This window comes from Anolis carolinensis, chromosome 2, assembly GCF_035594765.1.
Source record: "Anolis carolinensis isolate JA03-04 chromosome 2, rAnoCar3.1.pri, whole genome shotgun sequence".
NCBI classification, from domain to species: Eukaryota; Metazoa; Chordata; class Lepidosauria; order Squamata; family Dactyloidae; genus Anolis; species Anolis carolinensis.
The window spans coordinates 81,939,370-82,227,727 of record NC_085842.1 but is presented as its reverse complement, the minus strand read 5'-3'; the positions used below and the strand labels follow the sequence as shown (position 1 = coordinate 82,227,727).

Sequence of the window (288,358 nt, the reverse complement as noted above, 5' to 3'; positions counted from 1 at the left end):
GTCCTTACCACCCTCCAACAGGAGGCTGACTCGCTCGCCCACCATCAAATCCAGATGGCGAAACATACCGGGGACACGGCGGGCAAGATGATTGCCCACGCGATCGCCATCCGTCGCCACGCCTGGCTGAGGTCGTCAGGTCTCTCCTCATCTTCCAGACAGGTCATTGAGGACCTCCCCTTTGATGCACTCGGACTATTTAATTCCGGTACCGATGACAAACTCAAGTCCAATCATGACTTTAAAATTCTTGCGTCTAAATGTGGCGACCAACCGCAGCCACAGCGCACCCGCTGGTTCCCTCATCGCTTCCGTCACTTCCCGCCGCAATCCTTCCGGCACCAATCTTTCAAGCGCCCCTCGGGCCCGAGCAATCAAAGCCATCACCAACCCCGTTGGGGACCTCATCCGCAAAAGCAACGGGGTCGAACCACCCCCGCTCCTCCGCAGGCTAACCGGCGTACCTGACGCCATCCCTTTTTGCCAAAGCTCCTCGTCCGCTACCGATGTAGAGCCCACGCTGCCTCGACCCTCCTGTGCCTTCGCCGACCGCCGGGCCCCCTTTTACAATCAATGGGAGTCCATCACTTCAGATGCTTGGGTTCTTCGCATTGTTCAAGAGGGCTACGCCTTAGAGTTCACAGAGCTCCCACCTACAGGTCACATTCTCTCTTCAACTCCTTCTCCAGAAATACTGGCTGAAATCGATGCCCTCCTGGCCAAAGGGGCCATCCGTCCCTCTCCTCCCGAACTGGACCCACAAAGTTTCTTCTCCAGGTACTTTACAGTCCCGAAGAGGGGGGGCGGGCTACGCCCCATTCTGGACCTAAGGGCCCTCAATATCTTCATTCGCCCTTCCAAATTCAGAATGGTCTCTATTGCCTCTATTCTCCCGATGCTGCAGCTGGGAGACTACTTTGCCTCCATAGACTTACGAGACGCCTACTTCCACGTAGCGATACGGGAGGCTCACAGACGTTTCCTCTGTTTCAAGGTCCTCGACCAAACCTACCAATTTACCGTTTTACCCTTCGGTCTTGTCACGGCTCCAAGGGTCTTTACCAAAGTTGTCGCCGCCGTAGCGGCCCACCTCAGGCTGCATGGCATCACGGTCTTTCCTTATCTGGACGACTGGCTTCTGGTCGGGCCCGACCCTGTACTTCTCGAAAGCCACGTCTCCTTCACGCTGCGTCTCCTAAACTCTCTCGGCCTTCAACTCAATGCCGAGAAGTCAAATCTCTCCCCGTCGACCAAAATTCGATTCATCGGAGCTCTCTTCGACTCCGTCACAGAGACTGTCTCGCTACCGCTCGACAGATTCCTAGCTCTCCGCCACCAGATCGCCCTATGTCGATCCGCCCGGAGGGTCCGAGCCCGTGCCATTCAAGTCCTTCTAGGCCACATGGCCTCCACGGTTCTCACGACCCCCTTCGCCAGGCTGCGTCTTCGGGTTCTACAAAGGTGGTTTATAGACACTTTCAAGCCGCTCTACCACCACAACTCCAAGTACTTGTCGATACCGTCAAACGTTCGCCAATCCCTCTCATGGTGGACGTCTCACCGGAACGTGTGCAGGGGTCTTCCATTTCATCCAACCCTACCTTCAATAACCATAACCACGGACTCCTCCACCTACGCTTGGGGAGCCCACATGAGCGGCCTCACGGTCCAAGATCTTTGGTCCCCATCCGAGAGGACCAACCACATAAACTTTCTCGAGCTTCTCGCCATCCTCAAAGCCCTGAAAGCTTTCTCCCGCCTCATCTGCCACAAATCCATCCTCATTCAATCGGACAATCTGGTAGCAGTATTCTACATCAACAAACAGGGCGGTACGGGTTCGAGAAAGTTGATGCACCTCTCCTCCCGCCTCTGGTTTTGGTGCATAGCCCACGACGTCCAGGTCTCCGCGATTCACCTTCCGGGTGCCCAAAACGACTTGGCAGATGCCCTCAGCAGGATGACATCCTCCTCCCACGAGTGGAAGCTCGATCCCGAGATCCTCCACAATCTGTTCCTCGACTGGGGGCGACCTACTCTGGACCTTTTTGCCTCCCCCCAGAACGCTCAGCTACCCCGCTACGGAGCGAGGCTTCCCCCGAACTCCTTTCCCGGCTGCCTAGGGGACGCCTTTCTGCTAGACTGGTCAGCGGAGATGCTTTATCTTTTTCCCCCTATTCCCCTCATACCGAAAGTCCTCGAAAGACTCCTCTCGATCTCGGTCACAGCGATTCTCATAGCTCCGGCCTGGCCCCGCCAACCGTGGTATCCAGCCCTTCTTCGTCTCTCCAGAGGAACGTTTCGCCCTCTGCCTCCCTCGCCGCACCTTCTCTCGAGAGAGGACGGTCAAATTCTTCACCCGGACCTTCCTTCTCTCATCTCACTGCGTGGAGGATTCTTACCTAACCTCCCTTCCGCAAAATCTCCAAGATGTTCTTCGAGCAGCCCATAAGCCGTCTACAACCAAAGCTTATACCTACAAACTTTCTCGCTTTCACGCCTTCCTTCGATCCCGTAATATCGACTCCTTTCCAACCTCGGTATCGGTGGTCCTCGACTTCCTTATGACTCTCGTCGAGAGGAAACTCTCTCTCGCTTCTATTAAGGCTTACCTCGCAGCTCTTTCCTGGTCTTTTCAACGCCATGGTCAGCCGTCTCTCTTCTCTCACCACCTGATCAAAACATTTCTCCGGGGCTACAACAACATCTGCCCACCGTCGCTACCACCGACGCCGGGCTGGAACCTCGAACTCGTACTCTCTCAACTCACATCTGCTCCCTTCGAACCACTAGCCTCAACTGATCTCCGCTTGCTTTCGTGGAAACTGGCCTTTCTAGTGGCAATCACTTCGGCACGACGGCCATCCGAGCTTGCTGCTCTCAGGGTCGATGAGCCTTACCTACGTTTCCACCACGACCGTGCTGTCCTTCGCCCGGACATTACCTTTCTCCCTAAGGTAGTGTCAGCTTTCCACCTCAATCAAGACATTGTTCTACCAGCTTTCTTCTCTAACCCCTCCTCTCCTCTCGAGCGAAAACTGCACCTTCTCGACGTTCGCAGGGCGCTCCTCTTCTACAAGGACCGTACCAAGGGCATCCGTAAGACTCAGAGACTCTTTGTCGCCTATGCCCCGGACAAGTTGGGTAATCCCATCTCCTCCCAAAGGTTGTCCCATTGGATTGCTCAGGCCATTGAGTTGGCTTACGAACTGGCCAAACGCCCTCCCCCTCCATCCATCCGTCCGAGATCAACGAGGGGCCTCTCGGCTTCGACCGCCTTCCTCAGAGGTATCCCGCTTGACTCCATCTGTAAAGCGGCAATCTGGTCGAACCCACTTACGTTTGTCTCTCACTACAGGCTGGAAAATAAAGCCCTAAAAGACTCAGCCTTCGCAAGATCGGTACTCTCATCTTGCCTATCCTGACTCTCAAACGTCCTTCTTCTCCCTATACTCACCCGCAGGTGACTCTCTATACCTCTCCTTCAAGTTATGGGCCAGTTTTTCTCCCCATACCTACCTCTGGGGATATGTTTTTTCCCTGATTGTGTTGGGCAGTTGCTCTGTACCACTTTATTGACCCTGATGGGTGTGTCAAGTTATGTGATGTTTTCCCCTCTTCCCTTGGGAGAGCGTTCATATGCACTGTACTCAATTTCTGTGTTTCTATTACGTTTATTCAATATTTCCTATATGTTCTGTTTTCTTATACTATGCTCATGCTGGCATTGCACTGGTCCTTTCGGACAACTTATTGCACTGGTCTCTTGGGACTGTTATCTCAATGTGTCCTAATAAACTTATGTTTGGACATTTACTGGTTGTCGAGTTTGCCTTGTCCCACCATCCGGGACCTTAGCGTGTCAGTCTCCATTAGTGTGCATTCACAGAGTACACGAAGAAAAAGGACAGGTTGCTTACCTGTAACCATGTTTCTTCGAGTGTACTCTGTGAATTCACACAAACCCGCCCTTCCTTCCTCTCTGGCAAACCTCTCCCTTTCTCGTTGCCTTGGCGGCGTAGGAACTGGAGAGCGGGCGCCCGGGGCTGCCTTATATGCCCCTTGGGAAGGGGGGCGTGGTTACCGCCAAAATTTGAACTTCAGCTTGGAAGAGTTTCCGTCGGAACCTGCGCAGGCGCAGCTTCTCCATTAGTGTGAATTCACAGAGTACACTCGAAGAAACATGGTTACAGGTAAGCAACCTGTCCTTCCGTTTTTTCTGCCAAAGTGAAGTATCTTGCATTTGTTCCTGTTGAACTTCATTTTGTTAATTTCGGCCCATCTCTCTAGTCTGTTAAGATCATTTTGAATTCTGCTCCTGTCTTCTGGAGTGTTGGCTATCGCTCCCAGTTTGGTGTCATCTGCAAACTTGATAATCATGTCTTCTAACCCTTCATCTAAGTCGTTAATAAAGATGTTGAACAGAACTGGGCCCAGGACGGAGCCCTGTGGCACTCCACTCATGACTTCTTTCTAAGATGAAGAAGAAACATTGGTGAGCACCCTTTGGGTTCGTTCGCTTAGCCAATTACAGATCCATCTAACCGCAGTTTTGTCTAGCCCACATTTTACTAGTTTGTTTGCCAGAAGGTCGTGGGGGACTTTGTCGAAGGCCTTACTGAAATCCAGGTACGCTACATCCACAGTGTTCCCTGTATCGACCCAACTCGTAACTTTGTCAAAAAAAGAGACCAGATTAGTCTGGCATGACTTGTTTTTGGTAAATCCGTGTTGGCTATTAGCAACGACCACATTTGTTTCTAAATGTTCTCAGGCCACTTCCTTAATGATCTTTTCCAGAATCTTGCCTGGTATCGACGTGAGGCTGACCGGATGGTAATTGTTTGGGTTGTTCCTTTTTCCCTTCTTGAAGATAGGGACCACATTCACCCTCCTCCAATCTGCTGGAACTTCTCCCGTTCTCCAAGAACTCTTGAAGAGAATTGCCAGTGGTTCTGAAATAACCTCAGCTAGTTCCTTCAATACTCTTGGATGTAGCTGATCTGGCCCTGGGGGCTTGAATTAGTTTAGAGAGGCCAGGTGTTCCTGGACAACTTGTTTCCCTATTTGGGGTTAGATTTCCCCTAATCCTTCGTCCATTCCATGTTGCTGAAGTTGAAGATGGCTTTCTTTTTGTGAGAAGACCGAGGCAAAGAAGGCATTCAATAGTTCTGCCTTTTCTCTGTCCCCTGCCACCATCACCCCATCTTCTCCTCGCAGAGGCCCTATCGCCTCCTTGTTCTTCCTTTTTCTACCAACGTAAGCAAAAAAACCTTTTTTGTTGTTTTTAATATCCCTGGCAAGCCTGAGCTCATTTTGAGCTTTAGCCTTGCAAACCTTTTCCCTACAGGAGTTGGCTATACATTTGAATTCTTCTTTGGTGATTTCTCCCCTTTTCCACTTCTTGTGCATGTCTCTTTTGAGTCTTAGCCCAGTTAGAAGTTCTTTGGACATCCATTCTAGCTTCTTCGCACTTGTCTTATTTTTTTTCTTAGTTGGCACTGTTTGCATTTGCGCCTTGAGTATTTCACTTTTAAAAAACTCCCATCCATCCTTAACTCCCTAACTTTGAATATTGGCGTCCATGGAATGCCGCTCAGTAATTCCTTCATTTTTTGGAAGTCAGCTCTCTTAAAGTCCAGAATGTGTGTTTGACTTGTCTTAGTTTCAGCCTTCCTTTGTATGGCAAATTGCAGGAGCACATGGTCACTTGCCCCTAAGGATCCGGCCGCTTCGACTGTATTGATCAGGTCTTCCACATTTGTTTAAGATTAGATCAAAAGTAGCGAATCCCCTTGTTGCCTCTTCTTCCTTCTGGACCATAAAATTGTCTGCAAGGCATGTGAGGAATTTGTTGGACTTTGTACTCTTAGCCGAGTTTGTTTTCCAGCAGATATCAGGATAGTTGAAATCGCCCATTACTACTATATCTCTTCTTTGTGCCTGTTTGGTCAGCTGTTGACAGAAGACTTCATCAAGTCCTTCATCCTGACTCGGAGGTCTGTAGTAGACACCCACAACGAGATCTTTTTGAGTCCCAGTTCCCTTGATTCTTATCCAGATGCTTTCAAGCTGGTTTCCCGGATTACAGTCTTGCATTTCTTCTGCAACGTAACTGTTTTTGACATATAAAGCTACTCCCCCTCCTCTCCCCTTTCTATTTCTGTGAAAGAGATTATAGCCCTCAATGGCTACATTCCAGTGATGGGAGTCATCCCACCAGGTTTCAGTGATGCCTATGACATCATACTTGTGGTGCTGTGCTAAATGTTGGAGTTCGTCTTACTTATTTCCCATGCTCTGTGCATTAGTGTAAAGACATGTAAGCCCCTGTGACCTTCCCCCGAGCTGTTTATTTGGGATTATTGTGCTCTCGGTACTTGGTCCTTGCTGTGTTTGTGCAGCCCTCCGTTTAGCCTTTTGGTGGTTCCCTGTGGTCGTGGGTAATATAGTGTTTGCCAGGCTGTTGTTCCCCTCCCCCAGTGGATCTAGTTTAAAGTGCGCCTGATGAGGTTTGTGAGTCTGTGCGCAAAAAGATGTTTACCTACTTGTGTGAGATGCACCCCATCACTTGCCAGTAGGCCATCCTCCTGTTATATTATACTGATAGTTTTAGTAGTACTTACTTATCACAATACCGGTTGCATATCCCTTATCTGAAATGCTTGGGAGCCAATTTTTAATTTTGGAATAGCTACATTTGCATATATATGTACATATATGCAAATGTAGGTATTCCAAACTTGCTGTCTCTGAAGTCCTCCCAACATTTGAAATGTACTTGATAAATATTTACACATTTAGTACTAATAATTTCTTATAAAGCAATTATATAAAATGATCCCTGCAGGATCACTGCATATGATAACAGTGGTCCCATGTAGTTACAATCTCTCTTGGACTAGTTGGACGATATTTTTTAATTCGGAGCTAAAGAAGAGCTGGGAACTCTTGTGGCTATGCAGATGGTCTTGGTCTCAGTTCCCATCAACCCCTCCAATGTTTTGAGTGGCAAGGGATGACAGGAACAGTAATTTACCAGGATCTGGAAGGGCACACATTCCCACTCAGGTTTAGATGCCATCAGCCAGATTTTTATTTCTTCAGTATATCTTTTACAAGCACAGACTGACATCACAAATTCTTAGAAAACATTTCCCAACTGTCTAGAAGTGTGATTTTATTGACGTTTTTTAAAATCCTTTGTACCACCACAAAAGTATTTTGAAAAACAACTGCATAAATGAGCAACCAAATCCTTTTCATCCAAATGCCTAAACAGCCCAGAAGCAAAATGATTCATAACCTTCTTTGGTTCCCAGCAACCCTAAGATGAAATCAACATGTTTGAACAGTATTTATCTCTTGAGAGATTTGAGAATACAACATACATATTCAAATCATTCAATCTTACAATGTTGAGAGCATCACATTTACAAGCTTTTTAAAGAATGTTTTATGAAAAAGGGTACAGTTTTAGAGTACAGAAACCAAGTATTTCAAGTATTCTAATTCTAATTCAATTGAGCATCTTGTGATAGAGTTAGACAACAAGCAGAACCAGCATTTCACTACTGTGTTGTGATGGGAACTACTTAAATAACAGACATAAATGCACACTTCAAAGACAGTCAACTGGATTTAATTTTAATTTTTCTTACTATCTTTGCAAAGGATATGAATGTAGTATAAAAAGTTTTGTTATGCCCTAACGAGCTTTGAATGTGATCTCTCAGCCACCATTTGGTATTTCAGGAATGAATTCTTCTTTAAGGTAAAGATAAAGGTTTTCCCCTGACATTAAGTCTAGTCATGTCCAACTCTGTGAGTTGGTGCTCATCTCCATTTCTCAGCTGAAGAGCTGGCATTGTCTGTAGACACCTCCAAGGTCATGTGGCCGTCATGACTACATGGAGTGCCATTACCTTCCCACTGGTGCAGTACCTATTGATCTACTCACACTTGCATGTTTTTGAACTGCTTGGTTGGCAGAAGCTGGGGCTAACAGTGGGAGCTCACCCTGCTCCCCAGATTCAAACCACCAACCTTTCTGTCAGCAAGTTCAGCAGTTCAGCGGTTTAACTCACTATGATGCTGGGGGCTTCTTCTTTACTGTTGTGCAAATTTGCTTGATTCTCATGTTGCAATGTATTTTAGAATAGCATGAAAGATAAAAAGGTCTGGTTTCTGTGGCTAGTTTTGAATCCAGTCATCTACTCACTGCTGCGCCTCAGAAGGATAGTCTTAGTGTCTTCAAAAATCTAAATTTCTGCTTCTTGTACAAGTGTAGCACACTTTGTTATTTCTGGACATGTTTCCAATATAGCAAATGTCAAATATTATCTACTGAACAGACTGTCCCTCCTCTCCATTTGCATTGACCTGGAAAGATGATTCTGTACTTTTTGGTGTGAAGAATCTGTGCCATTCATGCTTCAAACTGGCCTGTGTGGAGACTGGAGATGTTGTGGAAGATTATGTTCCCCTGACACATCTATAGATATCATGTAAACAAACAAATCAGCCCAGGAAAATTTCACCTTGTCTACACCCAAGTGTCAAAGTGTTATGGTGGAAATGATACAATGCACCAGCACCTTTTTCTAAAGACTGGTTATGTTTCTATCTTCATTTTCCTTAATGCTCACTAGTTTTCTGTTTTATACTAGAATCTGGTATATGCCATCCGAATACCTGACTACACAGGCATTGAGACAACATTATGCAAAGGAGACATTCAGTGCCTCTTGCAAACATTCATAACCCTACTTGTGCCATAGCTACCAAGACCTCCTGGATGAAGTTTATTACCCACATATACTGATCAGCTGTAGATGTGCACCTATGCATGTTCTCCCTCTCCTTGTATTACCTGCAGAAAACAGAAGTCTTTTCCTAAGATAGAAGGTGCTCACACTTCCAGCTGTACAAAAGCAACTAAAATGTGCCCAGGCACATTTGGTAAGTGATGGGGAGCTGTATTCAGGAGCACCCAGCCACCCTTGCATAATCAGGAAGAAAATGGGGACCGTCATGGGGGTGTTTACTCTGCCCATATGTGTACTTGGATCTTGTCCCTCAGCTGGCTATGCTGGGTGACACTGATGGAAGTAGGTCAAAATACTGAAAGGCCAAAACATTTGCTATCCTTGCGTTACAGCCGGGGGAGGAACAGGGAGCTGAGGAGACTCTAAGCAACACCAATTCCAGTTTCAGCAGTATTACATCAAATGAGGGTGAAAGATTGCCAGAGATTTTTTTTAAATGTGGAGTCTGGGGGCTTTGGGGGATGTTAGGAAGCATACTTGAGAAGACCAAGGGCCACATGAAGCTAATAGGCCTCACCTTGTCTATCCCTGCCTTAGACTGAGATTATCCTTTTCTATTTTCAACCTTTTTAACTGAGTTGCCAAGTATTATCCAATAGGCTTCAATGAACTTGAATCCAAGTCAACCAGCCACCCCACACTGGCTTTCTGAACATTGAAAAGATGAATTCTAATAGTTATCTCCAAAACACTGTGCTAGAGGTGGCCTGCTTAGAATATTTTTCTAACATGATTTGCATTGGTACCACACCTAACTATTGTATAGATTATTTTTGCCCAATAGTTCTCAAGGGATGCTTAAACATTAGGGAGAGATCCTTTTTGACCATGGTATCCTCTTGGGCCATCTCGCTGAGATGAGACTGGGAGGCACTGTTTTACAGTGGCTTTGCTCCTTCCTGGAGGGTTGTACCCAGAAGGTGGTGCTGGGGGCTCCTGTTCGAACTCTTGGCCATTGACCTGTAGGGTTTCTCCGGATTCTATTATGTCCCCCATGCTGTTTAACATATACATGAAACCTCTGGGAGAGGTCATCTGGAGTTTTTGAGTTCAGTGCCACCTATATGCAGATGACACCCAAATCTACTACTCCTTTCCACCTGCCAAGGAAGCGGTCCTGACCCTAATCCAGTGCCTGTCATCAGTAACAGATTGGACGAGGGCAAACAAATTGAAACTTAATCCACACAAGACAGTGGTGCTCCTGGTCAGTTGGAAAGCAGACCAGGGAATAGGGATCCAGCCTCTGCTGGATGGGGTCACACTCCCCCTGAAGACACAGGTCCGCAGTTGAGGTTCTCCTGGTCTTGGCACTGAATCTGGAGGCCCAGGTGTTGGTGGTGGCTAGGAGGGCCTTTGCACAATTAAAACTTGTGTGCTAATGGTGCCTGTTCCTTGAGAAGCCAGATCAGGCCACGGTGGTCCATGCCTTAGTTACATCCCATCTGAATTGCTGTGACACACTCTATGTGGGGCTGCCTCTGCAAAGTGCTCAGAAACTACAGCTGGTCCAAAGAGATGCAACCAGGTTGCTAACTGGGCTAGCTACAGGGAAAGGACAACTTCCCTGTTGCAGCAGTTCCACCGGCTACCAGTCTGTTACCGCACACAATTCAAAGTGCTGGTTATGACCTTTGAAGCCCTAGATCAATGGTTCTAAACCTGTGGGTCCCCAGATGTTTTGGCCTTCAACTCCCAGAAATCCTAACAGGAGATGCTCAAGTTGGTTGGTGGGAACGAGAGAGCAGGCCTTCCTTCTCAGTGACTTGCCCACACAGGCCTGTAGCCAAGATTTTGATGGAGGGGATGGGCTGGGATTTTGGTTCGGGGGGGGGGGGGGGGCTGACTCTGAGTGAGAGAGGATCTACCCTAGCAAACCTTTTGAATCGTTATCCAAATACCCCCATGCATATGGGATATATTGAGCATGATGATCAGATCATGATATGAATAAACATAACAGTTTAAATAATAAATGTAAGGCCTTCTCGTGGACCAACCTGAGAATTTCAGGGGGGGGGGGGATGAAGCCCCTCAAGCCCCCCCCCCCCCCCCCCCGGGCTACATGCCTGGCCTCACGACTCCTGAATATCCCTGCCTAGGGAAGCCAGAATGGCCTCTCCCTGCTGTCCTTCTAGTGGCAGGGCAAACCTTTTTTATTCAGGTAGGCTTTTAAAGATGAAGGGGTTTAAGATCTAGTCAGGGGGTGCTGTGGTTTTTAACTTTGAATATGTTTTTGATGGATTTTAACTGTGAATTTTTTAGTCCTGTTTGTGTTTAATTCTATTTTAATGTTTATATATTTGTGTATTTTAAATTGTATACTAATGCTTTTATGTCAAGCCACTTTGAGTCTGCTTTGGGGAGATAAAGCAGGGTATAAATAAATATAACAATAATACATATGTGTCCACTGTTTCCTTAGCGTCCAACTATTCCTGCACAACTTGCACATTAAACATAAACAGCTATTTTCCTATCCTTTTGGCCATTCTCGTGGTTATGGTCAATTCTGCCACTATCTAGTATATTTTCTATGCTTTCACTGTTGGCTAGACTATATGAGTATAGAAATTCACAAAAGCAGCTTGAAGAACTACAAGGTAAACGGAAGAAAACATGAAAGAAGGATATAATGCAAATTTTGATGTTGTGGACATCTAATTGAACCTAAGACCTTTTTTATGGTCCTTTTGTCATGGCTATTCATCCTTAGGAGACTAATCTAATAGAACTAGTCTTATGGTCAAACATGGTCAAACATTCTGGGAACGTCCTTTCTAGTCTGATCTCCCGCTTTATTTATTTATTTATTTATTTATTACATGCATTTATACCCCGCCCTTCTCCCCGAGGGGACTCAGAGCGGCTTACATTCTGCCACGAGTTTATCAAGTTTCCCTAAAGTCTTTTGGAGACCAGATTTGACCACATAGAAGATATGTTGTAGCATAATATTATGTGTCTGTTATTTACTCAAATTCTGTACACCATTGTGGGCTTTCTATAATATTAAGACAGATTAGTCCAAAATGTAGTTCATAATATAATATAGTCTATAATACAAAGCCATTTTAGTTTTCAGTAACTGAACAACTGAAATGTCTTGGTATGCCCCTGTGGGAGCAAATAGAATGCTCTCCACATTCTGGCCCGTCATGGGTCAGTCATGTGGGAGTATATTTCTCTAAGATGGATATAGTATGATAGATGAAGCGTTGTGTAAGAAAAAGGCAGAAGCTTTCACTGTAGAAAGCAAAAGGTCAGCAGCTTGGCATCAATGAAGTACTGAGAAAGCCCCAGCAGTGTGTGTCACAGGAAAAAGTAGGAGGCTAGCAAGATCTATTTCAAGTAAACCATGCTCTCCTTTATTTGGAAAAAAGGTCCTGTGTAATCTGAGATGATGAGTCAGTCTGCATTCTTCAGCTATCCCAACACCCTGACACCAAGTCTAGCCCTATTGTTAGGCAGAGCAAGGCAGCCACCTCTAACAGCTGACGCTGGTGATAAAGTGTAAGAAGAAAGAGCAGTGTATGCACCTTGTGGAACACCTAGTGGTTCATGAGCTAGCCTCCTACCTTCATGAATGGATGGACCTGAGGGTTAATCTTTTTACTCATTACACGAGCATAGGCATTTGCAATCTCAAACTTGATGACTCATGTAAAGGAACATTTTTGATGGTTGCATTATCTCTATAATGCATCTGAGAAAGTAGACTTGGTCTACGAAAGCTTATACAATGGGCCCTTGGTATCTGCTGGGGTTTGGTTACATGACTAACCCCCCCCCCCCCCCGGATACCAAAATCCAGGAATGTTCAATCGTATTATATGCAACAGTGCAGTGAAATAGTGTCCCTTATATAAAATGGCAAACCCACAGTTTGCTTTTCAGATTCTTAAAAATATTTTCAATTTGATATATGATTGAATTTATGGATACAGAGGGCTGACTGTACAACCAGCTTAGTTCTCTCATGTGTTATAAAATCCCTTTGCATACTGATATGCCAGACTAACACAGCATCTTTGAATTTGTTCCTATCATGTTGTTATCGAGACCGCAATTAGCCAGATCTGCCCTATGAGGGAGATCTATGAGGGAATGAGTCTTGGCAAGCCGTTAGGGAGGCAGGAAATAACCCGGAATATAAATTTACCTGAGACCGAAAGGAAAAGACTCTGCCAAGTTGAAGGAAAAAACTGCCAAAGTGTTTATTAAAACAATTCAATTGAAAAGGACATCCGCCGCGATAGATCGACATGCGAGAAGTAATTTTACATTGAGAAATAAAGCCATTTTATACATTTTCAAGTTTGAAGTCTGTTTGAACTTCCCGCCCAGTCCCTCCGCTCATCTGGCTACTGATTGGGCAAGGATGCCGCACTAGGCGGGAGTTGGGCTTCCCGCTCTGTGGTCGAGCCAATGAGGAGCAACCCTCGCCTCTGCCAGGGCCAATCAGATTGGGGGAGGCGGGAGTCAGCTAGACAATGGGTTCTGGGGAATGAATCATTGGAGTTATCTTATGCAAAGCGATCACCCGAGGCTAGCGCCTTCCAGGATAATCTTAAGATTATTGCTGTTTTTGAGTAGGGTCATTTGGGATGTCCGGGGTCCTTTACGCACGTACACAGTTCATGAATACCGTGAGGTATGGCGGAGATTGTCAGTTTATATGGACATTATGAGATTACAGAAACCGGACCAGTGGGGAGTCTTCCTTTGGCTCCCCAGGGGTCCAGGATGGGATTGTGGTCAACATTACCATATGAGATACAATCACCCGTGGGGCTGCTCCGATCTAAGGTGACAATCTCTAGCTATGGGTCATGCAGATGCAAATAGATAAAGTTTTATGGTGACAGTTTTACCCTTCTTTGTGTGTGGAGCTCAAGGTTCAAGAAGAGGGAGGGAGGAATTTCCGGGTTCAGCTAGAGTTCAGACTGTGCCTTCATTGTTTAAATCATACTAGGGGATATAGAGGATCATATTATATCCATTTTACCCCAAAACTACCAGAAGAAGTATTAAATATTAACACTTATAGCTCATTTTCCCTCCCTGCGTTAATAGCGCTGATCGGGGAGGCTATTTACGCAAAGAGAGCGATTTGACAGTCAGCTGTTGAGCCGAGGAAAAGTGGTCCAAGGTGGTTTCTGCCGGTTGTGTTTTTAAGACTAGACAATTATAGGCATAAATATGAAAAAGGATGTTTTTTTGGTGTGAAATTGAACGAGTTCTGAGTGGAAATATAGGCGGGGGGGGGTGTGGGTAAACAATCTGGCCATATCGCGGGTTTCCTAGGGACCGGGAGGAAATTCAGATTCCCTCCGGCTTTAAAGCAGAGAGTAAACCCGGTTTCCCTTTTGTAATATAATATATAAAAAAGGGAAATATATGAATTTGGGAATCTTCCAGGGGACCTATAGACCAAGTGACATTTGGCTAGACAGTAAATAAAGAATTGATTCCAATATTTCATAAACATATAAGCATACAATTCATGGAAAGTTCATAAGCAGTTCAGGCAATAGGAGGTTCATGAAAATAACAAAGTGAAGGGATTCCTGTTGATTTCAGTCCTTGGTAGCCTGGCAACATATGAATGAGAAGTCCGGTCATTCATAAAAATGAAGATGAATGAATAGAAGAAATTCATCCAGGAGTCCTTTCCGCAGTAGAGATCACAGCTGGTCCTTGAGGAAACTACATTTCCCTTCCAGGGGAGATGACAGTCCACTATCAGCAGCCCTGGGAGAAGCTTGTGTCCCTGCAGAGGCAATCCACTCGCCGCGGGAGCCGGGAAGCGGCTGTGGCTGTAAAGGAGCGATCAGAGCCGGCTTTTTGACAGCCAGCTGATCCGAAGTTTCAAAATGGACCGATTCTGGCGCTGTTGGTGGTCCCGGAACCAGGGGCTTCCAAAAGTGTTAGATATAAAAGATGGGCATGCTTGGAGTATTTTTGGTAAAGTTATGGGTCAATTTGTTCCGTTCGCCATGTTGCGCAATGGCAGGGAGAGCTCAGGAGGCTTCCCGCCAGTGTTTGGACGGTGGCTGGGTTAGTGGAAGATAGAAAAAGGTTTTGCATGCGGAGAGGCCAGAAAAAGGGATACAAAATAACCATTGGAGGGCGCTTCGAGTTAAAAGAAAGGATACTTTTATTGGGGGATTAGTTACAATGTTAGGACTGGGGGGAAAGTGATAAAAGGATTTAATAATAATTCGTTGTGGTCCGTGCACTCTCCCGCTCCGCTGGTGATCCGGATCTGTGGAACTCCCCGCAGCAGGTCAGATGAATTTAAAAGCGGGGGTCTCGGTCATCAATGTCACCATTCCTCTGGCACTGAAGGAGCAGGTCTTTGGTAAGGAGACCACTGTATCTGTGATATAGAGAGACACCTCACTGTGTTGGGGACTGTCCTTGTTCGTCCAGCGCATTCAGAGAGGAAGTAAAGGAGAGAATTCCAAGAGACCAATAAAACAAGCCTTTTATTGTTATCACAGCTATGATAAGGCCAACAGCTGTAGGCACCCACTTTAATGGGTCCATACTATGCAAATGGCCATCGCAAAAGCATGTTGCAGCAAACAAAGAATATATACCTTTGCCTTATCTAAAATTGATCAATGGCTGAGGGTCTTCCTCACCTTCCACACCTACTTTGGCACAGGTGATGCCAATGACCTAACTTGTTTACTCTGAGTTTTCTTCTCTCCTTGGAACTTTCTGGAGAAAGGCACCAGCTCACAGGAAGGGAGGGGCATATGCAGAGGCAAAGCCACATAGGCAAAAGTTTACTATTTTCTGGCTTATGGTCCCTTCAACTGTGCTGCTCTGTTCACCACAACCTTGGAGAAAGAATACACTAGTTGCTGCAGGAACAGCAGAGATATCCCCACTCTCTCTTACCACATGAAGACACAGACAACAAAGCTAACATTGTGAATTCTGCAAATTGTGCAGCTGATGTGCCTGTAAAATTCACTACCAGTGCATAGGGCTCCATACTCCACTAGGTCCTATATAAACACAATAGAACAAGGCTGGCTAGATGTCAGATTTATGGGATCCCGTTAAGCTCTTGAGAAACCCATGTTCTGTGAACCAGAGACTGATGGAAAAAATACTAACAGGATAACATAGTTATTGTATATAAGAACTGAATGATGCTCACAGTCCTTCTACACTGAAATCCATTCTAGGTTACCTCAAATGTTCTTCATTTTGTTAAGATCACCCCAAGTCTTTTTGCTGTTGTTCCTTTTAAGACTTTTGAAAGTCTTTAGACTACTTAGCTGCACATTTAGACTTTAGACTACTTAGCTGCACATTTTTGCATTGGCAAGGGCTTGGATTAGATGGCCCTTGAGATCTCACCCATCTCTAATCTAATCCATTTTCTAATCTAAGATGCTTCAAGTCACCCAATATCTGTTGCCAAATCTGGATCTATTATTTACCTTAAAAGTTAAATGTTTTAACGTTTATTATGCAAGTTTTTATCTGCCGTACGCCGTCTTGGGCCCTTGAGTGGGGAAAGGCAGGGTTTATAAGTAAATAAACATATAAAAGAAATGTATTATATCTTTCTTCTGTATCTGCAGAGGACTTTGAAGGAACATGATTCTTGCAAGCAAAGTAGGGTCTGTGCCTAAGCTTCACCAGCTTCCTCTTTATCTTTGCTGCTTCTAGTCATATTTGAAGGGCTAGTGGTGTCTGGTCTGGAACTATTAAGTTGCATGTCTAGGACTGATCTAAACTTCCTCCCATGCTTCTGGCTGTATTCAAGAGTGAAGGATGCTTTTACATAGCTACTCTACAAGACCACTTGAGAAGCTGTGTTCTGGCCTCAACAAGCCCTTGTAAATAGAACAAACGGCATTTCGGAGTATAGATTCAAATTGTTTTGGAAGAAAAATTCCATGCATCACACATGAAGATTAAAAAGTAGGAGGCTCTCTACTTTCTTTTTGGAAAGAACAAGTGCTTCAGAAAATGAAAGGAAAGTATTTCTAGCTGCCAGAATAATTTGCTTTTTTATGTCACACCTGTTAATACATGGTTCAGAAGAGAGGGGTGAAATTGATTTTGGTACTATCAGGTTCATATGCAATTGTTAGCCCCACAATAATAATGAGTCCCTGCATCTGCTGTGTGCACATTGGTGTTAGGGTTGGCATCATTCACATGGTGGCACACTGGTTAAGGACCTTATCACAAAGGTTATACGAAGTTTCCCACTTCACCAAAAAAAACAGATTCCGCCTTGTCATAGAGAGGGATGGTGAACCAGTGACCTACCAAAGTGACCTCAGACTCCAATCTACAATTATGAACTTTGATTAGTCAATCTCAGTCAGCATAGCCATTATGGGGGGGGGGGGGGGGAGAGAGAGAATCTACCAGATACATGGGATTATCACTCTCATCAACCCTAGACAGCATAGCCAATATTGATAGCTACTGGTCAATAAGATCTAAAACATGGCAATCTTGATTAAAATTGCAGACATATTTTAGTGTGATATTAGGTGCACTGAACCCTTAGTTTAATATGCCAGGCTTGTACCTTTTGGCTTATAAATGGTGCTACTGGAAAATCTGTCAATCTAACCATCTGAAAAAAAAATCCTGTCTAAAATAGTTAATTTTAAAAATAAAAGAGGTAATACCACACATGTGTGTATGTAAGGGGGGGGGGGGAGAGAGAGAGAGAGAGAGACAGACAGACAGACAGACAGACAGACAGACAGAGAGAGAGAGAGAATGTGAACAGAGGGACACAGTTATGGAAAATGAAAGAAAAGGCTCATCCATCTCAGTTAGACAGATTCTTTGAACTACCATAAGTAGCAATGAAAGAAATAGTTCATATGCTGATAAAAGAAGCTATTATTACCCATCTAGTAGCAGTGGTAAGATTTGTTCATGAATATTATCCCAAGGAAACATTTCCTTCCAACAAAAAAAGACTATTCTTTCTGAAAAGGCAGGTTAGCCATTAAATTACCCAGAAAAACTCTCATCATTGCTGTGATTTTGTTAGCAACTGTTACAAGCTGGGTACCTTTTCGTTGGACATTTTATCTAATCTCCTGTTAGCAGTCAACATTCTAGCTGCTATTAGCATATCTATCGTCAGGCGAATATCATCTTCCTTAACTGTACCTCTTCATGTTAATCAAATAGCTATTCTAAGAGCCAACGCTATTTTCCACCCACTTCACAAAGTCACTCAATACTTTTACCATTTTGTGCCTAAATTATCTGATTGTACTGCATTGCTACCAGCCATGAACAAACAAAAAAGGGAGGGAAAGAGAGCAAGAGAAGGAGGATTGTTGCAGCACCTTTGAGACTTTTTTTTTGAACTTCCAGCATAAGCTTCCATGAACAGAAACCCACTTCTTCAAATGCAGTGCAGAAGTGATATTAAAACCTTAAAAGCATATTTTCAAAGTCTTTTATACAGATAGGGTCCGATGAAGATGTCTTCAAGAGTGGTCTTAATATTGCTGTTTTTAGAGGATTAAAAACCCATTAGATCTAATCAACTGTAATCAGTCGGAATGCAACTAGGGTTAATATGTTATTGCCTTCCATTTCATTGGATTGAACAAAGTGAAACTCACCTATCAATATTGAACAATTGTGTGTGCTTCAATTTTGCTCTCAGATTCTCAATATGAAGTCCACATTAGGGACCTCATCACATGGAGGTCATTGATGCGGGGGAATCTGTAGAATCATAGAATCATAGAATAGTAGAGTTGGAAGAGACCACATGGGCCATCTAGTCCAACCCCCTGCCAAGAAGCAGGAAATCACATTCAAAGCACCCCCGACAGATGGCCATCCAGCCTCTGCTTAAAAGCCTCCAAAGAGGGAGCCTCCACCACGGCCCCAGGGAGAGAGTTCCACTGTCGAACAGCTCTCACAGTGAGGAAGTTCTTCCTGATGTTCAGGTGGAATCTCCTTTCCTGTAGTTTGAAGCCATTGTTCCGTGTCCTAGTCTGCAGGGCAGCAGAAAACAAGCTTGCTCCCTCCTCCCTATGACTTCCCTTCACATATTTGTACATGGCTATCATGTCTCCTCTCAGCCTTCTCTTCTGCAGGCTAAACATGCCCAGCTCTTTAAGCCGCTCCTCATAGGGCTTGTTCTCCAGACCCTTAATCATTTTAGTCGCCCTCCTCCGGACGCTTTCCAGCTTGTCAACATCTCCCTTCAACTGTGGTGCCCAAAATTGGACACAGTATTCCAGGTGTGGTCTGACCAAGGCAGAATAGAGGGGGAGCATAACTTCCCTGGATCTAGACGCTATTCCCCTATTGATGCAGGCCAGAATCCCATTGGCTTTTTTAGCAGCCGCATCACATTGTTGGCTCATGTTTAACTTGTTGTCCACAAGGACTCCAAGGTCTTTTTCGCACACACTGCTGTCAAGCCAGGCGTCCCCCATTCTGTATCTTTGCATTCCATTTTTTCTGCCGAAGTGAAGTATCTTGCATTTGTCCCTGTTGAACTTCATTTTGTTAGTTTTGGCCCATCTCTCTAGTCTGTCAAGATCGTTTTGAATTCTGCTCCTGTCTTCTGGAGTGTTAGCTATCCCTCCCAGTTTTGTGTCGTCTGCAAACTTGATGATCATGCCTTCTAACCCTTCGTCTAAGTCGTTAATAAAGATGTTGAACAGAACCGGGCCCAGGACGGAGCCCTGCGGCACTCCACTTGTCACTTCTTTCCATGATGAAGACGACGCATTGGTGAGCACCCTTTGGGTTCGTTCGCTTAGCCAATTACAGATCCACCTAACCGTAGTTTTGTCTAGCTCACATTTTACTAGTTTGTTTGCCAGAAGGTCGTGGGGGACTTTGTCGAAGGCCTTACTGAAATCCAGGTACGCTACATCCACAGCATTCCCTGTATCAACCCAACTCGTAACTCTATCGAAAAAAGAGATCAGATTAGTCTGGCATGACTTGTTTTTGGTAAATCCGTGTTGACTATTAGCAATGACTGCATTTGTTTCTAAGTGTTCGCAGACCACTTCCTTAATGATCTTTTCCAGGATTTTGCCTGGTATTGATGTGAGGCTGACCGGACGGTAATTGTTTGGGTCGTTCTTTTTTGCCTTCTTGAAGATAGGGACCACATTCGCCCTCCTCCAATCTGCTGGGACTTCTCCCGTTCTCCAAGAACTCTCGAAGATAATTGCCAGTGATTCTGAAATAACATCCGCTAGTTCCTTTAGTACTCTTGGATGTAGCTGATCTGGCCCTGGGGACTTGAATTCGTTTAGAGTGGCCAGGTGTTCCTGGACAACTTGTTTCCCTATTTGGGGTTGGATTTCCCCCAATCCTTCGTCCATTCCATGTTGCTGAGGTTGAAGATGGCTTTCTTTTTGTGAGAAGACCGAGGCAAAGAAGGCATTAAGTAGTTCTGCCTTTTCCCTGTCCCCTGTCGCCATCACCCCATCTTCTCCTTGCAATGGCCCTATCACCTCCTTTTTCTTCCTTTTTCTACCAACGTAAGCAAAAAAGCCTTTTTTGTTGTTTTTTATGTCCCTGGCAAGCCTGAGCTCATTTTGCGCTTTAGCCTTGCGAACCTTTTCCCTACAGGTGTTGGCTATACGTTTGAATTCTTCTTTGGTGATTTCTCCCCTTTTCCACTTCTTGTGCATGTCACTTTTGAGCTTTAGCTCAGTCAGAAGTTCTTTGGACATCCATTCTGGCTTCTTTGCACTTGTCTTATTTTTCTTCTTAGTTGGCACTGTTTGCATTTGCGCCTTGAGTATTTCACTTTTGAAAAACTCCCATCCATCCTTAACTCCCTTGTTTTTTAATATCGGCGTCCATGGAATGCCGCTCAGTAATTCCTTCATTTTTTGGAAGTCAGCTCTCTTAAAGTCCAGAATGCGTGTTTGACTTGTCTTAGTTTCAGCATTCCTTTGTATTGCAAACTGCAGGAGCACATGGTCACTTGCCCCTAAGGATCCAACCACTTCAACTGTATTGATCAGGTCTTCCACATTTGTTAAGATTAGATCAAGAGTTGCTGATCCCCTTGTTGCCTCTTCTACCTTCTGGACCATAAAATTATCTGCAAGGCAAGTGAGGAATTTGTTGGACTTTGTACTCTTGGCTGAGTTTGTTTTCCAGCAGATATCGGGATAATTGAAATCGCCCATGACTACTATATCTCTTCTTTGTGCCTGTTTGGTCAGCTGTTGACAGAAGGCTTCATCAAGTCCTTCATCCTGACTCGGAGGTCTGTAGTAGACACCCACGACAAGATCTTTTTGAGTCCCGGTTCCCTTGATTCTTATCCAGATGCTTTCAAGCTGGTTTCCCGGATTACAGTCTTGCATTTCTTCTGCAACGTAACTGTTTTTGACATATAAAGCTACTCCCCCTCCTCTCCCCTTTGTTCTATTTCTGTGAAAGAGGTTATAGCCCTCAATGGTTAAATTCCAGTGATGGGAGTCATCCCACCAGGTTTCAGTGATGCCTATGACATCGTATGTGTGGTGCTGTGCTAGGAGTTGGAGTTCGTCTTGCTTATTTCCCATGCTCTCTGCATTAGTGTAAAGACATGTAAGCCCCTGTGACCTCCCCTCGAACTGTTTATTTGGGATTATTGTGCTCTCTGTACTTGGTCCTTGCTGTGTTTGTGCAGCCCTCCGTTTAGCCTTTTGGCGGTTCCCTCTGGTCGTGGGTAATATAGTGTTCGCCAGGCTGTTGTTCCCCTCCCCCAGTGGATCTAGTTTAAAGTGCGCCTGATGAGGTTTGTGAGTCTGTGTGCAAAAAGATGTTTTCCTACTTGTGTGAGATGCACCCCATCGCTTGCCAGTAGTCCATCCTCTTGGAAGAGTAGACCATGGTCAAGAAGCCAAAATGCTCCTCTTGACACCATTTTCTGAGCCAGTTATTGACCTGTACTATTTCTCCGGCCCTTGTAGAGCCGTGTCCTACAACGGGGAGGAGGGATGAAAAGATCACATGTACATTATACAGTTTTAGCTTTGTTCCCAGAGCTCGAAAATCATTTGTGATCTTTTGAAAAGTATGCCTAGCGGTGTCATTGGTACCTACATGAATCAACATAAGGTGGGGAGGGTGATGGGGCTTTAGGAGCCTGCTGAGCCTCTGAGTGATATGGTGTATTTTTGCCCCCGGGAGGCAGCATGTTTCTCGAGCCATCCCATCCGGTCTGGAAATGATGGCTTCCGTTCCTCTAAGGAGGGAGTCACCTACTACCAAGACCTGCTTCCTTTGAGGATTGACAGGGTCCCTTTTGTGCAAGACAGTGTGTATAGAATCATAGATAGAATCATAGAATAGTAGAGTTGGAAGAGACCTCATGGGCCATCTAGTCCAACCCCCCGCTAAGAAGCAGGAAATCGCATTCAAAGCACCCCCGACAGATGGCCATCCAGCCTCTGCTTAAAAGCTTCCAAAGAAGGAGCCTCCACCACAGTCCGGGGGGGAGAGTTCCACTGCCGAACAGCCCTCACAGTGAGGAAGTTCTTCCTGATGTTCAGGTGGAATCTCCTTTCCTGTAGTTTGAAGCCATTGTTCCGTGTCCTAGTCTGCAGGGCAGCAGAAAATAAGCTTGCTCCCTCCTCCCTATGACTTCCCCTCACATATTTGTACATGGCTATCATGTCTCCTCTCAGCCTTCTCTTCTGCAGGCTAAACATGCCCAGCTCTTTAAGCCTCTCCTCATAGGGCTTGTTCTCCAGACCCTTAATCATTTTAGTCGCCCTCCTCTGGACGCTTTCCAGCTTGTCAGCATCTCCCTTCATCTGCGGTGCCCAAAATTGGACACAGTATTCCAGGTGTGGTCTGACCAAGGCAGAATAGAGGGGGAGCATGACTTCCCTGGATCTAGACGTTATTCCCCTATTGATGCAGGCCAAAATCCCATTGGCTTTTTTAGCTGCCACATCACATTGTAGGCTCATGTTTAACTTGTTGTCCACGAGGACTCCAAGATCTTTTTCGCACACACTGCTGTCAAGCCAGGCATCCCCCATTCTGTATCTTTGATTCCAATTTTTTCTGCCGAAGTGAAGTATCTTGCATTTGTCCCTGTTGAACTTCATTTTGTTAGTTTCGGCCCATCTCTCTAGTCTGTCAAGATCGTTTTGAATTCTGCTCCTGTCTTCTGGAGTGTTATCTATCCCTCCGAGTTTGGTGTCATCTGCAAACTTGATGATCGTGCTTTCTAACCCTTCGTCTAAGTCGTTAATAAAGATGTTGAACAGAACCGGGCCCAGGACTGAGCCCTGCGGCACTCCACTTGTCACTTCTTTCCATGATGAAGACGACGCATTGGTGAGCACCCTTTGGGTTCGTTTGCTTAGCCAATTACAGATCCACCTAACCGTAGTTTTGTCTAGCCCACATTTTGCTAGTTTGTTTGCCAGAAGGTCGTGGGGGACTTTGTCGAAGGCCTTACTGAAATCTAGATACGCTACATCCACGGCATTCCCTGTATCGACCCAACTCGTAACTCTATCGAAAAATGAAATCAGATTAGTCTGGCATGACTTGTTTTTGGTAAATCCGTGTTGACTATTAGCAATGACCGCATTTGTTTCTAAGTGTTTGCAGACCACTTCCTTAATGATCTTTTCCAGAATCTTGCCTGGTATTGATGTGAGGCTGACCGGACGGTAATTGTTTGGGTCGTTCTTTTTTCCTTCTTGAAGATAGGGACCACATTCGCCCTCCTCCAATCTACTGGGACTTCTCCTGTTCTCCAAGAACTCTCGAAGATGATTGCCAGTGGTTCTGAAATAACTTCCGCTAGTTCCTTCAATACTCTTGGATGTAGCTGATCTGGCCCTGGCGACTTGAATTCGTTTAGAGTGGCCAGGTGTTCCTGGACAACTTGTTTCCCTATTTGGGGTTGGATTTCCCCCAATCCTTCGTCCATTCCATGTTGCTGAGGTTGAAGATGGCTTTCTTTTTGTGAGAAGACCGAGGCAAAGAAGGCATTAAGCAGTTCTGCCTTTTCCCTATCCCCTGTCACCATCACCCCATCTTCTCCTTGCAGTGGCCCTATCGCCTCCTTTTTCTTCCTTTTTCTACCAACGTAAGCAAAAAAACCTTTTTTGTTGTTTTTTATGTCCCTGGCAAGCCTGAGCTCATTTTGCGCTTTAGCCTTGCGAACCTTTTCCCTACAGGTGTTGGCTATACGTTTGAATTCTTCTTTGGTGATTTCTCCCCTTTTCCACTTCTTGTGCATGTCACTTTTGAGCTTTAGCTCAGTTAGAAGTTCTTTGGACATCCATTCTAGCTTCTTTGCCCTTGTCTTATTTTTCTTCTTAGTTGGCACTGTTTGCATTTGCGCCTTGAGTATTTCACTTTTGAAAAACTCCCATCCATCCTTAACTCCCTTGTTTTTTAATATCGGCGTCCATGGAATGCCGCTCAGTAATTCCTTCATTTTTTGGAAGTCAGCTCTCTTAAAGTCCAGAATGCGTGTTTGACTTGTCTTAGTTTCAGCATTCCTTTGTATTGCAAACTGCAGGAGCACATGGTCACTTGCCCCTAAGGATCCAACCACTTCAACTGTATTGATCAGGTCTTCCACATTTGTTAAGATTAAATCAAGAGTTGCTGATCCCCTTGTATGTCCCCTGAAGAGTGTTCCTGTTGAAGTGAATCATGTAGGTGTAAAGTGTTGTCCTCCTCCTCAACATCCCCAGTGCATTCATCAATGACAATCCATTGAGATACCTCCGAGAGCCCATTACTCTCCCAAGGATGTTCCTGTTGCTCCTGGTCTATGATTGGGGATGGAGCATTTGCATGATTACATAAGTGTGACTGTGGTGATGCACTGTCCCCGTCAGGGCTATCCCCTGCGCATTGATCCAGGGTGGTCCACTGAGTGGTATCTAAGAAACTGGTCCTCCACAAGATGTGTTTCCTGATTGTATGTTAATGATGTAAGAATTTCAAATCTGTTGTGTAAATGCAGCTGAGCAGAGGAGTTCTGCGGAGGCTGCCTGGTCCTGCGTCTCCTTCTATGGGTGACCTCCTTCCAATCCTGAGGGTTGTCTACCTTTGAGTTGATCTCCCCATAAGGTTCCTGATCATGGTCTTGGTGGTGTTGGTGTGATGCAGGCTGCAGATCTACAGCAGCGTGTTGTGCAGTGTCCAAGAAGAGCTTGAGTGCCTGAATGTCCTTAAGGGTCTTAATACGGTGTTCGAGCTGTTGGATCCTCTGCTCCATCAGAGTCATCTGTTTGCATTTGGAGCAGATGTAGTTGTCTAGTTTTTGTGTGAAAAAGCGGAACATGCCACAGCTGGTGCACGTGATGGGAATGTTTTGCTTTTGTTGCATCTCTTGGTGAGCGTGGTGGCCAAGTGGGATCTTTGTACAGTTAAGTAATATGCACGCACTTTATGTGCAGACTGCAACAAACCACCTCTTTGTGTATTTGTTTATGTTGCTTTGTTTCCTGTATGTACTGCAAAGGATAGTTAGTAAAGGTGCCTGGCAAATAAAGCTTTCCCAGAAACTCAATTAACAGGGGACAATGCCTGCTGTCAATCAACTTGAGTACCTGCTCTCTTTCAACACAACAGTCACCCAACAGTTAGACTTTGACCACAGGAGCCAAGCCCACACTCAGTTTAAAATCTTAGCCAAATCTTAGCCAAATCCTACCTGAAGCCAGGGAGCAAAAATGTCCTCCTGCTGCCTCTGCTTCTGCGAGAACCAGGGCAGCAGGGCAAATCCTTTTCCCAGTGTCCCGTATTGCCCACATCGCCTGTTTGCTCATCACACACGGGAAAGTGTCCTAGAACAGTTCACCCATGCAGCCAGCATGAAGCCCCACTGGAAGTACCTGTGAAGCATATGATGGGATCCAACGGGTTCTGTGCTGGCTGTGTCAGTGAACCGTTGTAGGATGGGGAAGTAGGCAATGTGATGAGGTCATAGGATGGATTAAAGTGATTTTCTCTCCAAATCTGAGGGCTCCTCCTCAATATTCCAGGATGTAACTGTCCATTGATTCCCCAACACAATTCTACTGGATGGGTTTATTCTAATGTAATAGAAAAAGCAGATAACAGCTTCTTTGCAACCTTCATCATTAAGTAGGTTTAAAAATGGTTCCGATTAAACATTGGATCAGATTTGTCCTGAGTCTTTACCCACTGTCAGGCTAGGAGTCAATCTGAGTGTTTTTTCTCATCTGATCTCCTTAAAGAGACAAGGAGCCAATGTATTCAACTAAATCAGTGGTTCTCAACCTGTGGGTCCCCAGATGTTTTGGCCTACAACTCCCAGAAAACCCAGCCAGTTTACCAGCTGTTGGGATTTCTGGGAGTTGAAGGCCAAGACATCTGGGGACCCACAAGTTGAAAACCACTGAACTAAATGATGCCTAGAAGGTATTGTGTCAGTCATTATTTCTATTAATTAGAAAGAAGATTCAAGTTCTCCTCTCTGCATTTTCAGTGCATTGTGCCATCCTTAAGAGCTGTTAAGAACCAGTTTCATCCTCAGTGCTATATCTTGTGGTATTTGATTAGTGATCATGATGAGGGATGATATTTTCATGTGAAACAAGGGTGTGTGAAAACAGTAGGTTGACATAGAACTGCAGCCACAAATAGGCAACAACCCACACACAAGTCATTAATGGGGTGGACATCTCAATGCACCTGAAAGTTTGTGAGCCTGTCACTATCTACTTCCTGCTTGTTCTTCTCAAGATAAACTGTAAGATCCTCTTTCCTGCCCCCTACACTGTCTAGCCACCTACATATAGGCAGGAGTTTAGCTACAAGTGGTTTTTGTCAGGGGTTTTATGAAGTCATAAAAATCCTGTTCTTGCAGAAGTTATTCTATTAGTCCTGGTTAAGGAACCAGGTATCCAAAAACACAGTTGTAGTGGCCTTCTTCTCAAACAACAAAACGCACATAGACTTTTGTTCTTTCCCAAATAAGCAGGAAGGCTTTTCTTTCTCCTTTGTTGCAGTAGTATACAAAATACAGTAGAGTCCCACTTATCCAACATAAACAGGCTGGCAGAACGATGGATAAGCGAAAATGTTGGATAATAAGGAGGGATTAAGGAAAAGCCTATTAAACATCAAATTACGTTATGATTTTACAAATTAAGCACCAAAAAATCATGTTTTACAACAAATCGACAGAAAAAGCAGTTCAATACACAGTAACGTTATGTAGTAATTACTGTATTTATGAATTTAGCACCAAAATATTGCAATGTATTGAAAACATTGACTACAAAAATACTGGTTACTAAAAGGCAAACTATGTTGGATAATCCAGAACATTTGATAAGTAAAGGTTGGATAAGCGAGACTCTACTGTATATACAAACTTTATCGCTTCTTCCTCACTACTCATAGCAGCAATTCTGCAACATGCTCGCTGTTTCTCAACAACTGTCATTAGCCCTCATCAACCTTACTCAGTATAACTATAGCCTATATACCACTCACATTGCATTAACCACCACACCCTAATTACAGTGGCTATCCTGACAGTTTTCGCATGGTTTCCCCACTGGCACTCCATTAATATGTGGAAAAAATATATAGTTCTGCAAAGATAGCCTTGCCTGCTATTGGACAATGAAGTGTCCTAACTCATCCCCTTGCTGATAAATTCACATCCTCCAACATTTCACAGAAAGATGGGACACCAGGGAGTCATAGGGATTCTAGTAATAATCGTAGCAACAACAGTGCAATGTCAAATTCTCCTTCCCTTTGAAATATATCCTCCACCATTTCACAAATGATGACTGGGGAATGTGTGGCCAAGTGACATGAGAGTGCAACCAAGATGGCAAAAGTTATAAATGAGGAAGAACACAAGCCAAGAATGGCTTCAGCAATTAGATTTTTCCTGAGCCTACCAGGAGGGGTAAGACCCCACTCCCTTCCTTTCCTCCACCAAACTGATATAAACTGTTTTTACCCTTTGAACTGAAATAAACTGAGAATAAAAGTGGGAAAGTGAGAGGAAAGAGAAACATATTAAATACAGTTAAAAAGTGGATTATAGATTTAAGTGAGATTGGAGTGAATGCAAATGTGCATCAGAAGTTTGGTTTGTTAAATCTCTTCTGTCTTCCAAAAACTGGGCTTAAAGCAAATTATAACAATACTGGCAGCAGCAAGCAGAAAAGAACTTGAAAATGTGGTTGCCAAGTTCTTTTATTCCCCAAATAGTTGTAGTCCAAAACAGTTTATTTGTGATCTCTTCACATGGGGTAAAATAGTTTTGTTTTGCCGCTTTTATTCATGGCTTGGACAGGGCCTGCCGAGCACCATCAGACGATGTATGGCAGGCCCTATCCACATTCCTCCCAAAGTGGAAGGGGAGCACCAGAAGGCACTTCTGATGGAGTTACCCACACTTTTCTCCCCTCTCCCCCCCCCCCCCCCGCCCAGTATGATGGGGAAAAGAGTGGTGGGGCAATGCGCATTGCCGCCCTTTCTCCCATCTGATTGGGGAAGGAGGAAGGGGGCACAGGACACCATGACCCTCCTAGTGTGCCTTCCCTTTCACCAGTGACTGCCAGCCAAATGGCACAACCCAAGAGGGCAATGTGAAGCAGTCCTTAAAGAGACTCAGAGTGCTTCCAGACAGCAACAAAATGTGTGCTTTAAGTTTAGGGCAAAATTTTTTGAAACCGCACAGCAGGCCCACACACAGACCTGTCAGTCCTGGGAAATCATCCCTTGCCATTATCACAAGTTTCCTTTGCAGTGGATCAAGATTGAGGGCAGACAGCGGACATCCGGCAGAAGTTTGTTTTTTTTAAAAAAAATCACTCTGCTATGTGCAGGACTTCATGTGTGCACATCCGAATATCTTAATGTAAACACAAGCAGATTCGCATGTGCACATATGAGGTCTGGCACATAACGGAGTGAATTTTTTTTTTTTAAAAAAAAAATCTTCTACTGGATCTCTCTCCTCACCCAATTGTGAATTCCAGCTCTCTTTAATATTATAAAGTTTAAAAGAAAGAGTTTCAGAGAGTTCTAATTGATTTCCACTTGTGCTCCCTTGAGCCACCTGTGTCTCCCTGACACCATGTTTTGACTGCCCGATAAGCTGATAAGCTGTTTCGGGCTTTTAACAAGTGCACATGTGCTGGAGTAGTCCACACAGGTTGAAGGAAAAGAAAGGATGTGTTTTGCATGTGTTTTGCATAACTGCAGGGATATACAGTCATGCAAAGCGGTGCATTTTATGGGCAGAATCAGGTTTTAAGCACACATTTTTAACATGTGCTTTTCAGCTGTTAACCCAATTCCATCCATGGAGAGGCAAGAGCCACCGTATGTGTACTGGAGTCTTGTCCTTTCTGACTAATTAAACAGGCCAGAGAGGGACTGGCTGAATTGAAAGAGAAGTGATTAATGCCTCTTTAGAACAAGGCAGAGACTCACTCTGGTAAGACCTCTTCTAAAATAAAACTTCCCTTGATCGTACTATATTAGATAACTATAAACCAATCTCTGATCTTTTATTCTTGGGCAAGGTACTGGAGCATGTGGTAGCTTCTCAGCTCCAGGATTTCCTAGATGAGGTAGATTATCTAGATCAGTGGTTCCCAACCTTTGGTCCTCCAGGTATTTTGGATCTCAGTTCCCACAATTACTAAAAAAATCAGCTGGTAAGCTGACTGGGATTTCTGGGAATAGTAGTCCAAAACAACCACTAGTTCCATTTCAGTTTGGTTCCAGACTTGGTTACAGCACAGAGATAGCTTTGGTCGCCTTGGTGGTCATCATCTACACAGACAGAAGGAATGTGTCACTACTGGTTTGGCCGGACCTCTCAACAACTTTCAATACTATTAACCATGGTATTTTTCTGAATTGTGTCTCTATGATGGGCCTTCAAGGTAACATTCCATAGAGATTACATTGTTTCCGGGAAGGACACTCTGAGTGTGGTGCTGGGGGATTCTTGCTTGACGCCTTGCCATTGTCCTATGGTGTCCCTCATGGTTCAGTCACATCTCCCATGCTATTTAACATCTACATGAAAATGCTGGGAAAAGTTGTCTGGAGTTTCGAGGTTAGGTATCACCAGTACGCTGGTGATATCCAGCTGTGTTACTCTTTTCCATCTAATTCCAATGAAGCTGCTCATGTACTAAACTAGTACCCGGCAGCTATAATGGAATAGATGAATCGAATCTTTATCCACATAAGACAGAAATAAGGGAAGGGGAGTGCCAATATCATACTCTCCTTATATAAATCTATAGTATAATCACTTCAGGAACAGCATGTATTGTTCATGTCAATTCAACTAAAAACAATATTCTATGCAGAAAGGGGCAACTAGAATGATATAGAGGCCAGGGCAATTGCCCCATGAAGAAAGGCAGCAATAGTAAGAAATGGCAAGAGGAGAAATGATAGAGGTGTAATGTGGAGAATGTAGTTAGTCTTTGGTCATAATACTAGAACATGGGCTATTAATGCTGAATGGTGGAAAATGCAGTACAGACAAAAGGAAGTCAAAGGAAGACGTTTTCCATACAATTCATAGTTCAGTTGTAGAATTTCTGATTGTAAAATGTAATTATGGCTGCTATGCTAGATAATTTTTAAAAGACTTTAAATAAAGTCATGGAGTATTGAGACCACAAATGGTTGCTAATAAGAATGACTATATTTTAGTTCCACTATAAGCAGAAGTATTCCTCCATATATTAGGGGCTTGGGAAGATGGAATGGAGTTTTGCCTTGCTGGATTGGCCATTATTTGAACATAATGTTGGACTAGTATTCAAAGACATAGCCCTGTTTGTCTGGTCAGTATTTATAGAGATCTTATAATGTCGATAATCCTAACTGAAAGAAAGAAGTATGTAGCATAAGATTTTACAGTTGAAAGGTATGCAGCAAATATCTTTCACTTAGTTTCAAAGGTGCAGCAAGATCCCTTTGAATGCTGGACTAGGTGAGGCCACCATGGCTGCTTTTATTATGCTTCCTAGAGAGAAGAAACAAGTAGAAACACAGAATAGGAAGCATTCCACACAAGAAATTGCCCTCCACACCTTTTCTTAGAAATGTGTTATGTAGTTGACACACCTTCAGAGTTAGCAGTTGCTAATGGTTTCTTTGTCCCAACATGTCTCTGAGTAGTAGAAATAAAATACATAGTAATTTTGAAACCATGCTTATATTGAAATAAAGATGTTCATTTTTAAGATGCTGCATAACAGTTGCTTTTGCTGCCACGGACTAACATTGTGACCTTTTTGGAAGTATTCATTAATCACTTTATTATTCCAGGAATAACAAAGACAATAGAATGTTTCCTCTCAATAGCCTGTCAATACTTTCTAGATTGAATTCTGCACCACTGTCACAGTATACTGGGGAAGGTAATGGCAACCCACCCCAGTATTCTTGCCATGAAAACTACATGGATCAGTACAACCAGAGAAATGTCGGTATACCATCGGAAGATAGGACCCCCAGGTCGGAAGATGGTCAAAATGCTACTGGGGAGGAGCAGAGGACTAGTCCAAGTAGCCCCAGATGTGATGATGCAGTTAGCTCAAAGCCTAAAGAAAGGCTAATGGCCTACGGTGCTGGAGGTGAAGGACGAATCCGATGTTCTAGAGACCAACACACTATAGGAACCTGGAATGTAAGATCTATGAGCCAGGGCAAACTGGATGTGGTTATTGGTGAGATGTCAAGATTAAAGATAGACATTCTGGGAGTCAGTGAACTGAAATGGACTGGAATGGGCCACTTCACAAAAGATGACCACCAGATCTACTACTGCGGACAAGAGGAACACCGAGGAAATGGAGTAGCCTTCATAGTTAATAATAAAGTTGTGAAAGCAGTGATTGGATACAACCCAAAAAATGATAGAATGATCTCAATTCAAGTTCAAGGCAAGCCATTTAACATCACAGTGATCCAAATATATGCCCCAACCATAGCTGCTGAAGAAGCAGAATTAGATAAGTTCGAGGATCTGCAGCACTTAGTGAATAACACACCAAAAAGAGACATTGTTCTCATTACAGGAGATTGGAATGCTAAAGTGGGCAGTCAAATGATAACCGGGATCACAGGCAAGCATGGTTTGGGACAACAAAATGAAGCAGGATGTAGGCTGATAGAATTTTGCCAGGAAAACTCAATGTACATAACAAACACTCTCTTCCAACAACCTAAAAGACTGCTTTACACATGGACTTCACCAGATGGTCAACACCGAAATCAGATTGACTACATCCTTTGCAGCCAAAGGTGGCGGACATCCATCCAGTCGGTGAAAACAAGACCTGGAGCTGACTGTAGTTCAGATCACGAACTTCTTATTACAAAATTTAGAATCAGACTAAAGAGAATGGGGAAAATACACAGACCAATTAGATATGATTTCACAAATATTCCCAGTGAATAAGCAGTGGAGGTGAAGAATAGATTTCAGGGACTAGATTTAATAAATAGAGTCCCAGAAGAACTATGGACAGAAGTCCACAACATTGTTCAGGAGGCCGCAACAAAGTACGTCCCAAAGAAAAAGAAAACTGAGAAGGCAAGATGGTTGTCTGTTGAGATACTGGAAGTTGCCCAAGAAAGAAGGAAGGCAAAAGGAAACAGCGATAGGGGGAGATATGCCCATTTAAATGCACAATTCCAGAGGTTAGCCAGGAGAGACAAGGAACTATTTTTGAACAAGCAATGCATGGAAGTGGAAGAAGACAATAGGATAGGAAGGACAAGAGATCTCTTCCAGAAAATCAGAAACATCGGAGGCAAATTTCAGGCAAAAATGGGCATGATCAAAAACAAAGATGGCAGGGACCTAACAGAAGCTGAAGAGATCAAGAAAAGGTGGTGAGAATATACAGAAGATCTGTATAGGAAGGATAATAATATAGAGCAGGGGTCCCCAAACTAAGGCCCGGGGGCCAGATGCGGCCCTCCAAGGTCATTTACCTGGCCCCCACCCTTAGTTTTATAATATATTTTTATATCAGTTTTAATAATATAATATATTGCATATACATATAATATTGATAAAAATATTATCATTTTATACAATATAATACTAACAATAATACCATATAATAATATTAATTATATGTTATATATTACATATAATATTACAGTATAGTGGTATAGTTCAATATAGTATAATGCTAATATTGTGCTATGCTAATTATATATTGTACTAGCTGTGCCCGGCCACGCGTTGCTGTGGCTTTTTTTTAGTGATGTTGGTCAATCTACATTGGGTTTTATTTTTGTTGTGACCGTCAACAAAAATTATACAGTATTATTTATTCATTTATTACATTAAAGACATATGATAGGATATTACGCTATAACATATACGACTATTTCACAATATTAGTAGTAATATATATATATATATATATATATATATATATATATATATATTGTTTTGTTTTGTTATTAGTATTATATTGTATTGTATTATAATATTATTAGCAGTATTATATGTATATACAATGTATTGTATTATATATGTATTGTATTATTATATATATTAATATATTGCAAATTGGCCCCAGAGTACGGAATGGCCTTGTAGTTTCAAAGCTTGGGTGGTTCCGTGTGTTAGAGGGGGGGAATGCTTTGTTGGGAGGTGCTAGGTGGTCCTGATTGTTTCCTGGATGGAATTTGTGTGTTTTCAGACTGTTGTTGTTTATTTACTGTGCTGAGATGAGAGAGTGATGAGTACGGAATGGCCTTGTAGGTTCAAAGTGTGGGTGGTTTCCTGTGTGAAGGGGGGAATCCTTTGGTGGGAGGTGTTAGATGGCCCTGATTGTTTCCTGGATGGAATAGCTGTGTTTTTAGAGTGTTGATCTTTATTTACTGTCCTGAGATGATATTGTTGTGTATTATTGTACCACAGTAATTATTTCATATTACAGTAGAATCTCACCCAACATTCGTTTATGCAATGTTCTGGATTATGCAATGGAGTCTGCCTTTTAATAGTCAATGTTTTTGGAGTGAGTGTTTTTAATGTATTGTGATATTTTGGTGGTAAATTTGCAAATACAGTAATTACTACATAGCATTACTGCGCATGGAACTACTTTTTGTGTCAAATTTGTTTTGGGCGCCAACTTCCACCCTTCCTGGCCTGAGGCTCTTTCCTTTTCCCCATCAGCCGTTTAACCGGGTGAGGGGGAAAAGGAAGGGCCCTGAGGCCAGGAAGGGCGGGGGTTGGCGCCCCAAACAACTCGAGGGGAGGTCCAGGCCTGCTCGAGGGCCGTGCCCTCCTCTTCCCCCCTCACCTTGAAGAGCTTGAAGACCTCCGAGAAGAACCGAGAAGGGAGGAGGAGGAGAGAGGGTGAGGCGGGGGGGGGGGCTCTGCGGGGCCTTCCTCGCATTGGGGGGAGGGGAGAGGGGCGGGAGGAGGGGGCCTGAACGGCAACTGGGGCCCTTCATGGGCCCTGAGGGGGGGGAGATTGAGGGGGAGAGGGCAGAGAGCGACGTGAGGCCCGCACGCCTCCCAGCGCGGCCTCCTCCATCCCGCGCCCAGCAAGGAATCGGCCTTCCTGCCTTCCTTCCTTCAGCTCTGAGGCGAGGTGTGTGTGTGCGCGCGCGGGAAGGGATGGGGGGGTGCGCGCAGGCGCACATCGCCTGTTGCAGTTTTTGGCCGTTTGTGGCCCTGTGATTGTGTTTGTCATATAAATCTTACTGGAGCCGCGCGAGCGCCATAAAGGGTTGAAGCATGGTGTTTTTGCGCATGCGTACTTAGTTTTGGCATTTTTTGGTGTTGTGATAGTATTTTATGTGTAAATTTGTTGTATCTTACTGGAGGCGGGGATGATGGATTGCGTTGCCAATTTTCGAGTTTGGGGGGGCTGTAGATTTGTTGTTTTGTCCATCGCCGTGATGCCATCACTCTTTTATATATATAGATGTACATACAGCTGCTCTGAGTTCCCTTTGGGGTGAGAAGGGTGGTATATAAATGTAGTACATAAATGTAGTAAATGAATAAATAAATAATTTTGGACTTAGGCTCGCCCAAAGTCTGAAATGACTTGAAGACACACAACAACAACAACAATCCTAATTAACTTGACTATCTCATTGGCCAGTAGCAGACCCACACCTTCCATTGAAATTTTTAAATATTGTATTCTTTCATTGTTGTTGTTGTTGTTGTTGTTGTTGTTGTTTTGCACTACAAATAAGACATCTGCAGTGTGCATAGGAATTTGTTCATATTTTTTTTCAAATGATAATTCGGCCCCTCAACAATCTGAAGGATTGTGGACCGGCCCTTTGCTTTAAAAGTTTGAGGACCCCTGATATAGAGGATAGCTTTGACAGTGTGATGAGTGAATTAGAACTAGACATCCTGAGGAGTGAGGTTGAATGGGCCTTAAGAAGCATTGCTAAAAACAAGGCAGCAGGAGATGACGGGATCCCAGCTGAGCTGTTTAAAATCTTGGAAGGTGATGCTGTCAAGGTGATGCATGCCATATGCCAGCAAATATGGAAAACACAAGATTGGTCATCAGATTGGAAAAAATCAATTTATATCCCCATACCAAAAAAGGGAAACGCTAAAGAATGCTCAAACTTCCGTACAGTGGCACTTATTTCCCATGCCAGTAAGGTAATGCTCAAGATCCTACAAGGCAGACTCCAGCAATACATAGAGCGAGAGTTGCCAGATGTCCAAGCTGGGTTTAGAAAAGGCAGAGGAACCAGAGACCAAATTGCCAATATCCGCTGGATAATGGAGGAAGCCAGGGAGTTTCAGAAAAACATCTGTTTCTGCTTTATTGACTATTCTAAAGCCTTCGACTGCGTGGATCATAATAAACTATTCTTGGTGGTATGGGGATATCAAGTCACCTTGTCTGTCTCCTGAGAAATCTGTATAAAGAATAAGTAGCCACAGTAAGAACAGACCACGGAACAACAGACTGGTTCAAGATTGGGAAAGGAGTACAGCAGGGCTACATACTTTCACCCTCCCTATTCAACTTGTACGCAGAACACATCATGCGACATGCGGGGCTTGAGGAATCCAAGGCTGGAGTTAAAATTGCTGGAAGAAACATTAACAACCTTAGGTATGCAGATGATACCACTCTGATGGCTGAAAGTGAGGAAGAGCTGAGGATCCTTATCACCAAGGTGAAAGAAGAAAGTGCAAAAGCTGGGTTGCAGTTAAACGTCAAGAAAACCAAGATCATGGCAACTACACCTATTGATAACTGGCAAATAGAAGGAGAAAATGTGGAGGCAGTGACAGACTTTATATTTCTAGGTGTGAAGATCACTGCAGATGCAGACTGCAGCCAGGAAATCAGAAGACGTTTACTTCTTGGGAGGAGAGCAATGGCCAACCTTGACAAAATAGTGAAGAGCAGAGACATCACACTGGCCACGAAAGTCCGCATAGTCAAAGCAATGGTATTCCCCATAGTAACCTATGGATGCGAGAACTGGACCATAAGGAAGTCTGAGCGAAGGAAGATAGACGCTTTTGAACTCTGGTGCTGGAGGAAAATCCTGAGGGTGCTTTGGACCGCAAGAAGATCCAACCAGTCCATCCTCCAGGAAATAATGTCTGGCTGCTCACTGGAGTGAAGGATATTAGAGGCAAAGCTGAAGTATTTTGGCCACATCATGAGGAGACAGGAAAGCTTGGAAAAGATCACGATGCTGGGGAAAATGGAAGGAAAAGGGAATAGAGGCCGACCAAGGGCAAGATGGATGGACGGTATCCTTGAAGTGACTGGGTTGACCTTGGAGGAACTGGGGACGATGACGGCCGACAGGGAGCTCTGGCGTGGACTGGTCCATGAGGTCACGAAGAGTCGGAGACGACTAAACGAATGAGCAGCAGTCACAGTTTACAAATCCATCATGAACTAATGTTTACTATATCTAAACCTGAAAATAATAATAATAATAATAATAATAATAATAATAATAATAATTATTATTATTATTATTATTATTATTATTCTTATACCCCGCCCCTTCTCCCCAAAGGGACTCGGGGCGGCTTACATTGGATAACCCTAGCATTTGGTGATTATGAACTATTACTGAAAGCTAACAAATGTGTTAAGTTTAAGGCTGGCTCTACACTGCCAAATAATACAGTTTGAACTGCATTGAACTGCATTATATGGGACTACACTGACCATATAATGCAGTTCAGACTTCAGTGTTTGGCAGTGTATACCCTGCCTCTGTTGATGTTGCTATCCAAAGATTAATACAGTATTAGCTTTGGAATGTATAATGCTCCTATGGGCCGAAGGCTTTCTTTTGCAGCAAAGCCTGCTCTGTTGCATTTCTTCTGACAGGGTGATCCGGGGCTGTTTCCATCCAATTAGACGGAAAGGTTGCTCACTCAGGCCCCTCCCACACAGCTATATAAAATCCACATTGAAGTGGACTATATCGCAGTGTGGACTCAAATATTCCAGTTCAAAGCAGATATGGATTATCTGCTTTGATATTCTTGGTTATATGGCTGCATCTACACTATATGGATCAGGCCCCTTCTACACTGTCCAGGATCTGATTCCAGATTATCTGCTTTAAACTGGATTATATGAGTCTCCACTGCCAGATAATCTGGGATATAGGGGCAGTTCTTCAGAACAAGAATTTATACAGGAACACAGGAGGAGGCTTTGCTCTCAGACCAAGGTCCCTTCTACACTGTCATACAATCAGATTATCAAAACAGATAATCCTGATGATTTCATTTGAACTGGATTATATGAGTCTACACTGCCATATAATACAGTTAAAAGCAGATAATCTCAATTTTATATGGCAGTGTAGAAGGGGCCTTGATCTACACTGTAGAATCTCCACCTACACTGGTGAAGGCTTCTTCTTTGGAGGCTTTTAAGCAGAGGCTGGATGGCCATCTGTTGGGGGTTCTTCGAATGTGATTTTCCTGCTTCTTGGCAGGGGGTTGGACTGGATGGTCCATGAAATCTCTTCCAACTCTATGATTCTATGAATCAATGCTGTTTGACACCACTTTGACTACCTTGTCACAATGCTATGGAATTCTGGGATTTCTAGTTTGGAAGAGTATCATCCCAGAGAATACTCAAGACCTTATATTCCCATAATTCTATAGCATCAAGATCATCAAGACAGTGTATATGCATCTCTCTGTCTCTTTCTCTGTCTCTGTCTCTGTCTCTGTCTCTCTCTCTCTCTCTCTCTCTCTCTCTCTCTCTCTCTCTCATAGGTAATCAAACAACTTCTAGGTGTTGCTGGATTGCAGCTCCCAGCATTTCTTACATTTGCTATGCTGACAATGCTTCAAGGACTTGCAATCCATCTACAGCATGTTTTAGGCCCTGATCTAAAAGTAACATTTGTTTCAGGGAGAAACAATACAAGAAAAACCGTGTAATGACACCTGGTGAGATATGTGAACTGAAAATACATGTACACAGCCAGGAAGGAAGAGCAAGCAAGAAATGTAACAAATTAGAGCCAAAGCTGCTCCCACGTTAGAAAGTTAGAGAGAAACAAAGGGCTAGATATACGAGTAAGCAATCAAACTGAATTGGGAAAGAGTTCAAGAGTTCCCATACCACCCTTAGGTGTTTTGTAGAAATGTGAGTCGAAAGAGAATAAACTAAGCTAATAGGCAAACAAGGCCAACCTCGAGATAATTGCCTTTTCCAAGAAGTGTTGCAAGCAGATATGTTTCACTTTAATGATCTATGGTCTACTAGGAAAATTCAGGGCATCTGATAAGCCACTTTTCCTTATATCAGAAATCTCTATCTTCTTTCAAAACTGTCTCCAGGGAACTCTGTTGAGATAGTAGTAGCCTTAGCTATCAAAAATAATGTTAAGGAAGAGGGGCAATACATCTTTTGGCACCTCAGTGGGGTTTATTACAATGATAGATAGAACTAAAGGCAAAAAGATGGCACCAAGAATGTTGCAAACTGTACTTCAATGTCTCAATTGTCTGCTGTAAAGTTATATACATCATCTGTAGACTTTGCAGTTGTCCAATAAACCTATGGGGGGAGCTAAAGACCCAAGTTTTTGAGAATGTGGCTTAGTGTCCTTACTGCAGTTCATCTCCCTGGATGTGTATGCAGTCATTAATTAATCTAGCATTAATTATAATCTCTGCAGCATTATTGTTTGATAGCTCTCCAGGCTCTGCCTGTTCCTTCAGGCCATGGTCCAAATATATGCAGCTTGACAAAAGTAAATACAGGAGAGCAAAACCTTGAAGCTTATTGACACCAAATAGCTTCCTACTCTTTTTTAAAAAAAAGTTTTTCCCAGGAATCCTCTCCCCTGCTTTTCCAAGAAAGCAATCAGGATTATTCATGACATGCAGCAGTAAACAGCTATTTGTTCTGATCACTTCACCCAAAGTACTGTACTTTAAATATAGGGATGAGTATAAATGCAAGTCTAAGCTCTGAATGCCAGGAATCTCTAGCCACCAGATTTGAGCTCTAGCCAGCTTGCTCTAATTAAAGAGAGTGCCCCAGCTTGCAATGCTGTTTAAAACTATTATCACTTTGTGGAGTCAGTGAACTCATGACAATTTATGCTGGCCTGTCCAATGAAAAGTTGTCAGCAGTATGTTGTCACATTTTTGTCCAGCTATTTCAGGACATTGCAGTGATCTTTCACTCTAGACAGGACTTGTTTGAAGATTAGCTGCAAGTTCTGCTGTCACCGGCCCCTACAGAGAGGTGAGAAGCTTTCAGTATTTTTGTCACAATAAGAATCCATTTGTTTTTCAGCTATCCAACAGATAAAGCTGACCTGAATGAACTTGGTAGCCCCCATACTTTAGGACTTACGTTTTAGCTAATTCCACCCAAACCCCCAAAATGTTTAACAAACAAAATGAGGAATATTTCCCTGTTCTTACACTAAACATCACTGCTTGAGAATTCTCCCCATATATAGGGGAAATCCAAACAGAGTGAAAGTTATACTAATTATGTCTCATTATATATGCGTTCGCACATTGAATGTTGGGTTCACATGAAGCACACAAATATTTGAAGTCACCAGTATCCATTCCCATGTATGCCACCAGCTTTTCTTTGGTGTGATAAAAGCAGTCATTTAAATTAATTTGACTGCAGTTGTGTTGTCAGAGGCTTTCATGGCTGGAATCACTGGGTTGCTGTGAGTTTTCGTGGCCTTACAGCCTGGAAAACTCGCAGCAACCCTATGACTGCAGTTACATATTTGGGGGGGAGGGTATTTTGCCATCCTGCAACCCCTCAACCCTTTGTCCCCTTCCCATATTGATGGTGCTCTGGCTTCATTACCCAAGTCCTTCCTACAGCCCCATTTTCAGGGCAACTTGAGAAATGAAGAATGTGCACATACACAGTCCAATAGGCCATGCAAGCCATTATGAGGAAGCCAAGCTGGAGAACATCCTGTCTCTTCTCACCACAACTCCCTTGCTTGTTTTCTCCCTCTTTCTTTCTCCAACACAACACTCAATTTTTTTCAGCAGACAACATTGAAGTAAGGAAGCAGTGGGCATGCTCCTTCCTTGCTCTATGCTCTTGGCCATTTTCACTTTTTCTGAGAACTGAAACAATTTCCAAGCATGGTGTGAACCAGCAAGGAAGTTTCTTAATAATGTAAATAACTATATCAATTTAATAGAAAACATGGTGAATCCACTTTTTTAAAAAAAAGGAAATGCTGTAGTATTGTGAAGTCTAACATTTTAGCACTGGATTACTACTGTGGAGACCAGGATTCAAATCACTGCTCAACAAAAAAAATCCATTGTGTGACCTTGGGAAAGTCACACGCTCTCGGAAAAAAGCAATGACAAACTTCTTCTGAACCAATCTTGTCAATAAAGCCCTGTGGTAGCTTCACCATAAGGTCTCCATAAGTCAGAAATGACAACAAGAACATCCTGCAACTAAATAAGTATATACCTATTTGAGGGTTCACCCACAGACATGCAGTAAGCTCTCGAAAACGACTGAACGAGTAAAGAAGAAGAAGATATTATTATTATTATTATTATTATTATTATTATTATTATTATTATTATTATTATTAATTTTTAAAATATACAATGCCAGAAAACCGCATAATAACTTTATTCTTGTATCCCACCCCATCTCCCCGAGGGGGGACGGGGCGGCTCACATGGGGACTAGGCCCAACAATATACAATAAAATACAACAGTAAAAAGCAATTCCAAACACAACAAATTAATACATCAAAGTATAAAATACAGCATCAACAATCTAAAAAACATAGTCAATAATCAAGAGCGACATAGTTGGCACCTCAGTGTTCAGTCTAGAGGGCAAGGGATAAAGTTAACATAGTGCAATATATTAGGATTAATAATAGCATGGGATAGGGATAAATGGCAGAATACTCGGATATAGATAATGGTAGGGGCTCACTCAAAGTGATCATCTTAATCAAAGGTGGCTTGAAAAATCCAGGTTTTCAGATCTTTCTGGAGGAATTTTCATTCCAGCATACTAGGCCTGGCCTAGCATTGTGCTTGTAATGTCCTGCATTTCCAAAGTTCTCTTTATTTCATAATCCCCATACGTTCACTGCTGCTTTCAGTGTTTGTGTATTTATTTGATAATTTTGAACGTGCTCTGGCTTGCATTGCAGAACTGCTGAGCCTCTAGGATTATGGTGGGGGAGAGGAATTTGTGTATCCCTGGCAGAGTGGTATTTTTCCAGGTTTTCCTAGAAACAGTTGTGTTCCATCCCCAAGCAGCCCACTCTGAGGTTGCTGGAAAAAAACAGTTGTTATACTCCCTGTTCCTGGAAATCAGAGAGCTTTATATCAAGAAACTGAGATTCTTTGTAGCCGGGATTTGTTGAATGGAAAAGATGAACAGCACAGCAGTCTCTCCTCTCATGACCTTTCCCTGGCTTTTCTCTAGTTTTATCTCTCTGCACCTATAAAGTTTGGAGATTATTGATGATGACAAGTTGCTATGTTGATGGTAGAGAAAGAAAGAGTCCAACAAATATATGCTGCTCTTGCTCAGAGATTCAGCTTCAAAGAAACTGTCTTCTTTCTCTCAATTGAATAAAACACTGCTTACTGTGTTTCCTCCCACTTTAATTATTGCACAGTCTACCTTCGGGTTCCCTGGCAGAATCCAACCAGAAAAAATCTATCCTTGATCTTAAAGTTTAGGAATACAAGTGGAGGCAGGGCCAGAGTCACTTCAGTCTAGTATCTATTAGAGTAGGTCCTGAATCCTGTGTCATCTGTTTCTTTCATGGTTTTGTACCATTCCATCCATTTTGATGGCATGGAATGGTACAACCCCCTGAGAATGAAAGAAGTAGTGATGTAGCGGAAACCAGACTTCCCCTCTTCTCGGCTTGTGTGTCTGTGCGGACGCAGTGGAAGTAGGAGACAGACAACTGGAGGTTTTTTTTTCCAAAGAAAGCAGTTTACTAAAAGTTTCCTGCAGCTGCAGAGGTTCATCCCACGCACAACTAGATGCTGAAAAGGGAGAACCCCGCAGACAGGGTCGAGTGTCTATTTATACAATTCAGTGGGTTCAGTTTACGACCGCCCACATATCAAACCATTGGTGCATATTTGTGGTGCAGTATTACATTTCATTACTTTCGTTTCTCTCAAAACACATGATTTCAGGGAAACCATGTGATAACCCATCGGCTGTGTTCCTGGCCTGCTCGTACCTCCTTATATGGCCATTTCCTCCTACCCCTTCATTCCTGCCTTATTCCCCCATTTTTTTTTTTTTTTTTTTTGCGAAGCGTGTATACAAAAGCTGAAGCAAACTAAATGAGCAGACTTATGGGTCCCTCCAATCCCTTCTAGCTTGCAGCCAAGCTATCTTTTCAGTGGAAAATGAGCGCAGAATAGCATTTGTACATAGTTTCATCACCAGAGGTAAACAACACATGAGGATTAAAAATATTAATCAGGTTTTAGAAAGGACATAGTCCACAGTAGAATTCTGATCTAGCCCAGTCATTTGGCTTCTTCCGATGATGGATTTGTTGCTATGGCCAGAGGTGGCCATTCACATACATGTCCAACTTTCAGGTCTTTTCAGTCTTTGGCATAAAGTCAAACTGGGGGTGTGTTTCCTCTTCCTTGATCAAAGGAATAATGTTCAGTTAATTTGAAGAAAGTCTCTTTGTCCAATCAAGTCTCTAGTCTCTAAGAATTGTCTCTGTGTAAAGAAAAGTCTGTAAAGAAAATCTCCATCTCTCACAGGGCTTTAGCTGTTATACCCAGTATGTGTGGCGTGGGGTAGACTTAAACTCCTACGGGTTTTTGATTCCAAAACAGGCCTTCCAGTAATAATGCCTTATGGATCTCCATTTTGGAAAACAGGCCTCTCAGTAACAATGCCTTATGGATCTCCAATTTAGGAACAGGAGTCCAAAAAGCTGAAAAAGAAAGCAGGAAGACAGTGAGAGAGAATGGGGGAGGGGGAACGGATTACCCATCTGTCGATCATCCTGTTCGGCATCACTTTTGTCTCAGCCAATCTTGTTGAAATCCCTTGTCTCTCCACGGGTGAGGCAGGTAGGCCACTATTCAGCTCCCAAACGACCCCTCCATGGCCTCTTGAGAAATGATTCCTCCATGGGCCTTCTTTCGCGATCTGCAGTAATCCTTTTTACTCTGGTCCTGCTGCAATGGTTAACTTATTTTATTCTTTGTCACATTGCCTCCGTGCTATATCCTCCTTTTGGCTTAAAAAGCAAGGTTGTTAGATGGCATATGAAAAAGTCCCTCATTGTCTCTCAAATCCGTCAAAAATCCGAATTATTTGCAATGTCCCATTACAAAAGGTCCTATCCAGGAGAGTTGGGTCAAAATAGAAAATTGTATGTTGTTGAGTTGGTCAGCCCTTACAGCCTCCAGCCTTATGCCACACTCCATCACAGCCTTAGCACTCAGCAACACCTATAGGCCCTCCCAGGCCTCTCAATAAACTTGTCTCATAGACTTCTGGGTTTATCCCATACAGGAGTTCAGGACCTGTAGCAAAAAAACAATGAGAGGGAAAAGAAGGGGAGGGAAATACTCATCCTTCCAGGCTGTATGGCTCTTGAAGCACTCTCTCTAGTCGTTTCGCTCACATCCAAGGCAGGCCTCCTCAGAGGTTGTGCCTTTGACAACACACTCATCTGTCTTGAAATCCAACAAAATCTTTCTTCTCCACATCTTTTTCTTTTCCTTTCCGCAAACGATTTAACAATCGTGTATCCACTTGCTGCAATGCAATCTTCCACTCCAGTCCTGCTGCAGTGTTAAACTTACTCAATTCCCCTTTTACACCGACTCGTTGAACAGCTCAAAATTTGTTAGTAACACACGTTGAAAAGCCTCCTGCCGCTTCTCAAATCTGGCAAAATCCAGGCTGGGGGCGATGGAAAAAAATGCCCCTATTTGCATGATCTAATGTCCCGTTTACAAAAGTCCTAGTCCTTCCTTTCCGTAACCTTTAGAAAGAGTTGGGCCAAAATCACAAAGTCCAGAATCCAAATCTCACAAAATTATTATGAAGCAACATGAGACGTAGCCAATTATATCATGTCTTTGGTTCTCAAAAGGATAACTTTTTATCACTTGGGCACTAGCTCCCTTTTTGAATAAAATGTCAATCAAAAATTTAAAAATCAATGTCAGTTCTTAATCCTTCTGTGTCAGGAATATGGGGTCAATTTTTTTTTTCAAAAACAAATATATATATATATATTTTTCTTGCACTGCCAACTTGTGACAGTTTTCCATACAAAGTCTCTACAACCAATAACTCCTCTCCTTGTATTCCAAAGTGCTGCAAAAAAAAAAGAACCTCCAACATTTCCCTATAACCTGTAAGGGGTTTAAAGTCTGTAGCACCATGTTCTCTAAAAACACTGAAGCATTGTTCTTTCAAAACAAGGATTTTTTTTTTTCTTTTCAAGCCTAAGACCATTTTTTTTTCCAAAAAAAATATCTACAGCTTCCAAATTGCTTCTGAACAAATCTACTAACATTGTTTATAACTCTTTATGCATTTTGAATTCAACACATACATCTCATTCACACAAGGTCCACAGGAATTCTGATTAGTGGTTAGTTGTTTAGATAAAGTCACACACTCTATCTCAGCTCATGAAACATTCTCACCCAGTTGTCCCAAAATAAGTCCAAAAGCAAGGATTTAAGATCCAGGTGAAAGACAGAACCCCAATATATATATATATATACACACATTTACATCATCATTTTCTTTCTTTCTTTTTTTCATATTAAATTCACATTACATTTTTACAGCGGCTTTCATTGACCTTGGCTGTCCACTGGAATTCCATTATCTTTCTCTGGGCATTTCGCCTGAGTTTTAACAAGAATAACAGGGAGTTTTTACCTTGAACTGTTGCCAAGATTTTCCCACTATCTTTTTGGCATGAGGCCCAGGTGCAAAGGAAAACTTTTTAAGAAAACAGCCTTTGTTCCTCAGAAATAACAAGGAAAAAAAAACTTTCTGAGCCTCAACACCACTTTAACTCCCTCCCTTTTTCTCGCCTCTCTGCAGCTTGTCAGCAAAAGCAAACTAACACAGACAGACCCTCTTCGGATCAGATTTTTTCAACCGTAATAAAACATTTCTAGATATTTGTGCTCAACATTTTTTGTGTAAATCTATAGACTCATTTTTCATTTTCACTTCAATATTACCACGAAACATGCAGAACTTGAAACTCATTATTCCCCACACATAACAAAGAAATCAAACAGTTTTTTTTTCCTTTCCCCGGGAGTTGCGACTCCTCATGAGCCCTGCACGACTTGGTCTTGGGGCACCCTCACAAGTCTTGTTCTCTGGGGAATTCCTTCTACGGCTCTACTTGCAACTGAGCCGAAATTGTCTAACATACACTGTAATGGGGTGGTGGATTTGAACCCACTGCCTCCCATCCTGCCTAATAGAGGGGACTGCCTTGGACTGGGCACCTGGACACTCAACGGTGTGTGTCAGGAATAACAAGACAGAACCCCTTTATACCTCCCTGGGAACCTTTGTGTCCCTCCCGGCGCTGTTCCCTTAGTGTCTCATTTTAACCACTATACTTGCCAGATTGCTGTAGACGTCGGACCAACCTTCGCCCCTGGACTTTTCCCTGGATCCTTTTCCCTGCCTGGTTTCTTTGGAACCTCGCTGTCGTTGCGGCTCCCACCGTCGGCCGGCGTTGGCATCAGAGGCAAGTACCGCAGCCGGTCTTACAATATTCAGGGGCCCCTTCTCGTCTCACGGTAGTTGCCTCTGGCCCCCACCGCCGAGTTGGGACCGTCCCGCCAACGGGATCCGTCTCCGATCTCCTGGCCCGTCTTATTGTGGAATCACGTCGGGGTCACCAGAAAATGTAGCGGAAACCAGACTTCCCCTCTTCTCGGCTTGTGTGTCTGTGCGGACGCAGTGGAAGTAGGAGACAGACAACTGGAGGTTTTTTTTTCCAAAGAAAGCAGTTTACTAAAAGTTTCCTGCAGCTGCAGAGGTTCATCCCACGCACAACTAGATGCTGAAAAGGGAGAACCCCGCAGACAGGGTCGAGTGTCTATTTATACAATTCAGTGGGTTCAGTTTACGACCGCCCACATATCAAACCATTGGTGCATATTTGTGGTGCAGTATTACATTTCATTACTTTCGTTTCTCTCAAAACACATGATTTCAGGGAAACCATGTGATAACCCATCGGCTGTGTTCCTGGCCTGCTCGTACCTCCTTATATGGCCATTTCCTCCTACCCCTTCATTCCTGCCTTAGTGAAATGAAAGGAAAAGGGGAACAGTAGCCATTTGGTGAGCTGATTTTCAGCACTTGACTGTAGGCCCTGGCTGGCAGGGCCTACAGCTAAGCGCTGGGTGCTCGATAGTTCATAGTCCCAGCTCACAGGGCCTACATTCAAGCATCAAGCACTTGGCACTCAACTGTAAGCTCTACGAACCGGGCCTACAAGCCATCGAGCACTCAGTGCTCATATGCCCTGCCTGCCAGGTCTACAGGCAAGCACTCAAGCACTGGGCCCACTCAGCTGTAGGCCCTGGTGCTTTGCCACCCAAGGTCCAAAAAAGCTTTGGGTTATTTTGGACCTTGGACAGAAAAGCCCATTTGTAAGCAGCGGATGGAAATGGGAGTTGGGCCATACGAATGGTACAAATAGAAACAAGCAGTGCTTCCATACAAATGCACAAGACTAGTATTTATATTAGGCCTCTCCTATTTAAGTTTTTTAAAAAAAAAAAAATCCTCAGTTATGTGCTGGACCTCATATGCAGACATGCGAATCTGCTTGTGTTTATATTAAGATATTCACATGTGTGCATATACGGTCAAGTGCGTAACAAAGGGATTTAAAAAATACTTCTGCTAGATGTCCCCCATCCACCCTCTATCTTAATCTACTTCAAAAGAAGGCTGTGAGGACAGCGGGGGATCATATCCCGGGACTGAGAAGTCTGTGTGTGACCCTGCTGTTTTTTTACTCAATTATAAAACATGGATTTAGGCACTGTCTGGAAGTGCTCTTAATGTAATTATTTCCAAATGGACCTCAGTACATAGACATTGGTGGAGCCACTCCCTTCTCTCTTTAATTCCTCCTGTTCTGGGGTTGAGCATTTCCCCTCTCTTCTTTAGGACATGTAAGTGTGGGCAACCCTGCATAGAAGTCTCCTTCATGGAAAGCTTTAGGTCTTATAAGCTGTACAGGGGATGAAAGAGTAGACTAACATGAGGCCTTTGCCAGATCATTGCTGAGCTCTTCGTGAATTTGATACTTCTGTGGTTTGCAACTCATCTGTCAGTGTGGGCAGCCAGCCAGTGCCAAAGCTTTCAACAGGGTGAGCTCACTCAGCTTTGTATATTTGATTCAAAGAAATCGGTTAGCATACAGTACTTGGTAGAAGGAGGAGGAGGAGTGTCCCCTCCCATGAGAGGATTGGCTGATTTCAGATATACAGTGAGTTGTCTCTGTGGATTACACAATTTTTCTCATTGCCTCCTACAGAGAACAAGGCCAGCACCACAAACACTGAATCACACTTCCCTCTTGAAACAGAGCAAGTATTCTGACTCATTTCCTCCCCTAGCAGTGTTGTTTCATTACAGTCAGCCGAAGAAAAGGATTTTGCCACAAAGAATGCAGGACAGAGAGGGGAGTAAATGCAACTTGAGCTCTGAATTAGAGCAGGGAAACGTTACTTGAAGGGGACTATAACCCACAGGATCCTCTCAGTGGCAATACCGTCTGGATGATCCTGAGAGTTAGAATTGAGAAAAACTTTATTCTTTATTTGTTTGTTTGTTTATTTATTTATTTTTCTCCCGCTTTTCTCCCACGGATGGGACTCAAAGCAGCGAACAAATGGTAAAAAGCAAACAACATGATACAAAAACACAGCAACATTCCACCAACCCAATCATATAAACAAAAGCCAACACATTGCATAACCACATTACATAAATATATAAATAGGTTTAAAACTAACAACATATTTACCATTTCCCAGGCTTTGCTCTAAAACTACAAGGAAAAGGTACTCAACTTCAAAAGAATCCCACAGACATTGCTGTGGATTATTTATAATAAAGACTCAGTTTACTCCCTGAAAGATGTCTTGTTCTGAAAGATGATGACACATAGCAGGGAAATTCTAAGATGCCCAATGAAAGGGAAAGCTTGTGGCATCCCTTCTATTTGTACAATGCCTGCCCTAAAGCTGCCTTTAGGTCTTTCTCAAACTGAAACAGGATATGATTCTGGCAAGTCCTTCTCAGTGGAAACATATATAGGAATTCAGACAGAATTTAAAAGGCTGAAGATGATCAGATAAATCAACCCGGGTGGATTTCATAGAATCATAGAATCATAGAATAGTAGAGTTGGACGAGACCTCAAGGGCCATCCAGTCCAACCCCCTGCCAAGAAGCAGGAAATCGCATTCAAAGCACCCCCGACAGATGGCCATCCAGCCTCTGCTTAAAAGCCTCCAAAGAAGGAGCCTCTACCACAGCCCGGGGGAGAGAGTTCCACTGTCGAACAGAATCATAGAATCATAGAATAGTAGAGTTGGAAGAGACCACATGGGCCATCTAGTCCAACCCCCTGCTAAGAAGCAGGGAACAGCCCTCACAGTGAGGAAGTTCTTCCTGATGTTCAGGTGGAATCTCCTTTCCTGTAGTTTGAAGCCATTGTTCCGTGTCCTAGTCTGCAGGGCAGCAGAAAACAAGCTTGCTCCCTCCTCCCTATGACTTCCCTTCACGTATTTGTACATGGCTATCATGTCTCCTCTCAGCCTTCTCTTCTGCAGGCTAAACATGCCAAGCTCTTTAAGCCGCTCCTCATAGGGCTTGTTCTCCAGACCCTTAATCATTTTAGTCGCCCTCCTCTGGACGCTTTCCAGCTTGTCAACATCTCCCTTCAAATGCGGTGCCCAAAATTGGACACAGTATTCCAGGTGTGGTCTGACCAAGGCAGAATAGAGGGGGAGCAGGACTTCCCTGGCTCTAGACGCTATACCCCTATTTATGCATTTCAAAGAAGATAAGGCTATAAATGGTTACTAGGTGGTAATATGGTCAAATCAACATCACTTTTACAAACATTTTCTCCCAATTCTGTTTTATACCAATTCAATAGGAGAATACACAAAAAAGTATAGACTTACTACAACAAGATGAAGGGTACCATAGGGAAATGCCAACATCACCAGACTGGAGTTTGCCTGCACCATCATTTGAACCAGCTCTTTCAGAACTCACAATAAAGCAGTGACATCCAGTATTTAAAAGTCAAAACTTTATAATTAAATATCTAGATGACGAACCTCCATCTCCTGAACTTGTATCAATTTAAGTCAGAAAGTTTTGTGTAATTTAGTTAGCATGGGCTCCTGCAGTTAGCCCCAGCTTCTGCCAACCTAGCAGTTCGAAAACATGCAAATGTGAATACATCAATAGGTACTGCTCCAGCAGGAAGGTAAGTGCTCCATGCATGCCACATGACCTTAGAGGTGTCTACGGACAACACTGGCTCTTCAGCTTAGAAATGGAGATGAACACCAACCCTCAGAGTCGGACACAACTAGATTTAGCATCAGGGGAAAACCTTTACCTTTACCTTTTATGGGCTATCAAGTGGTCTGTTCTCCCTTCTCATGACCCAGAACTTAGAAGGGCTTTGTCTCCCTCAGAAAGCTTTCTTGGATGACTCTACAAAGATGCAGTGGTGGCAGAGAAGACTTAATAAATGGAAGTTAAAGAAAGTAATGTCCCAAACTCTTGGCTCAACAAGTTAGCACAGGAAAGTGTCCTGTGTAGATGTTCTCACAGTTCAGTGTGACAAAAGGAGGCATGAATTAAAAATGCCTTTTTGTTGTGAAGGATTCTGACAATAAGAGGTAGAACAGGGAAAGGAAATTGAGACTAATCCAATCTATATGGTAATGTGCTTTAGCAATGGAGTGTGAGGGGTTTTGCTCCAGTCTTTCCAATAATAATAATATTTATTTCTGTTTGATTCTCTCTGACTCAGATTACCAAGATCAGGTTTCAACTTGCCTCCCTCAGTCACTAGAAATTTGGCAAGACCTACGCCACAATCCTGTTCTTATTTTGTGAAGCACATTAAAGAATATCTCTGCAAGGTTGTTGACATGCATTGCCACTTACAGTGCAATCCCAACTTTACATGTCTACTTAGAAAAAAATCCCTTTAAGTTCAACAAATGTGTTGTTGTTGTTGTTGTTGTTGTTGTTGTTGTTGTTGTGTGCCTTTTAGTCATTTCTGACTAATGATAACCCTAAAGTGAATCTATCACAAGGTTTTCTGGGACTGAAAATGTGCTTCCTTGGCCAAGCAGGGAATCAAACCCTGATCTTCAGAGTCATGGTCCCATGCTCAAACCACTACACCATTCTGGCACTCAGTGGAATTTCCTGCCTGGTATGCATATAATTATAGCCTCTCACACCTTTTCATGATATTTTTGTAAATTATGAAATAAATACGCCTATATTATTCCAACACTTGTATTTATTTGAATAGCAAAAATAATTATTTGAAACTACAGTAGAGTCTCACTTATCCAAGCCTCGCTTATCCAAGCCTCTGGATTATCCAAGCCATTTTTGTAGTCAATGTTTTCAATACATCGTGATATTTTGGTGCTAAATTCGTAAATACAGTAATTACAACATAACGTTACTGCGTATTGAACTACTTTTTCTGTCAAATTTGTTGTATAACATGATGTTTTGGTGTTTGATTTGTAAAATCATAACCTAATTTGATGTTTAATAGGCTTTTCCTTAATCCCTCCTTATTATCCAAGATATTCGCTTATCCAAGCTTCTGCCGGCCCGTTTAGCTTGGATAAGTGAGACTCTACTATATTTGAATAAGTATATATCCCCCACTCTTCCTCAGCTAACAATCCATGTCAAACATTAGGGAACGTATCTGATGGGCAGGTGTAACGTGGGGGACAGCAGAGGGAAGCATCAGGCTCTGCCCCCCCCCCCCCGGCCATTGGGGTCTGTGTTCTTTCCCATGCCGTTTCCTCATCTGTCCCCACTTCCTCTTTGCATCCTCTTTCCTTCTCCTTTGGCCTCATGGAGTCCTACCGGAAGTAGCCCTGCATCGTGTGATGGGCTCTGTGGGACTCTGGCAGCAGAGGAAAGCGGAAAAATGCTCCTCTCCCTGCACCCTTTAAACTCCTAAAAGCCATGACAGTTCTTGGCTTTGATGTGATTTAAGCATGAACCCATGCCACGATTTAATCTGAATCTAAAGTGCTGAAATCTATTCCCAAAAGAGATTCAGTGTTTTAGATCACTTCTTTAAAGTTCAGATCAAAATCCAAAAAGAATATGCCAATCCACCAACATTGAAATCACCAATGTCTTCTAATCAAAGGTAACCATAAAGGCAAAAAAAAATTGCAGAGTGGCATTCAACAAGAATAAAACACAATAAACATTGTAAAGGATCAGGATATTTACAAGTCAATGCTATGGAATGAGAAAGGCAAGCAGTCACTGGACCACTGCATGAGGTAGGCAAAGATTTGCCACCTCATCACACTGGGGTTCGTTTGCCCCTTACCACACTGGGGCTCCTCTTCGGCGACAGATCTAGATGCACCCCATCAGATGACACAGGCCAGGGCCCTGTCCCATCTGTGTGTGAAGCAGCAAGGAAGTGTTGCATTCTAGCTTCCTTGCCATCATGGTGAGAATTTGTTTTTTGGGTAGTTCCAAAAACGCTACCCATGTTTTTCAGGCTTTTGCTCAATCTGATGGGGGAAAACGGCAACATGCCAATGCACCTTGCCACGCTTTCTCATCTGATGTGGGAGGCAATAGGGTGCCAATGCGCCTTGCCCCAATGTCCCCATGTGAAAGGGAAGGAGGGAGGGCCCACAGCTTGCGCCTTTCGTTTTGCCTGTGATTGCCGATTAAATGCCACAATAGAGAGGGGAGGGGCTCATCAATATGATGAGGTCCAAGGACTCTACCAAATTATATGGTCATAGTGATGAGGTCCAAGGACTCTACCAAATTATATGGTCATTATATGGTCACTTTAATTACCATGGTAATAATATCCTGTAGAATTCTGGAGTTTGCAGTTTAGTGAATTCTCTTGTTGAGAATTTTAGATGCCCCTCTCTAAACCGCAAATTCTAGGATTCCATAGGCTGTTGCCTAGGCAATTAAAATGGAATAACAGCACTATAATAGTGACATATTCTTAGTGCAAAGAAGTTTTGGTTTATCAGTCAAAGATCTGGGGCTGGTGCCCCACCCAAAAGGACATTCCACACTGTTGCCCTCATATATAAGTAATTGTGATTGTGTACCATGAGTGAGCAGGTTCAGTGGGTCCAGGAGTCCATTTTTTTCCTGAGGATTGCCCTGAGAATTGCAGAAACAGTCTTGGGGATTATACTCGATAACCCTTATGGTCTCTTCCAACTTTATAATTCTATGCTTCTACATGTGACCACAGTTTGCACACCACTATTATATAGGAAAACCACATTCACGTCACCCTGCACATGTTGTTCCATCCACATACGTTATCTTGTAGCACAGAATCACACTATGCAGAAGGCACACCCACACTGGCTGAGTGAGGCCTTAAGCCTTCTGCAAGAAGATTAACAAAGAAGCCTGCACTTTCTTAAAAACAAACACATTTCCAACGTAATCCTGTACACAGATTTAAAAAGCAGGTCGCACTGTATTCCATGGGGTTGTTGTGAGTGTATTTGGTTTGTTGGCTTATTGTAGCATTTATGTAGGTGGGCTAGCCAAGTTTTCTTTATATTCTTGGAAAGGCAATGGTACACTTGAAACCCAATAGCTGTGGGAGATGCAAACATCTTCCCTCTGGGTCCTGCTTTGATTACATAGAATTAAGCACTTGCACCACCCCTGAAGGTTGCCAGTGACTTGATGTGTTTTCCTGGATCAACACCATAGTTGCTATTTGTTGTGTGTAACATAGTAAGCTTGGAAAACTTGCTAGGGGATTCCAAGAATTGCCATCTAAAACATAACCTGTGATAATACTTGACGGCAACATACCACGTAATTTAAAGATTTTTCAAAAGAGGCTTTTTAAAATGTTGCTAATTTCTGTTAAATTAAATAGGCTTTTAGTGGCATACCTAGATATTTAGCATCCAGTATTAATTTTTTTTAAATCCCTTCTCAATAAAATTATTTTCAGTAATAATCATGAAATGAAATATATCGTAATAATAACATCCAGAAAAGAAATTGAGACAGTGAAAATTCTTTTATGGAACTTTGTTTATACTTATGTCATAAAATCAATCAATTAATTAGCAACATATACCTAAAATAAATATTAAAGTACAAATAAGAAAAAAAGAATACTAAGAGCAATTGTGGCACCAATAAGCTCTTCTCTTTGTTATTTAAAATTGTAGTGATGGTTGATTATTTTATCCATGCTTATTTCTCAGTCAATGCTACATAATAAAACAACCACTTTTACTGCAAATGTGTGGATATAAAGTGTGTTATTATCAGTATTTCTGTTGCTATTTAAATCAGCAGATTTTAGGTGAAAAATGACTGCATCACGTTTGACTAAAAGGAGGGTGGGGACCTGAATGGAGTTGGTAGTAGAATGGGAGAATACATATTGTTGTAGCAACATAAATATATTAGTTGTCATTTGTCTTGAGTGTACTTGGATGTTGACATTGTTGAAATAACACCAGATATCAAATTAGTTCGCTAGTTGTTTGGTTACCAGAGTGTTCCTGAATGTACTGTTCTTGTATTTGTTTTTTTGTGACTGTGACGGAGAAAGTCTTCTTGGATATATATATACATACCTCAGCTCTCTTGAAATTAATATCTGATCTAGTGAAATGGTGCTGAATTGGGTAGATTCCAGGAAACAGCAAACATACGCTGGGCAAAGGTGGTTTGTCGCTCCTGTGTCTGAGGGATACTGCATCCTCTCCAGTCTAAATAAGCTATCCAAGGTTCTGAATCTGTTTTGGGACTAGGGCTCAGCACCTTGGACAGCCCATTTAAAACTCAGACTATATGCCAGAAGTAGTTCAGCAGCCACGACTGGCCCTGAGCAGACTTGTTGAATCATCACCATCCCATCAAATCCCTGAAATCTCCCACTTGCCTAATCAAGCAACAAGATGATAGCAGTAATTGTAAAAGACAATATTTAGAAGGCACCCTTTTCTCCAGGGGTATGTTTTTTATGTGTGGTCTGTTTCTTTTGACATCAGGTAACTAATTTATGTCTGTTACCTGAACCTGTTAGCTGAACAGTTTGCTTAGGGCAGTGATTCCCAAAGTGGGCACTACTGCCCCCTGGTGGGCGCTGCAGCAATCCAGGGGGGCAGTGATGGCCACAGGTGCATTTGGGGGCGATGAATAACTGTATATCTTTCTGTTTAATTGCTATTAAAATAAAAAAATTAATTTCCAGGGGGCACTGAGTAATATTTTTTCTAGAAAGGGGGTGGTAGGCCAAATACATTTGGGAACTACTGGTTTAGGGCATACCTACACATTTCACAGCTACTGCTTCAACACAGTAGGAAGCATGAAGATGGTCTATGAAATACTTTCTATGGCAGAGACACTATAATCCCACTCTACCCCCAGTGCAACGGACAGAGTTGTAATTTAAAACAACAGAAAAAAATATACTTACTTTTTCCTTGTTATCCCTGCATTAACTATTCCTTCCATTAATCTGCTGTTTCTTCTCTAGCCATTTAGTTGGGTTTTCAATTGAGGCAATGGCTTGACTGAAATTTAAGAGCATTCATTTGAACTATAAAGTATGCACTGTGATTGTCATATAAAAGCATACCTACAGTATATACTCATGCATAAATTGACCTCATATATGTCGAAGGTAGATTTGGAGGCCCAAATCATTAATTTTGATATGACCTGGGAATATGTTGAGGGTCATTTTGAGGAGAAGAGAAAAGCACTAAGGTCGACCAAGAGGGCCAACCACCCCTAAGTGCCATCATATCTCCACCCAGGCATTCAAAAAGGCCAGAATCGGCACTATAACAGAGAGAATAAAGGGCCTTGGTGCTTTTTTTAGGTTCTCCCAGGATGGATTAAGTGCTCTCTTTTTGCTACTATATTCAGAGAAGGGGGTGGTTCTTAAAAAAATAAGTTAAGGTACTGTACTCATATTGACCCATGCATATGCCAACCCCAGTTTGACATAGAACATTTATAGATTTATACATGAGTATGTAAAGTACATTCATATAACCCAGAAGAATTTAATGTGAAGATAAAAGGAACAGAAAAAAAGCCAGGCGCCGATCAAGGTGGGGAGAGATGGGAGAAAGAATAAGGCCATAACCAAAAGAGAACATTGGCCCTAAGTACCAAGTCCAATTCAGTTTCTGAAAGGCCCACAGTTCAGGTTTATCTTTTCCCCCCTACAGAATGAAAATATGTTCAGTAGTCCCAAAGATATATTAGAATGCTACATGCATATGAATGGGGTTGTAAAAAAAGGAGGTAAAACAGAAAAATGCACAGCTTTGAAACAACACAAATGCATACATTGCGTATACATTTAGAAAATGTCCCCAGAACTTAATTACTTTGAAATGTGTGCATTATTTGCTCAAATGTGAACAAAAATATTTGCAGCATGGCATTTTCCCCACAAATTCACACAAACCTCCATAGCAATTGTTGTATGGATAATAAAAGAAATTAAAATCCAAAGCAAAAAAAACATTTAAAAAAGAAAGTGATGTATCATGAGAATTTACAGCATCTGGTCTGTTGTATTGTTATTTTTTAAACAACTGCATTTTTCTTGGGAAATGGGCAGTGAATTTTTTAGTACAGATCCTTCAGGTCATGTGTTCATCCCTTGGGCCATTTGAATATCGCATGACCTATAGCTTCCTCCAAGTCTTAATCACTGCCTTGTCTGTTGCTGTAAACCCAAAAGGTGATAAATTTTCTGTCAGAGCAACAAAACACACAGGAGTGTGTGTGTGTGCTTACAAACAACACTTCCTCCAGGGTTCATAGGAAGGCTGGCAAGCCCATGAATAGTAAGAGTCTGAAAGCCCTGAGAAGGAATAAAACCATCGGTCAGAGAGGAACCAGAGACAAGCAGAAAAACACCAAACTGTTTGTGCTTCAAAGGCAGCCGCTAAGAAGCTAATGGAGCAAAGGCAACCCAAAGGTCAGGTCTTAGCAGCAGAGTCTGGGGAAGGATAGCTCACTACTTGTCACTGAAAGAGACCCCCAGCATGGGACAATGATATAGCCACCACTTACATTAACCCAAGCAGGAAAGGGGCTAATCTATGCCTCCACCACATTGAGTCCGGCACACTCCTTGCATGAACATTATCTAAAGCAGTTAATATACCCATGGTACTACTTTAAAGCAACGAGCCTGGGCAGCATGCATACAAAGTACATGCCTGCCCTACTCTAGAGTACTGTAACTTCACTTCAGCTGCCAGTTACATGAGGACTAAAAGTAGAAAAGGAAAAGAAAGAATGGTGATAACCCCCCTTTGTTTTGTTTTTATTTCAGGCATCCCAAATGTCAAGGCTGATTCTGAGACCCTTGACATGTTTATGTGATGTTATGATGTTACTCCAGATCTGTTGTGCAACTATATAACATCCTTTGTTATGAAAGAAACTTTTATATTCCAGCAAGCTGTTCTCAGCAGTAGTTTTTGGGATTTAAATACATGTTGCATGCAGATGTGTGCTATGGAACATGAAAACAAAGACAAGCAACTTCAGTAAGCAGTAAGAATAATGCCGAATTTCCAGTAGGTCTATGAGAATTTCTGACTCCTAATTATGTAACCTTTGGATTCACTTTTCCACCCTGTCTCCAACTCTCCCCCATTACATATTATACAGTTGAAGAAATATTGGAGCAGATTAGACTTTTGTGTGGACTGTGAATTCAATTCCGATCATTCAAAACAAGTTCTTTGGAAGAGAATTCTCTTTTGCAAAGTGTAAGGCATTTGCTTCCTGCTCAGTTGGTGGGTTGCAGCCCCAAGTTAAAAACAAAAACCAGTGTTGATCTTGTAAAGCTGGTACAGATTTGCCCTCTGCTATAAAGGAATTATGAGCAAAGCCCAGAAAAAACATCACTGTTGCACTGCTATTGCACTTTAGGTGTTCCTCATAAAGGTAATGCCGACCATGGATTTTGTTTTTACTCATGGAGCAACTGCTCCTAGGTGTTTTTTCTTCTTTTTGTTGCTTCTCCACTTAAATAAGTCCTATCCTGAAACTGCTTTCCTTTGCAAAAACCTGTCAGAATGTGCTTGTTTATATATTTATTAATAGATTATATTTAGATTCCATTTTTTTTCTGCTGCACTCTTCTGCCACCCTCCAAAAAGCTTTCTTTGTGCAACAACCCTGTAAGGCAGGTCTAATTAAGAAAGAAAATGTTCAACTCAAGGTCATCCAATCAGTTTTGTGGCTGAGTGAGAAACTGGAACAAAAGTATCAGTCTGACACCCTAAACGCTCTCATGGCAGTCTTTGTCTGAAGTTTTGTCTTGCTTTAGATTCCAGTAAAAGTATCAAAGTCTGGCATGGATGGACCAGGAGTAAGGAGGAAAATGGCACAGATTTAGCAACATAGTGCAAACTTAGATACTCTAGGCAAAAAGCCCTAGTCAGATCTATTCTTGGTCTAGAAATATCTCAGGCTGAGCCTTCCTTCCTTGTATGCCTGGAGGCTTGTGTGTTTTCCTCCCAGAAACATCTTATCAACTGCCATTTCCTGCAAGTTTGCTATCACGTGCTATGCAAAAGCCAGATCCCGAAAACTGCCAGAGCGGCTGCTTCCTGGCAAGGAATGAGGCTCCTCTTAGAATCTCGCTCCCTGCTGCCGGATTGGACAGCTGGCGCAGGAGTGGTTTGGCTCCCTTGCCTTATTGAATTTCCTGGAAGTTTTGAGCCACAACCAAAAGCAAGGAGAGGGACGCACTGTTCTGAGGAAAGCTGATGGCAGAAGGGCTTTGGCTGAGAAGAGAAATGTCTTGGCATTTACATTCTTGTGAAGCCTCTGTGAACAGCTGTGGTCCACACACACACCATCCGCACAGGATAAAGAGAGTTCCCCATGGCATTTCTTAAGAGGCACTCACCCAGCACTTCCATATACTGTATTGTAGCGGAACCTTTGTGCTACGGTCCTTGTTGAGCGCAGTGGAGGGATTGGAGACGAACAACTGGAATAATTCCAAGAAAGCAGTTTTATTTGGCTAATGGCCACTAGGGTTCCCCCTCGCACAAAATAAGTGCTTTTCCCAGGGAGAACCCCCAGTGGCGGGCTGAGTAAATATTTATACACACTACAGGGTTCGGGTTATGCCCGCCCACAAGCAAATTCATTGGCTTAGAGTTGTGACGCTGCCTGACTTGGACCCAATCAGTGCTGACCAGCGGGCCGGCCACACTCTTTCTGTGCCGTGCTCACAATCATTCAGAGCGCCTGCGTACGCATGCGCTGTTTGTTTATCTTTAGCTTTCATTTCTTCAGAAACACATGATTTCCCAGAAGTCACATGTTTCTGTGAGTTTATGCACCCGGGTCGCTAGCTGTCGCCATCTCTGCCCATATATGGTATTTCCTGGGGTTCTTTAACCTCCCGCCTCAGTATAAGGAGTTACACGGCAGTAGTCTCATTATTGTGGGGTCACATTTGATAATGAACACCAAGTCACATACTGGAACCCCCAGCCAGCATGACCACTAGAAGTTGTAGTACAAAAGCCTACTGTTAACCAATATCTCATTGCAACTCACATTAGATCTATGAAAAGCAACAGATCTTTTGAGATTACTATTCAGTCAAGATATTAAATGCCCACATCTTGTCTTCTTGCCTCCTTCATTTTCTGACTCACACAAAACAATTGTGTTATTCCCCATCAATGGAAATCCACATTTAAATGCAGGTTTCCTTTGTTTGCAATATTGAAGTGTTATATGTGGGTGATAACTGTTCAATTTGTTTTTGCCATGAACTGGATACTGAGGCGGGAGGTTAAAGAACCCCAGGAAATGCCATATATGGGCAGAGATGGCGACGGCTAGCGACCCGGGTGCATAAGCTCACAGAAACATGTGATTTCTTGGAAATCACGTGTTTCTGAAGAAATGAAAGCTAAAGATAAACAAACTGCGCGTGCGCACGCAGGCGCTCTGAGTGATTGTGAACACAACACAGAAAGAGTGCGCCCGGGCCGCTGGTCAGCGCTGATTGGATACAAGTCGAGCCGCGTCACAACTCTAAGCCAATGAATTTGCTTGTGGGCGGGCATAACCCGAACCCTGTAATGTGTATAAATATTTACTCAGCCCACCGCTGGGGGTTCTCCCTGGGAAAGCACCGTGTTGTGCTAGGGGGAACCCCAGCGGCCGCTTGCCAATAAACTGTTTTCTTGGAAAGACTCCAGTTGTCCGTCTCCAATTCCTCCCACTGCGCTCGCAAGGACCGTAGCACAAAGGTTCCGCTACAATACCAGGACCCACAGATCATCCAGAGGGAAGTTTATACATGTGTAAGCATTCATACAGAGGCATCTTATCCTGAGTGGAGCTGCGATAGCACAATGGGTTAAACCCTTGTGCCGGCTGAACTGCTGACTTGAAGGTTGGCGGTTCGAATCCGCAAGACAGAGTGAGCTCCTGTCTGTCAGTCCCAGCTCATGCAGGGACATGAGAGAAGCCCCCTGCAGGATGGTAACATATTCAGGCATCCCCTAGGCAACGTCTTCAAATATAGCTATTCTCTCACACCAGAAGCAACTTGCCTCAATTCGCTTCTGACACAATAAAAAAAAATCTTGTCCTGAAACAGCCATTCAGGTGTATGCCCATCTAGAAGACAGGCCAACATTTTGTCTGATTATTATTATGTTTATTCATACATCACTTTTTCTCTCTACAAATGAGAATGAAAGTAGCTTACCATCAAATCATGATGCACATTCATATAATAGAGTTTTTGCTTGCACATCATCAGCATAAAAGCACTGCAGTTTCATCCTCAGTAATGGTCTGCAACTGAACTTGTGAAAGTTCTACAAACATCAGATAAACATCAGATCTCTAGGATCTCTATGTACTCTCCACAAAGCACGTAAGGGCTGATGCTCTTTTTCAGAATATCAGGAAAAGATTTGGAAAGGCCACATGGTCTGTCCATGTCTAATTCTTCCCAATAATAATATAATAATAAATTTATTCTTATATCCCGCCCCATCTCCCCGAGGGGACTCGGGGCGGCTCACAACAATAATAAAAACAGTGACAAATTACACATTGTAAAATCAAACATGAAAAGCAGTCATACAATTCTTCCCAAAAGCAGGAATAAGAGTTTGGCAATGTGCATTACTATATTTTAGAATACAATTCCCAGAATCCCTAGTCAGCATGTGTGAGTAATCTAAAAGTGACTTTTTCATGTTCCGGCAGGAATCAGTCCTTGGAAAAGGAGGGCTTTTCGGCTTCATTTAATCAACCCTGAGTTTACAGGACTTGACAAAGCTCTTTTTGGACTATAATTCCCACGTTCATAGAATCATAGAGTTGGAAGAAACCACATGGTCCATCTAGTCCAACCCACTGCCATGCAGGAAAAGCACAATCTAAGTACCCCTGACAGATGGCCATCCAGCCTCTGTTTAAAAGCCTCCAAGAAAGGAGCCTCCACTACACTCCGAGGTAGAGAGTTCCACTGTTAAACAGCTCTTACGGTCAGGATGTTTTTCCTAATGTTCAATTGGAATCTCCTTTCCTGTAATTTGAACCCATTTTTCAGAGCAGCAGAAAACAAATCTGCTCCCTCTTCCTTGTGACACCTTTTCACATATTTATACATGGCTATCATGTCCCCTCTCAACCTTCTCTTCTGCAGGCTAAACATACCCAGCTCTTTAAGATGCTACTCATAGGACATGGTCTCCAAAAGCTTGATCATTTTCGTCATCCTCCTCTGGAAACCTTCCAGCTTGTCAATATCTCTTATGAACCTTGAGGTCCAGAATTGGACACTGTATTCCAGGTGAGGTCTGACCAAAGCAGAATAGAGAGTCTCCATGACGTCTCTCAATCTAGACACTATACTCCTTTTAATACAGCTCAAAATCTCATTGGTTTTTTTAGCTGCTGCATCACATTGTTGGCTCATGTTTAACTTGTTGTTCACTAAGACTCCAAAATCTTTTTCACATGTACTGTTGTTGAGCCAGACGTTACCCACCCTGTATTTGTGCATATCACTTTTTCTACCTAAGTGCAGCATCCTACATTTGTTGTTCTTGAAATTCATTTTGTTAGTTTTGACACAGTTTTCTAATCTATAAATGTCATTTTGAATTCTGATTTTGTCTTCTGGAGTGTTAGCTATTCCCCCTCCCCCAATTTTGTGTCATAGAATTATGGGGAACTCTGTAAACAGAAAGACGAGTGTCTTTGCGTAGCACCAGTTTTAGCATCTGGATACCTCTTTAACTGACATCACTCTTCAATAAGCAATTCTAGGATTTGTAACTGGTGAGGGCCAGAACCATTGTGAATTACAAACATTGGCACCTCCATCATACTTAAGTGTGTATAATAAAATAATAGCATTTTATATTTCAACTCATATCATGGTTTCCAGCTGGCTGTCAATACATAGTATCGGAATTCCTTGGCTCTTATACTCTAGGTTTGCAGTACAGTCATAAAAGCTTAAAGCTAAAAATGTAGAGGTGTTTGAAAATATGCAGCAACTTTTTTAAAGAAAGCAACATAAAAGCAACTCATTTTTCAAAATTGGAGACCCTTTGAGAGGGTAAATTTTAAACAAGAAAGAGCATTTAAGGTTAGAAATGTTGATTGATTTCAGTTGTGCCTCTGAATTTTATAGCATTTTCCCAGTGAAGTCTGTGTTTTTTATGTTTTATGTGTCATACATGCTCTGGCTGTGCCCAAATATTTTCTTGAAAGATGTCAATTGTGGAACATTTTCTGGGTCACCTTAACCTGAAAATATGCCCAAAAATTCCTAACAGCCTCAACTGAATTGGCAGCCCTGTGGAAAGCTGTTCCAAGACTTAGGTCTTCTAAATGGAACATTTTGCTAATACTGTCGCAGGAATTTTGAAAGCCCATTAGAACCAGTTTTTATTCCAGATACCCCATTACTGCTCACAGCAGGGTCTTGAGGATTATTAGCAGTGCTAAAATGGAAGATGATATAAAATTAATTTGTTTCTTCACTGAAGACTAAAAGTGAGTTCGGCAACTACAAAAGGACAGAATTTGCTTCTTGGGTCCTTTTTGGCACAGTATGTGTTATTCTGAAGCCAAGAGGAAAGAAAACCTTTAAAGATTGTTGGTGAAACTATTAAAAACAGCTGGAAAGCAAAAACAAAGGGTGACAGAACAGAAGGCAGAATGCAACTGTTTAGTAGTCTGTATGTATAATAACCTGGGCCAAGAAATAGACTACTTCAACAAGATAAGAGAAATCAAAAGAAAATGTGGAATGTTATCTGACCAACAGGGAAAGACACGATATGAGAAGGACAAATAAAAAGACAACAGAAGCAATACACTGAAGAACTATAAAAAGGATATTAACATGACTCATATTTTCAAAGAATTTTTGGTCATTTTTTACAATGAACACAATTTCAGAAAGTGAAGCAGAAGAGGCTCTCACAGACTTTGGAAGAAATAAACCACAAGAAACTAATAGCACACTCGGGAAGTCTGACTTGGCCACAGTTGTCCACACTCTTGTTACATCCCACTTGGATTACTGTAACGCGTTCTATGTGGGGTTGCCTTTGAAGACAGCCCGAAAGCTCCAACTAGTACAACAGGTTGCAGCCAGACTTATAACTGGAGCGGCATACAGGGAGCATACTACTTCTCTGTTGCGTCACTTCCACTGACTGCCAATATGCTACCGAGTCCAATTCAAAGTGCTGGTCTTGTCCTATAAAGCCCTAAACGGTTCTGGTCCAACTTACCTGTCTGAACGTATCTCCTCTTATGAGCCCACTACAACTTTAAAATCGCCTGGGGAGGCCCTGCTCTTGGTCCCACCTGCCTCACAAGCACGACTGGTGGGGACAAGAGACAGGGCCTTCTCACTGGTGGTCCTCGGCCGTGGAACTCCCTTCCCAGTGACATCTGACAGGCTCCGTCCCTTCTGGGCTTTAGAAAGAAGCCTGGTTATGTGCACAAGCATTCAACAAATACATTTTTCATGGCTTCGACACGGCCTGGTTCATGGATCTGTGCAAGGTTTTTGGACAAATGGATTTATGCACTTTATATGTTTTAAGTGTTGTATATTGTTTCATGTGTTTTAATGCCTAATTGTTTTTAATTGCTTTATGTTTTACTCTATTGCATTGTTGTTTTATTGACATTAAATCTTGCCAGAACTGTAAGCCGCCTTGAGTCCCCTCAGGTGAGAAAGGCAGGACAGAAATGGCATAACTAACTAACTAAATAAATAATAAATAAACAGTAGAGTTATGAACTATAGAGACAGAATTCATTGAAATCTACCTGCCAACAAATATGGAAAACAATGCAATGCCTCACAAACTGGAAATGCTGGATATATATTACAGTCTGGAATGAGAGCAACTCTGGTAAATATCAGACCATTATATTAATCTTCCTTGTATACAAGCAATGCTCGTTATTTCACATCATAGGGTTGACTATACATGGAGTGAGAAATGATAAACATCCAAGCTGAATTCAGAAAAGAAAGAGACATTGCAAACTTGTGTTGGCTAATGGAACACACCAAAGAATCTGAGAGAAAAATCACCCTGTGCTTTCTCGATTACAACAAAGCCTTTGATAGTAGGTCACAAAAACATAAGAAAGTAGGTCACAAAAACATAAGACCATTCTGAAAGAAATGGGACATTTTGCTATCTTCGTACAAAATTTATAATGTGGACAAGAGACTATTGTCAGGAAACACTATAGAGAAATAGAAGATTGGATCAAGTTGCATCTTATTACTCCATGGCTCAGGATTGCATAATAGTTCTATATGCAGTTCTATCTATATATATAAAAGAGTGATGGCATCACGGCGATTCACAAAACAACAAAAGTACAGGCCCCCCAACCTTAAAATTTGACAACACAACCCATCATCCACGCCTCAAGGTTGATACAACAAAAAGAAAAGAAAAATAAAGTCCTAATTAGAGGGAGAGCAATATTTTTTTTATCCAATTGCTGCCAGTTTAGAGGGCTAATCTCTGCCCACTTGGTTGCCTAGCAACCAAGGGACAGCCAGGTTTCAGTTAGGGGACAGGCAGATTTAGGCCTCACTTAGACTTCTTCCACAGATTATCTAATTTGCACTGGATTATATGGCAGTGTAGACTCAAGGCCCTTCAACACAGCTATATAACCCATTTATAATCTTATATTATCTGCTTTGCACTGGATTATCTTGACTCCACACTACCATATAATCCACTTCAGTGTGCATTTTATACAGCTGTGAAGAAGGAGCCTCATATAATCCAGTTAATATAGCAGATAATATAAGATTAGAAATATACAGTAGAGTCTCACTTATCCAACGTAAACAGGCCAGCAGGATAAGTGAATATGTTGGATAATAAGAAGGGATTCAGGAAAAGCCAATTAAACATCAAATTAGGTAATCGTTATACAAATTAAGCACCAAAACATCATATTATACAACAAATTTGACAGAAAAAGTAGTTCCATGCGCAGTAATGCTATGTAGTATTTACAGTAGAGTCTCACTTATCCAACACTCGCTTATCCAACGTTCTGGATTATCCAACGCATTTTTGTAGTCAATGCTTTCAATATATCGTGATATTTTGGTGCTAAATTCATAAATACAGTAATTACTATATAGCATTACTGTGTACTGAACTACTTTTTCTGACAAATTTGTTGTCTAACATGATGTTTTGGTGCTTAATTTGTAAAATCATAACTTAATTTGATGTTTAATAGGGTTATCCTTAATTCCTCATTATCCAACATATTCGCTTATCCAACGTTCTGCCGGCCCGTTTATGTTGGATAAGTGAGACTCTACTGTACTGTATTTACAAATTTACCACTAAAATATCACAATGAATTTAAAACACTGACTACAAAAACATTGATTATGAAAAGGCAGACTGCGTTGGATAATCCAGAACATTGTATAAGCGAATGTTGGATAAGTGAGATTCTTCTTTAATATGAAATAATTACTGGGATAGAATAATGCAGAACAATATAATCTCTAAAACCAGGACAGTAAATAAACAGGGGAATTCCACACAGGAAACAATCAGGGCCAGCTAACACCTCCCAACAAAGTATTCCCATCATCAAAGTCTGGAAAATCCTCTGTTTTCTCAGGGCCACAGACAGTAGAAGCACATAAAATATCGCAAACAACACCACTCTGAAAACAAGGGAATTCCAGACAGGAAACAATCAGGGCCAGCTAACACCTCCCAACAAAAAATTCACTCAGGGAGGAAACAGCCAGGCTTTAAAGCTGCAAGGCCATTACATCCTAATCATTTTTCCTAATTGCAGCATTCATACTTGCCTCCAACAAACAAAAAAAAACCAATCAGAAATATTGTATATTCACAACATTTAGGAAATAATATCCCCTGATGGCGCAGCGTGTTAAAGCGCTGAGCTGCTGAACTTCTGGACCGAAAGGCCACAGGTTTGAATTGGGGGAGCAGAGAGAGCCCCCACTGTTAGCCCCAGCTTCTGCCAACCCAGAAGTTCAAAAACATGCAAATGTGAGTGCATCAATAGGTACTGCTCCGGCGGGAAGGTAACGCCGCTCCATGTAGTCATCCCACATGACCTTGGAGGAGTCTGCGGACAACGCCGGCTCTTCGGCTTAGAAATGGAGATGAGCACCAACCTCCAGAGTAAGACACGACTGGACTTAATGTCTGGGGAAAACCTTTACCCTTGACCTTAACTACCACCAATTCCTCAATACTTTATTTCCCATACCACCAGACTTCGCCACAGCAACGCGTGGCTGGGCACAGCTAGTACATTATATATTACCACTGACTTACAGTACAGCCTCTGAAGACCACTGCTCACATGCAGCCATTCAGTGTCTTGTGGAAAGGGGGCAAGATCAGGGAAGTGTCTGCCCGATGCAGAATGAGTACACCGGCACTGAGATCTGGTAGGATCTTCAGCACTAATTGTTTTGAATCTATCCACAAGCACATAACTAACCATTTTTATCCTGCCTGTTACCCATGAAATGTGGGGATAGGTATGGGCACTGTGGAAGAGGAATGCCAACCCCTCCAATACACAAAAGGTACATCGACAAATGCCACTGACATAATGCCACCCACAGAAGCCATCTTATCTGCTTACTTTTTATGCAGAACATAGCGTGTGGAGAGTAGAACTAAACTCAGAAGAGAAAGGTGAGAAAATTTGAGAAAGGAAGAACTATGTATAATATGCAGACACCAAATCGCTAGCAAAAAATAATAAAAATCACAAAATGAAGCAGCCCTGGGATGCACTCCTTTAAAAATAGCAGGTATTGCCATGAGTATTTGGGGCACTACATTTTATTTTATATTATACATTGTGGGTGGGGAATATAACACGTTTCATTAATAAGAATGCAAGTCTGGGCTGATTAATGGAGTAGAGGAAGTTGTTTAAAAAACATGCAGTTTCTCCCAAAATAAAAAAACCACATCTCTTTTAGGTAAAGCTCCACTTCCAGACAGAATGTTTTATCAGCTATAGGCAGTGGTGGTTTCAGAATAATTAATTGAACAAAATAATACAAGGATGATAAACCTTGGCCTTCCAGATGTTTTGAATTAGAGCTCTAAAAATACCTTTCCATTGGCTATGCCATCTTAGGCTCCTGGGAGACGAAGTCCAAAAATATCTGGAGGGCCATAGGTTCCCCTAAAATAACCAGTGCTTGTTGCTTGGGTTGACTTTTCTAATTCAAAATCAGACATGGGGGGTATCCCTTTTCCTGGTATTCAAAAGTAATCATCTTGTTCCCTTGTTTGCCACACCTAAGATGAACTGCCTAGTCTTCTGGCAGTTGGAAACATTTTTTCCCAGTTAGTTCACCAAGTTTGTGGTGATGCCAGTTTCCCAAAATGACTGTTAGTGTGTAGAAGCAACCATAACTTCCTTTAGATCTAAAGCTAGGAATGCGATCCCACATTCCTCCCATGATGATTACTAATGGTAGGTAACATTATTAACCCAGTACTTGCTTTCACGTGTGCTTTGTTCTATCAATACGAGTAGAGAAAAACAAGATGTGTGCATGCCTCCCTGTCTAAAGATGAGGCAGCAGGTTCAAGCATCTTTCTACCTCACATAAACTCAAGGATATTAACAAGGCAGATGAACCCTGGGGTTTGCAGACATACAAGAAAAAAACAGTAAACATTCATAAAATCATAGAGTTGGAAGAGACCTCATGGGCCCTCTAGTCCAATCCCCTGTCATGCAGGAAAGCACAATCAAAGTAACCCTGACAGATAGCCATGCAGCCTCTGTATAAAAGCCTCCAAGGAAGGAGCTTTCACCACACTATGAGGCAGAGAGTTCCACTGTTGAATAGCTTGTGCGGTCAGGAAGTTGTTCCAAAAGTTCAGGTGGAATCTCCTTTCCTGTAATTTGAACTCATTGCTCCGAGTCCTAGTTTCAAGGACAGCAGAAAACAAGCTTGCTCCCTACTGTAATTCTAAATATTTGTACCTCATACTCCTGTTTTGTTGTGTGTCTCACTTGTCATTAGTTTAAATTTGGTGAACAGCCATCGCACATGTTCAAGATTAGACCACAGCTAGAGTGAATATGTTCACCGAAATACAGTCCTCAGTAAATACTGACAATCTTTGAATAGTTGGACAGTTGCTGTGTATTTAGTGATCACTTGATGTTTTTACTTGATATTTGGTCACTGGATTTCAAAATTTTCTGATGGTAAAAGCCACACCTTCTAAGCTACATTCTGTTTGTGGCAGGTCCTGATGATCTTCTTAGAAACTTATAGATTCTAGCCTTTGCTCTTCCAATATTTTGAAAGAACCACAATTGAACTCACAAGATATTGGAACGATGTCCTTTTCTAGAATCAATTGGGGTGGGATGGGGTTGTTGCTTCATGTGGACAGCTAAAACCACAGTCTTTCACAAACAGTTTGTAATCCATCCAGTGCTAACCAGTGATGATTAAGGCATACAGACTAAAGGAGAGGATGCTCTCAGGTTGCTAATCTTTGCAGCTGCTCCAAATGGGCACACAGTGAAATGTGTATTAACTGTCAGAGGTGGGAGAAAGATTTCGACAGGATCTGGCATCTATACTTACTGTTGGCTGACTAAAGCACTTGCTTGCTGCTAATACCAGTTTTTGCAAGAATCTACACAGCAGGCAGCCCATGGAGTTCCAACATGCTGAGACTTTGGGGGTTTGGGAATTACTTCAGAAAAGATGGACAAATAAAAATAAAACTTATGAGCATATAGCTCGGTTCTGAAAGTCTCCCTCTGCTCCACTGACAACCATGTGGTCCCCCAACCTCCACATATACAATGTTGGTATTTAGGCCAAAGTGTGGGGCTAAAACATGTGTCCTATTGGCTTTAATCTAGTTTATTTAGACACACACACACACACACACACACTAACATGAAAAAGTAGAACAAAGCATCTCTCGGATGAAGAGATCACAAAGAGGTTGCCACTGCACTGCTTCTTGACATTTGTGCCTCACATAGCCTAATAGTAGAGACAGCTCTGGATCAGTCTTGTGGCACTGTAGCATTTTCCCCCAAGGACAAAAGCTAAGGAAGAGTCTCCTCAACTACTTGCTATCTCCAAGTTTTTAATACCAGTCTGTTACAAGACTGGCATACAGCAATTCCACATGTTCTCATAAGCTTCCATATCAATGAATTCCAATGAGCTAGTTCAAAACTTGCAGGAGTTATCCAAGGTACTGAACCTACCTGAAAGATATGGTTAAACCTATTGGCTAAAAGTGTTGACTAAAACATGGAACATTATCCCATGGTTTGCACAAGTGCTTTATTGAGCTGTTTCAAACAGGATTAGATGGTAACCATCCCATGATATTCCTTCCTTTCCATAAGCATCCTGTCTGATCCAGTTTGAAATGCGTCCGCTGCCCACCTAGTAGAAACAGGGTAGAAATCGCCTTTAGCACTATGGAGCACAGCCAAATTGTCCTCTTTGTAGTGTAATGGGTATGATGTATTTTTAAAAAAATTCTGGCCCATATCAAATTTATGATAAAATCACAGGTGCAAAATAAGCAAAACATAACATCTGTGTAATGCATGAAAACACTTCAGGATACAATTTTAAAACCAGTCGTATGGAAATAAAATTCATACAGATCAATGATTAGGATGGGGTTTCCAACTTTTTAAATATATTGGACATACAGTATTATGGTATATAGGATCAAGAGGTCTGCTGTATTCCCTAGAGGACTTTTAAATGGCACAGGAGCACTCTGGAACTGGAATGATTGGCAAGTAAAGGATTTAGCGCATTCCTTATTACTCTGTGGAATCCAGGGACAGGATTAGGAACTTCTACATATTTTAGGTTGAGCATTCCTTACCCCAAATTCCAAAATCCAAAACATTCCAAAATTGTCCATATGGATAGCTGAGAACTTGAAACTTTTCCTTTCAGGTGGTTCAATGTGCACAAACTTTGTTTCATGCAGAAATCTATTTAAAGGATATTGTAACAAACTACCTTCAGGCTATGTATATAAGGTTTATATGAAACATAAATGAACTTAATGTTTAGATATGACTCCCCTCTCCAAGATACCTCATTTTGTACATATATGGAAATACAGGTATTCCAAAATCCCAAAAAAATTCAAAAGCCAACACATGTCTGATCTCAAGCATTACAGATAGGGGATATTAAACTTACACCACCCCTGTTTCAGCATCTCTCTGAAATCTCTACAACAATAAATCAAATGCTAAAAAGGCTTTGCCTTTTGGATATTTGCTTATTTTGCTGCTGTTTAAAGACTCATGAGACTTGTGAAAAGGCGATGCTGTGGGAAGATTGAGACTGGTTAACTCTTGTTAGCTAATGTCAGATATGCCCCGGTGCACCAAAAAAGTAAGAATAAACACTAGAAGGTAAAGATAAAAGAATGCTGAGTGTGTTAAAGTGCAAAATAACTCCTGCAGTTTGGCAGCCAGTGAATTCCCACTTCCCCATGATGCCTCTCCTCCCCCCCCCCCCCCCGCTTTGGCCTCAGGCCATTCAAAGCCCTGTTTTTTCTAGGAAGAGCTTTGTGGAGTCAGCAGCTGTGAATTCCAGTTCTAGGAATCATGGCTGCTGGTCTTGAAGGGAAATTTCCTGGAATCCTCCCTGCGATTCCGAGGAATGCAGTACGCCAAAGAGCTATCCCAGTGACCTTAAGGAAATTTAATTTAAGAGCATGGAAAAGGAAGGAAGGGAAATAAAGAGTAAAAAAGAGAAGGGGGAGGGGGAGGTGGAAAGCAAACACGGTTGTGTTTCAGTGGCCAAGCTTTTTTCAGAACTGCTGTACTACAGTTTTTTTTTTAATCGTGTCAGAAGTGAATTGAGAATAGAAGGACATATTAGCTGCCACACAGGTCTTTGGGGAATTGGAGTATCAAGTTAAGGGATGAAAGATGCCAGCTGTCAATTGCAGTTTCCTAGAAGAGAGCCAGGGAGGGCAAACCTTTCTATCATGCCAAGGGTGCTGCCTGAAGCCCCAGAAGGTGCGCACATATAAACAAGCACACTTTCTCCCCAGAAATGTATTGCTCACATTTATGTGGTGCTTCATGCATATGATCAGTCTCACTGATGATCACAATTGTTCTTGGAGATAGTACAGTTGGCTCTCCACCTCCACAAATTCTCAGATTCAACCACCCACAGATTGAAAATATTTTTAAGCATTCCCTTGGTTGTGTTATTTTATATAAGGGAACCCATTTTACTATACCACTGTATATAATAGGACTTGAGTGTCCACAGATTTTCATATCTACAGGGGGTTCTAGTACCAAACCCCAGCGAATACCAAGGGCCATTGCAGTCATTGTTTGTGAATGGAAGGTGTGGGAGTGCTGAAGCTCAGAAAGGGCTGATTTGCCTGCAGAGGAACTGGCAAAACCACCTTTGAGTGTTCCCTGCCTAATTTTTATTTATTTACTCCATTTTTAATACACCTCTCTCCTAATATAGGGACTCAACACAGCTAAGACATCTTGTGAAATTCATAAGCCAATTGGTGACTTAAAGGTGTGTGCACACACTGCTACTGGGTTAAAGTCTAGTGAAAAGAAATTGGAAAAAGTATGAGGGGGACAAGGAAACCATTTGTCTGGGTGCACAGGTTAGTGGATGAGGTGATTGCATCCAAGTTTGCACATTGGGAACAAAATGAGAGCACAGGGTCTCCCGAATAAGAGCTCTGCCCCTCCCATGATTTTCCCCTTCAGCCTCAGATGTTAGCATTTCAGTAGCTTAAAACTTCAACAGAGCATTTAGAAATACAGGTATTCAAAAAAAATGGGGCACACAATGTTATCAAGGAAATGTGAACACAGATAATAGAAAAGTTCTCATGTGGGTGGTTTTTAAGGTTCCAGTGTAATGCTACAAATGTGGGTACTGAAAAGGGATTTCTTTGCGGGGTAGAATTCTTATTGGGGGACAATGTCCTTATTTTGCTCCCCTGCAGGTTTGCATACTTTCGCAAACTTGAACAATATTTAACATCTCCCTGAAATGCTGACCACTATAATAACTGCTGCTTAACCCACCCATTTTCTTTTTGTTTCTCTCCTTTTTGATTGTCAGTATGGCCACTAGCATCATCTCAATTTACTGATAGCATTCCATTCTGTGCCATTTGTAAATATAACTCTCAGCTGAGTGACACAAAGGTTCTCCTTTTTTCCATCTACATTAAGAAGTTTAGCCCAGTATCCAGAACATTCATGCTGAGTCTAGGCTCTTGTCTAGACCACTGCTTCTTAAACTGTGGATTCTGACCCCAAATGCAGTTCCCTTAGCTCAATGCCATGAAAAATCCGCAACAGTAAAAGATTTCTGAATGGTATCAGGAAATTTACACAAATCTGTTAGCAACAAAGTACAGTGTTTACAGTGGACTGTGCAGAAATTGCTTCAGCTGTATTTCATAAAAAGGAAAATCAGCCTCTTTAGCAAGCCTTGAAAATGCTGATTTATTATCGGTAAATGTTTGGTATTTATAACTATTTTATTTACCTATATACTTGAGTTTGTGTAAAGCTTTCTCGGGTAGAAACTACTCAACAAACAGGAATGTTTTTCCTATAAATCATCAATTTACAATATCATTACAGGCAGAGGCGGTTCAACCACCAGGCCAACTAGGCAGTTGCCTGTGGCGCCATATTGTTGGGGGCGCCATCGAGGCAACTCATGTCTCCTGCGGCCTGCCTCCGCAAGGTATTGAACTGCTTTTTCTGTTGATTTGTTGTAAAACATGATATTTTAGTGCTTAATTTGTAAAATCTTAATGTAATTTGATGTTTATTAGGCTTTTCCTGAATCCCTCCTTATTATCAAACATTTTCACTTATCCAACGCTTTTATTTTTCAGTGATTGGTTTGGGGGGGGGGGGGCGCCAAAATTCTGTTCGCCTACACTTGAAAAATACCTAAGGGCCAGCTCTGAGGACAAAACACAATGATAGGGGATCTGCTGGTGCCTTTCAGATCTAATTGGTATTGTCATTATTACCCAGTAACAGACGTCTTTGATCTTTTTCAATGCTGTCATGCAATTTGGATGAAACTTTTCAAAGCTTTCATTGTCTTAAGTTTAAAGCTGCAAACATCTTTTTAAAGTACTGCAAACCTACCTTACTGTTCCATAGAAAAATCCCATAACGCATGGGCATGTGCCTCTTATAGTAAGAAGTGGAAGCACTATATTGTTGCCAGTCTCTTATTTTGAGTGCTATCTATTATACAGTGGTCCAAATGAATCCAGTGAAAGATCATATGGACTGCCCCTCTCTTTCCAAATGAGACTCTAAGAAGCACTTTAAGACTCTCAGTTGTACTGGTCTGTGCCACATCTGAATGCTCTTGCTGTGAGAGAGATAAAAAATGAATGTGCATTTCAGCAGTTAATGTTTAACATTCGTATTAGGACAGTTTTCTCTAGAGCTGTAGCTATAGTGATATTTCTAGGTTTCTAGTAATCTCAGCTGAGTATTTAGAAATACAATTTGGGCATTCAAAGAAAAGGGGAAAGCACAATTATCAAGGGAATAGGAACACAGAAAATATGACTTGTAGGTGTACATTTCTCACTTTCTACAATGCTAGACATTTGTAAGCTGAAAGCTACTTTTATTAGGGGAAACAGGATACTGGTACTTTTTGGCCAGCAATGCCATCATTTTTACCCCTTCCCCATACCATAGGTGCACCCCTGATTTCAACACTTCTAACACATTGTTCTTGTGTTCACACATTGCCTCCTTTTCAGCAGTACACAGAACATGTTAGGTTTACATCTAAAAGAATGCAATGTTGCATAGTTCCTTCCTGATGAAAACGCTTTCTGAAAGTGTTGTTTTGTGATGCAGTTTGACTCTGTTACTTGTTCAACCATTCTCTTTCCAATCAGGCAACAGTCGCATGCACTCTCATCAGAAGAGAAAATGGCAGAAAAACCAAAAAGCAATTAAGGGGAGGGGGGTTGTGTCAGGACCAACTTGAGAAACTGCAAGTTGCTTCTGGTGTGAGATAATTGGCTGTCTGCAAGGATGTTGCCCAAGGGATGCTGGATGTTTGATGTTTTACCATCCTTGTGGGAGGCTTCTCTCATGTCCCCACATGGGGAGCTGGAGCTGACAGATAGAGCTCCTCTGCACTCTCCCGAGATTGGATTTGAACCAGCAACCTTCAGGTCAGCAACCCAACCTTCAAGTTAGCAGTCTGCCAGCACATTGCACCACCGGATGCTCCAGCAATTAAAGTAATATCCTCTCAGAGATATTTCTAGATGCCATTTTTTTCTGTAGCCACACAGAATTCCCCTCCCTTGAAAAAGGGGCAGCAGATTTCTCAGAAAGCAAGGACATTTCCTATGAGCTGAGCTCAATAACATGTGATCTCCCTTGGGACAATTTGAATCCAGCTAGAGCATAAAGAGAAAAAAAAATCAATGCAAGAAATAATTAATCCAAAAGTAAGCATGTTAATATGCAGTAGAGCCATGCATCTAAAAACAAAGACTTAAAACAAATCCTTTCCCATTGTACTTTAGCAATTGATATCTTTTTTAACCTAAATACCATAGTTTCAGAAATTAATTATTTGAATGTCTTTATTTTATTTAAAATATTTTAACCACCTTGAAGGGCAAATGCCCTCAAAAATCAGTGCTCATTTAAAAAGTTAAAGTGCAATTATATATAATAAGGAAGAATATGTACAATAAAACACCCACCACAGTTAAACTAAACCCTACTATCAGATCAGCATGCACACATTTGAAACCTGCTAAATCATTAAAATTATTTGAATGCTATGTAAATAAACCACGTGTAAAATGATATTGGTAGAAATCAATAGGATAACAGCATCTAAAAAGAAAAACCCGCCTGAAATAAACACATCAAAAGAACCATTTCACTTGTTACTTGCAACCCAAGACATTTCATAATCCACAATTACAGAATAAGATCTTCTACAAGCCATTTTCAAGGATATTAAGATTACTTGAAGTGCTCTGTTGCACCATGGATATAATCTGGATAAAACTACTTCTCACAAATGTAATTTTCATATTGTATTGTAGGTCCACTATATCAATGGTGGTTCAGTTCTGGGACCTGCGAGAGATATAACAACCCACAGATGGTCTTGACCCATATTATTAAATGGCACTTCATTGTGTCTGACACAATAATCCATGATGGCTGGAAATCATGGATCCAGATCCAGCCAATCTGTTGGATTCATTATATTTATTTTCAGCCAATGTTTAGAAGCATAATGGCAGTTTTGGTGAACTTCGCATGACTGCTGTGAGTATAATCCATCCAAAATTATGAATTTAGGAACTAAAATTATTTTCATTCCAAAGGCAGGTTTAGAATCATGAGTTGTAAAGGGAATTTGAGGTCATCTAACCCAATGTTTATTCAATGCAGGATCTACAATTATACTTTTATGTGGCAAGATTGCATGTCTGGGCATAGCCAGATTGTTAGAAAGGTTTGAACAAAGTCAACTCACTCTGATTCCACAGAAGCTTCTGGTGTGAACTTTCTGGCTCTCCCACTATCCAAGATTAAATCAGATTATGAGTAATGTAAATAGGAGACTTTCTAGAAAAGCCTAATTATTATTGATGAGGCAGTGTCCTCATTTAGAGGTCATAATCATCATGTGACTGCACATAAGACATAAGTCAGAATACCATTAGGTTTCAAGGGCAAGGGCGGAACTATGCTTGAAGAGACAATTTCATTTAATCCTTTGGGAAAGATAGCTATCATGCTCCTCTAAGGACTCCATTGTTCCTTTATATTGCAAACTGCTTTGAGTTCCAATCTTGGGAACAAGCAAGATGATGATGATGATGATTTTCTTTTCCGTCTCTGTACAAAATGGTGAATTGTTGAATTCTGTCATGGAAGGAGATACCTGAACCATGATAGGTTGCCTAGAATTTTTGTGGGTCTAAATAAATTCGGCATGGGCAGGTTGATGTGCATGCATTCACATGCACTATAGAACATTTATGTAGATGGTGAAGTCAAAAGGATTAGGGCAGAGCTTGATATTCAATGCCTTCCTGGTGAATATTCTTCACTGCATCATTCACTTTGCTGTACAGATGGTCTAAACAAATTTGGAGGATACAGAATTTATGTTGACCCATGATTAAGTTGGCCTAAGTATCTGGGGTCATTTTTATTAGACTTTTACAGTACTATTTAATTATAAATCTGTAAGACACTGAAAATGTTAATCAAATTGTCATTATAACAGTAGAAAGATGAGGATTAAAATGAGATATGTAGATGAATTCTTCCTAGGTCTAGCACAGAACATGTACAGAAGTTGCTCACCCCTACCATAGGACCATGTTTCAACTTATTTCAATGAATACCAAAACAGGTTCTAGGGTCAGCTCTGGTGGTAGATCACCACACAGAGAGTGTTTCCTTAAGAGGTGGAATGAAGGAACAATTCCTGAAAGTGCCGGCTCTGTCTGCCTCTAGGTTTTCCCCTGACGTTAAGTCCAGTCATGTCTGACTCTGGGGGTTGGTGCTCATATCCATTTCTAAGCCGAAGAACCGGCGTTGTCCATAGACACCTCCAAGGTCATGTGGCTGGCATGACTGCATGGAGCGCCGTTACCTTCCCGCCGGAGCGGTACCTATTGATCTACTCACATTTTGCATGTTTTCGAACTGCTAGGTTGGCAGGAGCTGGAGCTAATAGCGGGCGCTCAAGCCGCTCCCAGAATTTGAACCTGGGACCTTTCAGTCAGGATGTGCAGATTATCATATGGGCCTGAAAAACATTGTATGTAACTCCTTTTAGTAGTAGGGTTCCCCCCCCCCCCATTTTGGGACTTATGAACATAAAGCAAGAAAAAGATCATGGAAGAATGTTGCAGTACAGGTATATGACCAGTGCAGCAAGACTGACATAGGTTCAGAAATGGAAAGTTTCAACAATATGAACCACAGATGACTGGAGAATAAAACTGATGGACTTAGGACCTCATCAGACGGGGCTTTTTCCTTTTTCCAGAGACCTCCAGAGTCCATCACATAACGCAAGGCTACTTTTGATGGGGCTCTGTCCAGGCTCCGTCCTGGCTGCATCTCAGCAGCATGTTGAGAGGCTGTCCTGAGAACATGGGTGACTACCTGTATTCTCATAGACTAAACTGGGGACAGCACAGGACATAGCCGGGGGCAGATGGGAAATGGTGTATGACAGCAAGGGAGCGATGCAGGGCACTGTCCACTAGTTTCTCCCATTGCTCCATTGATTCACGTCATTGCCCCATGGATTCCATCGCTGCCCCCCACCCCCTGAGCTTATGGACCTCCATCTGATGAGGTCCTTAATCCGAGATGGAGAAATTGACTATTTTAATTCAAGATGGAACTTTAGGAAGATTTCTCAAAGAGCAGAAACCCTTTTTCAAGAATGATAAAGATTGTTTTGGGATCTGAATAGAGCATAAGGAGGGAAACTACAAATTAAGATAAGTTTATTGCATATTGATATACAAATTGGAAGTACCTTTTTCCTTATTTCATCTGTTCTTTAGGTTTATTGGGAAACACTTTCTAATTTTGGTTTGTAGAAAATGTTTTCTTTCTTTTTGTCTGTATTGTCATTGTACCATATTTTTAAATACTTAATAAAATAGAAAATATAGTATACAATTCTACCCCCATCCCCTAGTTGACAATCTGATAGCAAATACACCATTGTTACTGTCACCATTAGAGGTAATTCATAGCTGCTTGCAGGCTGTGGTTACTGGCATTTTTATTTTTGCTACAAACAAACAAAAGCTAAAATTTGACTACCTCATAAAGATACCAGCCCTGTGGCCAGGGCTACTGGCCAGACCCCATAGTGAGCCACACTGTGGTTCTGAGAAGGGCAGGAAATTCACTCATTCAAATAAGCACTCTTAAAGTTGCAGTAAGGAGCATTGTTACAATAAAATAGATTTAATTGTTTTCCCTCCTTCATCTGATTGGATGGGTCACAAGGTGTGCCTCTGTTCTCATCATGTTAGGATTCCTGGAAAAGGCCTCAATGTTTAAAGTATAATTGACTCTGGGAATAAGAGGACTGTTCTTGCAAAAGGTATAAGGTTGTTCAGGAAGTAGAGAACTTGCTGTATTTTTCCTTTTGGCATCTGCTAAACTACGTCACTTTGATTAACCTTTCTAATCTCCTAAACGTCCATAATTCACTGAAGAAGTCGTATTAACCGATTCTCTAAAAAGTTTTTCCTAGTTTTAATTAATGTAAATTAAAACACACTTAGGTTAAACACAACAGAGAAAGTCAGAAAATATCAGACATACTACATAGGAGGACAATTTTTGAGAGAGCCTTGGACCGCAAGAAAATCAAACCAGTCCATACTCCAGGAAATAAAGCCCAGTTGCTCACTGAAGGGAAGGATATTAAAGGCAAAGATGAAATACTTTGGCCACATAATGAGAAGACAGGGTAGCTTGGAGAAGATTGGAGAAGTATTTCAGCTGGGGAAAATGGAAAGAAAAAGGAAGAGGGGCCGACCAAAGGCAAGATGGATGGATGGTATCCTTGAAGTGACTGGCTTGACCTTGAAGGAGCTGGGGGTGGCAATGGCCAACAGGGAGCTCTGGCGTGGACTGGTCCACAAAGTCATGAAGGGACTGAACAAATAAACAACAACATGAAATAGAACAAATTACAATATGCCTTTTACATTTACAGATTGTGCTTTTGCAGATTTGATTAAAATGTTATCTCTAGGAAATTCTTTGTCCTCCACTGTGATTCTATAGTCAATGTCTGGTAGAAAGATGGCATTCTCTCAGGTTTGAAAAAATAGTATTTTTTTAATTCATGGTTTTTCTACTGTCATGGGAGCCCTACATCCCTCACCCCAGTAAATGTGGAGGGCTGGCTGTTGTTATCAGAGGCAGAAATCACTAACAAGAAAAGGGGGAAAACCCCTGAAATTAGGAGTCATTTAATTCACAATGTTCCAGGAAAATGGTTGACTATCATAGTGAGGCACACCTTACTGGAATGAATAACCTCAGTTAATTTGCTGATTTCTGGTTACAGGGATGGTATATATCTTGTATAGCTGTTTGATTTACAAGTACAGTAAAGTCTCGCTTATCCAACGTAAACAAGCCGGCAGAACGTTGGATAAGCGAATATGTTGGATAATAAGGAGAGATTAAGGAAAAGCCTATTAAACATTACATTAGGTTATGATTTTACAAATTTAGCACCAAAACATCATGTTATACAACAAATTTGACAGAAAAGTAGTTCAATACGCAGTAAGTGTTGGATAAGTGAGACTCTACTGTAACACTTGTAGAAAGTCTTCCACCCATATGTGTTAGAGTTTATTCCTGAACAGTGCAGATACTATAAGGAGAACATAGTATTCCAACATTGTAAATTTCTCTCATGAGAGCTGCTACAGGAGGTCAGTGATCAACTTCCCCATGATTGAGTCCCAAATAGAATTGGGGCTTCAGTGCTGAGAAAGAGTGGTGACCAGTCTTCTCTTGAGCTCATTTTCCCTCATCAAGATCATTTCAGTGTTAAAAGTTCTAATTTTCTGCTAAAAGAGCAAACTCAACTGAGCATCATCATCATCATCATCATCATCATCATCATTTATTTATTCATTTAATTTATATACCGCACTTCTCCCCCAGGGGGACCCAGAGTGGTCTTATCATTATCATTATCTTTATTGATACCCTGCCTTTTCCCTATGGGGACTCAAAGCGACTAACAATCCCATACTAGACAAGTTTAAAAAGTTCAATACAAAAGTTAAAAAACAACTAAATAGTAAAAATGTGGTAAAAGCAGTTAAAATATAATAAATATACTTAAAATGGCCTTTTAAACTCTACATAGCAATATGTGCAAGGACTTCAGCTCAACACATCGATAACCCTTCTTTAATGGAGAAGCAGTATATTCTCCATCACTAGAGAGCTTCAGAAGTCAGCACGGTGTATTGTTTGAACATTGAACATCAGATGCAAGTCCTCCCCCATTTCCACACACTTCTAAGACATTTCAGGGATAAAATGCAATGGAGCCCTTCACTCAACATGAAACTACTTCCAGTTATGATCCATTGCACTTCATCCCTGAAATGGAGTAAAAGTGTGGAGAAAGTGGAGTTGTGGTTTATAATAACACTAGTCTAATGGAGGGAAGGAAAGCCTGGGAGGATGGGATCTTGGCAAAGCAGTTTGTAATGCAGAGCAGGAAGTCATGGGGAAGACAGATGATGGAAAAGGCATTTAAAATCCCCCCACTCCTCCCCCCCCAAATGGGACGAGGTCCATAATAATCTTGACTTTCTATATTGAAATTTTCCCTGATTAAAATAAAATAAACCAGAGTGGGTGAGGACTGCACTCACTGATGTGATGGTTCAAAACATGGGACAGAATGCAAGAAGGCTGAAGAACACAAAGCATCTGATGGGATTTGTAAAACGAATTTATGTTTTTTAAGACAGAGGACAATGATACGCATTGCTAAGAACACGATCCCCACACTTTCTGCAATTTGTCTGATGAAGACTCTGGAGACGAGGGTTCAATTTCCAACTCAGCCACAGAAACCCAGTGGATGACCTTGGGCTCCCTTAGCCTCAGAGGAAGGCAAAAGCAAACTCCCTCTGGACATGTCGTGCTAAGGAAACCCCATGATAGGTTTGCTTTAGGATTGCCATGAGTTGGAAACTAGATGAACGCACAGAATAACAAGAGATCTTCAAGTACAGATGAAACTACCAACTGCCTAAAGCACTCCTTTAGTTCTATTTTTTCTGCATTCTTAAACAGAGATTGTATTACTGTCTCTTTTAGAGCAGGGGTTCTCAAACTTTTTCAGCCACGGAACCATTTTTGAAGCAAAGGTTTCTCAAAAAATGTTTATATATTGTAATGCTCCATGAAGACCCTCACTGTTTACCCCTAGTTAAGCTCTTAGAGTGATGAATATTTTATGTACAGTTTCTGCGGGGTCAGTCTAGACAGCCTCATTGCATTTGAAGCCTCCATCTCCTTGCCCCTTTAAGAAACCCTTCAGGGACGGAGCTTCAGACAAGGCACTTCTGGTTCTTGAAAGAGTCGGCCTTTTCATGACTGGAAGGTGAAGGGAGAGGAAGCCCAAAAAGTCCAAAAAAAACCCCAGCACATCCAGTCGGAGCTGTATTCAAGTCCAGTCAGAGTAAAATATTGAGACCATCTTATAGACAGTTGAAGACCAAACAAGAAAGAGACAGTAAGAAGAAATAAAGATTAAAGAACCTCAGTTTGCCAGAATTGTGTCTACTCTTAAAGACTTTACCTCTCTTACTTTATAGTGAGACTCAGGAGGAGAGAAAGTCTAAAATTCTTGTCAGATAATAAATTCTTGTTTGATTCAACTGTTGAGTCTCTGATCTGTTCCCTGCGCAGCCAGTTTAATATCTATATATCTATATCATCTATATCATCTATATCTATATATATCTCAGGCATGGGTAAACATTTTGATGCATTGCATTTTAAAATTTGACAGACAGGCCAGGCCAGTGGCAAATTGAACAAATGAAGAACAATTTTAACCAAGATGAACTTAACAGTACTTCAGTGGAAGACAACCAGTCCAACCCCTTCTGCCATGCAGTAAAAGCACAATCAAAGCCCCTTGAGTGGTGAGAAGGAAATCAGGTTCTGGAAGCAAGGAAGGCACAGAGGAAAGGATCTGCATGGTGAGGGGGTGCAAGGGAAAGGGCTTGCATGGTGAGGGGGCATGGGGGAAGGGGTCTGGGTGGCGAGGGGCTGTGGGATACACAGTCTGTGGCCCAGGAGGACAATGCTACTGCTGTGGTTGCTGCTGGCAGGAGCAGAAAGGAGGCCCGACCATGAAGACCGAGAGAGGCCCTGACTTCCTTTATGGGACCACATTAATTCCCTCCCTCATTCCCTCCCTCCCTCCCTCCCTCATGGTGAGAAAGCTGCCACCATGCATGCTTTGAGAGGGAGGAGGAGGAGAGAGGAAAAGCTGCTGCCGTCACATGCGCTTGGAGGGGGAGGGGGAGCAAAGAGGAGGGAAAGCCCCCAACGCACGTGCTTAGAAGGGGGAGAAGAGAGGAAGCGGAGGGAAGCCCGGAGTCCATCAGTATGCTTCTCAGGACCCCAAGAGCTCCATGGAGCACACTTTGAGAACTGATGTTTTAGAAGAATAAGGACACAATTCTCTTTCACAGGCACATTCACCTATTTATGCAGACCAGAATCTCGTTGGCTTTTTTAGCAGCCGCATCACATTGTTGGCTCATGTTTAACTTGTTGTCCACGAGGACTCCAAGATCTTTTTCACACATACTGCTGTCAAGCCAGGCATCCCCCATTCTTTATCTATGCATTGGAGCCCCCAGATGGCGTAGTGGACTAAGTGACTTGAAGGTTGGGTTGCTGACCTGAAAGCTGCCAGGTTCGAATCCCACCTGGGGAGAGTGTGGATGAGCTTCCTCTATCAGCTCCAGCTCAATGCGGGGACATGAGAGAAGCCTCCCACAAGGATGGTAAAAACATCAAAACATCCGGGCGTCCCCTGGGCAACGTCCTTGCAGACGGCCAATTCTCTCACTCCAGAAGCAACTCCGGTTGCTCCTGACACGAAAAAAAAAATCTATGCATTCCATTTTTTCTGCCGAAATGAAGTATCTTGCATTTGTCCCTGTTGAAGTAATTGTTTGGTTCACCCTTTTTCCCTTTCTTGAAGACAGGTACCACATTTGCCCTCCTCCAATCTGCAGAGACTTTTCCCATTCTCTAAGAACTCTCAAAGATGATTGCCAGTGGTTCTGAAATAACTTCCGCTAGTTCCTTCAATACTCTTGGGTGTAGTTGATCTGGCCGTGAGGACTTGAATTCATTTAGAGTGGCCAGGTATTCCTGGAAGACTTGTTGGGGTTGGATTTTCCCTAATCCTTTGTCCATTCCATGTTGCTGAATTTGAGAATGGCTTTCTTTTTGTGAGAAGACTGAGGCAAAGAAGGCATGAAGTAGTTCTGCCTTTCCCCTATCCCTGTCAGCATTATCCCATCTTTTAATTCAATCAAGATCTGAGTTTGGTTAAGATCCATTGTGGGTGGGATTCACATAGGTCTCTGAATGTAGCTAGACTATAACTCCCATCATCCTCTATCAAGTCCACATCCCACCTTACCAGGATTTTAGGTCAGATCATGATGAGTACATATACCAATTTTGGTCCAGATCCATCAAGCCATATAGAAGCCTTTGTGGAACAAACCAATCAACCAACAACATATTTAGTTTGACTTTTATATACTGTATATAGATAGTATTCTCCTGGACTGTTGGTTCATATGGGAGTTGGTGGAACTTTGTGACACTATCTTGCCATGGTTCCAGTCTTATTTGGCTTAACACTGCAGAAAGTAGTGCTGGGAAATTGTTATTTGGCAGCATAGCTGTTAATTGACAAGAGCCCTGAAAGCCAGCACTCAATATTTATTCAGAGTATGGGGTTCTGTTTTGCTGCTATACCAATGCCAACCAGCGCTATCTCTCTTTTGCAATGGATGTCAAAGAGGCTGTGAAAGTTCTGAATTGATGTCTGGATGCAGTGAAGGATTAGTGTAGTTGAAGAAATTGGTGCTCAGTCCAGACAAAACAGAATTTTGTTAATCATTGTGAATTTATTTTGATAATGAGATTACAGTTTGTTCCTCTCAAGGGTCAGATTTTCAGCTTGCAGGTGCTCTTGGACTCAAATTGCTCTTGGAAAGCTATGTGGCTTCTGTGGCCAAGAGTGGATTTGGCCTCAGTGGTTCATGTCTTAATTATCTCCTGGTTAGACTACTGTTCTGCACTCTGCATGGGTAATCTGGAAAAGTGTTCGGAAGCTAAAACAGTCATACTATTGTCTGCTGTGCATTTTAGAGACCACATTTCACTGCTTTTGTACAATTGCATGGGCTTCCAATGTGCTTCTCAGCTCATTTCAAGGTGCTGGTTTTGACTTACGAAGCCCTAAATGGCTTTAATGTGCTAGGGTAAGGATTTCTGCAAGATTTCCGATGGGTGGGGAGCCCCTATTTAGGTGGTGTCTGGGAGGGGGAGATATGGAAAAGGGAGACCAAATCATTTAATTCGGCCTAGGGACTCTGGAAGGACATTAATAGTTCCAAAACGGTCTCCTGACATAGTTAATCTGGGTAGCCAGGATGTCAGTCCCTCCAGGTTAAAGGTGGTGCTGTTCAACGCCAGGTCTGTGAATGGGAAGACTTCTTTCATCCAAGATCTCATCTTGGATGAACATGCAGACCTGGCATGTATAATGGAAACCTAGCTGGACAAGATGGGAGGAGTTAATTTCACCCAGCTCTGACCGCCAGGTTACTCTGTACAGCACCAGCCGAGATCTGGAGGATGGGGAGGCGGGATCGCAGTGATCTATAAGGATTCCATCCCCCTGACCTGCAGTCAACCATGTTTGAATGTGTTCACCTGAGGGTGGGAGACCGGGACAGATTAGGGATTCTGCTAGTGTACCGACCACCCTGCTGCATTACAGTCTCCCTGCCTGAGCTAACTGAGGTGGTCTCGGGCCTGGCATTGGAGTCCCAATGGCTCATAGTGCTGGGGGACTTTAATGTCCATGCCGAGACCAACCTTTCAGGGGTGGCTCAGGACTTCATGGCCTCCATGGCAACCATGGGGCTGTCCTAATTAGTAACAGGCCCTACCCACAGTGCAGGGCACACACTGGACTTGGTCTTCTGTCAGGGATGGGAGGAAGGTGGCGGTGTGGAGGAGCTTACCATCGCTCCGTTGCCATGGACCAACCATCACCTGATCAGGTTTAGACTTCACCCCCCAACCTCCGCAGGGGTGGAGGACCTATTAAAATGATCCGCCCCAGGAGACTTATGGATCCAGAAGGATTCCTGACAGCTCTTGGGGAGTTTCTCGCCTCCTCGGCAGGTGATCCTCTAGATGCTCTGGTCTCTCTCTGGAATGGTGAGACGACTAGGGCAATAGACATGATCGCTCCGGAGCGTCCCCTCTCAAGTAACCGAGCTAAACCAGCTCCTTGGTTTACTGAGGAGCTGGCAGCGATGAAGCGAAAGAAGAGGGAACTACAGTGTGTGTGGCGTTCAGAGTATAACAAGTCAGACCAAACACAGCTATGTTCCTATCTCAGGACATATGCCGTGGCAATCAAAGCTGCAAGGAGAGTTTATCTTGCGGCCAACATTGCGTCCGCAAAGAACAGTCCAGCGGCATTGTTCCAAGTTATCAGAGGGTTGTTAACTCCCACCGCTCAAGGTGGGATCCCTGATAGCTCGGCAGCCCGCTGTGAAGCATTTGCTCGGTTTTTTGCGGACAAAGTCGCTCTGATCCACTCCGACATTGATGCCATATTAAGGGCAGTCTCTGAGGATGTAACGACAGCACCTGCTTGTCCAGTTTTGATGGATTCATTTCAATTGGTTGAGCTCAAGGATGTGGACAAGATTCTTGGAGAAGCGAGACTGGCCACATGCATTCTGGACCTCTGCCCATCCTGGCTGGTGAGAGAAGCCAGAGGGGGTTTGGTCGAGTGGGTGAAGGTGGTGGTGAATGCCTCCCTTCAGGAGGGCAAGTTTCCAGAAAGCTTAAAAATGGCTGTGATCAAGCCGCTGTTGAAGAAGCCATCACTGGACCCCACTCAATTCGGAAACTTTCGGCCTATTTCCAATCTTCCCTATTTGAGCAAGGTCTTGGAACATGTGATTGCCTCGCAACTCCAGGGATTCTTGGTTGACACTGATTTTTTGGATCTGGCACAGTCTGGCTTTAGGCCGGGGCATGGTACCAAGACAGCCTTGGTTGCCTTAATCAATGATCTTCACCGGGAACTGGACAGGGGGAGTGTGTCCCTGCTGGTTCTGCTGGACCTCACAGCAGCCTTCGATACCGTTGACCACGGTATCCTTCTGGGATGCCTCGCGGGGATGGGTCTTGGAGGTACTGTTTTACAGTGGCTCCACTCATTCCTGAAGGGTCGTTCCCAGATGATGTCACTGGGGGACGCCTGCTCGGCCCCACAACCGTTGACTTGTGGGGTCCCGCAGGGTTCTGTACTGTCCCCCATGTTGTTTAATATTTACATGAAGCCGCTGAGAGAGATCATCAGGAGTTTCGGGGTGTGGTGTCATCTCTATGCAGCTCTGTCACTCCTTCCCACCTGTCACTAAGGAGGCTGTCCAGGTCCTGAACCGTGCTTGGCCGCTGTGTCAGTCTGGATGAGGGCCAACAAATTGAAATTGAATCCAGACAAGACAGAGGTCCTCCTGGTCAGTCGGAAGGCCGAACAGGGTACTGGGTTACAGCCTGTGCTGGATGAGGTCACACTCCCCCTGAAGACGCAGGTTTGCAATCTGGGGGTGATCCTAGACTCATCGTTGAGCCTGGAGCCCCAGGTCTCGGTGGTGGCTAGGGGAGCCTTCGCACAGTTAAAACTTGTGCGGCAGCTGCACCCATACCTTGAGAAGCCGGACATGGCCACGGTGGTCCACACTCTTGTTACATCCCAATTAGATTACTGCAATGCGCTCTACGTGGGGCTGCCTTTGAAGACTGCTCAGAAGCTCCAATTAGTCCAACGGGAGGCAGCCAGGTTGATAACTGGAGCGGCATACAGGGAGCATACAACTCCTCTGTTACACTGCCGATTAGCTACCAAGCACAATTCAAGGTGCTGGCGTTAGTCTATAAAGCTCTAAATGGTTCCGGCCCAGCTTACTTGTCCGAACGTGTCTCCCACTATGACCCACCTCGAAATTTAAGGTCTTTGGGTGAGGCCCTGCTGGCGGTCCCGCCAGCCTCACAGGTGTGGCTAGTGAGGACGAGAAACAGGGCCTTTTCAGTAGTGGCTCCCCGCCTATGGAACACCCTCCCAAATGCTGTAAGGCAGGCTCCCTCCCTTCTATCTTTCTGCAGGAAAGTTAAGACCTGGTTGTGGGACCAGGCCTTCGATCAATAACAGCAGCATCAATTATTACCATTCTAGAATTCAATGACAGACCAGTTATCAGACTCGAAATGCGCCAATTGTGTATTTATATGTATATTTTTATCAATGTTTAATGTATTTAATTTTAATTGATTGAATTGTCTGTAATATTTTTATATTGTGTTTTATTGTAAGCCGCCCTGAGTCCCTATGGTGAGAAGAACGGGATATAAGTATTGTAATAAATAAATAAATAAAATACTCTTTGAGTCTATGATTCTATGAAAAGCAGGGGGAGTGAAATAATCTAGCAGAACATTTGACAATAACTGATTTCAGCATGAGTTTCTTCCGATGTTCTGAGGGGGTTGGAAGTATAGCTACAGATAAATGGCGGTACAAGGATTAGAAAGATGCAAAATGTGAACTAGGTCAGAAACCTTCAGGGACCTGTTTATCATAAAAACATCTGATGAGCAACTGATTGTTGAGGGAAATGGTTGATAGAAAATTCTGGAAGTTGTGAACCTGTTTCCAAAAACTCTGCTTCTTTTGTTCGCACTTGCAAATTCAATTTCGCTATCCCTAATTGTTTGCAGTTCAGCTTATGAAAAGGATAAAGGATACCCACAAAGCAGTGGTTCTCAACCTGTGGGTCCCCAGATGTTTTGGCCTTCAACTCCCAAAAATCCTAAAAGCTGGTAAACTGGCTGAGATTTCTGAAAGTTGTAGGCCAAAAGACCTGGGGACCCACAGGTTGAGAACCACAGCCCTAAAGTGTATCATGGAGACATGGTGAAGTATCCTTGTTGGAATCCTTCCTTCTCTGGTAGTGTTTTGCACTTCTCAAAGAGCTTAATCAGATCAAATAACCTCAAAATTGAATACATTTCTCAGGGAAAGCTAGCTCTCTTATTAATTGGCCACACCCTTTCATAATGGGACAAAGACAAATTCTGTATTCCACTCTGCCTTTCTTTAACTGACGTCTGACTAAGAGAGTTTTCTTGGAAAAACCAGTTACACAACATCAGCATGTCTTCTTTCTGCAGCTTTTACATAACACCACTGATTTGTTTCATCTTTCTCTTGCAGTGTTCTTCAACACCATCATTATTGTTTTTAATTGTTGTAGGAGATTCCAGGGTTCATTGCAGCAGCCTGATAAAAGATTTAAAAGCTGCATTCGCAGTCCATTTATTTGTTTGCTGGCTGATCTTTCTGATTTGCAAACCATCAGACTTCATCTTTTTCTTAAGAAATCATGTAATGTTTTATTAGGCCAACTTTCTAGCTCAGTTTCCTTCTAAAATAACTCTCACGAGGACCATTGTTGATACCACCAGGGTGACAGTTTTATGATTTGTATGAGTTATGCATTCTGGAATAAGGGTAGCCATTTACTCATTATTAAAGTGGGGGGGGGGCAACCAATTGGTGTAAAAGGTATACATGCTGGAGAAGTTTCCAAAAGAAAGTCTGGCAATTGAAAATGTGCTAAACATTTTGCTCTTACCAAACAATGTATTCTCAGACTATGGTCTCTGTCACACAAGGCGGGCAAACCGGCATTGTTCAGTGCCATGTACATCCCGCCACCAGGCTGCTTCCTCCCTGTGATTCTGCTGTGCTTTACTATTAATGGGTAAAACCTATCAATATTCCCATCACTAACCTTGGAGTGATGGGTCCCTTCCATTTCCCTGCTGACATGCCAGTAATAAAGTGACATCAAGGAAAGCAATTCTCCTCCTCTCTCCCTCCTCATTGTTCCAAAGCTGCCCATTTGTTTTCTTTCATATTTTATTTGTCTTTTGTTTTATTTTTGTTTTTTGGAATTATAAAATAAAAATTAAAAAATGGAACAGACGGGGTTATAAGTGTATGCAGAAATATGATAATGGGAACATGAATTGTCAAATTGGCACAACAGCATGATTGAAGAGAGATATGAAAGGTACTCAACCCGGTATGTGTTCACTATCAGTAATATCGTAACAGTGGTGGAATAGTGGGCCCATACAATACATTGCTCACAATGGTGTCTTACTCCTTTAAAATTGGCAAGTTGTGTTGCTTTAGACTACTGTTCCTACAAACTTCCAGTCAACATATTAAGTGTTAGTTGGAAAATTTAGGAGTAGTAATCCAAAGAAAAAAAATTTGAGCTCTGAAGGTAGACACCAGGCTCATTTATTTTAATAGTGCAATGAGCAAGCACATACTTTGAATGCAGAAGATCTTTGGTTCAATTCTTGGCAACTTTAGTTAAGCAGAACAACACAATAAAACATCTCTTCCTTAGACCCTAAAGGACTGCTGTCAGTCAAAGTGTATGTAGACACCAGCCTCACTTATTTTAATAGCAGGCATTTGAAAATGATTTCTGAGGTAGCTTTTCATATATGGACAGGATTCTATAAGTAAAGGCAGTTTCATATATGTAACGGCCTTCCAAATTTCTTTCTAAAGTTTAACTTTACCAGTGCCTTCCAGCATTGAAAGTATTTGAGTCCAATGCTTTCAGGCTTATCCAAAAGACCACGTGATAGAATGTGCCAGCATTGTGCTCATTCCAAACTTTGTTAGAGCTGCCCTTCTACATCTTAGAAAGCTTCTCTGGTATCAAATACCATGTGCACATCATTTTGTAATTTCTTTCAAAGGCTGGGTCTAACTAGGATAGCTAGACTTTCAGTTAGCATACAAGTCAGAACTTGGCAATTTAGGTCACTCTCACAATTTGTTCCTCCCAAGATAGTGATACATCTATGATAAATACCAAATTATGCACCTGATGCTTCAAGGGGAGTACAATCCTAGTTAGGATCAAGATTAGCAGATTCACAGCCTACAGAATGTTATAGAATTGTTTCAACTTGTTCTTCCTCATCCATCTCAGAACCAAATCCGGACACCTGCTGATAAGTGTTACATTCTTGGGAGTTTTGACAAGCTGGAAGAAAAGAACAGCAAAGGTGAGCATCATCAGGTGACACCAAGGTCTGGACCTCCTGATGGCTTCATTTGATGGCTTCATGTAGATGTTGAAGAGTAATTGGAAAAGGCTGTAGAATAGGAGAATAATCTCTTGTTTTCTTGATCTAAACATCTAGGAAAGACCAGAATCATTGTAGTTCTGTGCTTCCAACTAATCTTTCACAGAGGCAGCATTTATTTATTTATTTATTTCATACATTTGTATCCTGTCCTTCTCACCCCGGGGGGGGGGGGGGGGGCGGCTCAGGGCAGCCTCACAATTGGCAATCATTAGATGTCAATTGAGGCTACCTTTGTGGGACTTACTTCTGACTAAACAGGTATAAGATTATAGGATCCTCGCCCTACTAATATGAGCAGAAACACTTGTATGTTGAGAACAGAATTTCTTCTGAGCATTTCATTCCAGATGTTGAAGAGCTAAGCACTCAAAGCTCTGGGCCTGGATGAACAAGCCTATTAGATCTGGCTTCTCTAACCCTTCCATTGTGTTTTTGAACTCAAGTATTTTCCATTCCAGAACCATTCTGGTGTAAGGATCTGTTGAACTGAGACTCTGGGACAATAGGTTCAAATCTCTGCTCAGTCATGAAAACTCTCTAAGTGTCCGTGGGGAAGTCACATTTTCTCAGCCTCAGAAGATAGCAAGGCTTAATCCTTGCTAAGAAAACCCCATGATAGAGTTGCCTCAGTGTCACAATAATTTGAAAATGAAAGTACACAAGGAAAAACACTTTTCATTCCAGATATGAAGAAATTTGCTTCTTTGGTGGGAGGAAAGGAAAGAACTGAAACAAAATTAATCCCATTCCTAACTGAAATAAGAATTGCACATTTCATCTTTTATATCAATGTAAAGTTGGCTATGGTTCTACTCTGATACTCTGGTAAAATGGAGACAAATTAGTAGGACTCAGGTTTGCATAAACAATTACCAATGAAAGCCTTCTCAGAAATTTTGGAAGAAGAAAGGTTGAAGAATATGAGCCAAGATCAGTTTGTGGTTGAGAGTCAGGTCAGAAACAAAGTGAAAGAGCCAAAGGATTCATTAGTAAATAGAGTTATAAACAATTCAGGAGTAGAAAAGAGCACTGCTTCCAATGCTGGTTAGAGGTATTGACCACTTTATGATGCAGAATGCTCCCCACCCCTTTTCTAGCATCCCAGTGGTATTTTGTTACTGAGTTCTTATATGTATGTATCCCTCTAAAGAACTTCATTTAAGGGAAAAAGTTTGGGCTAGCCACTTTTTGTCAATAAATTTCTCCATGATTTGTTGGTTACTTTTCATCTTATTCCAATCTTAAGCTGCTTTGCTAAACAGAAAAGGGGTCTGGGATGTTTTGGGCTGTTTGGTTGGGCATCTTTTCATGCTGGCAAGGTAAGCCTTGTGCTTCATCTGATGAAGATTTGTCAAGGGGACATGATACCTCCAAATATGAGCCCACATTCTATCCCTCTCTACACTAACAAACTGCCATCTACTCTTCATACACATCCTGGATTGTGGAATTATTCTCTATGCTTCTTGGAGCAGTGCTTCTGATTTCCTTTGGGCAAATGTATGTTCTTTTTTGGTCCTTCTCTAGCAGCTGCTGGCTTTTATGTTAGTGGGCCACTCCAACTTTCCCATGAATTTTAAAGGAGCTTTCCTTCAAAGAGACCCGTTTAGGGTAATACTTTGGATAATTCATTTAAAGTTTGAAGTCAAACCCAATGAACATTCAGTGGCTTGCTCTCATTCAAGTCATTTGGGCCATTTTTGAATACACCCAGGTCTTGAAAAAAGTGTCTCTGTACACAAGGGCTGCATTGGCACTCTTTCTTAACCATATTAGATGATATCCTAAGCTTTGTGTTTCCTTTCCTAATCTCTGCTATTCATTCTAGCTGACCCCCTACTATTGTAGTGTTGAGTAATCTAGAAGCAATCTAGAGATATTTAAGCCCCTTGACTCTCCTTTCAATTTCATTTTTGCCAGTTTCCTCTTCAGAAGTCAAGTGTTGCAATGTTGGAGCTCTCTGCCACTTGAGAAGTCAAATGTGACTATACTGAATTTTTCTGCCACTTTCTCTCTTGCATATACTTTTATGCCCTACCATATAAAAATGAGACCATATTTTCTTAGCAGGACTGGGGGGGATCATAAGACAATTCGAAGTGGAAAATGCTGTGTTGACAGTCATTATCCCCACACAAACACATAGCTGCATGTGTTTTGTAGCTATCAGCAGGCTGATCCACTCTCAAATCAACCTAAGCAGTCAGTTTAAATTGGGCCAGAGTTTATCCTTCACTCATGCTGAAATGCAAACTAATTTTCTACAAAGACTGGCAAAATTTAGATTTAAATTTCATGTTGAATTTTGCGGGGGGGGGGGTGTCTCTTTTTCATCATGAAGAACTGATTTTTCCCCCCAACAAAACCAAAACCAGAAGTATTTGCAAAGATTTTCCCCATACATCCTACTGGTGTAGTGTTTTAATTCAAACTTTGGGGAGAATAATATATCAATTCAACAGAGAAACAAGAAAACAATGCATAAACAGAATAATAAAAAATAAGAAAAGCAGCAGCCTGAAGACTGAAGTAAGGGGAGAAAAATAAAGTTGGCAGCTCAATCACAGGAATAATCCCATAATTCAATATTTATCAGCCCCTGCTCCCCAAACCCATCTATGTCTAGTTTTTAATGTCTTTATTCCCTCTCCTCTTTTTAATTTTCAAAACCTGTTTATTCAGTTCTTAATTTTCTTTTATAAACAATTTTGTCTAATTTTTTGGACTCAGGGCCACTTTTCCATATTTCCTTTGGTTTATTTTAGTGGTCAATTTTTGTTTTCAAGACAGATCTTCTGCTCTTTAAATAATTGTTTAGGATGGTGCTACTAAACATGGTGTTTCATGGACACTGATTGCCTAAAAGATACTGGCTTTCAATCTCTGGTAAATTTCCAGGAAAGAAGGAATCAGCTGTCACCAGTGGGCACCACTAGGATGACTGTCCCTGACACATTGGGAGTGGGTAGCAAGTTGCCAGTTCATGACATCTGATAGCCTTAAGAAGAACTAGTGTAGCATTCAAGAAGATTATCTTGGAGATTCCTAGAGAGGTCATATTAATCAAATCATCAACTCCCCAAAAGTTAAAGTGAAAGATGTGGAGGTCTGACTGTAGTCACAACTGTAATGTATGATCTCAGTCCTTTATTCTCCTCGTGATGGGAAAAAATAGTTAGATTCAGACTCAAAATGCAAATGGCTTTTTAAATCCCTGATCAAATTTAAAAAGCAATGCACCTCACCAAAGGATTCACCCTTTTTTGCAAGGCTTTAAGCAGGGGGTCTTGTTATCAAACACGGCTACCCCCACCCCTAATGAAAGAGAGATATAGTTTGACAGTGAAAGGAAGTTATAGTTTCCCAAGGACGTGGGGCCATGATTAACTGCAACATGCCCTGTTCACAACAGGAGGCCTTCTCCCAACCTTACTGGACCAGCAGCAAATCCCAACCCCTTTTCCCTTTCCACGTACACATTTTGGCTCAGCTCCTAAACCTAAGCCAGTGCGGATCAGCACATATGCAGAGAGGACCACCATTCCGCCGGAAATGGCCGGGCCAAGTGTGGGTTGCATGGAGCTGAACCCATCCAAAGGTCCCGACCAGTGACCCCCAGCTTCCCAGATGATTTTCCAGATCCCGATGCTGCAGTGGCCAAAGGAAGCCTCCTGCTTCCCAGTTGCTAACAGAGCGAATGTCCAAAGGAAGCCTGGCCCCAGTGTAGATTCCTCTAGGAACATACAATGTCCATTATAGCAAAACTGACACATAATTCCTATGATGCTATGCTTTATTTCAATTTTTGGGACTTCACCAACACTTTTCCCTCCAGCCCTATACTGTGTATCTTTTCCTTTTCTTTTCTCCTTCGCACCTCTACATCAGCACAGAGCTTATAATAAGAACAAATATTATTTATTTATTTATTTATTTATTTATTTACAACATTTTTATCCCGCCTTTCCCAACCCTAGAGGGGACTCAAGGTGACTTTACACATAGACAACTATTCAATGCCTTAAAACAATGTGTAATTAAAATGAACATTTAAAATAAAATTATAAAATACATTAAAACAATTAAAAACATTTATAACAATACTTTCATAATTAATCATGTAATCCATTTGAGAGGGAATAACCTCTCCTATCTTTATGCAGCAAAGACAAACCCCCACTTCTCCCTCTCTTTCTATGAACTTATGATGGAACTTCTTTGGTTTCTACTCATATTTCTCTATTTAATTTCATTATTTTTATTATTTTATTACTTTATTTTATTACTTTATTTTGATATTATATAATACATTAAATAGAAAGCAAGCCAAGATGAACTCTTAACCTCTTGAGCAATCTCAAATTATTCCAGGAATTCTCCTCCACCCTGGGCAGAAGGTATGGCCAGGACAATAATATATTGAACAAAAGCCTTTCCTGACACCCAGCAGGAGGCCATCCTCATCCACCCAAAATTCCTCTTCGCTGGACAAAAACCTGGGAAGAAACATTGACAACACAATCATATTCAATAGACATTTTTGGACCTTTTGTCTTCCTAGCATGGAAAAATGTCTGGGGACACAACATCCATTGTCCCTGCATCACAGACCCAGTATCTGCATAATCCTATCATTCACCTACCCAGACCCTCATTGTTTCCTACATTCCGTAGGTTGGCTCAGCACCCTGGAGACCTCTCCACCCCAAGAACCACCTCAATTGACTTTTTGGAGGCCCTAGGGCTTCCCTGCCCAGCTGGGAGGGGATGCCTGGCCATGTCACCGCCTTCTCTTTCAATCTGTGCATGCACCAGCTAAGGCCCACCTCTCGACCAATCAGGAGCCTGGGAAATGTCAGCCAGGTTTCTGGTGCTGTCCAATCAGGAGAATGGGAGGGAATTTTGAACCATTGTAATGTTAATGCATGGAAACTTATGTATAAAAATGCCTACTTTTTACTTGTGTTTTATGCTTGTAAACTTTGAGCACCTGTTGCCATACAAGCGCCCAATCTGCAGATTGAATAAAGCTTCTGTCGCTTAGCTTCACACTGGGTGAGATCCTGATTTCTGTCTTGAAACATTTATGGCTAGCGGGACTCGCCAGGTTTTCCCTTGATATCCAGGGTTCCTTCGAAAACTTCTGGTTTCAGTCTCAAACTCTTTATCACCGAGTGCCACATCAGCCTTATGGTTGTCTTCAAAGGGCCATTTGTAATTGTAAGACTATATAAATGTAACTATGTTGCCCTAGTATTGCAAACCATGCGGGTCACATAAAATGGCGTGGCTGGCTGGATTTGGCCCACAGGCCTTGCATTTGACCCATGTGCTTTAACGTGTTTCAGAGAAACAAAGTGTGCACAGAACCATTTCAGATAATACGCACACACACATGCTTGACTCATCACACTAGGGCATGAATCCACTTTAAATCCAGTTTTGGCCTCCTGCAGAATTCTGGGGTTTGTAGTTTGGTGAGGCCCAGGATCTGTCTGGTTAGCGTGATGAGGTCCTAAATGAGTAAATGGCATACATTACTTAAAACATGTAAACAAGTGCATTTATTAAAAAGCAGTGTGCAATAAGGGAAAACAAAGTCTCTCAAACAGACAAAAAATAAGGACGGGAAGGAAATAAAGGAGAAATTTGAAAAAAATGAAGTTCAAGCAAGGCCAAACCCTCTTTGCCAGTAAACCCTAGAAGAATCTCAGAGAAAGTCTGCTTTTAAACAGAACATTGCTGTGAGGAAATTTTTCTTATGTCACTTTCTCACAGGTAGTCAACTGGTAGGAACAGGTTTCTTTCCAAGCTTCTGCCTTCAGAGGAGAGGAGAGGAATGGAGCATAGCCAAGGCTAGAAGGCAGGGAGTGGAGGGCTGTTCTGCATGCAACTCACCTCTCCCTCTGGCCCTGCCTGACAACTGCATGTGCTGAAGGCAAAAGCTACTTGCCTTCCTCACAAGATGAGATGTCAGCTCAGTGCTGACATTTAGGCACACCACTCAGAGTTGCAAGGCTTGGTATGTGTTCTTATAATAGCCAAATGCAGGTGCTTATACCGTGTTTCCCTGAAAATAAGACAGTGTCTTATATTAATTTTTGCTCCCAAAGATGCACTAGGTCTTATTTTCAGGGGATGTCTTATTTTTCCATCAATAATTCATATTTATTGTTGAACAACAAAATGAACATTTATTATATACTGTACAGTAGTCATCACAAACCAGCATAACCAGACAAACTGTGAATCTTATCAAGAATTTCTTGTTACTACCATTATTTCCATGTACAACACTCTATGGTATGTACACTTACCGATCCTGTATGTTCTGGTGTTCTGTTTGACGGGCATGCTTCCAAACAAAAACTTTGCTAGGTCTTACTTTCAGGGGAGGCCTTATATTTAGCAATTCAGCAAAACCTCTACTAGGTCTTATTTTCAGGAGATGTCTTCTTTTCAGGAAAACAGGGTATAAGCAATATGCTCTAACTTACATTTCCTTGCCATGAAATTGATGCATTTAGTCTTTATCTTCCTAAGATTTCTCCTTGTGCAATGTAGCAATTATTTTGCTTCTTGCTACGATCTGGAGCACATTGAGCCTATGCCTCTGGGTTACTTTGAGCAGTACTTGAAAATGTGAATTTTAAGACTACAACACCCAGAATCCCAGAATTAGTGTGCCTACTTCTCATTTTAAAGTGCTCCATGTATGAAATACAGTATGTCTCTTATATCCACAGGACTGATATCTATGGTTTTATATATCTATGTCCATGTCCAACAAAATATGTCCTGTCTGGGCATTTTGTAGGTCCTCAAGCATGACCTTATGATAGACTTGTGTCAGAAGTCCTTCAGTCGGGTTCACTATTATCACAGTTTCATGTACCCACGTGAAGTCTGGCAAGAGATACAGGGATGGCATAGCATAGCGGCTGTTTTTCTTCTTGGCCTCATTCACATTTGGAATAGCACCTTTTGCTTAACATGTTTTTGATTCAGTTAAAATGAGGCCAACGCAATATAAGGGCATGACTACAATCTGTGGTGACATTTCCTATTGGAGAAAACTGTACTCGGCTTTTGAACCTAGTTTAAGGTTAATTCAAGACTGTAGATCAGCAAGGAATAATCTGTGCCCCTCCAAATGGCATTAGAACACTCCATATTCCTGATAATGGTCATGTTGTCTGACAGAAATGAAAGCTTGCACCCTGTAGTATATACAGAACAGCAGGTTCACTGACATTTGCTTTCAGTATTATACACAATCCCCAAACCATGTATGATCTTTGTGAGGCATATTGAAGTCAGATAAAGAAGCAGGCCCAGACCATTTCAGGGTTAAAGTTGGGATGGGAACAATATTATCATTAGCAGGTTGCCTCACAACCTCTGAGGATGGCTGCCATAGATGTGGGCAAAACGTCGGGAGAGAATACTTCTGGAACATGGCCATACATACAACAACCCAATATTATCAATCATTCAATTTCCCAGTCAAAAAAATTGAAAAATACCAAAGTAATGAGGTTTTTGTGCAGTTTAGTACTGGCATTTGAAAGACCTGGATTATTCTAGAATACTGTGTTCAGTTCTAGGCATCACAATTCAAAAAGGATATTGGCAAGCTGGAATATGTAGAGAAAAGGCCAACCAAAATGGCGAAAGATGTGGAGGCCATGCCCTATAAGAAGCAACGTAGACTGCTGGGCATGTTTAGCTTGGAGAAGAGAGAGTTAAAAGGGGGCATTATAGCCATTTTAAAATCTTTAAGGGCGCAAGCTTGTTTTCTGCTGCTCCAGAGACTTGGACACAAAGCAATAGATTCAAACTGCAGAAAAGGAAGAACTTCCTCATGGTAAGAGTTGTTTGGTGGTGGAATATGCTGTCTTGAAGCATTGCGGAGTCTCCTTCTCTGGAAGTTCCTGAACAGAGGCTGAATGGCCATTTGTCAGGAGTGCTTTGACTGTGTGTTCCTGCATGGGAGGGGGTTAGATTGGATGGACCTTGTAAACACTTCCAGCTCTGATTCTGTGATTCTATGACTCCATCTGCACTGCCATATAATCCAGTTTCTGAATCCAGATTATCTGTTTTGAACTGGATTATACGGCAGTGTAAATCCAGCATAAGTTCCAGGAAAATCATTATTCACAGAAATATATGTGGATTTCCCCCACAAAAGAAATGTTTCTAGCACAGGGAACAGTGTTTTATGTGCAGAGGACAGAGTGGGTGTTGTGCTTAAATGATATTGCAGAATAATGTCCCCCCAAGCACTGAGAGGTGTTTAAACACAGAAAGATAGCTGCTAAGAAATATTTGCTGTCTAAAAAGGTAAGATTTGCAAGTGTTGTGTATTACACTCTCTAGTTTCAAACATATGGATTCTAAACCTTTTTCTGTGGTCCTGGCATTAAACATGTTGTTGAATACTTTTTCTTGTGGCTTTTACTACTTTCCAGTCCATTGAAATACGATGGTAATGTTGAGGTAAGGAGGTCAATGAAGTGGTTAGGTCCAGGAAGTTCAGCAGACAAACTTGCTAGAATTCCAATACCTAAAAGTTCAGCATTGTGAAAGGCTTCTTCTGCATTTGGGAAAGAAAACTTTACCACATGTTTATATTTAAAAATAAGATTTATTGTATTTTGTTTTGTTTCGATATATTTTCTTTTCTCATTCATTTGCTCTTGCTCTAGCACCTGCCATAGTACATAAGTGGCGAGAACTCATTGTTCAACAAACCAGATACCACACACGCACACATCCTCCAGCAATTATGAAAGTAACCAAAAGAAAAACAGAAATAACAAATGCTGGGATTGGGGTGGGGGGGACATGAAAAGAAAAGGACAATGACTAAATACAGCAGGTCATGTTAGATTGCTGATAGGAGCACCTTGCTCCTAACATTTCCTTCAGGTTGCCCTGGGATTTCTACTTCCCCAACCTGATGTCTTCCACATGTGTTAGATTATTGCTGCCAGCATGGCCACTGAGGAAGTCTGGTCTTAATCCTTGCTTTTCACCCTCTATCATAGTAGAGGCATCTTTCTCAAACTCAGCCATAGGCCTATAAAAGCAGGTATATCCATTGACTGTCCTAGGAAATTAAGACATTTAATGGAAGACAACCGAATTCTTAGACTGTATGAACCTTCCATCTTAAGAGAATGCATGGTAGCCAATGTCCATTGGGGATGGTGGACAAATGAATGGAGTCACCAAAAGCACAATCATGGGGTCACTAGAGATGGGAGCCAACGGCATCTAGTTTGCTACCTCACCTCTTCTCTTGAAAAGCTTCCCAATACATTGAACTGCCCTTCTGGTTCAGAAGGTGAGCTTAAATGAGAGGTGCTACACCTCCCCCATACCAATCACCCTGAATGAGTCTGAGGAAGGAGTGGAAAGCAAATTAACACCAAGGGGTTATCTTACTCTTAAACAGTCAACCCTGGTGCATTCACCTCAACCCTAATAAATACAAGTTAAACAAGGACTGGTTGGATATTGTGTACAAACAAGATGGACAATTCTTTCTTGCTTTCTTGGCCCTTTATAAAAGATGCAGCATCAAAGTTAGTAAGTGTCCATAGGTCAATTTTATGAAAGCAAGAAAGGATTTTAAGGAAGTAATTCCCCTAAAAAATCCAGTATAAAAATCAAACACCAATACTGGATTTAGGCCACGATTCAAAGCTCCACAAGCAAAATAGGACTGGATACAATAGGATCCTGTTCTGATCCTGTTCTCCATGGTGAATCACCATGGAACTAACAGACTGATGTAACAATGGCATAACATTCAACTGATTGGCTGACACTAGTGAAATAATGGTGAGTGGGGAGGTGCCTGGGTTTTGCTACTTCCCTCAGCAAAGGAAAATAAACAAAGATGTGTTGCAGCTGCAATATAGTAGGAATCACCTTTATAACCAATAGTCCGTGTGTGATCATCCCACCAAAACATACCCTTAAGTTTTGTGCGACAGGAACTCAGGAACCATTTCCTGTTGTTGGTTTGAGAGCCAATCAGTGGGATGTCATGCAACAGGTTAATACTGGGAGCCTTCTCTTCAAAAGGGAAATGGAGAGAAAAGATCCATTTTGATTTAAGTCCACATTCACTCAGGTGAGCAATTTCATGGTAGGGATAGGATCCCTATCCAAACTTCTCCAACCAGATACTCATCAACCAGTTCAATAATGAGAAGTGAAGTCTAAATTGTCTAGAGGGCCCCCGCTGGGGAATACTACAATACAGCATTGCAGATGATGGAGCAGGCTTCCAACCAGGCATCTTAACTGAAGTTCACATTCAGCTTCCCCCATATACATACATACACAACTTAAGGCTTCAGTCTGAGTCCTTTTCTAATAATGTAGTTTGGAAAAGGAGAATGAAGTAAAAACAATCTAAATAAGAAGCAGTTGGGGGGAGTATACCATGGGTATAAATAAACAACAGTAACAATGCCTGAACATTCCTGGTGTGATGGTGATTTTGAAATTCAAGTAGTGAGCATAAGCTGGGAGAGCTTCCTCCCAGCCATAATCAGAAAGAAACAGAGAAGCCCTGAGGTTTGGGCACTGGAATTTTGTACCACACACACATTTCACTGGAAAAAGCAGTGTTCCCCATGGTATGGGAATGGAATAGGATAGCTGAGGGGGGAAGGAGAGTAACAGGAGTGAACATAAGATATGATCTCTTCTAGTAGCCACTTATTTGCTGTGCTCACAGAATAACATGGCACCATAGTGGCTCAAAACCACACCACTGTCCCCTCTGTATTTGAGTTTTTTTATTTATTATAAAAATATTTTTGTTGTCCATCTGAGGCAAAACTAAAATGAGCAGTGTCCTCAAAGCCGGAAAGGGTATAGTTTCAAATAATCTTTCATTCTCTTTGGCAGAGGCAACTGTTCTGTTTCTTCAGTAGATCTGTTGATCTGAAGCCGGCAGAGGTGCTGCAAGCTGGGAGCACCGTCCTTGCGACCAAGTGGCCGGATGAGTTTCAAATGTACCGCTGAGGCCACCATCTCCTTCTGTAAGGGAGGCAGAGGAGCCGGGTAAGGGGCCTCACTCTTGCTCTCCACAGTGCAGGAAAGAACGTAATGCTGGATAAGGCTAACCACGTCTGGGAAGGCCAGAATCCGAGGCTTGGAGAGGCAATTGGAGTCTAACCGGAACTTGCTGTCAGCATATTCTATGCGCACATTGGTGGGGCCTCTGTTGGTCTTGACTGAAAGGGTGAATAGGTAGCTGGGGTGGGTGCTGTCCCGTACCAAGAAAGTGCCCTCAGGTGTCTTTTGGAGCTGCTGCTTAGCTTCACTGGCTGTGATAGAGCCCCAGTACCAGCCTGAAAGAAAGTTCAAGAGTAAGGAGAGGTTAAGAATCACAAGGAAAACATACAAACTTGTCACAAAGCGGAGGCAATGGCAGAGATGGGGAAGGAAATGTCTTGATATTTCCTACTATCAGTGAATTCAGACTGACATCTCACATCTCCTTTATTACCACAACAATCCTGTGAAGTAATCAAACCGAGAATCCTGTGAGGAAGATTCATGGCAAGAATTTGAATCCATCTCCCACTATTTCAAACTTAATCCCTATCATCATCACCATCATCATCATTTGTTTCCCTCAACACTGAGGCTTGAAGTGACTTACAAAAATATAAGCTGATAAGATAAAAACAAGTACAGTATATGTAAAAATGCACAAAATGCTATAATTAAAGTATCTAGTCAGCCTTCAACAAAAGTGGGTTTGACTTCTGCTGATTTGATTAATATAGGAACTTGTAGGTTCTCTAGTAGGACGTATAGTGGAAACTGACCACAGTCCCATGGGAGAATCTAGAGATTCCTAGAAAGGTATTTTCTCAGGTGAAAAAGTACGGGCTTTTAAAATAAATTATGGGTTTTCCACTTTTGCAGGGGTCTTGTGACCTTAACTCCAGCAAAGGTGGCAGGCTAAAAAAAAATAATTCAGCACGCCCATTAAAACTGAGAAGAAAAACAGTAAAGCAGGCTATAAAAAGTCCTTTCCTTATAAACAGCCAGATTCCCAAAGCTTGCCTAGACAAACAAGCCTTTACCTGCCAATGGAAGGATAGGCAGTTAATCTGAACAGTGCTTTGGGAAAGGGAGCTCCAAAGCCTGGATGTCACTACCAAGAAGGCCTCCTTCTATATTTCCATCAGTCTTGTGAGAGTTATTGGATGAGCTTCCCTGAAGATCATATGATCCTGCGCAGACTATCATTTGCCTGACATTGAACCCTTGTAAGAATGCTAGTAAGGCCTGTTCTCCCTTCTGATTCATCTCTTCTCTTGCCATCTTTGGAGATATGCATGGGAGTAATTTCTCTTCTACAGCCACATTTCCATATTCCACCATGCAGAAGACCCTGATTTCAAGAGCTGGAGGCAGAGGCTTGGAAAGATGTAGGATTCTTTGGCTACAAATCTCAGAATCTTCCCTCCCTATCTGCCAGCAGAAGTGGTGCTATGCCTGTGGAGCAATTCTGGGAGTTGCATCTTCCTCAAGACAATTTCTCTAAACTTGGGGCAAATGGGGGTGGTGTAGTGGACCCTTACCAGATTCACGCAGGTATGAAAATGTTTTAGCAATGCAGAGGAGGTCTTCTTCTGGGTCTCGTGCCTGAAGTGGCTTGCTCTCAAGTGTGGGTGCCACTGAGGGAGGAGGAGCAGCTTCATCTTGGAAGGGCACAACTGGAAGAGGCTGCATGACCTGCTCTGACACATTCACTGTAAGGCCCCCAAGCGACCGCCTCCTGATCTTCTCCTCTGCCAGCAAAGGATGGGATCTGAAAGAGAAGAGAATTTTGGGTTATTTTTATCCTACCCAACACCAGGTTGCATCATCACACTACTGCACTAATGTGTTATGCTACCACATACTGTGTTGCATAAGCAGATTCCTATGCAAGTTCTATCTAGAGAAAGAGGAAAAGAAGATCAAATCAAGTCACTTCTGCTGCAGTCGTTAAGCATACTTATTTGAGAATAAATGCAAGTGAGACCTTCCTTTGAGCAAGCATACATTGGTTTGTGAAATTAAGCACACATCTAGTACCCACTGCTGGATAGGGGACAACCAATAGTATATGTCTACTCGCAAGATCCTTGCAACATTCATAAAAAGTACTCTAAACTTTGGATATTGAGATGGAAAAATATCAGCAATACCATCTCCATAAAGAGCTAGAGACTGAAGGAACAGAACTAGCAAAAGAACAGAACTAGCTAAAGAACAGATGTCAGTGTTGCCTGAATTTGGTTCAACTCAGCATTGTCTCCTTTTCTCCTGCCAATTACATACACCACTACCCATTTACAACTGGCTCCAGGACTCTGGATGTGTGTATATGTCTTCAAGTTAATTTGATGGCAACCCCATAAAAAGACTCAGATGGCTTTGCTAGTTCCTTTCTCTGAAATGTAGCCTACAGCTCATTGAGAACAAGGGGAGAACCTTCTTGGTGGCTGCTCCCAGGCTATGCAACTCCCTCCCTACAGAGACCAAGATGGCTCTCCTTCTCTTCTTTTCCTAGCAAATATTTTTCTCTAATTCTGTCAGGAATTGACTGTGATGGGTTGTGCTGTTTTGTTGTTGCTTCTAATATTGCCTTCCAATGGATTATAAACAGTTGTCCAATTTAGGGGAGGACGAGGATGTGGGATATAAACAAAATAATTCAGATAATAACCCAGTGGGGTTTCAGTGCCTTCATTGCTTTAAAGAGCAATATTTTAAAAAATTTAAAAGTGATATTTGTATAAAATTTTAAAATTCACTGTTACTTTGCAGATATTGGCCTGAACTAGAGTAAGCCAATCAAATCACTATTTACACTCAGCATTCAACAATTGATTCAATGGGTTTACTCTAGTTGGAATTAAACAATTGAATTGAAATACATGCATTCTGTTTTTACTTACATTTTCTAACACTCATTATACCTGAATAATGGATTTAACTGTAAGGAGGGGGGCATCACGAAAACTATTAATACACATAAATAAAAATGTTCCATATTAAACTAAGTTTTACCATTATTTGTGTGCTCACATATACTACTAAGACAATAAGCCAGGCACAGTTTCTTAAACTACTAAACCACTGTTTCATGTATTCCATTCACCACCACCCCTTTTAATACAAAGAAATTCCCCTTCAAAAATAGATAATAATAAATAATAAAATAATAATAAAACTTTATTTCTATTCCTCCTTATCTCCCCAAAGGGACTCGGGGTGGATTCCAACATACAACGACAAACATTCAATGCCTTCACGAAAACCGGCAAATACCGACATAGAATCCCAGAAAAGATAGACACTAACAAATATAGATTTATTCTTTCTTTGTAAGCCCAGAAATGTAAATGAGGTTTTCGCACTTTGCAGAATGTCAGGAACATGGTGGAACAGAAATGAAATGTGCACTCCTCTCTGACTTAATGTGGTTTCAAATAATCATTTGCAGTGGCAGTGGGGCAGCATGGTTTGAGATCAGTGGCCCCATGATGCCTCCACAACCACAGGGACTGGCTGCCCTCTGTTCGCTTCAAGCAAGGTGACTGCTATCAAGCTTTAACAGCCCTTTTGAACTTAATGGAGCCGCAGGGAAGGGCACAGTAATCCTTGTCTCAGTGGGTGGTGAAAGCTAGGAAACCTGCTCCCAAAGAACTGCCACACAGTATGTTTTAAAGCATCTACTACACTGCATTTATGTGAACTACCCCTCACATTTAAAAGAAATGGCTTATCTGAACCTAAACATTTGCTAAAGTAAGACATGCTGGATATTGCTGGTTGCATTGGGAAGGAAAAACAACAGCAAAGGTACAATATCCGTTCCTTTAATAGCAAGGGATTGAAAGAACAGAATTGACGTTAAGAGACAAGATTACTTTTCCTCTTGAATTTGGATCTGTTTTTGCCACATGTAGGCCCAACCTTGTTCTTCCTCCCACCAGTTACATGCAGCAGCACCCAATTCCAGCTGGTAGTGGCCAATAACATCCATCAGATGTTATTAGCCACTTGTTTACAAATTCTAATTTACTATTCTTTCAACCACAGTTCCAGTTAGTACTGTCTGGGATACAACAGCTTTCAGCATTGTTTAGCTGGATGCCCTTGCTGGTTAGGGATGTGGGATTGGGAATTGTTGTCCAAAAATTGAGCATTTCCTAGCTTTACTTTCAACATTTTCCTTGACAAAATGCTTCTTGGCAGAGGGTTGGACTGGATGGCCCATGAGGTCTCTTCCAACTCTATGATGCTATTATTCTATGCAGAATGGAGCAGGCACACATCTTAAAGACACATTTGCAAATGTCCCAGTGCCTGCATGAGTGTGGTTGTTGTTGTCTTTTAAAGTCAGGTTGATTGTATGTAGTATCAATAATGCCCTAATGAAGCCAGGGGATAAAATTTTATATATCCCATCCCATCTTTGTTCTGCTATCTCTCACTTTGTAGAATCTCATCCTGCTATCTTTTAGATTAACCCCATTTACTAGTAATAAAAATTAAGTACTAAAATTTGAACTCAGTACTGTATCTTTATATTCATAAAAATAAAAAGCTGTTGTTCTTAAATGTACTGCCACGTTTCATCTCCCCCCCCCCCCACTTCCTTCCTCCTTTTTATGCTGCAAGAGACTAACATGTCTACTTTGAAAACTACCAGTTAGTACTGAAGGTTTCCAATGAGCACAGGAAAAGCATGCATGAAGTAATATCACCCACAAAGCCTCTGATTTCATCACTATTTTTAAATAACAATTTAACAAGTTCTGAGCAGTAACCTTTTGTATCTTCTTAGAAGGGAAATGCATGGGAATTCAAAAACCACATGTGGAATGCACTCACTGGCAGGAGATAGAGCAGCAAACCTGACTCACATGGCAAACAAGTATTGCTAGAAATCTACAAAGACAGAAAGGTTCACATTGGCCCTCACCTCTTCTCCATAACCATGGGGAAAAGACCTTCTTGTGCAATGCAGGATCAAGAACAAGTTCTATGCTCAGCATCTCAACAAGGCTAAAATCCACAGTTTTTCTGAACTGAGGCCTTTCAGCAAAAAACAACCTATCTTAGCTTGACTTCTGAGCTTCATTATGTCTTGTGTAACCACTTGGCTCTCCAAAGTAGGTGTGATACCAGCTGGCAAATCCTGATAAACAGTACTTTGCACAGCAGTAAATGACTAAACAAGGTAGGAAGAAAGTTCCCAGTTCCAAATTCTGCCAGTTCAAGTCAAACATTGGACTTCACATTATTCTATTTTAAAAGTAACCTGTAAAGGCTGGCATTTCCTTCCTAAATTCTTTGGGAAATAATTTTTTTGAATTCCCAGTCAAAACTAATGCATGGATCAATCTTTTCCTCATGTTGTTGCACTCCTACCAAAGGAAGGATGCATTCTGTCCAAACATATTTGTCCTCAATAGCTTTTCTGTGATGAGGAGGAGACAGAACTGGAAGTACTGGGGTAGTGTGATGCGTCCTAGAAATATCTTATTTCGGTGTACTAAAAGCAGGACAAGGTTATTTTGACTACAGATCCCAGAATGCCCTGACCATCAGGGTGAGAAACCACATGGACTGGATATGTTGAACTCCAGAATTAACTTTTTCCAAGCTCTCATGGATAGTGATAGATTTCCTTGGAAATGTTGTGATTGACGCATTTAGATATTTTGGCCTTTGGCTTAATCCCATAATCCCCATGCCCAAGAACATCAAGTGAATATGCTTGCAAATACTAATCCATCATATACTTTATCTCTCCTGTTCTTGTCTCTACCTTCTACTTTCTCTATTTCAGATTTTAAGCTCCTTGGGGGAGCTACTTGGTTTATTTTCTATAAGAAAAGTATAAAAGGTTCCAAGTATATTAATGACTCTATATAAATAAGTGAAGTAATAAAAATGTTACTGTCCCCTCCCCATCAGTTCCATGGAAATTGTGTTCCATAATTTCTTGTTAGTAACCAAACCTTAAAGAGGACAAGAATGTAGTAGCTGCTGAATCCAGTCCTAAAGGCATCAAGAAGTTTATGTTGGTAGGTTTCTTTCCTTTAAAGCATTTACTTATATGTGGCTTCACTATGTAGAAGTTACAGAACCAGATTTGTGCTCCCTGGCTGTGGAAATGACTACAGGACAATTAACTGAGTTTACGCATCCCCTCCTATATAGTATTACTAACGTTTCTTGGTGTCACTTCGTTCTGTGTTCCACTGACTCCATCCAACTACTGCTGCACTGCAATTACTCTGACAGAAATGACTACAGGACAATTAACTGAGTTTACGCATCCCCTCCTAAAATCAATAGCCGGCACGGTATAGCGGTTTGTGCATCAGACTATGAGCAGATATTCCCTGCTCAGCCATGGAAAGCCACTGGGTGATCTTGGACAAGACACACACTCTCAGCTTCAGAAAAGCCCATGATAAATTTGCTTTAGGGTTGCCATAAGTCAGAATGACTTGAAGGCATACAACAACCAGCCCTGGATCACAGCTACTAAAACAGTCACTGTTGGCCCTAGCAGTCACTAGTCACAATCTTCTCCTTGCCAAAGAGAGAAGAGGGCATATGTTACTACAACACACTTTATTTTCTGGATTAAATAAGTACTTGGCAAAGCACTCTTTGAGCCAGAGGTCTCCCCTTACAAGAGAGAAACACAAAAGATTTGAAAGGGAGACACTATTTGTTTTAATAACTTGTTGGGGTGAGTGGGAAGAGATCAAACGCTGTTATAAAAGTCCAATAATTCTTTCTCAGGTATTGCTTGTATGGTTCAAAACACATTATCCTAGCCTCTTTTTAAACCATTCCCACCTGCCCTTTTGTCTCGGAGAGCAGTGGCCTCGGTGTTTCATTTTTAGGATTTTCTCTGAATACCTCCTTGAGGAAACAGGCATTCTGTTCTCTGTTACAGGTGAGGGGGCAAGACAGCAAGAAAGAAGGTATGAGAGTGTGTGGGTGACAGGCAGCAAAGACACCAACCAGGAGTACAAGAGAGACAGGTGCATAGTAAGCTGGGGAACATTTTTTAGTAGGTGTAGAAGCACGATACAACAGATAGTGATCTTAACCTAGGCATGTGGATTACAGCAGTTATTTCCTAAAATTTATCACAGGGGGAAGCAAAGGAGAATCATAGCCATGGGGCAGGCTGCTCAATACTAGTAACAGCAAATAATATTAAAAACTTACTGCAAAAGAAGGGGTTTCAAAACACAGTGCATCAGCAAAAGAACTGAGGTTCAGAAGTTGTCTACACTGCAGAAATCAACTGATTTAATCTTCAAACACTCTCTTCTCAAGATATGTCAAGAACTGTTGTGGAAGGGAGTGGTTCTCGAGTCTTTCGCCCTCCAGATATTTTGGTCTCGGTTTTACAATTCTCAACCAGCATGACCGAATGTAGGCATGCTGGGAGCTGAATTTCCTGGAAAAGCACTGTTTGAGAATTACTAGATGACAGAATTCTCATTGCCTCTCTATAAATCTCAGGATTCACGACAATTAAAATTATATGAAATCAGTATAACTCTTACTGTGCAAATACGCCCCATTTTTTTCAGAAGATAGTGTTGGGCTATAGAGGTACAAGCACCAAGAAGCAGCTCAGTGGATACCACAAAGCCACCTCTATCTTTCAATCTACATTGCAGCAGAACAAAAATGGCTTCTAAACAATACATAATTCTAACTAAGGTATGGGGCCCAGAGGCCATGCATGTGAGGAAAAAAATTAAGCTTAAAGAACAAGGCAGGAATCTGACAGAGATTACTATGGTCAGTTGAGTTAAAATGCAAGGTAATGTGCCATACACGTCTACTCTAGAATAAGCTTACTTCTGAAATAAATAATATGCTTCATGAGAAAGCACCATATCCCCGCTCACAGAGTCCTGTGTGTTGACGAAGGCTTTCATGGCCAGAATCACTGGATTGCTGTGAGTTTTCCGGGCCATATGGACATGTACCAGAAACATTCTCTCCGGACGTTTTGCCCGCATCTATGACAGGCATCCTCAAGGGTTGTGAGGTCTGTTGGAAACTAGTCAGATGGGGTTTATATATCTGTGGAATGATCAGGGTGGGAGAAAGAACTCTTGTCTATTGGAGGCAGGTGGGAATGTTGTCATTGAATCATAGAATCATAGAATAGTAGAGTTGGAAGAGACCACATGGGCCATCTAGTCCAACCCCCTGCTAAGAAGCAGGAAATCGCATTCAAAGCACCCCCGACAGATGGCCATCCAGCCTCTGCTTAAAAGCCTCCAAGGAAGGAGCCTCCACCACGGCCCCGGGGAGAGAGTTCCACTGTCGAACAGCTCTCACCGTGAGGAAGTTCTTCCTGATGTTCAGGTGGAATCTCCTTTCCTGTAGTTTGAAGCCATTGTTCCGTGTCCTAGTCTGCAGGGCAGCAGAAAACAAGCTTGCTCCCTCTTCCCTATGACTTCCCTTCACGTATTTGTACATGGCTATCATGTCTCCTCTCAGCCTTCTCTTCTGCAGGCTAAACATGCCCAGCTCTTTAAGCCGCTCCTCATAGGGCTTGTTCTCCAGACCCTTAATTATTTTAGTCGCCCTCCTCTGGACGCTTTCCAGCTTGTCAACATCTCCCTTCAACTGTGGTGCCCAAAATTGGACACAGTATTCCAGGTGTGGTCTGACCAAGGCAGAATAGAGGGGGAGCATAACTTCCCTGGATCTAGACGCTATTCCCCTATTGATGCAGGCCAGAATCCCATTGGCGTTTTTAGCAGCCGCATCACATTGTTGGCTCATGTTTAACTTTTTGTCCACGAGGACTCCAAGGTCTTTTTCGCACACACTGCTGTCAAGCCAGGCGTCCCCCATTCTGTATCTTTGATTTCCATTTTTTCTGCCGAAGTGAAGTATCTTGCATTTGTCCCTGTTGAACTTCATTTTGTTAGTTTTGGCCCATCTCTCTAGTCTGTCAAGATCGTTTTGAATTCTGCTCCTGTCTTCTGGAGTGTTAGCTATCCCTCCCAGTTTGGTGTCGTCTGCAAACTTGATGATCGTGCCTTCTAACCCTTTGTCTAAGTCGTTAATAAAGATGTTGAACAGAACCGGGCCCAGGACGGAGCCCTGCGGCACTCCACTTGTCACTTCTTTCCATGATGAAGACGACGCATTGGTGAGCACCCTTTGGGTTCGTTCGCTTAGCCAATTACAGATCCACCTAACCGTAGTTTTGTCTAGCCCACATTTTACTAGTTTGTTTGCCAGAAGGTCGTGGGGGACTTTGTCGAAGGCCTTACTGAAATTGGTCACGTTGATTAGCATTTAATAGCCTTTCAGCTTCAAGGTCTGGCTACTTACTGCCTGGGGGAATCCTTGGCTATCAGTATTGTTAAAACCTCTAAAATCAGGTCAGTAAATAAAGAACACAATTCAGAAAACAGATGAATTTCAGACATGAATCAATCAGGACCAGCTAACACCTTATTCAATGCTAATCAAGGTGTCCAACTGCAACATTCACATGTGCCTCAAACAGACAAAAGTTATTTCTCCCACTCTGGACTTTTCACAAATATATAAACCCCTCTTGCCTAGTTTCCAACAGACCTCACAACCTTTGAGGATGCCTGCCATAGATGCAGGTGAAAGGTCAGGAGAGAATGCTTCTGGAACATGGCCATACAGCCCGGAAAACTCACAGCAACTGGAGTCCTTTCCAACATAGCTGAAATTCGCTTCCCATAGGTACCCCGTTCTCCTTTGCAAAGGAATTTGAATTTGCTCAAACAAATTCGTTTCCCTTCTTTTAAAAAAAATATAGATCGTGCTGCCTCTGGATGGGGCAGGCTAGGTTTCCCAAGATGAGGGGAAAACGCCTGTTGTTTTGCTTGGAGTGAAAACTCACACAAAGGGTTTGAGATCCCCAGGAAACATTCGCTCCCTTCACAAACACCAGGCGTGGGCAAACTTGAGCCCTCCCTCCAGGGGTTTTGGACTGCAGCTCCCACCCTTCCTCACAACCTCAGGCCCTTTCCTTTTTCCCCTCAGCCGCTTAAGCGTCTCCTCCTCCTCCTCGCTTAAGTGGCTGAGGGGGGAAAGGAAGGGGCCTGAGGCTGTGGGGAAGGGTGGGAGTTGAAGCCCAAAACCCCTGGAGGGAGGGCCCAAGTTGGCCTAGACCTGTTCTATACTAACTTCCCCATCATGTTCTTATCCCACCAAAGCTCCAATCCAACCCCACAATAAATAATAACAACAACAATAGGCTCTTTGGGGTTTGCCCAAAGGGCCATTCGGTGTGAAAGGATCCCGCCTGCCTTCCTTACCCTTGAACACAAAGGATCATGTCCCTCCAGGACCAAGGAAAGAGCATCCAGGCGCCAGGGAACCGCGGGATCTTCTCTTTTCGTTCCTTTGTTTCCAAACTCAATCGGTGGGAAAGTCTCCGAGAGAAGACCGGATCGAGAGACCTTCTCGAAAGCACCTGGGAGACCTCTCCCAAAAAGGGAAGGTTAACTCAAGACACAAACAAACACAAGCCAACAACTTGAGGTATCCAGAAAGTCTTCCTCCGGCAAGAGAGGAGCTGAAAAACGTGCCTGGTTCAAAAGAGAGCGGGAAGAATTAAAAATGACCTTTAAAATGACCAGATTTGTATATAAATATATTTTCCCGCCGGCTTTTAAAATCGCCAGTGTGAAAAGAAAATCCGTGAAGGAAAAAACAGGAATAAATAGCTCTGGAGAAGCCCTCTCGCCATAGAGATGAAGGAAGGGCTGACTCCCCTGCGGAGCGAGCGATCTGCCCCGACGCCGACGCCGACGCTGAAGCCACTGGGAGAGAGAGCGAGAGAGAGAGCGAGTCAGGAATCTTTTGTTTGCTGCCTTTTAAGCTATTCCAGGAAGTGCCGGATTCCAGGAATTGTATCGCACTCGCATCACGGTTCCGAGAGTAACCAACGCGCCACGCCGAAAAGGGAAGTATAAATAGACGCGCCCCCCCCCCCCCCTTGCAAGTGGGTCAAAAGAGAGCGCCTGTCCAGGAAAACCGACAGGGATCGAGACACCGAGCGCGCGTTTAAAGGCGATCAGGAGGAACCGTGGAGGCGGGGGCTCGGTGCGGAGGCTGCGCTCGCCGGCCAACCCGTTCAAGGAAATACCTTTGATGGATTTCCAAGAACTTTCCAGGAAAGCGGGGCTGGGCCGGAGCGAGCGGCCAATGGGAGGGGAGGGGGCGGGGCCCGGCCTCGGAGGCCAGCCAATCCGAGGCGGGTGACGCCAAGATGCTGCCAGGAGCCGAACTGGGGCGAGCGTGTGCCAAGGCTGCCCGGCAGAAGCGAGGAAAGGGCGGGGGGAGCCCAAGGAGGGGCTCTTGTGCCGGCAGGACTGATGGCCTGAAGGTTGGGTTGCTGGCCTGAAGGTTACCGGTTCGATGAGCTCTCTCTGTCAGCCCCAGCTCCCCGAGTGGGGACATGAGAGAAGCCTCCCACAAGGATGATAAACACCAATTATCCAGGCGTCCCCTGGGCAATATCCTTGCAGACAGCCAATTCTCTCACACCAGAAGCGACTTGCAGTTTGTCAAGTTGCTCCTGACACGAAAAAAAAAAACCCAAGGAGCAGGAAGAAATATGTGAGGGGAAGTCATAGGAAGGAGGGAGCAAGCTTGTTTTCTGCTGCCCTGCAGACTAGGACGGAACAATGGCTTCAAACTACAGGAAAGGAGATTCCACCTGAACATTAGGAAGAACTTCCTCACTGTGAGAGCTGTTTGGCAGTGGAACTCTCTCCCCCGGACTGTGGTGGAGGCTCCTTCTTTGGAGGCTTTTAAGCAGAGGCTGGATGGCCATCTGTCGGGGGTGCTTTGAATGCGATTTCCTGAAAAGGAAAGAGCCCGAGGCTGTTAGGAACTGTGGAAATTGAAGTCCAAAACACCTGGAGAGCCCAAGTTTGCCCATGCCTGATATAGACACATAAACATGATAACACTTTCCCCCATGATAACACTTTCACACTTTCAGGAGTGATTTTCCCTTCCAAAGGATAGATAATTACACTCACTTGCAATGCTCCCCCCCCCTTTGTAACTATGAGTCGTTTGTAAGTCAGGCAGTGTCTGTATACTAGGCTTGCTCAAATAATTCGTTTTCCCCGTTTACCGTTATTGATTCGTTATTTTCGGATTTTTTGAAGCAATATTGAATCTTGGCTGTCCACACGCCTGGATATCGCGGTTTCGAACCGCGATTGGCCGTTTTCCGTAATGGCGCCTTTTTTTTCGTTTTTAAAAAATGCTTTGTCAAATCATCCAAACTTTTTTAAGTCCACTGGGGCAATCTAGTGTGTTGTTTGCCCCTTGTAGCCAATCAGAGAGCACGTTTAACCAGGGGGAGGGGCTGGTAGGACGTGCTTAATGAAAACAGCGTGCACACGCCTCGTGGCTCAGTCGCACTGGGACTTTTGGAGAGGGTGGAAGGGTAGATTCATTGGTGTAGGCAGGCAGGAAACATTGCTGCGTCACAGCATGGCTGTGTGAAGACCAGGACAGGAGAAAAGGTGGGGTGGTCTGTGGCTGAGTTTGGTGGTGTGGGTCTTAGGTCTTTCTATTTGTTTTGTTGTTGCAAACTTGCAAAGGGCTGTCCTGTGGGTGTTTTTCCTGTTCAAAATACAACTCCTTTTGGGGAAAGAAAAGCTTGCCTTTGTGCCTTGCCTTCCTTGTGTGTGTGTCTGCCAGGGACGCTTTGAAAAAGAGTTGCATATCCCATCCTGTTCAAAATACAACTCCTTTTGGGGAAAGAAAAGCTTGCCTTTGTGGCTTGCCTTGTGTGTGTGTCTGCAGGGACGCTTTGGGAAAGAGTTGCATATCCCATCCTGTTCAAAATACAACTCCTTTTGGGGAAAGAAAAGGTTCCCTTTGTGGCTTGCCTTGTGTGTGTGTCTGCAGGGACGCTTTGGGAAAGAGTTGCATATCCCATCCTGTTCAAAATACAACTCCTTTCGGGAAAACAAAAGCTTGCCTTTCTGCCTTGCCTTCCCCTGGGCTACGGGTGTGTGTGTGTCTGCAAGGGACGCTTTGGGAAAGAGTTGCATATCCCATCCTGTTCAAAATACAACTCCTTTTGGGGAAAGAAAAGCTTGCCTTTCTGCCTTGCCTTGTGTGTGTGTCTGCCAGAGACGCTTTGGGAAAGAGTTGCATATCCCATCCTGTTCAAAATACAACTCCTTTCGGGAAAATAAAAGCTTGCCTTTCTGCCTTGCCTTGTGTGTGTGTCTGCCAGAGACGCTTTGGGAAAGAGTTGCATATCCCATCCTGTTCAAAATACAACTCCTTTTGGGGAAAGAAAAGGTTCCCTTTGTGGCTTGCCTTGTGTGTGTGTCTGCAGGGACGCTTTGGGAAAGAGTTGCATATCCCATCCTGTTCAAAATACAACTCCTTTTGGGGAAAGAAAAGCTTGCCTTTCTGCCTTGCCTTGTGTGTGTGTCTGCCAGAGACGCTTTGGGAAAGAGTTGCATATCCCATCCTGTTCAAAATACAACTCCTTTCGGGAAAATAAAAGCTTGCCTTTCTGCCTTGCCTTGTGTGTGTGTCTGCCAGAGACGCTTTGGGAAAGAGTTGCATATCCCATCCTGTTCAAAATACAACTCCTTTCGGGAAAATAAAAGCTTGCCTTTCTGCCTTGCCTTGTGTGTGTGTCTGCCAGAGACGCTTTGGGAAAGATTTGCATATCCCATCCTGTTCAAAATACAACTCCTTTTGGGGAAAGAAAAGCTTGCCTTTCTGCCTTGCCTTGTGTGTGTGTCTGCAGGGACGCTTTGGGAAAGAGTTGCATATCCCATCCTGTTCAAAATACAACTCCTTTTGGGGAAAGAAAAGCTTGCCTTTCTGCCTTGCCTTGTGTGTGTGTCTGCAGGGACGCTTTGGGAAAGAGTTGCATATCCCATCCTGTTCAAAATACAACTCCTTTTGGGGAAAGAAAAGCTTGCCTTTCTGCCTTGCCTTGTGTGTGTGTCTGCCAGAGACGCTTTGGGAAAGAGTTGCATATCCAATCCTGTTCAAAATACAACTCCTTTCGGGAAAATAAAAGCTTGCCTTTCTGCCTTGCCTTGTGTGTGTGTCTGCCAGAGACGCTTTGGGAAAGAGTTACATATCCCATCCTGTTCAAAATACAACTCCTTTTGGGGAAAGAAAAGGTTCCCTTTGTGGCTTGCCTTGTGTGTGTGTCTGCCAGAGACGCTTTGGGAAAGAGTTGCATATCCCATCCTGTTCAAAATACAACTCCTTTCGGGAAAATAAAAGCTTGCCTTTCTGCCTTGCCTTCCCCTGGGCAACGGGTGTGTGTGTGTCTGCAAGGGACGCTTTGGGAAAGAGTTGCATATCCCATCCTGTTCAAAATACAACTCCTTTTGGGGAAAGAAAAGGTTCCCTTTGTGGCTTGCCTTGTGTGTGTGTCTGCAGGGACGCTTTGGGAAAGAGTTGCATATCCCATCCTGTTCAAAATACAACTCCTTTCGGGAAAACAAAAGCTTGCCTTTCTGCCTTGCCTTCCCCTGGGCTACGGGTGTGTGTGTGTCTGCAAGGGACGCTTTGGGAAAGAGTTGCATATCCCATCCTGTTCAAAATACAACTCCTTTTGGGGAAAGAAAAGCTTGCCTTTCTGCCTTGCCTTGTGTGTGTGTCTGCCAGAGACGCTTTGGGAAAGAGTTGCATATCCCATCCTGTTCAAAATACAACTCCTTTCGGGAAAATAAAAGCTTGCCTTTCTGCCTTGCCTTGTGTGTGTGTCTGCCAGAGACGCTTTGGGAAAGAGTTGCATATCCCATCCTGTTCAAAATACAACTCCTTTTGGGGAAAGAAAAGGTTCCCTTTGTGGCTTGCCTTGTGTGTGTGTCTGCAGGGACGCTTTGGGAAAGAGTTGCATATCCCATCCTGTTCAAAATACAACTCCTTTTGGGAAAACAAAAGCTTGCCTTTCTGCCTTGCCTTGTGTGTGTGTCTGCCAGAGACGCTTTGGGAAAGAGTTGCATATCCCATCCTGTTCAAAATACAACTCCTTTCGGGGAAAGAAAAGGTTCCCTTTCTGCCTTGCCTTGTGTGTGTGTCTGCCAGAGACGCTTTGGGAAAGAGTTGCATATCCCATCCTGTTCAAAATACAACTCCTTTTGGGGAAAGAAAAGCTTGCCTTTCTGCCTTGCCTTGTGTGTGTGTCTGCAGGGACGCTTTGGGAAAGAGTTGCATATCCCATCCTGTTCAAAATACAACTCCTTTCGGGGAAAGAAAAGCTTGCCTTTCTGCCTTGCCTTGTGTGTGTGTCTGCCAGAGACGCTTTGGGAAAGAGTTGCATATCCCATCCTGTTCAAAATACAACTCCTTTCGGGAAAATAAAAGCTTGCCTTTCTGCCTTGCCTTGTGTGTGTGTCTGCCAGAGACGCTTTGGGAAAGAGTTGCATATCCCATCCTGTTCAAAATACAACTCCTTTTGGGGAAAGAAAAGGTTCCCTTTGTGGCTTGCCTTGTGTGTGTGTCTGCAGGGACGCTTTGGGAAAGAGTTGCATATCCCATCCTGTTCAAAATACAACTCCTTTTGGGGAAAGAAAAGCTTGCCTTTCTGCCTTGCCTTGTGTGTGTGTCTGCCAGGGACGCTTCCTGATTTTCCCAAGACAACTTTGGGAAAGAGTTGCATATCCCATACTTTCCTGTAGAACTGGAAAGTACAGGTATCCCCTTGTAAATAAATAAAACTAACTAAATGTTATAGACTACGCTTTTGCAACAGTAAATTGGCCAGAATATAACACGTTGCCAATCAAGATTCAACAAATATTTCCCACCAGTAACACAACACCTAACCATCATCCCTTCTGTTACCTGAAAACACTCCCCTTGACATGAAGCGCTCAGCTGTACGCGGGTCTGGGGGAGCAAGTCCTAGTAGTGGTCAAGCCACGGCCAGGACACTGTGGGGGGCCAAAAAAGTTAAGGTGGGTCCCATACGTCTGGAACGCCGAACTATGGGAGTGGGTGGACTTGATGAAGAACCAGGCTGTTCTAATGCAGACAGTTCACAGGCATCCACCCGGAGCCGGCTGTCGCATGGAGCTGAGACAACTGGACGATCATTGGAACATACAGGTGTTGCCGTCCTGGAACTACAGGTGGTGGATAGTGAGGATATAGATAACCCCACCCCTCCACCCGCTACTGACAGTGAGGAGGAGGTAGAGGAGGTACTACCATCAAAACGTAGACTTCCTCATGCTGCTGAAAGGGTGCCCACGACTCCCATCTCTGAGGGCGTCGCCACAGTGGCTGTGGGGAGGCCAAGGTCATTTATTTGGGACCATTTCCATGTCCACTCTCAGAGTTCTACTTTGGCAGTTTGTAGACACTGTGGGGCAAATATCAGCAGAGGCAGAGACACGAGACATCTTGCGACCTCGGGGTTGAGCTCTCACATGAAGCGACACCATCCCTCCATTTCGCTGGGAGGGGGAACTGCAAGCCCTTCCAGTGGCAGCCTTAGCACGCAAAGTTCACCAGGTGAAGATAGTGGAAGGCGGACACAGTCCACCATGGAGGATTGGGCCATTCCATTACCCAGAAAGAAAACGGGGGAAACATTGCTCACACCCCAGCAGATAACCCAAACTGTGGGAGAGATGATTGCCCTAGATCACCATCCCTTCCGCCTGGTAGAACAAGAAGGCTTTGTACGCCTTATGAAACGACTGTGCCCCCGCTACAAAATCCCCTCCCGTCACACCTTTTCCAGAAAAGTAATCCCCGGCTTGTACGAGGGCTGTAAGGAACGCATTATCCAGATGTTGCGTAGCGCCATGGGAGGACACATCCATTTTACCTCTGATATTTGGTCAAGCTTGGGAGGAGGCCACTCCTACCTCTCTCTCACGGCACATTGGTGGGAGAAGGAAGGCACTATGGATACATCCCATCGTTGGGCACTCCTCGCATTGGAGGTAGTTGATCGTGATCACAAGGCAGAGACCATCTGCAACTATCTGGAAAACATGATGGGGGAATGGATGCAGTGTAGGCCGGAAGAAATGAGGAGGGGCTTTATGGTGACGGACGCAGGGAAAAATATGATCAAAGCGGTTGAAAGTGCCGGGTTTCAGAATGTGTCCTGCATGGCCCACTTGCTTCACAATACCGTCAAGGAAGGTTTAAAGAGCCAGGAAGAGCAGTCGGGAAGCAACACAAACATCTCCCTGCTGATCGAGCGCTGTAGAAAGATCGCGGGCTACTTCCACCGGAGCATCAAGGCAGCCCGGCAGCTGAGAGACAGGCAGAGCCTTGAAGGCCTCCCGCAGCACAAGCTGCTCCAGGACGTCTCGACTCGGTGGAATTCAACCTTAAAAATGCTCGAACGCATGGTCGAGCAGCAGAAGGCGGTACACGGCATCTCCCTCACTTTGGTTGCGCCTGTTAGCAAGCTTGTTCCAACTAAGCAAGAGTGGGACACCATCTCCCAGCTAGTAGACGTACTAAAGCCATTCAAACATGCCACTGAGACACTTTCGGAATCAAAAGCTCTTCTGAGCCAGGCAGTGCCCATGGTCTTGAGGCTAAGGAGGCACCTAGAAAGGCTTGGGGCCGGTCGAACAATGGACTCCCTGGCTGGACCGCTGACACCGCCGGTCCAGGAGGTGGTGAGGAGGTTGTCCTTTGCTGTACGGAAACGGCTAGAGCCACTTCTTTCCAGCAAGGTCCATATGCTGGCGGCCTTGTGTGATCCACGGCTAAAGTACAACGTCTGCCCAAAAGACTTTACCATGTGGAAGGCCCAACTTGTTGACCTTGTGAGGGAGGTCTTTGCTGCCAGGGTGGAGGAAACGGGCACAGCGGCCCCTCTTCCAGAACTGCCTGTCACCCCAAGCACTAGCGCTAGTGGCGAGATGGAAAGTCCCGCGGAGCCGGTAGGGGGTTGCCGTAGGGATACGGATCTCCAGCCGCGAACAGGAAACGTTTTCTTTGCAGAGACGGTGGCCATACTTGCCTGCTCTGAAGAATCCTCTTTGCTGGCTTCTGCTCAAAAGGTAGACTCGGCCGAATGCTCGGTCAACAGGTACTTTGAGGAGCCTCCGGAGATAATTTCTTGTGATCCATTGTCCTATTGGGCTTCACGCGAACACATGTGGCCGGATCTGTCGCACGTAGCCCGCCAGTTCCTCAGCTGTCCTCCCACCAGCGTCCAGAGCGAAAGGGTCTTCAGCATAGCGGGAGATGTAGTCACGCCCCACCGCAGCTTGCTGGACCCTCAAACAGTTGAGAAACTTGTTTTCCTGAAGGCCAACCTTCCTGTGTTGAATTTCCCAGATTTGGATTTTGAGACCGACTGCTCCTAGAGCAACAGTTCTCCTCCTTTAACCAACTCTGCTTCAGAGTAACTTTGGCCAATTTTTTGGCCGTCCGGGCGGGGGGGTGGCCACTTTGGACTCTGTCCAACAACTCTCTCCTCTATCCTACAATGCTTTCCTCTCTCTTTTCCCTTCCTTTCTCCTCTTTTTCATCACTCGACGTTGCCCCACTGACGTTTTTGGGTTCATCCATCTCAAGGGGCCGTTTCACGAATCATGTAATCATGGAATCATAGAAAAGTAGAGTTGGAATAGAACTCATGGGCCATCGAGTTCTCCCCCAAGAAAGACGCAGGAAGTATCATTCAAAGCATCCCCGACAGATGGCCATCGAGCCTATGCTTAAAAGCTTCAAAAGAAGGGGCCTCCAACAACACAGTCCGGGGGAGACAGTTCCACTCCCGAACAACCATCGCGGAGAGAAGTACTCTCTTTCATTTGTCCCTGTTGAACTTAATATACTTTTGGCCCATCTCTGTATTCGGAAGTTACAAAACGTTTTCTCTCATGTAATACTGGCTCTGTAGAGGTTGAAGGATATTCTGTGGAAAATTAGACCATAAAAGCCAAGGTAGATAATGCTTCCTCTTTGTGTTCTGTTCGGATTTCATTCAATTCCCTTTTTATTTGGGGGGGGGGGGGGGAAATATTACCATCACGAGCCATGACTGTTTGGTCTTCTACAGATCCTCGCAGCTCCTGTACAGAAAGAGCACTGTTATATTTGATGTGGATACTTCAGATAATCATTTCAGGTGTAGGAATACGCCAGACTCTCACTTTACAGAGGTATACTATCTGTCCATCTGAACCTTTGAGGATGTCTTTATCCACTGGAATTACTACACCTCGACTTGGGACAGAACTTCTCTAAATTGTCATCTTTCAGTGTCCCATTGTCTAGAGCGGGTGTGGTTGCCGCAGTGGTCATGGGACGGCCGCCTTTGGGTCCCCTAGCCCTCTGCCCGCTTACGCGGAGGGTGCCTTTATAACTTGGAGGGGGGAATCATCAAAGACAGTGGTACTCCTCCGCCTTTGCCAGCATTTCTCCAAATGGTTGTCTAGTGTCCCTTCTCCTTTATATGCCGTGGTCTACGCTGTGGTCGTTAAACGGCCGCTTTTGGGTCACCTCCCCCTTTGACCTGGCACGCAGAGGGTGCCGTTCCCCCTTCAGGACGTGTGCCTTGCGGCTGCTGTAGATGTTTGGGCGCAGGTTACGCCGAGTGGGAATTGCCTTTTGCTGGCTTGTTGGCAGGACGATAGAAGAGGTACACGGCCTTCCCCTTGGGTGGTGGGGTGTTGCTGTGGGTTGAGGCTTAAGTCGCAAAAACAAAAAACTTTGTGGGAGGGCCGTGCCGAATTCTCCGGGATGCATGCCGGTCAACTGTGGCCGGCTGGCTCAGGGTGGGGTCTTAGCTGCCCTTTGTTTTTTTCCCTTACTTTTCTTTTCATTTTGCTGCCTCTCGGACTACGTGACGCCAGAGTCTAGAGGTATATGCCCTTCCCCCTTCAGGGCGTGTTCCTTTGCGGCTGCTTGCAATGTGTGGGCGCAGGTTACCCAGAGTGGGAACTGCCTTTTGCTGGCTTGTTGGCAGGACGATAGAAGAGGTACACGGCCTTCCCCTGGGGTGGTGGAGTGTTGCTGTGGGTAGAGGCTTAAGTCGCAAAAACAAAAAACTTTGTGGGAGGGCCGTGCCGAATTCTCCGGGATGCATGCCGGTCAACTGTGGCCGGCTGGCTCAGGGTGGGGTCTTTGCTGCCCTTTGTTTTTTTCCCTTACTTTTCTTTTCATTTTGCTGCCTCTCGGACTACGTGACGCCAGAGTCTAGAGGTATATGCCCTTCCCCCTTCAGGGCGTGTTCCTTTGCGGCTGCTTGCAATGTGTGGGCGCAGGTTACCCAGAGTGGGAACTGCCTTTGGCTGGCTTGTTGGCAGGACGATAGAAGAGGTACACGGCCTTCCCCTGGGGTGGTGGAGTGTTGCTGTGGGTAGAGGCTTAAGTCGCAAAAACAAAAAACTTTGTGGGAGGGCCGTGCCGAATTCTCCGGGATGCATGCCGGTCAACTGTGGCCGGCTGGCTCAGGGTGGGGTCTTTGCTGCCCTTTGTTTTTTTCCCTTACTTTTCTTTTCATTTTGCTGCCTCTCGGACTACGTGACGCCAGAGTCTAGAGGTATATGCCCTTCCCCCTTCAGGGCGTGTTCCTTTGCGGCTGCTTGCAATGTGTGGGCGCAGGTTACCCAGAGTGGGAACTGCCTTTTGCTGGCTTGTTGGCAGGACGATAGAAGAGGTACACGGCCTTCCCCTGGGGTGGTGGAGTGTTGCTGTGGGTAGAGGCTTAAGTCGCAAAAACAAAAATCTTTGTGGGAGGGCCGTGCCGAATTCTCCGGGATGCATGCCGGTCAACTGTGGCCGGCTGGCTCAGGGTGGGGTCTTAGCTGCCCTTTGTTTTTTTCCCTTACTTTTCTTTTCATTTTGCTGCCTCTCGGACTACGTGACGCCAGAGTCTAGAGGTATATGCCCTTCCCCCTTCAGGGCGTGTTCCTTTGCGGCTGCTTGCAATGTGTGGGCGCAGGTTACCCAGAGTGGGAACTGCCTTTTGCTGGCCTTTGGGTAAAACGATAGAAGAGGGTGGAACGATCAAAGACAGTGGTACAGTCTCCCATCACCCTGAGAGGTTGTGATTGACGCTGTTGCTGCGGAACGGCCGCCTTTGGTTCCCCTTGCCCACTGTCCGCGCACACGGACGTTGCCGATTGCCCGTCAGGGCGTGTGCCTTTGCGGCTGCTTTCAAGGAGTGGGCGCAAGTTCCGTCTCGTGGAAACTGTTTCTTGCTGGTCTGTTGGTAATAACGAGGGTGGAGTGATCACAGACTGTGGGACAGTGTCCCATTCACCTTAAAAGGAAGTGTACTCAACTATGTGGCGGCAGAACGGCCGCCTTTGGTTCCCCTCGCCCTCTGGCCGCGCACGCGGAATCACTGAAAGAAGTGGGACACCTTGGCCTTTACCACTTCTCAAAATTGTCTTCTTTTACTGTACCATTGCCTTGTGCGGGTGTAGTCGAGAGCATGTGATGATAATCTTACGCAGAGTAAGAAGTAGAGAATCAATCCACTCAGAATCTCTTTAGCTATTAAAAACAATTACTTAATAATGCCTTCATGTTTCCTTTGGAATCAACATTTCTGCTTTGTTTCTACTTTGAATTACTTTCTACTACATTACACACTATATCTTTCATAATTGTACTTCCTCAAGTTTACTTAAACTGTATGTATACCAACCGAAGTCATTTCCCTCTATCCAGGTCATCTGCAGGAGAACTTTAATAACCCCTGGAGAACACACTAGTCTTACCTGCAGTGGAACTGCATGGAAACATGTGCCTAACATGAGAGCCTTAAAACCTTCCTCCTCCAAAAAGCATTATAGGTCTGTGTGGTCGTTTGTAGCCTATTTAAGAATAGCTTGACAGGCCAATAGTATTTCGCACTGTATAGTTTTTTAACTGTCAAACTACCTCCTCTTCAGTCCTCGGACTAGAGCCGTGTTTTTACACCACTGTTTTTTAAGCTGGTAATGCTGTATGCTGACTGTGACTTCAGTTATATCTTATGTCTTATTGACCCAACATGAACACAGAAGAGTCTCACTGATCAAAGCCGAACGGGCCTACCAGTGCTGAAATAAGCAAATTTCTTGGATTGGACTTGTTGAAGAAAAGCATATAACACATCATATCAGGTTATTATTTTCCAAATAAAGCACCATAAATGCATGTTATACAACCAAGGAGACATAAGAAGTCGTTCTATATGCTGAAATGATATGTTGCTATTGCTTACTTTATGAATTTAGCTGCAAAATATCACAATATAATGGAATCATTGACTACAGAAATGGCTAGATTTTTCCAGAGGCTAGACGGTTTGCTGTTATGGAGTGTATCTTTGTGTCATGGGTTGTGGTGTGTGGGCGTGGGGCCGGCCAACGGTGGCCGGCCCCCCGGGTCTGATGGGCTTGGGCCCACTTTTTGAAAGCAGACGTGAAGAAAGCATGCCCTTCCCCCTCTGGGTTCAGCGGGGTGGGCGTGGGGCCGGCCAACGGTGGCCGGCCCCCCGGGTCTGAGGGGCTTGGGCCCACATTTTGCAAGCAGACGTGAAGAAAGCATGCCCTTCCCCCTGTGGGTTCAGCGGTGTGGGCGTGGGGCCGGCCAACGGTGGCCGGCCCCCCGGGTCTGAGGGGCTTGGGCCCACATTTTGCAAGCAGACGTGAAGAAAGCCTGCCCTTCCCCGTGGGTTGCGGCGTGTGGGCGTGGGGCCGGCCAACGGTGGCCGGCCCCCCGGGTCTGAGGGGCTTGGGCCCACATTTTGCAAGCAGACGTGAAGAAAGCCTGCCCTTCCCCGTGGGTTGCGGCGTGTGGGCGTGGGGCCGGCCAACGGTGGCCGGCCCCCCGGGTCTGAGTGGCTTGGGCCCACATTTTGCAAGCAGACGTGAAGAAAGCCTGCCCTTCCCCGTGGGTTGCGGCGTGTGGGCGTGGGGCCGGCCAACGGTGGCCGGCCCCCCGGGTCTGAGGGGCTTGGGCCCACATTTCCTATTTTTTGTTCTTCTCTCTCTTTCTCTGGGAAGGGTGCCGGCCAACGGTGGCCGGCCTAGTATTTTAAAGTGTGGGCCTTTTTGGCGGTGGCTTTTTCTGTCTTTTCTTTGGTCTTTGCTGCCTCTCGGCCTACGTGGCCGAGTTTCCCCGATGTACCGCCTCTCTCTTCTCTCTCCGGCTGTCGTTCTTTAGCCCTTTATGCTATTTTGCACAGAAGCCTCCTTTGGGGCGGTGTCCTCTGGTTTATTTTCTCTCTCTCTCTCTCAGGGATGCGTGCCGGCAAACAGTGGCCGGCCCGGCTTAATGTATGGGCCTTGTCGCCTGTGGCTTTTTTCTTTCTTTTCTTTTCTTTTCTTTTCTTTTTGCTGCCTCTCGGCCTACGTGGCCGAGTTTCCCCCGATGCACCGCCTCTCTCTTCTCTCTCGGCTGTCGTTCTTTACCCCTTTATGCGAGTTTGCACCGAAGCCTCCTTTGGGGCGGCGGCCCCTCTTTCTTCCTGTCTGGGAATCGTGCCGGCCAACGGTGGCCGGCCTAGTATTTTATAGTGTGGGCCTTTTTGGCGGTGGCTTTTTCTGTCTTTTCTTTGGTCTTTGCTGCCTCTCGGCCTACGTGGCCGAGTTTCCCCCGATGCACCGCCTCTCTCTTCTCTCTCGGCTGTCGTTCTTTAGCCCTTTATGCTATTTTGCACAGAAGCCTCCTTTGGGGCGGTGTCCTCTGGTTTATTTTCTCTCTCTCTCTCTCAGGGATGCGTGCCGGCAAACAGTGGCCGGCCCGGCTTAATGTATCGGCCTTGTCGCCTGTGGCTTTTTTCTTTCTTTTCTTTTCTTTTCTTTTCTTTTTGCTGCCTCTCGGCCTACGTGGCCGAGTTTCCCCCGATGCACCGCCTCTCTCTTTTCTCTCGGCTGTCGTTCTTTACCCCTTTATGCGAGTTTGCACCGAAGCCTCCTTTGGGGCGGCGGCCCCTCTTTCTTCCTGTCTGGGAATCGTGCCGGCCAATGGTGGCCGGCCTAGTATTTTATAGTGTGGGCCTTTTTGGCGGTGGCTTTTTCTGTCTTTTCTTTGGTCTTTGCTGCCTCTCGGCCTACGTGGCCGAGTTTCCCCCGATGCACCGCCTCTCTCTTCTCTCTCGGCTGTCGTTCTTTACCCCTTTATGCGATTTTGCACAGAAGCCTCCTTTGGGGCGGCGGCCCCTCTTTCTTCCTCACAGGGAAGCGTGCCGGCCAACGGTGGCACGCCTAGTATTTCAACGTGTGGGCCTTGTCGGCCTACGTGGTCGACGTGTTTCCCACGATGCACCGCCTCTGTCTTCTTTCGCGGCTGTCGTTCTTTACCCCTTGGTGCAATCTTGCACAGAACCCTTCTTTGGGGCGGCGGCCTCTATTTCTTCCAGTCAGGGAAGCTTGCCGGCCAACGATGGCCGGCCTAGTATTTCAGTGTGTGGGCCTTGCCGGATGTGGCTTATTCTTTCTTTTCTTTTATTTTCATGAAATCAGCGGGGGAGGATGGGCGGGTTGTGTTTCCACAGAACACCACTCAAAGAAACAGTTAGCGGTATCCTATACTGTTCTAAATTGCTCGACAACAAAATGATAGAATCATAGAAACATGGCACCAAACATCATATAATCATAAAGCTAGAAGAGACCATCCAGTCCAATGCCATTCTGCCATGCAAAAACAATATACAGTAGAGTCTCACTTATCCAACACTCGCTTATCCAATGTTCTGGATTATCCAACTTATTTCTGTAGTCAATGTTTTCAATATATTGTGATATTTTGTTGCTAAATTCGTAATTACTACGTAATATTACTGCGTATTGAACTACCTTTTCTGTCTAATTTGCTGTTAAACAAGATTTTTTGGGGCTTAATTTGTAAAATAACCTAATTTGCTGTTCAAAAGGCTTTTCCTTAATGTCTCCTTATCATCCAAAATATTTGCTTATCCAACGTTCTGCTGGCCCGTTAATGTTGGATAAGCGAGACTCTACTGTATCCAGAAATATCTGATGCTGTAACCGATATATCATTTACCGTCCCGGAATACTAGCCAGATGGCCCATGAATGGTCACAAAAGTCATAGAAATATGGTCACAGAAGTCATTGAATAATAGAAACATGGTCCCTAAAGTCATAGACTCAAAGAACCAAGTAACAGAATCATCCCAAAAGTCCTAGAATCCTAAAATGATAGAATCATAGAGTCATGGCGCCAAACATCATAGAATCATAAAGGTAGAAGAGACCATCCAGTCCAATGCTATTCTGCCATGCAAAAGCAATATAACACTCTTGCAGGCTTCATCATTACTGGATCCGTCCTTCAGGACTTTGGCAAACGTTGGATGTGCAATGTTGCTATTTCATCCAAGGCAGAAATTCAACTCATTCTTGGATGGACAAACAGAACCACAACTGCTAACGTTCCCTTAAGGCAGTGTTTCTCAACCTGTGGATCTCCAGGTGTTTTTACCTACAAGTCCCGGAAATCCCAGCCATTTTACCAGCTGTTAGGATTTCTGGGAGTTGAAGGCCAAAACATCTGGGGACCCACAAGTCGAGAACCACTGCCTCAAGGGAGAAACTGTGGCATTACCTCCGAAGTTAAAAATTTGGAAAAAGCAAACTCTTCCTTGAAAAGCTGTGATTGTCTAGACATGTGGGGGTTAAATCTAGGGCAAAGGAGGGTAAAAATAGATGGGAGGGTCCAATGTGAAAGGTTTGGAACCCCTCCCCTTATATATAAAACAAAGACTCCGCCTCCAATATGTGGCATTCAGTGTGTGTCCACACCAGGGTAGAATTGGCACCATGCTCTCCAGATCAGCCATGCACGTGCCACATTATGCCCCTTCCATGTTCAGGGAGTTTGACAGATGGAAGGGCTATCTGAGCCTTGCGAAAGTGGTTACGGAGATCATCGCGGAACGCAAGAAGGTCCCATTTCCATCTCAGAGTTGGGACACAATGGAGTACGACATTCAGCTAGTCCTCAACGAGGACAACTTTGAAACAGCATCACAATGGGTTAATGGAAGCAGTTCCAGCAGCAAGAGCTCCAAAGGTAGTGCCAATGGCCAGGCTTCCCAAAACAAGGAGATTTGCAATTTCTGCAAACACAACGGGGAATCCAAGCAGGTCTATTCGTCCCACCGGCTGAAGGGGATGGACGGCACCGTGGAGTGCCCCATCTTGCGCAAATACACCTGTCCGCTCTGCGGTGCCACGGGCGAAAAGGCCCATACTTTAAAATACTGCCCACTGAGCCAAGGAAAGAGGTCGCTGTATCGCAAGTGCGGACGTAACTCGGCTGGACGCAAGGTGAGGAGATAAGAAGATCAGGAGAAGACCGAAGCATTTATTCTTAGTTTTAGTTTGACTTTGTAAAAGAACAACATTTGATTTCGAGCATCATTAACACTCTTTACATTTCCTCCCACTTTGTTTCAGGTTTGGAGAATGGAAGCCCAATTCTCTTAGACTACAGTTGTGAGTCCAGAAATGTTTTTTTATGTATATTGTTGCCTTCTTTCACATTTGTTGTACCTAGGTTAATTATATTGTGTTTCTTTTAGATGTGTCAGTTGCCTAGTGTGATGACTCATGGGCCCTGCAGTCCTATTCCTGACAGTATTGTGGCAGATGAGGAGGAAAATATGGAGTTTTCCCCAGATTTCCGGTCGGAGTCAGAGCCTTGGCAGCTGCCTGAAGTTCTAGTCCAAGGACCAATTAAACCTGACCTTGGTGGGAACTCTCCCCCTTATGGGAGAAAACAGGCTTACACGACTGATAGAGGATCGAGAGAAAAATTTAGAAGTAGTGCTCGCCTTGCTGCCAAATATGCCACTGATTAGAAGTATTTCCCCTGAGAAAATACGGGGAGTCTTGCACCTGCAAGCTGGTTTCCTTCGCTCCCTGTTCTCTAGGGAAAGTGATTGTTGTTTGGGGAAACGAGACCCAATATAGGGAAATTGCGCGAAGGATTCCTTGCGGAGTCAATTCGTCAGCTCCTGGAGAGAGATCATGTGTGTGTGGACTTCGAATCCTGTTCCTTGCCTCCTGAATCTAGTTCCAAGCCTTGTCCTCGTCTCACGGATTTACCACAGATCTTGTTCCATGCTTCAAGTTGCTTTGCCTTTAGCCACAGCTCCAGCCACGTTCCAAGTAACTTTCAGCCTTGTGTCAAGCTTCATTGGATTCAAGACTTTTTCTGTTTTCCCAACGCTTTGCTTGGCAAAACGTGTGTTGCGGTTATTGGATTATAATCTTTGGACTCTAATATTTCATATTGGACAATAATCTGCTGGACTATATTTGGCCTCATTTGAAAGGTCTGCTTCTGAACTTTATTCTACACTTGTTTTTATTGACTTTATATATTCCTTTAATAAAGATATTAGATAGAATCTGGCCTCAGTGTATGGTTATTGGTGCCCAGCAGCCTAGATCCTGACACCTTGTATCATGCTTTTTTATACATATAATCATGTTTTTTACATATGTAATATCACGTTCCTTTGACATCTGTAATTGCCTTATATCATATTTTATATTGTGTTTTATATATGCAGTTACTTTACATGTTTCTTTTATGTATGGATGTATAATTTTTACATGTTTAATTATATTATTTGCAACTATAATTGCCTAATATCATGCTTCTTTTATATATGCAATGACATCATGTTTATTTAACGTATATAAGTGCCTTATATCATGTCCGGGTTATCATGTGTGTCTCCAGAGGGATGCAGCCCTATCCTTTGCAGGGAAAATATAGAAATATCTTCTAAATGGCTACTGTCTAGAATTTTGATTTGTAAAGAAAGGAAAAGTTTATATGCTATTGGAAAGAAAGATACTATTTTATGTTTAAATTTTGGAAAGGAATAGAATTGGTTATTATTACTGTGGTCTAACCTTCAATTGTTTGCAAGTTGTTCTAAAGTTTGGATCGTAGAGTTTAATAAACAGAGTTTATGGTTTTGGCATCAAAACTGTTCATGTTGTGCTTAAATGGGATTGAATTTTCTTTAATTTGTGGCCCATAATAGGCTGGTTATAAGCCTGATCTGGAAGGCAGCCAAGGCAAAGACCATTGAGCTGCTGAACTTGCAGACTGAAAGGTCCCAGGTTCAAATCCCGGGAGCAGAGTGAGCGCCCGCTGTTAGCTCCAGCTTCTGCCAACCTAGCAGCTTGAAAACATGCCAATGTGAGTAGATGAATAGGTACCGCTGTGGCGGGAAGGTAATGGCACTCCATGTAGTCATGCCGACCACATGACCTTGGAGGTGTCTATGGACAACACTGGCTCTTGGGCTTAGAAATGGAGGTGAGCACAACCCCCAGAGTCAGACATGACTGAACTTAACGTCAAGGGATACCTTTACACACACACATATGCAGGGACTACACCAATTTAACAAAGTTTCAGCCACAAAAACAAAGTTTCTAAAGTAGAGCAATGACTTTCACAGTAAAGACAACCCAATTTAACAGGAAATAAGACTTTCAAACCAGGAACAGATTTCTGCAATTATTAAAAAATGGTTTATTATAAAAGCTATGAAAATTTGCCAAAAATCAGAGGATAAGGGAAACGTTCCACATTTTGGTGAGCTATCAGTGTTAAATGTGTTCTACCACTGTACCAAGTTTGAAGAAGATCACTCAAAAAATGAGGGCGGGAGAGCCCCCTAAGTCCCCCCCCCTTCGGGCTGTTTTTGGGCCACCGCGCATGCGCGTCTGCCATTAACGAATTAATTTCGAAAATAACGAATTTTCGTTAATTTCGAAAAATTTTGGGGGCCAAATTCGTTATTAGCAACAAAAACGAAAAACTGCCCCCTCTAGTTTTGAAACGAGTTTAGAATCAAATTTTTCATGGATCGATCAAGCCTACTGTATACACTGGGCCTACTGGTTGTTGGGAATTGTGGGAGTTGAAGTCCAAAACACCTGGAGGGCCCAAGTTTGCCCATGCTTGATATAGACACATAAACATATTTCTTCATAAAACATAAGCGTCGCAAAAAAGAACTCACAATTCTTTTAATGTCAAAGAACCATCCCTCCCATCAACCTTTGCCAGTATAACCAATGGTGAAGTATTATGGGAGTTTTGAGTCCAGCGATATCCCACAATACATAAATTTCCCCAGAATACATAACCAAACAGGTGACCTCATCACCCAGTGAGGATGGAGTGGCCTTGCATTTGGGGGTCCCTATGTAGACTTATCCTCAGCTGCATGGTATATGGTAGACCTCTGCAGAGGTGAGAGGATCCCTCTTGTCCAAACACGAATCAAGGAAGGCACTGCTCAGCCATAGCAGAGCACTTGATGAACCAACCTGGGCACAGCATATTATTGGAGAGCACAGAAATGCTGGACCACTCTAACAACCACCATGTTAGGCTACACAGAGAAGCCATTGAAATCCAAAAGCATGTGGACAATTTCAACAGAAAGAAGGAAACAATGAAAAGAACAAAATCTGGATACCAGTATTTAAAAAACTTTAAAATCAGATCAGTATTAAAAAAACCACACTCTGAAAACAGAGAAATCCCAGACATGAATCAATCAGGGCCAAATAATCACCTCCCACGAAAGGATACCTCCTAACAAAGGATTCCTAATACCTCCTAACAAAGGATTTCTCCCAGGCAGGAAGCAGCCAGGCTTTGAAGCTACAAGGCTATTCATTGCTAATCAAGGTGGCCAATTGAAACGTTCACACCTGCTACAAGTGTTCTTTCTCCCACCCTGAACATTCCACAGATATATAAACCTCACTTGCCTAGTTTCCAATAGACCTCACAACCTCTGGGGATGCCTGTCATAGGTGCGGGCGAAACATCAGGAGAGAATCCTTCTGAAACATGGCCACACAGCCCAGAAAACACACAAGAACCCAGTGATTCTGGACATGAAAGCCTTTGACAACATAATGGCACATGGGCCAGAGAGGGGGAGGAAGAGACCCCCAGTGGGCCCTGTTTTGCCTTGAACAGGAAAAAAAAACGAGGAAGAATTCCTTTTTAAAAAATCCGTATGTTTTATTTCAATATTAAAAACATTGAAAATATTAAAAGACATATAGGTTTCCCCACAATAAATAACCAAGGAAGTGACCACAAAGAATAGCCCATGACCCAAATGAAGGGAGAAATCCCCAAAATGCGCCTTGCATTGTCCTGAATAGAGAGTCCCCTCTTAACTGAGTGGCACAAGACCATAAGGGAACTTACCTTATTTCTTTTTTTTTAAACCATATTTTTATTGTATTAAAAACATACATAAACATACAGACATTTAGACATATAAGCAGGTTTCCCCACAAGACATAAGCAAACAAGTGACCACAAAGAATAGCACATGGCCCAGTGAGGGCAGCGTAGTATAGCAGTTTGAGCATTGGACTAGGACCCTGGAGACCAGAGTTTGAATCTCTCCTTGGCCATGAATACACACTGAGTGGCCTTGGAAAGTCACACTTTCTCAACCTCAGAACAAATCTGACCTAGAAAACTCCATGATAAGTTGCCTTAGAATCTCTTTAAATTGGAAACAATTCAAAGGCACACAACAACATACATGCAAAAGTGACATTTGAGGCATGGGCAGCATAATGAAGTTGGGAAGAGGAACCATAAACAAGTTAAAATTTGATTTTCACATCTTATTGCTATGGAGTCTATGTCTGTAGCTCAGGAATGTTTGATTGGGTCCCTACAGTTTTTACATGAAAGATTCTCAGGAATATTATGAGCTGTCCAATTATTATAGTCTGCATAATTCTGTATAGAAGTCTCTGCCCCCTTCAACACTGCCATATAAAATCCAGATTATCTGGTTTGAGCTGGATTATATGACAGTGTAGGCTCATATAATCCAGTTCAAAGTAGATAATGTGGATTATCTGCTTTGATAATCTGGATTATATGGCAGTGTAGAAGGGGCCTCAGTGGGACTTTGGGGCCAATTGTTCTCTTGTGCTGCTCTGTTGCATTATGAGGATGATAATATATGGAAATGTGGGGTATAAATGTAACCAATAAATATATTTTAAAATCATCAAATGATGCATCTCATGCAAGCACATCATGCTTACCTGAAAGAGAAAAGATGGTGCAGACGCTGTTACAACACCCAAAAGCAGCTATGTTGATTGCAGCCACTCCTGGAAGAATAAATTTATGTAACAGTGTGAGACATGTGAGACAATTAATATGCAGATTAAGTAACACTGTGATCTTCTCTTTCATAGTACAGAGGAGTCCCATTTTCTGTCTCAAGCCTTGAACTCTTAAAATGAAATGAGAGGACTTGCTTGAACAGGTTGAGGAATTTTGATCAGGAACTTCTAGGCAGCACCCATATCTAACTTCCTTTCTAACCACCAGGAATAACATTAACCACCTGTGCATGGAAAATGTGTGCACAGACTGAGAGGGGATGGTGAGTTTCAGGGTCCTGGAGGGGTCACATTTCAAGGTAGGGGTGAAGCTGTGAGCCTGTTGGAATCAGAGATGAGCATAAAATCTGGGACAAGCAAATGTTCATTTTTCCTAAGCAGCAGGTGAATTTACGAAGACCACGCATTAATAAAAATCCATGTCCAAGAAAAAAAAGTCAAGGGAGGGGCTTGGTTTACCAAAGTGGAACCCTCCTCAGTGACACAAGCTGCTCTGAATGAAGATCCCACTCTTAGGCACCAGCTTTATAAGGCTCCGTGGACCTAGATTGGCCCTTGAGGTCAGCTGTTTGCATTTTACCTCATTTTGTTCTTGAAGCCAGCCTGAATTGACACCCTGGAGGATGAACACCACTGCATGTGCCTGGAACATGCTATGTTAAACCTGTTAGTCTTAAGGGTATCACATTACACCTTTGGCCTTATTGTGGCTCAAAAATGGATAATACGACATGAGGAATATAGAGACCTACACCTGCTGCTCAAGGAATTGGAGAACTCAACCAAATGTTCTACATCTAAATATGTGGCATAAAATACTTCATTGTGTGTTTGTGTCCATATCCCCATGTAGAGTCTATTTTCTTGTTCATTCTCTTTCACTGTGAGAATTAAGCACAATTCAAAAATTAAGAGGAAAGTGCCACATGTTTCTTGATTTGCTGCAAAACAAAACAAAACATAAATGGCTTGCCACAACAGGTATCTCAAGAGAGGCCAAATGACTATCTGTCAAGAATTTCTGACATTGACGTGGAGCAGGACCAGATAACATTTGGGTCCCTTTGTGGATAATATACAGTATGATCCTTGTATCCATGGGATATTCCTGAACAGGAAACTGTGGATAATAGTGAGCCCTATTGAAATGAATTACTTTCACCAGAAGTTATGGTAGAATTGTGCTGGAGGACTCCCAGCCGTGAGCACTGAGCAAAGTGTGAAATGGCTGGTGCTGGGCTTCAGTACTCATAACCACGGTCTTCATAAGCATGCTTGGAGAGAATGTGGGAGTAAACCTTATCAGTTTGGCCATGCCACACAGAGCCAATGGGAGCTGCAGTCTAATAATATCTGGAAAGCTTTATTTTGTCTTGCTCTGTACTCTATATAGCTGAGGAAATAGACAAGGTGCTACCTCCCTCTTTACTGTTTACATGCAACAACTTAATAGCTCCCCTTTAAAAAGGTGCTGGGAATTCGACTCTAGAAGTTTGAAAGCAGGGCAACAGTAGGAGGAGGGACATATTTTGAGTTCTTCTGTCTTAGTAGTGCCCATTGGTTAATTTCTGTCTTAAAGTGATGGGTGGATGTTCAGAGCACATCACTGGAGATGAGTGTTGATTGTGAGTTAACAACAACAACAACACTTTATTTATATTCTGCCCTATCTCCCCAAGGGGATTCAGGGCGGATCATAGTACAAATACACGGCAAACATTCAATGCCATTTGGAGACAGGACAGAACAGAATAAGACAAACAGAAGGAGGTATGTAGTCTTGAAGTCCAGTTTTTTGGTGCCTTGGAGGTGGATGTTGTGCTCAGATTCACTCACAGGGGGTGCTGTTACATCATTCTCTATGACGAAGAGCCATCGGAACTTCCTCCTTCCATCTTCCTTTCAGTCACCACCTTCTGGTCTTGTTATTTATGGTATCGTAAAATATCTCCCCCGCAGTTTGCAGTACCTAATTTCTCTACTTACAGCTTATAAACTGTTTTCAAACTGCTTAGGGAAATAGTGAGCTGGGCTTGAGGTCGAGCACTCACCCCTGACCGGGCTTTGAACAAGCCATCTTTTGGTTGGTAGATCTAATTACTGCTGGTGATTTACCAGCTGTGCTACAGCCCAGCCTAAGAGTTCAGAGCAAAATTAGATATGACATGGTAAGTGACATTAGTCTCAAAAAGATATAGAGAGTTGGAAGGAATCTCAAAGATCATATAGAAGAGCCTAGTTGCTAGAAGCCCCCATTGGAGACTTCTATTTCCTCAGTGTCCCACACAGTTCCAAACTGCTGGAGATCACAGAGAAGGCTTTATCCCACATTCTCTCCAAGTATGCTTGTGAAGACAATGGGACAAATACAAATGCTTCCCCTGCAGATGTTAAAGCTCCAGCAGGCTCATATGGGAGGATAGGGTCCTTGAAATAGCTTGAGCCCAAAGTGTTTAAGGCTTCATACGTCAAAACCAGCACTTTGAATTGTGTCTGGAAACAGACTTGCAGCCAGTGTCAATGTTGCAACAAGGAAGTTACATGTTCCCTGAAGCCAGCACACTCATACTCCCACGCAGATTTCCTTTCTCCAAAAGCTCCCACACACCACAAAGCTAATAAACAAGATCAGATTTAGAAAGTATCTGTGTGGCGGCAACCTTTCTGCAACCTCAATTAACCTTTTGGAAATTCAAACTCTTTCCATTTCAAAGCAAAATCTCTGAGATTAAAGTTACAGTGCACATAATGTTATGGACACTGAAGCACATCACAGCCACAACCATGTGTAAGAGTAGAAAAATAACTTTTTCATGACCTTCACATTCTTCTAAACTTGTTCCAAAGTTCTCTCTAGTTTTTTTTTAAGTACATGTTCAGTGTTGCGCTCATCTCTGTTAAATTATACTGGACTTCTGGGTATGATCATTCATAGCTCTGCAGCTTGAATAAAAGGATCTAGCAATGTTATTTTTGAAAGAATTAAACATAATATCAAGTTGATGGAATAGTGGCACACATAGGTATATTTGTTACATTGTTCTAACGTATTACAAATTTATCCAATAAAAAGTGAGAAACATTTTATCTTCTTATAGTCAGGGAAAACATAACATTTATTGTGTTTATCAGCAGGAAAGAATCATTAGCACTATACATCTTATTAGTTCTTAATTCTTCAGAACTAGATAAAATTATTTGTTGTGCAGATTTATGTTTAGAGGAATAATACATTTGGAGGGCTACCTGCAATTTTTCTGTGCTACATGTTTGACTGACACTATCATGGCAAGATGAATGTACCAGGTTTCATTATCAATATGTATCTCAGACACCGTAATGACTTAGATTTCTAATACAAGATAGATGGGCATTAGAGTCCTTGTTAGCATCATGGCCAAACTGTAATAGCTGTCCTGCAATATAAAAGTGTTAATTTGTATTAGCACACTTGTTGGTTACATGTTGCATTCTTTTTGCAGTTTGAGGCTGGAAAAAACAAGGCAGCCAAGCATGAACTGGAGGAGTGAATTTTTCTCTGTTGCTAACCTATTTGTACAGCTCTCATAGCTATTACTGGGGAGATGAGTCATGCTTGCACACTTCGATTTTCTTTGTGTGCTTCTGCCCTATATAACTCTTGGGAATCTATTTTCTATTGGCCTTGCCTTGAGGGGTGTAATGGTGCATAGCAGCCAAAGGGCTCCCTATCTATTCAGAAATGGGGAATGTTATTGCCATCCAAAGAATAGTTTGGGTAGAATTTCTTTGGAAAGCCTCATACTACCATCAGCTGTGAGAGATGCTGAACCCTCATCAGTCAAAAAGCAGTAATGCTTCTCTGCTGTGTACCATCTGCTGCACCATTTACCAACAACAAAGCCTATATTATGACAATACTTTTGTCTGTGTTAGAAACAAAAGAGAGTGAGAAAAAACCTTGGAGGGGCCATTAAACAGTTCTTGGGAAAAATAGACAATATGATTAAGGCAAGTTTATGTAGCATCTGAAAAGTCTTCCTTGAATTTGGCTGATGACATCAAAAGTGCCCAGTAAACAATCCAATTCCATACAAGATTGTGAATGAATGACATGTTGATCCAAGAGACAAATGTCATTAGAAGGAATTCTATTGCGAACATTCCGAGAAAGCTCAGAGTAGTATTACTGGGAAGTAAAACAAAAACAAAAAAGAGTGAGAGATCTAAAAATAGTTTCTGAAAACAGTCAACTCAAGTTTTCAATAATGCAATGCTACCACCTACTGGTTAAACCACCTCTGTGCAAAAACAAATGAGGCACATGTATTGGGAATCAAGAAGAAGCATGTGGAATAGTGTACATGTGGATTTGCTAATTAACTTTAATTTACAATGCTCAAAAGCACAAGACTTCCAGTGTCTAATCAATTATGTCTCTACTGAGGCCAGGCACACATTTCCTAAAACACTGCTTCTTAAACTGTGGGTCCTGATCCTAAATGGAGTCCCCTTAGCTCAATGTTGTGCTCACAAAAAAATTGGTCACAGTAAAGTTTCTGAATACCACCTATTTACATAAATCTATAAGCAACAACATGCATTGTTTAGGATTCTACAGAAAATGCATCAGTTTCACTCCACAAAAAGGAAAATGAGCCTGTTCAGCAAGCCTTGCGAATGCTGATTTATGATCATTAATTCTTTTTTTAGTTCATTTAATTGGGTCAAACAAGTAAAGTATAAAATAACAACTTTTCCTCATGAATAAGTTGAGAAGATAACATAGGCAACTTATACGGTATATATTTTAACAATTTAACAGAAAGAGATTTAATTTTTTTTTTGGATGTAATCGCTCTTGTCCCCTACTAGTATCCATCCCTTTTCCACTATTTTTCCCCTCCCTCTCCCATTCACCCCCTTCCCTCCAGGGACAGTCATACATCTCCTTTATCATTCATTCTATTAGTTGAATCATAAAGATAGTCTGGTTCAATCTTCTTATATATTTATTATACATATAAGAGTGGTGGAATCATGGCAGTGGACAAAACAACAAAACTAAACACTCCACAACCTCGAAAATTGACGGCACAACCCCTCATCCACGCCTCTAGGTTGATACAACAAAAAGAAAAGAAAAATAAAGTCCTAATTAGAGGGAGAGAAATAATTGTTTTTATCCAATTGCTGCCAGTTAGAAGACTAAGCTCCGCCCACTTGGTCTCCTAGCAACCCACTCAGCCCAGGGGACAGGCAGAGTTAGGCCTCACTTAGGCCTCTTCCACACTGCCTATAAAATACAGATTATCAGATTTTAACTGGATTATATGGCAGTATAGAGTCAAGGCCCTTCCACACAGCTATATAACCCATTTATAATCTTATATTATCTGCTTTTAACTGGGTTATCTTGACTCCACACTGCCATATAATCCACTTCAGTGTGCATTTTATACAGCTGTGTAGAAGGGGCCTCATATAATCCAGTTCCAAGCAGATAATATAAGATTAGAAATATACAGTAGAGTCTCACTTATCCAACATAAACAGGGCGGCAGAACGTTGGATAAGTGAATATGTTGGGATTCAGGAAAAGCCAATTAAACATCAAATTAGGTAATCATTATACAAATTAAGCACCAAAACATCATGTTATACAACCAATTTGACAGAAAAAGTAGTTCCATACGCAGTAATGCTGTGTAGTAATTACTGTATTTACAAATTTACCACCAAAAAATCACAATGAATTTAAAACACTGACTACAAAAACATTGACTACTAAAAGGCAGACTGCGTTAGATAATCCAGAACATTGGATAAGCAAATTTTGGATAAGTGAGATTCTACTGTACTATGAAATAATTACTGTTGTAGTAGAATAATACAAAACAATATAATCTCTAAAATCAGGACAGTAAATAAAGAGCAACACTGTGAAACCAGGGAAATTGGGAATTCCACAAAGGAAACAATCAGGACTAGCTAACACCTCCCAAGAAAGGATTCTTCCAGAAAGGAAGCTGAGAAGGGAGTGAAGCAGTGTGTATTACCAAAGTCATTATTATTACTATCATTACTATCATCATCATCATCATCATCATCATTATTATTATTATTATTATTGTGTTGCTGTAAACCATGAAAATGAATACAATCTGACTCCAAGTATTCAAAAACACTAAAATCAGAATATATAAAAATTACTGTAGTATAATAAAACACAGTTCACCAAAAATAGACTGAAATACATAGCAAAGCATGCACTTTTACACAGTTTTCAGGTTCAAAATTCCCACCGACCCTGGCTGGACCCAGCCTTGCTGTGATTGACAGGGGCTCCCTGGAGAGGTGGGAGCTTGACATGTCTCAGCCAATGAGAGAGCACCACCTGACTGTCTCTCCCTGGCTGGCCAATGGGGGAGATGGAGGCACAGCAGCAGGAGAAACAAAGGCAAACAAATGTTGATGACAAGCCATGATTTTAACTATTTTGTATGTGGTTTTTTATGACTTGCTTTTATTGTCTAATTGATTGGTTTTATTGTTTTGTTTTTATATTGTTCTGTTCGGGCTTGGCCCCATGTAAGCCTCCCCGAGTCCCTTCGGGGAGATGGGGCGGGGTATAAGAATAAATTATTATTATTATTATTATTATTATTATTATTATTATTATTATTATTATTATTATTGAAGAGGAATGAGGTGACAGGGATGGAATCCTTTTCTATCCTACCGCTGCCACCAATTGAAGAGAGCCCAATTTGTGGTACTCAACTCAGGCAGGGGGAAATCTTTGTCTAAATCCCACTACTGCCTCCAATTGAGGAGATGTGCGCGCGTGTGAGAGGGAGGGATGGAGGATGTGTGAATGTATGACAGGGATGATTTAGTGGATAAGCAAGGATAACGGAACTGATTGGGTTTAAATGAGTAAAGATGGTAACTTATATAGGAAAGTACGGTAACTTATATAGATAGGTACGGTAACTGCCACCAACGTGAGGTAACAGGCTTACAGAGAGGCAAGGAGACTTATCTTTATGAACAATAACAAAATTCAAGTTTATTTTTGGTACATAAGCGTATGGTTTCAATCAGTAAACGTTCCGGATCTTAAGTTACAATGTAGTCTTTCTTGAATGGATATTTCTTAAATAACTTCTCTTCAACACAGTATACTAAACTCCCCCGGTCAGCTTATATTCCCAGCCTTTCCCCTGAGTGACCATAAGCTGCCGTCCTTAGCTGATTTCCACAGCTCCTAATCTTTCCAAAACCTAACCGCAACTGTCCTTTTTAAACCCTCACAGCAACTGAACTTTTTAAAAGGGAATATGCTCCAACTGTCATCTTAGCCACACCCCTTTTCTCCCAAGGTTACCATGGCAACCTACCAAATGCTGCTTCCAGCTAGTTTCCATGTTAGGCTTTTCCTTGCTAATATATAACCCTTTTTTTTCTTTTAACAAACAAATAAATAAAATCATATCAATAATCTCTGTTTAACACATAACTTCTCTACAATTATTATTATTATTATTATTATTATTATTATTATTATTATTATGACAGGATAAATGAGTGACCTTATGTTTGTCGCACCTCAGGATAGCTTCACTTTGCTAAAGACACCAGGCTGCACACAAGACATAGTCTTTTATAGTTTATTAGGAAATAAGCAGAAAAATAGTTCATAAAAGGTAAAAGTTCAGTTCCAAAATATAGTTACAAAACAAGTCTGTAATCATCAAATCCATAGAAGCATAGGCATGAAACAAGATCCTTTTAAAGGAAGCCAAAATCCCAGAAACGAGAATACATCCAGGCTACAAGGTACAGTAGAGTCTCACTTATCCAAGCCCCGCTTATCCAAGCTTCTGGATAATCCAAGCCATTTTTGTAGTCAATGTTTTCAATATATCGTGATATTTTGGTGCTAAATTCGTAAATACAGTAATTACAACATAACATTACTGCGTATTGAACTACTTTTTCTGTCAATTTTGTTGTATAACATGATGTTTTGGGGCTTAATTTGTAAAATCATAACCTAATTTGATGTTTAATAGGTTTTTCCTTAATCCCTCCTTATTATCCAAGATATTCGCTTATCCAAGCTTCTGCCGGCCCGTTTAGCTTGGATAAGTGAGGCTCTACTGTAATACAAGAACGCAGACTTGATACAGGAAAGCAGACTTGGTTCTTGATTCAAGCTAAGAAGTTGCTTTTGACAAAGATCTCTCTCTCTCAGCAGGCTGTGTTAATAGCATAACATGAAATCATTCCTTTGCCCTTTAACCTCCCTCTTATTTGCTATTTGGAGGCTTCTACGCAACCCCCCAAATTCCAGCTGACTAGCGCGATCAAGCTCAGTGGCCTCATTGTCAAGGCTGTCAAGGCCACTGAGCTCGTTAGTGTTAACAGAGCTACTCTCCCCAGCACCTGAAAACCATAATCAGAAACAATATCATTTCTTCCCATGGGAAAAACTCCCTGCTCTTCATCTCCCACAGCAGGAACACTCTGCATCTGAATCCCATAATTCCCATCAGAGTCATCTTGAAACTCATCCTGAATCTGAATCTCATCATTATGCACTTGCATCCCAGAATCCTCATCAGAGTCACACAAAGGCAAAGGCTGAGTCACAACAATGTTATGTCCTTTGTCAAGTAGTCTGGCAAGGGCCAGGGCCCTGCAAGCCAGACCTGTCTATTGATACAGTGATTGAAATAACATGTCCCTTGGATGGGAATCTAACACATGAATATCAGTCATATTGTCAAAAGAGCAGCAGCATCGGAAATCTTGATGGGATTAAAATAATTCAGAGTCCAAGAAAGGGAGATGGCTTTGTCTAGACAGCGGCGGCTTACCCTTGCCTCCTTGCAGAGAAGGTAAGTCATTTAGGTGAATGACTGGAATGTCCAAAGGTTTCTTCATTCTCAAATGGCCTGGCATTGCCCTCCAAGGTTTGAGAAGAATTCCATTGTTTTATTTTCCAGAGGGTGATCATGGTAATCCATAATTGTAGTATATGGCCTCAGGCATCCTGGTGGTGTTCAGGTCAGGATGGTGTGCTGGTTAAAAGTTCACAGTGCCTCTTTTGTAAGGGGCAAGATATCATAAAGTATAAAAATAAAATAAAATAGATAGGAGACACATGCGGGATTCACAGTGGGGGAGAAATAAGAGATCCAGCATCCCCATGTGTTGGGAGACAGACGCAAGTAGTCCCATGAGGCATTCAAAGGGCTTCAATCTCCTTTGTGTTTCTCATGGGGGAAAAAGAGAGGAATCCCAGAGGTTCTCCAGCGGCCCAGCAGTCAAAGGGGCCTTTTGGGGCTCCCCTAGAATTGGGAGATGGTGCAAGGGATACATGGGGTTAATGCAGGGAAAGGGGAAAGGGGTCCCTAAAGAGTTTATAGTAAGGGGAAATGAATAGCAAGGGAAAGATTATAAAGCATAATGTTTTCTTGGCTAACCTTCAGCCTAGATATGTAAATGTTTCTCAGCTCAAAAGTCTCTTTTGTTTGTGAGTCATTGACTGAGGTAGGAAACAATTAGAAGAGTCATTAATTCTTTGGCCCAGGTGTCACTCAGATGGAAAAAATCAAATAATTTTGTGACATTGTTTCCAGTAATAAATTTGTTACCTTCTGCTATAAATATATGAAATGTAGGACATAAAGACTTGATTAAATGTACACACTAACATGGGAATGGCCCTTGTTGTTAGTGCCTTTGCAAATTGGCCAAGACTTAACCCTTATTATCCAGCCTGATGTCCTTGTCCTTAGCAAAACTATAAGTTACTATCTTTTATGGGGGGGGGGGGGGGTCACCTTCGACTTCAGCTGTCCAACACACAGAATTAAGTTTTAATTAAGGCTCCCAATCAATGTGGTATTTCTGATAGGGTATTTGCTGGCGATATACATACTATCCCACTTTAAAATATGGCCTTTAATTATGTGCAACAAGCAATTTCTCCAGCAGTCTCCTTTATGTTATAGAAATCAGTTTGTTCTCTCTCTCTCTCTACATATATATATATATATATATATATACACACACACACACACACAGTAGAGTCTCACTTATCCAACATAAACGGGCCGTCAGAATGTTGGATAAGCGAATATGTTGGATAATAAGGAGGGGTTAAGGAAAAGCCTATTAAACATCAAATTAGGTTATGATTTTACAAATTGAGCACCAAAACATCATGTTATACAACAAATTGGACAGAAAAATTAGTTCAATGCGCAGTAATGTTATGTTGTAATTACTGTATTTACGAATTTAGCACCAAAATATCATGATGTATTGAAAACATTGACTACAAAAATGCGTTGGATAATCCAGAACATTGGATAAGCGAGTGTTGGATAAGTGAGACTCTACTGTATATATATATATATCAAATGTTTAATGAATATGTGTGTGAAGGGACAGGTGCAGAGCTTTCCGAACATTTCATGTTGGGGGCACACGTTTTAGATAGATTTCATAATGCAGTAATTTAGATTTCATAATGCAGTAATTCAGTTTTACTAGCATAGAAATCAGTTCTCAACAATGTATCTTCAACCTATATTAAATAATGACCAACATTTTTTCTTCATACTTGACCTGCCAGAGGATGAGCAAAAAAATGATATAGATGTAATTACTTGTCTTCCTGGGGAATAAGGGCTGGATTAACCTTAAGCAAAATAAGCACATGCTTTGGCCATCAAGGGAAGGAGGACAACACAGAAATTTTCCATTGTCAGATCTACCATATGGTGCAGAACTGCAAATGATATAGCTGATCAGATTTCACAAAAAGGGGAACCTCCAGTAAATGAAAACAATATACTGCTGTAGACAGATATTCAATAAATTACCTTTCAGTAATAATAGAGTAATAATTCAGTAATAATTAATTTCACTAATTAATAGACATTCATTTTATTTTACAGTTTATAATTTATATTTTGAATTAGTGATATATGGGGGCATCAAACTCTTTCAAGTGTTTAGGGCCTCTAAGGTCTCAATCCAGTCCTTCTGGAGATCGTGTTCATGCAGATTACTATGAACAAGTCATAACCTTGAGAGCTGTTGAGGCATCAGAGCATTCTGCATGCTCAGTAGAGCAGTTTGCATACAGCAGACAATTTCCCAGGTCAACACAGCAGTCTTATAGACTTCAAAATGAAGTAAAAGACTGGAATGGCCTGCCTGTTTTGTTTTTGAACCAAAAGCTGCCTCCTTTGGTGAAGATAAAAATCTATCAATTTTTGCAAGACTAGAAGATCATAGAATATTAATGTTACTTTTTATTCATGCTGTCATGTTAAAGGCACAAAGGACAAATCTTATATTTCAAAAATTTAAACAGGTTTGGTTCCCTTGTGAGTGCAAATTTTTCTTTTTGTAATTTAAGGTACATTGATGCCTATCTTTAATTACTTTGTTTACTTTCAGTGGGCAGTTGTGAATCCACTTAAATGTATCCTATAAAGCTGATGTTCAAATTGGTTTCCCTTAGCAGAGAACTATCAGGCAATTAATGCTTTTCTGCTGGTAACCCTGAAGGTTAATTAAAACTTCTCATGAAATGCCTGCTGTCATCTTGAACCATTTGAAAAGACTAAAATAGCTGTTGCCATGCCTTGACTAACAGCTTAGATTTCAAAAAAGCTTTGGGTACAAACTAACGGCTAAGACATACATGCTTTTTCATTGGGTTCCTGGTCAGCTCTTACTTAAAGAAATACATTTTTGAACAGAGGGCATATACAGCTATGTATTAATATCACATAGAATCATAGAGTTGGAAGAGACCACAAGCAGCATCCATTCTAACCCCATTCTGCCATACAGGAATACACCATCAAAGCACTCCAGACAGATAGTTATCCAGCCTCTGTTTTAAAACTTCCAGAAGAGACTCCAGCAAACTCCAAGGCAGCATATCCCACTGCCAAACAGCTCTTACCATCAGGAAGTTCTTCCTAATGCTTAGGCAGAATCTTTTTTTTCCTGCACTTCGAATCCATTGCTTGTGTTGTCGAAGGCTTTCATGGCCGGGATTACAGGGCTGTTGTATGTCTTTCGGGCTGTGTGGCCATGTTCCAGAAGTATTCTCTCCTGATGTTTCGCCCACATCTATGGCAGGCATCCTCAGAGGCTGTGAGGTATGGATCCATTGCTTTATGTTCTAGTCTCCAGAGCAGCACAACACAAGCTTGCCCCTTTCAAATATTTAAAAAGATTCAGCAGTTCTAGCAGAGCCTCTTTAGGAACCTTACCAAGGATACATTCATTGGCCATACTTGCTAGTCCCGCGACACCTGGAAGGCTGTATGACTCCTATCCCTGATCAACACATAGAATTTCAGCTCTCATCATCCAACCCCCACACACTGGCTATACAGGGAAGGGCTAGTCCAGCAGCATAATGAGTAACACACATTCTGCAACTCTGCTGGAGATGGACTTTCAACAAGTTCATGAAAATGAATGGGAATGTGGAAAGTCATAATATACTAAAAACTAAAAAATATTTCTCAAAACCCTGTTGCTGCATTCAAACATTCCCAGTCCTACCCCTGCAGCTGCATTTCTATGTTGATCTTAGGGAATAGGGTATGTTTAGCTTGATGAAGACACAGGTAAGAGAAAAGACATGCTCTGAAGACTAGGACAGAGACCAGTGGATTGAAACTGCAGGAAAAGAGATTTCACCTGAATATTAGAAAGAACTTCCTGATGATAAAAGCTGGTAGTGGAATATGCTGCCTCAGAGTATAGTTTAAGGCTTTTAAGAGTACTTAGATTATGCATTCCTGCCTGGCAGGTGTTGGATTGGGTGGCTCTTGGGTCTCTTCAAACTCTATGATGATATTATTCTAAGTCCTTCCATACTAAGAGCTAATAGTGATATTGTGTGTGCATGCACATTCAAAGCATGATTGTTTCTTGGAAATTCTAGTATTTAAGTGGTCAGTTCTTTGAACTTTGGTCCTGATCTCAAAGAAGTGGAAGACGTAAGATGGAAACAATGTGATATGTGGAGCAAAGCCTTTCAAATATTCTGCTTTGCCCAGTTCGTTTCTTTCTAAAATTAGTTACAGGTTTACAAAACATTTTTTCAATGAAATACTTAAGTGGTAAGAATTCCCTAAAATGGTGAATGTGACCATTGTCTTGTCATTTCACCCACTGCAATGCCTGGTCATTTCTCTGAAATTTTCAAGTGTTCCAAAGATGTTCCAAAGCACATAGCCTTCCTTAAACAGACATCCACCAGAAATTGAATCCTCCATCAAGGCAGCACATTTATTATGTGACCTTACATATTAACCAGTACTTGAACGACTATGCCACAAAAACTAAATTGTGCTAAGTCACTACTGTAGTTATAAAGGAACTTGATTTAGGTCTGGAATCTTTTAAAAAACAAGCCCTTCAGCAAAATAATTTTAAATTAATAATTAATTAATTTCTGGGCTCATAAAAGTTTAAAGAAGAAAGAAAACTTTTGTCTTCTGGGAACTTCTACTTCCCTTTCCCCCTCAAAAAAGCAAACATCAATTAATATAATTCAAATGAGTAAAAAGTTCCTATGGCATTCAGAACTCCTCTGGGCTCATCAGCATGTCCTACTTCAGTGTCCCACAGGAATCCTCCGCTATTTGAACCACCACAAACCAAATGAAATGATAAAGAGAGTGGGATTTTTAAAAAAGTAAATACATTTTTAAAGATCTGAGATATGGATCTTAAGGCCACATAGCTCTATGGAGAATGCAAACAAACACAGCCCAATGTAACCGGGACAGGCTCATTGTTCCCAGGTGGCAGCGGTTAATTGCAAGGCAAAGGAATTTCTGACCTTGCACTTTTGTTCTTGGGAGCACTACCTTGGCAGAGAAGTGGTAAAACTTTAACTAGCTCTGAGGAGATTCTAACTGCACAAGCGGGCAGGAGGAAGACAGTTTATTTTAGTTTAAGAAAAATTATTTGCCCAAGTCACTGTGATTCATTTGCCATGGTTGTGATTCAAATTTAGCATGGTTTATCTTTGACAATGCAAATGGTGGCCCCTAGAGATTATGAACTAATGCCAGTTGTGCTACCAATGGGGTTTTCTTCCCATTGCAGCTAACACCATTATTTGCTTGCTTGCTTGCTTGCTTTTGTCGGAAGGTAGGGTAGTTAATATCCCAGAATGAGGCCATGACAAATCAGAGATCTGGGTCAAAACTGACTGAATAATTTCAATACAGAGAAGCACAAGGTACTACAATAAAGTAGGAAAAATGAAATGCACAAATATAGGATGCATGAGACCTGGCTTGAAAGTGGTACATGTGGACGGATCTAGGGGCTGTAGCAGACTACAAGCTAAATATAAGTGCGATGCAGTATCCTAAAAAACCAGTGCAATACTAGGCTGCATTAGCAGTAGTACAGCGTCCAAACTGAGGGAAGTATTAGTGCCACTCTATGTTGCTTTGGTCAGACTTCAACTGGAAGAACGTGTCCAGTTCTGGAAAGTTTGATTTCCACTACTTAAGAGATTAGAACATGAGCCAATGGATCCAAACTACAAGAAAATTGATTCCACCTAAACATTAGGAAGGTTTTTTTTTAACTATAAGAACTGCTTTGAGTGTTATACACTACCCCAGAGGGTAATGGACTCTCTGTCTTCGGAGGTCTTTAAACAGAGGTTGCATGGGCATCATTCATGAATGTTTTAGTTATGTATTCTTACAAGTCAAGGGATTGGATGAGGTGGCTCTTTTAGTCCTTTCCAATGCTACAGTCCCCACTTTACCCCTGGACCCTTTTTGGAAATTTCTTCTAAAGGGTTCCCTGCCCTTCAGAACAGTATGGGGAGCCTATACATAGAGATAGAGTGCAAAGAGAACAAACATCTTCTCCCAAATGTTTTGAAATATATTCTGTTCATCAGCAGAAATCCAGCACTGTTGGTCATATGTGCCTTCACAGAAAGTGATCGTATCATTGGGTTTTCTTAGCAAGAATTATTGAGGTGAGGTTCATCATTACCTTCCTTTCAGGCGCAGAGATTGTGATTTGCCCAAGGTTTCCATTGCCTAGCAGATTTTTCAGAGTCCTAGCTCAACACTCAAACACTCACACCAAACTGGCTCTTTCAACATTGGATACTGTCCCACTTATCTTAATTTTCTACCCACTGTCCCTAGGGCTCAGAGTGACTTACACTCTTGCAAGTGCTGTTAAGAGCTGATTCACAGTTTTATGTAGCAAATGTGTCTTAACAGATAAACTCTGATGCATTTCAGTGCACATACTTAAGTATGACAGGGCAGGGCAGGTTTGTAAAGCCTTGTAAGAACCAGGGGAAGTTGTTAAATGGATTGCAATTCAATAGGGACAGCACATGAAAACATAGTTGGTCCCTTGTTCTTAATATACATACAAAAAATAGCACAATTAGCAAATTAGAATGAATGCTAGTAACGGAATTAAAATTACCACTTAGATGGGGAACAAGAAGCTAAAAGCAGGCCAAAATTAAACTTGGAACACTGCTTATTCATTTATGTTTCCACATGTATGCACGGAACAATAGTAAGCACGTAGTAAAGGAAATGTGTTAGAAACCGGATCTTTGACCTAAGAGAGATAAGACATATATTTTATCAGTGGAAACTGCTGTTGCAACTTACTGTGTTCCATGATGTTATGTGTTTCTCTTCCTGGTTGGATTAATTGTGTTGCATTTTAACAATATGTTCTAATGGAATTCTCAATGGCTTTAGTTGCAGAAATAGAAGTTTTCTCTTTGATTACTCCCTCCAATGCCAGTTTCCAAGGATTGTGTACTGATCTACTTTTGCTGGGTACTCTTTTCATCTGCAGTGATGGGACTAGATGAGGCAAGAGAAGCTGAGAAAGACTAAAGAACTGACCTATTTCTCCTCTTTTCCTTCTAGAATGTTTACATGAAGCTAGTATACCCTATTTACATAGATTATTGTATTTGCTTTAGCTTCTGTGAACAAGCTTGAGTATCAAATCAGGATATAAATATAAATTCAGTTCTTCATCTTTTGTAATAGAATAACCGTATAACCCTATATCAGAGATGGGATAGATGCAGAGGAGATTAGGAACAGGAAAAAGGCAATTTATGTCAGTTAAAATGCACCGAACCACTGGTGGCTGAACCACTCTGAAGCTGGTATAGCTGGCTTCTGTTGGCTGATCTCAAAGATCAGCTTTCCTGTGCCTAGAGCAGTGGTTTTCCCTTCACCTCTCAGAAATCCTAACAGCTGGTAAACTAGCTGGGATTTCTGGGAGTTGTAGGCCAAAACACCTGGAGACCCACAGGTTGAGAACTACTGGCCTAGAAGCAACAAGTACAAGGAGAGGCGGGCTAGAGTGGTGCAGAAGCAGTTATGGATGTGTCAGTCCACTTCAGGTCAAACAGAGGCATTCTAGGGATGATCATGATGATGGTGATATTTCTTTGTTATTCACCTCTCCTCGTGGCTCAAGGCAGGGCATAAATCAGTAAAAACACAACACCATAAATGAAGCCAGCAGTTAAGATAACTGAAGGCATGGGGGAAAGACAAAGGAAATAATCACTATAAGCCAGTCCAGATGTCAAGTCTCCAAGGAAATTCACAAGCAGAGAGCTACAAACCAAGGGAAGATAAACTTTAGGAAACAAAAACTCCTAGCTATTGCTGTATAATTGATAGTTACCTGCCCTGGAGTGTGTCACAAAAATGTGAAGTGCAGATTTGATAAATGTGGATTTGATATTATTTGTGGGTATGAATGGAATGGTATGGAAGATGAATGAATGAAACCTAATACTTTTGGAGACACAGTTCTAAAATATTAAGGCCTACAATGATTAACTACCTGCTTACTGAATTGTAATTAAAACCTGCAAATGAGAACTGAAATAGTTGATCTGCCTGGTAAACTGTGATAAAAACTGTGACTGTTAAGAGAAATGTTTACAACTGTTAAGAAGGAAGTCAACACAAGGCCAACACCAATCAAGAAGAATCACCATCTGGTCCAGGAAACTGAGATGGAGCCAGGATATTCCAGGATGGAAGACGTCTATCATTCATTTACAGCTTTGGGACATCAGCAAAATATTGCTATATAAGTGACCTTATGACATTGCAGAAATTGTGATAGACAGTTACGCTGTTCACCCGCTATGCTATGCTCTATAGGGAAAGAGATAGTGTATGTGTCAGATCTGCTATGGGAAAGCAGGATTCTGGTCACTTTTGGGCCTCCTTTTCTCAAGGGAAGAGGAAGGAGTGCATTTTTGGAGTCATTTTATGTGTTGCAGGGAGTCAGTTCTGCTGTATGGAAAACAGGGGTCTGATCCTTGGCACTGTTCTTAGGGGGAAAGGATGCATTTTGGAGTTTTGAAGTTTTAACATTTTGGAACTATGCATTGGCAGGCTGCAGTGGGAGCTGGGTCTGGCTTGAGCAGGTGTTCTCCAAGGAAGGAGAAAGAATATGGTAATATTTGTATGTATGAAGATGGATGCATGTATTGCGTGAATGCGGAGTGAAAATGTAACCCCCTCCCCTTTGTTTGTTTGTTAGCCAATGTAACTGTGGGGTGTTTGTGAATCCAATGTAGTTGCATAGAATCTGTTAAAGTAATATCCTCTCAGAGATATTTCTAGATGCCATTTTTTTCTGTAGCCACACAGAATTCCCCTCCCTGGAAAAAGGGGCAGCAGATTTCTCAGAAAGCAAGGACATTTCCTATGAGCTGAGCTCAATAACATGTGATCTCCCTTGGGACAATTTGAATCCAGCTAGAGCATAAAGAGAAAAAAAAATCAATGCAAGAAATAATTAATCCAAAAGTAAGCATGTTAATATGCAGTAGAGCCATGCATCTAAAAACAAAGACTTAAAACAAATCCTTTCCCATTGTACTTTAGCAATTGATATCTTTTTTAACCTAAATACCATAGTTTCAGAAATTAATTATTTGAATGTCTTTATTTTATTTAAAATATTTTAACCACCTTGAAGGGCAAATGCCCTCAAAAATCAGTGCTCATTTAAAAAGTTAAAGTGCAATTATATATAATAAGGAAGAATATGTACAATAAAACACCCACCACAGTTAAACTAAACCCTACTATCAGATCAGCATGCACACATTTGAAACCTGCTAAATCATTAAAATTATTTGAATGCTATGTAAATAAACCACGTGTAAAATGATATTGGTAGAAATCAATAGGATAACAGCATCTAAAAAGAAAAACCCGCCTGAAATAAACACATCAAAAGAACCATTTCACTTGTTACTTGCAACCCAAGACATTTCATAATCCACAATTACAGAATAAGATCTTCTACAAGCCATTTTCAAGGATATTAAGATTACTTGAAGTGCTCTGTTGCACCATGGATATAATCTGGATAAAACTACTTCTCACAAATGTAATTTTCATATTGTATTGTAGGTCCACTATATCAATGGTGGTTCAGTTCTGGGACCTGCGAGAGATATAACAACCCATGGATGGTCTTGACCAGGGGTCCCCAAACTAAGGCCCGGGGGCCGGATGCGGCCCTTCAAGGTCATTTACCTGGCCCTCACCCTCAGTTTTAGACTTAGGCTTGCCCAAAGTCTGAAATGACTTGAAGGCACACAACAACAACAATCCTACTTAACTTGACTATCTCATTGGGCAGAAGCAGGCCCACACTTCCCATTGAAATCCTGATAGGTTTATGTTGGTTAAAATTGTTTTTATTTTTAAATATTGTATTGTTCATTCATTTACTAATAATGTGCTATGGTAATAATATAATATCTTGTGTATACATATAATATTGATAATAATATTATAATGTAATACAATATAATATTTATTAATTACAGTATTTCTACCCCGTCCTTCTCACCCAGTACAGGACTCAGGGCGGCTAATAATAATAATACAATGTAATAATATTGTATAATATAATAATATTAATTATATATTAAATGTAATATTAGTGCAGTAGAGTCTCACTTATCCAAGGCTCACTTATCCAAGGTTCTGGATTATCCAAGGCATTTTTCTAGTCAATGTTTTCAATATATCATGATATTTTGGTGCTAAATTCATAAATACAGTAATTACAACATAACATTACTGCGTATTGAACTACCTTTTCTGTCAAATTTGTTGTGTAACATGATGTTTTGGTGCTTAATTTGTAAAATCATAACCTAATGTGATGTTTAATAGGCTTTTTCTTAATCCTTCCTTATTATCCAAAATATTCGCTTATCCAAGGTTCTGCCGGCCCATTTAGCTTGGATAAGTGAGACTCTACTGTAATAATAATATGGTATAGTGGTATAGTACAATATAGTAATATATAATGCTAATATTGTGCTATGCTAATAATATAATATATTGTATGTACATACAACTTGTAAGCCACTCTGCGTCCCCTTCGGGGTGAGAGAGGGTGGAGTATAAATGTAGCAAATAAATAAATAAATGATTGTTGTTGGGGGTTTTCTTGCACTACAAATAAGACATGTGCAGTGTGCATAGAAATTTGTTCGTTTTTTTTTTTCAAATGATAATTCGGCCCTTCAGCAATCTGAGGGACAATGAACTCTACTTTAAAAGTTTGAGGACCCCTGGTCTAATGTATGTCTAAATGTTGTTCCATAAAAGTTCTGATATATCTCTCGCACTGAAATTGCAATAAAAAGAACCTATGCTTAAAGTTATTGAAAAGTTATTCATAACATTTTTGGTGTCAGAAGTGGGATATTCTGTTCAGTCTGAGTAGGATGATTCAGTCTTTGTTTTAAAAGTATTCATGACAAGTGTGTGATTGCTTGGCATTTTTTATTTAAGAGACGTTGGCTCCATCACCTGCTCCATGTACTGATGGTTTTCCACAAATGATGGGGTGTCCTTTGACTCCAGCTGTGGTGAGAGCCTTCTCTGCAGAAGATCCTCACCAGCAACTCACTGTTCAGATTCATGGAGGGAAAGGTATCATCTGAAACCAGGGACTTTCAGTATCTCATTCTTCTGCATTGGATCAAACTCTAAAGGGTACATTATGACATCATCCTCTCAAGGCCTCTGCTAGCAGTGATCAGCTGACAGAAAGGCCAAACAGGGGTGACATAAGGAAGAGGACAAGTCATGCCAGATCTAAACTTCCCCTAGCCCAAGGGGGAAAAAATCACTATGCTTGTGCAAGGATAAAATATTTCCAGGGCTGTTTCAAGTAATTTTCAAAATTCATAGCCTGACAAAGATCTGGATACAACAAAGCTTCAGAAAGTCTAGAGTTGGCTCAGCTGGCTTTCAGTCATTATGGTAATTTAGAATTTTTCAGACTTTGTTTCATACTCTGGTATCTTGGATAGTAAATTGACAAAAAAGCGGAGGCCTAGCCACCATCTGTAAATTGCAGCATCACCAGGGAAGCAGGTGGTGGCTAATGCATTGCTTGTTGTTTATTCGTTCAATCGCTTCCGACTCTTCGTGACCTCATGGGCCAGCCTATGTCAGAGCTCCCTGTTGGCCGTCACCACCCTCAGCTCCTTCAAGGTCAAGCCAGTCACTTCAAGGATACCAACCATCCATCCATCTTGCCCTTGGTCAGCCCCTCTTCCTTTTTCCTTCCATTTCCCCCATCATCATTATTTTCTCCAAGCTTTCCTGTCTTTCATTATGTGGCCAGAGTATTTCATATTTGCCTCTAATGTCCTTCCCTCCAGTAAGCAGTCAGGCATTATTTCCTGGATATGGACTGGTTGGATCTTCTTGCGATCCAAGGCTCTCTCAGAATTTTCCTCTAACACCACAGTTCAAAAGAGTCTATCTTCTTTCTCTCAGCCTTCCTTAAGGTCTAGCTCTCGCATCCATAGGTTACTATGGGGAATACCATTGCTTTAACTATGCAGACCTTCATTGCCAGTGTGATGTCTCTACTCTTCACTATTTTATTGAGATTGGGCATTGCTCTCCTCCCAAGAAGTAAATGTCTCCTGATTTCCTGGCTGAAGTCTGCATCTGCAGTAATCATTGCCTCTAGAAATGCAAAGTCTGTCATTGCCTCCACGTTTTCTCTCTCTATTTGCCAGTTATCAGTCAGTCTGGTTGCCATAATCTTGATTTTTTTTATGTTTAACTGCAACCCAGCTTTTGCACTTTCTTCTTCCACCTTGGTTATAAGGCTCCTCAGCTCCTCCTCGCTTTCAGCCACCAAAGTGGTATCATCTGCATATCTAAGATTGTTAATGTTTCTTCCAGCAATTTTAACTCCAGCCTTGGATTCGTCACTGGGGAAAGATATAAAAGGGCACCTTCCATGTGCTGTAGGAGACAGTGAGTTTGGAGTGAGGAAGATTGGCTGGAGTTTGGAGAGAGCTGTGAGTTGTTGTAAATATCTTATATATAGTGCAGCCAGAGGCGGTCCAACCATAAGGCGAAATAGGCATTTGCCTGTGGCGCCATCGTCCCGGGGGCACCATCGTCCTGGGAGGAGGGCACCACTCTCCACCTCCTTCTCTTTCGGGCCTTCCAGCGGCCGCGCTGGGCCTTCCGGCCAGCGCAGACCCACCTTCGCACCACGCAAGCCCACCTTTGGGGCCTTCAGAGATTGTGAGGTCTGTAGGAACTTGGAAGCTAGGTATGTGGGGTTTATATATCTGTAGAAGGTCCAGGGTGGGAGAAAGAACTTTTCTTTGAAGCAGGTGTGAATGTTGTAATTAATCACCTTGATTAGCATTTAATGGCCCTGTGGCTTCAAGGCCTGGCTTCTTCTTGCCTGGGAGAATCTTTTTTTGGGAGGAGTTAGCTGTCCCTGATTGAAAACAGAAGAAATCCAGACAGTAAACAGAGTGTTGTTCTTTATTTATTGTCCTGATTTTAGAGGTTTTTTTTTTAATACTGAGGGCTATCTGGGTTATCTAAGTCCACACTGCCCTATATCCCTGTTCAATGTTTAGTGCTAAATTTGCAAATATAGTAATTCCTACATAACATTACCATGTATTGAACTGCTTTTTCTATTGATTTGTTGTAAAACATGATGTTTTGGTGCTTAATTTTTAAAATCATAATGTAATTTGATGTTTTATAGGCTTTTCCTTTATACTTCCTTATTATCCAACATTTTCGCTTATCCAACGCTTTTATTTTTCAGTGATTGGTTTGGGGGGCGCCAAAATTCTGTTCGCCTACACTTGAAAAATACCTAGGGCCGGCTCTGAGTGCAGCTGAATATATAAAGCCTTCCTGTGTTTGGAGCAAGCGTCTGGGTTCTGGTGTCTTGTGATCCTGCCATGACTACAAGGAGGGGAGCTTGGATTCTATCTGGCATCTGCAGGGAAGCTTCCGGGACCCTGTTAACAGAAATCCCTGACAGAATTTTGTTTTCAATAAGAAGTATTTTTTGCTTAATTTAAATCAGCATGTGGCATTATTAATTTGAAAAAATGCTTCTGTTCCATGAACCTTCCATTGTTGTTGTTGTTGTTGTTGTTGTTGTTGTGTGCCTTCAAGTCATTTCCACTAATGGCAACCCTACAGCAAACCTGTTTTCTGGGGCCAAGAGTGAGTGGCTATCCCAGGTTAATCAAATAGGTTTCCATGGCTGAAAAGAGAATTAAACCCTGTTCTCCAGAGTCATAATCCAACATTCAAGCCACTACATCGCACAGATTCTCTACATTCAGTGCTAAGACCAAACCAAAAATCCAAGAAAGAAATGCACAATTCTTATCAAAGTAAATTGTAATCATAAAGGAATACCTTTTGCTGTACCTATGTGCTGTGTGGCTTATTCCCTAACATGTGACCAATTTGACACAGATTTTCATGATTATGTTTGTAGCATCTGTTTTGAATATAGACAGTTTTCTTGTAGTAAAGTCCGCTTTTTGCTTTAAAAATTGTGTTCACTTAGATAGCAATCTTCATATCAGATGTTAAACCTAGCAATAATTTTTCATGTTAATATATTATTTGAGAAAGCTTCTGTGTCATAAATCAAATTTAACACATAATACCATCTAATTCACCCCCCCCCCCCCATTACAGCATTATCACAGAAACCACTGCTTCTGTCATCCCTCTTATCCTTTTTATGCAAAGCTTGCTGAAACAAGAATCCTCACAAGACCGGGACATAATAACCATTGCTTCATCACTGAAGATTATTTATTTATAACCTTATTTAGTTTTATGGCATTAACGGACAGATTCTGGGGTAAAGCCAGGATGGTGACTCTTGTATTATAAGGAAAGAAGATTCATTAGTTTTGGGTTTTTAAAAATTTCTGCCCTAACCTATATAGCTACTGATGTGTGGCATGCAAAATCCAGTTTGATCCCTGAGGCATTTAATTGAATTCTCAATAGGGTTTTATGCAGCTCTCATTATCATAGTGTCTCCCATTAGTGCATTAAGGAACATTAACATCTGTCACATGTAGTTTGCTCTTCCTCTTATTCTCTCCCTACTGAAGAGGAATTGCGAGGAGAGGGCAAGTGCCTCTGTCCTACACATAACAATATTTATGTCCAGGAGTTGACACGTGGCATGTTTGCCTAGTTTATTTTGCCCAGAACTCCAAAAATGTCTTGATTAATCAAGGTTAAGTAACATTTCTATTATTTAATCCAAGATGATCTGGCTTTTTCTGCATTTGGATATACATGTGGAAACTTGGTTCTGAGCAAAGGCAATAGCAGGCCTAGACAAGCCAAGAAGGTTTGCCTGTGTGTGTGTGTGTGCGCGCGCACGCACGCTGACATTTAGCAACTCCATTAAATTCCTAGGATTTTTAGAGCAAGGAATATTCAGAGATGGTTTTGTCAGTCCCTTCCCATGCACAGGCAGTTCCTGAGTTACAAACATCTGACTTACAAATTACTCATAGTTACAGTCAGGGGTGAGACAACAGGAAGTGAGAGAAATTTTCCCCAGGGAAGGGAAATTCACTCCTGAAAGAGTGATCATGGGGGAAAGGTATCTCAACTGAAACTTTATAAACAATCCTTGTTCCACAAAAAGCCTTTTTTTTCAAAATCCAATTATAACAGGGACAGAAAGTGAGGTGAAATCTTCTGAATGGGCACAGACAGCAAAACAAATGTCACAGGAGTGTTAAACTTTCCCTCTGCTATCCAAAGCATGTGTGTGTGTGTGTGTGTGTGTGTGTGTGTGTGTGTGTGTATGTATAGCTGGAGTTACACTTTAAAATGTTTCAACTTACACATTCAGTGTAAAAATAAACCTACAACCTGCGGGTCCCCAGATGTTTTGGCCTTCAACTCCCAGAAAACCTAACTGCTGGTAAACTGGCTGGGATTTTTGGGAGTTGTAGGCCAAGGCCTGGGGACCCACAGGCTGGGAACCACTGTTCTGCCCTAACCATAATGCAGTCCTTACTGCATTATATGGCAATATAGAACCTGGCCAAGAACACCAGGAGCACAATTTGGTCTTTCTAGGATCCAAATCTGTACCTCCTCAGCCAACCACTCCACTCACACCTTCATTTGATGTTTTCCCAGCTTTTGTTTGGTTTCCTCCTAATTCTCACTCTTATTAGCAGTGAGATAGCTCCAGCCCAAAATAAGTTGGTATTCTGAATCCTAACCTTTTATTTTTGTCTCCACACAGTAGCAATACATCACAATTTATCTAAAATTGAATTACACCCATGGGAGTGAAAGTGGTATCCACCTCGTGAGTTAGGGAAAGTCCTCACTGGTGGAGTATTGATATTTTGTAATAGCGGCTTTTAATATCAATTACTGGCTAGATCAATTGGTTTGCACAGTAGAATTAATTACTTCAAACCTGCAGTTTCCTTAGCTATCTAAGTAGCATACCTTTGTTTGGACAGTGGTCAGTTACATGTGTGCATGGTGTGTGTATGTACGTATTGCTAACATTTGTTGTCTGCCACTATTTTTTACCCTCGTCTTCAGTTTTTCAAGTACGGTGATTTCCAAAAAGCTTCAGTTGCTGGAGTCCAAAACGATATCTTTGCAGTGCCCCAGGTAAAATTCCTTATAACTCCATTCGTCTTCTATAATGCTGGGTGGGAGGTGCAGAGAGAGTTAGCAAAGATTGTTACATTATATTTCTGGGGTAGAGTCAAGTAGCAAAGAAAATGTATTAATATTATTATTATTACACTGTAACAAAATTTGAAAAAACATGTTCCTGTTTTGAAAGTGTTTTTCCTGTTCAATTGTGGGGTACTACAGAGACTTCTGCCACAGACTATGTAGAATTGTTTTGTTGAAGACTCTCATGGCTGGAATCACTGTCTTGCTATGAGTTTTCTGGGCTGTATGACCATGTTCCAGAAGCATTCTCTCCTGACATTTCATCCGCATCTAAGGCAGGCATCCTCAGAGATTGTGAGGTCTGCTGGAAACTAGGCAAGCAGGGTTTATATACGAGTGTTATCCAGAAAGTAGATTATGTTTTGGAATTAAAAATGAACAAAGTATAGGAGAAAACATTTACCATATGCAGTTGAAAGCCACACCCAAATACCACTTCTCAACATAGTCGCCATTCAAATCTAGGCACTTATCATAGCGATGAATGAGCTTGGCAACTCCTTCCCCACAAAACTCTACCACTTACGTCCTTAATGCAGCGTTTTGGCGACGATGCGCAGCTGCGGAAAGGGGTGACCAGCTGGCTGAGGATGCAAGCGGCAGAGTTTTGTGGGGAAGGAGTTGCCAAGCTCATTCATTGTTATAATAAGTGCCTAGATTTGAATGGCAACTATGTTGAAAAGTGGTATTTGGGTGTGGCTTTCAACTGCATATGGTAAATGTTTTCTCCTATACTTTGTTCACTTTTAATTTCAAACCGTAATCTACTTTCTGGATAACCCTCCTATCTGTGGAAGGTCCAAGGTGGGAGAAAGAACTCTTGTCTGTTGGAGGCAGGTGTGAATGTTGCAATTGGCCACCTTGATTAGCATTGAATAGCCTTTCATTTTCAAAGTCTGGCTACTTCCTGCCTGGGGGAATCTTTGATGGGAGGTGTTAGCGGGCCCTGATTGATTCATGTCTGGAATTCCTCTGTTGAATTGGTTGAGACTGGAGATATTCGTTGAAAAACTGTAGCAAAATATGCTGCGGGATGTCCCGCAAAAATAAAGTTTTTGCAGTTTAATAAACTTTCCCCATGTCTTATGATAGAACCAATTAGGAAATGACATTTATAACCCAGGAACAAAAAACGTGTTACACCGTGTTGTTGTAATTATCATCAAACACCAAGGAAGGAGTAAAATATTCTGGGGTCGAGCACAATTTGTGGTCCTGGATACAGCATTCCAATATCGCAGCGCTTTAAGGCGCCATCCTCCTCCTCCTCCAGCCTTGCCGCTTTTCTCCAGATCTTGGCATCACCAGCCGGTGATGCCCAGCTCTGGAGAAAAGCGGCAAGGCTGGAGGAGGAGGAGGATGGCGCCTTGAAGCCGGAGAGGTAAAGGGGGCGAAGGGGCCTGCCCTTGTCCCCTTCGCGCCGCCGCCGCCTCCTCCCGGCCACCAGCAGGGGCTGCCCTGGCTCCGTCTCCGTCTCCCAAGGAGAATGGCAACCAGAGCAGAGGCGGGTCGGCTCCGCCTCGGAGGAGCAAAGCGGCGGGGCCTCTCTTCACCTGCGCGCTCGCCCTCCTTTGTCCCCAAGGGCTCCGGCCCCGCCCTCGCTGGCCTTGAAAGAAAGAAAGAAAGAAAAGAAAAGAAAAGAAAAGAAAAGAAAAGAAAAGAAAAGAAAAGAAAAGAAAAGGGGGAGACGGGGGCGGGAACTCGGAGCGGAGCCCCGAAGCGTCGCCCCCAACCCGCCAGCGAGGATCCTCTGTGGGAAGGGTTTAGGCCGCTTCCCAGGAAGAAACCCGTGCCCTTCGCTTCAGGGGCTGCTCCCCGCCAGACCGGTTTATGAGCTGGCGCCACAGTTTAGTTTCATGTTGTTGTAGGTTAGGGTAGGCGCGTTTTGGGACTGTGCTTCGGGTTCTGGGTTGCTGTGAGTTTTCCGGGCTGTATGACCATGTCCCATAAGCATTCTCTCCTGACGTTTCGCCCGCATCTATGGCAGGCATCCTCAGAGGTTGTGAGGTCTGCTGGAAACTAGGCAAGAGGGGTTTATATCTCTCTGGGAAGTCCAGGGTGGGAGAAAGAATCAGAATCATAGAATAGTAGAGCTAGAAGAGACCTCATGGGCCATCCAGTCCAACCCCCTGCCAAGAAGCAGGAAACTCTTGTTTGTTTGAGGCAAGTGTTAATATTGCCATTAACCAGCTTGATTAGCATTTAATAGCCTTGTAGCTTCAAGAACTGGCTGCTTACTGCCTGGGGAAATCCTTTGTTAGGAGGTGTTAATTGGCCCTGGTTGTTTCCTTTCTTCAGTCTGTTGTTTTGAGCTGGTCACAGACTGTAATAAAGTGAACTTGAACTTAGGTGTTGTTCTTTATTTACTGTCTTGATTTTAGAGGGTTTTTAAAATACTGGTAGTCAGATTTTGTTCATTTTCACTGTTTCCTCCTTTCTGTTGAAATTGTCTACAACATGCTTGTGGATTTCTGTGGCTTTTCTGTGTAGTCTGACATGGTGGTTGTGAGAGTGGTCCAGCCTTTCTGTGCTCTCAAAGAATATGCTTCGCCCAGGTTCGTTCAAGTGCTCTGCTATGGCTGAGCTACTCTAAGCAGTGCCATTCTGTTTTTCGGGGCCCCAAACCCTCAAGGGGTTGCAAACCATGGGCAGGCCCTGCTCAGACAGCTGCCTTTTTCCTGACTTGCCACAACAGCCAAAAGAGGCCCGTGACACCGCCATACGATGCATTGAACAGAATTAAATGTGTCTATAGCAGTCATAGGGCCCCTGGTGGCACAGTGTGTTAAAGCGCTGAGCTGCTGAATTTGCGGACCAAAAGGTCCCAGGTTCAAATCCCAGTCATGCTGGCCACATGACCTTGGAGGTGTCTATGGACAACGCCGGCTCTTTGGCTTAGAAATGGAGATGAGCACCATTTCTAAGAAATGGAGATGAGCACCAGTCGGTCACGACTGGACTTAACGTCAGGGGAAACCTTTACCTTTACCTATAGCAGGTACGGGCAAACTTCTGCCCTCCGGGTGTTTTGGACTTCAACTCCCACCGTTCCTATCAGCCTCAGGCCCCTTCCTTTCTCCCCTCAGCCGCTTAAGCGTCTCCTCCTTCTCCTCACTTAAGCGACTGAAGGGGAAAAAGAAGGGGCCTGAGGCTGTGAGGAAGGGTGGGAGTTGCAGTCCAAAACACCTGGAGGGCAGAAGTTTGCCCATGCCTGGTCTATAGTGTGTAATAAGGCAGTGCAGATGAGGCCAGTGTCATCATCCAGTCTTGATCGGCCCCATCTACACTGGCCACGGAGGTCAGTTTCAAGCTGGCCTGGAAAACAGGGCTTCGCTGTGCAGATGAGGATGATGAGCCAGTTTGGGCCCCGAATGGCCCGCCGATGAAGGTCTCTCTCGCTCTCTTTTCGCGCGCTTTTGGGGAGTTTGTCTCCTGGCGCCGCAGCTGGAAGCCAGCTTTGGACTATCCGAGAGGCTCGCCCTCGCCCGGCTTGGCAGGCAGGTGTCTCCCTGCGGAGCCCGGCCTCCCTCCCCCGCCCGGGGTTGGGCCGTCCGGGGCGGGGAGTCACATGATAGAGCCTGTCCTCCGCGGTTGGCGAAGAGCCGGCTGCCGGGCGGAGGAGACAGGCTTCTGATGGCCGCCGCCGGCCCCCTCCCTCTCTTGACCCTGGACTGAGGGAAGCCACGGCAACACAGCGACCACCTGTGAGCAGCAGCAGCAGCAGGAGGAGGAGCATGCGCCCCAGGCAGGCAGGTAACCAACCTCCAGCCCTTCCCGAAGCGTCGCCGGCTCAGTGGCTCCACGCTCCCCGCACACACGCCCACCCAGCCACCCGCGCGTTCTCCCTTCAACACACCCACACACGCGCAGAGCTGTTCCCGAGGGTCCCTTTCCCAGCCCCACACACAAACACAGTGGCACCTCTCCTCTTACAATCCCTGGTCTGGTTCCCTTCCTTGAAGGAGCGCCTGTTCCTGCCAATGGAGCTGCTGTGAGGGGAGCTTTCTTTGCCACCCAGGACCGGGGGTCACTCCTCCTTCCACAGATTTCTCCCCAGACAATGGTCTCCGTTTGGGACTTCAACTCCCAGGCAGTGTGGCCCATTCTAGGGAATTCTGGGAGTTGAAGCCCAAAACACCTGGAGGAACAAAAGCTCACTGGTCCAAAATGGAGACGATGATGTTGATTATATTTATGTTCCAGTTTTCTTCTCTTAAATGAGACTCAAAGCCGCTAAAGCAGGCATGGGCAAGCTTCGGCCCTCCAGGTGTTTTGGACTTCAACTCCCACAATTCCTAACAGCATACTGGCAGTGGGAGTTGAAGTCTAAAACACCTGGAATAAATAAATTTTATTTATTTTCTGCCCTATCTCCCCAGAGGGACTCAGGGCGGATTCCAAACATAAAAGGCAAAAGTCAATGCTTGAACACAACAATACACCCATAATAACAAAAATTGACAACCCAACATATAAAACAAATTATGACTTAACTAAAATTAAATTAAAACTGAAACCTGCTGTATCAAACATAAAACAAAACATCAAACATCGAACACCTGGAGGGCCAAAGTTTGTCTATGTCTGGGAAAAAGAAACTTAAAATCACAACATGATCAAATTCCCCCCATAATTGTATGAACCTGACAATGGTAGCTAAGCATGGAAATGGCACCTTCTAGGCCAGTGTTTCTCACGCTGGGGGTTGGGACCCCTGGGGAGGGATTGGAAGGATGGTGTCAGAGAGGTCACCAAAGACCATCAGAAAACACATATCTAAGGAGCCCCTTTGGCAGAGAAGGCTGGATGCAGGAGAACTAAAACTCCAAAACTCAAGGTCAATGCCCACCAAAACCCTTCCAGTATTTTCTGTTGATCATGGGAGTTGTGTGTCCAGGTCTGGTTCAGTTTCCTCGTTGGTGAAGTTCAGAATGCCCACTGATTGCAGGTTAACTATAAATCCCAGTAACTACATCTCCCAAATGACAAAATCAACCCCCCCCCCCAACCCCACCAGTATTCAAATTTGGGCATATTGGGTATTTGTGCCAAATATGGTCCATTGAATGAAAATACATCCTGTATATCAAATATTTACATTATAATTCATAACAGTAGCAGAATTACAGTTATGAAGTAGCAATGAAAATAATTTTATGGTTGGGGGTCACCACAACATGAGGAACTGTATTAAGGGGTCACTGCATTAGGAAGGTTGAGAACCACTGTTCTAGGCTGTGTTGGCCAAGGCAGGCAAGTGGAAGGATAGCCTTAGAAATTGATTGGTTCAGAGTTTTTTTAAATCTCCCACACCATTCTCACATCTAAAATTTAAAGAGCTTAATCCCCATTCCTCCCCCCAAACATAGAAGCAGCATAGATGGGGCAGATATAATTAAAGACTACACCTCCTGTCAAATTATGTACATTATGGAGGAAGTAAGCAATTTACCAAACAAGTGAAGCCACTTGTTTTGCCTGCCTAGATCATTAACAATGGTTTTTGTCCTGAAAGCATATTCCAGAATGTTGGTAATGGTTCATCTCCACCAAGAGAGCCATTATGGCCATAAAAATCACATGTCCTTCAACTTCAGGGCCCTGCCACTACCTGTCAGATGAAAATGTTCATGGGGGGATCTTTCTACATGTTTACAAGACTCTCTTGGTGTATCTCACAGCAAACCCTGACAATTACAAGCTTTGCCATATCTTTTACAAAAAACCACATATAGTCTATTAAAATGGGGTCAAATTTCTACTTTGGGAATTTTTTTCCTGACATTCGGTCTAAGTAGATATTCCCTTTCCACCCTCGGCCCAATTTTTCTGTTTGTGTAGTGCTCTGAAGCCACATCTCCACAATATATGGGGGTGCACTGTAAACAGGAAATGTTTGTAAGAAAACATGTTTCTTTGGGATTGAATGCAATTCCCAGGCCCTATTAGAGTAAATTTGTCAATGGGATTTTTGCATAAGTCTAAATTCTCATTAGAATTGTTCACGGAATTAGTTTCTCCCATTTCCTTCGTTTCTTTCATTTCTTTCGGTAGTTTGGGAGCATGTAATAGAACGTGCCCCCCCCTTTCCTGGTATGAAAATCTGCTTGTCACGAAAGCAAGTGGGACCTGATCCCGCCCCCTCACCTGCTTTTCACGAGCAGAGCAGCCTCCTTGCCTTAAAAAGTGCGTATGGCATGCAGGCCCAGAAAGCCTGCTTGCCTGCTCCTCTAGAGGCAGGCATGTGCGCTTTCTGGGTCTGCACGCCACACACACACACACACACACTTTCCCTGGAAAGAAGAGTGCATGTGTGGCATGCAAGCCCAGAAAGCATGCCTGCAGCCGAGTGCCTCCTCTAGAGTAGAAAGAAACAGCAGGTAAGAAGAAGCCTACTTAAGGAATGTGGAAAGGGAAGGATGGGAAGCCCCCTACCCCATAATGGGCCAATAGAAGATGGATCTTTCAGCACACCAGAACGAAAACAAATATCTGCTCCCAGGAAATTGATCGGGGGGCCCACCGAAAGCCGGGACATGAAACGGGTCAAGGTTTATCCCTAATGCACAAGGAAGTGGAGGTGAGCAATAGCTCATCAGACTATGTCCATATAGTAATGAGAATTTCTCTTGTTTTAAAGGCCCTTGTTTGGTGAAATCCTAGGAAATGGATCCAGTCTGCTGGAAATCTTTGCTTTGAACTACTTCATGTGGGTACTTTTCTGAAGGCTGTACACTGGGGTGGGCAGGGACCAAGACTGGCAACTTGTTTTTGTCACCCTTGGAGGTTCTGCCTGCTATGGAAGAAAGCAAGAAACAGCAGGATCTCCCACCAGAGAATCAGGAAGATGGCATCAGCAGCACAAGACCTTTGCCTGGTGAAACACTGCCTGTCAAGGGGGAGATAAAGAAACATGCTGTTACAGATGACTACAAAATCTCCAAGCGAGTCCTGGGCCTTGGCATTAATGGCAGAGTATTGGAGTGCTTCCACAAAGTAACAGGGAGGAAATGTGCTTTAAAGGTATGTAGATCTGGACTATCTTTTCTCTTGCATGTCTTTTTGAAGCTGAAGACAATCGTTGTCTTACTTGCTGAAGCTTACACCTTACTGAAGATTTCACATTAGACGTTCTAAAGCCCACGTAGGTCAACCTTATGATCTTAAGAATCACAGTTGTTCCAGACTATCAAGGCTTCTCCAAGCCAGCCCTCAAATTTTGGATTTAAATTACTAATTGTAAAATTGTTCTGCTTCCTGGCATGGGCTGAAGTATGCCTCCTCCTCCTCCTCCTCCTCCTCCTCCTCCTCCTCCACCACCACCACCACCCCGCAAGTGAGTCAGGTAGTGATTTGAATATTGATGTGCTAGTGAACCAGGAAAACATTGCTTGAGCTGCAGTAGGTTTCAGCTGAAAACTCATGAAGTACATTTCCAAAATCCTTTTAGAAGAAACTGACAGCTTTACATGAATCCTCAGTTGTTCAAGTCCAAGGACTTCTGCTTGCCATTACCCTGCTCTATTGAATGACATAGTTGGATTGTTTTCTTATAACTGAGCTAATAGATGCCTTCATTGGTGCAATTTAATAAATGCTGTCTTAGTGTCTACAAAAAAATTATTTCATGTATAGTTAAAGTGGTGGTTCTTGATATGTGGATAATTTCCCCTTGAGGAATGAATGTATTGCATCTATAGATGTGTGGAACTCGTAGCCCATTAGTGCCCTATCAACTACTTTTCAGGGAGAAGGGTAAAAAAAAGTTTAGGTTAGGATTCTACTCATCTCCTATACTTCTAAAATGTGTTTTCAGTGTACAATGATTAGAACAATTAAGTTTGCATTAATTATTAAGAGAGTAAACATCCTGTCAAAAGGTATACTTCTGTGTGCAACGGTGACACTCATGACAAAACAGGGACATGACTAACAGGCTAGGTGAGATCCTTCCAGGCAGTTTCTGAGACTGGAGAGAGAGAAATGAATTCTTGTTCAGATTAAATTTTAATAAAACATATGACTCAGTTGGTACATAAAAATGTGCAAGAGATATAATAATAGTGGAATGTACTAATTTCCTTACATCAGCCCAAAAAGATGAGGAGAGGTAGCACATAATTAATTACATGTCCATCTCCAAATCCCAACTTAATTCCATGAACAAAGCTTTGGAAAATAGAAGAGCATAAAAAGAAGCAACTTCATTTTGTCCTTGCTTGATTCCAATTGAAACTGTTATATGATTGGAAGGTGAAGGGAGAGAAAGAGAAATCTTTCGAAGCTAACAATGCAATCCTAATTCAAAGTGGTACTGGCTGTCATGAGTTACAAATAGGCAGAATCCTTTTGTGTCAGCTGCACTGGCTGAACTGGCCTTATGCCAGCATAACCCCTTTTTGCTGTCTTGTCTCAGAGATCAACTAGTAAAGCACTCTGCTGGCTGAGGTCATCTGTCAGAAGAGATAGAAAATACGCGGAGAAAAGGCAGAGCAAATGGAGCATTTTAAATTTAGGATTATGCCAGATACAAACTGGCTTCAGCCCAGGAATACAACCACAATGCCTGCATGATGTTAGGCCAGGAGTGCATCTATACCAGGCATTAGCAAACTTCGGCCCTCCAGATGTTTTGGACTTGTACTCCTACAACTCCCCAGCTCCTTCAAGGTCAAGCCAGTCACTTCAAGGATGACATCCATCTTGCCCTTGGTCAGCTCCTCTTCCTTTTTCCTTCCTTTTTCCCCATCATCATTATCTTCTCCAAGCTTTCCAGTCTTCTCATTATGTGGCCAAAGTACTTCATCTTTGTCTCTAATATCCTTCCTTCCAGTGAGCAGCCAGGCATTATTTCCGGGAGTATGGACTGGTTTGATCTCAGAATTTTCCTCCAACACCACAGTTGAAGGTAGTCATGCAAGTTTTTTAGGTAGTCCCCAGTTTTAAGGCCTTGCGTCTAACAGCAACTAGACGCAGAGCCTTTTCAGCAGTGGCACCATCTCTCTGGAACACCTTGCCACCTGAAGTCCGTGCCTTGCGGGACTTGTCGGCTTTCCGCAGGGCATGTAAGACACACCTGTTTCGGCAGGCCTTTGAGTTCTGTTAGATGTTTTAAAAGGTGCTTTTAGGATGTTTTTAAGATATTTTTAAAGATGTTTTAAAGATGTTTTAAGATGTTTTTAAATTGTTGATTTTAGCCGGTTCTTGTAAGCTGCCCCGAGCCCTAGGGGAGTGGCGGCATATAAGTTTGAAAAATAAATAAATAAATAAATAAATTTCCACCATCCTTAGACTATGGGTTAATCTACAGCAGGGGTCCCCAAACTAAGGCCCGGGGGCCACATGCTGCCCATCGAAGCCATTTATCTGGCCCCTGCGGCAGCAGCTCCTTCCTCCTCCGCCGAGAAAGGTGTGTGCGGCACAGTGTAGGAGGGAAAGGCACGCACCTTTCCTGTCTCCTCCCTCGCCTGGTGCGTACCTTCCAAAGCTTTGCTTGTTTATAATGGTATTTTAATTATTATTTAATTAATTATTAATAAGAGGTGTTTTGCTAGTGCCTTTGGGCACAAAGGCAGGAGGTTGGATTAAATGGCCCAAGGGGTCTCTTCCAACCCTCTTTATTATTTTTATTATGATTATGATTAACATTGAGGCTGTATTTATTCCTGTTTGTTTTTTACTTCAAAATAAGATATGTGCAATGTGCACTGCATAGGAATTTGTTCATAGTTTTTTTAAAAAAACTATACTCCGGCCCTCCAATGGTCTGAGGGACTGTGAACTGGCCTCCTGTTTAAAAAAAGTTTGGGGACCCCTGATCTACAGTGATCAAATAAAAACAAAGTGCAAAGGGCTACAAAATCCAAAGGATATACAGCACATTATAAAGAAAGTCCCAGGAAAGTCTGAGTTAAGCTCTTTCATGTGCTGCAATAGATCTCAATACAGTATATTCCAGATTCTAAGGCAAAATCAGCCCTGCAGTGTGTGGAGCCCATTGTAAGCACCTGTCCTTTATATGATTAAGAATGAGGGGTGAGGGGTCTGGCACATAATGCCCCAAGGGTAAGGCTGGCTTACAGGGAGCTAGCTGATCCCCTGGAAAAGGTAACTGATTGCCTCTGCTCTTAACTGTCACTTTTCCCCACCTCTTGTGTATCTGCACACCTCTCCTGGAAATGGGAAAAAATGCACAGAGTGGTTTAAAGCCAGGTTCCATAATTATCACACTTTCCTGATCTCAAACTGGTTCCAGACCTGTCAATTGAATTACCTATGCAACGAAACCGGTTCCTCCAAAGCTGGTTCCAAGCTGCATTCTAGTGCCAATGCAGATGTGTAGTGACATGAAGAGGTTTGAATTTAGCACACAATCTGGTGTTGGTTCAAATGAGTGTCAACATTTTCGTGGGTTTGGATTACTCTCTAAGTGACTGGTGACACTCAAACATAACATGAAAGCGAGATTTGGAACTTAGCACACAAGTGCATACTCCTCCCCCATAATTGCCAAATTTGTGGCAAATCACAACTGTTGTGTCAGAATGTGGTAAACTATAGTTTGGTAGGATTAATGGATACAGTATGGAGCAGTTGAACTATTTGTTCTTATAAAATCAAAGCATAATCTGGCATTTTATCTTGCATGTCATGCAAGGAGGCTGTGTGTGTGTGTGTGTGTGTGTGTGTGTGTGAATGTTACACCATTTTTGCACTAAACTTTATCTGAATGTCTTTTTATTTCAGATGTAATCATTGCATGTTTAGTACTTGTTAAATAATTAATCTGCTTGGGTCCAGATTTGTTTTCTCAAGTGAAATTAGCAAAACATGCACAATTTCATAGGACAGCTATTTGAAACTAGTTTAAAACTGGACTGGGAAACTTGAACAAGCATTCTTTCATATTGAGAGAGTTCTCTATAGAATCTGACAATATTCTTGCTAAATTGTATAGCATAACTTGATCTCACAAATACTGTAGATAGTTCATAATTCTGATTGCAAATCTATGCAAGATTACGTACATGTATGTCACTGAGTTCATTGGAACGCAGTATGCTTAAGGCTTTAATTCTGTACATTTTTATGTGAATAAGCCTCACTAAAATGCAACATATTTCTGAGTAACTGGTAACTGTAGCATGGCTTTGCTACAGAGAAGCAACTGAGTTACTGAATAAATCTATAGGGCAAAGTGGTCAGCAAACAATGCAATGGATAATGAAAACATACTACAGCAGAGTCTCGCTTATGCAACATAAACGGGCCAGCAGAACATTGGATAAGTGGAAATGTTGGATAATAAGGAGGGATTAAGGAAAAGCCTATTAAACGTCAAATTACATTATGATTTTACAAATTAAGCACCAAAATATCATGTTTTACAACAAATTGACAGAAAAAGCTGTTCAATACATAACATTATGTAGTAATTATTGTATTTATGAATTTAGCACCAAAACATCACAATGTATTGAAAACATTGACTACTAAAACATTGACTATTAAAAAATTAACTACAAATAAAGATAGAATTGCATAAAATTAACTTACAGTAATAACATTGTTGAAGTTAAATCCATACAAATTTCAGTCCTTGCTGCCTAGAGAAACAGTTGTGGATCCGGCGAGAGACAGACTATGTTGGATAATCCAGAGCGTTGGATAAGCGAGACTTTACTGTATTCCAAACAGGACTGTTCCGTGTAGCAAGGAAAACATTAACTAATACAGCCCTGGTGTAGTGACTGGCAAGAGCAGCTCTTCTTAAGTAAACCTCGCCCCCAAAGAAGAGATCATTTATCACTCCTGTTCCAAGTGTCTGTGTGCTAAGCAGGGGACCAAGGGGTTCAGAGCAAACCCTCAGACCCAACCTCTCCCCCATTTTAATGGCATGCAGTGATCTGAGGACAGACCTGGGTCAACTCCAGGAAGGCTTGAGCCAGTCATTATTTCCAGGAACAGAAACCAGAATTAATACAGTAGGAAAAATACATCTAATAAGTCCAACTCTTTCTTCTTTGGCTAACTAAATACAGACCTGGGGTTATGCCTGTTTTATGTAGCAAAACACAATCACAACAAGAGCATCTGAGATGACTTCTCCGAAATCTTTCTCCTGTTTTCTTGTTATGGTGTAGGCTGGACTCACCACAAAAAGGAGTCTCTAAAACAACTTTTCTTAAATATTATTCCAGTCTTTTTGTTCTCCATTGGCTTGTTCTACCTCTACTACTACACCACTTTCTGCTGGAATGCAGTATCATTCTGAACACTTCTTTGGCTGACTAGAAATACAGAACAAACAAGCTATCATAACAAACACAGAGATCACTTTAATCTGAAGAACTCTCATTATTTAGCCACATCTGCCTCGTGCAACTTTATTCAATAGATGGCTCATTTTCCTTTTTAGGGAGCAGACATACTGTTCTGGTAGAAAGCTATTCATGGCAATGCATGATCGCTTATCTTGCTCTGTTGTCCATTCCATCTGGATTCAGTAGGCAAAGGACTAGGCTGCATCCCCACACGAATACTAGTTCCTGTGTCTGCAAAAAGTTGCATGAGAGAGAATTTGAGCTAGGTGTAATTCATCATGCAATCTGCATCAGCTGAAATGCTCTTTTTGCACATCTTTCAAAGGTGCAAAAATCCTATTGTGTTTCTGTCCACCCCACCGATAATATCATGGACCTAGGCCAGAAAGGTGGTGAAACCAGTGGCGATTTCTTCTGAGTAAACATGCATTAGTTTCCACAGCATGAGGGACATTTCAGAGTGTTATTTACAGCTGAAGGAATGCTTAGATTTATTTTCAGGTTCCTTGAAAATCCTGTCAGACATACCTTTATAATTAGAAATGGCATTGTGTTTGCAAAACTGGGTAGTTGCAGCATTTTGGCTGCGATCCCATAACTAACAACTTCAACCATTATCCTCCAGATGTGTGGGGCAAAACCTCTTGTATCTGTAGCCAGCAGGGCCACTGGCAAACAGTATACATTTGTCAAGGAGTAAGTCCCAGTGAATTTAGTGTGACCTACCACTGAGCAGAAGTATTTGGGACTGTGCAGTTAAAGACTCTCAAGTGGCGTCTCTGTAGGAAAACTAACAAATAGTAGAGGAAGAGGAGGAGATAAACCTACACCTGAAATGTTTTTAGACTACACTTGGGAGCTCACACAGTGAGTTGCTATTTTGTATGAAACAGATGCTTCTTAAATGCTGGTTTGTCAGGAAGATGAGTTCCATTTTCTGAGTTTAAGCCAGCATGCAAGCCACGTCATTGACATGGCAATTTGTATAGTTAAAAGAGTGCTCAGCAAATTGATGTGAGCTTCTGAAACTATTTATTTAGAGCTCATATTTAAGAGTTAAACCGTATTCTGCAGATGTATGTATCTGTAGAGAGCTTCAAATAAATAGTATATTTTTATGTTTGTTTAATTGTTGCAGTAAATATTTATGTCTCATTGAGACTGTCTTTGTTCTTTGTTCTATTGAAATTCAGCTAAGTAGAACTGTATCATTAAGTTTCATCTAAGCTTATTTCAGTATCTTTTAGTCTTACTGTGCATATATTTATTTGACCCAAGATTTATATTCCTAGGGTTTTTTAATGTTTGTTTGTCTTTTACTCTCCAGGATAACTGCTTGCACATTCCTTTATTCATTTTGCTAACTAATTCTTGCAAGTAACACATTCTAATAAGCCAACTGGAATCTTTAAATATTTTTACCATCTTTAGCATGAAACATGTTGATATTGTTTATGTGGAGCAAAACAAGAATAATTTCAAAACATATATTCTACTCAGTGCTCACATTTTCATTTTATGTGTGCACAAATCCTAACATGCCTATGATTTATGAAACCTGCACTGGCATAGCAAAGGCATTGTATTTCTGATCCATTATATATGTTGCCACTCTGTTGACACTCTTGAAGAAGAAATGTGCTACTTTGATGGCACTAATTCTCACCCAGTGGCAATAAATACAAGTGTGGGTGGAGAGAGAGAGGTGATAAAAATACAATTCAGAGTGCTCCGTCCATATAACTCAGGGTCTGAAACTGCCTAGTCCGAGTCAATGAGTCTTTTAAATGAAACTAAGAAAGAATTATATTGATTATCACAGTATTGCAAAGAGGTCAAACAGCCTTTGTAAATGTTTTGTTTATATCAAAGATGGCAAACTTTTAGAGCCAGTGTGGTGTTAGTGGTTTGAGCATTAATCTACAGACATTTTTCTTCCTTCTTGGAAGTAAAAATGCAATGAAATATTTGAATAAAACAATAAAAATGTTTGAATCCCTACTTGATCATGTCACTGGCTGTAGTCATCATGTTAGAAATGACTTGAAGACCCATAACAGCCAATGAACTTTGATCTATTGATCTAATTAGTAGAAACCTGCATTAGCTATAGCCAATGAAATGAGATTTTGGGGCTTTAGGCAAAAATGCCCAGAATGCCAAATGCTTCCCATCTCTGGCTTACACCTTCTTCAAAAGACTGCCTGTGCAGATACAGTGTTTTCTCACTTATCGCAGGGGTTACGTTCCAGGACCACCCACGAAAAGTGAACATCCGCGAAGTAGGGACGCTATATTTATTTTAATATTTATACCTTATTTTAGTAGTTCTACACTATTATTTGCTGCCTGGCTACTTCCCAACATGCTTTTTTCCAGCTCCTCCTCGCCATCTGCTTCGAGGGAGGAGGAGGTGGGGCTTGGGCAGTCTCAGCAGACCCTCTGCCATTTCTGTGTGAAGGAGAGGGAGAACGGCGGGGGAAGCGGTATGTGTATTTCCCTTTTGGGGGGAGGGGAGGGGAAAAACCACAAAACAGCGACGCTGTGTAAAGCTAACCGCGAAGTAGCAAGGGAACACTGTATACTGCACAGCTGGATTTCTTTTGTAAATATATAAATATTAAGGTTGCGTTAGGTGCACTAAAATCTGTTACTGGTTGCTGTGCTAAAAAAAGTTATTTGCAGTTTTCCCTGGTTACATTTAGTTATTTATTTTTAATTGGGGAATTTGAGAGCCAGTGTTACAGTGGCTACAACATTAGACTATAACCAGGGTTCAATTGCCTCAGAGGAGGGCAAAAGCAACCCCCTCTGAACAAATCCTACCCAAAAAGCCCCATGATAGGTTCACTTTAGGGTCATAAGTCAGAAACAATTTGAAGGTACACATCAAAATTAGGGAATTTATAATTTTGATTTATACATGTCTATTGAGAAATAATTTTCTTTGAGTTCAGTTAGGCACAGTGCCATGTAAGTGCAAAATATATAGATGTCACTGGAATTTTGTTCTCAACATTCCTCACAATGGAGTATGTTGGCTGTGGCTTTGCCCATCCTTAACATATAGGCACCTCTTTTTCTTTCTTGGAAGCAAAAATGTAATAAAATTCATTAAAACAAATGCCAACAATTTGCTGTTTTTCATGCTATGCTGCCTGTCTCACTCTGTGTCCAGTAGTTCCAGTTCAAATATGTTGTTCCTTGAATTGGACAGACCAGTGGCAGAAATGTACCCCTACATCATAGGTTGTCACACACACACTGCCAGGCCTGCTGAGCCACAGATTCTGCATCCATGGATCAAACCATCAATGGACTGAAAATATTTTAATATTATTTTAAAAAGCAAAGCTTGATTTTACCATTTTATATAAGGGACATCATTTTACTATGTCACTAGCTGTGCCCGGCCACGCGTTGCTGTGGCGAAGTATGGTGGTATGGGAAATAAAATATTGAGGAATTGGTGGTAGTTAAGGCAAAGGGTAAAGGTTTTCCCCTGACATTAAGTCCAGTCGTGTCTGACTCTAGGGGTTGGTGCTCATCTCCATTTCTAAGCTGAAGAGTCGGCGTTGTCCGTAGACTCCTCCAAGGTCATGTGGCCGGCATGACTGCATGGAGCGCTGTTACCTTCCCGCCGGAGTAGTACCTATTCATCTACTCTCATTTGCATGTATTCGAACTTCTGGGTTGGCAGAAGCTGGGGCTAACAGTGGGGGCTCTCTCCCCTCCCCCAATTCAAACCTGTGGCCTTTTGGTCCAGAAGTTCAGCAGGTCAGCACTTTAACACGCTGCGCCATCAGGGTATATTATTTCCTAAAGGTTGTGAATATACAATATTTCTGATTTTTTTTGTCTATTGGAGGCAAGTATGAATGCTGCAATTAGGGAAAATGATTAATATGTAATGGCCTTGCAGCTTTAAAGCCTGGCTGTTTCCTCCCTGAGTGAATTTTTTGTTGGGAGATGTTAGCTGGCCCGGATTGTTTCCTGTCTGGAATTCCCTTGTTTTCAGAGTGGTGTTCTTTGCGATATTTTATGTGCTTCTACTGTCTGAGTCGTGGATGATGGGTTGTGTTGTCAACTTTTGAGGTTGGGGGGCCTGTAGTTTTGTTGTTTTGTCCACTGCCCTGATGCCATCACTCTATATATAGATTGTATCTAATGAGATTTGAGTATCAGTGGATTTTGGTATCCATGGGGGGGGGGGGGGTCCTTAAACCAAAGAATACTTAAGGGCATACTATTTTACTGATGTTAACATCCACATCTTATTCTAGATCCAGACAAGTTGTTTTGGCACTAGTACAGAATATGACTAACCTCAGTGGGAAAGGAATAAATGAAAGAACATAATGATTTTCACTATTTTGTGATTTATTGTATTTATTGTGTCAGAAGTGAATTGAAAGTATAGTTATAACATATTTGAAGACACAAATAAAGTTAAACTTGGTATTATACTAAATGTCCTCTGTGATCACCAAAAACTTCAACTGCCTGATGTTAGAGCCAGTTAGAGTCAATGGGTGAATAAAAAATACAGTTCATCTCTTATTTTTATACCCAGAAAATAGAATGCAAAGGATCTATGTATTTCTAAAGGTATGTGGATATACACAAAACTAGATACTATCCACCATTGCTCTTTTATGAGCCTCTGCTACCAGTCCTTGTTATTATTGTTGAGGATGCTGATTCTTAGCAGGCATACAGAAGCAACAAACTCTGCCCATCAAATCTTTTCTGGAACTTAGCAGATGGCTTCTTTTTGCCAACAAGCTTTCTTTCACTGTGGGAACAAATTGGAAACAGTCTGGATTTGGACAGATTACTCAATGGAAAGAATTTTTACTGAAATGCTTGATGCAAATGGCCTTCAATGGGCAGAAAGACATCCACAGAGCCTTGTGTCATTCAATCACTGCTGAGCGGAATTTGGGAGGTTTCCTGTACCTCCTATAAGGGGAAATACAAAAGTCTTCACTGATCATTTTTGTCTTGGGTATATAAATACTAATCCTTCCCCAAGATATTGTGGGAGCTTTAATAGTGGCTTTGGTTATTTTCCTAAAGTGTTAATTAGTTAGATTTGTTCTGCTTGGCATAGCAATTATCTATGCACTTCTTACAAGCTCTGTCAACTTTGTTTCCATTTGATTGAAATGCCACACACTGTTTCCTTAGTCTAGAAAGCCTAAACACATCACTGGCTTATATACCAAACTATTTGAATGGCGGTATTCCCAGTGGAAGGAATGCATGAATTTCAAAGGACAGAATGGAAAACCTGGGTAGGTCATCCTGTCCAAAGCAAGAAGATATTCTCAAATCTATGCTACTTCAGTTGAGACCCATTCTGGTTAATCTAGATGCAACATAATTCATTTGCTTTAGATGATATGATTAAAGGAGACTGCTTTCATGTTTGTAGGACTTTCATGTACACAGACATTTTCAGTCTTCCCCTCGATTTCTTTCTTCTTGCTTGGGGAATAAAACAGTGATCTATTTCATAGATTGTATATGAAATTCTGAATGCACTAAAATTTAAATTCTATATTTAATGACAGAAGGAGATAGCCATCAAAGTGAAAGGTGCATTAAAATGAGAAGTCTTTCATTGTAATCTGTTCATAATGCCCTATTTCCTGAGTATAATAAAGCAGGGTGCTTGTAACAGATCACCAGAATTATAAAAATGGGGCAATAGGTCTTTTCCATTGAGACTAAGCATCAAAATCTTTAATCCCTCATATTGTCCTTGAATTGTCATCAGATATTTGCCCCACAGAAAGCAAATTAAATGAAGAAATTGAGTTATCTTCATGATGGAGACATTTTGATTATTTTCCTCCTCCCTTTTTTAAACATAATAACCAAATAATGATATAGAACTAAGGGACCTTTTCATCAGCCACCCAATGACTGGGGAATGAACTGCCGGAAGAGATCCGACAGCTAAATGAGGTGCCAAAATTTAAAACATATTGAAGACCCATGTCTTCCAGCTGGCCTACCCATTCAGCGTTCAGTCACGAGTTTTGATTTCCATTCATTTACCACTATCTCAATTCTGTACCTATGTTTGGTATAGGTTTTCGCGTGTGTTTTACTATGAAATTTAGTAATTTATTGTATTTTTATGTTCATTCGTTTCTGAATTTGTTGTACCCCACCTCGAGCCATCAGGTTTTATCTTGTAAATTGCCTAGAGCATCGTGGATGGAGGGCGATTAATAAGTAATTAAATGATGATGATGATGATGATGATGATGATCAGCAGAGGTAGGTTATAAATAAAATATATTATTATTATTATTATTATTATTATTCTCTTACAATCATCACCTTGTTAATTAATACTACTGTAGCTTCTCAAAATATCTGAAGTCTTCTTTAATTACAAAGGATCAAACGTTCCTTCTTTTCAGGAACATAATTTATTGCAAGCTAAAATTACTTGTTGCAAAACAAGAAATTTTGTTTTGGCTGTTCTTGTACTGGTTACTATGGTCTAGTCAGCTGATGAATAACAGCCAAATCTGGAGTGAAACATGTCAGTTGCTTAACAGTTTAATCTTCCCACAGCTTTAATATGGGTGTGAACACAGTACAATCCACTTTAAATGGTGAAGGGGATGTAGTGTGACAAACCCTGATTGACTAGGAACTTGGACAGAGCACAAAAGCCTTCAGTCTATTGAAAGCGATCCTTTATGTTTGTGTTTTCTTACAGGAAAACAATATGTTTGCAGGAAATGGGAATTACAATTCTGTGTGAAGAATAGTGCAAAGCTACCCTTACATTATACTAAATATGCAACTCTGAACAAAATGGTTACTTTCATATAGAGAAAATGAATGTGTGAACCAGTCCTTGAGAAATTCTGTTCCAAAAGCAGTAAAATACTCTAGAATATTTAAAAAAATCTGTATTATTATTATTATTATTATTATTATTAACTTTTCTCCCACGAATGGAACTCAAAGCAGCGAACAAAATAGAAAATCAAAACTACATAATATAGATAACCATCATCCCCCCAACCCAACCTAAAACCAATAAATCAACACATTGCATAAAACACAAATTATATAAATATAAATAAGCCTAAAAGTCATCACATATATCATTCTCCTTAACATCCCTATGCCTCAGGCCACTGAGGTTGTCCTAAAGCATTAAAACATTAAACTAAACTTCTCAGAACTCCAAGTCTTTGACCATATGATCCTTGTCTGACCGAGATACACTGTTATTGTGTGTTATTGGGGAAGCCCTGCTTCCATAAAAAGGTTTTCACCTAGGAGCAAAAGGCCAATAATGAGGAGGCCGAACCTACCTCTTTAGGGAGGGAGTTCCAGAGCTGCGAGGCCACCACCGAAAAGGCTCTCACTCTCATTTCCACCAACAGTACTTGTGACAGAGATGGGACCGAGACGAGGTCCTCTCCTGATGATCTCAAGGCTCGTGTGGGTTGAAAGGAGGAGATGTGGTCCCTCAGGTAGGCTGGGCCTGAACTTTTGGACTTAATAGGTTAAAGCCTGTATTCTTCTATGTTTGTGTCCTAGATGTTGGTATTATAGTACAACAGAATAAATGTGTACTTTTTAAAAGGGGTTTAGGGGAGTTCTACACTTTGCCAATGTTCCTAGCCCACATGCAGGTCCCATACTTGCCAACATTTCACTGTTGAAAACTGGACATGTGTGGCCATGCAACATGAGAGTCTGAAAAGTTGGCCAAAAACATTAATGGGGGAAAAAAAAGATAAACTGGGACAGCAATTTGCTTCTGCCTGGGCATATTGGGAAAGGCAAGACCAGACCCTCTCTTTGCTTATCTTGCCTAGTGAGTTAATTGAGTGGGAATGATTTTTCATTTCGAATTCATTTTGTAGCAGCTGAAGTAAGATGAAGACAAACAGGGGAAATGAAAAGGGGAGAGAGAAACCAGGTCATTTTACAAGCAGCTGAAAAGTGGGATAGCAGAGGATTAATTGGGACTTTCCCCATTAAACAGGGAGAAATGTAGAATTTGAGGTATATTTATTTTAGCTGGACTAGCGTATTTATCCAAGACTGCATTTTTATTTCAGTTTCTTGTTTTTGAACATGTGGTTTTGCTACATTCTGTTACATTGTGAATTTGGTGTTGAGACACTTCACTATTATGTGTTTGTGGGCTTTATAAATATCTAGATTACCTAGATATTTATAAAGTAGTCTGCTCAAGACATGATGTTTGCTGGTTAACTTAGCAGTTCCTGTTGTTAAATTTTTAAATACACTGGTGTTGTTGATTTCCTTTTAAAGGAGGATTATATAAGAAAGCTCAAGTAAGTGGATGCTAAGTCATCAAATTTGCAAAGTGGAAATGCAGGATTTGGAGGAGGTGGAGAGGAAACGGCTGCATAACCACAAGGTATCTTTGTAAAAATAAGCCATACTGCTGCTCCCATTTTATTTTGTTTTTCATCCTGCCACCAAATTGAAACAGGTTTATCCTGATTTCTGACTTAACAAAGCTTCAGGAAGATGAAGGCATCTTTCTATAACCTTGAACACATTTGAAAATAGGCTGTATGCATTTCTATTTGTTATTCGTCTTCCTTTGTTTTGAATGGAGTATTATGTATCTGTGCATCTATTTGGCATGATCTGAACTAACGTTATCCCTTCTTTCCTAAGAACATGTAGCTGAAGCTGCATGGAATTCACAGGGAAATTTCTTTTTCAATTTTTTTAAAATAATCAAGTCACTGTAGAGAATCTGTTTTCATCAGGAAAATAGTTCAGGAGTTTGGGTGCATAACTATTAATAACTACATACTTACTTAGGTGATCCCTCGTTGTCCAAGTATGTCTTCCAGTGCAGTGTCCTGGCTGTGAATACGTAGGTGACGTTGGAGTCCTATTCTTGACCTGCATGTTCTTCTACAGTAAGGACATTGGTTTCCAGGTGGAAGGCAGTCCTAATCAGGGCTGGCTTGATGCACCTTCCTTTGGGCATGTTTCTCCCTTTCATCTTCCATTTCTGCCTCTTCAAATTCCACAGCACTACTGGTCACAGCTGATCTCCAGCTAGAGGACTAGGGCTTCCCAGTTCTCAGTGTCTATGCCACAGTTTTTTAGATTAGCTTTAAGCCCATCTTTAAATCTCTTTTCCTGTCCACCAACATTCAGTTTTCCATTCTTGAGTTGGGAGTAACTGCTTTGTGAGACGATGATCAGCCATTCGAACAACGTGGCCAGTCCAGCAGAGTTGATGGCATAGGAGCATTACTTCAGTGCTAGTAGTCTTTGCTTCTTCCAGCATGCTGACATTTGTTTGCCTGTCTTCCCAAGAAATTTGCAACCCACATAACTTCCTTTGATCCCAGTGACTAGCCTTGGACCAGTTGCCTTCTCAGCCTACCTTGTCTCATAGGCTTCTTATGAAGTTAAACTGTGGAGGAATTGAGCCATGGATACTGTCTTCAGTTTTAAGGTGGGAAGACAGGAATAGAAATGTGCTCAATAGTTAGTTGTTAGTAGCCTGAAAATACCTTATTCAATTACATTGAAGGAAAATTTAAACGTTTTATCAAGAATAGGTGGCGAGAATATACAGAAGATCTGTATAGGAAGGATAATAATATAGAGGATAGCTTTGACCATGTGGTGAGTGAATTAGAATCAGACATCCTGAGGAGTGAGGTTGAATGGGCCTTAATAAGCATTGCTAACAACAAGGCAGCAGGAGATGATGGGATCCCTGCTGAGCTGTTTAAAATCTTGGAAGGTGATGCTGTCAAGGTGATGCATGCCATATGCCAGCAAATATGGAAAACACAAGATTGGCCATCAGATTGGAAAAAATCAATTTATATCCCCATACCAAAAAAGGGAAATGCTAAAGAATGCTCAAACTTCTGTACAGTAGCACATGCCAGTAAGGTAATGCTCAAGATCCTACAAGACAGACTCCAGCAATACATGGAGCGAGAGTTTCCAGATGTCCAAGCTGGGTTCAGAAAAGGCAGAGGAACCAGAGACCAAATTGCCAATATCCTCTGGATAATGGAGGAAGCCAGGGAGTTTCAGAAAAACATCTACTTCTGCTTTATTGACTATTCTAAAGCCTTCGACTGTGTGGATCATAATAAACTATGGCATGTTCTTGGTGGTATGGGGTTACCAAGTCACCTTGTCTGTCTCCTGAGAAATCTGTATAAAGACCAAGTAGCCACAGTAGAAACAGATCATGGAACAACAGACTGGTTCAAGATTGGGAAACAAGTATGGCAGGGCTGCATACTTTCACCCTCCCTATTCAACTTGTATGCAGAACACATCATGCGACATGCGGGGCTTGAGGAATCCAAGGCCAGAGTTAAAATTGCTGGAAGAAACATTAACAACCTTAGGTGTGCAGATGATACCACTCTGATGGCTGAAAGTGAGGAAGAGCTGAGGAGCCTTATCACCAAGGTGGAAGAAGAAAGTGCAAAAGCTGGGTTGCAGTTAAATGTCAAGAAAACCAAGATCATGGCAACTACACCTATTGATAACTGGCAAATAGAAGGAGAAAACGTGGAGGCAGTGACAGACTTTATATTTCTAGGCACGAAGATCACTGCAGATGCAGACTGCAGCCAGGAAATCAGAAGACGTTTACTTCTTGGGAGGAGAGCAATGGCCAACCTTGACAAAATAGTGAAGAGCAGAGACATCATACTGGCAACGAAGGTCCGCATAGTCAAAGTAATGGTATTCCCCATAGTAACCTATGGATGCGAGAGCTGGACCATAAGGAAGGCTGAGCAAAGGAAGATAGACGCTTTTGAACTCTGGTGCTGGAGGAAAATCCTGAGGGACCGCAAGAAGATCCAACCAATCCATCCTCCAGGAAATAATGTCTGGCTGCTCACTGGAGGGAAGGATATTAGAGGCAAAGCTGAAGTATTTTGGCCACATCATGAGGAGACAGGAATGCTTGGAAAAGATCACGATGCTGGGGAAAATGGAAGGAAAAAGGAAGAGAGGCCAACCAAGGGCAAGATGGATGGACGGTATCCTTGAAGTGACTGGCTTGACCTTGAAGGAACTTGGGGCAGTGACGGCCGACAGGGAGCTCTGGCGTGGACTGGTCCATGAGGTCACGAAGAGTCGGAGACGACTAAACGACTGAGCAGCAGCAGAGCAGCATGTGTGTAGATTTCCATTATCTTGTAATTTGGTTATGATGCATACATCTTTCTCTGTTTGCTGGGATGGAACCCTCTGATTTGGATACATCAGAACATCTGAGGGCATTTTACAAAGTGCAAAATGCTTTCTCTCTTTTCTCGCATCTTGGCATTTTAAGTCTTGACTCCAAAAGACGTCTGCTAGCAGCACAAACTCTGATTCCTCCTCTCCCAAATGGCCCATGATTGTAGCTTATGTGCAGTTTAAATTGAAGCTATGCCCCAAATCTGAATTGAAGAAAGCTGATCTATTAAGAGGCCACTTTGGGAAAGCTAGAAGAAGAACAGGTTTCTTGACACCCTGGCACTCCCATTGGTTTTATAAATGTAGTCTTTAAGGGATAGTGAGATCGAGAAATACTTTTTACTGTCAAGTGTTACATAGCTGCAGGATGAACCTCAAATGGTGTCCTGTTTTGACTTTCAAGAACAGCCTTAAGACACTGTGGTAAGTAAATGAAAACTGCTTTACTTCAGCAAAACATAAAGTACAGTACACTCAGTGAAATAATGCAAAAGGAAGCTAGGAAGCCAGGAAATAATGCAAAAGGAAGACAAAGAAACAGGCATAAATCCAGATGCAGACTTTGAACAGGTACACAGAGAGCAGGCCCGGCCCAACACAGCACGCTGGCCATGCCCCCGCGTTGGGCGCCACCTTCCCAGGGGCGCTATTGAGCCCCTGGGAGGCGGGGCCACACCTGGCGGAGGCGGGGCCGTGTGACGCGGAGGCGTGGCCAGGTCTGGCCCCGCCTCCCACGGGGCGCTCCATGGCGCAGCCAGGCCAGGGCGCACCCCGTGGGAGGTGGGACCGGCCACGCCTCCCACGGCATGCGCCCGCTGCAGCGGGAGTCCTTTCAGGCTGCGGCCTGGAAGAACTCCTGCCGCGGCTTGGCTGCGCCAGGGCGTGCCCCACGGGAGGCGGGGCCACATCTGGCCCCGCCTCCCGCGGCGCGTACCCTGGCCCCGCCTCCCACGCCGCCCATGCCGCGGGAGGCATGGCCACCCGGCATGGGAGGCGGGGTTAGGGCACGGGAGGCGGGGCCAGTCCTGGCCACACCTCCTGCGGCGCAGGGGAGGGGGCGCAAAAAAATATTTGCGTACCCCTTTGAATTTCCTCGGGCCGGTCCTGACAGAGAGTAAAGGCATTAGAGTCTGTTTGTTACCAGCAAGAGCTGGCTACATCTGCTTCGGCTTTTATAGCCCTGGGTCCCCACACAGCTGCTAGGGCAGTTCCTAATTACTCAGCTGCATTTCTGGCAGCTAATCTAGCTGAATGACATCTCTGCTCTGTTTCCCTTCGCCTCTCCTGGAATGAGGGTACTAGTAAAGTCTCCTCCTCAGATCCCAACTCGCCCTCAGATTCATGAACACTTTCCTGCTCCCCTTCCTCTTCTGAAGAAGAGGAATCCCTAACAAGTGGTTGGCTTTCCTTTGAAGGAGCCTACTGGTCCTCCAAGTGCCCAGCAGTGTAGCCCTAGGAGTATGGCTCTTTTAAAGGAAGGTGACATCTCATTATTGCAAACAAGTACAGTGTTAGCAGAAGAACAGGAGTGAGTCACACTTCCTCTATAATAAGCATTAGCTACTCTAGGTTTCTCATCACTAACAATTGTATGAATCGTAATCAACTTTTGGGTACTGTGCCATAACTAATAAATATTCTTTGTTTGCTAGGAGTGGCATTCTTTATTATAATTTTTATGATTATGCTTAATAGCAGAAAAGAGGAACCCAATGGAGTGGGTGAATAAGCCTTGATATCTTGGATGTCATCATGTATAGAGGAATGTCATTTACAGATACACTCCATTTCTGGTGGTAGTATGATGAAACACTTTAAGCAATAGAGAGTTCAGTTGATTATGTGCAGTGGAATGAATTTTAAACACATAATCATAGAATCAGAGCTGGAAGAGACTACAACAGGGGTCCTCAAACTTTTAAAACAGAGGGCCAGTCCACAATCCTTCAGACTGTTCAGGGGCCGAATTATCATTTGAAAAAAACAAACAAATTCCTATGCACACTGCATCAGTCTTATTTGTAGTGCAAAACAACAACAACAACAACCACGAAAGAACAATACAATATTTAAAAATGAGAACAATTTTAACCAACATAAACCTATCAGGATTTCCATGGGAAGTGTGGGCTTACTTCTGGCCAATGAGATAGTCAAGTTAATTAGGCTTGTTGTTGTGTACCTTCAAGTCATTTCAGACTTTGGGCGAGCCTAAGTCTAAAATTATTCATTTATTCATTTACTATATTTATTTACTATATTTATATCCCACCCTTCTCACCCCGAAGGGGACTCAGAGCAGCTGTATGTACATACAATACATTATATTATTAGCATAGCACAATATTAGCATTATATATTACTATATTGAACTATACCACTATACTGTAATATTATATGTAATATATAACATATAATTAATATTATTATATTGTATTATTATTAGTATTGTATATCATAATATTATTATCAATATTATATGTATATACAATATATTATTAAAACTGATATAAAATATTATATTATAAACCTAAGGGTGGGGGCCAGGTAAATGACCTTGGAGGGTGCATCCGGCCCCCGGGCCTTGGTTTGGGAACCCCTGGACTACAAGGACCATTCGGTCCACCCCCATGCCATACAGGCACCCTAAAAGATGGCCACACAGCTTCTGTTTAAATACCTCTAGAAAAGGAGACTCCCTACACTCCGAGACAGCATGTTCCTCTGCTGAACTGCTCTTACCAGCAGGAAGTTACTCCTCTCTTTTCCAGCAATTTGAATCCATTGCTGGGTAGTCTTTAGAGCAGCAAAAAAACAAGTTGTGCCCTCCTCAATGTGGCATTCTTTCAAATATTTAAACATGGATATCATGTCCCCTCTCTGCCTTCTTTTCTCCAAGCTACAAATACCCAGCTCCCTAAGCCATTTCTCACAGGGCTTCGTTTTCAACTTTTGATCATTTTGATCTCCCTTCTCTGAATACATTCTAGCTTGTCAATATCATTCTTGAATTGTGGTGCTGAGAACTGGACATTTATTCCAGGTGAGGTCTGATCAAAGTAGAATAGAGTGGGACTATGACTTCAACACTATTGTGGGACCAGGCCTTTGAACAATAGTAGCAACATCAACTACAACCATATGTCTCAAGATACAATGACAGACCTGGTTCAGACTCGAAATGCGCCTAAATGTGTATTTATATGTGTATTTTATGAAAGTTTTAATGTAAGTTAATTTTAAGTTGAATTGAAATGTTATTGAAATTTTATATGTGTGGTTCTTATTGTAAGCTGCCCTGAGTCCCCTTGTTGGGTGAGAAGGGCAAAGTAGAAATGCTGCAATAAATAAATAAATAAATGGTTGCAGCTTAGAACCACACTGAATTTTTAGCTGCTGCATCACACTGTTGACTCATGTTCAGCTTGTAGTTAACTTAGATCCCTTTTATATGTACTGTTTTCAAGCTAGGTGTCACTGCATTGTCAGTTCAATGCAGTTAAACTGCATTATATAGATCTACACTGACCCAGCCATAGTATGCGTAAGCCTATCATCCCACATATTGGCCAGGTTTGCCCATAAAGATTCTAGTTTTTAAATTCTGCCTTGTTGTATCTGAACCCATCCAACAAACAAACTGTGGTTGGTAAGTAAAATCAAATAAAAATATCTTAACCCTATAACCTCCTAACCTTCAGAAAGAAACTGAAGACATGGCTATTGGACCCAGCCTTTGGATATCAATTGTGGTGCAATAAGGGAAGATGGAATATGTGCAATTATGACTGGAACGTCATTTTGACAAAGATATCAGATTATGTGGTTCTTGCTAATAATTGGTTTTAATGTTTCCTTTTTAAGCTTATGTTTTAACTTAGCTGTTCTTTTTATTATGTGTCTGTTAATGTTGTATGGCATCAAATTGTTGCCTATTGTAAGACTGCTCTGGTGTGAGAAAGATAGGATATAAATACTGTAAATAAATAAATAAATAAATCATTATAAATTTCTAACTGCTACAGCAAAGAATACCACTCTTACATAATAATATAAAAGGATTGTTTGTTTGTTTCATTTATATCCTGCCTTTATTTTTATGCAAGAGATAAGGCAGATTCCATAGATTTAAAAAATATGGTACAGTTTTTAAAAAACATTTACATGAAAGTTTAAAAACAAATATTAGTTGAAAAGCGTATGAAATTAAAACATAGCTTAAAATTTTTAAAATCACGTCATTAAAACCATTTTTTCACATACATTGTAAGCCAGAGGTCTGCCTAAATAAAGAGGTCTTTGCCTATTGATAAAAGGAAAAGAAAGGAGGAGGCAAGTCAATCTCTGGGAAGATGAGGAAGATGTAATTAAAAACATATAACAATATAATTAAAACAGTTAAACACCAGAAAGTAAAACATCATAAAATACAGCAATTCAACATCACAACCAATGCTGTAAAAAGTGGGCATGTTCAGATATGAGAGGAAAGGGCAAGGCTTGTGCAAAAATGCAGAGCAATAGGGCCAGGGCTAGGAATAAAGTGCTGGAAAAAGCATTACATTAGGGCTGGGCAGCTATGATTGCGAATGAAGCCGTTATTCAAAGGCACATTGGAACAGCCAAGTTTCCAAGTCTTTCTGCATGTCTCACCATCCTGTGAGGCTTGGCTAATGGGTACGCATGATTGGGCTTTCTTTGTGGCAGTACCCCAGTTGTAGAAGTCCCTCCCAAGTGAGGTCTAGATGGCTCTGTCCCTGTAGTTTATGGCATACTACATAGGCTGCATAGTTTCATGTAGCTTTCGGGTCATTAAAATCAGGACTAGATTCTCTGACTGTTTTCACTGTCTCTGGGTTTAAATTATTTTTGAGAAGACCTTTTAATCTGTTTTTATTTATGTACATTTTTAAATGATGTCACCTCAGATACTTTGGTAGACTGAGAAATTATGCATCAATACTTTAAAGAAACTCTACTCTAAAGAAGTCATGTATCACTTCTCAGCCCACCAAGATGCTTGAGGTGAAGTCGTTGAAACATGAGGTGAATAAAAACAGATTTGTTTTCACAAGTCCTGCCCCCCAATATTAGTTGAGCAAAGTGTTGATAATAAAAAAGGTTTAGAAGAAAAACACCAGTTACTCTTTTTTGTTTTTGTTTTTGTTTTTACTCTTCCTTGCTACAGGGAAAAAAACATTATGAAATTGGTCATGTAGCCTTAGCAACTGGTAACAACAAATGAATCTCATATATTTAACTGAACTGTATCTGTTCTGTCAAGTGTCCATTTACTTCTCAGAAATCCATTACAAGAACCTTAAATTGAGTCTTAAAAGCAGCTAATAACTAACTGCCCTTCCTTCTGAAGAGGTCCACATTTGGGCAGCATTCTTTTGAATTCCAGTTTTTGTTTAAGATAATCCCCGTAAAGGAGGGTTGATCTTCCAAATTAGAAGAAAAATAATGATCTATAATGTTTGTAGCTATGTTATTTACACTTACTGAATGAGAATAGAACCAGACATAACCTTAGCTGTGTCTCAACTGGCCCTGGATCAGCATGATGGTGGCCACACACACTGGGCCAAATCCTCTGTGTCACTGTGTTTGTATCAGCCCTGGTGGCCCATCCCCTTGTGATTGTTTTTGCCATTGCCACTTCTTGGTAGAGGACTCTTCCCTTGTTAATCATGGGTCAAGTACCCCATTCTGACCTCAGTAGATACAACTGCAATCACCAGGCTCTCACAAGGAGCTCCTTGGCCAGTGAGGAGTGCCAGGGATGCAAGGACTACTCATCCCTTTCCTTCTGCTGATCAGCACAGGGAGAAAGTGATGGTGGTTGTGGGCAATGGATTGGGCTATTCCTATAAACCAGTGGTTCTCAACCTGTGGGTCCCGGATGTTTTGACCTTCTTTGGTAAACTGGCAAACTGGCTGGAAGTTCTGGGAGTTGTAGGCAAAACACCTGGGGACCTACAGATTGAGAACCACTGCTATAAACAATCCCCATTCAATAGGTCAAAGGCCAAGGTAAAAATAGAATTCTGAATGCGGGATCTCCCTATCCCAGGAAGGCTCCCAGTGTGGTTTTAGAGCAGTGCTGTTCAACAGAATGATCCCTGGATCTGTGTCAGTCCACAGGTCCTTGGCTGTTGATCAATGGAAATTTCCAGGAAAGAAAGAAACAGTTTTTTTTTTTTTAAGGAAACAGCCTGGATCTTAAGTTTCTTTCTCTCCAGAATTCTTCCTTAGGGCCAGACACAGAGAAAACAATGTGGCAGAAGCGGTCCTCAAAGGTATGCCACCCAGGATGCCTAGCTGAAGGAGGATCCCCAGGCATTTCTGTGAGCTGCCCTGTAAAAAGCACAGACAACTATTTTGTTCAGCAGGCACTGCTCTCTACAATGATCTTAGAGTAAGCTGAGGGGAGAAGAGGCAATTCCAGAGGTACAGTGAAGTGGCAGGGAATTTCAGCCACTCTTGCAGAACTATGGCATCTGCCCACCTTCAAAACAGGAACTGAAAGTGCGTTAGGAGAGAAGCGGACCACAAATGGGCCATGTGGAGTGGAGGGAATTGTGATTTGTTATGTTATCTACAGGGCATTTCATGCCTTTAGCAAGAAACCATGATTGGCATAAACAATGGGTTGATGCAGCATGCAGATGTCCCCACTGTCTTGAATTCATGCAACATCTGAAAAGCATAGCTATCTCTTACCTAGAACTATAGTATGCTGATGATCAGATTCTGTATGCATATAGAGTATGGATATGTAAGATGTGATACTTTTAAACATTATGCCTACTGTTTAGAGTAGTTACAGCAATCAATTCCTTTTCAAGGTTGTTCGTGTTAGTGGGTTGCAATGTGTCTATCAGCCTTTGGTAGCTATTGGCATGAATGTGTTTAGAAGAAGAATGGTTGATTATCTCTTCACTGAGTTGGAGATTCCTTTCCTTTCCTGTCAGTGGGAAATAGGGAGGCTTTTTGTCTGTGGGAAAATGCGTGTTATCTGTTTGGTGGGATTTCACACAAACACTCTAAGTGTTTAAGATGATTCAAAGCTTTCTCAGTAAGATTAAACTACAACTCTCTTGCATTTTAATACACTGTGAACACAGACAAAATAAATTTAGCACGTATATCAGCCTTGCAGTTTCTATAATTTTGAGCTTTTACAACGTGGCAGCAGCTCATGCATATGTATATTTTATTTTACAATTCCAAGCTTTCTCCCATTCTTCAATTCTTATTGGTGTTCTTATATTTGCGGCGCATTTGACCATACAATCCTTTATCTGCTCTTTGTCTGGACTATTCTAACAGTCTTTGTAATTTTTTTATGATCTTCTTTTCCATTAGCATCACTTTGTCCCAGAATAAGTCTTTATCGGCAAAGCCTACACATTTGTCTTTATTAAAATGGTCTTTCATTTGAATATACTGGAACCATGAAATATCCTTAAATGTTGACTAATTTGACTTGATTTCTTAAAATGAAGTTGCCTTTTTCCTTTTTTTTTTTTTAAGATGTCTCTATATGTCGGCCAGGTCTCTCCTCCCAATTCTCTCCTTTGGCAGGCTTCTAATGAAGAGATCCATAAGGGGGTTTTTGCATATAACTTTTCTTTATATCTTTCCCATGTTCTTATTAGGGGTGAGCAGATAAAGTGGTTCCCAATTTTTTTTCCACCTTTCTTTTCCCATACCATATATAGGCATGCCACCCCATTCTTAAGTCTGATCCTTCTAGCATGAGAGTTTTTGGTTTTTGGAGTGTCATCCAATCTTTTACCCACATTAAACTGCAGGCATCGTGATATAATTGCAAGTCTGGTAGGCCTAGTCATCCTCTGTGGACTCAGATATCCCAGTTCAAAGCAGATACTGTGGGATTTTCTGCCTTGATATTCTAGTTTATATGGCTGTGTGGAAAGGCCCTTAGAGTGTGATTAATAAATAAGGCATGCTTCCTACCTTAGCCACTTTCAAAAAGTTGTTTATTTTTCATCTCTGCCCATTCAGGATGAAACTATTGTCTTAATTTACACAGTCAGCTTTCCTAGAATGGAATAGAAGCAAGGCAAGGTATCTCATTTAAAAGGGTCTTTCTTGTTCATTCTCTAACATTTTGAATATATCTATAGACCAGAAGGTCAACTTAAGGGTTAGTTTTCCTCTCCAAATACTGAATGCCTGAAGCAGAGTCACAGTCATCAATGTATCTAGTTGATAGCTTCAGGTTTCCTTCTTGAAAATATAAAGAAATATTTTTAAAAAAGAATTTGGGCTTGGCATTTTGGACTCTTTGGATTCATTGGTTCATTCTAGTAGTGGAGATGATCATTACGATATGTCCTTAAAATATGTAGGGAAAAATAGACTATAATACTGTTCTTGGCGGAACTAAAAAGTTCCATCCTTATATATTTGTTATGCCTTATAGAATTCTCAAAACTTATCTTGGACATTTTCATATATAGCACCACTGTATTTGTAATTGTTTCCTTAAGAGTGGGGAAAGTGAATCAGTGAATGTCTTTATCACAATGCACCTGGGTTTGTGTTACTTCTAAATGTTTGACTCCTTGGCCATTGTCCTGTGGGGTCCCTCAGGGTTCCACTTTGTCCCCCATACTGTTCAACATATACATGAAACCACTGGAAGAGGTCATCCAGAGTTTTGGAGTGCAATGCCATCTATAGACAGATGACACCCAACTATATCACTCCTTTCCACCTAATTCCAAGGAAGCAGTTCTTGTGCTAAACAGCTGTAATGGACTGGATGAGGGCGAACAAATTGAAGCTTAATCCAGTCAAGACAGAGGTGCTCCTAGTCAGTTGAAAGACAGATGTAGGAATAGTGAATCAGCCTGTTAGATGAGGTTACTCTCCTTCTGAAAACGCAGGTTTGCAGTTTGGGGGTACTCCTGGATTTGGCTCCAAACCTGGAGGTCCAGGAATCAGCAGTGACCAGGAGTGCTTTTGCACAATTAAAACTAGTACGCCAACTGCAACTGTTCCTGAGAAGTCAGATCTGGTCACTGTGGTACATGCCTTGATCACATCCCTGTTGGACTACTGTAATGTGCTCTACATGGGGCTGCCTTTGAAAAGTGCTCAGAAACATGGTCCAAAGAGCAACAGCTAGACAGCTAACTGGGGCTGGCTACAGGGAGCATACATCTCCTCAGTTGCAACAGGTCAGCTGGCTGCCAACATGTTTCTAGGCACAATTCAAAATGACGGTTTTGACCTATAAAGCCCTATACGACTCTGGTCCAAGTTATCTGAAGGACCTTGTATTGTTCCATGAACCTGGTATACATCTACGATCTACTTGGGAAGGCTTGGTTCTGTCCTACCATCCTCTCAAATGTGTTTAGTGAGAACAAGGGAGAGGGCATTTTTGGTGGCTGCTCCCAGACTGTGGAAGTTCCTCCCAAGAGAGACCTGGATGGCCCCATGCTTGTTCACCTTCTATAGACAGGTTAAAACCTTTTTCTGCCAGCAGGCATTTGGAGAAGAATAAGAAGCATGTTGCTAGGTATATGTAGATGGGATTGGGGGAGGGGTTAAATGCTATTTTAAGTATATTTATTATATTTTAATCTGTTTTTACCTTAATCCACACTATATTATTTAATTGTTTTTTTTAAATTTTGTACTGCACTTTTTAAACTATGACTAAAGTATGGAATTGTTAGCTACCTTGAATCCCCATGGCGAGAAAGGCGGGTAATAATAATAATAATAATAATAATAATAATAATAATAATAATGTGGGAATGCTAATTGCCCTCCATGCCAACCTCCTTATGTGAGAAGCAGGTCCCGACACACACCCACTCTGTTACCTCCACATAGTCTGTGTAGTCTTGTATGTGTGATGTGGTATGTATGCACCATGTGGCCTCATGTTTTGCCTCTGTGGCAGGGCAAACCTTTCTCCCCTCCCTGCCTTCAATTTGGACTGGACTACTTAAGCAGGCATACTATGTTTCCAATGCTTCTATGGTGTCTGGAAACTACAGTTGTAATTTTTTATGGTGAGGTGTTGGGATGGTGTCAGAAATTGTTACTTGTTACTTGTGCGTAGATCTGCATAAATTGGATTTTTATACTTTTACTTTAGGGATGCTCATGTAAAGCTAGTCTTATTTTGGATACTTAGGTATTGCTTCTCATATTTGTCTCCAATAATTCAGTTCTTCTTATTTGAAAGTAGGCCCATATGATATTGACTTTATCTTGTGTTGCTTCTCTGTGAGGATGCATTCTTCAAAAATTCATTTTATGAAATGGGTTGTTGTATGTTTTCCGGGCTGTATGGCCATGTTCGAGAAGTATTCTCTCCTGACGTTTCACCCACATCTATAGCAGGCATCCTCAGAGGTTGTGAGGTATACTTCACAACCTCTGAGGATTCCTGCCATAGATGTGGGCGAAACATCAGGAGAGAATACTTCTCGAACATGGCCATACAGCCCAGAAAATATACAACAACCCTGTGATCCTGGCCATGAAAGCCTTCAACAACACATATTATGAAATGTTTTGGAGTGGTATTAGAACTTGCTGCCCATTTTTATTGACACTCTAAATAAATAGTTTCATATCTATGTATTGATCATGATTGAATTACACATAGAGATGTTTATGATGCTCAGAATTTGATGTCTATAGATCCTTGTCTCAATTGATAATGTTCTTGGTCTTCAAATTGCCTTCACTTTGACCATTAGGTATATTACCATTTTGAGCAATTGGAAGACAGCTCTTTATAGTACAGTTCACAAGGGTGCACAACTGTAATGGGTGATGGGAGATACATATATATCCCTAGCACAGAGCTGAGCATGTTAACACCCATTCCTGATAACACCCACCCCTCTGTTTCATTCATTATAATGCTTTACTTTGATTGCTCTCTGACCTTGAAAGGCATAAAGTAAGGTAACTAACTAGCTGTAGTTGGTTCCTCTTTTGATAAAATCTCAGCTTGGACTCTGATGATCATCTGAATTCAAGTAGACGTCAGCCATCACTGTGAATCATATCCTCCTCCTTTGCAATAAGAATATTAAATACCACTATAACCTGTAATTAAGATTCAGTGTAACGTTTCCAAGATATACTCATATATATCTTGGAGTGTATCAGGAAAAGCAGGAATGATGTGCCAGTCTATTGGAAAGCAGCAGGATGGTATAATGGGACAGTATAATGTAACCCCCACCCCTGGCTTTAAAGCCTTCATACAAGCAAGAGTTCATTTTAATACAGGTACTGTGGTAGTTGCACTGAATCCATTGGAAACACTATTAGGATCAACCCCTTCATGTTTGATGGCACAGGAGCATCTTCCGTCTTCCACCCTTCATATTTTACTTCTTTATTTTAGCTACCCCAACATTTTGATCCTAATTTTTGTTTCAGAACCCCTTTCTCACGGGGTGTTAGAGATTCCACTTCCCCACGTGTTGCTTTCTATCAATGTGCCTTTTGTCAAAAGCAGTCCAGTTGCCACAGCAACAGAGCTGTTAATGCTAAAGATGTCATCACTTGAAGGTAGGGAGAAGCGGGGGACGGTCTCTCTGCCTTGGTTGCGTGTCTGTGCTGCCTATTGGAGTCACATTATGGTACAAAATGTCCATTGTCTCTGATAAGTAAAGACTAAATAGGTTCTGCATTCACTCTTGGACACTGGTCTTATTTGCTAAGTCTTGTGCCCTCTTAGGCAGGTGATGCTGCTCCCTTCTGTCCAATTGGGAGCGTCTACATATGTAAAGCATAGCAACAGGTTTATTTTAGGCAGGATGCATGGTTATCATTTTTTTCATACCACCCTACTTAAGGAGAGTGACTTGTGTGATAATGTTGGAAATAGTAAGTGGAAAAAGCTAGTTACAGATCGAGCATCCTAATCCAGGATTCCAAAATCCTGAAATATTCCAACATCTAAAATTGTCTGAAGTCATGACACTTTTACTTTTGAAGGTTCATTGTGCACCAACTATATAACCTGCACAAAACTATTTCTAAAATACCTCACAACCTCTGAGGATGCCTGCCATAGATGTGGGCGAAACGTCAGGAGAGAATACTTCTGGAACATGGCCACACAGCCCGAAAGACATACAACAACCCTGTGATCCCGGCCATGAAAGCCTTCCACAACATATTTCTAAAATGTTGTATAAAATCACCCCAGGCTATCTGTATAAGAAACATAAAAATTTTTTGGGACTTGTGTCTCATTTCCAACATATCACATTATGTATGTACTGTATACGCAAATACAGATGTTCCAGTTGTTGTTGTTTTTATTTTAAAAACCTGGATCTAAAAAAAAACTTGCGACAAGCATTTTGATAAAGGATACTCTACTTGTTCTTTTCCAGAGTTTCCTTCAAATTTCATTAAAACCAGCCTTTTCCTGTGGCTACCAAAAAGGCAGTACATGAATCAGGTCAAGCAACCACCTAAATCAGGTTCAGGCAACTTTGAAATTACGTAAAGCGCTGTTGCATTAAACCAGGTCTTGATGGGTGTTTTATAAAATCACACACATACTCCCATGCTGACAAAAAGCATTGGTGTAAAATGGGTCATGGTGCTGCAGTGAGGGTTCAATTGGCCATTTTTGCACTAAAAGAGTCACTTCTGGTTTGTTGAAAAACTATTTCAGGCCTTCTGCTTCTAGAGAAAATACTGCTCATAGGCCATGATGGAATAATGCCAGAGTGTTTCAGATAACCCTTTTAAAAAGGAAAATACTGAAAATTATATATTTCTTCTATTTTTTTCAGTAAACAAAAAGCAGAATGTAATCCTGACAGTGCTGGATAATAATGTACAGGTTAGTTGAGTCTTTAAATGTTGATATATAGTGAGACGAGTAATAGAATTAATAGTTATGCTATACAAATTAACAATTATAAAGTTGGAACGTTTGAATTTTGGAGTCATGCATCATGCTGGTGAGGAAATATATTTACGGAGCTAAAGGGAAGGGAATCTAAAGGGATGGAGCAGGGGTGATCATGTGGCACAGGGAAGGGAGGTCCAGTCAAACAGAGCGGGGAGCAACATCCATACTACAAGTAAAAGACTGCAATCCCATGTTTCTGCTAGTATGAAGTCCTGGCTTTTACTAGCTTCTCATTCAGTAAGCTAACCTTTATTCTGTAGCATTTCACTTACTATTAAAATACACTTTTAAAAACAAGAAACTGTCCGTCATGATTTAAATTGTATCCTTTTGTTTTTAATTTTAAATTTGAGTAAGAAATTAAAACTACTACAGTAGAGTCTCACTTATCCAAGCTAAACGGGCCGGCAGAAGCTTGGATAAGCGAATATCTTGGATAATAAGGAGGGATTAAGGAAAAGGCTATTAAACATCAAATTATGTTATGATTTTACAAATTAAGCACCAAAACATCATGTTATACAACAAATTTGACAGAAAAAGTAGTTCAATGCGCAGGAATGTTATGTTGAAATTACTGTATTTACAAATTTAGCACCAAAATATCACGATATATTGAAAACATTGACTACAAAAATGGCTTGGATAATCCAGAAGCTTGGATAAGTGAGGCTTGGATAAGTGAGACTCTACTGTATTTTAATAATTTCATTTCTTTCTAATGTCGTCCCTCTTAATCACAATATACCATAGTAAGTTGATTTAACTTAAAACAAAGTTTTAAAACTGGAAACATTATTATTATTATTATTATTATTATTATTATTATTATTATTATTATTATTATTATTATTAGCATCATTATTGTATGACACAGCAAACAAGATAGATGTGCTGGATTTCGTATCACAGAATCACAAGTCGAACACTTCCCAAGTGTCTAGGACTGTGTGATGTATTTTCGGACGATGCGCGCAGATCCCAGCAGGGTGGCCTTTTGCAGTTGGCAGATCGTAATTTTGTCAATGTCTATTGTTTCCAAATGCCGGCTGAGATCTTTTGGTATGGCACCCAATGTGCCCATCACCACCGGGACCACTTGCACTGGTTTCTGCCAGAGTCTTTGAAGTTCAATCTTGAGGTCCTGAGTTTTTCCTCTTGTTTTTCGTCAATGCGACTGTCACCTGGGATGGCGACATCAATGATCCAAACCATTTTCTTTTCCACAACTGTGATGTCTGGTGTGTTGTGTTCCAGAACTTTGTTAGTCTGGATTTGGAAGTCCCACAGTATCTTTGCGTGCTCATTTTCCAAGACTTTTGCAGGTTTGTGATCCCACCAGTTCTTTCCTGCTGGGAGGTGGTACTTGAGGCATAAGTTCCAATGAATCATTTGGGTCACGTAGTTGTGTCTCTGTTTGTAGTCTATCTGTGCGATTTTCTTACAGCAGCTGAGGATATGATCAATTGTTTCGTTGGTTTCCTTGCACAGTCTGCATTTTGGGTCATCAGCTGATTTTTCGATTTTGGCCTTAATTGCATTTGTTCTGATGGCTTGCTCCTGGGCTGCAAGGATCAGGCCTTCTGTCTCTTCTTCAGGGTCCCATTCATGAGCCATAGCCAGGTCTTCTCCTTATCAGCTTTTCCTTCAATTTTGTCAAGGAACTTTCCATGCAATGTTTTGTTGTGCCAGTTAATAATAATAATAATAATTTTTGTTGTGTTTTTTTAATAAAAATAAAAAAATTTTTTTAAAAAACACAACAAAAATTATTATTATTATTATTATTATTATTATTATTATTATTATTAGGGTTATTTCACACTGAGTCACAATGCAATTCTAGCATATTTACCAAGAAGGCAGCCTCATTCTGTCCAGTGATATTCTACTTAATGTTTAGAATTACAGCCTCTTTTTTGTTTTAAATATAGCAAATGTCTCCTGCTGCATCGTCCTGTAATTCCATCAGCTTAAAATAGTTTCAAAAATTGTGTTTTGAAGAACTTGGAAAGGTTTTTTAATGGATCCCCTGAATTCCTCACCAGCATGACCCATGACTCCAAAATTCAAATTTTCCAACTTTATAATTGCTAATTTGTATAGCATAACTATTAATTCTATTACTCATCTCACTATATATCAACATTTAAAGACTTTACTAACCTATACATTATTATCCAGCACTGTCAGGGGCCGACCAAGAGCAAGATGGATAGTATCCTTGAAGTGACTGGCTTGACCTTGAAGGAGCTGGGGTGGGGACAGCTGACAGGGAGCTCTGGCATGGGCTGGTCCACGAGGTCACAAAGAGTTGGAAACGACTGAACGAATAAAAAGAAAAGGCTTTTAGTTTAGCTTAGATTAAGTTAATTATCTTAATGTCCTAACTATGATACGCTTATTTTAAAGTTCTAAATCTCTTAACCCATAACTCTGATATGCTTGTACGGGACTATTTCCCTCTTTTCTCGAACTGGTCATTGACCATAATAAAGTGAACTTGAACTAGAATAAAGGTTGAAAAACTTTGGAGGGGAAATTCTTATAATAAACAAGATTTGATACACTTCATAAATTCCACTCATAACCCAATTGTCATTCATATAAGCCAACACCATAAATCCAAGTTGAGTCACAACTGGGAAAACAAAGTGATCCCTTCCTAAATTCTCTCAAAATACTAGAGAAGTGGTTGCATAAATTCCATAGAGAGACAGTTGAACCTAAAGAATAAGATGTGATGCTGTGGAACTAATTTTTAGGAAACCTCTAGAATTCACTCCCTCTGGAAACTGGGGAGAAAAGTCCAGTGAATGTTTACATTGCAATGATTATTTCATGTAAAGTAAGAAACTTACACCTTTGGAATTGTATGCATTAAATCTTATTGGCTTGGTATTTTGAAACCACCAAAATATATGTTCTCATTTTATCTTAACTTGCAGTAATGAGGTTTAACTTTTCCCTGCCTATCAGAGTTCCTATAGGAGCCCCCGGTGGTGCAGTGGATTAAACTCTTGTGCTGGCAGGACTTCTGACTTGAAGATTGGGTTGCTGACCTGAAGGCTGCCGGTTTAAATCCGGAGAGAGTGCGGATGAGCTCCGTCAGTCAGCTTTAGCTCCCCATGCAGAGATATGAGAGAAGCCTCCCACAAGGATAATAAAACATCAAAGCATCTAGGTGTTCCCTGGGCAACATCCTTGCAGATGGCCAGTTCTCTCACACCAGAAGTGACTTGCAGTTTCTCAAGTTGCTCCTGACACGAAAAAAAAAAGAGTTTTGATACTTTATATTTAGGAAAAACTGGTGGTTTGGTATATACAGTGTTCCCTCACTTATCGCTGGAGTTAGGTTCCAGGGCCACCCGCAATAAGTGAAAATCCGTGAAGTAGGGACACTATATTTATTTTAATATTTATACATTATTTTAGTAGTTATACACTGTTTTAAGTCTTTATCAACCAAACGTGTGTTGATAAATCATCTCCTTCTCCACCTGATGCCACTTGGGCTCCTTTTCTCTCCCTTTGGCTTCTCTTTCCTCCGTTCCTTAGGCTGTAATTTGTAATTTTTTATTATTAATAATAGTCTTTTAAAGTTTATTGAAAAACCGCAAAACAGCAAATCCGCAAAAAGTGAACCACCAAGTAGTGAGGGAACACTGTATCTCGTATGAAGTCTATGCTCAAATTAACACATTTAAATGAGAAACTTGTGGTCTTTTATACAACAACACCCTGGCATCACGATGGCTTCAAACAGTGTTTTTGGAAACCAACAGTGAGTGTAAATGACTAGGAAAGAATGACTATAAAATCATATTAAATTGTTTAAGTGGGTATTCCAACAAAAGATGTTATAAACAATTATAAAATATTCTACAAATATACGAGGAGTCCTGGGGAAAACACAGCTAGTTTAATTTTCATCTTCTTCTGTACCACATTGCATTTAGTTGAACACAAGAGTGTGAGAGATTAGTAGAATGAGAAATCTATGTGCGTTTTCCAGAAAAAAAATGCTAGATATTTCCATATTCCAGCCCACTATTTCTTCCCCATGCAGGTTTTTAATTTTTGTGTATCTTTCTCAAATATATTTATTGGATGGCAAGCCTGTGCTGTTCATTGCTGCAGATTTCTGTTTTCCTATAAACCTAATGTTACTACACTCATCTTTGTCCCACCAAAATGATGTTAGGTGGATTGAAATCCTACAAGTTGCACACTAATTGTAACCTGATGGCAAGGCCAATGTGTTCCCCTCTCTTGTTTCTGCTTTCCCAGTTGAGGTTTATGGCTTTTGTTTTTCTGCATTGTGCAAATCCTCTAGCTAAGATGACCAAATCTCACTAATACCAGTATATATATATTTAATCCAAAGGGTTGCATAATGCAAATGGTATATAATGTAAATATAGAAATGGAAATATTGAAGAAAACAGACCATAGCAGAAGGTTAAATGTTGCACTTACAATCTTGGATTCTTCCACTAGTTCAGTGGAACATTCTCCTTCTCTCTTCCATCCTGTAGCACTCAACAGTATCCATTGGATGGTTTCACTGAAGAACAGATTTTGAATGCCATTAGGTAGCAGAACTAGAGATGTAAAGGTTTAGAAAATTTGAAGCCAAGGGAGGGAAGGGAGGGAAAGGCCTTTTTCCTGACTTTTTTCACCAAACTTATAGGAAAATGGGAAACTTTGAAAAACTGAAAAAATGTTTCATTGGCTTTTTTTTACAAATCGATACCCACTTTTTAACTTTAGGAACATAAAATGTATTACATTAAATTGTAAAAGTATCATATTTGGTATATTAAAAGTGCAGGTTATTCAGACAATAATTACAAATTAGATCTCCTTTTTAAAAAGATTTTTTTTATTTCAAAGGGTTTTATAAATTGTAAGATCCTGCACAGAAAAGAATACCCGACTGGTGGTAACAACAACAACACAACAACAACAACAACAACAACTTTATTCTTGTATCCCACCACCATCTCCCCAAAGGGACTTGAGGTGGCTTACACATGGCACAATGTGCCAAAAACAGAACATAAAATAAAACATAATTTAAAAATACAGTTGAATAAAACATATAGACATATTAAACAACTTAAAACTCAATTAAAACAACACTCATCAACCAATGGTGGTAAGCTACTGTAAACTTGGCCAGGCTGTAAACGATCAGACAGGGAATGGGACAAATGCAAAGCTATCACTATGGGACAAAGGCATGGGATGAAATGCAAGGTTGCATAACAATTGCATAGATCAGCTAGGGACTAGCTTGTTTGAACAGCCAGGTCTTCAGGTCCCTACAGAAGGAGGACAGTGGGGGCGGGGGGAGGGCTTGCCTAATCTCCTTGGGGAGGGCATTCCAAAGCTGGGAGCCACCACTTAGAAGGCCCTCTCTCTCATCCTCACCAACTGCGCCTGTGACGGTGGTGGGACTGAGAGGCTCTCTGGCAGATCTAAGAGCCCACGCCAGTTCATAGGGGGGAATATGGTCACGAAGATAGGAAGGACCTGAACCGTAAGCAGCCTCTTCGGTTTTTCCAGTATATGAATACAGTAGAGTCTCACTTATCCAACACTCGCTTATCCAATGTTCTGGATTATCCAATGCATTTTTGTAGTCAATGTTTTCAATATAACATGATATTTTGGCGCTAAATTTGTAAATACAGTAATTACAGCATAACATTACTGAGTAATGAACTACTTTTTCTGTCAAATTTGTTGTATAACATGATGTTTTGGTGCTTAATTTGTAAAATCATAACCTAATTTGATGTTTAATAGGCTTTTCCTTAATCCCTCCTTATTATCCAACATATTTGCTTATCCAGTGTTCTGCCGGCCCATTTATGTTGGATAAGTGAGACTCTACTGTAGTATAGAAAAATGAACAAACATAACAAAAATGAAAGAAACAAATAAACAGGGAAAAGAAAAGGAAAAAAAGTAATTTTGCCTGCCTTATTTCTCAGTAATGTCAAGCAGACATAAGTATTCATTCCTATGATGAGAACTGAGAAAAGGAAATCAGCACCAGGCAATGATCTGATACCGAACATAGTCTTTACAGAAAAGGCTCACTGATGCATTGTTTTTAGAAATGATTTTGGATCAGTAAACATGGAAATGCTTTGTCTTAATTATTTTATTTATTATCCTAAATTTTCATAATACATTTTTTAAAAATCTGGGATGAAGATTTGTAAATGAGGCAAAATTATAGAAGGAAAATAATGAGCTTTACTAAACTGCAAAGAAGAAGAACGGAAGTACTATTTCCTTTCCCACATCCCTAAACATTACTTTCCTCCTCTGTACCCACCCCCCCTTCCTAACCAACCCACCCCTTTTTCCCTTAAACTTCCCCTATTTTATTTTTTATCTATTTTCTGTAAATCTATAATAAAATTATTTAAAAAAATAAAAATCTGCGGAAGTGGATTTGGATTTTTTCCATTTCCCGCTCCACTGAGATTCATGCCTCTTAAGTAGAATTACTAGATGTTGCTTACTATTACTAGTGTTTAAAATAGTCTATGGCAGTTAAACACAACAACCTGGAGGACTGATAAGGGCCATGTGGAACAATATAGTCTAAGCCATCCATTGGAAAAACACAATAGAGATGGAGCCAGTTTCTCTTTGCTTGGAAAGAAATACTGCTACGGAGGAAGCTCTTTCTAATTTACTTGCCTTCCTAACCGAGTGATGAGACAGTCAGCCATTCCAATACTAAAGATCTCAAATTCAGAGCAGGGCCACATTGGAAGAGGCAGTCTGTCAGATAATCATGGCTTCAGTAATTTTAATCTTTTGCAGATGAAAACAAGTGTAGCAAAATGTGAATAGAACAGAAGATTTTTAAAAAGTGTAATCACTTAAGAGTTAAAATGAGTGTTGGTTGACACGATTATAGAAATAATCATGTCAACTGATGCTAATATATAAAAGATAATATTGTAAAAACATAAACAGCCTCCACACTGCTGCTTATAATAATGTCTTTGAAGTATGTGCACAGCCTCCATGTAAACATCAAAACATCAAATGCAGTTTGACCTTGAAGGCTTCTTTTCCTATCACTGCTGTGTCTGATAAAATATCCTGCAGCTTTAGGTCAAATGAATGTGCCTTAGTCTTCTTTCTTCATTACTTTTCAATTGGCCAAGGTTCCATCAGTAACTTTTGAAAAATAAATAGAACAAAACATACGTATAGTACAGTGGTAAAAGAATAGCCACGACAGCTGTCACATGTAAGATCACAACAAAAGTGTTAGTCAGTCACATATTTTTAAAATTAAGATGCTGCATGCTATCAAATTCCTGTAACCTTGTACCCAGTTGCTATCCAAGCTAAACTCCAAACCTTCTGCTTTTTAAAATGATTAATGTGTCACTTGTAGGTGCTCCCTGCTGTCTCTTAAATGTGAAGACCAGCACCTTGAAATGAACTCAAAAGCAAATTGGAAATTAGTGCTGTTGGTTCAAGACATTTAATCTTTAGTAAACAAAAACAATAACCAGTGCAAAGTTGTGATAATTGCAACACAATTGAATTAAATAAAAATGGGGAGGGGGAACCAGTTTGGGAGGAGCTAAATGCTCAGTTCAACAAAATTAATTTGAATGATTAATCTGAATGGTGAAAATAAACATTTTTGCCATGTTTCTAAGACTCTCTGTTGTCACATCACTTAATCACCAGGTACAGTGCATCAGTGGACAGAGTCACTAGGCTAAATACCATTTTTAATGGACACTGGAAAATTACAAGAGGAATATAGAAACTTCTAAAAGGCTTTCATAATGACTGAATGGAGCAAGGTGGTCTCTCATACAACAGTTATGCAAGATGTGACCTTGACTGTTGAAAAGAGGGTGACTTGGAAGTGTCTCAGTCATAAGGTCACCATGATTTGAAGTTGACCTGAAGGCAATTAACAACCAACTTCTCCAGAGCCTTTGTACATGAATGCTAACAGTTTACAAGATAGTATGTGTTTATTTATGTCTTGTAACAGAAATGCAGCCAGTAGATTGCTTTCCATAGAGGTTTTACATGTATTGCCTTCAGAAGAGATAAAGTAGGGTATAAATAACAATAATAAAATATTAATAAAATAAAAATTACTATCTGTCAGCTGCAAGAGGCCACTCTACTCGTTTCTGCACACATTATTCACCAATACATCACATAGTCCTAGACAATTGGGAAGTGTCCGACTTACTGATCTTGTTTGCTGTGTACTAATTTTGTTGTGTATCAAATAATAATAATAACCACCATGTTGCAATAAGACTTGAAATTTAATTATTAATATTTATATATACTTGCTCTTATTTCCAGTGGGTTCTATACTTTCATCCATGTTGATCCAGATACATGAGAAAAGTGACTGTTACAGATGAGAAATGGAGGCCAATTTTAGCGTTTCTCCCAGGTCCACACCTTACTAAGTGATAAGTTAGTGTTTAGGGTTTCAGAAATATAATCAAGATGAAAGATGGGCATCATGTGTCTTATTCAATATGGCTGAACTACAACTCTGATCCGCCTAAGCCAGCACAGTCAGTGGTGAAGAATGCTGGAAGGTTAAGCAAGCCTGAACCTCTCCACATTCCTTGTCTGTAATATAGACAGAACTGCCCCCAGTATTTAGAGCAGCTGTGGGCAAAGTGTAACCCTTGGATTGCATGTGCCCTCCAGATTTCAAAAAAACAACAATTTTTCAAAAACATTTTAGAATAACATTTTGGTATTTTAATGCCCTAAAATACCCTCAAGGGCAGGCGTGCACAAACTACGGCCTTCCGGGTGTTTTGGATTTTGGCTTCTAGAATTCCTGGCCATTGGACAAGCTAACTACGGCTTCTGGGAGCTAGAGATCCAAACATCTGAAGGGCCACAGTTTGTGCAAGCCTGCTCTAGGGAATGTGGGGGACAATTTTACCTCGTTTTTGCCTGGTCCTGTGATATTTTAATTCCAGGAAAGTAACTTGTACAGGAACTTAACCAGAAGTGATTTCTGGGTCACTTTCTGTTGTAGCAAAAGAAAAAGATGCAGCTGGAGGATGACCCTCCAAGCACCTGGGGTGGAATCAGTGAATCTCCCTAACCCCCAGCAGTACCCACCTTAACTTAGACCCTTAATCTTACAGGTTACCAATGATAACTAACACGTGCCCTTTACGTGAAGATTCTCCCATATAAAGCTGGAAGAAATGGCATATTCCTATTTTGGTATCTGATCTAGAGGCTTGCATGGTTTCTGTGTGTCCCTTCAAGTTATTTCCAATTTATGGTAACACTAAGGTGAACTTATTATGGATTTTCTTGGCAAGTTTTTTCAGAGGGTACTTGCCTTTGCCTAACTTATATAATATTTATTGTTCTTGATTGACAGTCTTAATGTTGAAATATTTGATAGTAACTTATCTAGTCTTTTAAAAGAAACCGAGAAGCTATATTAAAAACTGTGAATTTGTTTATGGGGTTGTTTCTTTTTACATACACAAACTATCTTCAGAGGTACACATGGCTAAATAAGGACATTTTAGGTTTTTTTATACTATTACCAAAAGCTGTGAGAACCCAATTCCTTGAGACTCTGAAAACACTTCCCCTTCTAAAGTCAGAGTTATTTCTCGGTGTTAATCATTTTAGACAGGTGCCTTACATTCTGTCAGAGCCCTCCAATTATTTACAGTACACAAGTAATTGGTGAAGCACAAAGGGACAGAACTGTTGGCTGCCTGCACTTCTGAAATGTATTGTTCCAGGTAAGCTTGCTGAAAGATTAACTGGGTTGTGTTTCAGTGGAGACTTGCTAAATTTGGAAAATGACAAAATGTCATCCCACAGGAGTTCCAAAGCAGTCGGAGGAAAGACAGACAGATAGGAGGGGATTGATGAGAAGGTCAATTCATTTAGAAACTGCCGCAATTATGATGGATTGTTACGTAGTGGAAATTTCCTCCAGTCTCTTGGTGCTTTATTATCTCTCCCCACTCCCCTTGTTGCTAAGGTGCTCAGTTGCCTTCTAAGTGTGAAAGGAGTGGGAAGACCAAGGAAATGATTTTGAGGTGTATGAAAGACAACTGTGATTCAGAATTTGACAGATGGACCTGAAGCTACAAGATTCTTCTCTATTCAAATGCTGGCTTTTGTTTTTAAATATGTGAGAGGTATAACTATCTTGTCACACAAAATAAACTTTTTAAAAATGATTATAAAATAGTTAAATTAATGCAAGTCTTTTTAATTAATATACAACTCTTGAATTCTTTGCAACTTCTACATATCCCTAATTACTGTTTGTACATAGCACATGTTCTAAGTGATGGAGATGGAATTACATATTCAAAATTTGAGGTATTTGAGGTATTTACAAGCGCAAGAGGTAGGATCATATAGTTCTTCTCCACTGAATTGAAAAGTGGGCACAAATCATCCCTACCCACTCAACTGTCTCAACACTTTGTTGTTGCTTCTCAAGGCATAGGAACAAAAAAAATCAGAAGAATCAGTTGGATAGGTACTGTGCATGTACTACTTGGGTGTTCAGAAATTGTGCACGTACTGCAGTTTGGTTGACATGCACATGTATTGCTCCTCCTCAATTCCTCCTTTTCATCCCTTGCTCTCTAAGAGATTTCAGAAGCTGACTTTTTCAAAGAGCAATAAAATCTACTCTTACTTGATTAATAACTCTTAGCTTACATTGCATTTTTACCAAGGATACATATGAGGAAAAAAGTATTTTAAAAATGGTAACTGATAAAAGAATACTGAAAACACATTGTTAGATGGAACAGAAACCAGCAGGGAGATACGAATGAGGAAGATATTTTTCATGCTATAATCATGTTTCTATAATTCTAGACAAATGTAAATTAGTAAGAATTATATACCATACTGACTGCATATTATTGCTTGATTTAAAATATTGAAAAGCAGGAGAATGAAAAATTTCTTGTCAACTGATTGGAGAGAATAGTGCTTGTTTATGCTGAGGGAAGCAGCTGACATTTTCAGTTGGTTGTTTTTGTGGTTTTTGTTGTTGTTGTGTGCTTTCAAGGCATTTCTGATGGGATTTTCTAAGCAAGAATTGTTCAGCGATGCATACAGATTTAGTATAATGCCTAATGCAATGCAGAATAAGGCATCCTGCAGTTTTAACAACTTTTGCAGTGGATAGTTCCTAATGTAATTATTTGAATTACATCTCATATGCAGTACTTTATTATGTGGCATTCCCCAGTAACATGTGAATATTTTCTATTATTCAGTTTTAGCTTGAACACTGTCTGATGTGAATTCTTTTACCCTTCTAATGAGTTTTATCATATCACCACTTTGCTTGTCAATTATTTGTGACTGCTGACCTTCACTATACTTGGATGTCCTTACTCAGAAACCTATTTTCACTGTCAGCAAATAAGCAATATTTGCATGATTATCCCTGACTTCCTCTCTTTGAGTAATTGTTACAGAAAGTAAAATGTTACCTAATGCAAACAATAGGTTTGTATAAGAAAATCATAAATAAGAATATATACATTAAGGCCCATTTATGGTGGGAGAGGAACTAAGGTGATACCTTTCATTCATCTTGAGTCCTATTGCTGCCAACCCTGGTTTTGCGAGATAAAATATTGGGAAATGTGTGTATGTCTCTCATGTTCCATGTTCAGTGTCTGTTTCTTTATTGCCATTTCATGTGAGTAAAATTTAAAACATTTGTGCTTGAAACAAATTACTACCAGAAATGTGAGTACATGCAAACAGATTTGTCAAAAGTTAAATTACTATGTTGCATGTTAGCATTCCCAGAGCTCTTATTAAGACATGTCACTGCTCCCTAAAAACCTTTTAGGAACCCTCTGTATGTATTAAGAGTATGAGTAAAGGTTTGATAGCCTTATTATTGAATAACAACAAAATCAGCCTATACAAACCAAGATGCAAAAACAGCATTTCTTCTGTTTCTGCTTTAGCATACTACAGGGAAGGCTGGCATCTTACTTCCTCCTGAAGACACAAATGGGGAAGTTACCAGTTTGAGTAAAGGCCCTAGGTCAACGAGAGAGAATATGCTTTCCATTCTGGTGGGATATTATTTCCAAGTAGGATTATGAAAGCCCATCTAAGGCCCTAGAGACTCCATGCAGATCAAGACTTGGAAGCAACTTGTGATAAAACAGCTAGTTTTCATGAATTCATTTCCCCAGTAAGTAATTTTATTGTTATGTTATGGTACAGTTGTAACTTACTGTGGGATAACTTCATTCCTTTTATAGTGTAATGTTAGCTTTCCACTTATCTTTATAATTAGGGAGATGTGACCTCACTATGGTGGAAGAAAAATGTCATATAGTTTGTGTTAGCTAGTGCTATCTTTTGGTCTGCTGCCTCATGCCCTGTTGTGGACTTTGAAATGATTACAGAATGAAGAGATGCAGAGTACGTTTGGAGGAAACCTATTAGAGAAGAAAGACAAGACATGGCTTCTGGTAATTCTAGAGTCTAAAAAAAAAGGAAACCTGCTCGCTTCAGATGCACAGCACAATGGATACTAAACATTAATACAGAATAGACAAGTTGAAAAAATTCTGTACATTTTAGTAGCCACACAAAACAAGACTGCACTTTTGAAGCTGGAAATTGGGGGAATTGGTTTCTGTTGTAAACTAATATGACAGATGCATAATGGTAATTCATCTACATTACCCATCCTGCATTTCCAACCACTTCCATTCTGTCTAGTGACTTTGCTGTATGTCATGAGTGCTTTAGTAAGATTAAATGGAACCATCTTGAGGGCATGTCGAGCAAACATAACCTGGGGAAATAAATCTCGCAGAACTCACTGTGGCTTACTGCCGAGTGTATCTGCTTAGGATAGTTCTGTAAGCCACTGATGAAATGGGATAACCTTGCTGAAAGCAGGGTCTCTATGTTGTTAACATTTAGAATCAATAACCTGAAAAGTACTCTAGTCCAACCCCTTGCCAATGCAGCAATCTACAACTAAAACATCATCCCTATAAGTTAGTCCTCTAACCTCTGGTTAAATACCTCAAAATAAAGGAGAAACTGTCTCATTCCATATTCCACATGATACTCCTTTAGCTAATTGAAGATGGCTGTAGTCTTTTCCGAATTAAGCACAGCCATCCTTTCATCCCTTCTTCATAAGACTCAATTTCTAGATCTTTTACCATGCTAGCTGCCTTCCTCTTTAGGTGGAAGGCTAGGATTTTTAAAAAGCATATATTATTCAGAGACCGGAATAGATTAACAATTAGGAAAGTCAGAGACATAAGATTAAATGACTAAACTTAGTTAGCCCATTAAAGTACTGCTATATCTGTTGAGTGTATCTGAAATTTTTAATTAGTGCTAAGCTGACCAAGGATTTTCTTAAATTTTCATCAATGTGGTTACCATTCCATCATACATAAAAACAGAGAGGGACAACCACTATATTCTGAGATGGCCTTTTGAAAAGAAATGTGACCGAGAACTAATGAATATTTTGAAAAAGTACCATCCAACCAAGATAAAGGAAAGGGCAGAGGGGTGAATTGCGGCTATCAATCCCTACAACTGAAAATATAGTCCTTTAGATCTCCCAATACTAAGTAACCTTTAATGGGAGTTAATATACACTTTTTATTTTGTGTTGGGCTTTTGTACTAAGTAGTTATTACTGTTTCAGTTCTGAGCTCCAGCAGACATTTTGCCCCTATTAAAATTTTACTACCTTGAATGTACAGAGGGAGGAGGAAGGTCATAATTGCCAAATGCATTTTCAGTGCTGCCCTGTACAGTGGGTCAGTGAAAAGGTTGTAGCAGGCAATCATTCATTTGATAATCATAGGAAATCTTGAGATGTATTCAGACAAAGAACTCCAGTTTACCTCACTGATGTCACTGGACATGCAGGACATGGGGGCAAGACTAATATGGATTGCCCCACTTCATGGTTCAGGCCAGAATGGGGCTATCATTATCAGTAGAACATCATTAAAATAGCATTATTGGTAGACCTTTAGTAAAAGCTATGTGCATGTATCAAGATGGCTCTGTTATGTTTTTTCCTACAATATAGCATTTTTTTTCTTCACATTTAATGGAAGAATAATACTTATTACTGCTTACACACTTTGGGTTTGCATTCTGTGCACACTTGAGAGCTAGTTTACCTGAAATCACATTTCCAGCTTTGTTCCATTGTGGTCATCCTTGCCCAGTTTGAAGTAGTAGTGCTCCCAAATTCAAATTGGCTATTGTCCTTTCAAAACGATTCTTAATTGGAGATCAAATCACACAGATTTCAGGGATTGGAGTTTATGTAAAATATTCTAGCATTTACGCCCACAAGCTGGATGTCCATTGATGTTTGCACTTGAAAAACAGTGGTCTTACCCACACTTAGTTTTTAAAAAAAAGGTAGGGGAACATGTTGCATTTGAAGATATATGTAATAAAAAGTTTGACCTTGAGAGGAAACAAACAGAGAAGAGATGCTCTGCTATGATTTATGATTAAGCCAGTTTGAAGAGTTTTGTACATTTTTCATATTTTAGGATTATAATAACCAAGATCTTTGGTCATCCATTACTATTACTATTAGTGTGACCCAAGAAGATGAAAGAGAGCAAATCTGAATAAAGTTTTTATAGACATTACATAACAGAATACAAGTAAGGTAATGATGACTCTGTCAATTGGCCAAAGATAATTGAACAGTCTTTATGAAAATCTGTGAAAAGATATAAATGTTATATGGAGCATACATTTAAGTTAAAGTACCTTAAAAAGACACCATAGAAACATAAAGCATTCCATGGTACAGTTAGCAAAGCAACCATCAAGTGCCAATTTTAGATCTAACTGTCATGGTTTCTTGATTTGGTATTTGGTTCTTGGTAACATATACAGACCTTTGTAAGATTCTAGGCTGATAGCGTAGAGTACTGCAGAATAAAATACAGCAAACCATAGATATATAAGGGTAGTATTTTGAAGCTGTTTGCCTACTCTATATTAGAAGAGCTCAGAATCACCAGTTTATAGGGTGAAGTTGGTTGATTAGACTTGTCAAAGGTCAGACGCCAGCCAGTAAGATAAATATAGTTTATTCAAAAAAATAACTCAAAAAGGCTCAGCACAAAGTCTAGAGAGCTCAGAACACTTTAACTTTAGTGTGAATTAACAGTTCGGAGCAAGAAACCCCAAAAAATTCAAACCGGAATATAATCCGGATTATCTGGAGATATAATCCGGATTAAAACCAAAGTGTTCGGGAACAGCTCAAAATTGCAAGGCAAAGTCAAAACAGCAAAATAAACAAGGGCAAGAATTCCCAAAGGCTCAAAACCTCCCCCAAACCCAAAAGTACAGCAAAAAGCACAAAACTAAAAGAAAGCCCAAACCGGGCTAAAAGTTCTTCGCCAAAAGCAGTGCAGGCAAACAATGTTGGAAAACGCTGAAGCAATGGCGATGAGCCGTTGCGGAGTCGAAAGCCAAGCCAGACGTCAGGGGAACGAAGCGTTGTAGCAAAGTCAAACTGGTCCAGAGTCAGGATTGGAGAACAGCGTCGGAGTCGAAGATGAAGCCAGCAGTCAGCAACAGAAGTCAGCCACGAACACGGGAATGATGCCAAGCTAAGTTTAAGAGTGAAGAGATATGCCAAGTTGAGTTCCGGTCCAAGGTCCAAAGGGTGAAGTCGTCACAGTGAGGTCCACGTTGCGGGATAACACAAAAAGCCAAGACAACGGAGGCAAGCAGCAGCTAATGCAAAATAGTAATAACAATGCAGTCCACACAGAAAACCCACATAGTTCCAGCCCTCCATCATAGAGTAACCCAGATCAAACTTACATCGGTTGCAAAGTCCCAAGCCTGATAGCGTAGAGTACTGCACAATAAAATACAGCAAACCATAGATATATAAGGGTAGTATTTTGGCATATCTGTTGGAGATATAGTCTCTGATGTGCTGCAGAAAGATAAGCAACATATATGCCATGGCCTAAAATAACTGCTGTTTTTTGACATTGGAAATATATGAACATTGAAAACTTTTGACACAACATGTAAAACTGAAAATCAATAGGCTTATTTTTTCTTCGTTTAATGTAACATGTAATAACCAGGTTAAATACGGTTATCCAATGGGCCCTTGGTATTCATTGGGGTTTGGTTCCAGAACCCCACATGGATACCAAAGCCCAAAGATAGTCAACTCCCATCATATAGAATGGCATAGTAAAATAGCATCTCTTAAATAAAATGGCCACATCAAGATTTGCATTTTGATTTTTTAATAAAAAATATTTCCATTCTGTGGATGATTGAATCCATGAATACAGAATCTGTGGATAAGAAGGTCCAGTTGTACCGTGTTGGGCTTTTATATCCAATTTTTAATGAAACTTGATATGATATTAAAAGTCCTGGATTTGTGCTGTTTCTTTCTGTATCTTGATGTTTCTGTACTCTTTCACTTTTTACTTGAAATGCTGTTTGAATTCTGATTGAGAATTGCAGCTGCATGACCAGAACAAGCTCCCTTTTGTGCAAGATGGAAGCATGTTTACCAGTCACATAGTTCATCCTGTTCTGGACAATGAATCCAAGTAGCACGTCATGCCATACTATTGCAATATGCATCTGTACATTCAGAATGTTATTAACTACTGACATATAAGAGTAAATCCATCATATACAGTAGAGTCTCACTTATCCAAGCTAAACGGGCTGACAGAAGCTTGGATAAGCGAATATCTTGGATAATAAGGAGGGAATAAGGAAAAGCCTATTAAACATCAAATTAGGTTATGATTTTACAAATTAAGCACCAAAACATCATGTTATACAACAAATTTGACAGAAAAAGTAGTTCAATACCCAGTAATGCTATGTTGTAATGACTGTATTTACTAATTTAGCACCAAAATATCATGATATATTGAAAACATTGACTACAAAAATGGCTTGGATAATCCAGAAACTTGGATAAGCGAGGCTTGGATAAGTGAGACTCTACTGTATTTCAAAAAAGTGAACCAAAAGAAAAAAATTATGGCTCTGCCCCTAAAAAGTAGCAGCTGCCTAAGCAGCATTAAAGTTCTTCACCTCTTTTTGATGTTTTTTCCCTTTCTATTTTGCCCCAGTCTCATTGGATCAACCGTTTGTATTATGTTAAACTTTAAATGGAAGGCTTGAGAACAAGATACTTTTGATTTTATTTAATTAATTGTAACCAACTGGCACAATTTGAGTCTCAGTAGGATGTCAGGATATACCATGATATCCTTCTTAATTGTTATAAAGTTCTGTGCCTCCTGCATCATCTCATTTTATGGGGGAATTTCCAGCACATTAGGAACAATAACAGGAATTCATTCATGAGTGGAGTATTCCAGTCTCCAAGTGTAACTGAGGGCTCTTTAATCTATAATCACCAATACTAAAATAGGCAAGGATGGGCACAGTCGGGCTTGTGGTGACAGAAGATGCTTAGGAATAATGCTATTTGTAAGCTTAGGTGTTATGTTCCCATTGCCCTCTGAGAGGTGCAGTAATACATTTGCTGAATCGTGGGAGCTGATTAGCCAAGGATCCTATTCCCAATAATCTCATGTTCACATTCTATGTCCTATAACTGAAAATGCAGCTAGAAAGAGCCAGCATGGTAGTGTAGTTTGAGTGTTAGAGCAAGATTCAAATCTCTGCTTGACCTTGGAAACCTACTGGGCGAACCTGGGCAAGTCACTCTCAGCCTTAAAGTAAGACTACGGTAAACTTCTTGAGCAGATCTTGCAAGAATACCCTCGGATAAGGATGCCATAAAGTGTGGGAACATCCTCAGCCAAAGGAAATACTCTGAGACTCCTAAACATCAGAGGAGAGAATTATGCAACCTTTCTGATGCCGTTAGACTGCATCTTACAGCATTCATCACCATTGCCTATGCTGACTAGAGGTGCTGGGAGTTGTAGTCCAATAACATCTTCAGGACTTTGTGGTTCCAACTCCTCTCCTGCACAGTAAGAGGTGTGCCCATTGTTTGAACATGTGTTTTTGTTTAAGAACATAGTAATTTTTTATGCTATTGTTTGGAGTATGCTTTCAGATTTTAGGAGATGTAAGATCTGGATTTCATGATTCTAATGAGATCCCAGGAATCTCAAAACATCTTCTTTGTTTACTGCTTTGAAGCCAAATACTATTCACTCCTGCAATAGTTTAGCAAACATATGCCTCTCTTGTGCATCATATGCCTCTCTTGTGGATGTATACCCATAAAAATTAATATTTCTTCTGAACAAAAGGTGCTTAGAAAAATCTTGCTATGTGTGAACCATGTGTTTGATTATGGTACGTTCTGTTGTTCAGGACAGAAAGTATTCTACCTGCACATATTTGTTCATTCTTTCCTCCCACATGATTTCCCTGCCCTTCTGTACCCTTGTAATCCAATCGGCATGAGGAAGGAAGCAGATTGCTTCGCCCCTAATGCTTGGGAAATTAGATCAATCATGACTCTTGGAAGAAGTGAAAACAGCTTTTGTCTTTTCCCTCCTCCACGTAATCTTAAAGCTTGAATGAAATGGGGACTGGGATATATATCTTAGCAAGGTCATAAAGATGGTATGCATCTGTTCTTAAACAGAGTGGGGGGAATTCTGAGAACACATAGAAAGTATTGATGTGTGCAGTAGTCTAGTCCGGGGAAGGTTTTTGTGTTTAATGAACAATGACAAGTGGGACTTCTTAGAAGATGGGATGTTGGTATATTAAACCAATTCACAAACTCTAGCAGTCTCTAAGATCATCTGTAAAAGTCTTCTAAATATATAATTCATACAAGAAATTTGAAAATGAAAAGCATGCACTTAGTGAAACATTCTCAGTGGATGCTTCCCAGTTCTGAAGTACTTGGTCTTTTGAATCCTTTTGGTATTCTAGCTTTGAATGTTCCAAAAATATTGCAGATCTTTTCAACTTGAGAGAATGGGTCATAGTAAAGCAGTGGGGCGCCGAGCAGGCGGGGGGATATTTCATGTTGTAGTACAGTGCATTCTGACATAATTTTGCGTCTTCATAATGACAGCTGACACATTTAACATTCTGTAACTACAATAGTACAGGACAGATTCCTAACCCCTCTTCTTTCATCCCAGAAGATCTTTATGAAAACACAGTTTACAGTTAATTAATGTGAACCTTTTCACAGCTGGAACATGGGAAGAATTCATTAAACCCTTTATTTTATCCTGGTCTTTTTATTAAATAATTTCCAATATGGAAAAAGGAAAAAACAACATACAAATAAAGCAAAAAAAGGAAAAAGTAATTAAAGTAAAGAAAAATGAAAAGCAATAAGAAAAGAATTTACATTGGAATTCTGACTTTTCCCAACAATGGTTATACATATTACAGTAGAGTTTCACTAATCCAAGCCTTGCTTATCCGAGCCTCTGGATAATCCAAGCCATTTTGGTAGTCAATGTTTTCAATATATCATGATATTTTGGTGCTAAATTCGTAAATACAGTAATTACAACATAACATTACTGCGTATTGAACTACTTTTTCTGTCAAATTTGTTGTATAACATGATGTTTTGGTGCTTAATTTGTAAAATCATAACCTAATTGGATGTTTAATAGGCTTTTCCTTAATCCCTCCTTATGATCCAACATATTCGCTTATCCAAGCTTCTGCCGGCCCGTTTAGCTTGGATGAGTGAGACTCTACTGTACTGTATAAAATAACTTTTCCAGCTATAATTACTAAATGTAATTATATATACTCCTTCAGCTTAAATATTTTATTCTGATCTGAAGAGAGTGTTTGATTTTCAGAAAGTCTTTCTATTTTCCACATTACAAAAAAGGTTACAGGGGTGTGGGGAGCACTAGCATATTACTGAATGACTTTTCCACACCATCAGCTGGCTTTGCATATAGATGGATCTGAGAGAATATTGTTCGAAAGTTTGAGCAATAGCACCAGAGCTGGCTGATGTAACACAGAAAACACAGGGCCTTTCAAGTCAGAGGTTCATAGTATCCAAAGCCAGTTAGTTTATGTTGTATATGAGGTGGAAAATCCCATGTGCACCTTTCTCCATCCTTAGGAAAACACAGAAATCCTATTCTTACACACTGGCCTAAAGCAATCACTTATCAAATGTGGACTGAAGCTTCTGTGTTAATCCCCCAGGAAAACCTAAGTAAACCTTCTTTATTTGTTTTAACAGTGTTTTTTCACTTCTAAGGTGCATCAAACAGACTGTTGTTTAGAGCTTCTTTGTACCTGTCTGCCTACATTGTGAAGATACAAATGAACCGAACCTGCTGTGAGGGTTTGAGTGTGGGGAATTTGGCACATATATTGATGTTTTGTCCAGGACAGATTCAGATTTCATAATATAGCAGATACCATCTAGTAGAAGGGTGGACAAAGTGCAGCCTGGAGGCCTCATGCAGTCCTCGGGGCTGTTTTTGTAGTTGCCAGAGATCAAAAGCAGACATAAACAGAAAGTGACTTCTGATCATTTCCTATTGTAAAATAAAGGTACTCCCGGGCTTTACACTCCCTAGAGGGAATATTGGAAACCTTGCGGGCCCATTTTTAATGTTTTATTTATTTTTTGCAGGGGTATAATGGAAGTGGTTGTCCAAGTTCTCTTGAAGAGGCTAATGTAGCCCTACCATGTTGCCTACCATGATCTAGTAGTAAGACCCCTAGAGATATGGAGGGCACATGCCCATGAACATCAAATATTTGCACATATGAGACTCTTTCAAAGGAAAAGCAGTAAAATTCCAGTGACGATTTTTTTTAAGATTATCAGTACCTGCTTATCTTCCTTCAGCAATCTGCTGACAAGCTTACTAGGAATTGTGAGCCTTCATTCATTGGTTGAAGCTGTTTGCCTACTCTATATTAGAAGAGCTCAGAATCACCAGTTTATAGGGTGAAGTTGGTTGATTAGACTTGTCAAAGGTCAGACGCCAGCCAGTAAGATAAATATAGTTTATTCAAAAAAATAACTCAAAAAGGCTCAGCACAAAGTCTAGAGAGCTCAGAACACTTTAACTTTAGTGTGAATTAACAGTTCAGAGCAAGAAACCCCAAAAAATTCAAACCGGAATATAATCTGGATTATCTGGAGATATAATCCGGATTAAAACCAAAGTGTTCGGAAACAGCTCAAAATTGCAAGGCAAAGTCAAAACAGCAAAATAAACAAGGGCAAGAATTCCTAAAGGCTCAAAACCTCCCCCAAACCCAAAAGTACAGCAAAAAGCCCAAAACTAAAAGAAAGCCCAAACCGGGCTAAAAGTTCTTCACCAAAAGCAGTGCAGGCAAACAATGTTGGAAAACGCTGAAGCAATGGCGATGAGCCGTTGCGGAGTCGAAAGCTAAGCCAGACGTCAGGGGAACGAAGCGTTGTAGCGAAGTCAAACTGGTCCAGAGTCAGGATTGGAGAACAGTGTCGGAGTCGAAGATGAAGCCAGCAGTCAGCAACAGAAGTCAGCCACGAACACGGGAATGATGCCAAGCTAAGTTTAAGAGTGAAGAGATATGCCAAGTCGAGTTCCGGTCCAAGGTCCAAAGGGTGAAGTCGTCACAGTGAGGTCCACGTTGCGGGATAACACAAAAAGCCAAGACAACGGAGGCAAGCAGCAGCTAATGCAAAATAGTAATAACAATGCAGTCCACACAGAAAACCCACACAGTTCCAGCCCTCCATCATAGAGTAACCCGGATCAAACTTACATCGGTTGCAAAGTCCCAAGCCAGTCTTCGGAGTCAAATACAGGAAACCCAATGGCGTCCAACAACACCTTGCCACACACAAGGGACAATTGTGATGACCCATGGGCCTTGTAGTCCTGCTCAGGACATTGTAATTCCTGATGAAGATGAAAACTTGGGTTTTTTACCTTCCCAGTCTGAACTGGATTCCTCTCTGCCAGATCTTTCCCAGGCAGATCTGGGAACCTTGCACCTGCAAGAAAGTTGTCTCCCAGAAGTATGTCAAACAAGCCCAGAGCCTACTTCTCCCGTATTCTTGCGCCGGGAGTTTTGTAAACAACAGAGAAGTTTGGATTCAGCTTCGCGCAGGAGTGCGAGGATTGCAGCTAAGAATGTGGCCAATTAAGACTGCTTCTCGTGAGAATCTTTGGGGAGTCTCACATCTGGTCTCAGAGTTAGCTTTCGGTTCTGATTCCCAGAGAACTGCTTCGGCGGGAAGCTAGACTCTATTTAGGTGTTTTACCCGCGTAGTAACTTCGCGGAGTCAATTCGTCAGCCTACGGAGCGAGTTGTGTCTGGACAGCGCGCCCCGGTTCAAGCCTCGCTCCTGCTCAAGCCTTGCCTTGTTATCCAGCCTTCGCCTTGCTTCCCAGCCTTTGTTTATCTACGGACTTTGCCTTGTTTCCCAGGATTAATCCTTGCCTTGTTCCACGGATTTATCAAGTTATTCCACGGACCTTGTTCTTGTTCTTAGTTACCTTGTTCCACGTTCAAGCCTTGTTTCAAGTATCAAGTTATTTCCTAGCCTCGCTCAAGTTTCATGGACTAAAGGACCTTGTCATCTCCCCTCACTTTGCTTGGCAAAGTGAGTGTTTCGGTTATTGGATTACAACTTTGGACCTTAATATTTCTTATTGGACATTGCTTTTTTGGACTAATTCTGACCTTTCCTGAAAGGTCTAATTCTGGACTATTTTCTACACTTGTTTTTATTAACTTTATATATTCCTACAATAAAGATATTAGATAGATTCTGGCCTCTGTGTATGGTTATTGGTGCTCTGCAGCCTGGGTCGGGACAGTTTGACTCCGCCACCCTAAGCACCAATTAACCTCGGCCAGAATGTCTACCGGAGTCGCACCTGGGCCGAGCGGCCAGCCGATTACCTACACCATCGACAAGGAAGAGGTGGACCGAATCCGTGATAAGCTCAATGCACAGGATGGAGAAATAAGGGGTTTGAAGGAACGCGGAGTTCGTCTTCCGGCCATGGCGTTGCCAACCAAGTTTACTGGAGAAGCTTCTAAGGTTCATGTCTTCCGTCGCCAATGTCAAGCTTATCTGGAGGCCCGTGCTGCCGAGTTTCCCCAAGAAGACATCAAAGTGGCATGGGTTTACAGTCTTCTAGACGGGCCAGCGGCCAGCTGGGCGACGGCACTGTTCGACCAAGCCTCTCCACACCTAAGATCAGCGCAACACTTCTTGGACCACCTCAAGGAGACTTGGGGAATCGAGGACAATTTGGAGGCAGCCGGTCACAAACTCCGTCGCCTTTTCCAAGGAGACAGACCTATGTCTCAGTATATAGCCGAGTTCCGAGTGCTGGCCCACAACACCGGCTGGAACGATGTAGCCCTCAGGGGACAATTCCGGGAGGGTCTCAACATTGAAATGCTGGAAGAAATCTCCAAGGTGGATCCTCCCCAGACCCTCGAGGCACTCATTGATCAATGTTTACGGGCTGAAGTCATGATTGCCAACAGGAAACAGTGGGTTCGAGGCCAGGGCAGTAGAGCCGGGGCAAAACCCCCCGCTCCCGCCAGCGTTCAGCCACGTCCGGTGTGGAGACCCCCACCGCCAACCCCATACCCCAGAGGAGGCGAGGAGGTGCCGATGCAGTTGGGCAATGTGCGTCCCAGACTAGATGCCGCCGAGAAGGCCCGTCGTCAACGCTTAAACCTCTGCTGGTACTGCGGGAACGGGGGCCACTTCGCCAGAGAGTGCCCAGCCAAAGGGAAGCCTGCCGCCCGTCTTGCGGCGGCGTCCTCCACGGAGACGAAGGCGTCTGAGCCGACTGGCACACAGCCGGCGGGGGAAGCCAACGACCGGGTGTAGAGAGGCTCGCCAACCCGGTCAAAAAATCCATCCAAGAGCCGCCAACCGGGGTCCTGTTCCTTCTCGTGGTCACATTATGGTCAGCAAAAAGGGGACCCGTCATGATCCACGCCATGATAGACTCTGGAGCTACCAACAATTTCATCGATAGAGAGTATGCCGACTCTCTGGGATTACAATATCATGATTTCAAGAATGCCCGTGTGGTGCAAGCCATAGACGGCCGTCCCCTCAAGACGGGCCCCGTAAGTCAGTGGTCGGAACCCACCAGGATGTGGATAAGGGAACATATGGAAGAGATTTCCTTCTTTGTTACCGAGGTCCCCCATTTCCCTGTGATTTTGGGAATTCCATGGCTGACTCTCCACGACCCTAACATCTCCTGGTCCAACAGAGAACTGCAGTTTGCTTCACCGTACTGCCAAAACCATTGCCTCGTAGCCAAGGTATGCCATGCCACAGACACCGAGCCCATCATCACCTTGCCAAAGAAGTACTCCGAGTATTGGGATGTATTCAATGAGAAAGAAGCCGAAAAATTACCCCCACATAGACCTTATGACTGTGCCATTGACTTGGTGGAGGGGGCCCCGATCCCGCGAGGGCATCTCTACTCCCTGACTGAACCAGAGCAAGAAGCTCTCAGGGAATTCCTAGAGACAAACCTTCGCAAGGGATTCATCAGACCCTCTCAATCCCCAGCCGCCTCCCCAGTGATGTTTGTGAAGAAGAAGTCAGGGGAACTACGCTTGGTGGTGGACTACAGAGCATTGAACAATATCACCAAGCGGAACAGCTATCCCCTGCCTTTAATCTCGGATCTACTGGATCGGCTTCGAGGAGCCAAGGTTTACACCAAGCTGGATCTTCGGGGGGCTTACAACTTAGTTCGCATCAGGGAAGGGGACGAGTGGAAGACCGCCTTCCAGACCAAATTCGGATTATTTGAGTCCCGAGTTATGAATTTCGGTTTATGCGGAGCCCCCGCAACGTTCCAGCATTTTGTCAATGACATTTTTCAGGACTATCTAGACAGGTTCTTGATAATCTACCTGGACGATTTTTTGGTGTTTTCCAGATCACAATCAGAACATGAGAACCACGTCAAAATGGTGTTACAACGATTGCGGGATCATGGACTTTATGCCAAGCTGGAAAAATGCGCTTTTGATCTACAAGAGGTAGATTTCCTTGGTTACCGCATCTCGCCTCTAGGGCTTTCCATGGATCCAGCCAAAGTTTCAGCAGTATTGGAATGGCGGGCGCCAACTAACAAGAAAGAGGTGCAGCGTTTCTTGGGGTTCGCGAACTACTACCGCAAGTTCATTCCAGATTTTGCCCGCTGGTCCGACCCCATCACTAGCTGCATCCGTGGAAAGCAGCCTTTCCGCTGGACTGATCAAGCAGAGAAAGGGTTCCAGCAACTAAAGAAACTATTCACCTCCCAGCCAATTCTACAGCACCCAAATCCTGGAACCCCTTTTGTGGTGCAAGCGGACGCCTCTGATGTGGCAATTGGGGCTGTACTCTTGCAACCGGTGGGAGATCACCTCCACCCCTGTGCCTTTTATTCTCGTCAACTAACCACACCAGAGAGGAATTACACCATTTGGGAAAAAGAACTACTGGCCATAAAGGCAGCCTTTGAAACTTGGAGACATTGGCTAGAAGGGGCCAAATTTCCCATTGAAGTCCACACTGATCATCGTAATCTAGAACATCTAAGAACTGCCCGCAAACTAAATCAGAGGCAGCAACGTTGGGCTTTATTCTTTGAACGTTTCAACTTCCAGATCCATTATGTGACCCCAGCCCAAACCAAGCAAGCAGACGCCCTGTCACGTAAACCGGAATACGCTGCAGGACGCAAGGAGACCTTTGAATCCCAACTGCTACAACCTGAGAACTTTGCCACGCTCACGGTGGGGAACACCAAATCCATTCCCATTGGTTCAACTTCCCCTACTCCAGGACCCATCTGTGCTCAAGAAATCAGGGCTAGTCAGCAAGCAGATGCCTGGGCGCAGGACCAACTTCGCCAAGGTCTGCATTTCCCCTTTTCGCTTAAAGATGGGCTGCTCTGCTATAGAAATCATGTTTATATCCCACCCGGACCGGGCAGGGAAAAAGCGCTTCGCCTGTGTCATGACTGCAAACCAGCAGGACACTTCGGACTATTTAAAACTATGCATTTGATCCTAAGGGATTTTTGGTGGCCCAAGATCCGCAAGGATGTGGAAAAATATGTCAACACCTGCCCAGTATGCCAGCGCTCCAAGATACGAAGGGAGAAGCCCTCAGGGCTTTTACACCCCCTTCCTACCCCATCTCGCCCATGGGAAATAATTTCCGCGGATTTCATCACTGACCTACCACCTTCCTGTGGATTCACCACGATCTTAGTGGTGGTGGACCTATTCACCAAGTTAGCCCATTTCATTCCCTGCGAAGGCCTCCCCACGGCCAAGGAAACTGCGGATCTATTTCTTCAACATGTTTTCAGACTACATGGATTGCCCAAGAGTTTAGTCACAGACCGTGGATCTCAATTCACCTCTCGTTTTTGGAAGGCACTACAAAAACTATTGGGCATAGACTCTCGCTTATCTTCAGCTCATCATCCCCAAACAGATGGGCAAACGGAGCGCACCAATGCCACTTTGGAGCAGTATCTTCGCTGTTATGTAAACTATCAACAGGACAATTGGGCTTCTCTGTTACCACTGTCTGAGTTTGCCTACAACAATGGAGTTCAAGCTTCTACAAAAGAAACGCCGTTCTTTGCAAACTACGGCTTCCATCCACGTTTCTTTCCCCCTGTCATTGAAACTTCAGAGGTTCCCGCAGCAGAGGATTGGCTGCAGGAACTCACAGCGGTGCAACAACTTTTGCTCCAGCAACTGGACCAAGCCAAGGAGGACTATAAACGCCACGCTGACAAACATCGCCAGCCGGGCCCCGAAATCAAGGTAGGAGATCGGGTTTTTCTGTCCACTCGCTTCCTGCCCTCCCACCGCCCTTGCCGGAAGTTAGATGCCCGTTTCATTGGTCCCTATCCAGTGGTGGCGCAACTTAACCCCGTGACTTTCAAACTCCAACTTCCGCGTTCAATGCGCATTCACCCAGTGTTTCACCGTTCCCTGCTCCTTCCGGCGGATGGTGTGCGACCTGATACAGACCAACCGGCCCCCCCTCCTGTTTTGATGAATGGGGAGGAGGAGTTCGAGGTTGAGGACATTTTGGATTCTCGCTTTCACCGCCGCCGCCTACAATATCTCATTGACTGGGTGGGTTTTGGCCCTGAGGAACGCTCCTGGGAAGACGCCTCCACAGTCCATGCTCCTGATCTAACCCGTCGCTTTCATCAGACCTATCCCACCAAACCGCGACCTCGCGCCTCGGGGAGAGGGCCCCAGTTTGGGAGGGGCCTTGAGGAGGGGGATAGTGTGATGACCCATGGGCCTTGTAGTCCTGCTCAGGACATTGTAATTCCTGATGAAGATGAAAACTTGGGTTTTTTACCTTCCCAGTCTGAACTGGATTCCTCTCTGCCAGATCTTTCCCAGGCAGATCTGGGAACCTTGCACCTGCAAGAAAGTTGTCTCCCAGAAGTATGTCAAACAAGCCCAGAGCCTACTTCTCCCGTATTCTTGCGCCGGGAGTTTTGTAAACAACAGAGAAGTTTGGATTCAGCTTCGCGCAGGAGTGCGAGGATTGCAGCTAAGAATGTGGCCAATTAAGACTGCTTCTCGTGAGAATCTTTGGGGAGTCTCACATCTGGTCTCAGAGTTAGCTTTCGGTTCTGATTCCCAGAGAACTGCTTCGGCGGGAAGCTAGACTCTATTTAGGTGTTTTACCCGCGTAGTAACTTCGCGGAGTCAATTCGTCAGCCTACGGAGCGAGTTGTGTCTGGACAGCGCGCCCCGGTTCAAGCCTCGCTCCTGCTCAAGCCTTGCCTTGTTATCCAGCCTTCGCCTTGCTTCCCAGCCTTTGTTTATCTACGGACTTTGCCTTGTTTCCCAGGATTAATCCTTGCCTTGTTCCACGGATTTATCAAGTTATTCCACGGACCTTGTTCTTGTTCTTAGTTACCTTGTTCCACGTTCAAGCCTTGTTTCAAGTATCAAGTTATTTCCTAGCCTCGCTCAAGTTTCATGGACTAAAGGACCTTGTCATCTCCCCTCACTTTGCTTGGCAAAGTGAGTGTTTCGGTTATTGGATTACAACTTTGGACCTTAATATTTCTTATTGGACATTGCTTTTTTGGACTAATTCTGACCTTTCCTGAAAGGTCTAATTCTGGACTATTTTCTACACTTGTTTTTATTAACTTTATATATTCCTACAATAAAGATATTAGATAGATTCTGGCCTCTGTGTATGGTTATTGGTGCTCTGCAGCCTGGGTCGGGACAACAATGGCCAAAAAAACTCAATTTATTTAGGTTTCCTTGGGCGTCCAAACAACCAGTGCCTTAGGATCAGGTGTCCCAAACTCCTCATCAGAATCCGAGCTCCAAACAGCCAACGCCTTTGGATCAGGCGTCCCAAGTTCCTCATCAGAGTCAAAATCACTCTGCCTATGCCCAACCCTGTCCACACCTGCGGAATTGCCCTCATTCCTCCAGGCAGACCATGTGGGGTCAGCTTCTGAAGAAGCCCAAGCCTCTCCTGCGTCCTCAGCATCCATTCTGACTTGGCCACGGTGGTCCATGCCTTAGTTACATCCAGACTGGATTACTGCAATGCTCTCTACGTGGGGCTGCCCCTGAAGACGGCCCGGAAACTCCAACTGGTTCAAAGATCGGCAGCCAGATTTCTAACAGGAGCCGGCTATAGGGAGCACACAATGCCGATAAACTGCCGGGCCCAATTCAAGGTGCAGGTCTTGACCTATAAAGCCCTACACGGCTCGGGCCCTACCTATCTCCGTGATCGCATCTCCTCCTATGAGCCAGTGCGGACCTTGAGATCTTCCGGGGAGGCTCTTCTCGCGCTCCCACCACCGTCTCAAGTGCGGCTGGTGGGGATGCGGGAATGAGCCTTCTCGGCAGTGGCCCCCCGGCTCTGGAATGCACTGCCAAAAGAGATCAGGCAATCCCCTACATTATCAAATTTCCGTAAGGAACTGAAGACCTGGTGGTGTCGGCAGGTTTTTGAGTAATTATATTGGACTACCGCCGATTTCTGAGCCTGAATACATTGCACAAGATTTCTCTATCCTAAAATGATACATTTTAATATATTGGGTTTATGGTTCCCGTCCCCTTGATCTGGTCATGTAAGTGTGATTTATCGTTATAATTGTACTATTTTACCTTGTTTAATAATGTGTGTTATGTCGTTATGTAATGTTGTGTTGCTTTTATGACTGTAAACCACCCTGAATCCCATCCGGGAGATAGGGCGGTATATAAATAAAGTGTTATTATTATTATTATTATCCATGGGCCCAGTTTCCTCCTCCGGAGCCCGTGCCCAGTCAATGCCAACCCCTTCCGCCACCACCGGGTCCTCAACAGTCATTTCCACCTCAGGATTCCCTTCCAACTCCCCAAATGAATCCTCATCTGAGGATTCCTCATCTATCTCCCTGACTCTCTTCCTATGTAAATCTTCCAGTGAGCCCTCCTCGTGATTCTTCCTTCCCCTCCTGATCCTCCCATTATCACTCACAGCCTCAGAAGACTTATTCACAACAAGACTGATTTTGACAGATTTTATTTGCTCTGTGATTCAGTGACAAACTTGCCTATATTGATTTGATCTTATGTTATATATTTTATGGTTATTATTAATACTGGTTAGATTAATTCATTTGCCAGCAGTGTGCAAGGTTTAAGGATTGGTGAGCTCCCAAAGGGATCTTTAAGGTAATTCATGATTGCAAAGTCCAGTAGCTTAAGGCTTCAGATCCATAGGCAAGATAGGGAATCCTCCTTTGAGTTTGCTGCTATGGGAATCTTCCTTTGAGTTTGCTCCGTCTCCCAACATCAATGTAATTTGGGAAGAGGGTGCGTATCTGTTATTGCCTTCCTCTGCTTTAGCGTATACTCATACAATGATTTATTAAACTTGTTGCCTTTCCAGTGCAGCCCCCCTGATTGATGTTAGTCAAGCAAATATAGTCCTACTGTCACACCAGTTATTTGCTCATCAAAGTGCAACAAGTTTAAGGAAAATCACCTTGTATTATACTCCAAAGCACCCTGCTATTTGCTGTCAGATATAATCAGCTGCAGAAGACACCAAATGCTAGTTGTAATTATTAGACCTTGGATCATTTCTTCTCTGCCTGTTTCTTTCAAACAGGATCATATGCAGTAGGATCTCTATATTCATGGGGGATGGGTACACAAAAGCACCGATAACACTGGATCCTATTGAAATGATGGACTTCCAGCCCAAGTGTGCTATAGAGTTGCAAAGCAGAACCTATTAAATGCCCAGAGAGGCAATGTTTTGTCAGAAGCGGTTAAATGAAACAGTTTCTCTGTTTTATATAGCAAGGTTTGCAAGAGACATAGCTCTGCTCATAAATAGCAACTTGCTATCTTGAACTTCCTATGTGGAATGGAAAAGGCATACCAGATCCTAACCAAGGAACAAGATGAAGGAAGGCTACTTTTGGCCATTGCACTATTGCAGAGCATACATAAGAAAATCTTCTCAACATCAGGCGACAGGAATAATGAAGTTGTTTTCAGTTTTATCCAACAGTGCTAATTTTGTGTGTTCCTTATGCATATATATGCATTTTCACCTTAAATTGCAAGCTTTTGGTGTATTTTCTTCTCCAAAATACAGGATGGCAACTGGAGACTTTTAAAACAGAAAGGTTTTCAAGAACAAGCATTTCTTTGTTTCATCCTGATGTACTTTAAGATTTTTTTAACTCGGGAGAAAAGGACAATGGCAATCTGCTATGTCTAATTTAAAGCTGAACACTACATATGCCACACCTAAACCTGTGCTGTAATAAAAGCCCTGTACTGTTGACTCAGCAGTAGCAAGTATTTCTTCTCTGTGCGTTACCTTTTCAGACTCTGTGTCAGTGTTGCATAGGCATTTGTTGTCAGCATGATGTTCAATTTTCTTTGTATTTATTGCTAATTGAAAAATTGGAGCCACAGGATTATTTAGAGAAACGTTTTCCAGACATGCAATGCATCTTATAAATACATTTACCTCCTTTTCAGAGATTACCTGTGCCAGCCTTCCATAAGGCCCTCTGGAGGCCTCACAAACTGCCAAAGATGCCCAGAAAGAAACAAACAGAAGTGGCCCACATAAACTTCTAGCTCTGAAAAGTGTGTGGGTGCGGATATGTTAAATAGCACAGCATGGGGGTGTAACCTATTTAAAATGAGGTAATTCACCTTTGAAGAGAGAGGAAAAAAGGGAGATTCAGGGAGTCTGGAGGCACGAGAAGGGTTCAGAAGAACAGACTTGGGATATATTGTCCTAAGACTACACTTTGCCCACCAAATGCCCTTGAGAGTGCTTGGGCTACTGCATTTATGATTCCAGTCACACTGGCTGGGGATGACTGGAGCTTTAGTCCAGAACATCTGGATGGGAAAGTTTCCAGTGTTTGTGACAACAGTGGCATTCCAGACTACTGTATTTAAAGCATTAGGTGTTGATTTGTGAATCAGATTAGTTCTTTGTCTGCACATGGGATACCCCATTAGTTCCTTTCTTGGTTTAGGATGCATGTGAAATTGACTTGCCCTCTAGGAGAAGCAATGCTTGAAGAACCCCCCCCCCCCCCCGTATCAGACACCCAACAGGATGAAATTAAATCTCCCTGAGTTACTTCTTCACAAAGCACCACTGAATTGGTTTGTTCTCTTTTCTTCATGGCAGCGTGGAAAGGCTTATACCTGCACAGTCAAGAATAGCAGCACTATTTTTGATAGGGTCCTAGTTTCTTCACAAATATTATTTTATTATATAAATACAGTACATATATGCTGCTCTAATTTATCATGTGATAGATATTAGAAAAAGACTTCCATTTGAGCTTGTCTTTATATAGTGGCTAATAAAGTTTTAATAGTATATTATCAATTTGTGAGGTGTTCATGCATAATTCATTCCTGACTTGTTAAGGCGCAGATAAAACTAGAGGAGCAGGTTAAACATGGTTATTCTAAACAAACAATAGTAGACAGCTGCCTTCGCTTTGACTAGACAGGAAATGGCAACTCTTTAATTGGAAGCAATTTATTGCTTCAATGTTATGAATGGGAAAGCTATTGCTTATTAATTCCCCCTCCCCATTCCCAAAGTAATTGCGCAAAGCTGGCCTGGGAGATCACCATCCAACCTCTGTTTTAGATACCTCAAAAGACAGGAGAGCCCATTACTCCCAGAGGTAGTTTTCTCTACTATCCCAACAGTTCTTACCATTAAAGCAGCGTTTCTCAACCTGGGAGTCTGAACCCCTAAGGGTGTCACGAGGGGGCTTCAGAGGGGTTGCCAGAGACCATCAGAAAACACATATTTCTGATGGTGTTAGGTGATCCCTTTGGCAGAGAAGGCTGAAGATCTCTCTGCCCGTCCTTTGGTCCAGTTGTATCATTGGTGGGATTCAAGGGGCTCCTTGATTGCAGGTGAACTGTCAATCCCAGCAACTACAACTCCCAAATGTCAGAGTCTATTTTCCCCAAACTCCACCAGTGTTCACATTTGAGCATATTGAGTATTCGTGCCAAGTTTGGTCCAGATCCATAATTGTTTGAGTCCACAGTGCTCTTTGGATGTAGGTGAACTACAACTCCCAAACTCAAGGACAATGCCCATCAAACCCTTCCTGTATTTTCTGTTGGCCATGGGAATTCTGTGTGCCAAGTTTGGTTCAATTCCATTGTTGGTGGATTTCAGAATGCTCTTTGATTGTAGGTGAGCTATACATCCAAGAAACTACAACTCCCAAATGGCAAAATCCCCCTCAACCCCACTAGTATTCAAATTTGGGCATATTGGGTATTTGTGCCAAAATTGGTACAGTGAATGAAAATACATCCAGGATATCAGATATTTACATTACAATTCATAACAGTAGCAAAATTACAGTTATGAAGTAGCAACAAAAATAATTTTATGATTGGGGGTCACTACAATATGAGGAAATGTATTAAGGGGTCATGGCATTAGGAAGGTTGAGAACCACTGCATTAAAGGGTCCTCTCTAATGTTTTGATAGAATCTCTTTTCTTGCAATTTGAAGGCATCGGTTCATGTTCTAGTCTCTGGAGCAACAGAAGCAAATATTATGTCTTTATATATGTATGTAGATCTCTGCTTGAGTGAGCAAGTGAATGACTAACCACTTAATCACACAGAGATTGGGAAGCATCCTAGCACGCTGCCAGGACATTTCCTCAACATAGGCCACCAGACACCATCACGTGGCATAAGGCAACATCCAGTGGGGTTCCATAGAGGAAGCATCCTGGCAGTGTGCTAGGACTCTTCCCTGAGGCTCGTCTTAAGTCTGAAGTGACTTGAAGGCACACAACAACAACAACAACAACAAACAACAACAATCCTAATTAACTTCACTATCTCATCAGCAAGAAGTAGGCCCACACTTCCCAATGAAATCCTGGTAGGTTTATGTTGGTTAAAATTGTTCTTATTTTTAAATATTGTATTGTTCTTTCATTATTATTTTTTGCACTACAAATAAGACATGTACAGTATGCTTAGGAATTTGTTCGTATTTTTTTTCAAACTATACTCTGGCCCCCAAACACTTTGAGAGACCGTGGACCGGCCCTCTGCTTCGAAAGTTCGAGGACCCCTGGCCTATAGTGATGAAAGTGCCAGGAATAACTTCTCTGTGTCATCAATTACAGCCACACACACTGAGACAAAAAAAGTCTGCAAAAGATAATAACAGTGGCTGAGAACTGCCCAGACAGGTATGCATGCACAGGTATACACAACAGCCAATGGTAGTGCAGATGAGTGGTCCAAAAAAAGCTATTGGCTTAAAATAACCCAATTTCAGCAATCATGTGGAACAGGTAGAGCACTCTCTTTTGTCCCAAACTGAGTTTGTGGGGCGCAGGGAATGATGTCACTGTCAATATACATTCAGTGCTATATGTGATGCTGAAGCAAACAAATCACTTCAGGATAATCGAGAGTGGGTCTTAATTTTTTTGGTAGTGTGGATCTGGCCTTGGTCTCCCACCTATAGACACATCCCTATGGAGGAGATAAAACAGGGTATGAATAAATATAATGATAATAATAATAACAACAACAACAACAACCCTTCTTGAACTGAGGTGCCCAAAAACTGGACACAGTGTTGCAGGTGGGTTTTGATTAAACCAGAATTCTTAATCTGAACATTATGCTCATGTTGAAGCAGGTTTTTGATCACTTCATCACATTGTTAACCCAAGTTCAGCTTATGGTTTACTATGAACCCTATATCTTTTTTACATATACAGTAGAGTCTCATCCAACATAAATGGGCCGGCAGAACGTTGGATAAGCGAATATGTTGGATAATAAGGAGGGATTAAGGAAAAGCCTATTAAACATCAAATTAGGTTATGATTTTACAAATTAAGCACCAAAACATCATGTTATACAACAAATTTGACAGAAAAATACACAATAATGTTATTAGTAATTACTGTATTTACAAATTTAGCACCAAAATATCACAATGTATTAAAACCATTGACTACAAAAATGTGTTGGATAATCCAGAATGTTGGATAAGTGAGACTCTACTGTACTGTGTTAATGCCAGGTGTCATCCATTCTGTAGTAGTTCATTTCATTTTACTGCCTATATGTAGTACATAGCTCCCCGTAATAATTAATTTTGTTAGCTTTAGCTCACCTCTCCAAACTGTCAGGGCAGTTTTGAATTCTGATCATCTGGGATTTTAGCTACACCTTCTAATTTGCTGTTATCTGTAAATTTCTGCTTTCTGTTCTGTCCAAGTAATTTTAAAGATGTTGAAATACAACAGCACCTCTGCCCAATCTCTCTTCTCCAGGATATAGCGCAATCATTGGAGAGCACTCTCTGGGTTTATTCTGTCAACTAACTGTACATTTCTGTAATATGCTTAAAAGTAGCACTGTTTATCCCACAGTTCACCAATTTGTTTTTGTGTACGCAAGCCTTTCTCAACCTGGTGCCATCCTGATGGGTTGGAATACAACCCTCATCAACTCCAGGCCAGTTTAGCATATCATATCATATCATGATTGTACATTTCTAGTTGTGTGAATGTGCATTAAAGCCTATTTTCTGAGAGCCTTCCTTTCTTTGTAACAAATCTGGGAGGAAGGATGATAGACAAATCCTGCCCACATACCTGCACTAGCAGGCTGGTACAGATTTAATATAGAAAAACAGGAGTGAGCAGATGACGCAAAAATGAAACAAGCCAAATTATACAAGATGCGGTAGGAGGGATATTTTGCAAAGATAACTTTCCCTTAATTTCTGTTCTGTTCCAACATATTTAAGATGGGCATAGATTTCTGGAGTAGGTACAATTGTCATGCGAACTATTACTCATATAAATGTATCATAAGTTGCAGTTGTTGTGTGCCTTGAAGTTGTTTCTGGCGTATGGTGACCTTCCGGTGACTAACATGGGGTTTTCTGGGGCTTGGAGTTTGTAACTCGCCCTGGGCCATCCAGTGGGTTTCTATGCCCAAATGGGGAAACAACTAACTCCCCTTTATTCTTAAAAAAGCTTGAAACTAAAATATCTATCTCAGATGGTAACCAGTTAGTGTCATATCTTAGCTACCAGCCAAGGGAGGGAAAAGGGTGCTTAGAACACATCGAAGTGCTTTAAGTGTAGCTAATATACACAGTATTGAAAGTTATTTTTCAAACCCTTTAGTACGGTGTTACACTAATAACTGGTTGTCATTACTTATTGCAGCCTCATAAAAGTAACTCATTACATGACTTGTTTTCATGCTCTTTTTTTGTTGGTGTTTAAAAAGGACTCATTATTTTTATATGATGTCCTTCCACTCATCCACACATCTTGAGCAGGGACATCTCAATATTTCTAAGATGACTGCATGAGGCAACTTCTCTCTCTTTTTAAAAATACTAAGATCCAAATTCTCCTTCACATCTTCTGAGTTCCCCTGGGGAGATAGGGTGTGTTATAAATAAAGTTTTATTGAGTTGCTGTGAGTTTTCCAGGCTGTATGGCCATGCTCCAGAAGCATTCTTTCCTGACATTTCTCCCACATCAGGAGAGAATGCTTCTGGAACATGGCCATGCAGCCCGGAAAACTCACAGCAATTCAGTAATTCTGGCCATGAAAGCCTTTGACAACACATTAAATTATCATCATCATCATTATCATCATCATCAGAAGGTTTTGGTGAGACAGCTGACTAGGAGAAACTGGTATTCAGAGGCTTGTTGTCTCAAATCCTGGAAAGGGAGTTTGTAGCCATTGAGGCAAGTGGCCGCTGGTGGCTTTTCACTATTGTTTCTGTTGTTATGTGCTTTCATGTCTTTCCTGATTTATAGCAATCCTAAAGCAAATCATCACAGGATTTTCTTGGTAGAATTTGTTCAGAGTGGATTTGTCCTTTTCTTCCTCTTGGGAGGCGGACTTGGGAGAGCTTGACTTGCCTGAGGTCACCAAGTGGGTTTCCATGAATGAATGGTGATCTGACACCAGTCTCCCAGTGTCCTGACTCAACACTGAAGTCACTGCCCCATGCAGGCTCTTATCCTCTGTGAATTTGTATAATCCTCCTTTAAAGAGGTCAAGCTGATGGCTGTCATCACATCTCATGATAGCAAATTCCACAGCTTAACAGTGCATTGTAAGAAGACTTACCCCATGTCCCAAGTAATCTGGTGATACTTCATGTTTGAATGACTTGTTAAGATTGCTGAGCCTTTCTTCCTCTCCATGCGGTGTCCTCAGCATAGAGGTTCTCTCCCCCCCCCCCCCTTTTCCTTGATCAGCTGGATCAGGGATCCTCAAACATTTTAAGCAGAGGCTGCGTTCACTGACTTTTGGGTGGGGCAGACTATAGTTTGAAAAAAACTTAAACACTGCACATATCTTATTTGTAGTCCCCCCCAAAAAATGAAAGAATGATACAATATTGTATTTCAATGGGTGTGGGCCTGCTTTTGGCTGATGAGATAGTCAAGTTAGTTAGGATCATTGTTCTTGTTGTGCGCCTTCAAGTTGTTTCAGACTTGGGTGACCCTAAGTCTAAAGTTTAGTACAGGGTGTGTGCAAATGACTTTGAAGGGCTGCATCCAGCCCACAGGACTTAATTTGAGGACCCCTGAGCTAGAAAGGTGCTCCCCTTTCCTTAAACAGATAGGAGAGGCATTGCCCAGCCCTAATTTCCTATTGGCATATGCAGTGAGCTCAAGGAAAGATGGTCTTTCCTGTTGGGCTCAGACATGAGGCAAAAGCTTAAATACTCAATGCATTTACTTCTCTTGAATTCTCTAGAATTCACACAAAAAATGAAGAAGACAATCTGTGTGCTGCTGGGCATATCTTTGCCAGAGTGCCAGGCACTTATTTCTGGCAAGCATGTTTATTGAGGTGCATTCTTCTTCTTTTTATGCCACAGTGATAGTTAAGCTTACAATTCTGGCAACGGATGGAAGACCTGCCTGCTTAGTTTTATATTTCACTGCCTTTTGATATTATAAATTGTGTTGTCCTTACTACTAAGCTAATTCCCCTCCTCACTAAAGTAAACATCCAGATGGTTTGCAATGTATTATTGCTGCATCAAGAGTCAAAGTTTTAGTGAATGAGCAAATAAATGTATTTAAAGTTTTAGTGGTTAATATGCAGTGCTTGGGAGTGTAGTTGCTGGCTTCAGCTTGTACAATTACTTTTTATATTTTCAGGAGATTTAAACTTGTTAGAAATAATGGGTGGAAAGACATGCCCACATGTGCTTATTAAAAGTTCAGTTGATACTATTGGAGACAGAGCTCTCTTCTCTTAAAGTACTGAACAGACAGATAAGGAGCCAAGGTGGCTAGAATGCTTCATTCCTAACCTCAGTAAATTCCTGCTTAGCCCTTTTGATTTCTTTGTAGATTGTTAATGATTGCTTTGGTATAAAGAATGTCCCCAGTAAAGAACTAAAACTCTTTTCTGTTCATATGATCCAAAAATTCTAAAGTGCAAATGTCCCCTCATTAAGTAAAAATTAGAAACTTGGGAGCAAAGACTCTGTGGCTTTCACCCAGGCCTGCTTTATTCATTATTATTCTCTTTTAATCATTCCGATTTTGGCAAAGACTTGTGTAATGTAAACTTCTTTCTATCAGTTCATTTCTATGGTTTGCTTGCTGTCTAAAGAAATACTCTCATAATCTTGAAAGCTTACATATTCACCAATGGGAGCCTGTCTATCTGTTTTATGTAGTGTGATTAATTATAAAAAATACTCAACCCCTTGCTGCCATGCTGTTAATTAGCCTTGACAATCAGCACGGCTTGGCATGGCTAGTGTATGGGATGTCCAACTGAAGTCAGTGGGACCTACTTACAAGTAAACATGATTAGAACCAGCTAGTTGGAGATTCTTTGGGAGCATTTTTCTGATTATCCGTTGTGTGGGAGTGTATTAGCAAGTACCAGAAGATATTTTGGAAGTGAGAAGTTTCAACAGTATATAGAGCAACTGTGAATTCTGAGCCAGCCATGTTGATGTCTTTTCTCAGAGCAAGAGCTCTATCTTATCTCAGTATTGTTCTGTATCTTCAGAAAAGAGGCAAAAGATCTTACATCCAATTGTATTTCTTCTTCTCTCTGCTTCTGAGAAGGTTCCTGTAGGCAGAACGATTGAAGTATCATGTGTCTGATACTTGAGCTTCCCAGTAGAAAATCCTGTTTTCAAGGTCAACTCATTTATAATGTTCCAAGCAAGCAGTAATGCTAAACAAGATCCCCCTATTGGGAATGAACTGCAGCACTTAGTGAATCGATCAGTGAGCTTTCCTTCCATCCTCAAAGTTTGTTCTGCTAAAGTCTCCATATTTTATTACAATATCTTTGTGCAGCTTATATGAAGCACACTCTTTCGGAGAAAGCAAAGTGTAATGCAGTTGAGACATTGGTAGAAACACATCAAGATACAATGGTTGCTGTAACATGGTTGCTCCACCTGCTCAACTCACTAGGAAACCCACTAGGTTGTCCTAGGCAATTCACATTGTCTCAGAGAAAAATAAGGAAAACCCTATTCTGAACAAATCTTCCCAAGGAAGTCCTGTAGGCTCGCCTTAGGGCCACAAAGTATGAATTACAACAACAAAGCCTATATTCATTGTGTTTTCAAAATAATATGTCTTTTAGAGGTAGCTTAGAATTTAAAGGGCCAACAGAAAGTGTAGCTCACATTCCACAGACATGCTTTTAATGCCCTTATTTATGGGAGCAGGTAGATGATAAAAGATCTCGAAGAGCCACACCAGGTTACATGTGACATTAGCAATATTAATAAGACAGTGAGAATAGAGGAGTGCCTATGAGCCCTTTACTAAATGAATGTCTGTATATAATGGTGGGAGCAGTACCAGCAGATTCATGGATGCGTTGGAGTCAATGCCAGCTGCTTCTTGTGGCAAGCACATGGTGGTTTCCAGGCAACCACTGATCTTGTTCTTGAAATGTATATAATGATTGCCTAGCACAGACCAAGCATCCCTGCTTTCTCTCATTGAATGAAAAGCCCCCTAGACCAGAACTCTGGAAAAGGGAGTTAACCAAAAGAGAAGAGATGTTGGTATTAAGAGGCAGCATGTGTGTTTCCTTTCCTAGGAATCTGGAGAAATTTAGACTGTATTACTGAAACCTCTCACCAAGATGTTCTAATTCAGATTTAGTGTATGTGGATAATTTAAATTAAGAAATATCAGCCATAGGATGTAACACTGTAGGGACCTTGTGGGTCAGAGTTTCTGAGCATAAAAGCTACTTGCAGTAATGCACAATCAGGCAATAATGCCTAAATCTCTCTTGCTGGAAGTAGCCAAGAAATCTAGTTCTTGACATTGTTTGGACAGACACAAGAAGTGTTGCTCTTGTTGTCTCTATATTCTGCAATAATTGCTATGCTGTGACTGCTTTCCTTTTCATATCAACGTAGACCAAGATATGAGATATTTTGAACTTCGATGTGAATACTAAGGTGCTGTTTCAAAGGGTATTTTTCAAATATTGTTCTTTTTCCTCATAAAAATGTTTTATGAAAAGGACAGCTCAAGACACTGCATATGAACCAGTCTTCTCACTTACTTAAAGCCCATAGATTTTTCATGAGAGAAGGATTCTGGAGAGCTCCATTTTTCTTCAAACCCTGAAGATAAACAGAGCTTCTCTTCTTCTTCAGTATCATCTTAGGGTTTGCCTATCCCATAAGCCAGATCCTAAATTTAGAATTAAAGGAACTTTTGGATGTATAATACACCTTTTCAGCATTGGTCTGATGGAGTTTAGAGGAGGCACAGAAAGAAATTGATGAGGAACTAGTGTGCAAGAATAGAACTTTTGTTGTTCTCTTCTTTGTGTGAGTTCAAACAAATAGCTAAATGGCTTTATCATTTTCTTTGGTGCCATTATGGAGACTTCTTCAACAGAGGATTGTTACTCCCTCTAATGTACCTATAGGCATGGTTATTAAATTTCAGTGGTTGTAGGCTGGTTTTCTTCCAGCAACAGAAATGGGCATCATGCAGCCTTCTAGATCAGAGGTTCTCAACCTGTGAGTCCCCAGATGTTTTGGCCTTCAGCTCCCAGAAATCCTAATAGCTGGTAAACTGGCTGGGATCTCTGGGAGTTATAGGTCAAAACACCCGGAGACCCACAGGTTGAGAACCACTGCTCTAGATATTGTTGGACTACTGATACCAGCAGTTCTCATCATTAGCTATGCTGGCTAGAGCTGTTGTAAGTTGCAGTGCAATAGCATCTGAAGAACCATTTGATCTTCATCCATGTATTCATATTCAACACATTCCAGGACCACACACGAAAAGTGAAAATCCGTGAAGTAGGGACGCTATATTTATTTTAATATTTAGACATTATTTTAATAGTTATACACTATTTTAAGTCTTTATAAACCCTCCCCACACACTTATACACTACATAACCCATTCCCGAGGGGGATAGCTGCGCACGAACGTAAGGAAACAAGATGCGACAGTTACTGAGCCAATCAGCGATTGGGATACAGAGCAGCACTCTCTGTTTGGTTGCTTTCCATCAGTCAACCAATCGTGTGTTGTTTACAATCTCATGTCAGAAAAATCCTACTTTTCTGAGTAAATACGCTATTTACTGTAAATTGTATTTTTTTTATGATTTATTGAAAAACCGCAAAACAGTGAGTCCGCAAAAAGCAAACCACAAGGGAACAATGTATTTCCAGTCTCATGGATTATTACTATAATGATTATGTGTGGTCATTCAGAGGATTTTTTCTTCATACATCATTAATTTAACTCCTTGGTTGTATACATAAATTGGCATATGTGTAATTAAACAATCATAAAATGGAAGTCTCATTGCTGTAACAGTGTTTTATGGTCTATACATACATGTAATTCTCTCCATTTTGCAATGATCACTTCATTTTTAAGAATTCGCATTCAACATGCCAATTATCTGGTTCTTTGCCTTTGTCCACTTTCAGTTTTCTGAAAAGTATACAATAATATACTGTTACCGTGTACAGTAACAGTATATTATCCATAATGAATTTGATACAAGCAAAATGATTTGATTTAAATCAGATGCTCCCTGAAAAAATCTATAAACTTCTCTGCCATGTTAGTTTCATTTCTGTAGACAGCTGTCATCACCACATGACAACAGACAATTGTTGTCACTTGAAAAAACACCTGGGCTTCAGGCCAGGGGATGAGACAGGCAGGTGGTATGCAGGAATCAGTGTTTCTAAAAACAAGAAGGACTTGCATTTTTGGCAATGGCCCCTGTAAGAGTAAAAAACAATGATTAGGCAGTGATCAAAACAAGCACCGCATGTAGGAGGAGATATTGAGAATCGTGTGCTGTTAAGCATCATTCCAATCATTTTTCCAGCTGTGGTGAAAAACAGATTGAAAGGAAATACAAAAATAATGTCCTAGGACTTTTAAAAACCAAACAAAACAAAACAACAATCCTCCTCCTGTTAGTCTAGCCTGCCCTTATAAAAGTTTTAAAAATAGTTTTTTCCCCTTTTACTACAGTGTTTCCTCACTTATCGCGGGGGTTACGTTCCAGGACCACCCACGATAAGTGAAAATCCGTGAAGAAGGGGCAGTATTTTTATTTTAATATTTATACTTTTTAAAAATAGTTAGGTGGCCTTTTTTCCCCTTGCAAGCCCGGGGAGCCAGTGAAGCCTTCCCTACCAGCGCGGCGGGCCCCTTGCTCCGTGGCTGCCATGTTGCTCTGGCTGCCTCTTCTCCAGCAGCCAGGGAAGAGGAAATGCTGCTCCAGCCTGGGGAATGAGCAAGCAAGGGAGGGTGGGTGAGAGAGTGAAAGAGTGAGGCTGTGAGGCAGCAGCAGTAGGAGCCTGAAAGAGGCGGCCAGGCTCCTTCTGCCACCGTTCCAGCTGGGCCATGCTGGGAAACGTGGAGGACTAGAAAGAGGGGGCAGAGTTCTCCACAAGTCCCACCCCCTCTTCCGAGTCCTCCACATTTTCCGGCGTGGCCCTGCTGGAGCGGTGGCAGAAGGAGCCTGGCCGCCTCTTCCAGGCTCCTGCCACCACTGCCGCACGCCCTCACTCTCTCACCCAACCTCCCTTGCTCGCTCATTCACCGGGCCAGAGTGGCATTCCTTCTTCCCTGGCTGCAGGAGCAGAGACAGTGGCAGCCAAAGCAACATGGTGGCCATGAAGCAAGGGGGCAGCAGTAATGGGGGTAAATAAATAAATAAATAAATACATTTTATAAAGTTTCCTGTGAAACAGCGAGTCCGCAATAAGCAAACCACGAAGTAGCAGGGGAACACTGTAACTGGTTGCCATTGCTTGTTACAGCCTCATTAAAATGTGACTCATTGAATGGCTTGTTCCGTTATTCTTTTCTTTTTGTTGGTGTTTAAAAATGATTCTCCAGTATCAAATTGTCCTGATTACAGGTTATCAATCTTCATGTTTAAGTTGTTTCTCTGCCATAAAAGCACAATTAACTTCTTCCTCCATGTTCCTGTTGGAGAGTTAAACATAACTGCCCAAAGGTGTTGGAATGGAGCAAACTTGAGTCATGTTCCTGTTGGTTACCAAGTAAAGTGAGCTCTATGGGTGACACCACAGCAGGTCCATCTCTCTAGTACCCAGATGGTTTCACTTGGTTAGCAGTTGGTCTAGGGCTAGGCCATGCTGACAGTTGAGGCTGATAATAGCACAGATAGATCGAAAAAGAAGTCCACTTTTCCCCTCTTCTCTTCCTGTCTCTTCTGCAACCCATGCTGTATTGATGTCTGGCTAGTGAAGGGAGGCTTTCTGTAAATGTTGCTTTTCAAGGGTAAAAGAAACCAGTTGTCACTTCCCTGGATGTTGCTAATCCCTCCTCTTTCTGACAGATAAAGCATGTAAAAACTGAAAAGCTAAGGAGACTTGATATCCCTCTTTTTCTTCAGAGGAAGGTAAGATATTGCCCAACACAGTACTTCAGGCTCTGGAGAACAAATCAGTGATGTCCACCAACAGCCCATTTTGATTTGTAGGTGTCATTTAAGGAGAGAGGGAGGTGATATTCTTCTTTTTCATCCATTTGAAAACCTTAAACCAGGTGTGAGTTGCTACACTTCTCAATGTGTGTTACTTGTTGGATTGGTCAGCATCCCACCAATTCTAGTTAGCAAAGCCAATGGTGAGTGATTTTATTTATTTATTTACGATATTTCTATCCCGCCTTTCTCTCCCCCGAAAGGGAATCAAGGTGGCTTCACATAGATGCAGCTATTTGATGCCTTGACAACCATACAGGATTTAAAAAAGGACATTTAAAAGAATAAAAGACTGTTCAGAAGCTTCAAGTAGTCCAATGGATGGCAGCCAGGTTTCTAACAAGCGGGCTACAGGGAGCACACAACTCCCCTGTTGCACAAGCTCCACTGGCTTCCAGTCTGCTACTGGCGTTAGCCTATAAAGCCCTAAACAGTTCTGGCCCAGCTTACCTGTCTGTACAGATCTCTTCCTATGAAACATCTCAGAGAATACGACTGTGCAAGGAGGCCCTGCTCTCGATCCCACCACCTCCACAGGCACAACTGGTGGGGATGAGAGACAGAGCCTTCTCGTTGGTGGCTACTCATCTATGGAACTCCCTCCCCAGGGATATTAGATCAGCCCCCTCCCGCCTGACCTTCCAAAAGAGAGTAAAAACATGGGATCAAGCCTTTGGAGAAAATTGTTGTGTAATAGATAGATATGGAATTATGTGCAGTGACAATTGGAATGGCCTGGATTATGATTGCAGATAGTGTGATGAATAGTGAAAGTAATGTGTTTAAGAATTTTAATGTGTTTTAAATTCTATTTAATATGTTTATTTTAATTGTACATTGTTTTTAATGCATTGAATAGTTGCCTATGTGTAAATTCACCTTGAGTCCCCTTCGGAGTTGAGAAAGGTGAGGTATAAATATGGCAAATAAATACCGTGGCCAAGTATAAATGAACAACATCTGGAGGGCCACAGTTGTCCACCTCTTCTGTTTTAAGTTTTAACTTGATACCAAACTAGAGTCTACTGAGCAGAATCTAAGTAAGCCATTCTGGGAGAACATTCATCCAAAATTGGTAGAGTTGGCCCACCTGTATCCATGGACTCTGTGTCCATAGATTCCATCATCCATAATTTGGAAATATTCCAAATTTAAAATACAAAACAAAAAGCAAACCTCGATTTTGCCATTTCGTATAAGGAATGCCATTTTACTTGTATATAAAGGCATTTGTGTATCGATGGGGGGGATCCTAGAACCAAAGGGTCCATTATTGCTGTTAAGAAGGCTCCATTAGAAAATCTAGTAATTGATTTGAAATGTTAATACCTGTCTTTAATTACCATTTCTCCCTGACCCTCATATGACCTTTCCCTGTATTGAAATTCATCCAGAACAACTGAACCACACTGAAACAACAGACCCAAAAAGTGTGCTTGTGGTTTTTTTTAAAAAAACATCCTTCACCTGATGAAAAAGATAGTAGAATTTTGATAGCTCACATGATGTATTTTGTTCATTTTGGTTGGCCAATAAAGATATTGCCCTTTTATGGGTTTTGGGGTCTGTATGGCCAACAAAGCTACCCTGGAATATGTTTCCTGGATTGGGAATATTAATTGTACTGTGCTTAGAATCATAAAGTTGGAAGAGACTGCAAGGGCCACTCATGCCAACCCCCCTGTCATGCAAGAACACACAATAAACTCATCTGAATAGGCCGCAGATGTTGGTGCAACATCAACCAGTATGAATAGTAGTCATATGATGGAAACTGGAGTTTAACAATATTTTTGGAGCCATAGGTTGCAGTGCTTCTCTAACTCATTTGTTGTTCAAAAGATAGGACTCAAAGCTGAAATCAGTAATTTAAACAAATCACAAAACAGCTAACTAAAATAATTCATTTAGTTACATCTTCATAGAATGCTGTTAATGCCTGAAGAAAAAATTTGCTGTTTTGCAAATGTGAGGCCCAATGTTAATGTCATTGGTTATTCATGTCACATTTCAGTTGCTGTGAATGTGCATTAATTAACAGTGACAACTATCTTTTCAGTTGTTCAATCTGATATTGTGTTTGATAGGTATTGTTCCTCTCCTCTCAGCCCACCATTCAAAACTATGCACCTTTACTTATGAGATTTGATTTTATTGCTGGGTGAATAAATTTTACATTTTATCTATTTGAAGAAGTGTTTGCTGTCCTCTGTAGCTTTGCTAATCTTGGATTATTAATGGGAAAGTAGATCATGCTTTAACTGAGTGCTATGAATGCACACATGATAGCCAGCAGTTATGGTACTTCCTTTAAATTATAAGATTAAACCATACTTATTGGGTACTATAGACAGCTGGTTCCTAAGAACTGAAATATCTAAGACAGAAATGGTGCTTGTAGTGACTATAAAACAGGATAAAGTGGGGGTGGGGTGCTCCCAATACTATAAAGGGAAGAGAGAAAACCTATATTAATAGGACTTTAGAACAGATTACTCTCTTAAAATCCACCTTTGTAGATTAACATTGTTAAACAGAATGTTGTTTACTTATTTATGCATTTAATTGATTTTTAAAATTTTATTGCAGGCTTTCTCCCTGAAGGGAACCCGAGGTGGCTTCCTATCATAATGCATTAAAAACAATTACAGTAAAAAAAATTAAAGCAATTTAAATCAATTCAATTTTTAAACATCAAAAGGTTTTCAGAGTTCAGTAAAAAAAAATCCCTATAAAATAAACCCACACACCCTGCTTATATGTTGAGAGCCTGCTTAAATAAAAATGTCTTTGCCTCCCAGCAAAAGGAAAGTGTGGAAGGGGCCTGCCTAGCCTCCCATGGAAGGACATTCAGTAGCACAGTAGCAGCCACCAAGAAGGCTTTCTTGTGGTCTCCCCAAGGAAGTCTCTGATGGGACCAAGAGAAAGTCTTTCCCTAATAATCTTAAAAGTTCTAGCAGATTCATATCAGCAATAGTCTGGCCCCAAGCTGTATAGGACTTTATAAGTTATGACTAACACTTGAAACATGCCCAGAAACAGATCATAATATAGATTTTAGTCACTCAAAAGTCTAACTAGAATCATGTGTTTGTATTTTAGAAAACAGGTTATACGAGACTACTGTGGAAATGGCAGGGCCCGGATCCCTGCGGCCCAATGGAAAATAGGACTAATGCTATATAATTCATGCCGTAACACAATGCTCGTTAAAATAAAAAATAACGAATAAGACAAAAAAAAGCATTTGAGAAAGATGAGAAGTGGTAAATAAATCTTTGAGTTTCTTAAATATAGCAGCATATTTTGTGTTCATCTTGTTGCTCAAATGAAAAAGGAAGCAAATCCCAACTGCTCTGTGGATATAAAAAATAGATTTAATATTTGTTTGTTTCAAAATATAGAAAATCCATGCTGCTATTCACGTATTACAAACGAAGTCTGCATTCCTACACCACTTAGCTGAGGGCAAATCCCACTGAGCTCAAATGAATAAACATGCATACTTTGTGGGATAAAATTTATTTTGCTGTCAGAAAAAATATTGTCTGAAATAGTCCTTAGTAACTCTTATTTTTCTTACACTACAGCAATTCTAATGTGATCTTTTGGGGGCGGGCAGGGTAGGCAGTTTTCCTACACAGATAGTTTTTGCATATAGCAAGCAGTATATGCAGGCATACCGTGTTGGTAAGGTATGTTTTTTGTACTCCAGGGATTTTTCTGCTGCTTCCCAAATGATGTATTTATAGCATGATAAATGTTCCTTGTTGCTGTATAGTTGTTTATGAATTGTTTGGTTAAAGTCTAGAAGTAATTTCATTAACTGGAGCTTACAAACACTTGTGTTAGTTTAAAAACATTCTGTGCCTTCTTTTTTCCAATAACCAATAAAAGCTATTCATAGCAACGTAAATGTGTGTGATGTACTGAATAGATGAATTTCTCTTTGTGAGTGTGCTCTTAGCCGGAATATCATCAGAATATGAAGAATATGAAGAACATGAAGAATGTGTGGAAAAAATCCTTGAATTTCAAATAGGCAGCTGCGTATGCTTAGAGAATTACCATAAGTGAATTTCAGAGTCAAGTTATTGAAATCAATGGAGAGTTGATTTTGGTGACATATATCCCATTGACTACAGTGGGCAGCGGCATTCTAAGGAAGGGTCTGCTTAGAACAGGGGGGAAAGAACAAGCTGTGAGGAAATGACATGGACAGGAGAGACACCTCCTCCTTTGGAATTTGCTTGAGTAAGAGAGAAAGGAAGGAAGGGAAGAGGTGGAACAATGATAGTAGCTAAAATATTTTTAAAAAATTATTTTTCATAGATAATGCTGTCCTGAGTTGTCCCACTTCATGAGGTACTATATGCCCACCAGGGTCACTACCTATACTACAAAACTTCCATGGAAAGCACCTTTTGTGTATTCATTCCAGGCAAAACATCCAGGAAATGGCCACAGATGCCAACTTCTCAGCAGATGCACAAGACTAGATAAGTCACAGAAATTGCTCAGGAATCACTTTCTGCAAGAAAAGCATCTGTGTTCTGGAAAATAGCCCACAATCTCAACATTTCAGTTAGCCTTTCTTACAGAATTCACCAGTTACAGAACTGGGAGTGATACAACAAGCAAGCAAAAGATTCATAGGAATCAGGGTTCAACATCTGTATTCTCAAACATGGCCCCAAATGCCAACTTTCCAGGAAACTATGTCTGAATGGTTACAAAAAGGTGGTTCCTGTGGATTTTTGTGGGGGGGTGGGGGGGTGGGGTTTGCATCACATCCATCTAAAGCTCTGTGAGTGTGGCAAATCAGTAAGTGTGGCTTCCCGTCTTGTGATGACTGAAGTTACTTTCTGCTTTGATGTATGATGGAGGATGTTAGTGAATGCTTCAAAATAAAGTTACAGCCTATAGTGGATACTGAAGCATAAGAAAGAATACATGTAGTGACCCTTGAAATGCATGAGGTTAGCTCAACATTCAAGAAGCATATTCATACAGTCACTGAGTATTTCACAACCCTTGGTTGCTTGAAGGCCCTGGAGTATACTTTGCAGGTGCCACTTTTTCTGCTGCGGAGAAGAAACAAACTTTGTTTTCATGGTCTGAAGAGCTGAGACTTCTGACTCTGGTCCAATGAGATTTTGCTGCTATCCAGAAGTCGTTGTCTCTTAGATCTTGTGGGTTGAATATGCACATTATGATAAAATTGTTTTTTCATGCAGACTGTTATGAAGAGGGAAAGAATGAAGCCTTTGATTCTTTTATCATTGGTAGATCTGTGATACCCAAGTAAAGAAAGAAGCTTCTCTTCCCCACATTTCCCCTCATTTTTGCCTAAGCCCCTTCTCCCCAGAAAATGGAGGCAAAATAGATCATGGTTTTTAGAATGAATAATAAAATATTTGAGACAAGATGTTCATGTTTTACTCCTACCCTATTTCTAAAACATATGTAATAGGTAAACATTTATATCACCCTATGTACGTGACTACCTCATTGTAAATCATTGTGCTTGTTTCTTTTTCCCATTCTTGTCATGGCTATTATTATTATTATTATTATTATTATTATTATTATTATTATTATTATTATTATTATTATTTCTATCCCACCATCTCTCCCCAGGGGACAGGGCAGTTTACAACATAAAGTGGCAAACATTCCATGCCATAAAGTGCAGAAAAACAAAAAACAGTTGTAAACAGGTGAAAACATATTAAACAGCAAATATCAAATAATAATATAACTGGACAATAAATTAAACATACTAAAATACACAATTAGACAATACACAATTAAAATGGGATTCAATCATTAAAACTATTAATAGTGAAAAATTAAAATTTTAAAGCCAGTTTCCATACTCCAGTTCCATTTTGCTTTGCCAGATGTGTTTATAACTCCTCCTCTCTATATGCTTGTGTACATAAAAAGGTTTTTAATCGTTTTTTTAAAGAGAACAAGGAGGGGCTGTTTTAATCTCCTTTGGGAGTGAGTTCCAGAAGTGGGGGTGACCATGGAGAAGGCCTTTCTCTCGTTCCCACCAGCTGTGTTTGAGATCGGGGTGGGACTGAGAGCAGGGCCTCACCCGCCAATCGCCGTGTCCAGGCATGAGCTTTATGTCTGCTTGGAACTATGACAAACTGTTTGTTATATATCCCACTATATATATGCATTCAATTTATAATTATTTTCAAATAAGCTATACTTTTACCAAATTAAGTATGATACTTTCATGTCAAGCCAAATTACACATTATTCGTTTTATGTTTTTAAAGTAATATTAAAAGAAGAAAGGTAGGGGAAGGGGGAAAAAGAAATCAACGTTTACAACTAACCTTTTGTTTTCACATGAGTGTTCGTGAATGTCAGTCTACTTCTTCAAATGCAATATATAATGATATGAAAACCTCATGTTAGTTCACGTATTTATACAATTGTGGGAAGGGATAGACAAGAAGATGCAAATCATGACCCCTCTAAATCTTCAAAAAGCAGTGGTGAGATGGTACATGTTTTTCAGATCTTTAGAGCATCAGTTAGTATTGATGTGTGAAAGCAATGCATCTGCTTACCAAACATTGATTCTTGGGATCAAATCCTTCTCCAAGGACATTATTTTGTTTTATATGCATTTTGAAGACTCATATATTAATATATATAGTGCACTATAAAACCATTATCTTGTTAGAACCTCTAATGAGTTGGAATTTGTGAATATAGTTCAATTCAACTGTTTCCTTTTCTAGTCTTCCTTTGAAATTTCCTTGTCAAAGTCTGTGATTTGTAAATCCCATACTATATGTCTAGGAAGGTTGGGATGGTTTTCATTTTTTTTGTCAACTAAAGTCAGATTTGTGTCTACTTTATCCTCTTGGGTAGAGATTTTCCTGTTTGTTAAATAAGAAATATACAATATAGAAGGACATTACTGAAATAGGATGTCATATATCACATTTGAAGAGCAGCAGGTATAGTTCCGATGTTGTGAGTGATGTTATTTGTTCCCAGAGTAGATGTGGGGATGGAGTTGGCATCTGAGTTTGTGGCAGGCCATGTATGTGATATATCATGCTGTTTTAAGATTTGGACATTCCAAGCAAATAACAACTTCACCCCCAGAACTTGTGATAAACCTGTATTTATTGTCCAGGATGAACAATGTTGTGTCTTTCAGTCTGTCAAAGGGGCTAATATTACATTTTTGTATGTTCTTGAAATGTTTTTTTTTTCCTAGAAAAAAAACTAGGAGGAAATTCCTCAGTGTTAGCAAATTTGTTCCATCCCAACATATTGGATACTCTTTTGGTAATCTACTTTTTTTCCAAATACACCGACAGCCCTTCCAGATGATAACAATAGCTCTGATAAAATCAGGAATGGCCACCCTCTCTCACTATTGTCCAACTGAATGTGTTTCTATATTTCATGACTATTAGGATCCTTAGGGCAGTGAGCTAAGGTCATACAAAAAAGCTAAATTCTACTTGGTCCCTATCCCTTCCACAGCTCTTGTATGATAGCCCAAAAGCACGACAAGAAGTGGATCATCATTGGCGGGCTTCTGGCTGTCCCCACATCGTCCACATCCTGGATGTTTATGAAAATATACATCATGGGAAGAGATGCCTCCTAATCATCATGGAATGGTAAGAATCAATGAAGTTTATTCTTACATAACTCATGTTTGGGGATTCCAGGATAAAATTATAAGAGCTTTGTAGTGCATTATAAGAACATATCCTTTTGTAGTAACATGATGACTGCAAAGATTTTATAAAATAGTGAGAACCTTGTGGAAAGCCTTGAGTGTATTTTGCACCTCATTGCACCTCTCCCTGCATGCCTTTCCTTTCATCAGCCTGTATTTGTGAGTTGCTGTTTGACCACACAACAAAGAAGTCTCACCTAACCTAAAGCCCCCAATGTTTTGATTTCTCCTCCTCCCTTTCCCTGCCCCCCATGTGATGCTGCTCATCAAAGTTCTGTATGCATTCTGGCCTTCCAGCAGCAGCAGATATTGGCATGACCCACTCTGTGTTAAGAGCTCCCTGTGTTGTTTTAGAAATCTGCATTTATGTGAACTCATCCATGCCTGTGTATTAGAAGAACATCAATAGAGCCCTGCTGAATAAGGCCAAGGCACCAGCTGGTCCAGCGTCCGGTGTCCCACAGTGGCCAGCTGCGTGACTCTGAGAAGGTCACAAGCAGGGTGTGCGTGACATTTGTCTCCCTGCAGAACCCTGCTAAGGATGCATCATCTGTTCTGCTTGTTTAAACTGTTTACTTGTTTAGATTATGTGCCACCTTTCAATTAAAATATTTTCAGGATATTTGATCAGTTTTGTCCACATAGCAAGAAAGCATGGTTGAGCATAGGCAAGGCATTATTTCCCTGTTTCCCATGGGCTATGTGTGTGACAAAAATGACCATGCAGCTGCCTGAACAAATAGAAGCTGAATAGCCCTTAGCTTAGCCAGAGACAGCAAAATAGAAGTGTGATGTGGTTCAGTGTTTGAAATGTACAGCATTCATTTTCAAGACTCAAGTTGCACCCACAAGGCACACTGCATCTGTCCATGGCCAATATGAACCCCCACTATCTATACTTCAAAGAGAGGGATTTGTGTGATATGGATTCAAAAATGGTCAGTATAATTCACCAACACACATACACATGATGTATAAACATCACTTCTTGTACTTAAGCCACATAAAACAAGTCTGGAAGCATCTGTGCATAAATCCAAAAGACAGACACTAGGAATGTTTTATTCAGGTAGATGCTCTCTGTGTTCTGTTACTTGGGGACAGAATCTGTATTCTCCTCCTTGTATCACAGAGTGCTTGTCTATAGTAAAAAAGAAATGATATCTTCCCACAGACAAGCTTATTAAATCAACATTCTCCTGTCATGATGAGAATGATATTAGAGATTCAGCTTTCATATGCATCTCTGTGAATTATACTTCTTGTATCCTGAACATTACACCATTAACTTTATTTTATGACCCAACTTCTAGTATAAAAAGGTAAAGGTTTCCCCTGACGTTAAGTCTAGTCATGTCTGACTCTGGGGTTTGGTGCTCATCTCCATTTCTAAGCTGAAGAGCCAGCGTTGTCCGTAGACACCTCCAAGGTCATGTGGCTGGTATGCCTGCATGGAGCACCGTTAACTTCCCACCAGAGCGGTACCTATTGATCCACTCACATTGGCATGTTTTCGAACTGCTAGGTTGGCAGGAGCTGGAGCTAACAGTGGCCGCTCACGCCGCTCCCAGGGTTTGAACCTGGCACCTTTCGGTCTCCAGCTCAGTGCTTTAACGCACTTTGCCACCGGGGCTCAACTTCTAGTATAAGAGAAGGAAAAAATCTCCTCTGTATAAATTTCTTCATCACCATGTATAATTACATATACCTCTCTCGTGTTCCCTCTTGCTTGCTTATTACACAAGCTTGAGAAAATCATATCATTCCTCTCTTGATATCTCTTGTGAGGACAGCCCCTTCAGGGTCTTTAATGAAAGTTCCTGTACAGACAAGATCTGAAATGTTGAAGTTGGTGCCATTATCTGTTGTCTTGGCCAGTTGCCAGAAAACTAGAAGGAGAAGTAGAAGGTGGAGACAGTACTAAGAGTGTTGAACAAAGAGCCTAGAACAGTAGGTTTAAAATTGAATTTGATAATGTTATGTGTTGGAAATTGGGGAAATAATTCATTACCACCAGCACAAATAACAGAAAGTCTTATACTCAATTAAATTAAATTAATTAAATTATTGATTGACTCATTTAAAATAATGGCTTTGGCGCAGACTGTTGCATTTACAGAGAATGACATGGGGATTCTCTCATAGAATCATTGAATCACAGAGCTGGAAAAGACTACATGGGCCATCAAGTCCAACTTCTTGCCATGCAGGAAAAAGCACAAAGCATTCACAACAGGATGGCAACCCAGGCTCTGTTCAAAAGTCTCCAAGGAAGGAGCCCCCACCACACGACGAGGAAGAGAGTTCCACTGTTGAGCAGCTCTCACGGTGAGGAAGTTCTTCCTAATGTTCAGGTGGAATTTCCTTTCCTGAAATTTGTACCCATTGCTCCAAGTCCTATTAAGTCACCAGGGCAGCAGAAAACAAGCTTGCTCCCTCTTCCTTGACATCCTTTCAGATATTTAAGCATGGTGATTATGTCTCCACATATACTTGTTGACAACTTCAAACAGTGCTGCACAGTCACTACTTGTATTCTGGCTCCCTACTGCCTTATCAAAAATATGATCTGCAGAGATCAGTGGTAGGCTACATGTTTTGCAGGTTAAGCCCGACAGGGATTATTTTTGAGTAGGGTTTTTTAAAAAACCACAAGGAAGGATAACAAAGTACTGTATAGATTTACCGGCTATATCTTTTGCTTTCAACCCTGAAACTTACCAAAATTTCCAGCTATATCATACCCTGAAAAAGAGGGTGGGTATAAAGATGAAGAGAGGGACGGAAGGGGCAGATTTTCTTTTTAAAAGCCAAGAAAAGTGGGGGACTTCCCATTTAATTATCCAAGTATCCACCAACAATACACTAAAAGATTACAAAAGGCTAACAAAGGTTTAACTAAATGAAGCTTTTGTCTCTGAATTAATAGTTGCAGCCTGGTCAGGTGTGTGAGCCAATAAATTAAGGGATGGGTTGAAAGTTAAGCAGAATAGTAGAAAAATTTATTTATTTATTTACCATATTTGTACCCCACCCTTCTCAACCCCAAGGGGACTCAAAGCAACCTGAGTGGAGAAGACAAAATGGGGGAAGGGGTGTAGTTGAATAGTGATATACAGTTAGTTGTTGTTCTCATTTGCCATCAAACTGGCTTTTGATTTATGGCAACATTAAGGCCCCTTCTACACTGACCTTATATCCAAGGTTTCTGATCCCAGGTTATCTGCTTTGTACTGGATTATACGAGTCTCCACTGCCACATAATCTGGGATAAGAGAGCAAGGCATCAAATACTTTGTATTGTTCTGTTTTGAGGAACAACTTAGGGAGATAGGTATGTTTAGTATAGAGAAGAGAAGACTAAAAGGTGACATGACAGCTATCTTTAAATATCTGAAAGGAGGTCATGTAGAAGACAGAATGAGCTTGTTTTTCACTGCTCCACAGATGAGAATGAGAACCAGTGGATTCAAATTACAAGAAAAGAGATTCCATCTAAACATTAGGAAGGCGGGAAGTACTGTAAGAAATGTTTGGCAGTGGAATAAATTGCTTCAAAGAGTAGTGAACTCACCCCCTTGTAAGTCTTTAAAGAATACCTGAATAGGTATCTTTCAGGTTTGCTTACTTATGTATTCCTGCATAGCAGGGGGTTAGACCAGGTGCCCCTTGTAGTCTCTTCCAACTCCAGGATTCTATAAATCTGTGAAGTAAACTCAGTACCATGGCTTCCTTTATTAAATCAATCCATCTTTAATATTGCCTTCTTTTTCTACTGCTTTCCACTTGGTGTATATTATAAAATTATATTCCATAGAAAGCCAAATAAAATCAGCAGAAGAAGATTCATAATGCATCTCCCATTCCACTTCTGGAATGATATATAAGACAGTGCGGGACCACTAACCATTCTGACCTCAATAGCTTGATAATTGTGTTCATCTGTTCTAACATAAAAGGAAAAGACAAAATCAAACATTATCTTCAAGACTCATTTGTTTTAGGGCCCTTCCACACAAGCCCATAAACCATGATGGGTCACAGGTTTATCTCAGGTGCCTAAAGGATGCCTCAGGTAAACCTGAATTAATCCAGAGTAAACTGGGATTTCCCAGTTTACTCTGGATTAATTTGACACCTTGAAAGATCTAGAACTTAATGTAAAGTCCTAATCTTTCCAGATGTGGATCTATGGGGATTGACTCCCAGAATCATGTTTTGCAATCCTGGGATCAATCCCCATGGTCAATCCCCATTGTCACCCCAGTTCTTTGGGCTCCCAGAGCACAAAGGAGCAGGATGGCACCCCCACCCTCCCATCCCAGTCATCCATTTTGCCCCAAAAACTTACCAGAGTGGCCTGGCTTCATACACAGGCCCCTCGTAGACAGCTTCTGATGCATCCAAATGACACTCCAGGAGTCTGGCTGACCGGGGAGGGCATGTAGCCATCCCCAGAAGGAAAGCGTGGGGTTTGGAGGAGGTGTGGGGAATAAATCCTGGAAGGAACTGGAATTAAATTATCCCAGTTCCTCCTGGGATTTAGCCCTATCTCGAAGGACTCTTGGTATGAGCTTTTTCAATGTATCTGAAGAAGATTGATATCCTTGAAAGTTCAGACTAAAATGAGTCAACTTAGTCACTTGATTCTTTCACTTTTTTCATACCCCATTCCATTTTATGTAAGTTTCATGGCTAGTTGACAATCCCAGTGGCTAAGAAGATGACTCCCCTGATTCCATTCCCATTCCATACCCCCCCCTCAATGGATTGTCACCTTGCCATGGTGAGGGGGCTTGTGTGTTCCGATGAACCTGTGGGCACAGCCGCTGGAGTGATGCACTCCCAGGAGTGGCCGCAGGGGAGGTTCCAGACCAAGCCCAATCCGAAGACCCAAAGACCTCAACGGCGGAGCAGGCGGAGGATAACATGGTACATCTTACAATGGCTGTGAAGGCGGAAGAAGGCTGCAACAGACTGAGAAGCCACTCTCGTTGTGTTAACCACACCACTGCTGGAACCTCACTCTGTGAAGACTGTGTGTTGACCGGCCGTGCACTGATCTCCACACATTAAAAAAAATCACGCACAGGCGTCTTCCAACAAAAATAAAAACAAACCTACAAAAGTCCCATGGCGATCAGCGAGTGGCGACGGGGGCAGGACTGTGAAATCTGGAAGCCCCTAGTCACAGACTGGCACATGGGCAGTGGATATGGACTCAGTCGTTCTACCTCAAGGACCGAGGCAGTTGAGTAGTCCGGCAGCTGTATCCATGACTGATCAGCCCTTTTTAGGATCCGCTCTGCTCACCCCACACGGGGAAGGGGCTAGAAAAGGTGCCCTAAACATAGTCTGCCTCTCCTACCCTGACTGGACTGCCGTGTCCAGAGGGGTCACCACTCTGCGGCCAAAAAAGAAAAATGAACTTTGGAACATGGAACGTACGGACACTGTTAGATAACACTGACAGCGAACGCCCCGAATGCAGGACTGCTATCATTGCAAGGGAGCTGGGATGCTTTAAGATTGACATAGCAGCCCTTCAGGAGACCCGGAGAGCAGGAGAGGGGCAGCTGAAGGAAGAAAAGGGAGGCTACACCTTCTTCTGGAAGGGACTGCCTGAAGAAGAGTGAAGAATACACGGAGTTGGCTTTGCGATCAGAAACGACCTGGTGAAGCACCTGACTGAAGCACCCACTGGCATCAACGAACGACTTTCAACCCTCTGAATTAACCTTGCCAAAAACCAACAGGCAACCATCATATGCGCCTATGCACCAACACTAGATGCTGACGAAGACATCAAGGAAAATTTTTACTGTCAGCTGGACACTATCCTATCGGAGATACCTAAGGAGGACAAAATCATCCTCCTGGGGGACTTTAATGCAAGAGTCGGAAGGGACTCTGACCTGTGGCCAGGGATCATAGGAAAAGACGGAGTCGGAAACAGCAACTCGAATGGCATCTTGCTTCTCACCAAATGCGGAGAGCACAACCTTGTCATCACCAACACGCTCTTCCACCAGAAAAACAAGCTCAAGACATCATGGAAGCACCCTCGGTCAAAGCATTGGCACCTCCTGGACTATGTTATCACACGTGCCAGAGACCGCCGCGATGTGCTTCTCACAAGAGCCATGACAGGTACTGTTGACTGCTGGACAGACCACAGGTTAATCCGATCCAGGATGGCTATCAAGATCGTCCCCAAACGCAGACTCCAAGGAAGAAAAACAAGGCGCAAAATGAACACCCAAGCCCTTCAGGAGCCCTCCAAACGAGCCCTTCTCCAAACAATACTCAAGGATCATCTACCCACAGAACACCCCGAAAATGTTGAGGAACATTGGAACAAACTGAAGACCTCCATCATCACAGCCTGCGAAGAAAGCATTGGATACCTAACTAAGAAACATCAAGACTGGTTTGATGATAACGACAAAGAGATCCAACAGCTGATTGATAACAAAAGGAAAGCCTTCCAAACATGGCAGAGAGACACCAACTGTGCTGCCAAGAAAAAGATCTATGCCAGTGCAAAAGCTGAGGTCCAAAGAAGGACCAGAGAACTCAAGAACATCTGGTGGACAAAGAAGGCTGAAGAAATCCAACACCTTGCAGATACCCATGACGCTCAGGGATTTTTCAAAGCCACAAAGATCATTTATGGACCAAGAAACCATGGCATACAGCCCCTACGCTCATCAGATGGAACCAAATTTCTGAAGGACAAAACATCAATTGCACTACGTTGGAAAGAGCACTACCAGAACCTGCTGAATCGCAGCTCCAATGTGGCCGAAGAGACCCTCTCAGAAATCCCGCAACAACAAACCAGGGATGAGCTTGCAGCACTGCCTAGTTTGGAAGAAGTCAGCAATGCCATCAGCCAACAAAAAAACAACAAAGCCAGCGGACCTGATGGGATTCCTGCTGAAATCTTCAAAGAGGGTGGACCTGAGCTGATACAACAACTCCACCAGCTCATTGAAAAGGTGTGGATGACTGAGAAAATCCCAGCAGACTTCAAGGATGCCACCATCATCACCCTTTTCAAGAAAGGGGACAGAACAGACTGCGGGAACTATCGTGGTATCTCCCTTCTAACCTCCGCCGGGAAAATCCTTGCAAGAATCCTTGCAAACCGCCTTCTCCCTGTCTCAGAAGACACCCTCCCAGAATCCCAGAATGGCGTCCGTCCCTCCAGAGGAACAGTGGACATGATCTTCACTGCTCGACAGCTCCAAGAAAAATGCAGGGAACAAAACCAACCTCTGTACATGGCATTCATTGACCTTGCAAAGGCATTCGACACAGTGAATCGCAGCGCTCTCTGGACCATCCTCCAAAAAATCGGGTGCCCTGACAAATTTGTGAACATCCTGCGGCTCCTCCATGATGACATGATGGCAACAGTCTTGGACAGCAACGGCTCCCAAAGTGACCCATTTAAGGTGGAATCAGGTGTCAAGCAGGGATGTGTTATTGCCCCCACCTTACTTTCCATCTTCATCACTATGATACTTCACCTTGTTGATGGGAAGCTTCCCACCGGAGTGGAAATCATCTATCGGACAGATGGCAAGCTATTTAACCTCAGCAGACTGAGAGCCAAAACCAAGGTCACCACAACATCTGTTATAGAACTCCAATATGCTGATGACAACGTAGTCTGTGCACATTCAGAAGAAGACCTACAAGCCACTCTAAACACCTTCGCAGAAGCATACGAGAAGCTCGGCCTCTCACTGAACATCGAGAAAACCAAAGTGCTCTTCCAACAGGCACCAACTAATCCCTCTGCAAAGCCAGGAATACAGCTTAACGGTGTAACATTAGAAAATGTTGACCATTTCCGCTACCTTGGCAGCCATCTCTCCACAAAAGTCAACATCGACACTGAAATACAACACCGCCTGAGCTCTGCGAGTGCAGCATTTTTCCGTATGAAGCAGAGAGTGTTTGATGACCGGGACATCCGTAGAGATACCAAGGTGCTTGTTTATAAAGCCATTGTCCTCCCAATCCTGCTCTACGCCTGCGAAACGTGGACTGTGTACAGACGTCACACCAAACTCCTGGAGCGTTTCCATCAGCGTTGCCTCAGGAAAATCCTGCAAATCTCTTGGGAAGACAGGCGGACAAATGTCAGTGTGCTTGAGGAAGCAAAGACCACCAGCATTGAAGCAATGCTCCTACACCATCAACTCCGCTGGACTGGCCACGTTGTCCGAATGCCCGATCACCGTCTCCCAAAGCAGCTCCTCTACTCCGAACTCAAGAATGGGAAACGGAATGTTGGTGGGCAGGAAAAGAGATTTAAAGATGGGCTCAAAGCCAACCTTAAAAACTGTGGCATAGACACTGAGAACTGGGAAGCCCTGGCCCTTGAGCGCTCCAATTGGAGGTCAGCTGTGACCAGCAGTGCTGCGGAGTTCAAAGAGGCACGAATGGAGGGCTTAAGGGAGAAACGTGCCAAGAGGAAGGAGCGTCAAGCTAACCCCGACCGGGACCGCCTTCCACCTGGAAACCAATGTCCTCACTGCGGGAGAATATGCGGGTCAAGAATCGGTCTCTTCAGCCACCTAAGAACACACACCCAAGATACCAAGGTTGGAAGACTATCGTCCTCGAACAACGAGGGATCACCTAAGTAAGTAACCATACTAAGAATATTTTCTTCCTTTTAAAGTTCTGATAGGATCACTCACAAAATCTAGTGAGTTAAGCAGCAGTGGTTTAAAATGAACTCTAATTTGTTTCTTGATTCATTATTTCCAAGTTCTAGTTGAACGCTCCCTCTTCCACATGTACAAATTATACTTGGAGGAAAAGTTTAGTTCTCACTTCTTAGCTTAACTGATAGTAAAGTTGGTAGTTAAGAAAATATCTGATTCTTTCCTAAACCAAATGCATCTATTAAGCAAATACTTTTTCTTTATTATAAATTTTCCTTTCTCAAATAGCCGCCTTGAGTCTCCTCGGGTGAGAAAGGCGGGGTAAAAATATTGTAAATAAATAAATAAATATGTTTCCTTGTACACTTTATAATTTTGGTGTGTTTTTTTTTAATTCAAAGCCCTACAGAATCAGTTTTACACTTCAATCATACTTTCCTTTCCTTTTGCTGCTTCCTTTATTTTTTCTCCAATTCCTTCTAGAATATTGATGGCATGAGAACTCCAGGGATTATTGGTAGTATTTCTGCAGTACTGTCTGTTCTGTTCATTTTCAGTTGGGTCAGCAAATAACAGTGATTCAGCTTTTTTCTCTGGAGTTTGCCTATAGATAAAATCATAGGCATCATAAAACTGTGCTTTTTTGTTTGTTTTTCTTGATATTTACTTTTATAAATATTATAGTTCAATGTGCCTCTTTGTTAAACTGTACTGTTCAGATGCTCGCTTGCAGAGTCATTAGACCTGACAGTAATAACATTTTGGACCTGAACCATCAAATTACTTAAGATATCTCTAAACAAACATGTCAGATTTCTGTATTTTGCTACTATGCATTTACAAATTAATTTTGATCCAATGATATTACATTTGGGTTGATATTCCAAATTTTAATATTCAATTTGTGGCCAATTAATAAGCATTGGCTTTCTTTGTCCAATCGTTGGATTTGGGTCGATTTACATTAAATTTGGTATGAAGTTTTTTAACAGGTGGTAGATGCTATCATAGAGTTGGAAGATATCACATGAGCCATCTAGTCCAACCCCCTGCCATGCAGGAAAAAAATAATCAAAGTGCCCCTGGCAGATGGTCATCCAGCCTCTGTTTAAAAGCTTTCTCTTCTGCTGGCTAAACATACCCAGCTCTTTAAGATGCTCCTCATAGAGCATGGTGTCCAGACCTCTGATCATTTTAGTCTCCCTCCTCTGGACACTTTCCAGCTTGTCAATATCTCTTTTGAACTGTGGTGCCCAGAATTGGACACAGTATTATTATAGTTATTGTTCCCAATTGGTTTCCCCCTTTTCCATTTCTTGTGCATGTCTCTTTTAAATCTTAGCTCAGTTAAAAGTTCTTTGGACATCCATTCTGGTTGTTTTACACTTCTATTTTTTCTCTTTGCTGGCACTATTTACAGTTGGGCATTTATCTCACTTTTAAGAAACTCCCATCCATCATTAACTCTCTTCTCCTTTAATATTCCTGTCCATGGAATCATGATCAGTATTTCCTTACATTTCCTGAAGTCAGCTCTCTTAAAGTCTAGAGTGCATCTTTGACTTCTCTAAGTCTCACCCTTTCTTTGTATCACAAACTCCAGGAGCACATGGCCACTCCCACCTAAGAATCCCACCACTTCCTCGCCATTGACCAGATTCTTACTGTTGGTTAGGATCAGATCCAGAATAGCTGATCCCCTTGTTGCCTCTTTGATCTTCTAGACAATGAAATTGTGTGCAAAGCAAGTAAGGAATTTGTTGAACTTTGTTCTCTTGGCAAATTTTGCTTTTCAACAAATATCAGAGTAGTTAAAATCCCCCATTACTACTATAGTAGACCTCCATAACTACATCTTTTTCAGTCCTTATTCCCTTAATTTTTATCTAAATGCTCTAAACCTGGTTTCCAGGATTCAAGTTTTGCATCTCTTCACATGTGTAAATATTTTGACATAATGCTACTCCACCACTTCCCCTGTTCGATCTATTTCTCTGAAATAGGTTATACCCTTCCATTGCTACATTACAATTATAGGACTCATCCCATCAGTTATGCCAATAACATTGTAACTGTTTTGTCAGTATAAGAGTTCCAGTTCATCTTGTTTGTGTCCCATGCTCTGGGAATTAGTGTAAAGACATCTAAACGCATGGAACATTCCCCTTTGATGTTTATTTGAAATTATTGTCCCCTCACTGCTTGGTGCTTGTTGTGTTTGTCCAACCCTCAGTCAAACTTACGTTTCACTCAAAAGCAAAATCATTAGCACCAACCTGGGCAAAGCTAGATAAATTTCCAGATGTACCATAAATACTAGCTATAAGTCAATCTCATGTGTAAGTCAAGGACAGGTTTTGGTCTCAAAATTAAGAAATCTGCTATGACTCATGGATAGGTCCAGAATAAAACTTAAGGGCATGTAACAAGGGATGCAAAAGAGTAACTGTTTCATATGCACAAAAGCAAACTGTAGCCTCAGCTTCCTCCTTCCTTCTCTCCTGAGTTGAGGGGGGAAGGCCTAGGAGGGGTTTGCTGGGTTGCTTTTATATTATCTGTTTTCTTGATCAAACCACAAGCAGCACGGCCTTCTCAGTAGTTCCTGAAAAACCATCTAGGCTGTGATTGCTATTAACTCAGCTCTTATGGAAACCAGTATTGACTTGTGGATCACTCAACTCAGGTTTTCAGAATAATTTTTAGATGAAATTTTCATAACTTATAGTCACACACACATATGTGTATGTATGTGTGTGTATCTATCTGTGTGTGTAATTTGGTGCATGGCTGCAGGCTGCAGTCACGAGCAAGCCACTTATCGAGACTATCATCTTATGTGCTGTTATGCAATTTAAATGCTGTTGAAGTTAATTACATTTAAGTACCCTGTGTGTAAAGTGCTACCTGGTCATTTTATTGCCTGTATTTTATGAGTCTTTGTCTCCCAGAGCCTACAAGGCCAAAGAGAGGAGCTGCCTCTGCTTTTGGCCGTACACTATTTGGAGACAGCTCTCATACACGCTAATATATATAGCCAAGTGATGGGAGATGGTGAAACTACAGTCTATTATATCTAGTAAATACATCTTACCCAGCCCTAGCTATAGGACATGTAGAATCTAAGCTTTTACAAGTTCAGAGTACCTTGAACTGCTTCAGATTACCACCAGAAGTGCATAACATGAAGTAACAGAGTAAGATACTTTTGAAATCTCAGCTATATCTCAAGATAGCCTTTCACTTACCTTCTTCAGATTCAGGATCTCAGTACTAAACAGGAGTAACACAACCCCCTAGGTTTCATTGATTTTGTCAACCAATAATGCTTGCATTACAGCTAGACCTGCACCTGAAGTATGGATGTGGAAGGGAAGCAACGTTGTGACTGGAACCTTGCACATTCACTTTCCAGACATCTCAAAAGTTCCAGAACTGCCCCGAATTCTAACATTTAGTGAGCAGGAGAATTTACACCTGTTATCCCACACTTACAAAGCAAGTTACAGTAGAGTCTCACTTATCCAACACTCGCTTATCCAACGTTCTGGATTATCCAACGCATTTTTGTAGTCAATGTTTTCAATATATCGTGATATTTTGGTGCTAAATTCATAAATACAGTAATTACTACATAGCATTACTGCATTTTGAACTACTTTTTCTGTCAAATTTGTTGTATAACATGATGTTTTGGTGTTTAATCTGTAAAATCATAATTTAATTTGATGTTTAATAGGCTTTTCCTTAATGCCTCCTTATTATCCAACATATTCGCTTATCCAACATTCTGCCGGCCCGTTTATGTTGGATAAGTGAGACTCTACTGTACTTTCTTCAAGTAACAAAGAACAAAGTATTTGCTAAAAAGATACATTATATCTATCTCCAATGATTTATCCAAACAGCTTGGGGGAAAATAGTTATTGGTATCATTACAATAACTTTTGGGCACCTTTTAAGAGTAATAATGCTAATGTTTGAAACAGGCAGAAGATATGAAATGCAAACATATCAGGCCCATAAAAATAAGCTGTAGAAATGGTTTATGTTGTTGAAATGGCATTGAATGTTTGCCAGTTTCTATGTTTTATGTCTGTAAGCCACCCTGAGCCCCTCTAGAGTAATAGGGCAGCTTGGAAATAAATTATTATTATTATTATTATTATTATTATTATTATTATTATTATTATTATTATTATCTTACTTATAGCATGGAGGGAGGGGAGCTGTTCAGCAGAATCCAGGAGCGAGGAGACCAAGCATTTACAGAAAAAGGTAAAATGCCACATTGATGTGAACATTCTTTTTTTGGAATGGGGATGTTAGAAAGAAAAATTGTACTCTGAGCATATGTGCTAAAATTTTCAGAACTTTGTAGAGTGTTTATTTTATTCCATTTTAAACTGATACTTCAAAGGTATTTCACTTTTATTTCTTGTCTTTCAAACAAGACCTAAGTGGGCACAAGCTTCAGTCTGGCATCTCATGAACACAAGAAGTAGAGGAGCAGTACATCTTCTCAGACTCTGGTGAAACTCTCCCCTCTCCTTTTAGGCTGTCACTGCTGTAGTGATTGTGATCTAATGCAGCCAAGTCTCTCCCATCAAAGGGTTCCCTCCCTTGTGTCTTGCTAGGAGCACTCAGCAGTTAGGTTCTTTCCCAGCTACCTTCAGAAGGTGGGTGAGAGGCGGAGAGGTTAACCAGAGCACTTTGCTGGAAATTGCACAATTAGTGGCCAAAATTGTGCAGTCTTATTTTAAAACATTTTTTCAAAAAAGACCAGCACTGTTACATGTACGCTATAGGTTAAACACAGCATAAGAGTAAATAATGTGGAACACAGACAACTTATGTGTTTCTGTCATTTTATGGTTGCCTTGTGAGTTAGGGATGAGTGAGTAGCAGAGTTCAAAGAGGAGTGAGAAGGGCTGTCATTTGCAAAATAAAAACACAGCTGTTGGAACTAATTTTAGTTTTTCCCTGTCTTAACACTAACCTTGTAAACAAATAAGCTAGCTGCTAGTCAGAAACATTGCCTAGTTTCATTTCTCTGAGGCATGGTGGGAATGTTAATGTGACCTTTCTTTAAAATTATGTTTCCAGAGGCCTCTGAAATAATGAGGGACATTGGAACAGCCATCCAGTATTTACATGGAATGAATATAGCCCATAGAGATGTCAAGGTGAGGCTTGAAAGTGTCTTGGGAGAATGGAGAAGAAACTGAACAATACAAGCAAATGGCAAGAGCTGACTTAATACAGGTCATATTACTACATGGAGATGAAAAGGCTTCTTCTCGTTATAAATTGTGTAAAGAAGCAGGAGCCAGGAACTAACGTAGCTTCTATATATGCAATAATTTGTCAGCCCAAAGCATTTTTAAAAGGCATATCAAAGAAGATCTAATTATTTAAAATCAGGACATCCATCTCATAATCTGTTGAAACAAAAACATAATCAAGGCTACTTTACCTATCAATCTAGAGAAAAGGAATAGAGATTACTGTTAAACAGAACTTATTCCCAGAAGCATTTCCTGTTTAGCTTAATTTTCTCTTTTTTTCTTGATGCCATTACAGCCAGAAAATCTGCTTTATACATCTAAAGAGAAGGATGCAGTGCTCAAGCTCACAGACTTTGGGTTTGCCAAAGAGACAACAATACAGAATGCCCTGCAAACACCATGTTACACTCCATACTATGTAGGTGAGTCTGCATTTTCAACACAGTTTCACATAGTTGCTTTGAAGATTGTGGTGTGGGAGGAAAAGCGTAGTGCTTTTGAAAATATAGTTTGCTCCCACTATTGAGCCTCAGCAAATGTCTGACTTCAAGCAGCTGTATTCCAGGAATAAGGGCAGTAGTTCAGCAGAGCCAAATGCAAATACATGTCCTAAAAACAGACAAGAGTATATGTATCAAGGCAGCAGTCCAGAATCTGGAGAGAAGAGGCAAGTGTCTAGTCAAACTGATCAGAAGGTCATTTTCCAGGGTACAAATTGAGAACAGGGGGCGGGAGCTTGGGTAGGTCATGTCTTTGGACATAATACAAGATGATTGACTGAAGGGCAAGCTCTGAGGCTCTACTAGGCCTGGAAGACAGGCTTTGAACTATATGTCAGCTAACCCCTCAGCCAGACAGATGGCTGTGATTCTCAGATCACAGTCTTTGGGGCTTGGAATTGAAAACAAGAAAGACCATGAAGGTGCCAGAATTATGGTGCCAAAGCTCATGAGCATAGAATAGTGGCTCGAGATCCTTGCCACTTTGCACCCACACAAAATATAAAACAATGGTAAATGCATATGAGGTTCCAATGGTTCTCAGAGGGTTTAAATAGGGAAAATTACATTTTCAAACAGTAACCACATATTTAAAAACAGCAAACATTTGTTGTTCTGCTAACAAAATGAGAAATGCTGATCTTGTGCATTTGGTTCTCTTTCCCATCCTGATCCACAGCCCCAGAAGTCCTTGGTCCAGAGAAGTATGACAAGTCCTGTGATATGTGGTCTCTTGGTGTCATCATGTACATTCTGTAAGTGTGAAGTGGGGAGAAAAATATTAATAAAGCAAAGCTCTTGATATATCAAACATAAGCAGTTGCTTGGTATTGCAACCCACATCCGTTCCTAATGCCAGTGGCACCTTAGCAGTATTTTCATTTAATCTACACTAAGAGAAATTAGTCACTGGGTTATTACTCACTACATCAGAATAATGAGTAGCCATATGTGACTCTACATGGGATCAAGGAGGTGGGGAGGTGTGGTGTTTTCCTTTTTAGTGCCAGCCTTTCTTTTTCTATGTCTTGTGATTGACAGCTTGTGTGGGTTCCCTCCATTCTACTCCAATACTGGCCAAGCCATTTCTCCAGGAATGAAGAGGAGAATTCGGATGGGGCAGTATGGATTTCCAAACCCTGAATGGTCAGAGGTGTCTGATGAAGGTAAATTAACAACTGCTTTTTTCTCATATACACGCATCGGTGATGAGTGAAAGAAGTTTGATACACTGGATCTTCTGTGGGGTGATTGGACAGCATATTTGAAATATATGAGAGTATAAAGTTTTATTTAAACTGTATACAATTCAAAGAGGTATAGAAAAAGTACTCAGCATTGTAGAGAAAATATTCATGAACCCAGAAAACAAATTATAAAGCCATACATTATTTTTGTTCTCAAACACTCTGACTTCATTCCCTGCACTGGTATTAGAGTGAACTTGATGGAAATGCTAGGGCAATAAAGAGACATGGAACAATGTTTCCAGTTAACAAATCCTATATCTAGACAGTATTGCTCTACTCTTGTAGCAATTTAAGTATGTCATGCTAGTGCCTGGTTGACATACACTGAAATAACAGCAATAAAAACTGTTGCAAATGTGATGTTCCCTAAAGCAGATTAAGTGCACAGAGATGAAGTAGCATGTGCACAGCATTGTGAGTAGTTCATTGACGCACCATGTTAAAGATGTTCTGCTACTTATGGCTAGCTGTGTTGACATTGTCATATGCATCTGATTGTCGCAACTGATGTACATAAGAGGTGAGACAGACCTTATTTATCTCTCAGAAAAACTGCAGATAGAAGTCACATTGTACTGTTACTTCAGAGTATATCCACTGGAAGGTCCTTTCAGCTATAAAGCACCAGAAATGTCACACTCCCAAATCCTCATACAGACTAGAAATTCCTGTTTCTTTGTGGACAGAAGTTCTTCACTGTCTCCCTTGACGACATGTGGGGAATACTTGCCATGTGGAGAATACCTGTAGACCTGCAGAAGTGTTTACATTACACATCCTATCAGTCCAGCTACTGGCCATAAAGGTTGGGGCTGAAGGGTGTTGCTGCCCCTAAAGTAAATGACTAATTGTCAGTGCCAGCCCTACCATTAGCCAGAGTGGAAGCCAGCATTAGGTTATTGGATGAGAGAACTGTGTGTGACATGTAACTTCTATTCATTCCCCAAGCTAGTCTGCTGCCTTCAGGCAGAAGATGCTTGGCCATCACTAGTGCTGAAGGAAGAGTCAGCTAAAATAGATAGAACCAGGCAGCAAAATGTCTTGGGTTGGCCCTGCTCACATGCTGCAATATTTAATAAACTTGGGAATGTGTGATTTTTAGAGAGAGTGGGAAGGAACATTTGAAAAGATTCCTCCCCCAACATGGGACATCTGTGTTTGTTCAGTCACCAAATCAGTTGTTGATCACTGCAGTCATTATTGGGAATGAATCTTCTTTCCTCAATGTTGCTGAAATGGAATGGACAGCCTGATTTAGATGCACATTAGCAGAGCTACAAATGCAATACATCCCCATGTGGTCCGTGAGTTTATTTTAGGGATGTGAATCAATATTTCAGATAATGTTTTCTTTGTGCACAATCCAGAAGCATATGCAATTTTTGAATTGTCAGTTTCTGCTAATCTGTTATGTTAAAATTAGATGTAATTAGGCTGTACTTAAGACTTGGAAAATGTCAGAAATTCCAACATTCTTCTTGAAAAAGCAGTCATCCAGATAAATGTTTTCACCCACCTATGCAATTAAAACTGAACATGTGGAAGAGTGGGATCACACATCCACTGACTTAGCCTCCTCCACAGGTGCTCACCTGAACCTATGAACAAAATGTATGCATTATAGATTTGGATAAATGTGATTGCAAAGATGCCAAATCACTTTCCATTCAAGTCTTTGCTTTTATATGGCTGAACACAGGAAGAGTCATTATGTGTAAGCAGATTGTTGTTGTTGTGTGCCTTCAAGTTGTTTTGACTTAGGATAAAGGTGACCCTATCATGAGGCTTTCCTGGCAAGAATTGTTCAGACAAGGTTTGCCTTTTCCTTTCTCTGAGGCTGAAGGAGTGTGACTTGACCAAGATCACTCAATAGGTTTCCACGACTGAGCAAGGATTTGAACCCTTTTTTCCATTGCCCTAGTCCAACACTGAAACTACTACATTGTACTGGATATACTCACTTATATACTATGGGATTAAATTCCAAAGAAACTATAAAAGACAATATTAATTCTTTTGGCCTAAGCATACCAACACGAAAGCAGCTAATTGTATTTATCTCAAAAGGAATTTCCCTTTGTCATTAGGATTGCTGTGTCAAATTTGAATCTTAAACAGGGATGGGAAATATATGATCCTTTGGATGTTGTTGATCTGCAACTTGCAACATTTCATGCCAGGAGCTGTATTGTCTCAGGCTGCTGAGATGCCTGTGCAATATCTGGCATGCCCCACAACTTTCCCCTCTGATGTATAAGAATTTATCTGATAGAGGCATTGGAAGCCATGGATATGTCCCATTACAATTAGTCTGTTGAACTCTGTATAGTCTTCCATTTCTCCTCCTTCATACTTCTGATCACTCTGCAGATTGCTATTAAATAAGATATATATATTCCAGAGTCATGTGTAGGTGTAAAACTATTTTCTAATTTGACAGCAGAAGAAAGGTTCAAGAATTCATTCCATTTTTTTCAGTGTCTTATTATTTTTCTGAATTTGAGGGGCTTTTGTCTTCCATGTTGATTTTCTGTTTTTGTTGTTTTCTCTCAGCTAAGCAGCTAATTCGCCAGTTGCTGAAGACGGATCCAACAGAGAGAATGACAATTTCTCAATTTATGAATCACCCTTGGATTAATGTAAGTCCTGCCATGTGTGTGAGAGGGGTACTAGATGTCTTACTGTGACAAGGGGGGAGTATAACTAACTTAACCAGGACTGAGCCCTGTAAACAATTTCTGCATCACAGCGTGAGGGAGCACTTGGGGATAAACATGATCTCTTTCCCTGTGAGTGGCAGTGAAGTACATTACACCCCCATCCCAACTGCTTTCAGCTGGCAATTGCTATTCGTTGCACCAAGCACACACACATTTTCCTTCACTTATAAAAAGCTACGTTACCTCATCAGTGTAGGATTTATGGAGAACTATTATTAGGCATGCAAGGCACCATTGCGCTAAACTGTGTTGATGTGAAAAGCGAACCCACTGCTTTGAGGGCATTCTCAGTCTTTGGCACAGATCTGCTGCTAATGTTAGGGACAGTGAGTGCAGCAGTGGCGGAGGTTTATGTGCAGCACTTTGACCGAACAACACCAGAGGCTGCTTTTATGGGAAAGGCTAACTGAAAGACTGTGGCAGTTCAGCCTTCATTGTGCAGCACAATTCTTGGCCTCAAGCAGAAAACAAGCCACTACTAAAGCTACAAGCCTGAATGGTTTCAGGAGATCTCTTCCACATCTTGCTGAGTAGCAAATCACCATAGTCTTCTGTGTTTATTTTGTCTGTCAGATTTCTGTCTCCTGTTTTTATTAAGGCCCTGGTTGGCTTAAAATAAGTTTTATTTATATTTGTACTTGATTATTTTTCAGAGAAGGATAAATAACCCAAATATATTAAAAGCCCTTAAATAATTTGTGAACTATAGACTTTGAGAGCATTTTGCAGGTAGTTGTGAGGCGTATTCTCTGGAAGCAAAAAGATGCATTTTTTGGCCCTCTGGCCAGTGATTCAAGCTAGACCGCCTTCCTTCTCCCAAGTATTCCCTTATTTCACCAAAGTAACCCATTCCATCCCCCTTCTCACCTCCCCCACCCTCCATCCCCACTTCCATATTTAAGATGTGCTTGGTACTGTTCTTGAATGGATTCCTTTGTAGGTTTTTTTAGTTTAGGCTTTGTTGTGCTTTAATCATATCATAAAAAACTATTAACATCTGCTTCCATTAATAGATGCCTAAGCTTACCAAATGCAACAGATTTGTTCCTTGCAAAATCATTTTAATTGATATTAGGCCAACATGAAATGTAAATACTTTGCTTAGGTCACAGCAATGTTTGATGTGGAGTAGAACAACAGATGCAACCACAAATTAAAAATGAGAAGTTTACAGAAATCGAGAAGTAACTGCTTCACATCCTAAGATTTAAACAAAAATGTGGTTGAAAAGAGTAGTGCCTTGAAAGCTAGCAAGATCACATACTACACAAAGGAATTATGAATTTCCTCACCTTGTAGACACAGAGGGAGCCCTGGCTTCCAAAGCCCAAAATTAATGGTCAGTCAATACTTTTGCTAGAGTCAACCAAATACGTACAAAACTGTGGAAAGCTTTCAAAATCTCCAAATCTCTTAATCTGGGAAGATATTACACACATTTTAAAAATCCCAGGGATGTGGCCTGATGTTGAAGACATGATTCTGTATCTTCAGAATTTTAAGATAAAGTGATGAAAAAAACCAACTTTAATTGATTAATCTTTAATAAGTATCCCACAGATTTCAGGTTACTTCTAGAACAACGGGGTTAGACAAATACATAACAGCTGGTTTTCTCAATTTCTGATATACTTTCTTGTATCTCAGAAATAGTTACTTTCTGGTAATTACTTTCATGTACTCCATCCTTCATGTAGAAAAAGCCAGGGAGCAGACATATAGACAACAATGGCAATTTTATATTTAAAAAGCTTGAGATGATTTTGTGTGGTTCAGTTAACATCCAAAGTCAGTAGAAATCAAAATGGGTGGTGGCACCTAGTGTCCAGAAGACGGGAAATCCTTAGAGTTTTTACTGTCAGAATTCTACACCAGAGTAAAGCTAAGTAGCTGCCATATTAAGATGACCTCTCTTCACATGGCAAGTACCTAGTTTCCATGAAAGGTAAAATCTTGATGAATCATCAAACTGTATAGCTGAGAATGCTGAAAGTAAATACTAACCATTTATTTGATGTATTAATAACCAGCTGAAACTAAAGCGAGGGGACTGCTGGGACTCTGGATGCTGGATGCTAAATCCCAGGGAATTAACCCAGCAGAAATTCAATTGTTTCATCTTTGTTCAAGCCTCAGAGAGACTCATTAAAGTTAGAACCCTAAATGGAACCAGAGGCAGCTGGTAGTTTCCTTGTCTCTGGAGTGATGAGTCTGCCAAAGTATTAGTCCAAAACACTGAACATGATTTGTAAATATGGTTCAGCCCTTTGGATAACTGCTTTAAAAACCAATGCAGACTTACCATTCCACTGCTACTTAAATAAAAATGAAGTATAGACAGCATGATAAACAGCAAATAGAATAAGACTGAAAACTGGGAAAAATGCATCTAAATATACCAGGTTCGATGAATGACTTCTCAAAAGAAAAAGAATAGATATAGGATAGGTGACACCTAGCTTGAAAACAGTAGATTTGAATAGGATCTGGTAGTCTTAGTAGAATACAAGCTGAACATGGTTCAACAGTGTGATGCAGCATCTTAAAAAGCTAATGAGATTCTAGACTTCATCAGTAGGAGACTGAATAATCCTGGTCTATTTTGCTTTAGACAGATTTGTGTCCAGTTCTGGGCACTACATTTCAAGAAGGATATTGACAAGTTAGAATGTGTCGAAAGACGGGTGACCAAAGTGGTCAAAAGTCTGGAAGTCAAGCCTTATGAAGAACAGCTTAGGGAGAAGGGTTTTTTTAGCCTGGAAAAGAGAAGAATAAGAGAGGACATGATAGCCATGTTTACATTTTTGAAAATATGTCATATTGAATATGAAGCAAGCTTATTTTTTGTGGGATTCTTTTAGGCTTGTTCTTCCTGAGACCGTGGTGGAGGTCCTTGGGGCTGTGAGGGCAACCACGTCGGTTCTGGACCCTTGCCCGTCTTGGCTAATTAAATCGGCCAGGGAGGGGCTGGTTGATTGGTTTGTGTTGATCATTAATGCATCGTTGGAGCAGGGGTTTTTTCCATCTTACCTGAAACAAGCTGTGGTTCGTCCACTCCTTAAAAAGGTTTCCCTTGACTCCACGGTGTTGAACAATTTCAGACCAATCTCCAACCTCCCTTTCTTGGGTAAGGTGCTGGAGCGGGTGGTTGCCTCCCAGCTCCAGGGCTTTCTAGATGACATCAACTACCTAGATCAGTCACAGTCTGGTTTCAGGCCTGGTCACGGCACACCGAGACAGCCTTGGTCGCCTTGGTGGATGACCTCCGTAGAGAGCTGGACGGGGGAGTGTGACCCTGTCGGTTCTCTTGGACATCTCAGCGGCTTTCGATACCATCAATCATGGTATCCTTCTGGGACGACTCTCTGGGATGGGTCTCAGGGGCACAGTTTTGTCGTGGCTCCGATCCTTCCTGGAGGGTCGATCCCAGATGGTGAAGCTGGGAGACGCCTGCTCGGACCCCTGGCCTTTGAGCTGTGGGGTCCCACAAGGCTCTATTCTGTCTCCCATGCTCTTTAACATCTACATGAAACCGCTGGGAGAGGTCATCCGGAGTTTTGGAGTTGGGTGTCACCTCTATGCAGATGACGCACAACTCTACTGCTCCTTTCCACCTGTCACGACCCAGGCTGCAGAGCACCAATAACCATACACAGAGGCCAGAATCTATCTAATATCTTTATTGTAGGATTATATAAAGTTAATAAAAACTAGTGTAGAAAATAGTCCAGAATTAGACCTTTCAGGAAAGGTCAGAATTAGTCCAAAAAAGCAATGTCCAATAAGAAATATTAAGGTCCAAAGTTGTAATCCAATAACCGAAACACTCACTTTGCCAAGCAAAGTGAGGGGAGATGACAAGGTCCTTTAGTCCATGAAACTTGAGCGAGGCTAGGAAATAACTTGATACTTGAAACAAGGCTTGAACGTGGAACAAGGTAACTAAGAACAAGAACAAGGTCCGTGGAATAACTTGATAAATCCGTGGAACAAGGCAAGGATTAATCCTGGGAAACAAGGCAAAGTCCGTAGATAAACAAAGGCTGGGAAGCAAGGCGAAGGCTGGATAGCAAGGCAAGGCTTGAGCAGGAGCGAGGCTTGAACCGGAGCGCGCTGTCCAGACACAACTCGCTCCGTAGGCTGACGAATTGACTCCGCGAAGTTACTACGCGGGTAAAACACCTAAATAGAGTCTAGCTTCCCGCCGAAGCAGTTCTCTGGGAATCAGAACCGAAAGCTAACTCTGAGACCAGATGTGAGACTCCCCAAAGATTCTCACGAGAAGCAGTCTTAATTGGCCACATTCTTAGCTGCAATCCTCGCACTCCTGCGCGAAGCTGAATCCAAACTTCTCTGTTGTTTACAAAACTCCCGGCGCAAGAATACGGGAGAAGTAGGCTCTGGGCTTGTTTGACATACTTCTGGGAGACAACTTTCTTGCAGGTGCAAGGTTCCCAGATCTGCCTGGGAAAGATCTGGCTGAGAGGAATCCAGTTCAGACTGGGAAGGTAAAAAACCCAAGTTTTCATCTTCATCAGGAATTACAATGTCCTGAGCAGGACTACAAGGCCCATGGGTCATCACACTATCCCCCTCCTCAAGGCCCCTCCCAAACTGGGGCCCTCTCCCCGAGGCGCGAGGTCGCGGTTTGGTGGGATAGGTCTGATGAAAGCGACGGGTTAGATCAGGGGCATGGACTGTGGAGGCGTCTTCCCAAGAGCGTTCCTCAGGGCCAAAACCCACCCAGTCAATGAGATATTGTAGGCGGCGGCGGTGAAAGCGAGAATCCAAAATGTCCTCAACCTCGAACTCCTCCTCCCCATTCATCAAAACAGGAGGGGGGGCCGGTTGGTCTGTATCAGGTCGCACACCATCCGCCGGAAGGAGCAGGGAACGGTGAAACACTGGGTGAATGCGCATTGAACGCGGAAGTTGGAGTTTGAAAGTCACGGGGTTTAATTGCGCCACCACTGGATAGGGACCAATGAAACGGGCATCTAACTTCCGGCAAGGGCGGTGGGAGGGCAGAAAGCGAGTGGACAGGAAAACCCGATCTCCTACCTTGATTTCAGGGCCCGGCTGGCGATGTTTGTCAGCGTGGCGTTTATAGTCCTCCTTGGCTTGGTCCAGTTGCTGGAGCAAAAGTTGTTGCACCGCTGTGAGTTCCTGCAGCCAATCCTCTGCTGCAGGAACCTCTGAAGTTTCAATGACAGGGGGAAAGAAACGTGGATGGAAGCCGTAGTTTGCAAAGAACGGCGTTTCTTTTGTAGAAGCTTGAACTCCATTGTTGTAGGCAAACTCAGACAGTGGTAACAGAGAAGCCCAATTGTCCTGTTGATAGTTTACATAACAGCGAAGATACTGCTCCAAAGTGGCATTGGTGCGCTCCGTTTGCCCATCTGTTTGGGGATGATGAGCTGAAGATAAGCGAGAGTCTATGCCCAATAGTTTTTGTAGTGCCTTCCAAAAACGAGAGGTGAATTGAGATCCACGGTCTGTGACTAAACTCTTGGGCAATCCATGTAGTCTGAAGACATGTTGAAGAAATAGATCCGCAGTTTCCTTGGCCGTGGGGAGGCCTTCGCAGGGAATGAAATGGGCTAACTTGGTGAATAGGTCCACCACCACTAAGATCGTGGTGAATCCACAGGAAGGTGGTAGGTCAGTGATGAAATCCGCGGAAATTATTTCCCATGGGCGAGATGGGGTAGGAAGGGGGTGTAAAAGCCCTGAGGGCTTCTCCCTTCGTATCTTGGAGCGCTGGCATACTGGGCAGGTGTTGACATATTTTTCCACATCCTTGCGGATCTTGGGCCACCAAAAATCCCTTAGGATCAAATGCATAGTTTTAAATAGTCCGAAGTGTCCTGCTGGTTTGCAGTCATGACACAGACGAAGCGCTTTTTCTCTGCCCGGTCCGGGTGGGATATAGACATGATTTCTATAGCAGAGCAGCCCATCTTTAAGCGAAAAGGGGAAATGCAGACCTTGGCGAAGTTGGTCCTGCGCCCAGGCATCTGCTTGCTGACTAGCCCTGATTTCTTGAGCACAGATGGGTCCTGGAGTAGGGGAAGTTGAACCAATGGGAATGGATTTGGTGTTCCCCACCGTGAGCGTGGCAAAGTTCTCAGGTTGTAGCAGTTGGGATTCAAAGGTCTCCTTGCGTCCTGCAGCGTATTCCGGTTTACGTGACAGGGCGTCTGCTTGCTTGGTTTGGGCTGGGGTCACATAATGGATCTGGAAGTTGAAACGTTCAAAGAATAAAGCCCAACGTTGCTGCCTCTGATTTAGTTTGCGGGCAGTTCTTAGATGTTCTAGATTACGATGATCAGTGTGGACTTCAATGGGAAATTTGGCCCCTTCTAGCCAATGTCTCCAAGTTTCAAAGGCTGCCTTTATGGCCAGTAGTTCTTTTTCCCAAATGGTGTAATTTCTCTCTGGTGTGGTTAGTTGACGAGAATAAAAGGCACAGGGGTGGAGGTGATCTCCCACCGGTTGTAAGAGTACAGCCCCAATTGCCACATCAGAGGCGTCCGCTTGCACCACAAAAGGGGTTCCAGGATTTGGGTGCTGTAGAATTGGCTGGGAGGTGAATAGTTTCTTTAGTTGCTGGAACCCTTTCTCTGCTTGATCAGTCCAGCGGAAAGGCTGCTTTCCACGGATGCAGCTAGTGATGGGGTCGGACCAGCGGGCAAAATCTGGAATGAACTTGCGGTAGTAGTTCGCGAACCCCAAGAAACGCTGCACCTCTTTCTTGTTAGTTGGCGCCCGCCATTCCAATACTGCTGAAACTTTGGCTGGGTCCATGGAAAGCCCTAGAGGCGAGATGCGGTAACCAAGGAAATCTACCTCTTGTAGATCAAAAGCGCATTTTTCCAGCTTGGCATAAAGTCCATGATCCCGCAATCGTTGTAACACCATTTTGACGTGGTTCTCATGTTCTGATTGTGATCTGGAAAACACCAAAAAATCGTCCAGGTAGATTATCAAGAACCTGTCTAGATAGTCCTGAAAAATGTCATTGACAAAATGCTGGAACGTTGCGGGGGCTCCGCATAAACCGAAATTCATAACTCGGGACTCAAATAATCCGAATTTGGTCTGGAAGGCGGTCTTCCACTCGTCCCCTTCCCTGATGCGAACTAAGTTGTAAGCCCCCCGAAGATCCAGCTTGGTGTAAACCTTGGCTCCTCGAAGCCGATCCAGTAGATCCGAGATTAAAGGCAGGGGATAGCTGTTCCGCTTGGTGATATTGTTCAATGCTCTGTAGTCCACCACCAAGCGTAGTTCCCCTGACTTCTTCTTCACAAACATCACTGGGGAGGCGGCTGGGGATTGAGAGGGTCTGATGAACCCCTTGCGAAGGTTTGTCTCTAGGAATTCCCTGAGAGCTTCTTGCTCTGGCTCAGTCAGGGAGTAGAGATGCCCTCGCGGGATCGGGGCCCCCTCCACCAAGTCAATGGCACAGTCATAAGGTCTATGTGGGGGTAATTTTTCGGCTTCTTTCTCATTGAATACATCCCAATACTCGGAGTACTTCTTTGGCAAGGTGATGATGGGCTCGGTGTCTGTGGCATGGCATACCTTGGCTACGAGGCAATGGTTTTGGCAGTACGGTGAAGCAAACTGCAGTTCTCTGTTGGACCAGGAGATGTTAGGGTCGTGGAGAGTCAGCCATGGAATTCCCAAAATCACAGGGAAATGGGGAACCTCGGTAACAAAGAAGGAAATCTCTTCCATATGTTCCCTTATCCACATCCTGGTGGGTTCCGACCACTGACTTACGGGGCCCGTCTTGAGGGGACGGCCGTCTATGGTTTGCACCACACGGGCATTCTTGAAATCATGATATTGTAATCCCAGAGAGTCGGCATACTCTCTATCGATGAAATTGTTGGTAGCTCCAGAGTCTATCATGGCGTGGATCATGACGGGTCCCCTTTTTGCTGACCATAATGTGACCACGAGAAGGAACAGGACCCCGGTTGGCGGCTCTTGGATGGATTTTTTGACCGGGTTGGCGAGCCCCTCTACACCCGGTCGTTGGCTTCCCCCGCCGGCTGTGTGCCAGTCGGCTCAGACGCCTTCGTCTCCGTGGAGGACGCCGCCGCAAGACGGGCGGCAGGCTTCCCTTTGGCTGGGCACTCTCTGGCGAAGTGGCCCCCGTTCCCGCAGTACCAGCAGAGGTTTAAGCGTTGACGACGGGCCTTCTCGGCGGCATCTAGTCTGGGACGCACATTGCCCAACTGCATCGGCACCTCCTCGCCTCCTCTGGGGTATGGGGTTGGCGGTGGGGGTCTCCACACCGGACGTGGCTGAACGCTGGCGGGAGCGGGGGGTTTTGCCCCGGCTCTACTGCCCTGGCCTCGAACCCACTGTTTCCTGTTGGCAATCATGACTTCAGCCCGTAAACATTGATCAATGAGTGCCTCGAGGGTCTGGGGAGGATCCACCTTGGAGATTTCTTCCAGCATTTCAATGTTGAGACCCTCCCGGAATTGTCCCCTGAGGGCTACATCGTTCCAGCCGGTGTTGTGGGCCAGCACTCGGAACTCGGCTATATACTGAGACATAGGTCTGTCTCCTTGGAAAAGGCGACGGAGTTTGTGACCGGCTGCCTCCAAATTGTCCTCGATTCCCCAAGTCTCCTTGAGGTGGTCCAAGAAGTGTTGCGCTGATCTTAGGTGCGGAGAGGCTTGGTCGAACAGTGCCGTCGCCCAGCTGGCCGCTGGCCCGTCTAGAAGACTGTAAACCCATGCCACCTTGATGTCTTCTTGGGGAAACTCGGCAGCACGGGCCTCCAGATAAGCTTGACATTGGCGACGGAAGACATGAACCTTAGAAGCTTCTCCAGTAAACTTGGTTGGCAACGCCATGGCCGGAAGACGAACTCCGCGTTCCTTCAAACCCCTTATTTCTCCATCCTGTGCATTGAGCTTATCACGGATTCGGTCCACCTCTTCCTTGTCGATGGTGTAGGTAATCGGCTGGCCGCTCGGCCCAGGTACGACTCCGGTAGACATTCTGGCCGAGGTTAATTGGTGCTTAGGGTGGCGGAGTCAAACTGTCACGACCCAGGCTGCAGAGCACCAATAACCATACACAGAGGCCAGAATCTATCTAATATCTTTATTGTAGGATTATATAAAGTTAATAAAAACTAGTGTAGAAAATAGTCCAGAATTAGACCTTTCAGGAAAGGTCAGAATTAGTCCAAAAAAGCAATGTCCAATAAGAAATATTAAGGTCCAAAGTTGTAATCCAATAACCGAAACACTCACTTTGCCAAGCAAAGTGAGGGGAGATGACAAGGTCCTTTAGTCCATGAAACTTGAGCGAGGCTAGGAAATAACTTGATACTTGAAACAAGGCTTGAACGTGGAACAAGGTAACTAAGAACAAGAACAAGGTCCGTGGAATAACTTGATAAATCCGTGGAACAAGGCAAGGATTAATCCTGGGAAACAAGGCAAAGTCCGTAGATAAACAAAGGCTGGGAAGCAAGGCGAAGGCTGGATAACAAGGCAAGGCTTGAGCAGGAGCGAGGCTTGAACCGGGGCGCGCTGTCCAGACACAACTCGCTCCGTAGGCTGACGAATTGACTCCGCGAAGTTACTACGCGGGTAAAACACCTAAATAGAGTCTAGCTTCCCGCCGAAGCAGTTCTCTGGGAATCAGAACCGAAAGCTAACTCTGAGACCAGATGTGAGACTCCCCAAAGATTCTCACGAGAAGCAGTCTTAATTGGCCACATTCTTAGCTGCAATCCTCGCACTCCTGCGCGAAGCTGAATCCAAACTTCTCTGTTGTTTACAAAACTCCCGGCGCAAGAATACGGGAGAAGTAGGCTCTGGGCTTGTTTGACATACTTCTGGGAGACAACTTTCTTGCAGGTGCAAGGTTCCCAGATCTGCCTGGGAAAGATCTGGCTGAGAGGAATCCAGTTCAGACTGGGAAGGTAAAAAACCCAAGTTTTCATCTTCATCAGGAATTACAATGTCCTGAGCAGGACTACAAGGCCCATGGGTCATCACACCACCTAATTTCAAGGAGGCCTCTCGGGTGCTGGACGAGTGCCTGGCCACTGTGTCTATCTGGATGAGGAGGAACAAGCTGAAGATCAGAGGTCCTCCTGGTCGATCGTAATCCTGACCGGGGTATAGGGTGGCAACCTGTGCTGGACGGGGTTACACTCCCCCTGAAGCCACAGGTCCGCAGTCTGGGAGTCCTCTTGGATTCATCGCTTACGCTTGAGGCTCAGGCGTCGGCGGTGTCTGGGAGGGCCTTCGCACAATTGAGACTCGTGCGCCAACTGCGACCGTACCTCGTGAAGGCTGATCTGGCCGGGGTGGTCCATGCCTTGGTCACCTCCAGACTGGACTACTATAATGCGCTCTACGTGGGGCTGCCCTTGAAAACAGCTCGGAAGTTCCAACTGGTCCAACGAGCGGCAGCCAGGATGTTAACTGGGGCCCCTTACAGAGAGAGGTCAACCCTTCTGTTCAAGGAGCTCCACTGGCTGCCATTTATTTTCCGAGCCCAATTTAAGGTGCAGGTGCTTACCTACAAAGCCCTGAACGGTTTGGGACCATCCTACCTCCGTGACCGCATCTCCGTCTACGAACCCACGCGTTCACTTCGGTCATCTGGAGAGGTCCTGCTCGTGATCCCGCCTGCGTCGCAAGCACGGTTGGTGGGGACACGAGACAGGGCCTTCTTTGTGGTGGCCCCCTGACTCTGGAACACCCTTCCCAAGGATCTCAGACAGGCCCCTACATTGGCAGTCTTCAGAAAGAACTTGAAGACCTGGCTGTTCCAATGTGCCTTCCCAGATTAATAGGAAATCTCCAATACCAAGTCCCATAAGCACTTTATTAGAACTAAGATCGTATACCGCACCCTGCACTTGCCCTATAAGCCTTATATATCACCTGTCACATCAGCACTTTTAATCTTGTACCCATTACTCTGGCCCGGCCCAGTTTATTGTGTTTTAGCGTATTGTTTATTGCTTGTTGTTTATACTGTTTTAATTGTTTTTAATTTGCCTTTTGTTTTGTATTGTTATATTGTGTGTTGAGGCCTTGGCCTTTGTAAGTCGCATTGAGTCCTTCGGGAGATGCTAGCGGGGTACAAATAAAGTTTAATAATAATAAAATAATAATATTTTCTGCTGCTTCAGAGACTAGGTCACAGAGCAATAGATTCAAACTGCATGAAAAGAGATTCCACTTAAACATTAGGAGGAACGTTCTGATGATAAGAGATGTTTGACAGTAGAATATGCTGCCTCGGAGATTGCTGGAATCTTCTTTTCTGGAGGTTTTAAAACTGAGGTTGAATAGATATCTTTGGGAGTGCTTTGATTGTGTTGCAGAAGGTTGGACTGGATGCTGCTTGTGGTGTCTTCCAACTCCATGGCTTTATGAAATGTGTTGGACATTTAAAAGAGGACAAACTACAAAGAAAGAGTACAGACGAATTGTCAATATTTGTAAGGTCAGAAAAACTAAAGCCAAGAAGGAGCTCAAGTTTGCAAAATAATTTAAAAACAGAAGTCTGGTTATGTTTGAAGCTAGAGAAAGAAAAACCAAATGGAGGGTATGCTGCATGGAAAAGATGACAAATATGAGAGAGAAATGGAACTGCTCAATGCCTATTTTGCCTCTTTCTTCTCCCAGAAGGGTACAGTGCTCAACCTTGTGAAAACAGGAAAAGGGGTTAGAGCCCAAAATAAAAGTGGTACAGGAATACCTAGTTACCCTAAATGAATTCAGCTGTCTCAAATGAGGTTATCTGCATCCAAAAATACTAAAGGAATTCATTTATCCATTTCCACTTTATAATCTTTGAGACTTCTTAGTGAACAATTGAAATTACTGCATGTTGTTCCCATCTTCAAAAAAAGAGGAAAGACGAGGATCTGGGCAACTCTCAACCAGTCAGCTTGCTGTCAACACCCAAAAAGGTTCTAGAATGGAGCAATAAACAGTCACTCTGTGACCATTTGGAGCAGGGATCCTCAACTTTTTAAGTCGAAGGCCAGTTCAGACTGTCAGAGGGCCTGACTAAATTTGGGAAAATATGTGAACGAATTCCTATGAACACTGCACTTATCTTACTGTAAAAAAAACCATGAAAAAACAATATAATATTTAAAATTAAGAACAATTTTGACCACTACGAACTTGAACAATATTTCACTAGGAAGTGTGTGTGTGTGGGGGGGGGGGGTGTTGATGATGAGATAATTAGGATTGTTATTGTTGGGTGCCCTCAAGTCATTTCACGCTTAGAGCAACCTTAAGGCTAAAGTTTTGGGTAGAGGCCAACTAAACTACCTTGGAGGGGTGCATCCAGCCCATGGGTCTTAGTTTGGAGACCCCTGATTTAGAGCAAGATTCTGTGATCATTAAGAAAAAGGAATAGAAATTTATCAGTCCCTGGTTGGAGTCAAATTTGGAGTCTGGCTTCTCAAGAAACTTAGGTGACAAGAAAAACAGAATATTTTCCCTAGAAATTGCAGACACTTTTTTGTTTCTACCACAAAATAAATAGCAGTTTTTGAGAAATTACACAGCTTTGCAGTTGAAACCTTGATCTTTTTTTTACCATGCATAGAAAACTGCACAGTTTTCCATTGTTTTTCACTGTATGCCTGAAGAAAATGCAAAAAAATCAAAAATAAAGTACGCACTCAATTCCTCTACTACAACATAAGGAAGTATTCAACATCATGGCTGCAGCCTTTTCCAGTGTGAAAGCTAAACAACCCAAATGTTGTAAGTAGGAAAAGAAAATGAGATCAACCGAAGCTTTAAGCACATACCTTTTTGTTGTGCCACAGTGCTGATTTTATGCAATAGATTTTCTATCTATTACATGAAAAAGCAATCTTGGACAAAACACACATATGGCTGCCATAAAATAATAATAATAATAATAATAATAATAATAATAATAATAATAATAATTAATAATAAAACTTTATTTCTATCCCACCCGATTTCCCCAATGGGGATGCAGAGAGGTTAACAACATGTAGCGGCAAACATTCAATGCCATAAAATATAAACACAAACAGATAAATTACCATAAAACAAATAACAACACATTAAACATCGAAATAGAACAATAATATAAACATTGCAACAAATTAGACATCACAAAACTAAAAATTACATTTTAACTAATAAACAATTTAAAAACCAGACTTAAAAATAGATAATAATAAAAGTTTTATAAAGCATTAAAATTTAAAAGCCAGAGTAACAGCCATTTCCATACTTCATTCCATTTTTTTTGTGCTTAATATTTAATATATCCTCCTCTCTATATGCTTGTGAGCATGAAGTATTTAGTCATTTTTTGAAAGAGAGCAAATCTCTTTTTGCAGGGAGTTCCAGAGGTGGGGGGCAACCACGAAAAGGGCCCTTCTCTCGTTCCCTCCAGCCATACTTGAGACGGGGGTGGGACCGAGAGCAGGGCCTCATCCGCTGATCACAGTGCCTGGGCCATGCAGTTTCTCTTTGAAATTAGAAGATAAATAACTGCATTATTTTTAAAAATATTTTATTCAGTTTTCTTAAATGTGATACATAGTTAATAAGGAAAAACTTATTATAATTATTAAAAAATAACTGCATTATTTCGTGACATCTTTTGGAACCTGGAGAAATCAGCCCTATCCCTATTAAGAACTAGCATGTATTTCTCAAAGAAAAAGTCGAGCAGAACTAATCTTTTCTTCTTCTTCTTCTTCTTCTTAGTGAGAATTTAAAAATGAAAAAAAAAATGGAATTGTGGGAATGTATCTTGAGTTCAGGCTTCTGACAATTCCTTTCCAGATATTCTTTCAAACAGACTGGTATAATGTGAACAAAACAATGCAATACAACAGTTATGTTGATGAACAGAACCAAGGCGTAATCATTAATGGTTCTGCTTCATCCTGGAGAAAAGTTACTTGTGTGTGGTTCAGGTTTCTGTTCTGGACCCAGTGTTATTTAATGTATTTATATATTATTTAGATGAAGGAATATAAGGCTTGCATATCAAATCTTTGGATAACACATTGGGAGAGGAAACAAAATTCCCAGAGGACGGAATCAGATTTCAGTGTGATCTTAGCAAATTGAAAAACTGTATCAGTACTAACAAAATCAAAATCAAAAGGGATTGATGTAAGTCATTACCCCAACAGCAACAATTTATTTAGTCAATGTTTGGCAGCTAGCAATAATGTACAGCAGGGGTTCTCAACCTTTTCGGCCACAGAGCCCTTTTTGAGTCAAAGGTTTCTCATGGAGCCCCAAGAAATATTCATATACTATATTAATGTGTATGTGCGTGATTGACATATAAATATGGGCAAACATGTTGGCACTTTGTATTTTAAAATTTGGCAGAGGTGGGGTAAAACAATAAAATAAATAAATATTGAAGAAGAAGGAGAAAAGAGGAGGAGAAACCCGTGGAGTCCCTCAGTATGCTTCGCGGAGCCCCAAAGGAACACTTTGAGAACCGCTGATGTGCAGAACAAATGAATTATGAACAAAATCTATAGCAGAGCTTTCCAAACTCTGTGTCGTGACACTTCAGTATGTCAGCTGCAGTGTGTAGGTGTGCTGCGCAAATGTAATGAGAAATGACAAAAATCTTGTAAATGCATGTTGCCTTATAAATCATATATTTTTAAAAATATAAATGAAAGGTTTTCATTTGATATGTTGTATCCCCATACATTTCACTATTACAACTTATGTATGTGTCTATCTCTTATAAAGGGTTGATTTAAGTTCTGGTTTGCTAGTAAAACTGAATTACTGTGTTGTGAAAAAGTGTGTCACCAATATGAAATGTTTGGAAAGCTCTGAACTATAGAGATATTGTTGTGGGCCTTCAAGTCATTTCCAACTTATGACAATTTCAAGATGAATATATCATAGGGTTTTTTTTCGTAAGATTTGTTCGGAGTGGGTTCCCTTTTCTTTCCTCTGCGGCTGAGAGTGTGTGACCTTCCCAAGGTCACCTAGTGGATTTCATGACCAACTGGAAATTCAAACCCTGACCTTCACATTCTTGCTTCAATGTGCATACCACTACTCCAAACTGGATCTCATAGAGTTATTACAATTCATCATATTAGAATTCATCAAATGAAAACATTTCAGCAATTCAACATGCATTTATTTCTGCACCATCTCATTATATAGGTCATAAGTTTTCTGTGTTGGTACTTCACTAATACAATTGTTCCATAAAGCATTAGCTTGCTATTATTCTTTCATGAACATGTCTGCAAATACATGTTCCCTAAGAATGCACCACCTTAGATTCCCATAAAAGATCCATGAACAAGGACCCAGTACAAAAATAACCTTCATTCCTTCAGTAGTTCTGCATAAGTGATTTTTCAGTGTATTCCCATCTGTCCTCTCTTTTCAAACAAATTAGAACAGGTCTGATGATTTTATTTTAACTTACCAGTATTTTTAGATCATGACTATTGAAAGGTCGATGAGACCTCACTGTCTTACTCATTTGCGAAGACAAGGTGTCATGTTTGCCCACATGCATATTCATTACAGCTTTTCTGATCCGCAGTACTTCCTTACATTGGTTAATTTTTGCCTGTGAGTCCTAAATCTGTGTCTCTCTGGGCTCAGTACTATTAGATCCAGCCACAACAAACCAGGTAAAACCAGCCAGAGAAATTCTGTTGAAAATGACAGAAATGGAAAAACAGAACTCAGAGCATAAAATACTCAGTGCTAGTAAAATTGCTATGAATTTAGGCTACATCTCTCAGAAGCCCTTGTTTGGAGATAATGACAACTGTATCACAAAATATCTGAAAGGCATCAGCGTGCTTATCCCTTGTACAGGGTGGGCCAAAAGTCACAAAGGGATTTCAATATTTAAAGAGCCCTTTGTTTTTTGAATACCATATATAGTATATATAGGAAATGACATTACAAGTAAAATATTTTTTTTAAAAAAATCAAAATGCTATTAAAACATCAGAAACTTTTGTCACTTTAGGCCCACCCTGTACATCTGTGTTCTCCAGCTGGAAGTTGTGGGGTTTGCAGTCAGCCTTCTGCATTTGCTGGAGTTATGTGCAAAGGACCCCCATGAAAGTGAAAAACCACAAATATTTTTACCTGAGAGAACACCCTTCTCAGATTTTCTAGATCTTCTAGCATGACTCTATGGTCAACTTTCACTAAAACTGAATCATATTGGAGGACTCCAATATAATTCCATTTTAGTGAAAGTTGACCATAGAGTCATGCCAGATCTAGAAAATCTGAGAAAGGTGTTCTCTCAGATAAACTATATCTTTTCCAAACCAAAAGTTAACTATATAGTTATACAGAAACATATGGCTAGATTGGAATACAGTCTGCCTCCAAATCTGGGGGGGGATGTGCTCCTGTACTTCACACTGATATGCAAAACTGTGAATGAAGCCAGAATGGCCCCCTCCCTGTTGTCCTTCCTGCAGTACGTTAAAACCTTTTTATTCACACAGGCTTTTAAAGATGAAGATTTTTAAGATCAGTTCAGGGCCTGCTGTGCTTTTTAACTTCGAATTTGTTTTAATGGTTCTTAACTGCAAATTTTCGATACTGTTCATATTTAATCCTGTTTTAATCTTTGCATATTTGTATATTTTAAATTGTATGCTGATGCTTGTATGTTAAGCTGCTTTGATTCTCCTGCAGGCGAGATAAAATAGGATATTGATGATGATGATGATGATGATGATGATGATGATGATGATGATAGAGAGCATAGAGTTGTGCTGGAGGACCTAGAAAATGCCAAGAGGGGACATACTTTGTCTGACATGGTTTGTCTGATGCCAGTTTTACAGATGCAGGGGTCATACTCTATTTTCAAGGGAAGAGCTAATTTGAAAGCAGAGAAGCAGTGAGACGGGGAAATTGGACGTTTCACCCTTTCTCTTTTTTTCCTACTTCTAATTTACATTCCCTTATCAGTTGTTCCCGTTGTGGGGCTCCAAACATGTATCTTAAGTATTCAGACTTCTGTCACGTTATAAGCACAACCGTGCTTAAGAATGCAGAGAAGTGTATCTTCACTTGCATGTTGCTTTGCAGATATATTATCACCCTCCCTTCCTCTCTCTCTCTCCATCTTTCTTTTCATATAGATAGATAGATAGAGAACTTGAAATCATCTTAACAGAAACAATTAGTGTTTATGTGAACTACTTTGTTGTCAACATAACTTTTATACCTTGCTACTTCTTTGCTTTTCTTAGCAGTCCATGGTGGTGCCCCCGACCCCTCTTCACACGGCCCGTGTCCTACAGGAGGATAAAGATCACTGGGATGAAGTGAAGGTAATGATGACCTAAGTTTTGTATAGTGCTTGGCGATAACTAGCTACAAATAATCAGCTGTCCATAACTATTTTCCCCAGTAATCACATTGTTACAATTATTACGTAACATTATAAAATGTAAGCTTTTCATGTTTTATATGAGGGTTATCCAGAAAGTAGATTACGTTTTGGAATTAAAAATGAACAAAGTATAGGAGAAAACATTTACCATATGCAGTTGAAAACCACACCCAAATACCACTTCTCAACATAGTTGCCATTCAAATCTAGGCACTTATCATAGCGATGAATGAGCTTGGCAACTCCTTCCCCACAAAACACCATGCTTTTCCTGGATTGCTCTTCTAAGGTTTTGCAAATGCTTGCAAACGATGTCGGCAAGGAAGGTTATGGCGACTGTTTTTTTGGGACAGGAAAAGTGTGCTTCTTGCAGACTTCCTGGAACGAGGCACGACGATAAACTCAGAAAGGTATTGCCAAACTTTGCAAAACCTTAGAAGAGCGATCCAGGACGAGCATGGGGGAAAGTTGAGCTCGGGGATTTTGCTGTTTCATGGGGACGCCTGGCCCCACATGGCGGGTCGCACACGTGAAGTTCTGGAGTCTTTTGGGTGGGAGTTGTTTCCTCGTCTGCTGTACAGTCTGGGCCTTGCACCGAGCATCTACCACTTGTTTCCAACAATGGGGGGGGGGGGGTGGCTGGCAACGCAGCATTTTGGCTACGATACGCAGCTGCCGGAAGGGGTGACTGGCTGGTTGAGGACACAAGCAGCAGAGTTTTTTGTGGAAGGAGTTTCCATACTCATTCATCGTTATGATAAGTGCCTAGATTTGAATGGTGACTATGTTGAGAGGTGGTATTTGGGTGTGGCTTTCAACTGCATATAGTAAATGTTTTCTCCTATACTTTGTTCATTTTTAATTCCAAAACGTAATCTACTTTCTGGATAGCCCTAGTATATGTTAAGGGTATTTTGGCATAATTTCTTCAGAGGCAGTTTGCCTTTGCCATTGTCTGAGCCTGATAGGGTATGACTTGCTCAAGATCACTCAGAGTGGGCAACTTTGATTCTCCAGACACTGCTTGGCAACAGCTCCCATCACCACTAGCCAGCATTGTCAGTTCTGAAGGATAATGGGAACTGGAGTCCTGAAAATATCTGAAAAGTCATAGTCAGTTCTAGCACATAGTAAGAGGGTAATTAATTAGCTATTAATTTATATGTACTCTAACCTTGTCAGAAAAGAGGCTGCATTTGTTAAGTTTTTGCTCAGGGTGGTAAATAGAGGGATCTGTTTTAGTCAGGACATGGAGGAGATTGATCCGACCTCCTTACCAATTCCCTGTTTCCTTCCTGGGGCTGACAGGAGGAAATGACAAGTGCCTTGGCAACCATGAGAGTGGACTACGACCAAGTAAAAATTAAGGATTTGAAAACCTCTAACAACCGTCTCCTCAACAAACGGCGCAAGAAGCAAAAACAAGGAGGCTCTTCTTCGGCATCTCCTGGTTGTAACAACCAATAAAGAAAAAAGCAAGGAATTAACCTAAAAAGGAACAGTTGCTTGAACAGAGTTCAGCTCACCTTCACACCAAAGCAAAGGTTACCTCTCTGAAATATTGATGAGCATGTGATCTACAGCCAAGGTGCACTGAAGCATCTAACATAAGATGTTCTGGAACTTTTTATTTTGTCATTTGGTTTTGTCTAAGGGGGATTTATTTGTTTCTACTGTTCTTTTACATTTTAATAGAAATTACCTAAGGTGTTCCAGAAAACCATAGAATTCCAGTGAAGTTTTAGCTGAGTAGGTGGTTCTTGAGGCAATGCAGGTTCAATATGTAGCTCCACTAAGCACATTTAAATCTCCCTGCTTTAAAATGAAGAGATTTAAGTGTAGGCCTAAGTCTAACAGAATCCAATGGGATGTAAAACCACTTAACCTTGGCTGGATTATATCCAGTGTCCTTAAGAGAAATGAATCCTACTGTTGTAGAGACCTCGGGAGCAAAAGATCCAGGGTCTCTGTGAAGAGTACATTTTTCAGATTTTTTTCTTGTATTTTCTGTTTTATTTTAGTCCTAGAGATAATGCTGTAAACTAGTAGAATTTCTGTTTGAACAGGGAAACATTGCTTTTGAATTTTCAGGAAAATACTTAATCTTAAAGGATTATTTAAGCCATGATTCCATGTTTACACATGTCTTAGACTGAAAGCAATTAATATAGGAAAATGCATGTAAATACAATGTGCATTATCCTTTGTAGTAACAGTGATGTTTCTGTTTTAATGTTGTGCCCTGAATAGAGGAGGTATAATTGGCCATGTCTTCCTGATGAGCATACATGTAGCAACCTAGCTGTGAGTGCAGTCATTACTTGTTAGTCTTGAGTTGATCCAGTCTCTGGATCTACACATGCCAAAATTATTCTTAGCAGATAATTTTCTCAGGTAAAAGACAGAATGTCTTGTTGAAACTAGAGTTTCATCTTCCAATTCCTTTGTTACAGCATACAAGCAAAGCTTATACAATATGCAGAGTGTTCATTTCTCACATCTGCCATTTTACTCACAGGGCTTATAATGGTCACACATCAGCTTGTGCACCTTGTTGACCTGATGAAAAAAAATAAAAAATTTCTGAGCATTCCCAGAAAACTTCTAATTTAAGAAGCAGTTCACACAGAAGGATGCTTACATAGAGGTGCATATTACCCTAATTTTTACACACACACATGCGCCTTACTTGATCCCAGTAAGAAGAACACTGCTAAACATACATCCCTGGATTCTCAGTTGTGCTTTGCTCTAAGAAGCCATGAGACAGCAGGCGTCTTCTCTGATCTCCAGCTTCAGCACAGGTTAGAAAAATCCCAGAAACCATCTGGATTTCTCAGGGGGGCTGGAGGCAGAAATGGCAATTATTTCTTTCACCATTTTCACTGTGATTTGGACCAGATAAAAATAGGTGACTGCTGCTGCTCTTTATGTCTTCAAAATGCTATGTGAATGCAAAATGTCTCACAAGGCCTCCCAAGCTCACCAGGCGGCCTGAGAGGAGGGAAGAGACTTGTGACTAGTAAGCCAGATCAAGCCAGTATTTGTGGAAACTCTGCATCAGAAACTCATGCCAGAATTACAGAGGATGGGTTATTCTGATAACAGGAAACTGCAGTGCCTGAGAAGTCGACTCATCATTAGGTGCCTCCCTTTGACCTGCAAGTAGATATTGAACTGAAACCAAGAAGCACTGGACAAATCTACACACTCTTGACTGTTTGATAGATTAACATTCTGCATAAATTAAATAAATGGTTCTTTACCATTTTTTCTTAAACGAGACTTACTTTCTTCAATGTGATGAAGCTGTATTTTTATGGGAATCTGCCTTGTTGTTGATGATGTTGTGTGTCTTCAAGTCGTTTTCAGTCTATGGGGACCCTAAGGTGAACCTATCACAGGATTTTCTTGGCAAGATTTATTCAGATGAGGTTTTGCTGTTGCCTTCCTCTGAGGTTACCCTCTGAGGTTTCATAGTCAACTGAGGATTCAAACTCTGGTTTACAGAATGCTAAACCAATGCTCAAACCACTACACCCTGCTGACTCACTTCCATTAAATGCTGATGGTCTACCTTATCCCCACCCAGCACAAAAGATGTGTCATTTAAGAAGAGAACAATAACTTAATTTTTTTTTAAAAAAATCCACCCAAATAAGAGGGTTAAATTTCTTCAAATTAATTTTTTAGAAGAATTGTAAATGAGTAGCAGTTTCTGAATAAAAACAAGCCAACAAAAAGGGGGTTTTTTTGTTGAAAAAATAACAGTTTCCAGTCTGTGTCCTTGTCAGGAGAAGTCTACGTACATGAAATTCTGACTGTACAACCTATTTTCTTATTTTATCTAGAACAATTTATTCTGGTTTCATATGTCATATGCTTATTTTCCACTGGCTGGAAAATTCCCAAACCATTTTCCTACAATTTCTGTTTGGAAAATAGTACAAATATACATACTTGTATCACAGTGGTGATGTACATGAAATAGGAATATGTTGCCATTGAGGTTATAGAATGTATATTCAGTTATCTAGACATAGACTTAGACAGTATTTCTTACAAAAGACATTTTACGTAGATATAATATTGTCTGAACTGTTTTCTTCATCAACCTACCACCCTGAACATACTCAATTTTGTCTCATTTTGGAAACCAAGCAGAATCAGCCTGATGACTATCTAGGTGGGAGGCCACTGTGGAATAACAGGAATCTTCTAGTAGACAACCAGTTGAGCTGAAAAAACTGGACAAGATGGACCAATGGCCTGACTCCATTTTTGGCACTTCATTTTCTCAGTCTGCATTGACTGTGCAGTGACCCCATTAATACCACACACATCACATAGCTCTTAGTGAGATTGCTATAATCAGTCACACATATTGGTGGGAGAAGGGGCACATGTCCAGTCCTTCAGATTATTTTTAACCACACGGCTGTGGCGAAATGTGAAAGACAAATAATATGAAGGATTTATTTTACCCTTGCCATGCATATAAATGTACATATTTTCTGTTAAGCAGAGTATGATTTTTGAAATTCATTTAGACAAGCACTCAATTAAAAAAAAACAGCTTCCTATGGTCCTATAATGCAGACTACACCCACATATTATCCCCTTCGTTTTATAATTTGTAACTCCGTGAGTAAAATAATAAATAGCTTTTTGATCCATATTAAATATTACACTGTACACCTGTGTAAAAATCATTGTTCCCTATCCCCCAATCTTCTGGTCCAGACTTTTGAAATGTGGTCACTTCTGATATAAGGGTTTGAATTCACTTATTCGTGTATTTGTCTCCTCTGAGATTTTGATGGCAAACTCAATTTAGATAAGTAGCCTGAATATCTTTCAGCTAATTCTGAACTTGAGTGGTAGAACATACCGTGCCTTAATTTTCAGAATGCTAGTCCAATAATACAGCATGACTCTTGTATCCATAGGGATACATTCTGCAACTTACCTTGGAAACAGAAAGCAATGGATAATGGTGAGCCCTATTGAAATGAACTACTTCCCTATGTTGGAAGTTACCCTACAGTCACTCTGGAGGAACTAGGAAATTCCTAGAGATGTCCTCCAATGTGATTCTGTGGTAACTTTTGGCAGAAGCATACCATAGAACCGCCTGGATGACCTAGAAAATTCCTACAGAAGACATGCGTTGTTGGATGCTAGTAAATGAAACTGCAGATATTGACACCAGGGCTATGGGAGTTTTACTATTCACCAATACAGAAGCACTGGAACTTTTATGTCTTTCACTATCTGCATTGATGCTAAATGCAGAGACCAATTTAGGCTAAAAATGTGTGGGTGTATGCACACATATATTATTGCACTTGTATAGATGAGTCTTTTTGTCACAAGCTGCAGGCTTAATGCAACACAAATAATGATGAAAATTGTTATTTTCTTTGCTTAATATTTAATTAAGTACCCCATGTTTAAGTTAAAACATAGGGGGGGGAATTAGATTTAAGGGACATTTACTTCAATCTTCTTAAGAAATAAAGGAACTTACTCTATTTTGTCAACCCTAACATCACCTGTCTGAAACAGATAACTGAAATTTGAACTTGGCCTCTTGTACTCTCTGACTTCTCCAACTGTGAAATGGAACACTTCCCTGCGAGGATTATAAAAATGATAGCAAAACACCAGAGGAAATTTTGAGTCTCGACATTTAACAATTACTAGGACAGAAAGTACAGACTGAGCATTTGTTATCTGTAATTCTGAAATCCAAAATTGTCCAAATGGATACACTTTGCTTTGTGATGGCTCAATGTACACAAATTGTGTTTTATGCACAAAATCTGTAGGAATATTGTGTATAAAAGTACTTTCAGGCTGTATATGAAGTATAAATGAAACACGAATGAATTTCATGTTTCAACCTGGATCCCATTTCCAAGATACACAAATATGTATGCTAGTAAAGGTAAAGGTTTCCCCTGATGTTAAGTCTAGTCGTGACCGACTCTGGGGGTTGGTGTTCATCTCCATTTCTAAGCCGAAGAACTGGCATTGTCCATAGACATCTCCAAGGTCATGTGGCCGGTATGACTGCACGGAGCGCCGTTACCTTCCCGCCGGAGCGGTACCTATTGATCTACTCATATTTGCATGTTTTCGAACTGCTAGGTTGGCAGGAGCTGGGGCTAACAGCGGTCGCTCATTCCGCACCTGGGATTTGAATCTGGGACCTTTTGGTCCGCAAGTTCAGGAGCTCAGCGCTTTTACACACTGTGCCACCAGGGGCCCCCTATTTATGCTATGCATGCGCAAATATTCCAATATTTTAAAAAATCTGAAATTCAGAACACTTCTGATCCCAAGCATTTCAGACAAGGAAGACTTGACTTGTATTGCAATTTAAAATGATTATGTCAATCAACAATAGAGCAAAGGTTTGTTATGTAGTACAGTAGGATGTAACTCCACTACAAGATACAGAGCACGGAGTATATAACAAAGAGATAACTCAAGAAAGCAGTAAAGATATTGGAATTTGAAAGCAATCACACCCACCATTACGTAAGTTCCTTCATCCACTTACATGATGGTGGCTGTGATATATAACTATGGGATTTTTCTATCTTGCTGTAAGTGAATGCTCACAGAAAGTTGCTGTATCCCTTTCTGCTACTTAATATTCTTCAAGATGTTAT

General features: G+C 41.8%; 3 protein-coding genes across 7 annotated transcripts; 2 read left to right on the top strand and 1 right to left on the bottom strand.

Moving 5' to 3' along the window:
* Positions 1-35,027: 35,027 nt before the first annotated feature.
* LOC134296092 (uncharacterized) lies at positions 35,028-35,832 on the top strand. The gene has a single exon (XM_062970084.1). The coding sequence runs from the start codon at positions 35,113-35,115 to the stop codon at positions 35,752-35,754; it is 642 nt and encodes a 213-aa protein (XP_062826154.1). The 5' UTR covers positions 35,028-35,112; the 3' UTR covers positions 35,755-35,832.
* A 63,253-nt stretch (positions 35,833-99,085) lies between these two features.
* On the bottom strand, positions 99,086-112,646 carry cish (cytokine inducible SH2 containing protein). Of its 3 annotated transcripts, none has more exons than XM_003217562.4 (3): positions 111,857-112,646; positions 103,079-103,308; positions 99,086-101,833 (listed from the first exon to the last, which is right to left on the bottom strand). In XM_003217562.4, exons 1-3 carry the CDS (start codon positions 111,901-111,903, stop codon positions 101,337-101,339), a joined length of 774 nt encoding a protein of 257 aa, XP_003217610.1. In that variant the 5' UTR covers positions 111,904-112,646; the 3' UTR covers positions 99,086-101,336. The 3 variants fall into 3 exon arrangements, 2 of the variants coding, with proteins under 2 accessions (XP_003217610.1, XP_062826153.1); XM_062970083.1 differs by lacking the exon at positions 111,857-112,646 and adding an exon at positions 106,477-109,972; XR_010002664.1 differs by lacking the exons at positions 99,086-101,833; positions 111,857-112,646 and adding an exon at positions 106,477-111,849 and having other exon boundaries at positions 103,222-103,308.
* A 48,416-nt stretch (positions 112,647-161,062) lies between these two features.
* Positions 161,063-284,958, top strand: mapkapk3 (MAPK activated protein kinase 3). 3 transcript variants are annotated; one of them, XM_062970081.1, is made up of 11 exons: positions 161,063-161,612; positions 164,500-164,882; positions 245,602-245,741; positions 258,698-258,762; positions 259,591-259,670; positions 260,068-260,194; positions 260,952-261,027; positions 261,314-261,438; positions 264,076-264,161; positions 281,539-281,616; positions 282,987-284,958. In XM_062970081.1, the coding sequence occupies exons 2-11, from the start codon at positions 164,658-164,660 to the stop codon at positions 283,143-283,145; spliced, it is 1,161 nt and encodes a 386-aa protein (XP_062826151.1). In that variant the 5' UTR covers positions 161,063-161,612; positions 164,500-164,657; the 3' UTR covers positions 283,146-284,958. The 3 variants fall into 3 exon arrangements, with proteins under 3 accessions (XP_062826151.1, XP_003217676.3, XP_062826150.1); XM_003217628.4 differs by having other exon boundaries at positions 161,066-161,612; positions 164,646-164,882; positions 281,536-281,616; XM_062970080.1 differs by having other exon boundaries at positions 161,067-161,612; positions 281,536-281,616.
* The last annotated feature ends 3,400 nt before the right edge of the window (positions 284,959-288,358 follow it).

Excerpts from the sequence above, each read along its gene's own strand:
- LOC134296092 (XM_062970084.1), top strand. The coding sequence starts at position 35,113 with ATGATAATTCGGCCCCTCAACAATCTGAAGGATTGTGGACCGGCCCTT.
- cish (XM_003217562.4), bottom strand. The coding sequence starts at position 111,903 with ATGCTCTTTCCTTGGTCCTGGAGGGACATGATCCTTTGTGTTCAAGG. Across the intron at positions 103,309-111,856 it reads ATGATCCTTTGTGTTCAAGG|ATCCCATCCTTTGCTGGCAG; the intron begins GTAAGGAAGGCA and ends CTTCTCTTTCAG. Across the intron at positions 101,834-103,078 it reads TTCATACCTGCGTGAATCTG|GCTGGTACTGGGGCTCTATC; the intron begins GTAAGGGTCCAC and ends ACTTTCTTTCAG.
- mapkapk3 (XM_003217628.4), top strand. The coding sequence starts at position 164,658 with ATGGAAGAAAGCAAGAAACAGCAGGATCTCCCACCAGAGAATCAGGAA. Across the intron at positions 259,671-260,067 it reads TAGCCCATAGAGATGTCAAG|CCAGAAAATCTGCTTTATAC; the intron begins GTGAGGCTTGAA and ends ATGCCATTACAG. Across the intron at positions 281,617-282,986 it reads ATCACTGGGATGAAGTGAAG|GAGGAAATGACAAGTGCCTT; the intron begins GTAATGATGACC and ends TGGGGCTGACAG.